Source organism: Hippopotamus amphibius, chromosome X (assembly GCF_030028045.1).
Source record: "Hippopotamus amphibius kiboko isolate mHipAmp2 chromosome X, mHipAmp2.hap2, whole genome shotgun sequence".
Classification (NCBI taxonomy): domain Eukaryota; kingdom Metazoa; phylum Chordata; class Mammalia; order Artiodactyla; family Hippopotamidae; genus Hippopotamus; species Hippopotamus amphibius.
This window is the reverse complement of record NC_080203.1, coordinates 93601667-93845459: the sequence shown is the minus strand read 5'-3', so window position 1 is coordinate 93845459 and position 243793 is coordinate 93601667. Positions and strand designations below refer to the sequence as shown.

The 243793-nt window shown below is 40.7% G+C and overlaps 2 protein-coding genes and 1 pseudogene across 2 annotated transcripts; 2 read left to right on the top strand and 1 right to left on the bottom strand.

Moving 5' to 3' along the window:
- The first annotated feature begins 1892 nt into the window (after positions 1 to 1892).
- PAGE4 (PAGE family member 4) lies at positions 1893 to 133545 on the top strand. The gene is made up of 5 exons (XM_057717652.1): positions 1893 to 1914; positions 125630 to 125712; positions 126212 to 126311; positions 127949 to 128059; positions 133403 to 133545. The coding sequence occupies exons 2-5, from the start codon at positions 125638 to 125640 to the stop codon at positions 133543 to 133545; spliced, it is 429 nt and encodes a 142-aa protein (XP_057573635.1). The 5' UTR covers positions 1893 to 1914; positions 125630 to 125637.
- Positions 133546 to 191411: 57866 nt separating this feature from the next.
- Positions 191412 to 194726, top strand: USP27X (ubiquitin specific peptidase 27 X-linked). The gene is made up of 2 exons (XM_057717651.1): positions 191412 to 191763; positions 192161 to 194726. Exons 1-2 carry the CDS (start codon positions 191412 to 191414, stop codon positions 194431 to 194433), a joined length of 2625 nt encoding a protein of 874 aa, XP_057573634.1. The 3' UTR covers positions 194434 to 194726.
- A 42911-nt stretch (positions 194727 to 237637) lies between these two features.
- LOC130841521 (cleavage and polyadenylation specificity factor subunit 1-like) lies at positions 237638 to 238331 on the bottom strand (annotated as a pseudogene).
- Between the last annotated feature and the right edge of the window lie 5462 nt (positions 238332 to 243793).

Genomic DNA, 243793 nt, shown 5'->3' with positions numbered 1-243793 from the left:
CACATCTTCTTTATCTATGCATCTGTTGATGAACATTTAGGTTGTTTCCATGTCTTGGCTATTGTGAACAGTGCTGCTATGAACATAGGGGTGCATATATCTTTTTGAATTATAGTTTTGTCTGGGTATATGCCTAGGAGTGGGATTGCTGGATCATATGGCGACTCTATTTTTAGTTTTTTGAGGAAAGTCCATACTGTTTTCCACAGTGGCTGCACCAACTTACATTCCCACCAACACTGTAGGAGGCTAAATGAACCTCACTCTTGATCAAATTGATAACCTACAGGGAAAAGCATTCTTCCAGATAGCTTTCTCTGGCTGTGTCAGTAGGGCTCCAGCATTCAATTCAATATAGTCTTCAGTATTCAATTTGATCTTCTTTTCTTTTTGTCAAGATTTCGGAATGATTTCTATTTGTTTTAATCAGGATGCTGTCATTTATCTGAAACCAATTTCTCCAAGACAAAGGCAGACTGGATAAACAGCCTGTTAAAAACAGTTACTTGTCTGGAATTGCCTCAGAATATAAGATTCAGAACTCAGTAAGCAGGTGGCTGGAGTAGTCTCACTTTCCTCTCGGGTCCCTTCACCATTTCTCCAGCCCCTGGAATAGCCCAGGTCACTCTAGCTGCTGAGGGCCATGACCAAGCATGGTTCTTGTCACTAACCCTTTCTTAGAAGCCCACTCTGATCTTTCTCTGTCTTTCTATGTCAAAGTGGCTGCTGAGAAGCCACAATTTGTGGCTACCTCTACTTATGACACTCTGCCCTACTGGCCCAATATGGCTTTAAAATCCCTGCATTATACTCCTCTTCTAGAAAAAGCATAGGAACAGGACTGTTTACATTGCTATTAGCAGCTGTTAATAGTCTGGTTGATCCAGATTAATGAGTCACTTATTTAGCACTTGTCTATGGAGATGTGACCCAAAGGGATAATGAAGAATGGGTCGCTTTTGGTGGGCAGGGGAGTTTGATGGGGGAGAAGGTCCTGAAGGTTTGCTGGGGACTCAGGTCACAGTGAGAGTTCACAAGATTAATGGAGGAGAAGGAGGAGGGTGCAGAGAGGGTGCCCAAAGGGAAAAGTGAAGACCCTGAAGGAACATAACACATTTTACAAGGTTACTGAGAAGTGTTCCCTTCCCTTTGTATTCTTTGGCATGGTTCCCCCTCTACATGGGCCTCCAGGTGTTTCCAAGGAAAGGAGTCCAGAAAATAACAGTTTTGCTTGAGACGGTAGTAAAAACATCAATTGACATCACACAGCTTTTAATGAAGAACTAATTCTTTATTCCATCCAGGAGTTTGTGCTTGTAACACTCCTATACTGCCTGTGAAATCTCTGTTAAAGTACAATTTTCAAAAAGCTACAAACATGACTCTGATACAAATATAGAATGAACACATGTCACATGTTGTATTCTCCGAAGGCAGTTGGGGGCAAGACCTGTGAAAGAAGGAGACAGAAGTGGAACTGGGCAGAGGGAGAAGTAGAACTGTGATCTAGAGCCTGACAAAGCCTTGGCCAGCCAATCCAGGAGGGAACCCTGGAGTAAGTATCTTAGTCGGCTTGGGCTGCTGCAACAAATTAACATAGACCAGGGGGCTTCAGCAACAATATTTATTTCTGGAGGCTGGAGGTCTGAGATCAGGGTGCCAGAATGATTGGGTTCTGGTGAAAGCCCTCTTCTGGGTCACAGGCTGCTGACTTCTCATTGTATCCTCACCTGGCAGAAAGAGAACCAGCTAGGTATCTGGCCTCTTTTACAAGAGCACTAATTCCACTCGAGGGTTCCCCTTTCATGACCTGTTTATCTCCCACAGGCTCACTTCCAAATACCGTCACATTGGGATTAGGATTTCAACACATGAATTTGGGGCAGGGGAGACAGAAACATTCAATCCACTGCAGTAAGTATTGCTCATCAGAGTGTCTTGTGTTGGGTGGAGCTGGCCGGGCCTTTATCCCTCCTGCCTCCCTCAGTCACTGCTTGCGTGCTGTCCTGGGATGGTTATAACCCATGTGGTTCTCTGAAGCTGAGACAGATGCCAAAGGAGCTTGAAGCAGGCCTGGGAGGCTCACGTTTGTGTCTGCACAGCCCACCCCTTGTGTCACATAGATCCACTTCTCCACATATGATGGGGTGCTGCTCTTCCAAAGTTCTGGTGGGCCTCTGTTCCTGAGGGGTAACTTGGAAGAGGAAGAGTAGTGGGATGAACCATAGCCCCTGACATTGCAACTGGTCTTGGACAACTATACTAGGGAAGCGAAATAACCAGATTTCTTAAGGACTGTTGGACATAGGGTTGGAGTTGACGTTGATATCTGGAAACTTTGTGTCATCATGGCCTCAGTGTTAGAGTGGAGCTGTATCAGGACCAGGCAATAAATGGAGTCCTGGCCCAAGTGCAGTTCACAGTGACACTTTGTCTAGTTTACGGTGGGGGCACTGAATCCATGGTCCCAACCCATGGTCATTTTGCCAGACTTTGAACATATAATCGGGATTGACATAATGGGCAGTTGGTGCAACTCCTATATTGGTTCCTTGGTCTGTAGGGTAAGAGCTATGATAGTGGGCGAGGCTAAGTAGAAGCCTCTGGAACTGCCCGTATTCATTTCCTGGGGCTGCTGTAACAAAGTACCACAAACTGGGTGGCTTAAATAATAGGAATTTATCATCTCACAGTTCTGAAAGCTAGAAGTCCAAAATCAAGGTGTTGGCAGGGTAGGTTCCTTCTGAGGCTGAGAGAATCTGTGCCTCTTGTTAGCTTCTGGTGGTTTGCTGGAAATCTTTAGCTTCTGCTGCATCACCCTGATTTCTGCTTTCATCTGAACATGGCATTCTCCCTTTGTGTGTGTGTGTGTGTGTGTGTGTGTGTGTCTCCAAATTTCCCCTTCTCATAAGGGTACCAGTCATATTGGATTAGGGCCCCACCCTTCTCTGGTATGACCTTATCTTAACTAATTACATCTGCAACAACCCTATTTCCACATAAGGTCACATTATGCGGTACTAGGGGTTAGGACTTCAACATATGAATTTTAGGTGGACACAATTCAACCCATAACACTACCCATCACTCATCAAATGTAGTAAATCCAAAGCAATATTACATCCTGGAGGTATGGCTGAGATTAGTGCCACCTTTAAGGATCTAAAGGAATGTAGGAATGGTGACCCTCATTGTATATCCATCTGTTTTGCCAGTCTGACTCATGCAGAAACTGGCTGGATTCTGAAGGTTGACAGCTCCAAGCTCAACCAAATAATAGCAGTCCCAGTGGCAGCCAGATATGATATCATTGCTAGAGAAGATTCACATGGTCTTGGGTACATAGTATGTGGCCCTCTATTTGTTGAATGCATCCGTTTCTATCCCTATCAGAAAATAAGATAAAAAAACCAGAATGGACAATAATATTAATTTACAGTTTTGCCCCAAAACTCTTTTAACTTCCTGCCTTCTGTCATAATTAGTACAAAATAATCAGGACTATCTGGCCACCTCACAGAACATCATATTGATTCATTACATCAGTTATCATGTAAGAGGTGGCCAGCACACTGGACAGCTGGAAAACATGTGTTCCAGAGGGTTGGGAGATGAGCACTGTGAAAATTCAGGAATCTGTCACATGCCTAAAAATGTTAGGAGTTTAGTGGTCCAGAGTTCAGTTCCAGAACATCCCTTCCAAAGTAAAAGATGAATTTGTGCATCTTGCATCTCCCACCACAGAGGAAGGATAGTGTCTGGTGAGCCTCTTTAGATTTTGCAGGCAAGATATTCGACACCTGGGATTATTGCTTTGGCCTACCTTCCAGATGACATAGAAGGCTGCTGCATTTGATTGGAACCCAGAGCAGGAAAGGGCCTGGTATCAGGTTCAAGGTGCAGTTCAAACAACTCTAGTGCTTGGGCCATATGACCTGGCAGACATTAGGCTGTTGGAAATATCAGTGGTGGGAAAAGATAGTGGAGAATTTATAGCAAGCCCCAGTGGGAGAATCCCAACTCAGTCTCCTGTGGTTCTGGAGCAAGTCCATGACATCTTCAGTGGAGACTTATACATTAAAAAAAAATAGGCCCTGGAAATCCTGAGACATGCTACAACATGGATGAACCTTGAGGACAGTAAACTAAGTGAAATAAGGCAGTCACAAAAAGACAAATACTGCATAATTCTGCTTATATGAAGTAGAACAGGACCTACAGTGTTGTAGACTGCTGTCCAAGTGTTGCTGTTGCTAACAAATCCCATTGAAATGTGCATCCTCTAGCCCATACTCACAATAGGATGTACACTTCCAGGTGAAGACCTTGTCAGAATTTTTTTCTGAGAATTGGTTTTGTTAGAAGTGTGATGGGGGGTAAGGTGGAAAGAATAAGGCTTCTAACATCTGAGAGGTGTTCCTGAGGGAAACCAATAAAGCAGGCAAGGGAGGCTCTGACACATGAAGGCAAATGTTTCTGGTTTCCCAATGTTGTAGAGTTGCCCCTATACAGAGGTTATCTCCATGAACTTCAACTTGCCTGTCACAAAATTTTTTCATAGGCATTTCCCCTCATTTGGATCTGGTCTATAAATACCCAGTCTCACCAGATTCCCTAGCTTCATAATGCACCTTTTGTATAAATAGGCAGTTGACTCGAACAACAGGAGTTTGAACTGCCTGGGTCCATCTACATGCAATTTTTTTTCGACAAATAAGTACTATGGTAGTACAGGAACCGCGGGTGCAGAACCGCGGGTGCGGGGGAGAGTGGAGTGTAGTTTTATGCAGATTTTCAGCTGTGCTTGGGGCAGTCAGAGCCTCTAACCCTTCATATTGTTGACGAGTCAGCTGTATATTGATAAACTTGCTGACTTGTGTATGCATTTCATGTAAGGTCTCTTTTTAAAGCATAAATTTACATTTTGCAGACTATAAAATATGGATGTTTCTTTACTTTCTAAAATATGATACTTTATTTAGAATGTTAAGATATCCCCTGCCCATTTTGTAGAGCCATAACTATCTTGAAAAAAAGTTGTTTGTTGCATAAATATTTTCAATAGCTCTGTGATCCTAAAGTGGTTTCTAACCATTGTGAGAGGGGAGGAGCTGATCACTGCTCTAAACACAGGAATTCCTGCATCCTAGTGGCCACTTTAGCCTGAGAGGCTGGTTATAAAAGATGCAAAACAACTTCAGAGTCCAATGGGTGTATAGGGAGTGCAGGTGCAAATGTCATAAAAGAGCAACAACAACAAACTCTGATCAGAGTATTAGGAACAATCATCTTTATTTTAAAGCACTTATACCCTAGATGAGGGTCTCTCAGCCTCAGCTCTACTGACATTTAGGGCCAGATAATTCTTTGTTGTGGGGGCTGTCCTGTGCACTGTAGGTTGTTTAGCAGCATCCCTGGCCTCTACCCACTAGATGCCAGTGGCACCTATCTGCTTGTGACAATTAAAAATGTCTCTAGATATTGCCAAATGTCTCCTGGGGGACAAAATCACATGTTCTAAAATTTGTAAATTAAAGAAAAACAGGTTTATTGAGATACAATTCACATACTATACAATTCACCTTTTAAAAGTGGTTTTTAAAATGTATTTATGAGGTCAAGCAACCATCATCACAATCTAAGTTTAGAAAAATTTTGTCCTCCCCGAAAGAAACTTCATGCCCATTAGAAGTCAGTCTCTATCACCCCCCCCCATCCCCAGCCCCCCACCCGGTAACCACTAATTGACTGTCTCTATGGATTTGCCTATTCTGGACATTTCATATGAATGGAATCATACAATATGTGCCTTTGGTGACTGACTTCTCTCATGCAGCATAATGTTTTCAAGGTTCACTCACTTTTAGCATGTATCAGTAGCTCATTCTTTTTTTTTTGTCACACCATGACGTGGCTTGCAGGATCTTAGTTCCCCAACCAGTGATTGAACCCCAGGCCAGCGCAGTGAAAGTGCCAAGTCCTAACCACTGGACCACCAAGAAATTCCCAGTAGTTCATTCCTTTTTTAAGGCTGAATAATATTCCATTATATGAGTATTTGTCTTTGTCTGACTTATTTCACTTAGCATAAAACCCTCCAAGTCCATCTATATTGTTGCAAATGGCAAAATTTCATTCTTTTTGATGGCTGAGTAGTATTCCATTATGTATATATACCACATCTTGTGGCGAGCAGGGTAGTGGTTGCCAGTGGGGAGAGAGAGGGGGAGGGGCAATGTGGGGCTGGGGGATTGGGAAGTATGGACTGTTGTGTGTAGGGAGGGTTGCAAGGATGTGTTGTATAGCATGGGGAGTGTAGCCAATATTTTATAATAACTATACCTTTAAAAATTGTGAATCACTCTATTGTACACCTGTAACTTAGATAATGTTGTACATCAGTTATACTTCAATTAAAAAATTTTTTTAACCACCGAGAGAGAGGATGGGAAAGAAGAAAAAAATATTCCATTGTATGGATAAACCACATTTTGTTTATCTGTTCATCAGTTGATGGACATTGGGCTTGCAACTACCTTTTGGCTATTATTAATAGCGCTGCTATGAATATTCATGTACAAGTTTTTTCATGGACATATATTTTCATTTCTCTTGAATGAAAGGAATGGGATTGCTGGGTCACATACAACACTTTTTAAACAGCAAATTCTTCTTTTCAAGATACTTTTTGGCAACGCCTCTCATAGCGACCTGTAGAGTCAATTATATGAACCCTGAGGATGAACTGACCCTTTTTTTCACTATTCCACATCGAGCTGCAAACCCATCTGAGGGAGCCATGTGATCAGTGTGGCCACCAGCTGACCCCACAGCCACCTCTGCCTCCCTTGGACCCACCCAAGAATTCCTGAGCCTTTTGACATAGAGAATCCCATGCAGGAATACGGTCAAGAATGTTGAACCCATGATCAAAGCGATTCACGTAACCAAGCTGATGCAAATGATTTTCAGCATTTGATTTGGATATTTTGAGTATGTCGGCTATCTCCTGAGTGGTATAACATGGATTGTTCGCAATTAATGTCTCAATTTGATCGCCGTCTATTTCAACCTGACCATGGAGCATCGTCCAGTGAGAAATCTCCAGCACAAAACTTTGCAAACCACTTTTGACACCTTCAATCAGTCACAGCACCTCTCTATACACTGCACAAATCTTTTTTTTGCGTTTCAGTTGTGTTTTTACCTTCCTTGAAATAATAAAGCATAATATGCCAAAAATGTTGCTTTTTTTCTTCCATCTTCAATATTAGAATGACTGCACAAAAATTTTAAAAAAAGATACATTTTATGGGAAACCCCAAAATACAAGATAAATTGAAGTTGAGAACTTGAAGTGAGGTTAGTTGGAGTTTCAGAACCCTGCCTGTACTGCCACTTGACAGCCCTGATGGCCTTGTAATGTCTATACAGAACATGAATGGAAAGACAGGAGGTGGGGGGCAGGGTTCCCAGGAACACAGCCTCCACATGTGCGCCTTAAAAACCTGCAAGACCTTTCAACAAAATTTTTAAATTTTTTTTAATTAAAAAAAAATTTTATTTATAATAATTTTTAATTAATTAATTTGCTGCATTGGGTCTTCGTTGCTGCACAGGCTTTCTCTAGTTGTGGCGAGTGGGGGCCACTCTTCGTTGTGGTGTGCAGGCTTCTCATTGCGGTGGCTTCTCTTGCTGTGGAGCACAGGCTCTAAGCACGCGGGCTTCAGTAGTTGTGGCACATGGGCTCAATAGTTGTGGCTTTCGGGCTCTAGAGTGCAGGCTCAGCAGATGTGGTGCACGGGCTTAGTTTGCTCCACAGCATGTGGGATCTTCCTGGCCCAGGGATCAAACTCGTGTCCCCTGCACTGACATGTGGACTCCCAACCACTGTGCCACCTGGGAAGCCCTCGACAAAATTATTTAAAAATGAGTGATTATGAACTAAGCTCAGGCCTTGAATCAAGAAGGAAAAAAAGGCACAAAACAGTTTGGCAATCGCTGTCTGCTTATTTGTGTCTAGGGCACCTTCATTTTAGTTTCCCAAGATGAAACCTTATCCTTCATCTCCTACAGGCCGCACATCTTGGCTTGAAATGCCTTTCCAGTTTGCTCTTTCCCATCCAAGCCCAGTTCTATTGTCTGGATCTCTAGTTTTGTCTCCTTACTCCATGATAATCACAGGTCCCTTATTTGGCTCCTCTGCAGCCTTCTTCTGGTTTCTTCTTCTCTGGCCTATTTGCCTGCCTCAGCCAGGCTAAGCTTTGGAACAGCATTGCTTTGATTTGGTCTTTACCTTTCTGCCAACAACATGAATTCAATTCAATTCATTCATTCATCAGATATTTATGATGCCCAAAATTTACTGTGCTAGGAGTGCTGGAGGAGTTCTGGATATGCCTCAGAGTCCCTGTCTTTCATTAGGATAGATAAGACAAAATACCCGTCTGAGAAGGTGGTATGTGGCAATTGGAATTGTACAAACATAAAAATAGCTAGCGATGTTTTCTGGTGGATGAGATTGGGGATAATTTAGTGAATGGGACGGCAGTAAAGAATTGGTAGAAATTCTTTATATAGAGATAGTGGCAGTGGGACATCTGGTGGAGAGAATGGCATGAGCAAGGACATGGAAATAGGAAAAAAGAGATTCTATTCTGGGAATTATGAGTCAAATAATTGAAGTAGATGAGTAATGAAAGATCTAGTACAGTTATGTAGACCAAAGAGAATAGAAGGCTTTAAAAGCCAGGTTGAGGGGTTTGAATTTTATGTAGCGGACATTGCAGAATAAGTGATCTGGGGTTTCTCTTTTATTATAGCCCCGCCCCCTAGCCTATTGTTAGGAGATGCAGTGAAAGGGTTTTGACGAGCAGTTTGGAGGAACCAATGAACTTCTGTCATGAACTCCCATCAAAATTCCTTCCAGTTGCTTTATCTCTTTGGTCCTGGTTTTCCTTGTTAATAAATCAAAGGTGGACTTCCCTGGTGGCAATGCAGGGGACACGGGTTCAATCCCTGGTCCGGAAGATCCCACATGCCACGGAACAACTAATCTCCTGTGCCACAACTACTGAACCTGTGCTCTAGAGCCTGCGAGCCACAACTATTGAGCCCGCTGTGCCGCTTCAACTACTGAAGCCCGTGTGCTTAGATCCCGTGCTCCGCAACAAGAGAAGCCACCACACTGAGAAGCCCGTGAACTGCAATGAAGAGCAGTCCCCGCTTGCCCCAACTAGAGAAAGCCCATGCGCAGCAACGAACACCCAACACAGCTGATAAATAAATTAATTTTTAAAAAAGGAAAAAAAAAAAAAAGAAAAGCATCTGAATTGAAGACAGGAGTCTCCAAATTCTTCACCATTCAACAGGTGCCTCCTGTCAGTCTAGACTTTTGCTCCTAAGACACCAGGCTTTAAGAGTCACTGAGGGAGAAGCGAGAGAGTAGCACAGACATATATATACTACCAACTGTAAAATAGTCAGTGGGAAGTTGTTGTATAACAAAGGGAGTCCAACTCGAGGATGGAAGATGCCTTAGAGGACTAGGGCAGGGAGGGTGGGGGGGACTCGAGGGGGGGGCGTCAAGGAAGGGAGGGAATACGGGGATATGTGTATAAAAACAGTTGATTGAACCTGGTGTACCCCCCCAAAAAAAATAAATAAAAAAAAAAATGAAAGAAGAGTCACTGAGGGGACTTCCCTGGTGGTGCGGTGGTTAAGAATCCGACCTGCCAATGCAGGGGACATGGGTTCGGTCCCTGGTCCGGGAAGATCCCACATGCCGTGGAGCAACTAAGCTCTTGAGCCACAACTACTGAGCCCGTGTGCCGCAAATACTGAAGCCTGTGCACCTAGAAAACTAGAGAAAGCCTGCGCACAGCCATGAAGACCCAACACAGCCAAATCAATCAATCAATCAATCAATCAGTCAAAGGCTATTGGACAAAATGATCTTCCCAGCATCTTTACTCCTGACCATAAGCATGGATCAAGAAGCCCTGATGCTACTTGAAGAGCTGAGGCTAAGGGCTGTGGGAAGATGGTGAGGATCATCTGTGGGATTTCCATGGAGAAATGAGTCATTTGGAAACACTAGAAAATAAGAAAACATTTGTCTATAATATATCCAGTTTCACTGTTGCACATCTTTTTCCTTTTAGTGTCTTCCTTCCCACATTTAATCTAGAAGGTTGTAAAATTCTTCAGGGGTGAAGCACATGTGCTTTGCTTCATCTTTGTATCCCTAGGGGCATAGCACAGTGCCTGGCCCTTAGCCTCTCAGTAAGACTCTGCTATATGAATAATTTCTTCCAACCTCCATCAAAACCTGCTCTGTCAAGAAGGAAATATGTAAGAAAATTCATACTAAGGTATAAATGGCTGATAACAATTTAAATGATGGCCCGTATACTAATAGGAATTTTTCTTATAAGGAATGAAATAGCCCTTTGCTAAAAAACAAAATCCAGTCCCAATAGTGGCATACATAGAACGAAAGGAGGTGTCAGGATGGTATCAGTGGCATTTCCAGCTGGATTTCTAGTCACCATTACCCTTTTCTCCTGAAAGGACCCCTCAATTCCCTCCTTGAGGTTAAATCTTGCCTCAATCTCTACAACAAACACTGTTTGTTCGCAGTGAAAACTTCTGGAACCCCGCTTTAACATTCCGGGCTCAGTGTTGGGCTCTGCTTGCTTCTAAATTGGTTCTGGGTCTTTCTAGTCCATTTTACAGAACTAGAATTTTGTCTTGTTTCTTCAGCCTGGATATCTGCCACAATGATATGTCTTCTCCCCTGGATGCTCTCAGGTTAGAACTCCATGTTTGTCTCTTTCAAGTATATCCTAACATCTTTCCCCAATCTGATTACCCATGGGGTCAAGATTTGTCTTCCATAGCTAGTCCAGTACCCATAGTCTTGCTCCCTGTGTGCCCTCCCTTCATCCAAGCACTATACCTAAGAAGAAAGTGGATGCTGATTGGCCAGCTTAGGTCAAAGGAGGCCCAGCCCTATGGTCAGGAGGGGCAGATGGTTTCAGCTCCAAGCAAACTGCAAGGGTGATGGGTTCTTTGCAGGATAAAGGGGTTCTCTTACAAGAGCAGGGCAAAGAGAGTCTGAGCTAGATCAATCACAGTCAGATGTCCATTTTAGGGATCAGGTGAATAAAGGGGCTGTATTGCATATTTGCCTAGACCCCCAACACTTTTTTGTCTACTTCAGTGAGAATTTAATGGTAAGAGTGGGGGTAGGCATGGGGGTAAGGAATCATGCTGGGTCATATGTCCACGTGAAAGAGTTTGTTCCAAGTGTTCCCCTTGTGGTTCTCTTGACCGGGTCATAGAACAGTTTGGAGAGCAAGTCAGAAAGCTTAAAATGGGAGAGTCTCAAAAAAGGGCGGGAGGAGTATCCAGAACCAGGCAGATACTCCTGGCCTGCTCTACAGCGTGACCCTGGGCCAAGGGCCAGCCTGAGGGTCGCCATGTCTGCATGCCAATGGATGCTGGGTGCTGGCACCCATCTCCAAGCAGCTGAGCATGTATGAGGGTCTTTCCTTCCCTGTTTATCTACTTCCTCTCTCCTGAGTGCCTTTCCACTCCAGGAGCTATCTACAGCGCTTTCCTAAGAAGTCTCCTCTCTCCTCAGGCAAGGTGGCTTTGTCCCCTTGACCCCACAGAGTAGGCTCTCCAAGGACAGTGGCACTTAACACATCTGGACAGAATTCACAATCGCACCTTGATGAATGATTACAGATGCACAGTCTGTAATCTAAGGGCAGAAATGAAACTCTAAACCAACGCAAACACATTCCAAGTCAGTGATATCATGAAAAAGGACTGTATCATTAAAACATTTGTGTATTGTAGCTTAAATTCAACCTCAGTAAGACATTTTAGCTGTTTCTGGGGGATAGGTTTTGCATGACAAGAAACTGAATACTCTCTTCTCTTCCCACCAGAAGCCCCATCCCCACTAGTTTCTAAGAGCCAACTGTCATTAGCTTCAGCAAACAAATAATGATCCTCAGTGGCTGTGATCACTTCAGGGTTTTACTTCCTAGTCTTTGAAAATCATGTTTGTCATAATTACCCCTCCTGTGTCCGTTCCTTAATGCCAATGACTTTGCAATTAGTGTTGAAGGAAGGGACCAGCACACCTATGCATCCATCAGCAGGTATGTCTCCCCAGGCTCCTTTAATACCTTCTGTCTCAGAGCTTCTTGCTTTATTTCACAGGTGCTTCTCTGCTTTTTTCATGTACTGGCTCCGTTCAAGCCAAACTCTATAAAACAGGCCCTATAAAACAGAGCCATTTGAGTGTAAGAAATACTGCTCACCAGGAAGTCCTTCCTGGTCACAGTGCACATATTTCACTTTCCTCAGCCCCTTGCCCTTTAGACACCAGTAGCTGAGACTCTGTCAGCAGTTAGACTGACATTTTCCCCACCTCTGTAATAGTGATCTCTGTCTCCAAATTAATGGCCTGCTGTTGTCAGAACCAGAACCTGTCTGAACGGTGGGGTTTCTCCTGCCTTGATGTTGGGCTTTTCATATGTACCTGTCAAGAAAATGGTGTTTGCTATGTGTTTCTGTCTGTTTGGCCAGGGAACAGCTTCTCAGTGACTCTTTTTAAAAAAAAATATTTATTCATTGGTTGTGTTGGGTCTTCGTTGCTGCACATGGGCTTTCTCTAGTTGTGGAGAGCAGGGGCTACTCTTTGTTGTGGTGTGCAGGTTTTTCACTGCAGTGGCTCTCTTGTCGCGCAGCACGGGCTCTAGGCGCACGGGCTTCAGTAGTTGTGGCTCGTGGGCTCTAGAGCGCAGGCTCAGTAGTTGTGGCGCACGGGCTTAATTGCTCCGAGGCATGTAGGATCTTCCTGGCTCAGGGATCGAACCTGTGTCCCCTGCATTGGCAGGCAGATTCTTAACCACTGCACCACCAGCGAAGTCCCCTCAGTGACTCCTAAAGCCTGGTGTCTTAGGAGCAAAAGTCTAGACTGACAGGAGGCACCTGTTGAATGGTGAAGAATTTGGAGACTCCTGTCTCCAATTCAGGTGCTTTTCTGTCAAAAGCTCAGACCCTGTGCGTGTGTGTGTGTGTATATACACACATACGTACATACACATATACATAATGGAATATTAGTCATAAAAAAGAATGAAATAATGCCATTTGCAGCAACATGGATGGACCTAGAGAGTATCATACTAAGTGAAGTAAGTCAGAAAGACAAATACCATATGATATCACGTATATGTAGAATCTAAAATACGACACAAATGAACCTACCTACGAAACAGAAACAGACTCATGAACATAGAGAACAGACTTGTGGTTGCCAAGGGGGAGGGGGGTGGGGGAGGGATGGGTTGGGAGTTTGGGATTAGCAGATGCAAACTCTTGTACATAGAATGGATAAACAACAAGGTTCTGTTGTAGAGCACAGGGAATGATATTCAATATCCAGTGATAAACCATAATGGAAAAGAACATGAAAAAGAAAGTATATATGTATAACTGAATCACTTTTCTGTACAACAGAAATGAACACAACATTGTAAATCAACTATACATCAATAAAATTAAAAAAAAAAAGCTCAGACCCTAAATCCCTCAGAAATCCCAAGCTGCTCCAATCATCCAAGCTTGCAATTATGATACTTTCCTTTTATTATTTTTTTTGTTTTTGTGAATTTATTGTACGAATTAAGCACTGATAAATATTTGCAAAGCAGGGACTCACAAATAGTATTTTGTCCTCTTAATTCTAGATTATTATAATTTTACAATCATATCTTTATTTTTAGACTCCATGGGATAGTATAACAAAAATAAATTTTGGCAGTGAAAATGAGCTGTGTATCAAACCTCTATATGCCAACTATCATACCTCCTTCCAACTGTGAATTAGGAATATTGTATTATGCATGAAGTATTTCATATGATGTTTTGATATAGTTACAATTCAGGTATTAGTAACTATGTAAAGCACTTGTTAAAATTGTAAGGGTCGCCTAGAAACCGAATCTGGGGAAGGATAGGATGGGGGGACACACAGTGAGAAGATTTCCCCTTTTGGCATCACTACAATTATGATACTTTTAAATTCTTCTTTAGCCCATTTATTCCAAGCTACTACAGCACAATGGCATGACTCCTGGTCTTCATAGGAGAAATCCTGGCACACAGCAAGCATCAGGCAGATGTGGGAGCAGAGCAAACTTTGTGAATTACAGGCTAACTTCTGTCTTGCCATCTCTGTGTGTGGATGAGGCCAATGGACCTTGGCAGAGATATTGAGACAGGGCTGGCTAATGTTGAACAAGCGTTGGAAGAGAAGGTGGTGGTTGGCACATGCACCCCTCTTTGTGAGGTCCTCCCCCATTCTCCCGGGGCTCCCTCCTTCTGTCTCCTGAAGCACCCCTGATACAATCCAACGTGCCCTCAGGGCAGGAGATGACCTAACCAGCTGAGGTGGATAAAGCTATAGCTGGAGAGCAATTGCTTAAGGGTTTTCCCCACTCAGGGATATTTACATTTTAACAATAGACTCTAGAAGACCAAAAGAGACTTTTGGTGGGGGATGTATTTCTTAAAGTTACAAAAATTATTTTGAAATAATTATATACTTAGAGGAAATTGCAAAAAACAGTACAAGTTCATCATTCACCCAGCTTCTCGCAGTGGTGACATGTTACACAGCTGCAGTATAATATCAAAACCAGGAAACTGACATTGGTACATTACTCTTAGTTAGACTACCGGCCACATTCAGTTTTTAGCATTCAGTTTTCACCATTAAAAAACCCCTGCATCTGTATATGTGTGTGTGTGTGTGTGTGTAGTTCTATGCCACTATCCCAATCAAGATACAGAACTGGTTCCCATCACCACAAAAGAACCCCCTAATATTACCTCTTTGTACATACTCACTCTATACCCAACTCTTCTCCAGACTGGCTGCACCATTTTACATTCCTACTAGCAATATATGGAGATTCAATTTCTCTGTGTCCTCACCAGCATTTGGTATTTATCACTTTTTTATTTCAACTGTTCTGATGGGTGCCTACTGATATCTCATTGAGGTCTTAATTTACATTTCCCTAATGGCTAGCGGTGTTGAATATCTTTTCAGACACTTATTTGCCATCCATATCTCCTCTTTGGCGAAATGAACGTTCATATCTTTTGCCCAGTTTCTAGTTGGATTGTTTGCTTTTTTTTTTTTTATTATTATTGTTGAGTTCTTATTTTATTTATTTTTTTGGCTGCATTGGGTCTTTGTTGCTGTGAGCAGGCTTTCTCTAGTTGTGGTGAGCAGTGGCTAGTCTTTGTTGCGGTGCACGGGCTTCTCAGTGCAGTGGCTTCTCTTGTTGCAGAGCACGGGCTCTAGGTGCGTAGGCTTCAGTAGTTGTGGCGCTCGGGCTTAGTTGCTCCACAGTATGTGGGATCTTCCCAGATGGACTCTTAACCACTGCGCCACTATGGAAGTCCCTATTGATGAGTTCTTAGAGTTCCTTATATATTCTAGATATAAGGTCTTCACTGGGTATGTGGCTGGCAAATATTTTCTCCCAGTCTGTAACTTGTTGTTTCATCTTCTTAACAGAGTCTTTCAATGAAACAAATGTCTTTAATTTAGATAAAGTCCAATTCATCAGTTTTTCCTTTTAAGGATTGTGCTTTTCTTGTTAAGTCTAAGTACTCTTCACCTAGTCCTAGGTCCCAAAGATTTTTTTTCCTATATTTTGTTTCTAAAAGTTTTAGAGTTTTACATTAACTCCATGATCCATTTTGAATTAACTTTCGTAAGGTTTGAGGTTTAGGTTAAGGATCATTTTTTTTTTTGCTCATGGATATCCAATTGCTTCAGCCCCATTTGTTGAAAATGCTATCCTTTCTCCATTGGATTGCTTTTGCATCTTTGTCAAAAATCAGTTGGATGTATTTGTATGAGTCTATATGAGATTTTGATTTTGTTTCATTGATCTATGTCTGTCTCTCTGCTAAGACAATAATTACCTTGACTACTGTAGCCATCAGGTATGATTCCTCCCAATTTATTCTTCTTTTTAAAAATTATTTTAATTTAATATTTTAAAAATTAAAAGTTAGGTATGTTTTATTTTAAATTTTAGTTTAATATTGCTATTCTAGGGCTTGTACCTTTCCGTATACATTTTAGAATAAGCTCGTTTGTGTCTACAAAAAACCTCAGTAGGAACTGCTTTAAAGCTATAGATCTATTTGAGAATTGACATCTACAATATTCTGAGTCTTCCAATCTATGAACATATGTTTCTCCATTTATTTAGGTCTTTGATTTCTTTCATCAGCATTTTGTAATTTTTAGCATACAGATCCTGTACATGCTTTTAGGTTTGTATCTATTTAATTTTCTTTAGCACAATTATAGGTGGTATTGTGTTTTAAATTTCGGTTTCCACAAGTATGTTGTTAACATATAGAAATGCGATTCATTTTTAAGTGTTGATCTTGTATTCTGAAACCTTGCCGAACTCATAAGTTCTAGGAGGGTTTTGTTTTGTTTTAGATTCCTTGGGATTTCGTATAGTATAGATATCTGCGAATAGGGACAGTTTTATTTTATCTTTTAAAAAATATGTATCTCTTATTTATTCTATTTTTGGGGGTCTTATTCCACTGGCTAGAACTTCCAGTAGAATGCTGAGATACATACTTGCCTTGTTCTTGCCTTGTTCCCGATCTTAGAGGGGAAGCATTCGGTCTTTCGCAATTAAGTGCAATATTAACTGTAAGTTTTTTTCTGAGAGTTTTTTTAAAAAAATCATGAATGAGTGTTGGATTTTGCAGATGCTTTTTCTGCCTCAATATGTGATGTCCCTCTTTGTTTGTAGTAATTTTCTTTGCTCTGGAGTCTAATATTAATATAGTCACTTCTGCTTTTTAAAAAGACATAATGTAGTGTGTATAGTTTCCCATTCTTTTACTTTTTTGTGGTTGTATTTGAAGTGAGTTTCTTGTAGACAGGATATGGTTTAAGTTTTTTAATCCACTTTGCTAATCTCTGCCTTTTAATTGGTGAATTTAAACTATTTATATTTAAGGTAATTGCTGATATGTTAGGGCTTAAGTCTGCCATTTTATTACATTAACATAGTCATAAATATGTCAACACTGAATATTGCTTTAACCCCAAATCATGTACTATGCTGGGAAGATGGAAGAGAAACTTTTGTATATAGAATACTGGAAGAAGAGAGGTAGATCATCATCTTCCGTAATAGGAAGTCAACTCACAATATATACAATTGAAAATAAATAAGAAATATCAGTATAATAATATCACTGATAAAAGATGTAAATAATTTAAGGGGATAGTTAAGAGGGTCGAATGTGGTTGCCTCTGGGGAATGAGAATCAGGGATGCGGAGGGGTAGAACAAGAAATTGCTTTTTTAAAAAGCTTTGTAGTAAGTACCATTTTACTTTTTATTTTTTAAATTTATTTTTGGCTGCATCAGATCTTTGTTGCTCCGTGCGGGCTATCTCTACTTGCAGTGAGCGGGGGCTGCTCTTCGTTGCAGTGCACAGGCTTCTCATTGTGATGGCTTCTCTTGTTGTGGAGCATGGGCTGTAGGCGAGCAGGCTTCAGTAGTTGTGGTGTGTGGGCTCAGTAGTTGTGGCACTCAGGCTTCAGTAGTTGTGGCCTGAGGGCTCTAGAGCACAGGCTCGGTAGTTGTGGCACATAAGCTTAGTTGCTCCACGCCATGTGGGATCTTCCTGGAGAAGGGATCGAACTCGTGTGCCCTGCATTGGCAGGCAGATTCTTAACCTCTGTGCCACCACAAGAGAAGTCCCCATTTGACTTTTAGAACTTTATATCTATATTGCTTGATAAAAATATAATTGGTGGGCTTCCTAGATGGCGCAGTGGTTAAGAATCCACCCGCCAATGCAGGGAACACGGGTTCCATCCCTGCTCCAGGAAGATCCCACATGCCGAGGAGCAACTAAGCCTGTGCGCCACAACTATTGAGCCTGTGCTTTAGAGCCCATGAGCCACAACTATTGAGCCCATGTGCTGCAACTACTGAAGCCCACGCGCCTAGAACCCATGCTCCACAACAAGAGAAGCCATGGCAATGAGGAGCCCGTGCACCACAAAGAAGAGTAGCCCCCACTTACCGCAACTAAAGAAAGCCCGCGTGCAGCAACAAAGACCCAACACAGCCAATAAAATAAATTAATTAATTAATTTAAAAAAAAGTCAAGGTAAAAAAATGTAATTGGTAAATCTAAATTTAAAAAATAATCAAGTGTTTTTTAGTGCAGTTTTCATCAACCCTGGCTGTGCATTGGAGTTGCCCAAGGGAACTTTTAAAAAATATCAATTTTCAGGCCCCACCCTACACCAATTAATTGGGTCTGGAGTTCAGGCATCAATATTCAAAAATTATTTCCCAGGTTATTTGAATGTGTGTCTAGGGTTGAGGAGGGCTGGTTTAGAACATATATTACCAGTAGACATTTGGAAAAATTTTAGTAGCAATGAGAAAGGTAAAATGTGAAGCTCTTATCATCTTCAAGTCAACCCATTTATTGGAGATTGGTAGGTCAGACCCTTTTGGGAATCCTTGCTCGAGAGAAATCAAACACAAGGTAGGTATTTGTATACGGTGAAGTAGAGAGTGCTAAAGGGCATTTGAACTGCAATTTGGGGCCTTCTGGGTTTACTTCATGTGATTAAAACTAACCAGAGGCTGTGACAATTACATTTTCTCAGTCTGTAGAGGAAAGCAGAAGAGAAAGAAAGAAGAAAAAAAAAATTCTTAAATTTAGGGTATTTTGTAGTCCTTACAATATGACCTGAAATAGGTTATTATACAAAGTGGCCCATGTTATATTCTCAACTCCTTTATTTGGGCCTCTATCACCATTTGGCAATCATAACTAGTGGACTAAGATACCAAGATAGAAGACGTTGAAGCTGTGTCTACAGGAGAACATGTGACAATGACAAGAAACCAGAAGAAGGTCCACTTTGTACAGGTGTCCAGAAGGATGTACATTCAGGAAGGCTTCAAAAGTTAAAAGATATGCCTCGCCCATCACAAAAGGTAACTAGAAAATGTGCCCCTAAAGGGAATTATAGGGTTTTAAAAAACTGTACAATGTTGTGTTTTGTTTTTGTTTTCTTTTAGTATATTCACAAAGTTGTATTACCATCACTACTACCTAATTGTAGAACATTTTCATCCTGCTCCAAAGGAACTCAGTACCCATTAGCAGTCATTTCCCTCCTCCCAGACCCTGGCAGTTACTAATCTATTTTCTATCTCTATGGATTTGCTTATTTTGGCCATTTCATATAAATGGAATCATAAAATATGTAGTCCTTTGTGCCTGGCTTCTTTCACTTTGCATAATGTTTTCAAGGTTCAACCATGTTGTGCCATGTATTAGTACTTCATTCTTTATTATGGCTGAATAATATTCCATTGTACTGATACACTACATTCTGTTTATCCATTCATCAGCTGCTGGATGTTTAGGCTATTTCCACTTTTTGGCTATTGTGAATAATGCTGCTGTGAGCACTTGTGTACATTTTTTTTGTGTGCAGATATATATTTTCATTTCTATTGGATGTATCCCCTAGGAGTGCAATGCTGGATCATATGGTAATTCTGTATTTAACCTTTTGAAGAACTGCTAAACTGTTTCCTACTGCAGCTGCATCATTCTACATTCCCACCAGCAATGTATGAGCATTTCTGTTTCTCTACCTCTTCATCAACACTTGTTATTATCTGTCTTTTTAATTCTAGCCATCCTAGTAGGTATGAAGTTCTTTCTCATTGTGGTTTTGATTTGCATTTTCCCTGATGACTAAGGATGTTGGGCAGCTCTTCATTTTTTAAAAAAAGTATTCATTTATTTACTGGCTGTGTTGGGTCTTTGTTGCTGTGCATGGACTTTCTCTAGTTGTGAGCAGGGGCTACTCTTCATTGCAGAGCGCAGGCTTCTCATTGCAGTGGCTTCTCTCGTTGCAGAGCATGGGCTGTATGCGATTGGGCTTCAGTAGTTGTGGCATGTGGGCTCAGTAGTTGTGGCTTGCGGGCTCTAGAGCACAGGCTTAGTAGTTGTGGCGCACAGGCTTTGTTGCTCCACAGCATGTGGGATCTTCCAGGACCAGGGATCGAACCTGTGTCCCCTGCATTGGCAGGCAGGTTCTTAACCACTGTACCACCAGGGAAGTCCCTGGGCATCTCTTCATGTGCTTGTTGGTCATTTGTACTAATTCTTTGGAGAACTGTCTATTCAGGTCCTTTGCAAAATTACCACCTCTGTTGCAATCTACTGAGCAGGCCAAACTACAACCTCTGCAGCAATTGGCCCCAAACCATCAGGATTTCATCAATGACTGCCAGCTTTAACTCGGGACCAACCAGAGAAAGCAAAATCTGTCCCCCAAAGCAATCATGTAAGATGCCCTGCTTCTAATTAGTCCACCTTCAGCTTCCCCTGTCAACAGCCTCCAATCAGGACTGCGAGACTAAATATTCAAAAGGACAATGGTCAGACCATATATAAAATTAGAATTTTGACCTACAACCTGCAGCAACCTACCCAGGAAGTCAACTCCTTATCTACAATAACCAGCCCAGGAAGCCAGCTTGCTGTAAGTCAGACTTGTAGGAAGCCAGATTGCTATCTCTAGTGACAGCCCAGGAAGCTAAACAATAATTTCTGTAACAATCAGCCCCAAATGGCAAGGACTTGATTAATAACTGACAGCTTCCCTAATTTTCGTCCCTGCTTCCAACTTAGGACCAACAGGAGAAAGCCAAATAGGCAGCCCTAACCAATCACATAGGATGCCCAGCTCCTAATTAGCCTGCCTCCAGCTTCCCCACACCACCAGCCTCTAATCAGGGCACACCTGAAGCCTTCCCCATTTTCCTGCTATAAAGCTTTCCAATTTCTCTGCTGACCTTTGAGTCTCTGCCAAAATGCCAGTAACGATGTCAGACTCCCTTGCTATAGCAAAATCAGAATAACTAGCCTTTGCTCTTCTCATTTGGTTGATCTTCATTTATTTCCACAAGGCATACCTGAAGTCTTTCCTTTTATCACTATAAAACTTTCCCACTCTCCTGCCTGCCTTTGAGTCTCTGCCAAACACAAGTGATGATGGCTGACTCCCTTGCTATAGCAAGCTCTGAATAAATAGCCTCTTTTTGTTCTCGTTTGGGTTTTATTTCCACAGTAGGGTTTCAAGATAAAATATAGGATTCCCAGTTTAATTTGAATTTCAGATAAACAACAAACAATTTTTAAGCATAACTATGTCCCAAATATTGCATAATTACGATTTACTAAATCTGGAACCCTAAGCATACGTAAAAATGTAAGTCCATAGAGACTCAGAAAGCTGTATCAGATACTGACTTTCTCAACACAAGGCAGCTGAATAATTCTGTTCAGCTGAGCCCTCTGGTTTGTTAAGTGCCAATTAAATAACATTTCTGTTTTCTGTTTTGTTTTGTTATGTTTCTGTACCAGACCAGAGTTTATCCTCCAATCAATACATGCTTTGATTTGCCTTTATCAAGCTGGGGGACTTTCACACTATTGTCTGGATTTTAGCCCCAGACAATACAAAGCATTTCATTCTAAAAGCCCTTTGCTCTGTGTGTGTTAATTACAGTCATTTCAACAGTCTCTGCTGCCAGTTTCCTCTGCTCTTCAATCTGAGTAATATTAATTCAGTCACCTAAATCCCTGGAGATTCATGCAGGCTTCATTGCTGATTTATTTTTGTCCTGGCCATATGGCTCCAGGTTCCTATGACTGCACAGGAGTCTTTTGGATGATCCTGTTTATCTTTCCCAAGTGCCCAAGGTAAGGGTTGATCTTCACGAAGCGCATTTGTCAGCAAGATAAGTCATTCACCACCACTGCTGCTTGAACACCATAACCAAAGTTATTAGATTTAATATATATTTTCATAAACTCCGTAGCAAAAGCCGGAAGAGGATTGTTGGTTTGTTTTTTGATGCAGCCAGTGGAAGGGAAGCAGCTGGAAGGACTCAACAGAGAGAAGGGACCCTACAGGGGCTCCAAAGTCCCCTCACTGAGCCTTTCTTCGCCTTTGAAAAAGATAAGCAGAATATCTTTAATGAAACTAATAAACATACAAAGGAAGATGTAATATTTAAAGAAACAATAAATCAAAACTGACAAATGCAATATTTCACTGTGAGATTGAGGAATTGAATTTATCTAAATGGGGCATTTTGGCTTTTGTTTAAGAAGAATCCTCAAATGTTCCTATGCAATGAAAGCTCTTAATCTCAGCCCAGGCTAGAGCTGAATGTGCTCTGGTTACCATAGGTTTTGAAACCTTGAAAAACACGCAGGAAGCCACCCAACACAGAGGTTTGTGGCATTTGGACTTATCCCCCAGAACACATACAATCCAGGAATTGTGAATTACCATTGTCAAGGGTTTCAGTCACCAAAAAGGTTTATTGTTCAAAATGCCATAAGCACTCACGATTAATGCAGATTGTCAGATTGTTGATTCTCATTCCTCGATCCGTTCCTTTGATGGCCTACCTCTACAATGCAGAATCCAAACGGACTCTAAAAAGCAGGGGTGGGGGGCTACTTGGCTTTTATCTTGGAGAGCCCAAATCAAAAATTTCTCAATTTTGAGGTCTAGCTAGCCTATGTCAATGAAAAAAATGTTGCCTGCCGTATCAGTAAACAAAGGATGTTGCAGCCATCAAGCCACTACAGCTACGCCGGACAGTGAGCCTGGAGGGGAACTCAGGATGGAGACCAAAGGGCTGTCCTGCCCGCTGCCAAGCTCTGAGCCACTGCAGCCACTGCTCAAGGATGCACTCTGAGGAGACTCAGGATGAGAAAGCACAGGATACTGGCCCCAGATAGCTGAAGAGCATATCAAAGGAATTATGTCAATGAGCCCAGACTCTTGCATCTTCCCATACATAGAAAAGCACTAAATTCCTGAACTTGAGATATCTGGTTTTCTTTAATTAACAGTAATCTTTTAAAAAAATATTTCTTTTTTTGGCTGTACCGGGTCTTAGTTGGGGCACACAGGACCTTCATTGCGGCATGCGAACTCTTAGTTGCAGCATGCATGCGGGATCTAGTTCCCTGACCAGGGATCGAACTCGGGCCCCCTGCATTGGGAGCACAGAGTGTTAACCACTGGACCACCAGGGAAGTCCCATAATTAACAGTAATCTTTTAAAGTTCCTGCTACCTGGTCTTTGTTGCAAAAACTCCTATATATCCTGGCTCCTCCCTTACCTCTTTGGAGCAGTCCCTCAGAACTATCTGAGAGGCTGTGTCCTGGGCTTAAGTCCTCAGTTTTGTCTGCCAAATAAAATGTAATTCTCAACTTTTAGGTTGTGCATTTTTTTTCAGTCAACACCTACTAAGTGTCTTGTTTTGGCTGTCCCTAGGGGACTCAAAGGTTAATAAAGCAGCGTGCTTGCCTCATAAACCAATTAGAGGCTTTTGTCTGCAAAAGCAATTGTAACACAATGCTGTCCATGAAGGGTGCTATGTAAAGGTAAAAACGTGTTGAGTCTTGGGCGACTGAATCTGGCAATACTTTCTCGATTTAACCTTGACCTTGAAAGCTGAGAATGGCTGTGATAGGTAGATGAGTTCTGCATGTGTGGGAGGGGTCTGAGTATGGGGAGGGAGTGATGGTACATTCAGCTAGAAAAAGCAGGGAATGTTTTTGAAACTGGGAACACAGTGGTGTTTTGCAACATGGTTGTAGGAGGGGAATGTGAGAAAATGAAGCATAGAAAAGCAATATTAACAACAGATAACCAGGACTTCTCTGGTGCTGCAGTGGTTAAGAATCCGCCTGCCAGTGCAGGAGACACGGGTTCAATCCCTGGTCCTGGAAGATCCTACATGCCACGGAGCCACTAAGCCCATATGCCACAAGTACTGAAGGCTGCACACCTAGAGCCCGTGCTTCACAACAAGAGAAGCCACTGCAATGAGAAGCCTGTACACTGCAACAAAGAGTAGCCCCCCACTCACTGCAAGTAGAGAAAGCCCTCGCGCAGCAACAAAGACCCAATGCAGCCAAATAAATAAATAAATTTATGAAAAAAAACCCCACTAGATAACCAAAATCACAATGCTAACAACTGCTATATATCACCTGCTTTATATTGGCACTTTGCTAAGCGCTTTTCACCTGTTATCACATTTAAAGCACAGAACTCTCTGAAGTAGGTATTGTTATTCCTGTTGTACAGTTGAGGAAACTGAGGCACAGTGAATTTATATAACTGAAGATTTTCACGTGTTCTTGTATTAAGTACTCTCACCCTCCTTTGCCTTTCCACAATTTATTCAAATTGTTAAATTCCACCATGGCCACATTCTTGAACTATTGGTTCATGTGTGTATTTTATTTCCCCAACTCATCTTTTATTTCTTTAAAGGAGGGGATCTTGTCTGTCCTTTTGTATCTTCCCCAGAACGGGTAGCTTACCACACATGATGGTTCATTAATTGATTAGGATTCCACCAAACATTTCACTTAAGCACCTTCCTACCTGTCATGCTAGTTGGCCGCCTTCATCATCAACTTCATCTGGGAAGGCAGCTTTTCTGATATGTGCCAGATGCAGTGCTGGGCACTGGCACTTTAGTGATTTCACTTAATTTTCTTTGGGTGGGTACTGTACATTCCCATTTTACAAGATGAGGAAACTGAGGCCCATAGAAGTTAGGTAACATGTCAAAGAAGAACCCAGAGACATTGTTAATTATTATCATACTGATTTACTTGAATACAGAAAACTGAATAATAGATTGATGTTGTCTAACAAAGAATTTGGAAATGGTAAACTTTGTTTTCCTCTTGTTGAGTGAGCTAGCCACCAGCAAAGGGCCAAGTGGGGTGTTCTGCCCTTGGGCAGCAGACTGGGTCCTCAAAAAAAGCAGCTCGGTTGTTTATGGATTCCCCAGAAGATCTTGGGAGTTTAACTCTGAGCAATGTGTGACAGGCTATGTCTATACTACATCTTTCACTGTCTTCAGTTAGCACTTCCATCTCAGCTCCTGCATCAGCAACTTTCCCAGGATTCTCAATGAGTCCTCTCAGTCACTCAGCAACCAAGCTGGGGACTGCTGGTTCCTTCTGATGCTGATCGTGAGTTATCTGTTGCTTTGGGATCATGGTTGTGCAACAACATTTTAAGAAGCTGATGTTAGACAGTGGAGGGGGACAAAAAGCCTAAGGATGATGATAAGAAGAAGAAATATTGGAATCCACTTCATGTCCAATGTCTTAGGTTTGCCTAAGTCCAACCAAGAGTGCAATTCACAAGGATTGATTTGGTCAATGTAAGCAAGTGGCTTTTGAATTAATTGATTGATTTTTCCATGTCTCCTAAGGTATTTATTCAAGTACAAGATGTGTTACCCATTGCCCAGACTCCACCTTCCCTGGCAAGAACACAAAACTTCTAACTGATAGATTTATGCTGGACTGTTGTACTTCTAATGTTTGAGCTATTTCTTTTGCTATTTGAGCCAGGGTCTGATATAGATTATGGATAACATGATCTAGTTCAGGAACTCCTAGCCAGAGTATAAATCATCGTACAAATCAGTGAAATAGTGTCTTGGATACCTCCTGATAAGATAAAATGTCAAAATATGAATAAAATGAGAGCACTGGGAAGTTCCGTTTTGAATGCTTGGAAAGGCTGTATGAGTGTAACCAAAGTGTATGGCATATTTTAATGTGACAGGTATAGGCGATCCATTTGATTACACCAAAAGAAAATCCCAGGGGTGCACACTGAAAAGGCACAGTTGTGTTGTTTATGGTGTCATTGACAGCAGCTTGCATGTACCCCTGGGCACATACTATAGGGGAGCAAAATTTGCCACCCCAAAATGTGTCTCTTTGGCGTGAGAATTAATTTAGGCTGATTGTTTTTAAGAAACAGATGATTTAGGAAGTCTTTCTTTTTACCTCTCCCTTAGCTGCTTAAAGAATTTAGATAGAGGGCCCGTTTCCAGAATAGAGCTATCACCAGACCCATCTGCAATGAATACCCGCCCGGTGTGGTGGGGGAGACACTAGGCAGGGCCTAGAGATCAGAGTCCACTCTGTCCCATTATTTCTGCATGGCCTGGCAAACATTTTGTTTACCAAACATTTGCTTTTCTATCTTCACATGAATTGCCTTCCTTCTCTTTGAAGTCCCAAACCATTACCCCCAACACATCGTCTTTCTTTCTTTCTTTCTTTTAGCTGAAGATGGTATTTAAGGTGAGGGTTTCGGCCATTTTAGCGAGTTATTCAGTTTTCCTGGGTCTCTCCCGTGTATATATGTTGTTAAATTTTTGTTTGATTTTTCTCCTGTTACCTGGCTCATGTCAATTTAATTCTTAGACCAGCCAGAAGAACCTAGAAGGGTTGAGGAAAATTTCTTCCTCCCCGGCAACACCCTGGAGTTTAATGCAGTACTTGTAGTTAAAGGGACCTGAAATGGTCCTCTCCAGTGCAGTTCTAAGGCAGACTTTCATTGGTGTTTCTTGCCAGTAACCTAGTCTCCTGACTGCCAATCATGTAAGGGTGTATCTGGTCATATTGCCTTTCAGAAGGCAGCTTGCACCTGTTGAGCATATGATGTTGTTTTGGACAATATTTGACAAGCTTGAAGTATTAACAAGATGGAGCCTGTTAGAGGAGGAGTCACCCCAGTCTCACTGGGCCTGGAATCATTTCCTATGAGGAGAGCTTCTGAAGATTTTGAGGTGAAGAGTTCATTATCATTAGAGCTAATGGTTAGATTTTAAGCCAGAGGAGATTAAATTCTTCTGAAAATTGGGATGATTTTGATTTTAAAAGATTTTGCCAAAATTTTATGGGTTAAGTGGACAGGGAAGTTTTTGTTTTATTGGGCATACCCTACACAGCTGCTTAAGTATTTCACCTGTAAAGTGAGATTATCTATCACTAGAAAGTAATAATATACTATCCAGGCGGGAAAAACAAAATCTATTTTCTTTTTTGTTTTTGTTTTTGCAGCACGGTATTAGCCTTTCCGCAAAGGAAGACTTCAACCCAAGCATAAAACTAACAAACCATGACTAAAGTGTTGTAGGAGAGGAAAAGTTTTCCTCTATCTTCTTAGCTCAGTTCCTGGGGGGTGGGGGGGTTGGCTTGTGAATTAAAGTGACAAAAGACAGATTAGCAAGAGAAAAAATAGTTTATTTCCATGTGCAATGTACAGACAGGAGGAAATGCTGAGTGATGTCACTCAAAGGGGGTGGTTACAATTGGGGGCCTCTGTACTTTAGTAGGGAAAGGGTGGGGGTGGGGTGGGCTGGGTGAAGAGAAAAGGCTCTTATGGGAAGAACAAATAGATTTCTTTAGGAAAGAGACAAATGGGTTTTTAGCAGAACAAATTGGAGATAAGTTTGTGATGTTTGTTTATGCAGGTTCCAGTTGTCTTTCTGTCTTCTTCATGGCTGGAACTTCCTGGGAGAGGGCATTTTTGATGGGTTTACTCTTGGTCTCTCTCCTGGGAGTAGACCCACCCTAGAGAGGGAATTTATGACAGCCTTGTTTCCAAAAGTTGCTGCTTTTAGATAGATAAGGGAAGCTCTGAGAAGGCTTCTTTCTGCATCTGTTGATTCTCAGTTGCCTTCAGTTCCAAATAATCTGTAACGGGGAAGAGCTAAATCGGACTCCATGTTAGATCTGTTCCTTTGACTTTAACCTTTGCTTTTTGTTGCTTTTGTTATTATAATCATACATGATGGGCTGCCTCAGGGAACCCTGCCCCTCAGCCTGAATGTTAAAGTGCCTCTGTTCAACTCACAGGCAGACAATCTGCCCTGCCCATCTGTGTGAACGGCGGAAATTAACGTCCGCTCACAGAGGCTGGTCATTCCCAGAGAAGTTTTGCAAGACTGATGGCCCTTTAATTTTACTTCCTCACAGCCTCTCCCTCTCTGATTCTATAAAACAAACTGGCATCCAGACCGCAAGAAGATGGTTTTTAGGAGACACTGGTCTGCCATCTTCATGGTCTGCCAGCTTTCTGAATAATGTTTTCCTTGCCTCAATGCCTCGTCTCCAATTCCAATGAATCCTGTGACGAGCAGAGCGAGCTTGGACTCGGTAACAAATTCTTATGTCAAAGGGGCATATTTTGGCATATCTTAATCCCCTTTAGTATTATTCAAAATTTTGTGGTTTGGGCAATTGAATGAAATCCATTTGGAAATGTTCAAATGGTTTTTGAAGCAAGAGTTCTTTATAGCTTTTTCTGGGTTATGATAATGACGGATAAGGCAAGATTTGGCTACCTGTCTTGAGTAACATTTCCTCACCAATACTTTTGTAAAGTTTGAATGGCCTCTGGTGACATTAAGCAGCCATCTTGGTGATGCCAATGCCCATCATATATTTGGCAGTTTTTTTTTTTCATAGAAAGGCATTTTATTTTAAATATATCAGTGTGTACAGGTCATTTCCAAACTCCCAATCTATCCCTACCCTGCACCGTTCCCCCCTGGTAACCATAAGTTCATTCTCTAAGTCTGTGAGTCTGTTTCTGTTTCTATTTGACAGTTTTGAGATGGCTATTACTTCCTTTCTTCTGAGGGGGTGGATTTTCATATTTGAATAAACCTTTTAGGATTCATGAAATCAAATTCAGCAAGTGTCTTTAGAATACCCATGGTAGCAAAACCAGAAAGGACTGCTTGTTTTGCACGAGTTAACTAGGAAATTCCTTTTTGCTTTAAAAGTACAGTAAGTCCCCTACATATGAACCTTCAAGTTGTGAACTTTCAAAGATGCGAACATGCATTCCATCAATATCAGGCATGAGTGACATCGCAGCCTGCCCTCCGTCTCCTATTGCTGACACTCTTTCAGCTCTACCATCTCCCACCTCCTCTCCCTCCTCCAGTCAGTAGCTCTTCTTGCCTATTCACTTGATGCCAGCCCCTGTATACCAGCTGTTGTACTGCACTACTGTACTTTTCAAGGTACTATACTGTAAGATTAAAAATGTTTTATTTTTTGTGTTTTTTTTTATGTATTACTTGTGTGAAAAATAAACCTATTACAGTACAGTACTACATAGCCGATTGTGTTAGTTGGATACCTAGGCTAATTTTGTTGAACTTACAAATTTGACTTATGAACATGCTCTCAGAATGGAACTCATTCATATGTAGGGGACTTTATTATCTTTACAAGGAACTTCTGTTTATAACTGATACTTCAGTTGGATGTTGTATTGTCTCCAACAAATTATTACATTTCTTCCACTTTATATGGAGTGACTGAAGAAGTTAGAAAACTTTGTTTCCATAATGTATTTGTCACGAATATCTCCAAAGATATATCTATTAGTGCAGATGTATACTCTTAAATCTTTAGCAAAATGACATGCTTGTGATGTAGCTGTCATTCAGCTATTTGAGTGGAGTGAGCTGTAGGTAGAGGAGCAACTTCAATAGCAGAATATTCAGAAGTTATAGCATAGCCAGCACAAAATATGCCCTGATTAGTCTCAAGATATGAACCATTAACAAACATCACATCAGGGGTTGTCTAGGGCACTGGTTCTCATCCTTTAGTTTGCCTCAGAATCATCTGGAGGACTTAGTAAACCACGGGTTGGTGGGAACCACTCCTGGAGTTTCTGATTCAGAAGATCTGGAGTGGGCCCCAAGAATATGCATTTCTAAATAGTGCCAGATGATACTGGGGACCACACTTGGAGAACCACTGCTGTAAAGGACCACTAGTCAGGTCAGGATGAAGAAGGCTTCGAGTTTAAATGGTTGCTAGACAGTCATGAGATTCAGTCATTCTGGAGAGGAAGTAGAACACCGGCATTTAGATTAGAGCAACATTGAACAGTTTTGTGTGAAGCAGACCTTAGAAGAATTTCATAGGAGGCAATGTGACTAGTTGCCAAATGTTGGGTGTTGTTCTGAAGTGGTAAGGCTTCTACCCCTAGGGGATCCTTAGGGTCAGGGAGAGGCTAAGAAGATGTAAGCTGTAGCTTCCAGCAGTCTAGCTGCTGCTCTACAGCATGGAAACAAGGCAGATGAGCCTTGGCCGGAGGGGCCAGAGATGTAAGTGATGGTCTTATGATAGCCCCTGATTTTTGATAAAGTTTGCTTCCATGGGAAGAGCTTAGCACAGTTAGGAATGCCCAAAGTTGGGCTTGCTGTAAGATTTGCTTAGGGGAAGAAAGGGCTTGCTGTCATCTTGAATACCCAAAGCAGGAGCTCTGGGATATTGGCCTTAGACAATTCATCAGTAGCTGAGGTCTAGCGATAGTTCCTGCCCTGCGTGATATGTCTTCAGCAGCTATTTTTTCTGAAGACCAGGGTTTTTTCTAGTATTCTAATTATTAGAATCTAATACAAGTGTATTAGCTGGTACTGATTCTTGACAATATTAACCAAACAACAGTATGGATGTATTCTCCATCTTTCAGTAATACATAATCTATCTCATGAATGGAGGAGATGTTATATGTATGAATACTTCATATATATGAGGTACATTTTATTACATTTTGCCTTACATTTAGCAGAGGATAGTATAAACAGTTCCAAACTTTTTTCTATAGACTTCTATTTTTTAAAAGTGGCCAGCAATATACTGGTTCATTTTATTTGATTTACTTCTTTTAAAAATCTCTTCCCTCAGTTCCACACAGCTGTCCCTTACCCTTCTGTCATCATACCCGTTTCTAAGAGCCCACTTGCTTCTAATCTGCTGTGGGAAGGAATTAGACCAACAAGCTTGTTAGTAAGTGTTGTGTGTGGGGAAGAATCCCAAGACCGAATGAGGGCCCAGGGCAATGAAGCAGTTCAGCTTTAGAGCATGGGCTGTGTTCATGGCTGTTTCTGGGCTCCATGGCCTTGCTTGGATGATTCCTGCCTCCAGCCTTTATGGACGTGACTGTCAGACTGACACTCCTGGAGGCCATCTCTGTGAACATAAATTCCACCAGAGTCTTATGCAAGGTCCTTGCCTGGGAATATCAAAGAAACACATGACACTCTGGATTCTTGGGAACTCAATCTAATGTGGGATAGTAAATCCTCCTAAGAACAAAGCAACATATCACACATTCATCACGTATGCACTGGTTCAGCACTGAAGGAACACATCATAAAGATTTCCTGGAAGAGATATGTATGGAATCAATTTTCCTTTGAAGAAATGATAGATAAGCTTTGGTGACATCAGGAAAGGTAAAATCACAACTCTCGTACAGATATAAAAATAAACACATGCTAAAGAATTAATTTTACTCCTATTAAAGAGAACCAGAGCCTGATGGTAGTTAAAGCAGTAAAAACATACTTTATTCAGGAACTATTGCATTAGGGGAAAAGAGACCTCAGTATAGATCTGGGCACAACTGCAAATGCATCAAAGACAGCTGTGGATTTATGGCCTAGGAACAGAATGAAGGGGGTCAGTGGATGGAAAATTACCAAGAGGAAACATCAAGGGGATTCTTGCTAAACCGACCTAACAGGATTCTTGCTGGAGGCAGGCCAGAGCCACGGGATCTCAAGGGTGGGGTGATTCTCTCTAAAATGACTTATCAGGATTCTTGCTATAACTGGGCTATGCAGGCCCTTCCAGGATGTGCAGCCAACGTCAAGGCCCAGCTGAGAAGAGGGCTCAGGGAAGCCTGACCAAAGTCTGGTCAAAGAGAGTCTTTGTCATTTCTACAATATGGCAGAATCAGTCAGATGTTATAACTGGTTCAGAGGAAAAGTCAAACCAGCACAGATTTATATGAAGTAAAAGACCGTTGAGATGAATTGCAAATGTCCCCCCAAATGGAAAAATCATGGCTTTTCCATTTTGGAGAAGGAAGCTAATTAGAATTACTACCAAACAAGACAGAATTTACATATCTATCAGTTACCTACAGCTTGCAAAGAATTGCAAAGTAGCTCAAAGATAATGAACAGGACTAGAATCACAGAAGGATAACCCTGGGTGGCCATGCTGTAAATGAAGCAGAGTTTCTCATTGAAACACAAATATTCCTCTAAAGGCTTCCGGCAGGGTGAATGGTGGGGCGAAAAGCAGAGAAGTTAAAGAATAGGAATGCAGGAAAGGTAATGAAGTTACAAAATGTTAACTAACACCTTTGCTTGGACTTGAAATATAATCAGCAGGAGACACAATGCTTTATTTTCAGGGTGACAGAGAAGCTTTGATTTCAGATTCTCTAAATCTTTGTTAAAAAATTGAGGTATAGTTGATTTCCAATATTATATTAGTTTCAGGTGTACAACATAGTGATTCAAAAATTTTATACATTATACTCCATTTAAAGTTATTGTAAAATATTGGCTGTATTTCCTGTGCTCTACAATATATCCTTGTAGCTTATTTTTTTTATACATAGTTCTTTGTACAGAGTCTCTAAATCTTTAATACATGGAGTTCCAGTGTGTGCATATTTGATCCTAACGGCTTTAGGTTTCCTATCAGCTGATTCTAGCAGCTTCTAGTTCCTTTGGCTACAGACTTTTTCATTGAACCGGGTCTTCTCTGAAATTGTTCATTGTGAGGTTTGTTGAAAACTTTTGATAGCTTTGAACTGTATGGGGGATGGAGAAAAACAGGAGATGAGAAATTTGATGTATTTTATCTTTTTGTGTTGGCTTTTATTTTTAAAATAACTCTGTACTCCTTTTCAATGTTCCCCTCAGGACAGTTTTTCTTCTGCACACTGTTTTTCTTCATCATTTTAATGGCTACAGCTTTGCTCTGATGAATCAAAAGGAGGGGCCAGAGTTTCGTGAACCACTTGCTGGAATTGAGGGACCAAGTTACAGAGGAGGGGTGGACGCTAGGCGGGGATAATAAGGTGAGAAGAGGAATGGGGATACAGGTAGGGATAGTGGGAGGCAAGGGGACTTGAGGGGAGACATAAAAGACAAGGGAGCTTGGAAAGCTCATCATGACAAATGGTTTTACACGGAAGGTGCTTCTGCTGTTTCCTCAAACTCCATCAGCTAAAATATTCAATATGCCAAGGTAGCAAAATATGGGGTAGCATGTCCTGATGCCCATCACAATCAAGAATATTTTCTTCTACTATAGAATCCCCACAGAAACCTTAGGTTTTATAGGATTTGAGGCAATATTTACGAACACTCATTGGGTCATTTAAAAACAATGAGATATAATTGACATACAACAGTGTGTATGTACAATGTGTTGATTTGATACATTTATATGTGATTACCACCATAGCATCAGTTGACACCTCTCTCACACAGCATAATTATCATTTCTTTTTTATGATGAGAACATTTAAGATCAGTCTCCTGGCAATATAATACAGTATTATTGACTATAATCACCAGGCTGTGCATTGGGCCTCTAGAATTTATTTATCTTCTAGTTGTAACTTTGTACTCTTTGACCAACTTCTCCCCAGTTCCCCCATCCCCAGCCCCTGGTAACCACCATTCTACTCTCTGTTTCTACAAGTTTGGCTTTTTTAGAGTCGACATATAAAGTGACATCATATAGTATCTGTCTTTCTCTGTCTGACTTATTTCACTTAGCATAATTTCCTCAAGGTCCACCCATGTTGTTGCAAATGGCAAGATTTCCTTCATTCTTATGGCTGAATAATATTTCATTATATTGAAGGAGAGCAGAATATGCCACCCCAAAATGTGTCATGTTGTGGACTACTTTGAGCTGAAGGTAATCAAGACCCAGTAGACTCAAAAAAGTCTTTTGCCTGTCTCTTAACTGCCTAAAAAAGATTTAGATAGGAGACCTGATCCAAAAAGAGAGCTATCTGGATTATCAGAGATAACTTTTCATCTGAAAGACATGGCAGGGCAAACATCTGATCTTCTTATCGTCCTGTGAACTGCCCTCCTCCCTTTTGAAGTCCCTTTGAGCGCCTATCCCATTCCTTAGCTCAGGATGGCGTATATAAGCCTCAGTGGCCTGTTGGCCTTTAAGCCTAATTTTTTATGGGGCTCCCTGTATGTATGAGATTAAATTTGCATTTCCCCTGTTAATCTGTCTTAAGTCAATTTAATTATTAGACCAGCTAAAGAACCTAGAAGGGTAGGAGGAAATTTTTTTTCCATCCTGACAGTATCACATCTTTATCCATTCATCTCTTGATGGGCACTTAGGTTGTTTCCATATATTGGCTATTGTGAATGATGCAATGTTTATTGAAACACAGCAGTGTAGCTATCTTTTCAATATCCAATTTTCATTTCCTTCAGACACATACTCAGGAGTGGGATTGCTAGATCAAAGAGTAGCTCTATTCTTAATTTTTTGAGGAGCTTTCATATTGTTTTCTATTGTGGAATGGTGGCCATACCATCAACAATGCACAAGAGTTCCCTTTTTGCCACATCCTCACCAATACTTGTTTTCTCTTGTCTTCTTGATGACAGCCATCCTAACAGGCACAAGGTAATATCTTATTGTGATTTTGATTTGCATTTCCCTGATGATAAGATGTTGAGCATCTTCTCATGTACTTGTTGGCTATCTGGATGACTTCCTTGGACAAATGTCTATTCTGTTCTTCTGCCAATTTTTAAATTGGATTTTTTTTGTTATTGAGTTGCATGAGTTCTTTATATATTTTGGATATTATCCCTTATCAGATATATGACTTACAAATATTTTCTCCCATTCCATAGTCTTCCTGGGTCATTTTTGGTTAGATGACATTTCTCCTTTCTTTTTTTGTGAGTAGAGCAGGAAAAGCAACATGGACCCAAGATATAAAACCAGAAGGCTCAAATGCTACATTTGCGTCTCTGGCTCCAAGGGCACTCTCCTTGGAGTTCAGATGACACCTGATAAATACTGTGGTCAGCTTCAGTTTGACCTCAGAAGTGACAAAGACTCTTTCTGTGATCAAACTTCAGCAGGCTCCTCTGACACCACTTTTCAACTAGGCCTTGTCCTTGGGCCCTGTCTTCTGCCTGCCTAGTCCAGTTGTACCAAGAATCCTGCTAAATCAGTTTAAAGAGAATCCCCCCCATCCTTGATATCTGATCACCCTGGCTTACCTTCAGTAAGAATCCTGTAGAGTTGGTTTAGCAAGAATCCTCTTACCCTTGATGTCTCCTCTTAGTAATTTTCCATCCACTGACCCCTCATGCTGCCCATTGGCTATAAATCCCCACTTGTCCTCATTGTATTCAGAGTTGAGCCCAATCTCTCTTCCATATTGTGAAAGTTTTGACACTTGATGGAGTCCAGAATAAGCCACTGTGGCATTAAAATTATTTTGAGGAGAAGGCAATTGAGTTCCTGAAATCTCTTATCTGCCTAAAAGCAGAGCCTCTCCAAAGAACTAAATTGTCATAAATCCTCTTTCTGGAAGCAACCAGGGAAGATTGACTCTTATCAGCAGAGATGAGAAGCCTCCACATAACACATAAACAGATATTTTGTAAAACTACCATATCGACCATCTGTTCTTCTAAGGGCCCATTTATCTTTCCAAAAACTTATTTGTTTTCCCTTAAGTTCTCTTCTTCCCCTCCTTTTCCCTATTAAGATGGTACATAAACCCCAAATTCTAAATGCCTCCTTGAATCACATTTTTCTGTGAATTCCTGTACATACGTACATGAATAAAAATCTGTTCTTTCTCTTGCTAATCTGTTGTAGGGGAGGAAAAACATCTGTTTCTTCTACCCATCCCATGTCCACTGGCTGGGATCCTGCAAATTAGACTGACAAAAGACAGATTAACAGGAGAAAATCAGATTAACAAGAGAAAATCAAACAGGTTTATTAATGCCTGCATTGTGTTGAGACACCCACACGAATAAAGGCCTCTCCTCACCTTTCAGGAACTTCAGCTGTAAAGAAGACAGACCTATGCCCACAAAGAGATAATTTCATTACTTTGAAGTCTAAATTAGAAAAAGATCTGTATAGGATTTTCAGCGAAGGCTCCTAAAGGAGGTGACACTTATGATCAACAGGTTAATAAAAAAAAAAGGAAAGAACATTCTAGAAGGAAAGTCATAAAGTGTTGGAGGAAAGAAACAGCATCAGTTCTCCAAAGCCCAGGCTGATTCTACTTTTCCAAGCTATGTATACATTTCAATTTTTATGTGAACATGCAGAAGGTGATCTGTAGCTCTAAGAACCTTGGAGAAGAAAGAAAATCCTGCAAGGTTTGAGGACTTTAGTTTTAAATTCAGTGCCAAGTTAGTCTGTCTGCTACATCCTCACTCTACTAGGAGAAGAAAAGCATCATAGCTAAGAAATGGAACTAGAACTGCACCAGACAGTTCTCAGGTGGAATAGTCACAGATGTGTCTGCTTTTACATCTACGTGGTACATGACTCATTACTTCAGGGTGAGAGGCTACTGCATACAGGGCATCTGATAGTGAATCTGGACTTGCCCCAGCAGACTGTGTGGACACTTACATTTTTGGGTATGATGTGGTATGTTTTGAGTGGAGTGAGGAAAGAAGAAAGGGAGGTATTTTGTAAATTGCTAAACGTCCTGAACAGTCAATATTTCTAGTCATTATTCTCTAATTTTCTTATTGATAAAATTTAATAATAGCCAACATTTATAGAATGCCTTATATGTATTATCACATTTATTGTAATAAGAAATCAGGAACAATTGACGTTTTAAAAAAATTTAATTAATTAATTAATTAATTTGGTTGCACCAGGTCTTAGATGTGGCAGGTGTGCTCTTTAGTTGTGGCATGTGAAGTCTTAGATGCGGCATGCATGTGGGATCTAGTTCCCTGACCAGGGACCGAACCTGGGCCCCCTGCATTGGAAGCACGCACTGCACCACCAGGGAAGTCCCAATAGTGACATTTTTTAAAAGGTATATTTGTTTTTTTTTCTATTTTCCCTGTTTCTTTTTTTTAATTCTATTTTTTTATTGAAGTATAGTTGGTTTACAATGTTGTGCCAATCTCTGCCATACAGCAAAGTGACTCAGTTATAGACATATATGCATTCTTTTCTGTTTTGGTTTATCCCAGGAGATTGGATATAGTTTCCTGTGTTATACAGTAGGACCTTGTTGTTTATCCATTCTAAATGTAATAGTTTGCATCTACCAACCCCAAACCCCCAGTCCATCCCTCTCCCTCTACCATCCCCCTTGGCAACAACAAGTCTGATCTCTATGTCTCTGAGTCTGTTCCTGTTTTGTAGATAGGGTCATTTGTGTCATATTTTAGATTCCACATATAAGTGATATCATATGGTATTTGTCTTTCTCTTTCTGACTTACTTCATTTAATATGATAATCTCTAGTTGCATCCATGTTGCTGCAAATGGCATTATTTCATTCTTTTTTATGGCTGAGTAGTATTCCATTGTATGTATGTACCATATCTTTATCCATTCATCTGCCAATGGACATTTAGGTTATTTCCATGTTTCGGCTATTGTGAATAGTGCTGCTATGAACATAGGGGTCCATGTATCTTTGTGAATTATAGTTTTGTCCAGGTATATGCCCAGGAGTGGGACTGGTGGATCATATGGTAGTTCTATTTTTAGTTTTCTGAGGAACCTCCATACTGTTTTCCATATTGGCTGTACCAACTTACATTGCCACTAACAGTGTAGGAGGGTTCTAAAAGGTGTATTTGTAAGCTCATATTAATGATGTTACTGTCATTATTTTGCCACTGTCCAATATAGGAAGTTTCTTGATAAACTTTTCATTAAAAAAAGAAGAAACGAAAGCATATTCTAGAAGGAAATTCATAAAGTCTTGGAGGGAAGAAACAGCATGATGTATAGGGAGAATTACAAAGAATTCAGTACAGCCATTAAAATAAATCACAGAGCAGGGAGTTCCTGGAGCTGGTAGTGAAAGGTTTTCTGGCTATACTGTGGAGGAGAGGTGTAAGGGGGCCATGCTGGTTACCCTACTTTATGCCTTTTCTCTGCCTTGCACTGTGCCCAAAAGGCTGAGCCCTCACAGATTGCATCCCTTAGATTCTCAGAGTTCCAGTTATCTATAACTGCATAGCAAACCACTCCAAACCCAGTGACATAAAGTGATCACAATCATTTATTACCTCTCACACATCTGGGGGATGACTGGGCTTGGTTAGGCAGCTCTCAGTTGGGGATCTCTCATGTGGTTCCAGACATACAGCTGACTGTTTCTGGAGTCATCTTGAAGACTTCCTCACTCACTCATCTGGTGGTTCTGTTGGCTGCCAGCTGTCACCTCTGCAGGGGCTTTTGCCAGAAGACAGCCCACACATGGCCTCTCTAGATGGCTTGGGCTTCCTCACAGCATGGCTGTGTCCCAAGGGTAAGCATTCCAAGAGAGAGAGCCAGGCAAAGGCTGTATTGCCTTTTATGGCCTAGCCTTAGAAGTTCTGTGGCATTACCTCCACTATCTTCTGTTTGTTAGAAGTGAGTCATTAAGGCCAGCCCATATTTAAGTGGGAGAAAATTAGATTTCACCCCTTGATGAGAGGACTGCAAAAAAATTTGAAGATGTTTTTAAAAACCGCTATGTCCTCTGATTTCTGCTTGATTTTGGACAATATATGTATGTGTGTGTGTGGGGTGGGGGGTTGGTGGGGGATGGGTGGGTGGCAAGAAGTAGGCACCAGCAGATCAGAGTGTGGTTAGAGAGAGAGAGAGAGAGTTTCTGGGTATTTATCTCTCCCCCCACCCTGCCCATAACTCCCTCCATGCCTGGCTCTGGATCCATCAGTGGCTGTGGTTCTCTACCTATAGCCACAGCTCCTGTCTGCGTGGCCCTTCTTCTACCACTCTGGTTCTCACTGGGGTCATGGGACCGATCCCTGGTCAGGGAAGATCCCACATGCTGCGGAGCACCTAAGCCGGTGGGCCACAACTACTGAACCTGTGCTCTAGAGCCCGTGAGCCACAACTACTGAAGTCCGGGTGCCTAGCGCCCGTACGCCACAACAAGAGAAGCCCCCCACTCTCTGCAACTAGAGAAAGTCCCCACACAGCAGTGAAGACTCAGTGCAGCCAATAAATTAATTAAGAAAAAAAAGAAGGGGGACTAAAACAGAGATGATGCTCCACAATCATGTTAGTGTCTTTGCAATTTCTAAATCTCATTCAGTGGGGTGGATGCTGCCTCTGAGTGATGGTAACTAAGCAATTTGACAGGGTACTAAGGAGGAGCTATAGGTTGGTCCAAAGTGAACAATCAAGCAGATAATACAGAGATGAATAATCCAGTTAAAATGCTCAATCCCTATATATATAATCATGGGAAAATACATATAACATAAAATTTACTCTCTCAACTTTTTTTTTAGCTCTTTATTGGAATATAATTGCTTTACACTGTTGTGCCAGTTTTTGCTGTACAACAAAGTGAATCAGCTGTATTTATACATATAGCCCCATATCCCTTCCCTCCTGTAACTCCTTCCCACCTTCCCTATCCCAGCCCTCTAAGTCATCACCCATCATTGAGTTGATCTCCCTGTGTTATGCAGCAGCTTCCCACTAGCTATCTGTTTTACATTTGGTAGTGTATATATGTCAGTGCAACTCTCTCACTTCATCCTGGCTTCCCCTTCGCACCGCCCTGGCCTCAAGTCCATTCTCTACATCTGCATCCTTATTCTTGCCCTGTCACTGGGTTCATCTGTACCATTTCTTTAGATTCCATATATGTGCGTTAGCATATGGTGTTTGTTTTTCTCTTTCTGACTTACTTCACTTAGTATGACTGACTCTAGGTCCATGCATCTCACTACAAATAACTCAGTTTCATTCCTTCTTATGGCTGTGTAATATTCCATTGTATATATGTCCCACATCTTCTTTATCCATTCATCTGTTGATGGGCATTTAGTTTGCTTCCATGTCCTGGCTATTGTAAATTGTAAAACATTATGGTACGTGTTTCTTTTTGGATTATGGTTTTCTCTGGGTATATGCCCAGGAGTGGGATTACTGGGTCATATGGTAGTTCCATTTCTAGTTTTTTAAGGAACCTCCAAACTATTTTCCATAGTGGCTGTACCAATTTACATTCCCACCAACAGTTCCCTTTTCTCCACACCCTTTCCAACATTTATTGTTTATAGGTTTTTTGATGATGGCCCTTCTGACCGGTGTGAGGTGATACCTCATTGTGGCTCTGACTTGCATTTCTCTAATGATTAGTGATGTTGAGCATCTTTTCATGTGTTTGTTAGCCATCTGTATGTCTTCTTTGGAGAAATGTCTATTTAGGTCTTCTGCCCATTTGTGGATTGGGTTATTTGCTTTTTTGGTATTAAGCTTCATGAGCTGCTTGTATACTTTCGAGATTAATCCTTTATCCGTTGCTCTGTTGGCAAATATTTTCTCCCATTCTGAGGGCTGTCTTCTTGTCTTGTTTATGGTTTCTTTCACTGTGCAAAAGCTTTTAAGTTTCATTAGGTCCCATTTGTTTATTCTTGATTTTATTTCCATAATTCTAGGAGGTGGGTCAAAAAGGATCTTGCTTTGATGGATGTCATAGAGTGTTCTGGCTATGTTTTCCTCTAGGAGTTTGATAGTGTCTGGCCTTACATGTAGGTCTTTAATCCATTTGGAGTTTATTTTTGTGTATGGTGTTAGGCAGTGTTCTAATTTCATTCTTTTACATGTTGCTGTCCAATTTTCCCAGCACCACTTATTGAAGAGGCTGTCTTTTTTCCATTGTATATTCTTGCCTCCTTTGTCAAAGATAAGGTGCCCATATGTGCTTGGGTTTACCTCTGAGTTCTCTATTCTGTTCCATTGATCTTCCTTTCTATTTTTGTGCCAGTAGCATACTGTCTTGATCACTGTGGCCTTGGAGTATAGTTTGAAGTCAGGAAGCCTAATTCCACCGACTCCGTCTTTCCTTCTCAAGATTGCTTTGGCTATTTGGGATCTTCTGTGTTTCCATACAAATCGTAAGATTTCTTGTTCTAGTTCTGTGAAAAATGCTGTTGGTAATTTGATAGGGATTGCATTGAATTTGTAAATTGCTTTGGGGAAGATAGTCATTTTCACGTTGTTGATTCTTCCAATCCAAGAACATGGTATGTCCCTCCATCTGTTTGTACCATCTTTGATTTCTTTCATCAGTGTCTTATAGGTTTCTGCATACAGGTCTTTTGCCTCCTTAGGCAGGTTTATTCCTAGGTATTTTATTCTTTTGGTTGCAATGGTAAATGGGAGAGTTTCCTTAATTTCTCTTTCTGCTCTTTCGCTGTTAGTGTATAGGAATGCAAGAGATTTCTGTGCATTCATTTTAGATCCTGCTACTTTACTAAATTCATCAATTAGTGCTAGCAGTTTCCTGGTAGCATCTTTAGGGTTTTCTATGTATAATATCATGTCATCTGCAAAGAGTGACACTTTTCCTTCTTCTTTTCCAATTTGGATTCCTTTGATTTCATTTTCTTCTCTGATTGCTGTGGCTAAAACTCCCAAAACTATGTTGAATAATAATGGTGAGAGTGGGCACCCTTGTCTTGTTCCTGTTGTTAGAGGGACTTCTTTCCGTTTTTCCCCATTTAGAACGATGTTGGCTTTTGGTTTCTCATATATGGCTATTATTTTGTTGAGATAATTTCCTTCTATGCCCATTTTCTGGAGAGTTTTTTTTTTATCATAAATGGATGTTGAATTTTGTCAAAAGCTTTTTCTGCATCTGTTGAGATGATCATATGGTTTTTATCCTTCAGTTTGTTGATATGATGTATCACATTGATTAATTTGTGTATATTGAAGAATCCTTGCATCCCAGGGATAAACCCCACTTGATCATGTTGTATGATCATTTTAATGTGCTTCTGGATTCTGTTTGTTAGTATTTTGTTGAGGATTTTTGCATCTATATTCATCAATGATATTGGCCTGTAGTTTTCTTTTTTTGTGACATCTCTGCCTGATTTTAGTATCAGGGTGATGGTGGCCTTGTAGAATGAGTTTGGGAGTGTTCCTCCTTCTGCTCTATTTTATCTCAACTATTTTTAAGTGTACAGTTCATTAAGTACATTCACATCATTGTGCAGCAGATCCCCAGAACTTTTTCCTCATCCCAAACTGAAACTCCTTACCTATTGAACACTAACTATTTCCCCCTCCTTCAGTCCCTGGCAATCACCATTCTACTTTCTGTCTATGAACTTGACTACTCTAAGTGCCTCATATAAGTGGAATCATACAGTATTTGTCTTTCTGTGACTCTTTTATTTCACTTAGCATAATGTCCTCAAGGTTCATCCATGTTGTAGCATGTGTCAGAATTTCTTTTCTTTTTAAGGCTGAATAATCTTCCGTTGTATGTATACACCACATTTTGTTTCTCCATTCATTCTCAGTGGACACTTGGGTAACTTCTACCTTTTGGCTATTGTGAATAATGCTGCTCTCAGTGTTTTATAGGGTCTCTCTCCCAAGGTTTGTGTGTAATGTATTTTTGGTCTGTGTTCAGGTGTGGAGTCTCTGAAATCTTTGAGGGTCTGTATCCCAAAGTATGACTCTGAGGTATTTAAAAATCTTTTTTCAGGGTATGAGGTTTTAAAATGCTTTTGATGATCTGCTTTCCAAGGTTTGAGTCTGAGTTAATTAGGTTCTGTATTCAGTGTATGTGGTCACTGAAATCCTTCAGAGTCAGTGTTCCACATGATTTAGGTCTGATTTATTTGGAAGGTCTGGGTTTAGGATCTAAAATCTTAGAACTTTCAGAAAGTCTGTTTAAATTTTGTTCTGAGGTATTTGGTGTAGGAAGTCAGAGTGGGGTGTGTGGGGTTCAGGATGTGCCGTCTCTGAAATCTTTCATGCTCTGTGTTTCAAGACATGAGTCTGAGGTATTCGGAAGTCTGTGTTCAGGGCCTTCTGTTTCCAAACTCTTGAGGCTCTGTCCTATTGTAGGGGTTCAGGTATTTAAGCATTTGCATTCATGGTGTGAAGTCTCTGAATATTTGAGGGCTTGTGTCATAAGGTTTGAGTATGAGGTATTTGTGGGTCTCTCTTCATTGTGTGAGGTCTCTGAAATTTTAGATGTTCTTTGCTCTGTGTGTGAGTCTGAGATATTTGGGGTCTGTTTTCGGGGAGTGAGGCCTCTGAACTCTTGGAGGCTCTCTTCCAAGATTTGAATCTGATATATTTGAAGTTTCTCTTCTGGCTGTGAAATCCCTGAACTGCAGGAGGTTCTGTGTCCCAAGGTTTGAGTCTGAGAAATCTGGGGAGTCTATATTTAGGGTGTGAATCTTGGAACTCTTTGAGGCTCTGTTCCAAAGTTTGAATCTCAGGTATTTGTGGTCTTTTTCAAATTGTAAGGTTTCTGATTGCTTTGATGGTCTGTGTTCCAAGGTTTAACTATGAGATATTTAGATGTCCCTGTTCAGGTTGAGAAGTCCCTAAATTTTTTGAGGATGTGTATCCCAAAGTTTGAGTCTTAGTTAACTGGGGGTCTTAATTCATGGTGTGTGGTAAATGAACTCTTTGAGGGTGTGTCCCAAGGTTTAAATCAGAGGTGTTTGGGGGTCCAAGTTCAGGATGTGAGTTCACTGAAGTATTTCAGAGTCTGTTTCCTAAGTTTTGAGTCTCAGGTGTTTGGCATCAGCATCCAGGGTTTGAGTTCTCTGAACTCTTTGAGGATCTGTGTTGTTGCATGGTTTGAGTCAGAGATATTTTGGAACCGTTTTCAAGTTGTGAGGTCTCTGTACTCTTCCAGGGTCCACCTTGTGGTTTGAGCCTGAGATATTTCAGGGTCAGAATTCAGGGCTAGAATTCTCTGAACTCTTTGAAGAGTTCAGAAAACTGTATATTAGGTTTTGAGGCATATGTGTTTGGTGAAATCTGGTTAGGGAGTGAGTTCTGTTTTAATGTAGGTTTTATTATTATTTAGATATAGTGAGGCCAATTGATCAGGAAATGAAAAGAGAATTTGTTGTACTCACAGATTCCAAGAGCAGGGAGGCATGCCATACCTTGGATGCCACATGGGGAAGCAACAGGGTCAGTCAGGAGGCAGAGGGAGATGGGAAAATTGTGGGCGAGTCTTCATTGTGATTTCCACAGGGAGGAATGGCAGGGTAAGCAGGCTTAGGATCGACTAGTTTGAATAATTTTAGTGGGCTCTGGGTATAGGGACTGTCCCTAGTTGTCTAGTACCTGGCCCTAGGTGATTAGGGCAGGAGAATGGTGGTCTGGAGTGTGATAGCCTGTTAGAAGAGGTGGTTAGTATATGGGCTCTGGATTGGTTGTGTTGTATTTGAAAAGCACTCTTTTGGGTGAGTTGTTTACTATTTCTAGGACTTGACTAACCCTGGGAGGGGCAGTCCCTCCAGGGTCATCAGGGCCCCAGATGTCAAAGCATCAGAACACAGAAAAAAAAAAGGCATGGTTAATGCAAGATCTCTGGAATCATTGAGGGTGTGGATCTCAATGTCTGAGTCTGAATTATTGGGAGTCTTGTTACTAGTTTGAAGTCTCTGAACGCATTGCCAGTCTATGTCCTGATGTTTTAGTCTGAGGTGTTTGCAATCTGTGTTCAGGTTTTGAGATATCTGATCTCCTTGAGGATCTGTGACCCCAAGTTTGCATGTGGGGTATTTGGGGGTCTTTGTTCAGGATGTGAGGTCTCTGAAATCTTTGAGGGTCTGTGTCTCAAGTATTGAGTCTGAGGTGTTTGGATGTCCATGTTCTTGGTGTGAGGTCTATGAAATTTTTGTTGTTTTGAGTCTGAAATATTTCAGGTTCTTCAATGTGTAAAGTCTCAGAACTCTTTAAGTGTATTTGTCCTCAAGATTGAATGTAATGTATCTGGGGTCTGAGTTCAGGGTTTGTGTTTCCTAAATGCTTTGCTGATCTTTGTTCCAAGGTTTGAGTTTGGGGTACTTGGGGGTCCTTGTTTAGGGCATTAGGTCTTTGAACTCATTGAGGGTCTGTGCTCCAAGGTTTGAGTCTGAGGTATTTGTAGGGTTCTTATTCAAGATGTGAGGTCTCTGAAATCTTTGAGAATCTGTGTTTCTAGGTTTATGTGTGAGGCAATTTGGGGTTTGTGTTCAGTGTGTGAGATTTCCGAAATCTTTCAAGGGCTGTTCCAAGGTTCAGTCTGAGGTATTTTGGTGATCTGTGTTCAGGGTCTGAGTTCTCTAAATTCCTTGAGGGTCTGTATACCAAAATTTGAGGCTTACGCTTTGTTTTACTTTGGTCAGGGTATGGGTCTTTGAACTCCTCAAATGTCTGCTTTTTAATATTTGAGTCTCAGGTGTTTGAGAATTCTCTGGTCAAAGTTTGAGGTTCCTGAAAATCTTTGAGGGGCTGTTTTTGAAGCTTTAAATTCCAGGTTTTTGTGGTCTGTGCTTTGGGTGTAGGGTCCCTAAACTTTGGAGTACCAAGTTTCAAGTATTTAGTGTGCTCTGGTTAAGCTGTGAGTTCTCTGATCTCATTGAAGTTCTATGCCCCATGTTTTGAGTTTGAGGCAGTTGGGGGCCCATGATTAGGATATGAAGTCTCTGAACTTTTAGAGAGTCTCTTCTCCAAGGGTGAGTCTGATGTATTTGGTGAGTCCATACTCAGGATATGAAATCTCTCAAATATATCAGGAGTCTGTGTTCCAGTGTTTGAGTATGAGGTATTGGGGATTCTTGTTTAAGGAGGGAGTTCTCTGAACTTTTAGAGATCCTGTGTCCCAAGTTTGCTTTGAATTATTTGGGGTCTGAGTTCAGAATGTGAGGTCTTTGAACTCTTTCATTGTCTTTCTTTCAATTTTTAATCTGAGATTTTGTGATCTATATTCAGGATGTGAGGTCTTTGAACTCTTTGAGGGTGTGTATCCTGAAGTTTGAGTCTGAGGTCTTTGGGGTCTTGTTCAGAGTGTGATGTTTCTAAACCTTTTGATAGTCTATGTTCCAATGCTTGAGTCTAAGTTATTTGGGGGTTGACATTCAAAGTGTGATGTCTCTGCACGCTGTACTGTTCTGTTTCCTAATATTTTACTCTGAGATATTTAGGTGTCTGTGTTCAGGGTGTGAGGTCTATGAATTCTTTTTTTTTAAGCTCTTTATTGGAGTATAATTGCTTTACACTGTTGTGCCAGTTTCTGCTGTACAACAAAGTGAATCAGCTGTATTTATACATATAGCCCCATATCCCTTCCCTCCCGTGACTTCTTCCCACCCTCCTGATCCCACCCCTCTAAGTCATCACCCATCATTGAGTTGATCCCCCTGTGTTATGCAGCAGCTTCCCACTAGCTATCTGTTTTACATTTGGTAGTGTATATATGTCAATGGTATTCTCTCACTTTGTCTCAGCTTCCCCTTCCTATGAATTCTTTGAGGCTCTGTGTCCTCAGGTTGAATTCTTTGAGGGCCGATGTCTAGTAAAGGTCTGTGAGATGAGACTGAATCTAAAAAGGACCCTATCTTTACCTGAGGGCTGTCCTATCTGTCTCACATGTACTTCTCTGATGAATTACGAAAATCACCTACCAATAATGGGAGAAAACACCCCTTGGAGCAGCATAGAACCACTCTGAAGCCCTGACTGTCACTCCACAGTGCAGTCTTAGGGTTTGATCCGTGTGACAGGCTGCTCTGAGAACTTAAACCACTACTTAACACTGGATCCTCTGGAATCTTGGGGAGGTTAACTCTGGGATGGGTCACAGACAACCAAGAAGCCATGTGAGCTCTGCTTCTTAGCAGATTGTGTACTAATGATTCCTGAGGCCACAGCCCAAACCAAACCAAGAGAAAAATCAACACACTTAACAGCTTAGCTAAAGTCAAAGCCTAATGTTACATAGACATGTCCAAATGAATGCAGAGTCTAGTCCTGATAGCCCAAGTGCTTGGCATCCAGGAAGTATTCACATTACAGGATAAATGTGAATCTGAGGGGCAGAGGAATATGGGGAAAGAGCTCTTATTTGCTAGTAAAGTGTTCTGAGCTTACAGTCTAGTTCTACCTGTTTCATCTTGTGTGACTTTGTGTAGGTTAATTCCTGCCTTTGAGTCTCAATGTCTGTTTTACCTCTGAAACAGGCATCATCATACCTATCAGACAGGTTTATTGAGAAGATGTAGAGATGGCTTATTTACACACATGGAGGCCCTAAAGGACAGTGCCTGGGCTAAAGCAGAGCAGGGCTAAAGGTCATTGTTATGAGCAAATTATCACAACCTCTGCCGCTAGGCACTGCTGTGCCCTTGGAGGCTATGAATGTGTGGTGCTCTCTTAGTGGTTTGCACTCCTGCACTGGCATATCCTCTGGTGGTGTTCATCTGCTGGAGCACCACCTCAGACTTGACCACATAAAAATTAGTCTCTTCTAAGATCAGCTATCATCATTTCTGCAGTAACTGCCACAGTTAGGACACTGCACATATATTGTTTCTAATTCTCACAACAGTAAAACAAAGTAGGGATGTGAAGTCCACTTTGAGATTTGGAAAGTGAGCTCAGAGAGGCTAGTAAGTAACTTTCACCAAGTTACATAACACATAAAGGGCAGCAAGAAGTAGAAGGGCTGCCTCAAAACTCTAGGATGGCCATAGTAGATGCCATCTCAGAAGAGACCACAAAATGGGACTCAGGAATAAGTTCATATGTTTCAGCTGGTGTGTGGAGCCCCATCTTCAGAGCTACCCAAGACTGGATGAATCAAGACCAATGAGAAACAATGCAGTGTCAAGAGAATGGAGTATACTTATCTTTTTAAAATTATAGTTGATTTACAATATTGTGTTAGTTTCAGGTGTACAGCAAAGTGATTCATTTATATATATATATATTTTTCAGATTATTTTCCATTATAGGTTATTATAAGATATTGCATAAAAAAGATATTGCATATACTTAACTGTGCGATACAGTAAATGCTTGTTGCTTATATAATTTATATATAATAGTTTGTATCTGTTAATCCCAAACTCCTGATTTATCCCTCTCCCTTCTTCTCACCTTTGGTAACCGTAAGTCTGTTTTCTATGTACGTGAGTCTGTTTCTGTTTGGTATATAGATTTATTTGTATCATTTTTTAGATTCCACATGTAAGTGGTATCATATAATATTTGTCTTTGTCTGTCTGACTTACTTCACTTAGTATGATATTCTCTAGGTCTACCCATGTTGCTGCAAATGGCAATATTTCATTCTTTTTTATGGCTGAGTAGTATTCCATTGTATATGTACACCACATCTTCTTTATCCATTCATCTGTTGATGGGAACTTGGGTTGCTCCCATGTCTTGGCCATTGTAAATAGTGCTGATATGAACATTGGGGTGCATGTATCTTTTCTAATTAGTGTTTTTGTTTTGTCTGGATATATACCCAGGAGTGGGATTGCTGGATCATATGGTTGCTCTATTTTTAGTTTTTTTAAGGAATCACCATACTGTCTTCCATAATAGCTGCACCAATTTACATTCCCACCAACAGTGGAGTACACTTATTTTTGTTTTGCTGCTTTCAATATTTTCTCTTTGGCTTCGGCTGTCAACACTTGTACTATGATATGTCTAGGCATGGATTTCTTTGTGTTTATCCTACTTGTATTTTGTTGAGCTTTTTGGATGTGTAGATTAATGGTTTGCATCATATTTAGGGAAATTTCAGTGGTTATTTCTTCAAATAATTTTTATATTCATTTCTCTCTCTTCTGCTCCCATTATGTGCATGTTGGTACACTTCATTTTGTCCCATAGGTCTCTGAGGCTCTGCTCATTTTTCTTCATTCTTTTATCCTTTCTGTCCTTCAAATTGTATAATCTTGAGTGATCTATCTTCAAGTTCACTGATTCCTTTTTCTGCCAGCTCAAATCTACTGCTGAGCTCCTCTGGTGATTTTTGTTTTCATTTCAGTTATTGTACTTTTCAACTCCAGAATTTCCATTTGGTTGTTTTTTTCTTTTTTAATTCTATCTCTTTATTGATATTCTTTATTTGATGAATCATTGTCATAGTACTTTAATTGTTTACACATGTTTTCCTTTATTCTTTGAGTATTTTTATACTAGGTTTGAGGTCTTTGTCTGTTAAGTCCCACATCTGAATCCCCTTAAGGTGGTTTCTGCTACCTGTTTTTTTTTTTAAACTGTACAAAAATCACACTCTCCTGTTTCCTTGTATGTCTCGTAACTTTCTGTTGGGCATTAGGCACTTCAGATAATATATTGTAATAACTCTAGATTCTAATTAGCTCCATACTCCCTCTGAGGCTTCTTGGTGTGTCTGTTTTTTATTTGTTTAATATTTTCCTGGATTGATTCTGTGAAGTATATTTCCCTTGCAGCATGCAATCTCTGATGCCACTGCTCAGGTTTTTTTTCCTCCTTGTTTTTATTTTTAAACCTAGCTTCCTAGAAGTTGTCCTAGGTCAGCATAACTTATTATTCAATCAGTGATTATTTAGAGGTTGTGCTTATACTCCTTGAGCCAGTAATGGGGATCAGAACATGCTACCCTAAAATTTGGCACCTAGGCATACTGAATATTTTAAAGCTGAAGGAATTTGAAAAAATGGCGAAAACAAGAATGTTACTCTGACCTTTCCCTCGCCCTTCTTCCCTGAAGTATGTCATGAGAGCCTCACGTGAGAGGTGCCCTCCCTATACCCAGAGGAAAGGAGCATCCTTATCTACAAAGACGAAGGGAGCTGAGAAGAATTTGAACAAACAGCCCTTCCTAAGTTTCCCCAGTTGCTACACTTACCTCATACTCTTTGATCTATCATATTTCTCCGAGACTGTCCACTCTTCATCAGACCTAGCATGAAAATCCTCAGGTCTGTTTTTTTGGGTCTTCATTTTCTTATGAAGCCTTCTGTGTTATGTAAAACTATTTTTTTTTTGGCCATACTGCATGGCTTGCAGGAGCTTAGTTCCCCTACCAGGGGTTGAACGCATGCCTCCTGCAGTGGTAGCATGGAGTCTTAACCACTGGACTGCCAGGGAATTCCATAAAACTTATATTAAAGAAATAAATTTGTATGCTTTTCTCCTCTTAATTTGTCTTTGTCAGTTTAACTAACGGGCCCAGCCAGGGACCCTAAGAGAGTCAAGGAAAACTTTTCCCTCTCCTACACCAGTGAGGGTTCAGGCCTTTGCTGATGGATCTGTGATTGGTGTAGGGAATACTTTACATTCTGCCACATGTTCTAGTGGAGGCCAGTAGCTCTCAAGTGCCTGCTTCAGTTGCTCTTTAGTAGGTGTATCCTGGCATATATGCATTGCCTCCAAGACCCCCAGGGAGAAGTATGATCATAATAGGGAACTTTTGAGCTGTTCATTTCCCTGTTTCTCTCTGTTAAACTTTTGGCTGATTTGCTGTTTTATCTTTTGGTACTGGTTTCATGAGACTATTAGCCTTCTCTTAATTGTCTGACAATAAGATCATTGTTTTTTTATATAAATTTATTTATTTTATTGGCTGTGTTGGGTCTTTTTTTGCTGTGCTCAGGCTTTCTTTAGTTGAGGTGAGTGGGGGCTACTCTTCGTTGTGGTGCACAGGCTCCTCATTGCCGTGGCTTTTCTTGTTGCAGAGCATGGGCTCTAGGTGTGTGGGCTTCAGTAGTTGCAGCACATGGGCTCAATAGTTGTAGCTCATGGGCTCTAAAGCACAGGCTCAGTAGTTGTGGCACACGGGCTTAGTTGCTCCACAGCATGTGGGATCTTCCTGGAGCAGGGATCAAACCCGTGTCTCCTGCATTGGCAGGCAGATTCTTACCCACTGTGCCACCTAGGAAGCCCCTCGTTAATTGTTTTTGACTACACCCTAAGACATGATTTCCTCCTGCAGAAGGGAAAAATGTTCTCCTTCTACCCTTTTAAATTCTTGGCTGGGGTTCCCACCACAAAAGACAGATTTACAAGAGAAAAACAAACAAAAGTTTATTAACATGCATACCTCATGTATATGTAGGAAAAGGCCAGGGAAAAATGAGTAACTCTCGGAGATGGCTTAGAACTCAGGCTTAAATAGCATATTCAACTAAAGAGAAAGAAGGAAAGGTGTAGGTGCAATTATGGGGAGGTGTCCCAGAAAAGTACCATAGACTAGGATAAAGTTTGTTATGCAGATTTAAGTCAGAGCCTTCTCCACTGATGAGAATTTCTTGTGATTTAGTCATCTTTCTCTTCCAGGTCCAAAGAGAGAGATACTCTTACGAATGGAGATTTCCTTTATAAATGTATATGTCCCTTACAAAAGAGTTACTTCTACGCTGTTTTCAGAGCTTCTCTTGTGTTTGCTGTTCTCAAAATAATCCTTATGCCAAAGAGGCATATATTAGGGTGGCATTTTCTGGTCTCCTATACTTCATACTCTGTTCCAAATACAATAAGCTCCTCAGTAGAGCTGTGAAGCTACCAGTCCTCTAGTCTTGCCTCTCCCCTTGGGCAGAACTTCTGTGCTTCTACAATGGGGATATGGCTGGGGACAGGGATGGTGGCCTGCTTCTCCCAAAGTGATACCATTATCCTGTAAGTGGAAGCTGAAAGGAACTGTAGCTCCCATCTTCTCTGCTTGTCCCTCCTTGCATGGGACCTCTGCCCTGTGAGAAGGATCCGAGGATGGGGGTCACTATTCGGGTCCCAGTATTGCCTTGCCTCAGGTATAGCTTTCATCCCATTAGCTTCTACCCTGAGTGGGGGAAGGAATCCCCAGTCTTTTCTTCCATGGAATAGGACTTCTGTAACACAGAGCTGGTGGAGGTTGAGAGATGTCTGTGATTGCCTTTTCTGGGGTGAAACTGTAGCCCTAATTGGGAGCTGTGGTTAAAGGGAGCTCCCCATCTTCTTGGCTGCACTTTCCTGGAGTTAAAGCTTCTGTAACACAGAGCAGTGTGGTGGGACGGTTGAAGGGGAGGGAAGAAAGCAGGTTCTAGCTCAAATGCCACAGATTCTCACTGTTATTTTTTTAAATATATTTATTTATTGGCAGCATTGGATCTTAGTTGGGCACATGGGATCTTTCATTGTGACGTGTGGGCTTCTCTCTAGTTGTGGCACGTGGGCTCCAGAGCACTTGGGCTCAGTAGTTGTAGCACACTGGCTTAGTTGCCCTACGGCATGTGGGATCTTAATTCTCTGACCGGGGATCAAACCAGTGTCCTCTGCATTGCAAGATGGATTCTTAACCACTGGACCACCAGGGAAGTCCTGATTCTCACTGTTCCTACCAGGCTTATTAGATTTCTTGATTTCTTTCTTTCTTTTTTTTTAAGAACTTAGCTTTCTTTTTTTTTAAATTATTTATTTATTTATTTATTTATTTAATTGGCTGTGTTGGGTCTTCTTTGCTGTGTGCAGGCTTTCTTTTTAGTTGCATTGAGTGGGAACTACTCTTCGTTGTGGTGTGCGGGCTCCTCATTGCCGTGGCTTCTCTTGTTGTGGAGCATGGGCTCTAGGCACATGGGCTTCAGTAGTTGCAGCACATGGGCTCAATAGTTGTGGCTTAGGGGCTCTAAAGCATAGGCTCAATAGTTGTGACGCACGGGCTTAGTGTCCCCTGCATTGGCAGATGGATTCTCAACCACTGTGCCACCTAGGAAGCCCTATTAGATTTCTTGAATAAATGCTGCTCAGTTTGCTGTATGACCTTAGATCGACTTCCGGAAAGTTTAAATGGTTGTGTTTCATAATGTTCACCAGTTAATTTCTTTTTTAAACTGGGCAGAGGGTCCACTGAACTCCTCACACTGCTATTCCCACCCTGTTTCACTATTCTTGGTGTAAGTACCACAATCCAAGTTAATTAACTGACCAAATGCAGCATATATAACAAAGGCTTGCATTCAGAAAGACTTTCTCCTACAATTGCGTCCATGCCTCAGCTGCACTTGTTGACGTAGATCTCTGTCCCACTGGTGACTCATGCTGTCTTTTGTCCTTGGAGGCTTGAGAGCCTTTGCTTAAAGCCAGAGTAGCCTAAGGAGAGTAGTCCTGAACCTGCCCATGTGTGTGCTCCTGCCTCTATAGCAACAGAACTTCGCTTGCCCAAGGATAAAGCCATCATAAGCTGTAATCACTTGTCAAGGACAAAACACCCATGGCACCTGCCAGGAAGACCACCCAGCATGCTGTTTCCCCCCTCCCCTTGCTCACGCCACACTTCTTCTGTTCAGTCACTCAGCAAATATCTGTGATGCCTCCATGAAGCATGGTCCTGGGGCCCAGCAGGGAAGCTCACAAACTTCTGCTCTTGTGGGCTGACATGCTGTCTCCTAACAGGAATAGCTTCTCCTCTACTTTTTGCCTGCCCATTTATCCCTGACCTAACTGACCATTACCCCTTTCTTGGAAATTCTGTATTTCCTAAGATGGGATCAGAGTGTTCAGCCTTCGTCACTCTTGCTGTGGGTGAGCTTGCTTGGGCTCGCTCATCACTTCCCCACAGCTTGATGCCTGTCCTGCAAAGAAGAGATCCTGTCTGGATTCTTTACCTATAAAATTTTTGTTTTGAAATTTTGTTTGCCTGATTATCACATGTATTATTCTGTCCTAAAACAGCTACTACAGACAGTCTTAGGAACATACCTTGCATTTGTATGGCACTTCAGTCATTAGTGTTAACATACATTCTTGCAGTCTCCCCCTGATTTGGTGAGGCAAGTAGATATGGATATTACTTCCCATTTAACATAAGAGAGGGTTGGTCCCACCAAAGTTAATATCAGGGAGTTGTCTAGGGTCATATGGTACAGGATCCCCAAAGTAAGAACAGATCTGAGGTCCTTCAGCCCCTTGCCTAATGCCTAGTTCCTTCCACAGGACTCTACAATTAGGAAATACCCTCCCCAAAAGAGCAATCTGTAGCTCAAGTTAGAACAGAATTTAGTGTGCTGAGAATTTTCAGTCACTTGAGATGGGGCAAGAGACATTCAGCTGTTGGCTGAACTCTGCAGGTAATTTGCAGACATCCATTCTCTTTCAGGATCCTTCTCCACAAAATCAGTGGCTAAAATGTACAAATAGGGCTTCTCTCTAATCCTTAAATTTTTAATTGCTGGCAGTCATTCTAGCTCCACTGCCCAGCTGTATGGATTCCCACCTTCTGGGCTGAGTTGCTTTGATGAGCCTATGTTAACAGATTGTCACCCAAAGTCCACAGTTTACCTTAGGGTTCACTCTTGGTGTTGTGTGTTCTATGGGTTTGGACAAACATATAATTACATGCGTTCACCATTATAGGATCAAACAGAGTAGTCTCAGCAGTGGTAATTTTTACCTTGTCTTCTTAAGGGTAGGGTTAGCTCCATTCCTGAAAGATTGATTTGAAAACCTCAAAAATGATTAAAAATGCTTTTAAAATACCTGAAGTTTGGAGAGGGCCTATTAATGCTACTCGTTATCTTCATTGGTTAAATGATGAGCCCTCTCACTAGGAGGCATTTGCAGTGGTTCAAACTGTTCTCTTTTGAAATCTCCATAGCAGGTTGGTCGACATCATATTTTTACCAGAGAGGTCTGGAAGGGAATGCCATATATGGCCTTGCAAGTTGTGAACTGTACAGCTCAAGGGGGTGCTATTCACATAGACTATGGCTTAATCCCACTCCTTGGAATTGTATAGTGTGGAAACCTTGATTCTGGGAAGGGTCTCGAAAAATTGTTTAGACGGTATTAGCTCAATGTTTAATCAGGCTGTGCTAAAATCAGATTCTCATAGTTAAAGTCATTTTCAGATTCCACTATGTCCAAAGAGTGTGGAAAGCAATTTACTACAAATTATTTGCTTTAGATAAGAATTACTGATCATCTTCCTGTGGAACTGCTTTCTTTATCAATAGTCTTTCTGACATAGAGGGATGGAAAGACTGATTTGATGTTTAGAACTTCAAACATGGTGGCCCCAGATGAAAGATGCCCTTGGGTGGGGGGCTCTTAAAGCCTCAAATCATACTGTCCTGGGTGGCCACCTATTCCTCCTTCCAGGATTCTCCTTCTCACAAGGTTGGTCTAGGGTGAAAAGGGTAAGTTTTTTGATCTTCATTTATGAATATGCCCCAGGGTGAATGGGAATGTTCCATTTTCAAGATTCTTCTATTTCTCATTGCCATCAGTAGCTAAGAGTTGATGACATTGAAATTATTATGCTACCAAATTGAAGGCCAATGACACTCATTGTGTTATTGATCAAATTTCACTCATTTAACTGATTAGACAAAATGCAAATGTGGAGAAGCAATTAATTTTTTTCTTATTTGTACCTGCCAGGAAAGAGTCTTAATTAAGCCTTCGACAGAAAGCATTCTAAATGGGCTTTTCCTTCATCCTGAATACTCACTATGTTAAATGTCCTTTTCACTCCAAAGTTAGGAAAAGATGGCTGCCAACTGACCACTTCAGTCTTGTCTCCACAATCTCCATTTTTAAGATCATTGCCATTGCATTTTCTGTGCTTTATACATTGCCTTTGCCGTATTGTAACTTTAGCTAGATTAGGGCTATGGAGACTAATAAAAGTGGTGGTTTTTATTTTTCTCCTTCAAGAAATCATCATAAAAGAATAATAATCCCACATAATTTGCAAAAAAAAGAAAAGGGTAACAGGTTTGATTTGCATTACTTCAAGAACTAACAAGAACTTCAGAAAACATTGGTCATGCATTTTAGTAAATAGGTTTGGTCCCCTAGCATTTTGTTTATTGTGTGTACTTCATTTTTAAAAATCCTTGCTAATTCCTGGAAATATGGGATCCTCCTCATGCTTTCACTGCTGTATTTTTTAAAAATATTTTTATTTCTTTCTTTCTTTTGGCTGCGTTGGGTCTTTGTTGCTGTGCGCGAGCTTTTCTCTAGTTGCAGCGAGCAGGGGCTACTCTTCATTGCAGTGAGCGGGTTTCTCATTGTGGTGGCTTCTCTTGTTGCAGAGCATGGGCTCTTAGGCACGTGGGCTTCAGTAGTTGTGGTGCGTGGGCTCGGTAGTTGTGGCTTGTGGGCTCTAGAGTGTAGGCTCAGTAGTTGTGGGGCACACGGGCTTAGTTGCTCCATGGCATGTGGAATCTTCCCAGACCAGGGCTTGAACCTGTGTCCCCTGCATTGGCAGGTGGATTCTTAACCACTGCACCACCAGCGAAGTCCCTCATTGCTGTATTTGAAGTCAGCCCTGCCCCTATTGCTGGATGTCCTCTTCTTCCTGTTCTACTCACCCTGCTAATTTCTAAGATCCCAGAGCTTCCAATGCAGGGCCAGAGGTGCATAGGAGACCACTAAGGGCCAGACCAATTAGCATACAATGTCCTTTAGAGGGGGCATGTGGACAGTTGTGCTGGATGCTGGGCCATCTTCTGCCTCCACAAGGCCTCTTTATATTCACGAAGACTGGCAATTGCAGTATCTAAATGACCTTACAAGTTGCCATTTCTTTCCTTTTCAAGACACATCCTGAAACACTTATGAAATCAAAAGGGGGAACATATATGCTTTTGTTTTCCCTTTTAACAGCACTGCTTGTCCTCCTCCCACCTCCACCAACTTTCTCACATTCCCAACATTATCATCTAATCATCTTTCAAATATAAATGCTCACCTCCCCAAAGATTGAGAGGAGCCATAGAAGAGCAAAACAGAAAGGGAGGATTCCAGGAAAGGCATTGACACCCTGAGGGAGGATTTTTTTTTTTCCTTGGGAGAACTGACCTTCCAGAGAAAACACATTATCTTCCTCATCTTTGTGCTGTGACATCATTAAAGTGCACATTACGTACCTCTTGCTTTGTACTGATAACCTTAGACCAAAATTAATCTGTTGTCACAGGGAGTTAGCATGTTTGTTAATGGTGACTAACCAAAGCCTGAATTGTTCTGGAAAAGTTTTTGATTCAAACAACAACAGGGAGAATTATGCAGTGGCCATGGAACATTCTCCTGCTTGTAGAGGAATAACACTCCAATCCTCTATTTCTGGGAGCTTCTGCTCTGCTGTCTGAAGTGAGGTTTGAGTGCCCAGGGAGAAGAGAATCCTCAATTAAAATGGAGCAGATCAAAAAAAAAAAAAAAAAAAAAAAAAGAAAAGAAAAGAAAAAGGAGCCGAACTTCAATGCATCCATTTAGTTAGTGAGCATTTATTAAGCATTGATTTAGAGTCCAGATCCTTACCATACATATTTCTATTCATATAGTTGTTGAGAACGTATGACTTGTGAATATCTGCTTGGGAGTCATTTATGAAAAGTTCATGGTCACTGCCTTTGAACAGCTTTTAGTCCTGCACAGAGAAAACAAATCAACAGCCATGTGTGAGATATAGTATGACTGCACAGGATGCGATAAGAGTATAGAGAGGGTCTCAAATGCAGCCTTGGGCAAATAAGGATGGTGATAAGGTGGCGTCTAAGCTGAACCCATGAGGACTGCATACAACAGGTAGGGGTTAGCCTGTGAAGAAGGTGGGCCATGCCATTCCAGGTTGGGGGAGCAGCAGGGAAAACTGTGCTATGAGTGTAGGGCATTGGGAGGCAATGCAAAGCCATAGAAGCGTTGTAGGGAACAGTGGATCTGAGCAGATTTGCATTTTAGAAAACTGTCTCTAGCTTCGGTGTGGAAGGTTGACTATGGAAAACAAACCCGGAAGCAGAGAAACTTAGTGGTCTTCATGCCCATCTGTGAAGGTGGTGATGGCTGGCTGGAAGGTAATGCTGTTGAGGGTGGAGAGAGATTAACATTTTCAGTGTACATTTCAGAGGAGGAAGAGTCAGCCTGATTGGCTGGATGATTAGATGTGGCAGAGGGGCAGATATGGGAAAGACAGAAGTTAATGCAGAACTTCTGCCCTCCAGGAGCTTACAGAATGCTTGAAAGACATACCGTGTAAATGTAAACCTTGGATATTTCAGGCACTTTAGTGTAGCAGAAAGAGTCTGGGCTTTGAAATCAGCCAAACTTGCCTTGACTTCCTGTCATACCATTGATTAGGCACCTGAGAGAGATGGATCCCTTGAACACACTTGATCTCAGTCTTTTACTGCCTTGTTCTATAAATATTAGTAAATATTTATATAAAATAAGAATTGTTATACCTGTAACACTAGGCAAGTAATACCAGTCATTGTTAAGTAAAACCATTAAAAACAAAGATGGGTTAATGTATATATTTTGGAGGGCCAAATATTTACTGAAGGATATTTTTGCTCTTAAAAGATTCTGATGAAGAGAAAACTCCTTGTATTGTGTAATTAGGAAACCAAATAGAAATATATATCATGTGTCTGAGTATCTCTGGTCAATGGATACCTTGGATCAACATTTTATCCCAATGATGGTCAGGAAGTTCTTCCACATATCCGACTGCAATCCCTCTTGCTTTATTTCTTTGCCTGTTTGCTTTTGCCCAGTCCCCTTCGATTTCTTCTTGCCATTCCAAATGTAGTTATTCTCTTGCCAAGAAGTGGTTTAGCAATATTGTTTTAAATGTTTTGGTGTTGGGACTTTAACTATATTGCTCTGATTTCCTAGCTCTGCCTAAAGAATGTGGTAACTTATTTCCTGGAATTGGCGTTGTCTTCTCCATAGACCTCCCTCATTATTTTTTATTTAGAGAAAATATTTACACATTTAAATTCTTTTTCAAAATGGTCCCTTCTCTGATGGAAAAGTTCTAGAATTAGATAGTGGCCAGGGTTGCACAACATGGTGAATATACTAAAAACCACTGAATTGTACACTTCAAAACAGTAAGATGTCTGTTATGTGACTTATATTTCAATAAAATTTAAAAAATAAAAAGCTTTGGTTTAAAAAAATTTTCCTTGCTTCGATGTCTTTTTGGTGGCCTAACTTGATTTTGTCTCCCAGATCAATGTATTTGACCTATGTTTCCATGTAAAACATTGCCCAAGCCAGCATCCGGGGAAGTCATTCTAGACCTGTGATCTGTAGAAATGTTTATCTGTACTTTACAGCTGGAGACCTGAGGCAAAAGGAGGCGTCTGATTGACTCAGAATCACCCGGCTGCCAGACACCTACACAGTATTGATCAGACAGCACCAGCTGGCTACTGCAGGCGAACTGAACTTCCAATCTCTGTCTTTAAAGGGCCCTCAACCTCCTTTTTCTTCAGGGGGACCGGCAGCCAGCCCTTGCCCTCTTCTATTTTTCCTTCTTCTGTTCAAATTTGCCCCTGGAAAGGATCTGGTCTACTCTTGGCATGCATTTCAGATCAGGTACTACTGATCTCTGGAAGATTTTCATTTAAAACTTACCTGTATTTAGGAACTGGAAGGGATTGTCCCCTGTAGAGGAAGGCAGGCACTAACAAGCTGGCACGGCAGCTCAGGGAGGGAATGATCTGGGTCTTCCTCAGAGCTCTTCCGATGCTGCCGCGTTGCTGCCATCTAGTTTACCTCTACCTAAAGCCAACCATACATCTGAATGACTCCGTTCTTCCCTTCAGCTATCAACATTGACTCTGAGACTGCACCGTTCAGTGTGTGCAACACCCACAGTGCGTGAGGCCATGTGGTCAACAGACCCGGTCTTGCCCTCAGATTGCTGGCAGACCTTGGGCAGGTTATTTTGAGCCTCAGTATCTTTGGCTGCAGCCTGGCCACAGGAATCCAATTGTATAGGATTCAATGGAAGCAAGTGTGGAATTTCCAGTCTGCCCAGGTCGCAAGGCCTTGTAAATTCTCTTTCCTCCTTGCTTCTAAAGTTGAAACCTTTGTGTATGGCCCATGTTCTCATTGAAGTTCCTGTCTTTGGTCTTAGTTCCTGAGGCATAAAGAAAGAAAAAGAAAGTGATCTTTCTGCAATTTGTAATGAGTCAATGTGCCACAAGAAATCTTGAACATGCTGCCTGTAGTGGGTTGAATTGCATTCCCCAAAATATGTTGAAGTCCTAATCCTTAGTACTTATGAATGTGAACTTATATGGACATAGGGTCTTTGCAGAGGTAATTAAGTTGAGATCATCTTAGGTGCACCCTAAATCCAATGACTGATATCTCTTATAAAAGAAAAAGGAAAGGGAGATTTGAGACACAGAGGAGAACATAGAGGCAGAGACTGGAGTTATGTTGCTGCAAGCCAAGGAATGTCTGGGATCACCCGAAGCTGAAAGAGGCAAGGAACGCTTCTCCCCTAGAGGCTTCAGAGGGAGCAAGGTCCTGATGACACGTTGATTTCAAATTTCTGACCTCCAGAACTGTGAGCGAATGAATTTCTATTGTTTTGTGCCACCAAACAACAATTTATTAATTTGTTACAGCAGCCATGGGAAACTAATACACTGCCTGAAGGAAGGACAGTCAATATGTACAGAGAAACTAGCATGTGTATTTGCTAGTGCATTTCCAACTGGGTGTATGTAGAGCATCAGGAGAGGCAGGAGGCCTCCCAGCAGGCATCTGGTCTCTCTCCAGCTCTGGGCTGAGCTGGCACCTGCATATGGATGGTCCCACCCCACGCCCAGATTGCACGTGATGGAGTTACCGGCTGTGATGCGTTATATGGGGGGCATCTATAGACCTCTTCACATGGAGGCAGAATAAACACACGGCTCTGTAAATGTTTTCCCAGAAAGGTCTGGCCCGAAGCACTGTGGCAGGTTGTCGTAATCACATTTCCCCAGGAACACAAATTGCCAGTTACCACGGTGCTAAGCAGTAGCTGACAACTTTTTCCTTTTGACCCAAAGATTTCTTGAAATTGCTTTTGATGAAATAGGATCAACATTAACTTCCCTTGAATGCATTGTATCTATCAATTGAAATGGAAGAAAAAAGCCATTACCAGCTTTCATAGCTAGATGATAAACAGAGAGATATATGATTTTCCCCCAGGACTCACAGATGCAAATGGGAAGGAAAAATTGCAATACTAAGCGTACGTATTTTGAGGGCAAGATAAATAAGAACAAAGCCCTGCTGGCTCACATGGTCAGCTCTGCGTCTCTGCCTGCAGGGCTCTGGGTTGTGTGTGTGTGCCAGAGGGAAGCTGAGGTGGCCACCTCTTCACAACCTCTGTCCTATAGATGGTTGCTTACCCCACCCCTCACCACTAGAGTAAATTCATTTGAAATACATAGCATCTAAAAGTGCTAAAACACACAGTGGGCTCGAGTAGCAGTGACTCAGCCCTATGAGGCTGTCAGCCAAAATCAACAAGGAGACATCTGGGTTGCTGTCAGTGTCACAGCGGCTCATTGTCTGCACACCAAAGGCAATATCACAGAGGCAGGGGATGTTTGTATCCTCCTATTTGCTGGAGGCCACTTTGGTACCTCAGCTCTGAGGTTTCCTTTGAAGGGAAAGGAATGTGTGCAAGTTTTGATGGTGAATTCAACATCCTTTCCTCAGGTGAGCTAAAGGGCTTATTTTCCAAAACGATCCCATCTAACATTTAGATAACTCTGGATTCAGTCCATTCCTCTCAGAGGAGCTTACCAGTGGGACCTCTGTCTAACTGCTGAGAACAAGAGCAGAACAGCCAGCTGGTTTTTTCAGAAAGGACTCTGAGTGGTACTCGGCCCACTCAAGCTCTTATTTGATGCTTTTTTATGGAACAAATTCATGCTTGGTAATAAGCAGGAGGTAGATCTATTATGCATTTTGCCATCTTTAACCGATCTCTGGATGAGTTTCTAAAATCTCATTGATAGGAAATGTTTGGACAAGATTGAGGAGGTGGAACTCAGGTTTCTCTTTGAATTTATAGTTGGGTAGAATCAAAGAAACCTGAACGCCTTTAGCATTTTAACCTTGTCCATGAAATATGTGACAATCCATTGTGCGTGTGTGTGCACATACACGTGCTTATACTGGAGGGTACAGTGGTTTAAAGACTTGAAATTTTTCATCCATACAAGTAATTTATTTGTTTAAATTGGACAAAGTATGGACAAGAGCCAGAAAAATGACTGGAAGAGTGAGGTGAGATTAGAAGAATTCAGTGTGTAGAGCTCAGGGAAACTGCTAAGGAGAGTTGGGAATGTGCCTCTGACTCAGGGCTATAAATCCCCAAAGAGGAATCTGCAGGGTAGTAGAGGGCACCACTAAGAAGGAAATGGGCAGAAAGGAGTCGAGGTTCATCTCAGTCAGCTCAGGCTGCCATAACAAAATACCACAGACTGGTTGCTTCAAATAATAGAAATTACTTTTCTTACAGTTCTGGAGGCTGGGAAGTCCAAAGTGGCAGCAGGTTTGGTTTCTGGTGAGAGCTCCTTTCCTGGCTTGCAGATTGCCAATTTTTTGCTGTGTGTTCACATGGCCTCTTCCTTGTGAGTGCAGACAGGGAAGGTGAGCTCTCTGGTGCCTCTTCTTATAAGCGCACTAGCCCATTGGATCAGGACCCTGCCTTTATAACCTTATTTAACCTTAAATACCTTCTTGTAGGCTCTGTCTCCAAATATAGTCACATTGGGGGTCAGGACTTCAACATATGAATTTGGAAGTTGGGGGTGGACACAGTCCAGTCCATAGTAGAGTGGAAACTACAAGCAGTGGAACAGCCTCCCAGGGAAACTGTGGGGATGGTGACTCCATTCCCAGGAAAATAAAAGATTTAGTTCCACAATATGCTGGGGGGTTAGGGAGGGCCTACTCTTGGCCCTTTGGAGATGTGAGAAAGAGCAGGGCAGACTCAAAGCTCTAAGTTGCTTGGAAACATCATTTGATGAATGCTTTAATCTGGTAACCCCCCCCCCCCCCTCCTTTCTGATGGAATACTAGTGTATTCTTATTAGATGGATAGAACTAGTTTAGGAAGAAGGGAAGAAAGGAAGAAGGAAAGAAGGAATGAAGGAAGGAAAGAAGGGAGAAATTAGAGCTAGTAGGACCGTGGGGCTGCAGCTACAATCCCCTGGGGGAAAACAGGGAATGAGATGCTGTATTTTCTCTTGATAATGCAAGCAGTTGCTGGCAATTTTTTCCGGCCAGCAAAACTTCTGGTGTCATGACTCCAGGTGACTGTGTAATAACTAATCTAGGAACAGAAATAGAATCTTTATTTTTTTCTGCCTGAAGAATTTTTTTTCTGTCATTTGATTTAAAGGTCAAAGGTTATTCACCGTGTCACTGAGAGTTAGAAAACCTTCATGAGATATTCATTAAACTTTTGAATTGAATGTGTGATAGAGAGGAAAGCTCGGCTAATTTATTTATTTTTTATTTTTTTGGCTGTGCCTTGCAGCATGCAGGATCTTAGTTCCCTGACCAGGGATCAAACCTGCGCCCCCTGCAGTGGAAGTGTGGAGTCTTAACCACTGGACCACCAGGGAAGTCCCAAATCTGGGCTAATTTAAATCCTTACTAGACCTGTCTTAATGAGGTCACATGAGATATAAAAATTATAGCACCAAAGACTTCTGTGGGAGTCATCACACCCAATGCTGTGAGCTCACTGATTGTCATCTCCCTGGTGGCTGAATGGGAATCAGGCCAAAGGGAGTGCAAAGAAATGCTCCTCTCTTACTATGATTGTGTAGATCTCATGGGCTTTTCAAAATGGCATGTGGGTTCTTGTTTACTGGATCCTGGACTAGCACATCCTTCTTCTGGCATCCTAAGAGAAATAATCCCCATGCTTGGTAGAAGCCCTTGATCTTCTCACTTAGAAAAGTTAGAAGTCAATGAATATGTACGTCCCCATCTCACTTTTACCCTGATTTGCTAACCTGATCCTTGCCAAATTAGGCTGAAAAGAAAGCTGTGAGAATCTTGACCTTCCATTTTGAGACAAGTACCAACCTTTACATTAAAGGCTCTACAAATATTTGTGAATTTATCATGGGGACACAGAATTGGTGCATATCTTCAGGTGATTCTCTTCACTCAGCATGTGTGTATATATATATTTGTATATAAAGTTTACATCATTTATAATGATATATATGTGTCTATATCTATCTATCATCTATCTATATCTATCTATCTATCTAATCTATCATCTATCTATATCTATCTATCTATCTAATCTATCATCTATCTATATCTATCTATCATCATCTATCTATATCTATCTATCTATCATCTATCTATCTATCATCTATCTAATCTATCATCTATCTAATCTATCTATAATCAGTTGCTGTGGTGGACAGAAGGAGGGGAAAAGAAACAAACTCATCAATCTGGATCACATCATGGTAGAACACAAGGCTGGAATGTAGGTTCAACCCTTGTTGAAACCCAGCTGGTCTGACCTTGGGATGGGCTTCCTCTCATTGAGTCTTAGGGTCTCCATCCACTAATCCAGAGAATGAATTCATCTTTACCAAAGACCCATTCCATCTTGTGATTCTGTAATCATAAGTATGCTGATAAGGTGCTCCTCTATACTTAAGCTGCCACCTGGAGTATGCATTCTGCTTTTATTTCCCATTTTGGTGGTGGAGAATTTGAAGTCAGGCAAGGTTATGAGAGGCCCAAAGCAATTGGCGGTGGAATCTGATCTCCAATTCAAGGCTTTGGATCCTGGCTTGCTGCTGCATTAACTGCTGTTTACAGTGTCTGTTGGCATCATATTGGGCTATCCAAATGCTATTCTGAATGACATCATTGACTGGACAGAAATGTTACAGTATTAAAATATTTTGCAGAGTTTTCTTAATGAGATTTATACTCCTAGAGAGCAGAGATATTAGCAAGCATATAAGGCATATGTAGTATTGTTTTACTTAGCTCCTATTACTAAAAACTTTGAAGCAGTTTCACTAAAAAACATAGGAAAAACAATCTTAACACTCAGGAGGAAAATATGGGCAGAGAACTCTCTGAGAAGTACCCGCAAACTAATGGCTGGTGAATATAAACCTCCTCTTTTCTCTCTCCTTTCTTGATTTGTGTTGTTTTCTCTATTGTTTTCTCTTTCCTATTCTTATTTTTCTTACCCATATACCTGGTTTAAGGCAAATTGAGCCAGGTTTATGAAACTTAAATCCAAAAGCCTCCTAATAGATACATCATTTAATTCTCATGGCAACTCATTAGGTACAGACTATTATTATACACATTTTACGTATGAGGAAACTAGGGGCACAGAGAGGTTGAGAAAATTGCCTAAAGTCACAGAACTGATAAATATGTGGAGCTGGAATTTTGATCAAGAAAGTCTGAATCCAGGACTTCCTAGGTGGTGCAATGGGTAAGAATCCGCCTGCCAATGCAGGGGACATGGGTTCGATCCCTGCCCCAGGAAGATACCACATGCCACGGAGCAACTAAGCCCGTGCGCCACAACTATTGAGCCTGCACTCTAGAGCCCATGAGCCACAACTATTGAGCCCACGTGCCGCAACTACCGAAGCCCACGTGCCTAGAGCCCGTGCTCTGCAACAAGAGGCCACCACAATGAGAAGCCCGCACACCACAATGAAGAGTAGCCCCCGCTTGATGCAACTAGAGAAAGCCCATGTGCAGCAATGAAGACCGAACACAGACAATAAAATAAATAAATAAATTAATTAATTAATTAAAAAAAAAAGAGCTAAGCAGAAGAACCTTAAAAAAAAAAAGTCTGAATCCAGTGACTATACCATTAGCTATTATAATATATACTGGTAAATGTGAAACCAGATTATTCTTTTGGCCACGCTGCACGGCTTACAGGATCTTAGTTCTCTCAACCAGGGATTGAACCCATGCCCTCGGCAGTGAAAGCATAGAATCCTAACCACTGAACCGCCAGGGAATTCCTGTGAAGCCAGATGTTAAACCATGTCTGTTTGACTTCAACCCCACTGACCTTGACTACTAGGCTGTGCTACTTGTGATGAAATCAATGATGACCATAATAACAATAACAGCAATGATTTTTACAGCTGACATTTATTGAGCTTTTATAGTGGGCCAGCATTAGTCTAAATATTTTAACAAATTAACTCAATCTTCACAAAACCCTCTGAGGTTGGTACCACTATTATCCTGATTAGAAAAACTCATTTCGATTCATATTTATAAACTGAGGGACAGAAAATCTATTTTTAAGAATATTAAGATACAATGCACACATCATAAAAGTTACCCTTTTAAAATGTAAAATTTAGTGATTTTCAGTCTATCCATTATGTTGCACAACGATTACCACTACATAATTCTAGAACATTTTCATTAACCCCAAAAGAAAGCCTGTTTGCACTAGCAGTCACTCCCGCCTCCCCCACCCCCGCCCCCCAGCTTCTGGAAACCACTAATCTACTTTCTGTCTCTATAGATCTGCCCATTCTGGACATTTCATATAAAAGGAATTATACAATATGTGTTCTTTTGTGTCTGGTTTCTTTCACTTGGAATAGAGAAAAACAGCTACCATTTATTGGTTGCCATGACTACCATGTCCTAAGCACTGTTATGGGGAGCTTTGTGTGCATTATCTCTAATTCTCCCAATAACCTTTGTCAGAAACTATTATCTTCATTTTAATGAGGAGACTGAATCACAGAGCTGTTCAGTAACTTGCATAAAGTGCAACAGCTCATATAGCTCCATCTCATCCCCTCAAAATAATAAATAAATAAATAAAATTAAAAAAAAAAGTGCAACAGCTCATAAATGGCGAGTTTAAACGCAAACCCAGGTCTATCTGTATCCAAATCCCATACCCTTTGTACTCCATCCCTCTGCCTCATGGTCACATGAATGTGGGCTAGTAATGTGGTACTCTTGAAGTCAGGGCAAAGGAGTCAAATTCGCTTGTTGCTGGTGGGTAGTATAGCCCAAGCTCTCCTGGACTTGGTGCCTGGTATTGGGATGGGGGTAAGTGGTGCCCCCTCCCCACTGAGGCTGTGCTCTAGATCTCAGCAAATTTGTCTGCTGAGGTCCTGCTTAACCTCTTCTCTCTGGAACTCCCTTGTGGCCCCAACTGATGTGTATGTTGAAGAGCTTGTATGGTGGAATTTCTATATTTCTTCATCTGGCTTTGGGTTACGTATGAAATCATGATGAAGCAAGTCAAGATTTCTACAGAGGGAAGGACAAAAAATTGATGGAATCTCTTCAAGTATTCCCCAAAGTTTGCAGCTTGGGCACATTTCCTTCTGAGATTCATTGAATGGGCACCGACTCCCCTTGTGTGGATAGGCTCCCAAGGCTGACAGCTCATATGTGTCACCAGAGGAGGTTTGCTCAATGGTTTGGTGCACAGAGAACCATTTATGCTGTTGACCTATACTTACCTTTTCTCCCAACGTAAAGCTCTTTAGGGTGTGACCTGGAGGGATCTGGGGTAATGCACTTCAAAGAGAGAGACCTGGTTGATAAAGCTGAGATTTGCACTGTGCAGTGGTGATAATGATTCTTTGATGGCTTTGGAGGATTTCACATAAAAGAGAAAATTTTATCTCAAAGAACAGACTCCGAGAATGTTAGAGCTGAAAGTGACCCTAAGACTAAGTATTCAGCCCTTCTTTTTTTAGAGATGAACACATTTACCAAGTCTAGGAAAGAGGTTTGGCACAGAGCTGGAGGGTGTGTGGTATCTGTGTGTGCCAAGAGGACAGCCCACAGGGGTCACGGTGCTCTGGTTGCTATACCCAGTGAAGTCTTGGCCCCAGCGATCCCTAAATTTCAGTGACATACAAATATATCAGATGGTGCCTGTTGCATCATAGGATCTTTTGGCCCTTCGTGCTGCGACTTCACTGGCTGTCACCTCTGCAGGGTGGGCCCTTGTCACTTCCCAGAATACTGATGATAATAATCATGGTAATGACAATGACAATGACAACATCATCTCGGAAAACCCGGAGAGTGGTGGACATGACTTATGCTCTAGTGATTTGCAAGGATATCTTGGGGTATCAGACCCCCCAGCTGCCACCTCAGATCTACCCTTCTCCCTCTAAAGGACCACTGGGGCAGCTTTACAGGGGGAGAGGAGACAGTGCAGGTCCACAGAGCAGAACCAGAATACCCAGCACTACAACTAGCTCTCCCCATGGACCAGCCCCAAGAGCTCTTTTATTTATATATTGTGCAAAAGCAGATGTTTATACTAACGCTTGTGGACAATGAAGAATTAAGTGGTGTTTTCCATGCTCTGTATAAGGAGGCACAGAAATGGATACTGCTTTTCTAGAAATAGTGCCTTCCAAAAAAGTTTGTTTCAATGATTTGGAAAATGCAGCTCAAACAGCCCATTTCTTCAGATTGCTGAACTGACTTGTTACTGAAGCTAGAGGCCTCCAAGAGTCACTGTTGAGTTCGCAGAGGAAATGAGAAGCTGGCAGGAAATAGGGTGTCCGAAGAGAAACCTTTGTCTTTTTGACACTGGGGATAGTGTGTCTCAGCCTCCCCCTTTTAACTTTTTATCTTGAGATAGTTTTAGACTTACAAAAAGGTTGTGAAAATAGTACAGAGTTTCTGAATGTCCTTCACCTAGTTTCCTCTTATGTGAACATCTTATATAATCATATACTATTCATCAAAAGTAAGGCATTAACATGAAAAAGAAAGAAATAATGCCATTTGCAGCAACATGGATGGACCCAGAGATGATCATACTAAGTGAAGTAAGTCAGAAAGAGAAAGGCAAGTATCGTATGATATCACTTATATGTGGAATCTAAAATATGATACAAATGAAGTTATTTACAAAACAGAAACAGACTCACAGACATAGAAAACAAATTTACGGTTACCAAAGGGGAAAGGTAGTGGGAGGGATAAAGTAAGAGTTTGGGATTAATATATACACACCACTATATATACACTAGATTAACAACAAGGACCTACTGTGTAGCACAGGGAACTATATTCAATATCTTGTACTAAACTATAATGGAAAAGAATATGAAAAAGAATACATATATATATATCTATACATACATCTGAATCACTTTGCTGTAAATCAGAAACTAACACAACATTGTAAATTAACTATACTTAAATTAAAAAAAATAAAATAAAATAACAAGGAGGAATTGTTTCCTTTCCTCAAAAATCTTTATCCCACTGCATCAACTTTTAAGAACATTTTTTATTTAAATATATAATCATATAAAATTAAAATGCTGAAAAAAAGTAAGGCATTAACCTTGATACAATACTATTAACCAAACTGCAAAATTTCTTCCAAGTTCATCAGTTTTTCCACTGAAATCCTTTTTCTGCTCCAGGATGCAATTTGGGCTTCCACATTACATTTGTTGCCTTAGTAACATCATGTCTTCTTAGTCACCTCCTATTTGTGACAGTTCCTCAGACTTTCCATGTCTTTTATGACCTTGACATTTTTGAAGAGTAGTGGTCAGGTATCTTGTAGAATGTCCCCCAATTTGGTTTCATCTGATGTTTTCTCATGATTAGAATAAAATACAAATGTCTCATGATTAGTTAGAAATAAATTGAAGTTTGGGGGGCCCTTTGGGGTCTAAAGAAAGGGAAATTACTTTTCTCTGGCATCTTTTTATTTTTTATTTTATTTCATTTTATCTATTTATTTTTTTAAGCTCTTTATTGGAATATAATTGCTTTACACTCTTGTACCAGCTTTTGAGGTACACCAGAGTGAATCAGCTGTATTTATACATATATCCCCATATGCCCGCCCTCCCATGACTCCCTTCCACCCTCCCCGTCCTGGTCCTCTAAGGAATCACCCATCATCGAGTTGATCTCCCTTCGTTATACAGCAACTTCCCACTAGCTATGTATTTTACAGTTGGTAGTGCAAATATGTCTATGCTACTCTCTCACTTCCTCCCAGCTTCCCCTTCGCCCCCCGCCACCCCAACCCTGTGTCCTCAGTCCATTCTCTGCATCTGCATCCTTATGCTTGCTCTGTCACTGAGTTCATCAGTACCATTTTTTTTTTTAAATTCCGTATATATGAGTTACCATACAGTATTTGTTTTTCTCTTTCTGGCTTACTTCACTCTGTATGACAGTCTCTAGGTCTATCCACCTCATTACACAGAGCTCCATTTCATTCCTTTTTATGGCTAAGTAATATTCCATTGTATATATATGCCACATCTTCTTTATCCATTCATCTGTTGATGGGCATTTAGGTTGCTTACATGTCCTGGCTATTGTAAATAGTGCTGCAGGGGACATTATGGTACATGTTTCTTTTTGTTTTTTTAATTTTTTTTATTTTTTATTTTTATTTTTTTTTTGGGGGGGTACACCAGGTTCAATCATCTGTTTTTATACACATATCCCCGTATTCCCTCCCTTCCTTGACTCCCCCCCTCGAGTCCCCCCCACCCTCCCTGCCCCAGTCTTCTAAGGCATCTTCTATCCTCGAGTTGGACTCCCTTTGTTATACAACAACTTCCCACTGACTATTTTACAGTTGGTAGTATACATATGTCTGTGCTACTCTCTCGCTTCATCTCAGTTTCCCCTTTTCTTTTTGGATTATGGTTTTCTCTGGGTATATGCCCAGGAGTGGGATTACTGGATCATATGATAGTTCTATTTGTAGTTTTTTAAGGAACCTCCAAACTGTTTTCCATAGTGGCTGTACCGACTTACATTCCCACCAACAGTGCAGGAGAGTTCCCTTTTCTCCACACCCTCTCCAACATTTATTGTCTCTAGATGTTTGGATGATGGCCCTTCTGACTGGTGTGAGGTGATATCTCATTGTGGCTTTAACTTGCATTTCTCTAATGATTAGTGATGTTGAGCATCTTTTCATGTGTTTGTTGGCCATCTGCATGTCTTCTTTGGAGAAATGTCTATTTAGGTCTTCCGCCCATTTGTGGATTGGGTTATTTGCTTTTTTGGTATTAAGCTGCATGAGCTGCTGGTATATTTTAGAGATTAATCCTTTGTCGGTTGCTTCGTTGGCAAGGATTTTCTCCCATTCCGAGGGCTGTCCTCTTGTCTTATTTATGGTTTCTTTCGCTGTGCAAAAGATTTTAAGTTTCATTAGGTCCCATTTGTTTATTCTTGATTTTATTTCCATAATTCTAGGAGGTGGGTCAAAAAGGATCTTGCTATGATGGATGTCATAGAGTATTCTGCCTGTGTTTTCCTCTAGGAGTTTTATAGTGTCTAACCTTATATTTGGGCCTATAATCCATTTGGAGTTTATTTTTGTATATGGTGTTAGGCAGTGTTCTAATTTCATTCTTTTACATGTTGCTGTCCAATTTTCCCAGCACCACTTATTGAAGAGGCTGTCTTTTTTCCATTGTATATTCTTGCCTCCTTTGTCAAAGATAAGGTGCCCATATGTGCTTGGATTTACCTCTGAGTTCTCTATTCTGTTCCATTGATCTTCCTTTCTATTTTTGTGCCAGTAGCATACTGTCTTGATCACTGTGGCCTTGGAGTATAGTTTGAAGTCAGGAAGCCTAATTCCACCAACTCCATCTTTCCTTCTCAAGATTGCTTTGGCTATTTGGGGTCTTTTGCATTTCCATGCAAATCATAAGATTTCTTGCTCTAGTTCTGTGAAAAATGCCATTGGTAATTTGATAAGGATTGCATTAAATCTGCAACTTCCTTTGGGGAGTACAGTCATTTTCACAATGTTGATTCTTCCAATCCAAGAACATGGTATGTCTCTCCATCTGCTTACATCATCTTTGATTTCTTTCATCAGTGTCTTATAGTTTTCCACATAGGTCTTTTGCCTTCTTAGGCAGGTTTATTCCTAGGTATTTTATTCTTTTGGTTGCAATGGTAAATGGGAGTGTTTCCTTAATTTCTCTTTCTGCTCTTTCATTGTTATTGTATAAGAATGCAAGAGATTTCTGCGCCTTAATTTTGTATCCTGCTACTTTACTAAATTCATCGATTAGTGCTAGCAGTTTTCTGGTAGAGTCTTTAGGGTTTTCTATATATAATATCATGTCATCCGCAAAGAGTGACAATTTTACTTCTTTTCCAATTTGGATTCCTTTGATTTCATTTTCTTCTCTGATTGCTGTGGCTAAAATTTCCAAAATTATGTTGAATAATAATGGTGAGAGTCAGCACCCTTGTCTTGTTCCTGTTCTTAGAGGGAATGCTTTCAGTTTTTCACCATTTAGAATGATGTTGGCTCTTGGTTTCTCATATATGGCTTTTATTATGTTGAGGTAATTTCTTTCCATGCCCATTTTCTGGAGAGTTTTTATCATAAATGGATGTTGAATTTTGTCAAAAGCTTTGTTTGCATCTATTGAGATGATCATATGGTTTTTATCCTTCAATTTGTTAATATGACGTATCACATTAATTGATTTGTGTATATTGAAGAATCCTTGCATCCCAGGGATAAACCCCACTTGATCATGGTGGATGATCTTTTTAATGTGCTGTTGGATTCTATTAGCTAGTATTTTGTTGAGGATTTTTGCATCTATATTCATCAGTGATATTGGTCTGTAATTTTCCTTTTTTGTGACATCTTTGCCTGCTTTTGTTATCAGGGTGATGGAGGCCTCGTAGAATGAGTTTGGGAGTGTTCCGCCTTCTGCAATATTTTGGAAGAGCTTGAGAAGGATAGGTGTTAACTCTTCTCTAAATGTTTGATAGAATTCGCCTGTGAATCCATCTGGCCCTGGGCAGAATTGTTTGTTGGCAGAATTTTAATCACAGTCTCAATTTCTGTACTTGTGATTTGTCTGTTCGTATTTTCTATTTCTTCCTGGTTCAGTCTTGGAAGATCGTATTTTTTTAAGAATTTATCCATTTCTTCCAGGTTATCCAATTTATTGGCATATAGTTGCTTGTAGTAGTCTCTCATGATCTTTTGTATTTCTGTGGTGTCTGTTGTTACTTCTTTTTCATTTCTAATTCTGTTGATTTGCATCTTCTCCCTTTTTTTCCTGATGAGTCTGGCTAATGGTTTATTAATTTTTTTTATCTTCTCAAAGAACCAGCTTTTAGTTTCATTGATCTTTGCTATTGTTTCCTTCCTTTCTTTTTCATTTATTTCTGTTCTGATCTTTATGATTTCTTTCCTTCTGCTCACTTTGGGGTTTCTTTGTTCTTCTTTCTCTAATTGTTTTAGGTGTAAGGTTAGGTTGTTTATTCGATATTTTTCTTGTTTCTTGAGGTAGGACTGTATTGTTATACACTTCCCTCTTAGAACTGCTTTTGCTGCGTCCCATAGGTTTTGGGTTGTTGTGTTTTCATTGTCATTTGTTTCTAGGTATTTTTTGATTTCCTCTTTGATTTCTTTAGTGATTTCTTGGTTGTTTAATAACATATTGTTTAGCCTCCATGTGTTTATATTTTTTATAGTATTTTTCCTGTAATTGATATCTAGTCTCATGGCATAGTGGTCAGAGAAGATGCTTGATATGATTTCAATTTTCTTGAATTTACTGAGGCTTGATTTGTGACCCAAGATGTGATCTATCCTGGAAAATGTTCCATGTGCACTTGAGAAGAAAGTGCATTCTGTAGCTTTTGGATGGAATATCCTGTAAATATCAATGAAGTGGAGATGGTCTAATGTGTCATTTAAAGCTTGTGTGTCCTTATGTATTTTCTTTTTGGATGATCTGTCCATTGGTGTAAGTGGGGTGTTAAAGTCTCCTACTATTATTGTGTTACTGTCAATGTCCCCTTTTATGGCTGTTAGCCTTATGTATTGAGGGGCTCCTATGTTGGGTGCATAGATATTTACAATTGTTATATGTTCTTCTTGGGTTGATCCCTTGATCGTTATGTAGTGGCCTTCCTTGTCTCTTGTAATAGTCTTTACTTTAAAGTCTAATGTGTGTGATATGAGTATTGCTACTCCAGCTTTCTTTTGACTTCCATTTGCATGGAATATCTTTTTCCATCCCCTTACTTTCAGTCTATATGTGTCCCTTGGTCTGAAGTGGGTTTCTTATAGGCAGCATATAGGAGGGTCTTGTTTTTGTATCCATTCAGCCAGTCTGTGTCTTTTGGTTGGAGCATTTAATGCATTTACATTTAAGGTGATTATTGAGATGTGTGTTCCTATTACCATTTTCTTAATTGTTTTCGGTTTGTTTTTGTAGGTTTTTTCCTTCTCTTGTGTTTCCTGCTTAGAAATGTTTCTTTAGCAGTTGTTGTAAGGCTGGTTTGGTGGTGCTGAATTCTCTTAACTTTTGCTTGTCTGGAAAGCTTTTGATTTCTCTGTTGAATTTGAATGAGATTCTTGTGGGTAGATTATTCTTGATTGTAGGTTTTTCTCTTTCAGGACTTTCAGTATATCCTGCCATTCCCTTCTGGCCTGCAGAGTTTCTGCAGAAAGATCAGCTGTTATCCTTATGGGTTTTCCCTTATATGTTATTTGTTGCTTTTCTCTTGCTACTTTTAATATTTTTTCTTTGTGTTTAATTTTCTTTAGTTTGATTACTATGTGTCTTGTTGTATTTCTCCTCAGGTTTATTCTGTATGGGACTCTCTGCACTTCTTGGACTTGATTATTTCCTTATCCATGTTGGGGAAGTTTTCCACTATAAGCTCTTGAAATATTTTCTCAGACCCTTTCTTTTTTTCTTCTTCTTCAGGATGCCTATGATTCAAATGTTTGTGTGCTTAATGTTGTCACCAAGGTCTCTGAGACTGTCTTCCTTTCTTTTTATTCTTTTTTCTCTTTCTTGCTCTGTGGCAGTTTTTTCCCCCATTCTATCTTCCAACTCACTTATTTGTTCTTCTGCCTCAGTTATCCTGCTGTTTATACCATCTAGAGTATTTTTAATTTTGGTTATTTTGTTGTCCATTACTCTTTGTTTGCTCTTTAGTTCTTCTGAGTCCTTATTAACTGTTTCTTGTGTTTTCTGTATTTTGTTATTGAGATTTTGGATCATCTTCACTATCATTACTCTGAATTCTTTTTCAGGCAATTTTCCTATTTCCTCTTCATTTATTTGGTCTTATGGGTTTTTTTTCCTGCTCCTTTGCCTGCAAGGTGTTTCTCTGTTTTCTCATTTTGTCTAACTTATAGGATTTGCTGTCTCCTTTCCCTGTGCTGCCTAGTAGTAATTCCTCTTGTTTCTGCCCTCTGTCCCCTGTGGTGGGGTTTGTCCAGTGTCTTGAGTAGGCTTCCTGGTGGGGGGGTCTGGTGTCTGCTTTCCGGTGTGTGGCTCTGTGTCTTTTCTCTGTGATGAGCAGGGCTGTGTCAGGTGGTGTGTTTTAGGGTATCTGTGAGGTTAATATGGCTTTAGGTAGTCTGTGTGCTGATGGGTGGGTTTGTGTTGCTGTCTTGTTTGTAGTTTGGTGTGAGGTGTCCAGCACTGGCAGTTGCAGACAGTTGGACAAAACCAAGCCTTAGACTCTGATACAGGGCTCTGTGAGAGTTCTCTGCAGTTAATCTTCCCTGTGTCTGAGGACTCCCTAGTAGTCTAGCATCCTGGATTCAGTGCTTGCTCCCCAGAGCCTCCTGCTTGACTTCTGATGGAGTAGTCCAGACTTCAGAGGTTGCTTCTCCCAGTAATAAAGGGGTTTAAAGAAGACTGTCCAAGCCCCAGACTAATGGCAGAGTGTTGAGTCAAACATATACTAAGTCAAGGAAACACATACATGTATAAGATACACAAATACTGAATCCAATAGAACATAAGGCACTAGAAAGACCTGACAAAAGAACCCCAGTATGCCATCAGAGAATCAAAGAGAAAACCAACAGAAATTCAAAACCAAAAATACAAAACAAAACAAAACAAAACAAACAAAAAACCAAAAAAAAAAAAAAAGAAAAAAAGAAAAAACAACCCACACATACACAAACACAAATCCTGGGAGATTTTGAAAGCTAGGATCAAAAATAATAAAGAGCAAGTGTACCACCAGACAGACTGAAGATTCTCAGAACAAAATCAGACAATTATACTTAGAACTAAGATAAATACATAACCTAATAATAAAAACCAAAGCAGTGTGTCATCTGGACAATAAAGCAAGGAAACAGAGCAGACCAATAATATTGCTTATAAGTATATTAAGATAAAATAAACTGAAAAAGGATAGAAGACAGGGCAACAGAAGAGCATAGTGTGACTGGAAATATGAAAAGAAAAAGAAAGCAATGGAAATGTATAAAAGATAGAGATGAAAAGAAGGTAGGAGAGATACAGTTAGCACTACAAAAAACTTAGCTAGAAATAGCAATATTTAAAAAGGCTAAAAATAAAAATAGAATAAAAAATAGAATAAAAAAATGTTATAAAACATGTAGGTCCCTTAGGACTAAGATCGTAATTAATAAAAAAAAACAAAAAACAAAAAACAAAACAACTAGAACTGACTCCAGAATAGACCAGATCAATAGAATTAATAATAATATTTCTGTTTCCTTGGGGTCTCACCTGTAAGTGTCCTTCTACCTGCCTTGGGTTTTTTGTATTATTCTGTGACCAGCAGAGCTTCCTTTATTGTTCGTCTGTAAGCGTCGGTGTGTGGGGAGAGAGAGTGTACAATAGTGGCTCCTTCCCCTGGGAGTCAGTGAGCAGTGGCACCCTGCCTGGGTCATGGCAGCTCAGTTGGCCGTGGCGGTCTCTGGCATCTTGTACCCTCCATCAATGCTGTCTGTCCATCTACAGTCTTCTTCTCTCTACCCTTGGTGGGGCCAAGATTTTCTAAGCACTTGCTCTTTGTCCAACCCAATCATGGAGGCATGGAGCACTGCAGAAGAAAGGTGCCTTTTAATTTTTTCATTTTTTTTCACAAGTGTCCTCAAACTCTAGGAAGGATTTTCAATCTCCTACACTGAGACTACATGCAGGCAGCACAGTGCTCCTTTTCAAAAGATCTGAGCGGAGAGGCAGTTCTTCCTGTACCTGGAATTCATCATTACATTGCTTATTGTGTGTAAAATGGTGATGCCTCATCAGCAATCTCTTAAACTTGCAATGTGTGTACTACATTTCGAGGAAGCTTCCTGAAGTTGCCACCTTAATTGGGTGATATGATGTTTCATCTGAGGGGTTCTTACATTTCTTACTCTTGGTGGAGGGAGAAACAGTAACTCTTAGTTTCTTTGGAGTTTCAAGGGAGATGAGAAGTATTATGAAATCATCAGCATGGTAGCTCAGAACATGATCCTTCCAATTGATGCCACTGGCTAAGATTTATTATCTTTTTCTGAGAAAACTTTGGGGATTTTTTTCATAGCTTTATTGAGCATCAATGCTTGAAGAAGATGCTGTTTAAAGCCCTGCCATTTTACACATGAGATCACTGAGACCAGAGAAGGAAAAACAATTAATTAATGAAACCTCTATTGCCCATTTTCTAGGTGCTCAGTTCTGTACTGGTTGGTATAAGGGCATATAGGTTTACAGAACAAGGTTCCTATCCTAAAAAAGCTTAAATATCCAGCATGGGAATGATTACTACTCCATTTAAAGTGACAATGAACAAGGCAGGATAGTGTGTTATGGTGCTGATGTTGTAAGAATTAATAGACAACTGCAGTAAAAGCTTGAAAAGGCCTTAACAGGGAGGATCTTTGAAACTGAGCTGGATCTTTAACAATTTATAGGATTTGTGGAAGGCAGGCAGAAAAGGTTGGAGGATTTGGGACATGTGAGGGAAGTGGTGTTTAAACTGCCTGAAATGTGCAGTGGGAGTCATTGCCAGGCAAGTGTGACATTTGTTCTGGGCCTCCTGGAGGCAGTGCCAAAGCACTGTGGTCTACTGGTGAGACTGGGAATTGGGTAGGAAAGGAAAACTGCTATGTGGAGCAAGTGAGAGAGAATTTTGGAGGTAAATGTATCTCTGAGTGTTTTGAGCCGGCCAAAACCCAAAAGAGGGAGAGTGGTGCACCTAATCCCAGATCATTTAGCTCTTCTGCAAAATCTTGGTGCCTGTGACACCAGGTATCCCACTTCTGGGGAGGGGTGTGCGGTCCTGAGAGCTCTGTGACTTGGGAGAACAAACCCTTTCTAAAAGAGCTCAGGCTGTCGACTTTGCTGATTAACATCAGGGTCTCCAGAAAAGGGAATTGTCCTACACTGTTGTTGGGAATGTAAATTGGTGTGGCCACTATGGAAAATTTTATAGAGGTTCCTCAAAAAACTAAAAATAGAGATGCCATATGATCTAGTAATCCCACTCCTAGGCATATATCTGGAAATGTCCGGAAACCCACTTCACTTTTTTGCATCTCAAATGTTTGCCAAAACCCTTTGTTTTCATGGAGAACACAAGCGTGATAAAAATATAATTGCAAACTATAGGTAGATTTAGAGAAACTTAACCATAATAGTAATGACAACATGCATCATTTATTGAGTGCATATGCTATGACCAAGAGGTGAGCTGGATGCTCTACACATGATATGCCCATTTTCCCTAAAAATCACACAAGGTGAGAATTACTGAGCACAATTTATAGGTGAGGAAACTGAGTTGCAGATGTCTGGAGCTACTATCCAGGTCCCACAGATAGAAAGCAGTGGTGATGGATTTTGTCTAGAAGGCCAGATAATAATTATAAGCTTTAAAGTTAAAAAAAAAAAAAGAAAAGAAAGCAGTGGTGATGGGATTCTAACTCAAATTTCTTGAGCTTCAAATGACTTGTTATTTGCTCTACGCGTAGATGTTTCTCATTTTCACTCACTAAGTGCTGGCCCTTCAACTTGGTCTGGTTAAGAAGCTGTATTTATTTTCAGAAGCTGTAGCCAGACCATGAAGCCTTCCTTATGTTCCTTTTTCAGAGCTGGTTTTCAGAAATACACATAGAAATCAGCCCTGCCCTTTTCAGCCACAGCCTGTTCAAGGTATTTGATCTTGGGATTCACTACCCAATGGACCAGATATGAATCTAAACATCACCTGAAGAGTTCCCATAATGAAAGTTCATACTCAAAAACACACTTTTGCCACAGCTGTAAATATTTGGGATACAAAGGCATCCCATAAGCTTTGGGATTCAAAGGTAGTTTCAAAAACAGTTGTTCCAGAAATGCCTTTAGTGCTGGTAACACCATTGAGATCCTAAGATGACTGCTCTAAAAATGAGCAAACTCATTTGGAAATTGAAGTGCTGACAAGGTGACTAAAAACAACAAGATACAATCCCCTTCCCATCTCCTACTCCAACCAAGTTAGTATTCCATATCTGTAAAATGAGTGGCATGTAAATTGGTGCATGTGTGTGTGTGTGTTTGGTGGGGGGGGGGCAGGGTGGGTGTCCTCCAAGATACTGGACAACAGGAGACTGAAAGAGAGAAATGTGGAATTATCCTCCAAATCTTCTGCTACCTGAGTTCCTTGCCCTAAACCTAGACCAAAGATTTTTTTTTATTTATACTGATGAACAAGGACATTTAATTGCCTCCATTTAAATTTCCTTTGTTACAACCAATGCTAATTTTCATGTTTATAGGACATTTATATTGTTTATGTCTTTTGCCCACTTTTTATTGGTACGTTAGTTCTTTTTTGTTTCCTCTATAGACTTATGTCATAATGACAACCTTTTTCCATATTTCCTGCACGAATGTTTTCTCAGTTTTCTTTCTGCCTGCCAATTATCTTTATAGATATTGTTTATGGATATTGTTATTTTCCACTTAAATTTGTTCTCCCCTTTTCCCTAGTCTAGTATAGCAGGGCATGTGGCCACCTAGCTAGGGACTACATACACTACCCCTCCTGCAGTTAAATGGAGCCATATGGCTAACTCCTTGCCAATGGAATGCGAGCAGAAGTGATGGTTGCCATTGTCTGACCAGGTCTTTAAGATAATGAGAGTGCTTCCTTCCTATGCTTCCCTGTGCTTCCCAGCTGGAAATCCAGATGTTAGACCAAAGTTTTTTTTTTTTTTAAATATTTATTTTATTTGGCTGCACTGGGTCTTAGCTGCAGCACATGGGACCTTTGATCTTCATTGTGGCATGCAGGATCTTTAGTTGTGCCATGTGGGATCTAGTTCCCTGACCAGGGATTGAACCCGAGCCCCCTGTATTGGGAGTGCAGAGACTTAACCACTGGACAGCCAGGGAAGTCCCTAGATGAAGAGATTTTAACCTTTTTTTTTCTGCCCTATGAACCTCCAGCTGCTGCTCTGGTTGATGTGGAAACAGGAGTGCAGGGAGGTCAAGCCCCACCCACACAGTCTCTCACTAGCTGTAGGCAATAGGCTCAGGAGGACCTACAGGGGACCCAGAAAACTCTTGTAGGACACAGTTTAAAAAACACTGCTGAGATAACTCACGAGGTTTCTTAGTGATTTTTTTTCCATGAAGGATTCCTTGTATACCAGTTCCTATACTCTTGGACTTCAGTTTCCTCATCTAAAAATGAAGAATCTCTAAGGTCTCCTCAAATTCTAATGATATGGATTTCTAGTGTTCTAGTTCAGATGACCAGGACTGGGCAGTGAGGGTGAGAAGTCTTTGAGGACAGACTGTCCCATACAGGGATTCAATTCATTCCTGGTGGGGGCCGAGGGACACGCTCTGTGGAGTTGAAATGCACCATCTTTCCTCCTGGTTTCCCCTCTCCCCACCACTTCCGGTGGAAAGGGGACAGCTGATGCCATTATGAACAGGTGTCTTCAGCAAGTTCCCTGTCATGTTCTATTGCTTTGGAATTGCTCAACTGATGTACGTGTTTCTTGCCTTGGCTCATTTCACTCATTCACAACAAAGATGGTAACTCCTGCCAGGTCAACAGAATGTAGTTAAATATACTACAAATTATGCAACACATTCAACAAGTATTTGCCTGGCACAGATTATGTGTTTAGGAGGCAGCAGCTCCAAGAGGGGTTGAAAAACCAAAGTTCTGTTTGCACTGTGACCTCTAATGTGCTATATGACTTGAAGCGAGTTATACTGTCTGGCACCAGTTTCTTCTTTAGAATGTCTGAGTTGGGCTAGATAAGCCTTAAAGCCTTGGTTCTAAAATTCTTTTGATCTCTTTATTGCATTAAACACATAGAAAAAGATGTGTCTTAGAAAAAAGTAACATCATGCATAGCCTTGTTCCTAAAGAGGGGTGGAGAATCTGATTGAAAGGCAGGTTGGAACTACATTGTGAATGGCCTTGAAAGACAATTGAAAATGTTTGGACCTTACCTTATTGCCAAGGGGAATCACTGAAGGTTTTTAGACTAGGGCAGTAGGGCTGAGCAAGGTTTTAGATGATAGAAAAATATGTCCCTAGGAAGAAAGGGTAATAGGATAAGAACAGTATGGAATGAATCAGGAAGGTCTTCTTGGCAGATTCTAAATGATTTCACCTGAACCTCTTCTGTTTTCATAGATGCATTTGTTTTGTTTTTAATACTGTAGCATTGAATATCACAATTTACAAGTTTTTATTTGAAAAAAAAATTGCCAAGAAGGATGAAGAATTCCGTTTCCTCCTTATTACTCTTTTTTTTTGGGGGGGTGTGATAAATGATATATTTTAAATGTCTTCTCAGAGGGAAGGAGCCATTTAGTATGAGGTTGCTGGCTTTGCTCTCCCTAGGGAAGCAGGGACTCTAGAGTCAGAATGCTCCAGCTCCTTTATGGGAATCAATGACGTTTGAGGGATAAAATAAAGTGATCTGCTTGACATTTATTTAATAGGAATGAGGTTATTGATAGCTTCTAAAATAAAATCTGGCTCTACTCCTCACCAAACTATTCACTCTTTCTATGTCTCCATTTTCTCATCTGCAGGGTTGAGCTAATGAATGCACCTACCTCACAGCATTATGAGGATTCAATAATGTAATTTTTTAAAGTGGAACTTTTCATTGTTCAATAAATGCTGATGAGAAAATAGTTTCATTGCTTACAAAAAAGCCAATAAAAATGCGAACTTTCAGGATTGTATTTTGTACCGTATAGCAGAATAAATCACAGATGAGTTAACAATGAATGTATTTTTAAAGATACTGACTATAAAAGCATCTTTACTAACAGAGAAGGAAGAGTATAGAAAAATGGGCTGGGGACACAGTCCACCAAGTACAAGCAGTTTTTATGTGGAGTACATAGCCCTTTAACTTGGAAGTGTCACTTCTAAAAAAAATGGAGATGCAATGAGGATGTACTCGTAGGATTTCATTCTTAAATATTAACAATATACATTGTTGAATTATGGACCAGCTTTTTTATTGATCTGGATCTTCTTATTCCTCTTCTTCTTCTAACAATAAATATGTATTACTTGTATAACAGTTTTTCTTTTTTTCAGAGAAAAGTGGTCCTGGACAAAATGATAAAAATAAAGAAGCTTTACTTCACATTGTGAAATCTGTTTCCTTTTCCACACTATCTCTTCCATCCTGCCAGTCCGATTCTCCACATGCTTTCAAAGATTCAGTCCTAACTCAGGCATACCTGGTTCTTAATCCAAGTCACACGAAATTTCACCATTCTTCAGCCATTGTGGTACTTCTGAACTTTACCAACTGCTTCTAGTACTCATTGCTTTTGGCTAAAAGGAGTGGGTGTAGTTATATGAGGCCATCTCCATTAGTCTATAGATAAGTTAAAACACAGTCTCTGCTGATGATGGAAAGGGGTTCAGCTGTTTCATCTTTACAGCGGAAAGGTGACACTGTGCATTATGATTAAGTGATTCACATGTCCTGAGTAAGATGGTGCATTTCCAGGAGGCACAATGGGAAACCTTTGGCATTCCTGCAAGCATCCTCCATGGTTACTCCCTTGGAGGACATGGCAAGTCTACTACAGCAGTCTTTCCAGCTGAGCCCAAGCACAGCCTCAGAATCCTGACTCAGGATTCCTAAGCACAGTGCTTTATTCTAGCTCCTCAAAGTATCATCTTAGTTTGTTAGAGATGCAAGTTCTTAGGCCCCACACCAAATTTACTGAATCAGAATCTGGCTTTATGTTCAGTAAGTCTTGCAGAGTATACTGCTGTGGCAGAGAATTACCTAAATATAACCCAATCACCCATTGCATTGTTTCGCCGAGTTGGTTTGAAGTCAGCTTGTATTAAATCACCTAGGATGTTTATTACAAAAGCTGATTCCAAAGTTCCTCCTGGGAACTTAGGATGATGCCAGGAATGTGTGTTTTAAACAAATGCCACAGAGAATTCTTAAATGTAAACTGGATGGTGCGGGGTGTTCATATCTAACCTGGCTGGGCGTCTGGAAAGCAGTGCTTTCCTTCTAACACATGGGATAGGGTAGGGTGGGGCGGGGGTGTCTCTAGGTATACTTTGATATAGCTCCTGGCCTCTTTGAGGACAGGCCAAGGCATAAATTATCCAGTGTGTGAATGTGGAAAACAAAGGCTGTAGAATAATACACCACTTACTAGGTGAATGTAGCTTTGCTGAACCATAACTGTAACATAATGATAATCACACCTGACTTGAAAGATCATGGGGGACTTCCCTGGTGGCGCAGTGGTTAAGAATCTGCCTGCCAATGCAGAAGACACGGGTTCGAGTCCTAGTTCGGGAAGATTCCATATGCCGTGGAGCAACTAAGCCCGTGTGCCACAACTATTAGGCCCACATGCCACAACTACTGAAGCCCACACGCCTAGAGCCTGTGCTCCGCAAAAAGAGCAGCCACTGCAATGAGAAGCCCACGCACTGCAATGAACAGCAGCTTCTGCTCACTGCAGCTAGAGAAAGCCCACACACAGCAACAAAGACCCAACGCAGCCAAAAGCATAAATTAAAAAAAAAAAAGGTCATGGGAAGGGTTCCATTAAAAACTGTATTTAAAGCTTCTGGTGCATAGTAGGCACTCAAGCTTTCCTGTCTATTGCTGTATGCTATTATTTCCATTTATTCATCATTCTGAATATATGATCAATAATACAAAATAAATAACATAATATTGAGTGTTAATTATATACCAGGCACTATGTGAAGCATTTTATATACATTATCTCATTTATTCTTCACAACAACCCTACTGGGATGATACTATTATTCTCTTCGTTTGACAGATAAAGAGAATTGAAACATGAGGACGGGTCAAATGTTCTGAAGGTCTTTAAGCCTAGACACTGTCAAATATTTCAGGTACCATGTGAGCTTGGTGAAGGAAAATGATGTATGAGACAAGGTCTTGGGATAAATTTTTTTTTATATACTTTTGAAGCATGTCCACAAATAACTAAGATGAAGAAGTATCCAGAAGTTCCAAGAGGGTATACAGAGAATGTCATACACTTTCAAAGGAAAAAGAGGTCACTTTCAAGTTCAATGATCAGAGCAGATTTCAGGAAGAAGGCATCTCTTAAATGTACCCTTGAAAGATGTAAGGGTCCTGGTAGGAAGAAATTGAATGTTACTACAAGGAAAGTATAAAGCTCTTAAATAGGATCTGGCACAGAGGAAATGCTCAGTAAATAGCAGCTATTATAATGTATCTCTACTACTACTATTACTATTATTAGTACCATTACGCTTAGGCAGGAGAGAAAGGGCTTCTACAGAAGCTACATGATGGGTACAAATCCACTAACCTCACCTCACCTAGAATTCATCTGTCTCTCCAGGAGGCTCTTCTGAGAAACTTCATAAAAGACTACATTTTAGATATGAGTGCCCTCCCCCTGACAAGCCAGTCTGTTCACTGTCTGAAAAGACCATGAGAGGTGAGTGTGATGTGACTTTTTGTAAACTCATCCACATCTTGCTGCCTAGACCATGTAGGTGTCCATACGGAAGTAGTAGGTGACTACTTCCTTCAGGCCATCCCATGAGACTGAGGGTCACACCCACAGTCCAGAGGGTCACAGGATCCCCCCTGAACTGCTCTGAGATCTCATTGCTAGGAATTTCTCCCATGTCTCCTGAAATCAGCCATAGAGTGGGTCCCCGTCTCTCAAAGGATAGACATGATCTGCCCATCTTGTCCTGAAATGTTGGGGTCCACCGCACCTCAAGCCTCACTGGCACCCCAAATAATCCAGGACTTGTGGGTTTTGGAGCCCTCATTTCAAAGCCTGGACCTCTCAAGCCCTGGTTATATGAACTTGGGCAAGTCACCTGTCCTCTCTGAGTCTTAGTAAAATGCCCATCTTTTGGGGGGTATCTATGTATCTTAGTGATGTGTGCCAAGTGCCTGGCTCCTGGCCACCTTCCACAAGAATTTTCTGAGCACCTGCTATGTGCCCGAGTACTGTTCTAAGTGATGGGGATACCACAGAGAACAAAAGCAACAGAGTCCCAAATTTCATAGAGTAGGTCAGTATGTATATAGCACATCAGAGGTTGGGTCAGGGGAAAGGGCATACTAGGGGGTGGAGGGATATATTTAAGGTGGGCAGGGAAAGCCTCACCGATAGGTCATTTGAGTGGAGACAAGAGGGAAGTGATCCTAGAGAGAGTCACATTCTGACCTCAGGGTTTTTATCCTGGATATTTCCCCTGCCTGGGACACCAGAGAGCCCCATGGCTGAGTCCCTAACCTCCTTCAAGTTTCTCTGCTTCATACTTCCTTCCTGGTGAGGCCTTCTCAGATACTTCCTTTGCAAAAAAGTTACACACCACAGTCGGTCTCTGCCTCCTCACCCTATTTAATTTCTCCCCATAACACTCATCACCACCTGGTATATATTTATTATGTTTTGGTTTAATGCCTGTCTCTGAAAAAGAGGTAGGCCAAAACTGGTCCACCATCTGCCTTTGTAGATAAAGTCTTATTGGAACACAGCCACACTTGTCCCTTTGCATATTGTCTGTGGCTGCCTTCCCACTACAACAGCAGAGTTGAGTAGTTGTGACAGAGACCATATGACGCTCTTAGTTTAAACTATTTGCTCTCTGGCCCTTTACAGAAAAAGTTGGCTGACCCTTGTTCCAGCATATAAGCCCCATAGAAGCAGGAACTCTGTTTTATTTATAGCTGTCTCCCCAGGTGCTAGCACAGTTCTTAGCATATAGAAGGCCGTCAATAAATATTAGGTTACTGAGTGAGTGAATGAATATAGGAGAAGAGTGATTGGAATAACTAGAAAACCGGGCCCGGCTTGAATCAGATCTTGAATGCTGTGCTGAAAGGGCTTGGCTGTTCTCTGACGGTGGTGGAGGTGTCCTAGAGGAGAAGAGTGAGGGAAACTCTCCAGGTTCTGTTCAGAAGAGGTGAAGAGGTTAAACAGCTGTTTCTACCATGAGGTTGCTATTATTCATGACAGCATGGATATGAGAGATATCCTATGTAACGTATGGGCATGTGGGCACCATTTATTGACATTTGGTGCTATCATTCTAGGCGGAATAGAGGTTGTTTAAGAGCAGGACACCCAGGGTCACAAAGTATATGAATACTGCTTCCTCCAGAGACTAGCTGTAGAGCCTGGAAAATTTTTCAAATTTCTCTGTACCTTAGTATTCCTCATCTTCAAAATGAAATATTAACAGACCCACCATCATTGGCTTGTTTGTGGATTTAAGAGGTTGTAAAGTGTTTGGGTCAGTATCTGGTATGTAGGAAATTCTTCATGAATATTAGCCGATATAAGTGATTCTCCACTATTAACAACTCTCCACCGCGCCCCCTCCCATGTGTGTATTGTTATCACAGTGTATGATGTTGTATAGTAAAGAAGTTAACCTCACCGCAAGAGAGGTCTGGCCTTTGCCCTTGGCTTCTGGAAGATAACATCTAGGCCTTGGAATGTCATGTGTGAAAGGAATGTCTTTGTTCGATTGGGAGTGTTGGTCTGGACAGAAACTATGTGATTTAGAGTGGGGGCTTTGCGTCACACTGACAGTGTGATTTAGTGTGGGGGACTTGGTTCAGCCAGATGATAACTATGTGATGTACAGTGGGGACTCCGAGCCACACCAACAACATGATGAAGGGTGGGGGCTTTCAGTCATGCAGCTTGACCTCCTGAGGGATGGAAACTGAGATCAGCCACGTGGGCAGGCAAGTATGCCTACAAGATGGGGTCCGATTGAAGGCTCTTGACACCAAGGCTTGGGTGAGAGTCCTGGTTGGCAAAATTCCATGCTATGGTCACACATCAGTGCCAGGAGGGTAATGCTGTCTTGGTTCTATGAAAAGAGGACAACTGGAAGCTCTGCATTTGGTATCCTCCTGGATCCTGCCCTGTTCATCTCTGCTCTTAGCTGATTTTAATTTTAATCTGTATCCTTTGCCTGTAATAAACTGCAACTATGAGTATAACAAGCTTTCATGAGTTCTGTGAGTCCTTCCAGAAAATGATTGAAACTGAGGGTAGGCTGAGAAACCCCCTGAACCTGCAATTGCTGTTAGTAGTGACAGTGGTCCTGTGTGGACTGTTCCCTCTAACTTCTCAGTGGGCTATCATTTTGCAAATGTGCAGAGTGGGGGCCTCCTTGTACCCCAGGCCTCTTCTGCACCTGCCCCTTGAGAAGTACTGTGAGTACTGTGTCCCCACATATCTTCCCCAGGAGACCTACACCCTCCTCAGCCTCTCTCTGTCTCTGAAGCTGACAGAGGGGACAGGGCCACCACCTCATCTCAGGGGCACCATCTCATAGGGGCCACAGGACTGGGCATTTCTGACAGAAATGGGGATCTGGGAGGGAGGAGGATACAAGTTTCCCTTCTTTCTTCTCTAGAACTATGTGATGAATGCCCTTATCCTCATACTGTGGCCTCACCCTGGGGCCACAGAGGTGAATTAGACAGGGCCTACCCTAGGGGGAGTGAGGTCCCTATCCCGAGGTGGAGAAAAGCATATCCATACATAATAACAACAACAGTCATAATGCTAAAAATTAACAAAACAGTTTGCTCCTCCCATTCTTGTGCAGACAGCTCTGTGCACATGTGCAAGTGTTTCTTTAGGACACATTCTTAGAAGTGGAATTGCTAAGTCAAGGTAGTTATTCACTCAACAGAGGCCTAATGAGCACATATTGTATACCAAGCACTGTTCTAGGCAGCAGACAAGTGTTTTTCTCTTAGATGTGAGGTCCCTGAGCTTTTAGCAGTTTTTTCTCCAGACTGTAGTAAGGACCCTGACCTGCTTGAGGGTGTCTGTTCAGAGTTTGCAGTGTCTAAATGGTAATGTGGTCTGTGTCCTGGGTATGTCATTTCTGAATGCCTTGGGAGTTTGTGTTCCAGGGGGTGAAGTCTCTGGGCTATTTGGGGGATCATTTCTCCAGTGGATGAGGTCTCTGAGATTTGGGGGGATATTTTTCAGGTTATAAGGTTTCTTTCCCCCCAGCTTTATTGAGATATAATTGACATGAAACATTGTGTAGGTTTAAGGTGTATAACATGTTGATTTAATACATTTATATTTTGCAAGCTGATTACCACCTTAGTGTTAGCTAACACTTCCATCCCATCACATAGTTACCATTTCTTTTTAGTGGTGAAAACATTTAAGACCTACTCTCTTAGCAACTTTCAAGATTATGATACGATATTATTAACTATAATCACCATGGTGTACATTAGATCTCCAGATCTTATAACTGGAAATTTGTATCCTTTGACCAATCTCTCCCCACCATCCCTGCCCCTGGTGACCGCAATTCTACTCTCTGTTTCTCTGAGTTTGGCTTCTTTAGATTCCACATATGTGATATCATAAAGTATTTGTCTTTTTCTGACTTATTTTACTTAGCATAATGCCCTCAAGTTCCATCCAATTTGTTGTAAATGGCGAGATTTCCTTCTCTCTCATGGCTGAATTCTAGCTGTCTGTCTGTCTGTCTGTCTATCTATCATCTATCTATCTATCTATCATCTATATCATCTATCATCTACCTTTGTCTACCTATATCTATCTATCCATCTAATCTATCATCTATCATCTATCTATATCTATCATCTATAATCTACCTATCATCTATCACTCATCCATCTATGACATCTTCTTTATCCATTCATCTACTGATGGACACTTAGGTTGAGTCCATATCTTGGCTATTGTGAATAGTGCAGTAGTTGAACGTGGGGGTGCAGATATCTCTTTGAGATGCTGCTTTCATTTCCTTTGGATAAATGCCCAGAAGAGGGATTGCCAGATCATATGGTAGTTTTATTTTGAAATTTTTGAAAAACCTCTGTACTGTTTCCTGCAGTGGCTGCACCCATTTACATTCCAACAGTGCACAAGAGTTCCATTTTCTCCACACCCTCACCAACACTTATCATCTCTTTTCTTTTTGTATAATTGTTGTCTAAGGAACAGTTGGACTGAAAGGAGATTCTTGGGCATATTTTTTATATAAATTTATTTATTTATTTTATTTATTTATTGGCTGCGTTGAGGTCTTCGTTGCTGCACACGGGCTTTCTCTGGTTGCTGCGAGCGGGGGCTACTCTTCATTGTGGTGCGCAGGCTCTTCATTGCAGTGGCTTCTTTTGTTGTGGAGCACGGGCCCTAGGCACGTGGGCTTCAATAGTTGTGGCACATGGGCTCAGTAGTTGGGCTCACGGGCTTTAGAGCACAGGCTCAATAGTTGTGGCGCACGGGCTTAGTTGCTCCGTGGCATGTGGAATCTTCCCAGGGCAGGGCTCGAACACGCGTCCCCTGCACTGGCAGGCGGATTCTTTACCACTGTGCCACCTAGGAAGTCCTCTTGGGCATATTTTTGATGACAGCCATTCTAACAGGTGTGAGGTGATATATTTTTGTGGTTTTGATTTCTCAGCATGTGAGGTTTCTAAACAGTTTTGGGGTTTGTTTTTCAGTGTGTGAGGTGTCTGAGTTCCTTCAGTGTCTTTGTCCCTGGTTGTCATGTTTCTGAGCTTTTTAGAGGTCTGTATGCCAGGATGTGTGATCTCTGCATTTCTGGGGAGTTTGTGTCACGATGTGTCTGAGCCCTTGGCAGGTCTGTGAGCTGTCAGGCTATTTGCATATCTGTATCCTGGGTTTGGGGTCTCCTAGCTATTTATTGTGGTCTGTGTGCAGGACTGGAAGTCTCTGGGCTCTCTGTGGGTTCTGTATCCAGGATTTGTGGTCTCTGAACTCAGGGTGTGAGTTCTCTAAGATGTTTAGGGGTCTATGTCAACATGTGAGATCTATTAACTGGTTAGAATCTTTGTTTTTGAGGGCCCTGAACTGGCTGGCTGACTCCCAGGGTATGAGGTTTCTGGCTATTTGGGAGTATGTATTCTTGGTGTATGATATGTGAGACAGTTTTGGGTATGTGTCTAGGATATGTCTGTCAGCAGGTGTCTGAGCTCTTTCTGTATTTTCAGACTGTGAGGTCTCTGAGGTATTTGGGGAGTCTGTATTCAGAGTGTGACATTTCTGAACACTTTGGGTATCTGTGTTCGATGAAGCGAATCCCTGGAGCTATTTGGAGGTCTCCCTTTATGAGCTGTGTGAGCATCTTTCTTCAGAGTATGAGATCTCTGAGCAGTTTGGGTGTCTGTGTCTAAGGCATGAGTTGTCTGAGCAGTTTGAGGGTCCTCATTTCAGAATATGAGGTCTCTAAGTTGATTGTAAAATGTTTAATGCCTGCTGTTTGGGAATTTGTAGTTAGGAGTGAGATCTCTGAACTCTTTGGTGGTCTGTGTTTCAAGGTATCAGTGTGAAGTATTTCATCGTCTGTGTTCAGGGTGTGAAGTGCCTAAACTCTTTGAAGGTCTGTGCTCGAAGTTTGAATCTATGGTATTTGGGATTCTGTATCCAGGATGTGAAGGCTCTGAACTCATTTAGGGTGTGGGTTCCAAAGTTTGAATCTGAAGTATTTCCAGTCTGTGTTTAGGGTGTGAGGCCTCTGAAATCATTGAAGATGTTTGTCCCAAGGTTTGAGTCTAATGTATTTGGGGTCTGAGTTCAGGATCTGAGATTTTAAACACTTGAATGATTTGTGTTTTAAGATCTAAGTATGAGGTAATGGGGGATCTTTGTTCAGGATGTGTGGTCTCTGAAATCTTGGCATGTCTGTTTCTTGGGGTTTGAATATAGCATACTTGGGGGGACTCAGAGCATGAGGTCTCTGAACTATCAGAGGGTTGGTGATGAGGTTTGAATTGGAGGTATTTTTTTTTTTTACATAAAGTGTACTGACTATTACATTTATTTATTTATTTATTTAAGCTCTTTATTGGAGTATAATTGCTTTACACTGTTGTGCCAGGTTTTTCTGTATACCAAAGTGAATCAGCTGTGTTTATACATATATCCCCATATGCCCTCCCTCCCTCGACTCCCTCCCATCCTCCCTATCCCAGCCCTCTAAGTCATCACCCATCATTGAGTTGATCTCCATATGTTATGCAGCAACTTCCCACTAGCTATTTATTTTACATTTGGTAGTGTATATACGTCAATGCTACTCTCTCACTTCGTCCCAGCTTCCCCTTCACCCCCCACCCCTCCCATCCCGTGTCCTCAAGTCTGTTCTCTATATCTCCATCTTTTGAATTGGAGGTATTTGAAGTCTGTGTTCAGTCTGTGAAGTCTCTGAACTTTTAGAGGGTCTTTGTCCCAAGGTTTTGGTGTTCATTATTTGAGGCCTCAGTTTAGGGTTGTGAGGTCCTTGAATTTTTGACGGGTTCAGTCTGAGATGTTTGAGCATCTGTGTCTAGGTGTGCAGTATTTGAATTTATAGAGTGCGTTCCAAGTTTGGGTTGGAGGTATTTGAGATTTGACTTCAGGGTGTGAGACACTTGCTCTTTAAGGGTCTGTATTCCAAGTTTTCAGGGTCCGTATTCTGAAGTACTTAGAGGTCTGTGTTCGGAGTGCTAGGTCTCTGAACTCATTAATACAGACTCTGAACTTGGTCAGTATTCCAAGATTTCAGTTTGAGGTATTTTTGGGATCTGTGATCAGAGTATGAGTTCTCTGAAATCTTTGACTTTGTGATCCAAGGTTTGAGTCTCAGGCATCTCTGTTCAGGGTATAAAATCTCTGAACTCTTTGAGGATGTGTGTCCCAACTGTTTTGTCTAAGTTTTTGGAGGTCTGTGTTCAGAATGTGAGGATTCTACACCCTCTGAGGGTCTGTGTATCAAGGTTTGAATTCGAGGTATTTGAGAGTCAATATTTAATGGTGTGATGTCTCTGAAAACTATGGAGGTCTGTGTTTTAAGGTTTGAGTGTTGATTTGGAGGTCCAGATGTGAGGTTTCTGAATTTTTAAGGGGTTACAAGGTTTTATAAGTCAGTTATTTAGTGGCATTTTTAGGGTGTGAGATGTCTGAATTTGTAGGTTTCTGTACCCCAATATTTGGGTCTGAGGTATTTGGTGGTTTGTAGTCAGGGTGTGAGATCTCTGAACTTTTAGAGGGTCAGTGTACTAAGTTTTTACTGTGAGTTATTTGCATTCTGTGTTCAGGACTGGAGGTCTCTCTCCAATTTGAGGGTCTTTAATTTTTGAGTTAAGTGTTTGGGAGTCCTGTTCAGGGGTGTGTTGTGTTTGAACCCATTGAGCTCTGCGTTCAAAAGCCTTAATCTGAAGTACCTGGGTCCAATGTTCAGGGTGAGATGTCTCTGAACTTTTAGAGTCTTTGTTCCAAAGTTTTTAATGTGAATTACTTAAAGTTTGAGGTCAGTGATTTTTTTAGAGGGCCTCTGTCCCACGTTTGGGTTGGTGGTATTTGTGGTTTAGGGTGTGATGTCTCTGAATTCATTTAGAGTCTGTTTTACAAGGTTTGAGTCTGAGGAACTTGGAGGTCAGTATTCTGGTCATGAGGCCTCTCAAATTTATGAGGGTCTGACTTTTAATATTTGAGTTTGAGGTGTTTGAGGATCTACATGCAGGGTGTGTGGCCTCTGAATTATTGAGGGTCTGTGTCCCAAGGACTGAGTTTGTAGTATTTGGCAGTCTGTTTAGAGTGTCAGTACTCAAAACTCTTGGAGAATCTTGGTTTTAATGTTTGAGTCTGAGATATTTAGGAATTCGTGTTCAGAGTGTGTGGTTTCTATGCATTGAGGCCTGTGAGCCAAAGTTGAAGACGAAGAGGTTGGGTGTCAGCATTCAAGATGTCAGGTCTATGGCTTTTTACTGTGTCGTCATGTTTGAGCCTGAGGTATTTGGGGGTCCACATTCAGAGTGCAAGGTCTCTGAAATCTTTGTGAGTATGAGTTATAAGGTTTTAGCCTGAGGTATTTGGGGGGACAGTGTTCAGGTTGTTTGGCTTCTCGAATCTTTGAGGGTCTGTATTCAGGGTAAGAGGTCTCTGAACTATTGGGGTTCTGTGCCCCACAATATGAGTCTGTAGTATTTGGGATCTTTTTCAAAGTGTTAGGTCTTTGAACTCTAGGGATCTGGGTTTTGTGGCTTGAGTCTGAAGTTTGGAGATCTGTGTTCAGGGCATATGGTCCTTGACTCTTTGAGGATCTGTGTCCTAAACTTTCAGTCTCAGGTATCTGGGGGTCATTGTTCAGTATGTGAGGTCTCTGAAACTTTAATGTCTCTTCCTTAAGGTTTTAGCATGAGATCATTGGGGTCAGTGTTCAGGTTTTGTGGTCTCTGAATTTTTAGAGGGTCTGTGTCCCAAAGTTTGAGTCTATGATATTTGGGCTTCTGGGTTCAGGATGTAAGGTCTATGAAATAACTGAGTCTATTTCAAAGTTTTGAGTCTGAGGTAGTGTGGGGTCTCCAAGCTGTAATGACTGAAGTTTTAGGGTCTGTGTCACTAGTCTGAGTTGGAGGTATTTGGGGTCTGAGTTCAGGGTGTGAGGTCTGTAAACTCTTCATGGGTCTGTGTGCCAAGATTTGAATCTGAGGTATTTGGGGATTTGTTTTTAAGGTGTGAGGTTTCTGAACTCTTTGATGGTTTCTGTCCCATAGTTTGAGTCTAAACTATTTGTGTTCTGTGTTTAGGGTGTGAGGTTGCTGAGCTCATTGACTTTGTTCCAAAGTTTGAGCCTTAAGTATTTTGTGGTGTATGTTCAGGGTGTGATGTCTCTGAACTAAGGTCTATGCCACAACTCTGTGTAAGTCAGAGATATATGGGGGTCTATTTTCAGGCTTTGTTATCTCTGCATTCTCTGAGGCTCTGTGTCCCAAGGTATGAAGTGAGGGGATGAGCATCTGTGTTTGGAGCCTAAGGTCTCTCAACTCCTTAAGCATGTCTTAATGTTTGAGCCTGAGGGAATCTGTTCATGGTGTGAGGTCTCTGAAGTCTTTGAAGTCTGTGTTGTAAGGTTTGAATCTGAGGTACTTGTGAGTCTGTGTTCAGGGTATGAGAGCCCTCAAATTTTTGTGGGTCTTGTTTTAATGTTTGAGTCTGAGGTATTTTCAAGTTTGTATTCAAGATGTGAAGTGTCTGAACTCTTTGAGGGTCTGTACCAATGTTTTCATCTGAAGTATTTGGGGGTCTGTGTTCAGAGTTTGAGGTGTCTGAACTTTTAGACAGTCTTAATCCCAATGTTTGAGTCCGAGGTATATGGGTCCAGCATTCAGGGTGTGAGGTCTGTGACTTCTTTGGTGGCTTGTATCCCAATAATTGAGTCTGAGATATTTGGGGGGCCTCTGTTCATGGTTTGAGGTCTCTGGTCTCTCTGAGGGTCTGAGTCCCAAGGTTTGTATCTGGAGGTCCCTTTCAATTCTCGAGTCTGAATTACTTGGGGTCCATATTCAGGGTGCGTTTTCTTTGAGTTCACTGAAGTCTGTGTTCTAATGCTTGAGTCTAAGGTATGTGGGGGTCAGTTTCAGGGTGTAAGGGTCTCTGAATTTTTTTAAGACCTTTTTCCCAAAGTTTCAGCATGAATTATTTGGTGTCTGAATTCAAGGTGTGAAGTCTGTGATTTTAAGAAGTTCTCTTTTCTACTTTTTGGCTGGTGCAATTTGTGGGGTGTGTCCAGGGTATAAGCCTCTGCACTTATTGAGGGTTTATGTTCCAAGGTTTGAATCTGAAGTACTTGGGGGTCTGTGTTCAGTTTGTGAGAGCTCCCGTATCTTTGAAGGTCTATATTTTAATATTTGAGTCTCTGAACTATTGACGTTCTGTGTTCAATGCTATGTGTCTGTAGCATTTGGGGGTCTTTTTCAGTGTGTCAGGTCTCTGAATTCTGGAGGATCTGGGTTTAATGTTTGAGTCTGAAGTATCTGGGGATCTGTGTTCAGGATGTGAAGTTTCTGAACTCTTTGAGGGTGTGTCTCAAGGTACGATTTTGATGTATTTTGGGGTTTGTGCTCAGAATTTCAAGTCTGTGAACTTGTAGAGGGTCTGTATCCAGTATTTGAGTTGATATATTTGTGGGTCTGTGTTCAGGGTGTGAAGTCCCTGAACTCTTTGGGGATCTGAGTCCCAAGGTTTGAATCTGAGGTTTTGTGTAATTGTATTCATGGGGTGAGTCCTCTGATCTTTTCGAGGGTCAGCAATCCAAGGGTTGCTTTTGAAGCATTTGGTTGTCTATGCTCAACCAGATGTGAGTCCTCTGAGTTGTTGGAGAGCCTGTGTTCCAAGTTTTGAATATGAGTTACCTGGGGGTCTGTTTTCAGTGTGTAAAGTCTATGAAATCTTTGTTGTCTGTGTTCTAAGGTTATAAATATTTTGGGCCTGTCTTCAGGGTGTGAGGCCTCTGAGTTTATTAGTTGTCTGAGTCTCTTTTTTTAAAAAAATTTATTTATTTATTATTTTTTGGGGGGTACACCAAGTTCAATCAACTGTTTTTATACACATGTCCCCGTATTCCCTCCCTCCCTCGACTCCCCCCCACCCTCTCCATCCCAGTCCTCTAAGGCATCATCCATCCTCAAGTTGATCTCCCTTTGTTATACAGCAACTTCCCGCTGGCTATCTGTTTTACAGTTGATAGTATATATATGTCTATGCTACTCTCTCACTTCGTCTGTCTGAGTCTCTTGACTGACTGTGGTGAGGTTCCTGAAACTCCATGGGGGTCTTTCAGGCTGTATACAGTTCTGTGTCTAGGATGTAAGATATACTTACTGTTTGGTGGTCTGATTCCTAGGGTGTGAGTTCTGTGGCTTTCAGGGGGTTTGAGTTCAGAGTGTGCATTCTCTGAGTTCTTTTGGAGGGGCTCTGTGTAAAAGGGTCTAAACTATAAGGGTGCATTGTGAGCTTTCTATGTATTTGATGGTCTATTTTCCAGTATGTGTTTTCTGTGGCTGTTTGGGGATCTGTGCTCCAGGATATGAGGTATCTGAACTTCTGGTGAGTCTGTTCAGTGTGTGAGGTTTGTGAGATTTTTGGAAGTTCATTCCCAGGGTGTGAGGCCCCTGAGTTCCTTGGTGTTCTGTGTCTAGCCCATGAGCTGTCTGAGCTGTTCAAATGTCTGTGTCCCAAGTGTGAGTTGTCACAGCAGTGTGGACGTAGTGGTGCTTGGATAGCTTTCTGAGGTCTTTGGGAATCTGTGTCCAGGATTTTAGGTCTCTGACCTATTTAAAGGTCTTCATCTATGCTCAGAGGTCAGTGAACTCTTTGGGGATCTATTCTCTAGATTGTGAGATCTGTGGATACTTAGGGGTCTATGTCTTAGTGTCAAATGTCCTAACTCTAAGAGGGTGTTTGTCCCAGATGTGAGGTTTCTGAGCTATTTGGATATGTATGACCTAAAGTGAGATGTTAACAGGCTGCTCAAGGGTGTGAAGACTCTTTATTGTTTGGGACTTTCCATTCTGGGTGTAAAGTCTGTCAGCTGTTTAGGGGCTTGTGTCCAATCCTGGGTGTGTGGTCTCTGTGTTATCTGTTGATCTGTAGCTACAATGTAAGGTCGTGGAGGTCTCCTTCTATAGTGCGACGTTTCTAAGCTGCTTCAGGGTCTTTATCTCAAGGTACGAGGTCCAGGAGCTGTTTTGAGGTCTGAATGGAGGCCATGAAGTTCTTTGTCTTCAGCTCCTGACGGACAATATCTTCACGACAATCATCTCCCCACTGCTCCATGACATGTCAGTTGCCTTAACCTCTGGGCGCCTACCTTCCTCATTTTCTACTCAGAGAAATACACACTCCCCTTAGAGTGATTGCTCTGAGGATTCAGTGCGGCCAAACTTTGTGAAGTCCCTGGCACATGGCCCAGGACCTCACTGGCTTTCAACAAAGAGGGTCTCTTAATTATGTTTCCCTCACCCTCACCTCTCTCTTGAAGAGATCATTACTCATAGGTCTGTGGGACAAGTTTTCCTCATTGAGGGCAAAAGCTCTTCCTTGTCTTTCAGAAGGACAGCTGTGTCTGTCCAGCAGGTGGTCCCTCCCTATCCTGTCCTGGCTCACATCCATCCATTCATCCATCTGCGGATGGCCCATGCCCTCTTCTAAGCCTTCCTGTGGCCCAGTCAGGGTGGGAGTGGGGGTGTTCGGTGGACTCAAGAACAGTCCTGGGATAGTTCTGGGGCCTGAGCAGGGATTTATGTGAGGATTTTCATATTCTTATAGCATGATCTGGGGTTCTTTTGTTTCATCAGGTTGATGTTAGAACTAAAATAATGACAATGATTTGGATAGGTAATAAACTCACATATACATTGTATTAAACACAAATGCACCTATATCTGGAGAAAACTATAATTCAAAAGGATACATGCACCCCTATGTTCTTAGCAGCACTAGTCACAATAGCCAAGACATGGAAGTAACTTAAAAGTCTATTGACAGATGAATGGATAAAGAAGATGTGGTATATTTATACAATGGAATATTACTCAGCCGTAAAAAAGAACGAAATAATGCCATTTGCAGTAACATGGGTGGGTCTAGAGATTATCATACTAAGTGAAGTAAGTCAGAAAGACAAAGACAAATACCATACGATATCACATATGTGGAATCTAAAATATGACACAAACTTATCTATGAAACCTAAACAGACTCACAGACATAGAGAACAGACTTGTGGTTGCCAAGGGGGAGGGGGTTGGGGAAGGGATGGAGTGGGAGGTTGGGGTTAGCAGATGTTACCTATTATATATAGAATGGATAGACAACAAGGTCCCACTGTATAGCCTAGGGAACTACATTCGATATCCTGTGATAAACCATAAGGGAAAAGAATATAAAAAGAATGTATATATATGAATCACTTTGCTATACAGCAGAAATTAACACAACATTGTAAATCAACTATACTTCAATAAAATAAATTTAAAAAACCCACAAATGCACCAAAAGAGAATACGGTAAAAATAAGTTTCCTTCCCCTGACCAGTGTCAGTGGTGACCAGTTTCTTGTGAGTCTCTCCTGAGATGGTCTCTGCACACACTGGTGCATGCGTACATGTTATCGCCCACTCCCACTCCACTTTGTCCCAAGTGGAGACACACTGTCTGTCCTTTGGTGGTTCCACTGAACAATGCACCTTGGAGACTGTTGCCCAATAGCCCACATGTTAATCTCTGCCCACGGTCCCCCATGCTGTGAGGATGAAAAGACATCATTTGTTCCTCATCCCCGATGCCTGAACAAGCAGGTTGTCTCCTGTCTTCTGTGACAAGCAGAGCAATCAGATTATTATCATTGTTGAGTTTCTGTCTGAGAGGGGAGTCTTTGAGCCCAGGGTCTTATGTGGAAAAGTGGCCATGTGAGGTGGTGAAAGCAGGCCCAACCCTGGTGCCTGCAGACTTCAAGAAAGAGCATATCAGAGAGGGGGGGGGGGCCCGGTCTCTTGCACTTGGCTGAATGCCAGACTAGTCAGGGAAGGGAGAGAAAACCTTCTGGGCTCTGAGGGAAGACAGGCTTATGTTCGGTCCCTCAGAAGGTGGGGCGAGGGAGGAGATCCTAGTAAACCAAACCCCCCCATTCCTGTAGGCACTGCCCCTGGCTTATAGACGCAGAAACCCCTGGGCCTGGGACCTGTCCACACAAAGTTATGACCTTGAGTGATAAGACATTATTATTCTCAGAGGAGGAGGTGGGGATTCAGGTAAACTGGGATGTCCTTGCCATGCAACCCCCAGGAGCTGGCCCTGCGGGGAGAGTCACCCTTGTAGGAAGGCTGTGCCTCAGAACGTGCCAGTCAGAGAGGGTTTATGTGGGTGTCCACAGCTGCCCATACCCTTTGTCATACCTCCTTCCCCATTTGTCTGCCATAGCTTGTGCCAATCCCCAGGTCTCAAGTTCCACAGAGCGGTGATTCTCTGGGGATTTTCTCACAGTTCCCCAGGCCCCAAAGGCTTTACTGGACCCAGGCTTGGCCTCTGGGTCTCATTGTTCCCATCTCAAGAGCAGGCACGAGCCACCACTGTGTCCCATCCATGTCTGCCCTCCTTCCCCACTCAGGCTTAGGCCCTGGACTTCTTAGATAATCCCTAATCTCAAGTGATGTGGTTGATATTCTTGTTGGTAGAAGGGCCAGACAAGTCCTCCACTAGTGGGCCATCCTGCAGGAATCTGACCTCCTTTGGCTGGCCCCAAAACACCTGGCTCTTACTCTAGAGCTGAGGGTAGAAGAAGGGAGATGGGAAAATAAAACACACTTAAGGGGAGAGCAAGGGATGATGTGAGGTATTCTATATCATTTGGGGTGATCATGAAGAGACTCTAGGATGAGGTGGTTTGAACAGAGGCCCCCAAAAGAGTAGGCAATGAGACAAGTGCAGGACTGTGTGGACTAGACACAGGGCCCAGCCAGTGCAAAGGCTCTGAAACTTGATGCTTGGTTCCTCTTTTGGCCCCAGGCTTAAGTCCTGTGCAAGGGGCTCTGAACCACATCCCAGGAAGTTCTGAGGCCAGGGAATGGAAACTTGACCTTTGATTTTGACAAAATATTCAGCGTTTGGGACAATCCATTTCCAGGTGCTGTGATAGCAAAAAAGGAAGGGACAGTCCAGGGTGTGTGAGGGTTGATGTGGATAGAGGACTCCATCGAGTGATTGGGAACGGAGCTGCAGATGGAGTGTTCTACTAGCGTACTGTGGGGGGGGGGTCACAGGGAGGAAAACAATCCACTGGGGGGAGGGGCTGTGTTGGACTGTAGATCAGGAAGGAGGGGAAATTAACACCATCCCTGATGGGGATGGGAATCTGACAACCCTGTCCTTCCAGCTTCCACCTGGGTAGACACCCACTCTCCAGGTTTGTGTCCACTTACTCTGCGGCCTCCATCGTGGATTTCAGTCCCAATGGTCCCCCGTTTGTCCATTTTGAACTAGCCTTAAGACTGTGAGTCCCTGGACAGACATTGGCTCTGGGATGAATGGAACAGAAATCAAGATCCTTCCTGCGCACTGATTGGTCCTAAAGAACGATCACGTCCCAGTTCTGCCCAGTTGCAGGGGATTTCTGGAAACCCCAATACATCTCGCCCCTTCCCTTGAGTGCTGTGCTTTCATTGGCTACTGATTTGGTGCGGGTGCCTTGGTTGCTGGGTCAGCTTTCAGGACTAAGGAGGTGAGGCTTTAACACAGGAGTGTGATGAGAGCTAGAACCCATCCTCGAGCATCTGTGATCTTCCTATAAATGACATTATCCCTGACTCTTCCCTGCACTCCTCTCCCTGCAGGGATCAGCTAGTTTAGTCAACTGTATCCCTGCTCTAGTGATGGGGGCTGACCTGTGTGAGCTTCTGCAGTCTTGTGTTCCCATTTACCTCTAAACTAAGTCAGAAGCCCAGCAGGCACCTCTGCCCCCAGTCAGTCATCCCTGAAGCACATTCATGCATTCAACCATTCTCTTCTTTAATCAAAACTAAAATTGGATTTGTTTTTTTGGAGGAACTTCACAGAAGTCACTTCATTAAACAGGAATCCTGTCCTGGTGGAAGAAGCATGGCAGGTAGCCCAGGGTTCTTGATTCCAGGACACAGAGCCAAAAAAGCTGAGCTTGTAACAGCTAAGTGGATGTGAGTGGGGGATATGAGAGTTTGAAGGACCAGGGCATAAGGAGGTAAGAGGGAGGGGGGAAGAAGCAATAATGGCAGAAAGGAGAAATCAAGAGGTATTAGAATAAAAGCTCTGATTCATTGATGCTTAATATGGACCAGGCATGTGTTTAGCAATGCATATCAAAAGCCTGGAAGGAAACGAAAGGGATCAGGGTATGTCACCCCCAAATGTACTGCTTTGGTATGAGAATAATTTTGCGCTGAAGGAATCTGTTTCTGAAATCCCTTATCTGCTTCAAAGCAGAGCATCTCTGAAGAACTCAAAGGAACTCAATTGTAATAAATACCCTCCTTGAGAGGAACTCTTATCTTCTCTTCTCCGAGAGAAGTCCACATCCAAACAGCCATTGTCACAAGACTATTATATCTCCCATCTATTCTCCTAAGGGCCCGTTTATCTTTCCAAAAAGTCATTTGCTTTTCCATAAGTGCCCTTTCTCTATCTCCCTTTCCCCTACTAAGTTAGGTATACAGGCTCCAGATTCTAACTGCCTCTTTGAGTTACTCATCACTGAGTGCTCCCAAGTGTTTTGGATGGAGGTGTTAATAACGTCTGTTTGTTTTTTCTTGTTAATCTGTCTTTTGTCAGTCTAATTTGCAGGACTCCAGGTGAAGAACCTAAGAGGGTAGAGGGAAAAAGTTTTATGTTTATGTTATATGGTATTCTCAAGGGTGAAACTGGATAATTTTCCAATAACGATTTTTCCCAGTTTTACTATGTCCTTGCATTTTCTTAGTTTACATTAATCATCTGTTGTTCTGTTTACAATTTAAAAAACAGATTTTTCTAAAGGCTCACTCTCCTAGCCCTCTAAATATTTTAGGGTGGCAAATTGTTTTGACATCTTTGTCAGGTTAGAAATCAGTGAGTGACCAGGGGTAGTATTAACAGAAAAGGAAAGATTTTAGATGCAATATTGACTGCTCGTGTGGGGAAGGATTGCAGAAGGGATAGAAGGTCAGGAAAAGCCTGTGAGTGTCTGGAAAATGCTGGGGCAATACAGGCAAAACACAGGTCCCTAAGGAGAGGCTGTACACTGTCAAGATAAGTGTCTTTATTAAAGCTTCCTAGACTTTTCCCCAGTTCGGGTTCCAGTGGCTCATTTGATTAGGCTGCAGTTCACATAAGGCAGTACGGCTTGTGAGCAATGCTGAGATCGTGGGTTTAAGCCTCAGAGCACTTTTTTTAGTTTCTGGACAATGCTAAGGATGTGATCACCTGGACCACTCTTCTTGATTTCTGGAAGGCTATAGATTGAGAAAGGAAAAATAGGAAATCAATATGTAGTGAAATAGACCCAACTCTCCCCCCAACATCTGTAAAACCATAAGTAGAGAGTGAAATATGATACCAGTTGTTATAGCAATGAGTTAACAGTTACAGGATTCGATTTGAGCACTTTAAAGAGAAACATGGAAGTGAATGCAAATGAAAGAAAACACGTTATTGGGGGAAAATAAACTAAAACAGACTTAGCAGACTACTTGACTATTTTGGTAAAGGGAGAAAGAGTAATAGATGCTTTAGACTAAGTGGCCACAGTGGGCATGGAAAGAAGTGGGCACATTAGACAGGTATTTGGGAAGTGAAGTGGAAAGACCTTAGCAAGGATTTGGACTTGGGGTGAAGGAGAGGGAGATGTAAAATGTTGAGACCAGGTTTCTGTGTTGGGTAATAAGATGGGTGATGGTACCTTTTGTTGATGTGGAGAATACTACAAGAGAACTGTTTTGTAAAGAACTCCAAAATAGGAATTTTTCTCAAAGGGCTCATGGTCTAAATGGAAGTCAAGATTAAAAATTTCTCTCATGATCTATAGTTACATGTCCCTATGAGTTTGAGACTCTGTTCCTCTACATTCCTAAAATCCCCAATCTCACACAGCCCTTTAATGCCAGCATTGTTTTTTTTTTTTTTGCCAGCATTGTTTTTAGTATGTGCCTCTCCTTTATAAATATGCACACAGGTAATACATGAATATGGGCTAGTGCAGAAGCTTCAAATAATATCTAAGTAAATGGACTACATTAGGCCATCATCACCTACCCCATTCTCCCTCACGTCACAGGTAAAAACTGGGTCAGTTACGGTTATTTTATTCCAGACATTTTTCTCTGTACTCATATAGCACACATGAACACACATTAACACACAATCCCACTATGAGCATTACCCACTTGTATCCCATTAATAATGTGTCATAGAGAAATCCTTCCAGCCCATACAGATCCACCCTCCTCATTCTGTTTTGCGTGTCACCTGTGCTCCACAGTATAATATGAACCTTCAGCACTCCTTACCCTCCAAGTGTATTGGCTATTAATAGACATTTAACATTTTTACAGGTTGTTTTCTCCTTCTGTCTTGTGCACACAGCTCCCTCTGTGTGAGGGTTTATTATACATTCTTAGAGGTAGGATTGCTTGGTCAAAAAGTTTAGTCATTCAGTAAATCCTTATTGAGCACCTATTATGTGGCTAGGGATTGTTTTAGGAGTTGGGAAAACATCAGTGAACAAATCAGATAAATATCCCTAAGGGTGGAGTGACCATTTTTTAATTGTGATGAATGCTGCAACATTGTTGTCTCTCACTGGTTCAGGTAAGTGAATGCCTGTTCACTGCTATCCTAATACCACTACTAATTTGGGGTTTCTGCATCAGACCAGAAATATTCAAATAATCCAAAAGAAGGCAGGAAAGGGGGAAGAGAACAGATAAGCAAAGAAAAACAAAACAAAACAAAAACCCAGAGGGGACAAAGAGAACAACCTCCCTTCCCAATAATCTGATAGCTCTAAATACAATCATGTCATTTATTACATTAAATGTTAATGGTATATTCCCAGTAACAGGACAACAATAAGGATGCAGATGCAGAGAATGGACTGGAGGACATGGGGTTGGGGTGGTGGGGGGCGAAGGGGAAACTGGGACGAAGTGAGAGAGTAACGTAGACATATTTGCACTACCAACTGTAAAATACATAGCTAGTGGGAAGTTGCTGTATAACAAAGGGAGATCAACTCGATGATGGGTGATTCCTTAGAGGGCCAGGACGGGGAGGGTGGAAGGGAGTCGTAGGAGGCGAGGCATATGGGGATATGTGTATAAATACAGCTGATTCACTTTGGTGTACCTCAAAAGCTGGTACAAGAGTGTAAAGCAATTAAATTCCAATAAAGAGCTTAAAAAATGTTAATGGTATAAACAATTCAGTTAAAACACAGAGGTGCATAGAGTAGATAAAAAGCAAGGCCCTACTAAGTGCTACACACAGGGGACATACTTTAAATATAAAGATACAGAGAGTTTAAATGTAAATGAATGGAAAAAGTTATATTACACACACCAAAAACATAAGATGGATGGAGTGGATGTTATAAATCAGACAAAGTAAACTTGAAGATAGTATTACCACAGATAAGAGAGAAATGTCATAATGATAAATGAGACAGTTCCTTAGAAAGATATAACAATTATAAATATATATGCACCTAATCATAGAGCCTCAGTATACATGAAGCAAAAACTGACAAAATCATAGTAGGAAATTTTAATACTCCTCTTTAGTTGATGGAATGACTAGACCAAAAAAAATCAGTACACAGAAGGTCTGAACACCACTATCAACCACCCTGACCTAACTGACATCTATAGAACACTCCATCCAACAATTGCAGAATATATACTTTTTTTCAAGTGCACATTGTACATTTCATCACAATAGACCATAGCCTGGACTTTAAAATGTATCTCAATAAATCTTAAAGGACCATTATCATACAGGTTACATTCTATGATTACAGTCTAATTAATTACAAATCAATTATAATGTGATATATTGGAAACTCTCAAATATCTGAAAGTTACACACCATACTTTTAAAAGATCCAAGGGTCAAAAATGAAATCACAAGGGAAATTAGAAAATATTTTCAGCCAAATGACAAAGTAGAACAGATCAAAATTCATGGGACTGAACTAAAGGAATGCTCAGAGGGTAATTTATAGCTTTATATGATAATATTAGGAAAGAAGTACATAAAATCAATGACCTACGGTTTCCCCTTAAGAAGCCAGAAAAAGAAGAGCAAAGTTAATACCTGGTAAGTAGAAGGAAGGAAATAATAGAGAGCAGAAATCAACTTTATTGAAAATAGACAGCAGAGAAAATTAACAAAGCCAAAATTCCAATTTTGGAAAAGATAAACAAAATCGACAAACCTCTAGCTAGACAACTAGGGAGAGTAAACAAATCACTGACATCAGAAACATTAACGGGGTTAGCAACAGAGACCCTACAGATGTTAAAAGGATAATAAGAAAACAGAATGAACAACTTTCAGCCAACAAATTTGACAACGTAGATAGGACGGGTGGAGGGAGAAGTCAAACTGTGATGCAGGCCCAATTACTGCCATGGCAGACTCCTTGGGGGGCTCTTGAATTATTAGTTATCCCAAGTTGGGTCTAGATAGTTGTGCCTTTATACCCCCACACTGATCAGTCATTAAATGTGTACCACCTGGGGAAAGAGTGTGACCTTGAGTAAAGCAGCTCTCTGCAGCTGAGACAATTCCTGAAGGGGCTGACAGCTGTCTGCTAACAGCAGCTGAGGGACTAAAGCCCTTCACTGAAGGAGGATTTGGGTGATGCATCACAGTGTCCATCACAGGTCCCTTTACGGACACTTCTTTTCAAACCAGATCAACACCATCAGTGACATGACAGTGTGGACTAAAGTGGGTAATATCTACCACCCACTATGGGTCAGGCACCATGGAAGGACTCAAAGATACTAAGAGAAGATATTGTTCCCGTCCCTGCCCTCAGTGGGAAGAGGCACAGCAGATAGCATGAAATATGTGCTATGATAATGCCACAGGAGTGAAGAAGGGTAAACAATTCAGTCTGTCTTTAGCTAGAGGTGGGGTGTGTTTGTGTGTGACTGGGTTGGATTTCCAGAAAGGTTTTAGGTAACATTTTTAGCATCTATAAGATCAAGAAGGTTTTGTACAGGATGTGGCATTTGAGGTGTTCTTTAAACACAGTCCTGATTTTTTTTAATGCACTCAGAGTTAGAGTATAATTTGGTTTAGAAAAATATGATATACACAAGAGGTCTTCTAAAACAACTGCTAATGGAAGACATATCTGTGTTACTATAAACAATATATTTTTCCTGGAGACACTTTTCCTGTCAATTATGTGCTGCATTTTAAAAACAACCATTACAATAGCTTTAGGACAAACATTTTTTTTTCTTGAAAGATATACCAGAAATCTATAACAAGCAAGGTTTATTTAGGATATTTTAATTTATAGACACTATGTTGGAAATTGCTTATGATGTAAAAAAAAAAATGAAGTTCTCTCTACCCCTTGGCTCTCAACAGGAGATGGCACTTCATTCAGTTACCTCAGATACAAATCTTGGGACACAGCATCCAAAGAATTCAGAGACCTCATACCTGAACACAGACCCCCCTCACATTCAACTTCACATGCAAACCAACAAATGCCAAAGACTCTATCTTAAAACACAAATGCTCAATGAGTTTAGAGACCTCATACCTTCACATGAACTCCCAAATACCTCAAATTATAAACTTAGAAGACAGAAACCCAAAGACACCTCACATGCTAAACTTAGACTCCAAAAGCCTCAGAATCAAACTTCGGACAAAAGCCCTGAAAGAGTTCAGACAGCTCCTACACTGAATTACCTCATTACACCCAATTACCTCATATCCAAACCTTGGAACGCAGACTCTCAAAGGCTACAGAGACCACACATCGTGAATACAAACCCCAAATACCTCAGACTCAAATCTTAGGGTACGGGTCCTCTAAAAGTTCAGAGACTTCATCCTGAACAGTCTTTAAATACCTCAGACTCAAATCTTGGAAGGGGCTTTAAATGAGATCAGAAACCTCATTTTCTAAAAACAGATTCCCAATTACAGAATCAATTCTTGGAACATAGAATCCTAAAGAGCTCAGAAAACTCACATCCAATACAGACCCACCAAAACCTCAGAATCAAACCTTGGAATACAGACCCTGAAAGAGTTCAGAGGCATTACACACTAAAAACGGAACACCAAAGATCCCAGACTCAAACCTGAGGACAGACCCTCAAAGAGTTTAGGTACTACATGCCATTAATTCAGACCTCCAGTTACGCAGAACTGAAACCTTGGGATGTGACAGAGGTGTTCAAAAAATTGAGAGACCTCGCACTCTGAATAAAGGCACCTAAATAGCTCAGAATCAAACCTTGAGACACAACCCCCCACAGATTTTAGTGATCTCCCAGCCTGAACACAGACTCCCAAATACCTCAGACTCAGACTCTGGAATACAGACTCTCAAAGATTTCAGAGAGCTCATATCCTGAATACAGACTCAACAAACACCTCAGACTCAAACCTGAAACACAGATCCTGTAAAAGTTCATAGAGTAATACCCTGAACACAGTTCCTAAATATCTCAGAGTTAAATCTTGAAGAGGGCCCTAAATGAGTTCAGAAACCTCACTCCCTGAAAACTCCCCAATTACCTCTGAATGAAACCTTGGAACACAGACCATGAAAGAATTCAGACTTTACACCCTGAAAACAAACCACCAAATACCTCAAACTCAAATCTTGGGAGAGAGTCTTGAAGATCTGAGAGGTCACACACTGAAAAGAGATCCCCAGTAACCTAAACCTCAAACTCAAACTTCAGAACACAGACCTTCAAATAACTCATAGACCTCACTCCCTGAACTAAACTCTCAATAACCTCACACTCATCCTTTGGAACATAGGCCCCCCAAGGAGTTCAAAGAAATCATATCCCAAATACAGACTCCCAGTTACCTCAGACTCAAACACTGGGACACAGACTTCATAGATTTCTGGGACCTCACATCCCCAAATATCTAAGATTCAAATGTTGAGACAAAGACCATCTAAAAGTTCAGAGCTGTGTTCATGCTGAACACAGATTCTCAAACATCTCAGACTTTAACCTTATGAAATAGACCCCATCAAATTCCAGATGCTTCACTGCTTGAACACTGTACCCAAATACCCCAAATACCTTGGAACAGAGGCTGCAAACATTCAGAGACCTTATACTCTGAACACAGAAATAAATACATCAAACTCAAAGCTTGAGATACAGACCCTGAAACAATTAAGAGAACCCACATCCTGAACACAAATTTCAATATACCACACACTTAAATCTTGGAACACAAGCCCTCAATGTACTCAGAGACCTTACATCCCTAGCCCGGACCAACAAATACCTCACTCTCCAACTTTGGAACACAGGCTGTCGAGGAGTTCGGAGACCTTACACATTGATCACCGAATGCCAGACACCTGGGAATAAATCCTTGAAAAACAGATCATCAATGAGTTCAGAGACCATATGCACTGAACACAGATCACCCCCATGACCTCAGAGTCAAACCTTGGTCAAAGATCATCAAAGTGTTGAGAAACTTCTAATCCTGAATGCATATACCAATACACCAGAATAAAACCTTGGGAGTTCAGAGACTTCTCATATGAACGTAGACCTCAAAACCTTCAGATTCAATCCTTGGAACATACAATGAATTAAAACATCTCCCATTCCCTGAACACAGAACCCCAAATACCTCTGATTCAAAACTTGGAACAAAGACCTACAAAGAATTTAGAGATTTCACACCCTCAACACAACCCCCCAATTGCCACACACTCAAATTTTGGAACACAGATCCTCAAAGAGTTCAGAGATCTCACATTTCAAACACAGATCCTGAACACCTCAGACTCCAACCTTAGAACACAGACTCTACAGTGTTCTGCAGTCTCACAACCTGAAGAAACATCTCCAAATACCTCAGACACAATATTTGGAACTCAGGCCCTCAAAGAGTTCATAAACCTCCTATCCAGAATATGAATTTCCAAATACCTCAGACTCAAATTTTGTGACAGAACTCTCAAGGAGATCAGAAACCTGAAATCCCAAACATAGATCCCCTCAACTGTCTGAGATTTAAACTTGGGTCATCAAACCTTAATGAGTTCAGAGACTTCGTTGACTGAACACAGAACCCAAATACCTCACATTTGAACTTTAAACCACAGATCTAGAAGATCTGTGAGTGCTTATACCTTGAACACAGACCCTGACGCCAGAGACTCGAACATGGAACATAGATGTTCAAAAGGCTCAGAGACCTGATATCTTAAACACAGACCTGAAAATGCATCAATTTGAAATCCTAGGACACAGACCTCAAAGACTTCAAAAATGGCTTTAAAATGATCCCCAAATACCCCCGAGTCAATTCTAAGAAAAAGACCTTCAAGAAATCAGAGACCTCACACCTTGTACACACACCTGCAAAGACCTCAGACTCTGACCTTGCAACACAGACCCTCAATTGAGTTCAAATACCTCACATCCTAAAAACAGATCCTCAAATATATCAGTTAAATCACATACTTCCAAAGGGTTCAGGGACATCACAGTCTAAACACAGATTGTCAAATACCCCAGCCTCAAATACTGGAACACCAGTCTTCAGAAAATTCCAAAGGGTTCCCCAAATGTACATCCTAACATAGACTGCAATTACATGAGACCCACACCCTATATAGGCCCACAAATACATCATGCTCAGATTCTTAGGACACAGGTCCTCAAAGAGGTCAAAGATCTCACACTCTGTAAAACGACCCCTACATACCTCAGACTCAATCCTGCAAAAGAAGAACTTCAAAGAGTCAGAGACTCTCACTCTAACACATACCTCCACATACCTCAGATCTTATAACAGAGATGCTTAGAGAGTTCAGAGCTCTTACAACCTGAATACAGATCCCCAAACAGCTCAGATTCAAAATTTGTATGACAGGCCCTTAATGATTTCAGAGACCTCACATCCTAAATACAGATTCCCTAAATACATTACTTAAAACTTCAATATACAGAACCTGAATGAGTTCGGAAATCACAGTCTAAACACAGATTCCCAAACTTCAGAATCCCAAACTTCAAACCTTGGGACAGAGAACCTCAAAAAGATCACACCCTGAACTGAAATATAAAAAAACTCATTAGCAAATTTAGGATACAGACCCTCAAAGAGTTCAGAGATCTCTCGCCTCAAACACCTCAGACTAAAACCTTGAAAAATACACCCTCAATGAGTTCATAGAGTACATACCCTGAACACAGAATCCAAAATACTTCAGGCTTATATATTGATAGATTCTTCATCAGATAAGGGACCTCACACCCTGAATTCAGAACCCCAAATGCATAAGATTCAATCTTGGAACACAGATATACAAAGATTTCAGAGCTCTCACAATCTGGACACAGACCCTAAATACTTCCCACCCAAATCTTGGGACACAGCCCTCTAAAATTTCAGAGACCTCGTGTGCTGAATCCAGACTCCCAAATATCTTAGGCTCAACCCTTGGGAAACAGACTTTATAAAATTTCACATACCTCACAGCTTGAACAATGACAACCAATACCTCCAACTCAACACAGGCTCTATAAGATTTCAGAGACTTCCTATCCTGAACACAAATCCCCAAATACCACTGACTCAACACTTGGAATACAGACCATCAAAGAGTTCAGAGACCTCATATCTTGGATACACACCCCCAAGAGCTCACACTCAAACCTGAAACACATACACTCTAAAATTCAGAGATGTCACACCTGAATACATTACCTCAGAAAATATGGGACACAGATCTTCCAGGTGTTCAGAGACCTATCACTCTGCACAGTGACCCTGAAACACATCAGACTAAAATCTTGAAATACAGACAATGATTATAGAAACTGAATGCACTGAACACAGACCTCCCAATATCTCAGACTCAAACTTGGAACACAGATCATCAATGTGTTTGGAGACCTCAAATCATGAACTCACCACCCTACACATCAGAATCAAACCCTGGGACAAACACCCTCAAAGAGGTCAGAGATCTCTCATCCTGACCACAAACCCCCAAATTCTTTGGGTTCAAACCTTGGAGCATAGACAATAAGTTCACACACATCTCACTCCTTGAAAACAGACCTGCAAATATCTGATTCACATGCTGGAACACCGGCCCTCAAAGAATTCAGAAACTTAATATCCTAAACATAAATTCCCAAATGCCACAAATTCAAATTTTGGCACACAGACACCCTAAGAGTTCATAAAATCCACGCCTTGAACAAAGAGCCAAAAAACCTCAGGAGAAAACTTAGGACATAAACTTTGAAAAATTTCAAAGACCTTTCACCTTGAACACTGACTCAGACACCTCAGATCCAACCTGGGAGTACAGACTCTGAAAGAGTTCTGTGACCGCTCAACCTGTTCATACACCTCCAAACACCACAGAACCAATATCTGGAACCCAATCCTCAATTGTTCATAGTCCTCAGATCCAGAACACAACCTTCCAAACACTTCAGGCTCAAATGTTGTGATACAAAGCCTGAAAGAATTCAGAAGACCTCTCAACTGAACACAGACCACAAATAACTCAGATTCAAATTTTGGTCACAGTCCCTCGCAAGTTAAGAGACCTCACTCTTGCTCATAGAACCCATATACCTCATATTCAAATATGAAAACACAGACTCTAAATATTTGTGAATGCTAACACCCTAAATACAAACCCAAATACCTCAAACTCAAACTTAGGAACACAGACTCTCAATAAGTTCAAAGACTTTACTCAGACCACAGTTACCTCAGACTTAATTCTATGAAAAAAAAGCACTTCAAAGAGTTCAGAGACCTCAAGCTCTGAACCCAGATCCTAAAATACTTCAGATTCAAACCTTGGAGCACAGATACTTAATAAGTTCACACTCCTCTCATTCCATGAATACCGAGTCAAACCCTGAAACACAGGCCCTCAAATAAGTCAGAGGCTTCACACGCTAAATATAAATTCCCAAACACCACAAACTTAAATGTTGGAACATAGAACCTCCAAGAGTTCAGAGACCTCATATCCTGAAGAGAGACGCTAAAACCTCTGAAGCAAACTTAGGGCAAAAACCCTAAAAGAGTTCACAGACTTCGCACTCTGAACACTGACCCAAATACCTCAGATGGAACACAGAGCCTGAAAGAGTTCTGCACCTTGCAACTTGAATAAGCACCTCAAAATTTCTCAAGTGCAATATCTGGAATGCAGACCTTCTAGAGTTCATAGACCTCACACCCAGAACAGGAATTTCCAAACACCTCAGACTCCAACCTTGAGACACGTACCCTCAATGATTTCAGAGACCAAAACCCTAAACAAAGAACCACAAATACATCAAACTCAGAATTTTATGTCACAGAATCTCAAAGAGTTCAAGACCTCTAAACACAGAACACAAAATACCTCAGACTCAACTCTATGAAATAAAAGATCTTCAAAAAGTCAGCGATCTCACACTCTGAACACAGGCCCCAAAATAATTTACATTCAAACACTGGAGCACACTTATTTAGCTCAGAGTCCTCTCACTCCCTGCTCAGAGACCCCCAAACATACCTGATTCTAAAGTTGGATGACAGGCCCTCAAAGATTTCAGAGATTTCAATCCTGAAGATAAATACCTAAAAACCACACACACGAATCTTGGAGCACTGATCCTCTAAAGTCTAGATGTGTCACACTCTGAACTTAGATACCAAAAGAATCTTCAGAAGCAAACTTAGGAAACAAACCCTCAAAGAGGTCAGACACCTCCAACCTTGAAAAGAAACCCCAAATATCTCAGACTACAACTTTGGAACACATACCATGAGAGAGTTCTGCATCATCACAACCTGAACATGTACCTCCAAATACTAGTAATTCAATTTGGAACCCAGACCTTCAGTGAATTCATAGACCTCATACCCAGTACATGACCTTACAAATATCTGAGCTTCCAACCACGGGCCACAGACCTTCAGTGAATTCAGAAAACTTACTTCTTTCAAAAATAACCCATATATGTCATATTAACATTAAAACACAGACCCTAAACGATTTGTGAGTGCTTATACTCATAACACAGATATAAAACACCTCAAATCTTGAAATATAGACCCTCAAAGATTTCACAAAACTAAAATTCTAAATGCAGAAGTGCAAATACATCAAATTCATTATCATAGGACATAGACCCTCACAGACTTCAAAGACCTTACATTCCAAATGTAGTTGTGTGAGTACTTCAGACTCAATCCTGTTTAAAAAATAAAAGATCTTTGAAGAGTCAGATACTTCAAACCCTGAACATGTAGCACCAAACACCCAAGACCTTTACCTGGCAACGCAGACTCTCAGAGTTCAGAAATCTCACACCCTGAATACAGACCCCAGAAGCTCAGATTCAAAATATATACCAAAGATCCTCAGTGATTTCAGAGCCATCACATTCTAAACACAAATCCCTAAATACATCAATTAAAACTAAAGAAACGGACGCTCAGAGTTCAGAGACATCACATTCTAAACACAAAGTCCCAAATACCTCAGATTCAAGCGCTGGATCACAGAACCACACACACACACACACACACACACACACAAAATCAAAGACCTTGTGCCCTGAAGTTAGATACCAAATAACACAGAAGCAAACTTAGGACACAATCTCTCAATGAGTTCAGAGAATTCTCATCCCAAACACTGACCCTGAAATATTTCATACTCAGACAATGGAAGACAAACCCTTATTGATATCACAGTCTTCTAACTCTGAATGGAGAACCCCAAATCTCTTAGACTCATCCTTGGAACACGAATAGAGAAAATATGAAAACACAGACACTAAAAGAGTTGTGAGTATTTACAACCTAAATAATGACCCCAAATGCCTGAGACTCAAATTTGAAACACAGACCTTTAAAGGTTTCAGAGCACTCACATCCTGAACACAGATATACAAATACACCAGACTCCACCCTTAGTACCCAGATACTCATAGAATTCAAAGAACTTACGTTTTAAACCCAGAGCTCATAACCTCAGACTCGATCCTGTGAAAAAAGTACTTCAGAAAGTCAGAGGCCTCACATTCTGTACAAACATTGGAAAATATCTCAAACTCCAACCTCGAAAGGCAGACCCTTAAAGATTTGGGTGCTTGTCCATCTTGAATATAGAGTTCCAAAAAGCTCAGATTCAAAATCTATACTAAAGACCTTCAATGATTTCAGACCCCTCACAAGCTAAACACAGGTTCCCACATACATCAGTTAAAAATTTAAGACACAGACCCTTTAGTGAGTTCTGAGACATCATGTTCTAAATACAGTTCCAAACACCTCAGACTTAAACCTCAAGATACTGAACCTAAAAAAAGATCTCTGAACTCACACACCAAATAACACAAACCCTCACAGGGTTCAGAGACCTCACACCCTGAACACTTTCCCCAAATACCTCAGACTAAAACTTCAAAAAACAGACCTTCAGTGAGTTCAGAGACTTCTTACTCCGAACACTTAGTGCAAAATACTTCATACTCAACAATGGGAAACAAACCCACAGTGATAACACAGACTTCACAGCTTAAAATCAGAACCCCAAACCTCTCAGATTCAGCCATGGAGGATAGGCAGCGAAAGATTTCACAGACTTCACATATGAACAAAGACCATAAACATCTCCCACTCAAACTCCAGAGACTTCGCATTTTGAACTCAGACTCCCAAATATCTAAGGATTAACACCTGGGAAACAGACCCCATAAAATTTCAGACAGAGATATCAGCTTGAGCACCAACACCTAACACCTCCTCCAACATGAACGTTGGAACATAGGTAATATAAGATTTCAGAGATTTCATATCCCCAACACAAATCTCCTAATACCACAAACTCTACACTTGCAACAGAGACCATCAAAAGATTCAGAGACTTCACACCTAGCTCATAGACTTCCAAACACTTCAGACTAAAAGCATGAAAGCTCAATGATTTCAGAGACCTAACACACAAACCCAGATCCCTTGTAATATCAGATTGAAACCTAGGAAGGTAGATCATCAAAGTGTTTCAGAACCTCTAACCCTGAACTCAAAGTCCCATAGAACACAATCAAACTTTGGTACTAATGCCCTTAAAGCACCAAGAGACCTCATACCCAGACCACAGACCCCCAAATATTTCAGATCAAACCTTGGAGCACAGACAGTAAGTTTGAACACTTCTCACACCCGGATCATGAACCCCCAGGACCCCTGAACACAGACCCTCAAAGAATTTGGAGAGCTCACACCCTAAACACTGATCCCCACATTCCTTATATTCAAACCTAGGGACACAGGCCTCAATAAGTCCAGACAATGTGCACATATAACAGACCTCCAAATTCCTCACATTCAAATCTGACTTTCAAAATATCAGACACCTTTCTTCCTAAACACGGGCCCCCAGATATCTCAGATTTAAACTTGCATCAACTGACAGAGACCCACAAGTACTTCATGTTCAAATCTTACAGCATAGACCCTCAAAGACTTCAGACCAAATCTTGTAGCTCGGTTAATAAGTTTGGACACTTCTCACACCCTGATCAAAGACCCTGAAAACTTCTGATTTTAAACCTTGGAATATAGATCCTCAAAGAGTTTAGAGACTTCACATCCTGAATAGGGATGTCTAAACAACTCAGACAAAAAAACCTGGAACCCTGAACTGAAAAATATTCAAGGACCTTACTCTTTGAATGCAGAGCAAAAATACCTCTGAAACTTGAGATCCAATCTTAAAATTTCAAAGACTTCATAACTGGATCATAGGCCCCCAATTACCTCAGATTCAAACCTTACAATGTAGACCCTGAAAAAATTTCAGAGGCCTTACACCTGAACACAGACCAGCAGTTACCTCAGACTCAAACATCTGGACTGACCCTGAAAATTTCCCGAGAACATTAGCATACACCTCTAAGTATCTAAGCCTCAAAACATAGAACATATGCCCTTAGAGCAGGGGTTCCCAACCCCCGGCCCATGTTAGGAACCAGGCTGCACAGCAGAAGGTGAGCGGCTGGCCAGTGAGCGAAGCTTCATCTGCCCCTCTCCATCACTCCCCATTGCTCTTGTTACCCCCTGAACCATCTCCCCCCGCCCCCATCTGTAGAAAAATTGTCTTCCACGAAACCAGTCCGACCGCTGCCTTAGAGAGATCAAAGACCTCATACCTTGAACATGGGCTTCCAAACACCTTGGGCAAGAAACTTGGAACAAAGATCTTCAAAGAATCCATGAATTTCACTTCCTGAACACAGACCCCTAAATACCTTGGACCCAAATGTGGGACTCAGATCTTCTAAAAGTTCAAAGACCACATAGCCTTTGAACTCAAGCCTTTTAATCCCTAAGACTAAAAACCTCGGAACAGAAACTGGAAATCTCAAGGGCCTCAAACCCTGAATACAGACCCCTAAATAACTCAGACTGAATCCTTGGGACACAGATCCTCTAAAAGTACAGAGGACCTCAGGCTATGAATGCAGAACTCCAAACACATGAAACTTAACTGTTGGAAATGGGTCCCCACAGATTTCGGAGAATTTTCACCCTGAACAGAGACCCACAATGACTTGAGATTCAAACTTTAGCAACATAAATCCTCAAAGACTTCACACTGTGAACACAAACCACTACTGTAGAGTTAACACCTTGAATCACAGAACTTAGAGGTCAGAGAGCTCACACCCTGAACACAGACTCCAAACCCCTCAGAATCAAATCTTAGAACAGAGACTCTCAAAGTTTCAGAGGCCTTGCACCCTGACTTTGGACCCCCAAATAACTCTAACTGAATCATTGAGACACAGACCTTTTAAGGTTGCACAGACTTCACACTCTGAAAACAGACACCAAGTACCTCATATTCAAAACTTGGGACACAGATCCTCTAAAAGTTCAGAGATTTCACATGCTGAACAAAGACCCCTGAGTACCTCAGACTTAAACTTTTGGAAACAGAATCCCACTGATTTCAGACATCTCTCACTGAACAGAGACAATAACCACAGCAAGAACGAACTTCAAACTTAGTACAAGTCCTTACTAGATTAATACTAAATCCTAGGAGAAGTACACATACTAAAATCCTAGGAGAAATAACTGTGCATTCTTCCCCAAACATACAAAATATTTACTTCGGTAACTACTGTCCTTTACAACCTGTCACACTTTCCACATGGAATTATTATGCATCCAAAAAAGCAAGAAATACATAGTCTAAAAAAACAATCATCAGAATCAAACTCAGATAAAACACAGAGGATGAAATTATCACACAGAGAATTTAAAATAATTGTAGTTAATATGTTAAAGGCTCTAATGGAAGTAGGAGTGGGAGGAAAAAGTCTTCTCTGGTGTTTTCATTAAGCCTCATTCTTAGGCAAGCACTGTGAGAGTGTGTCTTGGCAGAGTGGCCTTTAGAATATTCCTTTCTTTCCTCCATAGGTAGAGCTTTTCTTCCCCTGTTCACTTCTCCCAGCTGCATGGGTACCCATGTACTCTGGCTACAGTTTTGCTGCCCTGGCTCCTGAAGATGGAAGCTTTTGTTACTTAGGGATGATAAGGAAGATGATAGGCCAAGTTTCCTTGATGGTTTCCATTGCTTTCCCCTAGTTGCAGTAGCATTCTACCAGTGCCTGCAGATTAAGCTTTTATGTTCTGGAAGGGAGATAGGGGAAATGAGTCTGGGGGGATTTGGGCAATGGTGTTCTCCTCTCCTTGCCAGCACCACAGGAGAACTTTTCTGGATTTTCTTGTGAACCCAGTGGTATTCCTAGAGGAAAAACCTGCAAGAAGATGGGAACCCCACATGCCTGAATCCCTTGGAGTTCCTTGAGAGCTTCACATTCAAATGCAAGTTTCATTCCTGATCTTTGGAGGAAAGCATTCAGTCTTTCAACATAAAATACGATGTTAGTTGTAGATTCTTTTGTAGATACCCTTTACGAAACGCAGGGAGTTTCCTTCTGGTCCTAGTTTCCTGGGAATTTTCATCATAAATGGATGTATTCTGTCAAATGCTTCTACTGCATCAATTGACATGACCATGTGGTTTTCTTTATAGACTATTAATATGGAGAGTTACATTGATTGATTTTTGAATACAGAATTAACCTTGTATTCCTGGAATAAACCTCCTTTAGTTGTGCTGTATTATTCTTTTTATATATTGCTATGAGGGTAAGTCAAAGATTATCCGCACTCTGGGTATAGAATTTAATTAACTTTTAGAAAAGACAAATACATCGTTTTTCGACACAATCTCCTTGCTTTTCAATACACTTTGTCCATCTGTCAACAAACTTTTGTATTCCCTCATTAAAAAATGTTTTAGGCTGAGCTGCGAGCCACGAATGCACTGCTGTCTTCACTTCATCAGAAGTGAATCCAGCTCCTTCTTGATGGCTAAGACTTATGCAACCTTCCTTGAACTTCTCTATCCATTCATACACACTTCTTAGCGACAAAACACTTTCTGCATACTGTGCACAAAGTCTTCGATAAATAATGGCACCAGGTACACCCTCAGACCACAAAAAACGAATCACTGCACGCTGCTCTTCTTTCATGCAAATCACAAGTGGGGCACCCATTTTTGCTCACACCACAGTTACAAATGAACTGATGTAACATGTTCACGCCTGCACAGCAGTGACTGGGGAGACAATAGCCTTGAATGGAAAGCGCTGATAAGACAGTGTGGCCAACAGAAGTTTTAATATAACTGGAGTGAGGATAATTTTTGACTCACCCTCGTAGATTCAACTTGCTAATATTTTGTTGAGGACTTTTACATTTATGTTCATGACATCCTAACAATCCTAAATGTTTATGTGCCTAATAACAGCTACAAAATACATGAAGCCTAAACTGATAGAACTACAAGGAGAAATAGACAAATCCACAATTACAGTCTGAGATTTCAATATCCCTTTCTCAATAATGGATAGAATATATAGGCAGAATATCAGCAAAGATACAACAGACAATCTGAAAGATACAAACTACCAAGACTCACTTAAGAATAGATAACTGGAATAACTTTATCTAGTAAAAGAAATTGAAATTTTAGTGAAAAAATGTTTTCATAAAGAAAATTCCAAACCCAGATGGCATCACTGGAAAATTCAACCAAACATTTAAGGAATAAATAATACCAATTCTACACAAATGATTCCAAAATATTGAAGAGGAAAGAATACTTTCCTACTCAACTCATTCTATGAGGCCAGAATTTCCTGGATTCCAAAACCAGCTAAAGACCTTAATAGAAAAGGAAACTACAGACCAATATCCCTCATACATGCAAAATTCTATACAAGATTTTAACAAATTGAATCCAACAATATGTTTCATCATGCCTGAATGGAATTTATCTCAGTAATGCAGGGCTGGTTTAATATTTGAAAAGAAACCAATGAAATTCACCATATTAACAAACTAAAAAAGAAAATACCCATATGATTGTTTTGCTGCAGAATGTTTTGCCTTAAGATCAGGAATAAGACAAGGATATTCACTTTTACCACTTGTATTCAACACCGTACTTGAGATTCTAGATACTGTAATCAGGCAAGATAAAGGGATAAAATGCATCCAGATTGGAAATAAAGAAGTAAAACTGTCTATTCACAGATGACATGATCATTTTCATAGACAGTGTGATTAAATCTAATTAAAAGCTAGTAAAACCAACAAGTGAGTCTAGTGAAGTTGCAGGAAACAAGCTCAATGTAAAGAAATCAGTTGTATTTCTACATACTAACAACAATCAAAAATTGAAATAAAAACCAATCTGTAAGAGCATAAAACATGTGAAATACAGAGGAGTAAATCTGACAAAAGAAGTGAAAGATCTGTATACTGAAAACTACAATATATTGCTGAAAGAAATTAAGACCTCAGTTAATGGAGAGATATATCTTGTTTATGAGTCTGAAGACTGAAAATTGTTAATGTGGCAAATCTCCCCAAGTTGATCTATAAATTTAACACACTCCTAATCAAAATCCCAGCAGTTTTTTTTTTGTAGAAATTGAAAAGCTGATTCTAAAATTTATATGGAAATGCAGAGGACCTAGATTAGACACAACAAGATTTCAAGAATTATTATAAAACTATATCACAATAGTGTAGTATTGGCATAAAGTAATTTGCCAATAGATGAATGGATCAGAGAGTCCATAAATAAACCCACACGTATACGGACAACTGATTTTTGGCAAAGGCACACAGGAAGGGGCATAAGAGCCAGCAAAGGCCAGCATGACCACGGTACCCTTACCAATTAATTGCCTGACTACTAGGGGATATGTGCCTAAGAGGAAACTCACCCAAGAGACAGAAGTCCAAAGCCAAATGAGCTTTCTAGGCCACGTGAGGAGCCTGAACACCATCAATGAAGACTGAAAGCACAATTACAAATTTGGGATTGGTTGGCATAAGAAGGCAAACTTGGAGGCTTCTGTATGAGAAGAAGGGTGGAAAAAGGGCAACTTCTTCGGGTGATGGAACTGCCAAGAACCTTCCTTCCTCTCTACCGCTTCAGGTAAACTGCCCAGATATGCCAACACTAAGTAATAGCTATCTGAATACATGTGAGTGTGTGTACAACAACTAAATGTGCATGTATAGTATCTGAAGGAGTTTACAGATTGTTGGAGTCGAAGTTTAAAATTACATACTTTATCAATGAGATTTACAGGAACGTTCCTTTGCAATCATGTAAACTTCCTTCATGTTTACCAGGCAGTGATTTAGAAAAATTACCTCACAGAATATTTATATTCACAATCTACTTGTGCACTTCTTGTGATCTACTGTTGGTCAGGAATGCCAAAGAAAAGATCCCCCTTTCACCCACAGCCTGAGTCTCCAGCCTCAGTGACCTCTGCAGTTGTTAAGCATGTCAAGGCCTGCCAGCTTCCATGACTTAGCTCATGCTGTTCCTTCTGGGAGTGCTGCATCTCGCACACGTGGGTACTTACACCACATCACCTCCTATGGATGGTGGTCATGGGGTTGCTAAGCTCTTCCCTTGAGCTAAGGGATTCAAGGGAACCAGCAGATCCATGAGTCAGCGATGTAAAGAAATAAGCAAAGGCAGTGGGAGCAGAAAGACACAGGTTTAATGCCTGGAATACCTTGCCAAGGGTGTGATGTTGGACAAGTTGAAAATAACTCTCAAGCCCCTATTGCTTTATGTAGGATTTTTTTTCCTAAAGAAACAATTAAGGAAGTGGATGGGGAATGACCCATGAGGATGTTTGCTACAGCATGGATGATAATCTAGAATGAATGTGCGAGACATATACATGTAACTATATGTACTAAAATGGCAAAGAGAGGTTTTTAATGGGTGCTTGAGCCATAAGGTTGATTCTTACTTCTCCTCTTTCTGATTTTATGGATTTTTTACTATAATCATGAATTACTTGAATAATAATGTTAAACCTTATTATTTATAAAAATGCAAATTCAGATACTAGTGTCCATCAAAATAGCAGAAAAAGAACTAATGTTATACCCAACAATTGCAAGGTTGGAAGAAAACAGGACTTCTTGTACGCAAACTGGAATGTAGAATGGTTTCTCATTTCTTTGAGTCATCTAGTAATACACATTAAAAACGTTTAAACGCCCACTTCCCTTTCACCCAGCAATTCAATTTCCAGGAATACATCCTAAGAAAATATGAGAAAAGCATGCTACCGCACAAGTATAAGATGTTCATTCCAATTTTACTTACAATATTAAAAAGACCATGAACAAATCAGCATAATCACATACACATAGATAGTTATGTGTCTGCTTAAAACAACCATAGAATCATAGTAGAGTGTTCTACAGCTTTTTTTGTACTACTTAACTTTAATTAATGGACACCATTCTATATTAATACATGTTAATTTATCTAATTCTTCATGGGCCACAAAACTTCCATGGTCTAGTTTTACTAATTCCTGAGTAATTCATATGAGCAAGTACATTACTGAACACACAGGCACCTCTGAGTTTTCACTTTTGCAACTGTGGTATATTTACTGCAGTCTACTTGGATGAACATACGTTCAGGATGAGTTCCAAAAGGCAGATTGCTGGGAAACGGTGCTTAGGGCATTACTAACTGAGAGACAGAGTATTAGGAGTTTCTCACGAACCTCTAAACCTGCTTCCTCCTCACCATCTAATGGGGTGGTGATGGGTTGCACAAGCTGCTGGGGCTCAACAAAGACACCTCTCATACACCCCAGCTGCACCCTCTATTGCTCTCTCTCTCCAAGGCTGGCTGTTGGGATTTCCCCCAACTTCAGGTGAGGGTGATGGTTGCAGGTTGTAACTCCCAGGTCTGGCCCACCCCCAGATCCACAGGGCTGGTACCCCAGGCCAGAAGAAGGCCAGAGTACTCCCAAGCACCATCACCTTCCTCTGGAGTACAACCTGTGGTCAACATGCAGTCCTGAATCTTTCCCTCCTCCAGGTATTGGAAGTGAGCCAGGTCATCATCCCACCCACTGCACAGCCACAGCTGCCACCTCACCACATCTTCACCATAGCCTCGTGTCTGTGCATCCCACTCACAGCTGGCCCAGGCAGCATTTCCCCTCTTTCTCCCGTTGGGTTTCTGGACATTCTGCACAGAGCTCACCTTCAGCCCATGCACCATCTGGGCCTTGACCTTGACACCTGCTCCACTTCACAATGGGCACAGCCGCCAGTTCCCACTCTTGATAATCATCTCTAACTGTGGCAGATGGATGTACAGAGTCTTTTTTTCTTCTGCTAATATGAGGAAGGGGAGTGTGGAAGGACAGAAGGGGATGCCTTGTGGCTCCCCTCAGTGGTCCCAGCAACACCATTACTGCCAGGCATTAATTCTACCCAGAGCTGGGTGATGTTATACTGGGATTTAAGTAATGACAAAAGACAGTGGGACTGGCCAATTCTTTGTGACTGAATTATTTGTAAGGGGCATGTATCACTTGTGTCATTAAAAAAATGAAATGATATCTACAATAATCACAATGATACAAACAAGGGCTTGGGAGTACCTGACTGTCCTTGAGAGTGCGTGTTCTGCACTAATACTGCCTGAGGATGAGGTTACCCAGGAAGGCTTGCAGTACTGGGCAAGTCTGAGTTTCTTTTTCAGTTGAGACTCCAAGCTCTCACACAGGAAGGACCCCATCTTCCCTCTAACTTCTTCGCAGTGTCCTGGAGAAACTAGATCCTGCTCAGAGAAGAAAGCTGCTGCATAGAAACAAAGCCCCAAGATCAGGGAGCTGGGCTGCAGATGGCCTTTCAAGGAGATAACAAGAAATGACTCAGAGCCAATGAAAGTGCTTTGCATGAGGAGAAACAGACTGAGGTTAGGACCCACAGTTTATGCTGATTAAGGAATGTGAGAACTCAGTCCTTCTCAATAAATCTTTATTTCATACACATAAATATCTGAGTTGTAGAAGCAGCTCCTGATTAGATATTAAAACTAGTTATCCTTGATTGGTGAGATCAAGGAAGAATTACATATTTATACTTGGCTCTAAATTAGTTCTGTATCTTGTCTGTATGAGAGGATGGGGGAGAGGGAGGGGGAAAGGGAGGGATGTGGCAATTCTTTTTTTGCCACAGGGGATCTTTCTAACTCCCAAAGAAAATGTGCTTCTCTAAAGGTTACCTGCAGGGCCTGGAAACTGTCCTGGACAGGCAAGTATAGAAAAGGGTTTTTATTTGGGGGGGGGGGGGGGAGCAGGGAGAGAGGTAGGGAAAAGCAGGGCAAACTCCTTCCTGTCCTACAGGTACCCACCTACCTTTGTTCGCCCAAAGCAGGAGCAGTGGGCTGCTGTCCTCCTCCTCCCCTCCTCTCTCCTCAACCCACCCCTTCCCTGACAGCAGAGGACCAGACCACCTAGGTGATGTCGAAACCCTTTGAGGTGCTCCAGGTGCAGAAGACCTACAACCCCGAGGGCTGCATTTTATCTGCTGCGTTACCCTTGGAGAATCAGATGTCTCCGGAGCCCTGGAAGCTGTTGACTGCAGAAAAACAAAGCATATTTACTATCTGAGAGGAGGGTTGGTGGTGTGGTAGTGCTGGTGAACTTCTCCAGTGGGAAGAAGTGCCTCCCACTTCTTCTGGGATCGTGCTGCACATACCCAATGCTACATAACCGGCTGTTTCCAGTTAATAACAAAGTGAGCAGCACCACTATGACAGCACACATTTAGCATTCGTTTCGATGGGCAGCCATATTTCAAATGTGCCTCAGTTTACTTATATAGCAAGTCCGTGACCATGCTTTTATGAATTAAGCTGCTTTGGAACTCCCATGTATCTAAATCTTTGTTCACATCCAATATAGTTACCTTAACATAAGGTTCTAGAAGTAGAAATGTTGGGTCACGGGATGTTTTAAGGCTTATGTATTTGGATTTATCAATCCGTTTCTTTACATTTTGTGGATCCCTCTCGTGCCCCAAAATGCCTTTGTACTCTTTCAGACCCTAAAAGCTTTCATACGCCTCTGGGGAGACTAAAGACTCTCTTGAGAGCCACTGAGGCAGCCTCAAGGAGAGGAGAATTTGGAGGGTTCAATCAGGGCTGGGAATATTCTAGACACAGAAGGACTATAAGATTTTCGGTATGGAGAAGGGAAAAACAGGTCCCTTTCAGGACTGGGAGGCAACTCTTCCAGGCGGGGCGGAGCCTCTACCTGGTCAGAGAGGGCTGCAACCACAGCCCATGTGACACACACATTACTGCGTCTGCGCGTGGGAGTTACCTTGCACACCTCTGAGGCTTGGGCTTGGCAGGTGGAGTGGACTCTGCAGAAGTCGTGTTAGGCGGCAACGAAAGGTTTCATTCCCTTTCTGATTATCCACCAGGCTCTCTGCTGTGTCACAGCTGGTGTAAGTGTGAATAGATGTTAATGAGTGAGTGTGAGCCAGCAGGATTTGGGTGGGTGGGTGCAGTGCGATACTTGGCTTCCCAGGAGGAAGGTCCTCGTGGTCGTCGTCTTTACAGGCATCGCGGCTACGGCCCTTTGCGGTGGCGCGGAGCAAGGGAGAACGGTGGGCCACGGAGGGGAGAGGGGCAGTTGAAAGTGGCGCGAGACTTGGGGGCGTTACTTGAGGTATCTGAGCCCCGCAGGAACAGGAAATACCCGCAGAGCACAGATCCGGGACTTCTCCGTGGGTCCCGTGGGAGGGCAGAGAAACCAGACCCCGAGGCGCAGGCGGGATCCAGTGCGCATGCCCAGGGCTGCGTGCCTTCCCGTCGGCCCTTGGCGTGCAGCGTGTGCCGCGCGGTCTGGGTGCCGAGCTGTGCAGGTCGCGTCTTAGCGTGTGGGTTCTTTCTACTTGGCTGAGACTCACCAGGTAGGTCCACAGATCTGTCCTGCCGGGAGTTTAAGTGTGCCTGCGTGTGTGTGAGGGGGAGCCAGCGGGCTTCGGGCGGGTCAGGCGGTGCGGTGCGATGTCTGGCCTCTGAGGAGGAAGGTCCTCGAGGTCGTCGTCCTTCTCCCAGCAGGTGTCATGGCCGCCATGGCTCTCGTCCTGGTGGCAGGAAAGGGAGGGCGGTGGGCGGCGGAGGTCTGGGGGTCAGATGAAGGTAGAGCGAGTCGTGAGGGTGTTATGTGCGTTATCTGGGTCCTGGAGGCCCTGGAACTGTAGACAGAGCACAGAGTCCGGAGTCAGCAGTGGGGAGCTGGACGTGGCTGTATCTTACAAAATCTCTCCATATTGGAGATTTTGGGAGTGAAACTGAATCTCTTTGGTTAAGTAGTACTTTTTTTTTTTTTTTTTATCAAGTACTTGAAGATCCCTTCTTTTCAAGATGGGCTGTGAGAGAAACAAAGGGGCTTGCAGACAGCCTTATTTGATGTTATTGGAAAGCAGGCAGTTATTATTAATTCAAGATTTACTTTGGGGAATCTCACCAGATGTAAAAAAGAATTTCCGATCAGCATGGTAATAGTCCAGTATAGTCTTTTTAAATTACATTCTCCAGTTCACCATTTTCTGCTTTCAGTGTGAAATATGAGTGCCCGAGTAAGATCAAGATCTAGAGGAAGGGGAGATGGTCAAGAATCTTCTGATACGGCTGAACGTGTGGTTGTGAGTGTTTTAATATCTTACTTCCATTGGCAGAAATTAATAAAAGAAAATCTAAAAAGTTGTTGAACCAATATAGATCTCTTGTATAAAGGACTGTCTTGCTGAGAATGGTTGAATGGTTGAAAAATGAATCTCATGACTGAAACGTTGAGCCAGTAGACTTATATTCTGGTATTGCCTGGATGTGTGTATTGATATGAGCCCGGAAATTGTTCCTATGACTTCCCGTTTGTGCTTATTAATAAAACAACACACAGCCCAGAAAAGATGAAAATGATTTCCAGAATTATTGGTCCTTGCAGATAAATCCTTTCTTAGAGTATTTTCTGTATAGGAAGAGTAACTTTATTCAGAGTGCTTACAGATAAAGATATAGGAAAAGCCTCTTCAGATTGGTGATTAGTTGCCTCCGTGTGATATGTATATTTGTGCCTTCTCTTGTCATAGTATTAATAACAATACTTCTTATTTGCACCTATTCTCCTCCAAGGCCCAGAAACTAGGTGGCAAAAAATCTCCACAAAAGGAACCACCAACTGAGAATGTGGATATTGAACCTGGACAAGAGAAAGAAGGAGGAACATCTGTGATTCAAGGTGAAGAGGGGATGGAGGGACAATTTGTATTTCATTTATGATGTTATACTAGTAACAGGTATAAAGGGTTCCCTGAAAATTAGGCTGGAATCCTGTTTGGTAAGGGAAAGGTGTAGTTTGAAGCTGACTGCAGTCCCACTCTGTGTTAAGTTTTCCCTCTTTCAGCATTTTATCCACCTATGTTTTAAATTATTTGGCATGCTTGGAAAATGCAGTCCTTGCCAAGGCTCTAAATTAGCAAATCAAAGGAAGCAATATTAAATTTAGACAAAATTATACTATATTTTACTAGTTAAACTTGATCTTTTTGGAATTTTGTTTTCAGGGTTCTTAAGTCGTTGCATCAAAAGTTTAAGCAAACCTAGATAAATTTTGATTAGTTCTTAGACTGTAATTTAAAATTTTTTTCATAATGCAGATAAATAAATGAAATCCTTTCCTAGTTGCTATTAGCCTTCGATGTTTTTGTCTTCTTGAGCCGTAATTTAGTTGTCACATTTTTTTAACTTTTTACTTAGAAAAGTTTTAAAAAGTACAGAAAAGTTATAAGAAAGCACAATGTACTTCTGTGTCCTCTTTACCTTGATTCAGTAGTTGCTAATATTTTGCCATATAGTGTCCTTGCGTTGGGTATTAATATGCATATTATTATTGCTAAGCCATTTGAGAGTAAATTTCAAATATAACTCTTTACTTTCTAAGTAATTCTGTAAGTTTCTCCTAAAAACAAGGCTATTCGCTTACATAACCCAGTACAGTGATCAAATTCAGGAAATTTAACATTGGGAAAACATTATTATCTAATATGTAGTCAGTTGGCCTAGTAATGCTTTTTATAGCATTATTTTTTCCTGATCTAGGATCCAGTCCAAGACTACCCATTGCATTTAGTTGTCATCTCTCTTTGGATTCCTTTAACCTGGAAGTGTACCTCAATATTTCTTTGTCTTTCATGATTGACATTTTTTGGAGTCCAAATCAGTTGTTTGGTAAAATGTTCTTCAGTTTGGGTTTGTCTCATCTTGCTATTTTTAAACTTTTTTTTCACTCATTTATTGAGGCCTGCTTGGTGGCAGGTAATGTACTAGGTGCTAAGGATATAAATACAAATGAGAATGATTTCTGTCTTGAGTTCATAATCTTGTCAGAGAAATTCACGTAAACAAATAGCTGATCTAATGAGATAAGTGCAATAATAGACGTGTATATAGGTTACAAAGGTGACAACTAAGTTTGTTTTGAACAGTTTTAGAAAAAAAACATGCTTCATAGAGAAGGTAATATGTGACAAACACAACTTCTCCAAGTTTCTTTAAAAAAAAAAATTTATTTATTTTGGCTGTGCTGGGTCTTAGTAGAGGCATACAGACTCTTAGTTGCTATGTGCCTGCAGTATCTAGTTCCCCTACCAGGGATCGAACCTGGGCCCCCTGTGTTGAGAGCACAAAGTCTTACCCAGTGGACCACCAGGGAAGTCCCACAACTTCTCCAGTTTCTAGCAAAAAACTCTTTAGTGCTCATTGCATTCTTATGCTTCACATTTATTACAGTACTAACCTACAGTGCTTTATCTAATAATATTAATTTATGGTTTACCACTTATATTAATAACTCTTTATATCAACCTGAATTGGAAGGTGCAAGCCAGGAAATGGGTCTGGAAAAGACTGTGGGTGAGCGCAGAGATGGCACTGATGTGAAAGGGGAGATTCCACCTAATCTACTGCCTGCTAAAATTCCAGAAGCAGGTATGTTATCTACTAAGAATGCACGTCATGGAGTAGTTGTTTTCTACAACATCATTATTCTTTAATAACAAATTGCACTTACACAGATTATTTGAAAGGTAGTTCAGACACCAAATGCTTGATTAAAAGATAGTATCAGGAAAAAACGAATTGTCAAGTCCACATTGTTGAATTATAAAACAAGAAAGTATTACTTTGGAGTAGAAGTCCTTTAAAACCTAAGGCAAATGATCAAATACTTTTTAAAGTACATAAATTAACATACCCCAGTGCTAATTGGATATCTAAACAATACAATAGTATCGATTTTTTTTTTAATTTGCCAGAACTGTTCCTCAAAAATCACTATCTTTTAAACGCCAAAAATTAATATGGACCTGTATGTTTTGGCTTTTCTAAGTTGGTTTGTTGTTGTTGTTGTTGTTTAAATTGTGAGCCAGACAGAGAAGTGGTAGTGTTTTTCCTCACATTTTAGTGTCATCTGTGATGGCTGTGGCTTATAACTAGTGTGACCATGTAATTTTTATCTTCCAAACTGGGATACTCTGGAGAGTTAAAGGGAATGCCATGACTACTTATTCCAGGACAACAGGTGTGAATGGAACAAATGCCACCTTACTATATATAGGCCATATAAAGGTTGAGCTGGATCAATGAAATATTTTTGCACAAAAGAGACAAAGCAAATGGAATGCTGTTCTTTGATTTCTCTCTGAACGTTTCCAAGTGTGACATTATTATTTGAACTAATATATATAATTAGAAGGATACTTAAAGTCGATGCATTTGAATAACACTGGGTTTGCTTGCTTGTTTTGCTTCTTGGAGTTTTTGTTTGGTAGATTTTATTTTAACTGAAATCCCTGTCAAGTTTTTGCTCTCTACTTAAATTATCTTTAAATAGGCTCATAAGATTTGATCTGTTCTGGGCTTGAGAAATCGGTTTCTTCACATCACTGAAAAGAATGATGCATTAAAAAAATTGTGCTCTCATGCCTGGAAATGTACATTAGCATACAAGCCTGTGCAGTAGTTAGGGTTCTGGTTTCCATTTCATGATGTAAAACCAAAACTGTAGTGTCCTTTGTGTACCTTTTTTATTGTCTAAGTGAAGTTCTGCTAAGTAATGTACTGTTATGTTTATGTTTTAGGTGATGGACAGTCATAAGTTAAAAAGAAGACAAGCTGAAGCCATGAGTGCTGTTGTTATATTGATCATTTGGCTTGTTAAATTCTCTCAATAAATTTTACAGTTTTCTCGGAAGAAATCATGCACATCTTTGGTTCAGTCTGTTCCTAGAAACTTGATACTATTGTAAGTGATATCTCAAAAGACTCTTCATGTTCTGTTTAGAGCTGGTCTGTAGAAGTGCTGTTTATTTTCCTATAATGATTTTGTGTCTGGCAACTTTGCTAAACTTATATTAACAGTTTATGTCTACATTCTTTTGGATTTTCTGCATACCCAATCATACTGTATGCAAATAGTGACAGCTTTGTCTCTTCCTTTTAAATCTTTCTACCTTTTATTTTTTATGCTTACCTCATGACACTGGCTAGACCCTTTCAGTACAGTGTTGAATAGAGGTGTTGATAGTAGACATCTTTGTCATATTCCTGACCTCAAAGGGAAAACTTTCAACATTTCACTATGATGTATACTGTAGGTTTTTATTGGATCTCTTCTGTTAGATTAAGGAAGTTCATTTTTATTCCTAGTTTGCTAAGAGTACGTATCATGAATATTTGTTGAATTTTATCAAACACTCATTCTGCATCTGTTGAGGTGATCTTACAATGTTTCTCCATTAATCTGTTAATGTGGCACTCCTAGAAAAAAACTCAGTTTGAGTCATGATGTATTGTCCTTTTTCTGTATCATTGGATTCCTTTTCCTAGTGTTTTCTTTAGTATTTTCACATCTTTATGAGTTAGATTGGCCCATAATTTTTTATGTACTCTCCATATTTTAAAAAAATATTTATTTATTTGGCTGCGCCAGGTTGTAGCATGCAGGATCTTCGTTGCTGTGTGCGGGATATTTTTAGTTGTGGCATGCAGGCTTTTAGTTGCAGCATGTGGGATCTAGTTCCCTGGCCAGGGATCGAACCTGGTCCCCCTGCATTGGGAGCGTGGAGTCTTGTCTTAACTGGACCACCAGGGAAGTCCCTCAATATTGGGTTTTGGTATCAAGGGTTATTCTGGCTTTATAAAGTGAGTTGATGTAAATAGACTCCTTTTCTATTTCCTGGTAGAATTCATCTAACGTTGGAAATATTTCTTAAATGTTTGATAGAATTTGTCAGTGAGGCCATCTGGGCCTGGAGTTCTCTTTTTAGGAAGGTTTTTAATTAATAATTCAATATCCTGTTTTCTATTCTTCAGTTAGTTTGGGTACATTTTATTTTTATAGGACTTTGGCTATGTTATCTAAATTTTCATTACACAAAGTTGTCCATAATATCCTCTCATTATCCTCTCAATGTTTGCTGAATCTATTAATGATACTGCCATTTTCATTCTTAGTAGTGATAAATTGTACCTTCTCTCTTGCATTTTATTTTAATTTTTTCTGTTTTTTGTTTTTTTAACTTTTTATTTTATATTGGAGTATAGCTGATTAACTATGTTGTGATAGTTTCAGGTGTACAGCAAAGCAACTCAGCCATTCATGTATATGTGTCCATTCTCCCCCGGTCTCCCCTCCCATCCAGGCTGCCGTATAACATTGAGCTGAGTTCCCTGTGCTATACAGTAGGTCCTTGTCGGTTATCCTTTTTAAATATAGTAGTGTGTACATGTCAACCCCAAACTCCCTAACCATCCCTTCCCTCCACCCTCCCCCACTGGTAACCATAAGTTCATTCTCTAAGTCTGTGTGTCCATTTCTGTTTTGTAAATACATTCATTTGTGTCATTTCTTTTTGGATTCCACATATAAGGGATATCATACGGTATTTCTCTTTGTCTGACTTCACTCAGTATGACAGTCTCTAGGTCCATCCATGTTGCTGCAAATGGCATGATTTCATTCTTTTCTATGGCTGAGTAATATTCCATTGTATATATGTACCACATCTTCTTTATCCATTGCTCTATGGACATTTAGTTGGCTTCTGTATCTTGGTTATTGTAAATAATACTACTATAAACATTGGGGTGCATGTATCTTTTCTAATTAGTTCTCTCATTTTTCTCTGTTAAATACCCAAGAGTGGGATTGCTGGATCATGTGGTAGTTCTATTTTTAGTTTTTTGAGGAGCCTCCATACTGTTTTCCACAGTGGCTGCACCAATTTACATTTCCACCAACAGTGCAAGAGGGTTCCTTCTCCTCCACATCCTTGCCAGCATTTGTTACTTGTGGTCTTTTTGATGATAGCCATTCTGACAGGTGTGAGTTAATAGCTCATTGTTTTCATATGCATTTCTGTAATAATTAGTGATGTTGAGCATCTTTTCATATGCCTGTTACAGATCTGTAGGTCTTCTTTGAAGAAATGTCTATTTAGACCTTCTGCTCATTTTTAAATTGAGTTATTTGTTTTTTTGATGTTGAGTTTTAAGAGCTGTTTACATATTTTGGATATTAATTCCTTATTGGTCATATGATTTGCAAATATTTTCTCCCATTCAGTAGGTTGTCTTTGTTTTGTCGATGTTATAGAAATGTATTTTGAGGCGTTTTGATGGTAAAGAAGAAGGAAATGGGAGTTTAGCTGGAAGGCCGGCACAAGGTCAAGGGGGGGGGGCATTATTTTTTGGGATAGTGATATTAAGGCATATTTATGTGCTGGTGAGAATGGTCCAGTAGAGGGTGGAAGGATAAGGCCGTAGAGGAGGGATCCAAGCACAGTTGGAGGGCTTGGCCTTGGATAGGAATAGGACACCTTTCGACAGTAACGTGAAGGCTATATAAATTTCTCTGAGTAGAGGAATGGGTAAGGTTAGAAAGCAGACAGGAGGACTTCTACTTTTTACTTTATACCCTTTTATGATTTTTGAATTTTGACCATGATTATATTTGCTTTTCTAAAGTAATAAAGATCTGTTATTAAATTTTAAATATTTTCAAAGAGAAGCTTGTGATCACCTACTTTGCAGCCATCTTGTGTTCTGAGGTGCATATGAACCCCTGTCAAGGGAAGCAAGAGTTCTCATTTGTCTCCCCTCTTTGGCCAGGGTACAGTCAGGCCTGAAGACTTTCTGACAGGGTCACATTAAGATCCTTAGAGGCTCTGAGGCTCAGAAAGATTATGGAGTGCCCTCATTTCCACTTTCCATGTTATGTTTCTTGATAAAAATTGATGGTAAAGTTTTTATATTTCCCCCATGATGTTGATTTTGCTGTTTCTTTGAATATCAAATTCGAGTGTCAAATGTTTCTAACAATCTCTTTCTCATTGCTGGGAGCCCCCTTCCTGCTGGTGACCTAAACAGTTGCTTAGTTGGCCTTTAGGGTAACCTAGCACTGATATCGGTCCTTGCTTCAGGTTTTTACCCCTCCCAGTCCATCACCCCATACTGGATTGCTGTAAGATACAAGGAAACCTAATACAACCTAGACGCTATGCTCAGTTTCCACATCTGTCGTTTGGGGGCAGGAGAGAAATGCCAGATAGATGGGAAGAGTCCATTAAACTAGGTGCCTCATAAAAGCAGGGAACCAATTTTAGTGTTTCATTGCAGGCCATAAAGGACAGGCATTTGTTGGAAAGATGCTGGGGTGTGTCAAGGAATTGAAGCAAGAGTTGGATTAAGAAGGGGAGGCACCAGGGCAGCTCTGGGGACCTCAGCTGTGGTGGTTCTGTCCCTCTTGCCCTGGTGTGTGAAGCAAAACTCCAGAGCATGGAGGACATGGCACCCCCCGTCTATCTGCTTCACCTGAAGGGTGGCAGCCCTCCTGGCACTCTGGGAGAACCAGCACAGAGGCAACCTGATGGGTACCAAGCATTCTATCCTCCTTAAGGGCTCCTGATACCTGACAACCACCTCCAGCTGCTGTGCCCAGAAGGCCTAGGCACCTCCCCCAACCTGGAGGAAGGGGCCAGGTGGAGGGGTGACATCCCCCGCTAACCAGGGAGAGCTCTGCCACAGTGTAATCAGGCAGCACAGCCCCATGGGCCGGCCAGTGTGTGCTGGGCCAAGGCCAGCCATCACCAGGACTCGGGCCAGAGTCTTCCTGGAACACCCTCTCCCTGACTCTCGAGCACTGGCTGTCTGCTTGTCCTGAGCCTTGTTCTGACGCCTGCTCTGGGCTGCACTCCCCCAGCACCAGCACCTGCGGCCGCTTTCTGACATCCCCCAGCTGCCCAAGACCTAAGCCACTTGCTCTGGGCTCAGTCTTCGTGGGCCCCTTGGTGCTGCTGCCCACAGCCAGCAGGTCTCAGCACAGCAGCGCCCCTCAGACGCATGGCCGCTCACTGCCCCCGCGGGTAGCCCCACAGGTGGAAGCTGCTTCCCTGCCCCTCCCACCTGCTGCCTGACCCGGGTCGCTGCTAGGGCTTGAGGGTCCCGGGACAGTGTCCTGTAGTTCAGGCCCCCCTCTCAGCTGTAGGGGAGGTGCCAGCAGTAGGCATGGCCTTGTTGTGCCTTGTCCCTCCCGCTGCCCCGGGAGAGGCTCAGCATCTGCTGGGCCAGAAGGCAGGCTGCCAAACCCTCAGCCCACCCGTGGCCTTGGGAGCCCGAGGAAAAGGTGAGGAGGAGGCGAGGAGCAGGCACACACTGTGCGGAGCACCGATAAGATGGGCATGGGACCTGCCTCTTCGGGCCCAGTGGCCTTGGCAGCTCTGCCCCTCTGGATGTGGGGTCCAGGCCTGCCCCAGAATGGAGCTGGGGCTTCGTCCTTGTGGGGTGGGGCAACACCTGGGGTGGGCGGGGAGCCTGGGACAGGGATGGGGATGCACTCAGTCTCCGGGATGATGGCCTATCACAGCTTCTGCCAGCGCTCCTCAGGATCCAACCTCTGGGGGGACATTTCCCAGCCCCAGGAGTGTTCCTGGACTTGGCTACCCCTCCATCCCTGGCCCTGCAGTGCTGGGGGAGCCTGCATGGATGAAGGGAAGTACAGGGGAGGAAAATCAGGGTTGTGTAAGGGGATGCAAAGCCTGTGCTCCAGGAATACTGCATGCGATACAAGGTAATCTCTCCCCAGAGGCCTTTGATGGAGTGCAGTGGACGGTGCCCTGAATGAGAATCAAAAGAACTGAGTTGGCTTTCGGTTCTACTTAAAAGCTATGTGTCTACCTGTAACATGTAGCTGACCCTCTTTGTCAGCTTTCTTGCCTGTAAACTGGGGACATTTCCTACCTCACAGGGATTCCAGAGATTAAATGAGATGAAAAATGGCAGTGTGCAAAGGAAAGAGCTAGACCTGTTCTAAAGGCACAGTGAATGCTGTTTGTATCCAAACGTGAATTTTTCTAGGACCAGGAATAGAGGCTGGACTAAATTAGAAGTGAGGGCCAGCCACCTGCAATCTACCCACAGACTTACCTCACACCCCATCACATCTCCTTACCCACTGCTGCCTGTCAACTGCCTTCTCCAATACTCACTGTCACCTGGGGCTCGAGCACACCAGACCATACTCCTTGCTCTCAGTGCACAGGAAAGTGCAGCCAGTGTCCTCAGGAAGAATTGTCTCAGCCTGCATCTGATGTCCAAGATGAAGTGCTAAGCAGAGATATATGCTGTAGAACAGTGTGTGGGATATGGTCCTGTGTGTGTGTGTGTATAGGATATACATATAAAATATGCTTACATATTCATTTTATATGATTATTGAAGAGTACACAGTTTTCCTTTATGTGCAAATTTATGGACAAGAACACAAGAAACTGCTAACAGTGGTTATCACTAGGCAGTGGAACTGGGATGGTGGGAAGGGAGAAGAGAGTTTTAAAAAAATTCTTACCAATCATTATCATTTGAATATTTTTACTATGAGAATGTGTTACTTTCATAATAAAGAAAACTTTAAATCAAAATATACAGATGATAAATTGACATGTAGATACAGATAACAGAAAATGGATATAGATAAATCATACATAGATAAATAAAAAGATGAGCTAGAGGATAGACAGACACACGCATATCTCCATGCCTGTTTCCTCACATGTGAAATGGCACGTATTTCACAGGATTACTGTGAGGAGTAAATGACTGAAAGCATTTAACCCCTTGGAACAGTTCCTGGCACACACTAGGTGCTCAATAAATGTTCTCTTTAGTGCAACAATGGTGTGGAGGAAGACAGGATGGCTGGATGTGATAATCTCTTTTGCCACCTTGTGGTCAGTGTATGCCATGCAGGAGCGTCAATGCCCATAAAAAGCATCTTTTCAACCCTTTGGGTCGGTGAGTGTATGAGTTCTGGCCTTAGTGAGGGTGGGGGACCTATGACTTTTAAAATCGAAAAAGAGGAGTTTAAACAAAAACTTTCTAAATGGATAGCTAGATGAGACTTATAGTCCTCTACTCATTGCTTCCCATTTGGATCCCCAGCCCTGAAAGTGTCTATGAGAAACAACCCACTGACTTGTTTCCTGTTCGTTTTCAAGTCTCTCTTTATCCATCAGACTTCTTAGTTGCAAGCTATAGAACCCATTCTAGCCTCTTTAGGCAGAAAATGGATTTTTTTAAACTGCTATTAGGTAGAGTTCAAGGAAATCTCCAACAGATGAGAGGATCTGGCTTGGGGGCTAGGCAGTCAGAAGTTGGTGCAATCCACCTCTTCTGGGGACAGGTACTGCTGAGGCTGAACCCAGGACTGTGCCGTTGGGACATCTACTACAGTTGCTTGTGAGAACTTGGCATCTCTCAGCCATGCTCTACTATTTCAGCAGGCATGGATTCCACTGTTTCTCTCTCCTGACCTGGTCTTTTTAGAAAAAATTATTGACGAATAGTTGATTTACAACATTATGTTAGCTTCTGATGTACAGCAAAGTGATTCAGTTCATATATATATATATTCTTTTTCATGTTCTTTTCCATTATGGATTCTCACTGGATATGGGACCTTGTTGTTTATCCATTCTATGTATACGAGTTTGCATCTGCTAATCCCAAACTCCCAATCCTTCCCTCCCCCAACCCCTTCCCCTTGGCAACCACAAGTCTGTTCTCTATGTCTGTGAGTCTGTTTCTGTTTCGTAGATAAGTTCATTTGCGTCATATTTGAGATTCCACATACAAGTGATATCAGGTGGTATTTGTGTTACTCTTTCTGACTTACTTCACTTAGTATGATAATCTCTAGCTGACCCAAAGTCTTGATGGGGAACATCTGATCGGTGGAGCCTAGGGCTCACACCTCTCCCCTCGGCTGAGTTCTGGTTTCTACCTTACAGTTCTGGTTTCTGCCTTAACGTGGGGATTCTGCAAATTTAGAAAGGCTTTTCAGAAGAGGCTGGATAGGGCAGGGGGTGACGCTCTTTCCCTAGCGAGAGGATATTGAGTGTGTGTACTTCAGAAACCCATGTCCCTTCCTGTCTAGCAACAGGTTCTAGATATGGTCCTGGCACTACCAGGACCTTACTGGGAATTTAGGTCTGCCTGAGTCGGTGGTCAGTGTCCATACTGATTATCCAGGGGCAGACAATGGCGAGACCATATGGAAGGGTTCTTTTAGGCTGGGCCCTCCATGGGGGCAGGGACCAGGTCTCTCCAGTTTACCACTGTATCCCCTAGCAGCTAGCTCGGTGCCTCCATACATGATTAAAGAAATGATGCAATGAAGGAACAAATTAAGCTTGCTACTTTCCTTATGTAGTTGTAAATTTCAGCTGACACTTAGGACCCTTAATCTCAGCAGAAGCCTAAAAGATGCTGTTTTGGGGATGTCTTATTAGATAAGGGAGATCCGGAGAGACGTAGCTTCACTCACACCAAACTACAACTTCACATAAGGTTTCTGACTCCCCTCCAGGAGGGTTCAACCCAAGCAGACACATTCAGTGTCTCCATTCAGAGGGAAAGGACAACCAAGTGTGTGCCACCAGATTTTACTGTCCAACTAGATACTTTCTTGAAAAAATTCTGCTCTCAGAACACATTTCTATGGAGGCTGGCAACCCCAGATATTGAGGCTCACACTTTCCATTTATCAATTGTCCAGCCTTACTTGTTGAAGAGATTATTCTTTTTTAATTGAATTTCTCTGGCACCTTGTGAAAAATTAGTTGAATAAATATTGAGTCGATTCTTTAAAAAAAATATATTTCCAGGAGGAATGCATGCAATTTTCAGTGGAATTGCTCAAGATGGCTGGATTTGAAGGCCTGTTGGAATTGAACTTTGACATCCAGTGCTAGGCTTAGCCAGTGGCTTGGAATGGGATTTGCTCTACCCATCAGTGAGTAATGAGTCCCCATCTCTGGTTGCGACTGTTGAAAGGCACGGACCACCAGAGGGAGCAGGTGTGCCTCTGCTGTGGTGGATCACAGCCCTTCCTGTTTGGACCCCCCCCCCCCCACCCCCTTTGCTCTGGAAAATACCACTGTTGCTGGGCAACAGAGAAACCAGTTGTGCAGGGCCCCTGCCTCTACCAGTCACCAGCCCTAAGTGAGACATGGAATGTAAAGGCCTGCCTTCAGATCCCATCTTCTATAGCCCTTTGGAACTTCCTGACCACTCAAAATGCCACCTGTCATCCCTCATCATTTTGGGGGTCCCCAAGACCACCCACACATTCACTGAATTCACTAGAAGGATTCAAGGGACTTAGTATATAATTGTCCTCACAGCTAAGGTTTATTACAGCAACAGGATCTATAATAAGATAAGCAAGGACAAAAGGATACAGGTGGGGTCTGGAGGCTTCCTTCTGCTCTCCCGCGCCTGTGATGGGACACATCAAGTCCACTCTTCCCCAGGAATGAAAACACACAATATGTGGGCGATGTTTTTGCCCAAGGAAGCTTGCTCAGTGTCTAAGAGGTTTTTTTTTTTTTTTTAATTGGGGGATGGTCACTGGGCCTCCACCTAGCACGTACCAACCAACATTCCAGACTCTCAGAAGGAAAGCAGGTGCTCAGCATAAATAACGCTGTACAAACAGGTTAAGCACAGAGAACCACACTTATCAATTAAGGAATGGGTAGGGTGCTGTGTTAATTCTATTGCTGCTGTGACAAATTTTCACACACTTAGAAGTTTAAACTGTACACATTTATTCTCTTAGAGTTCTGTAGGTCAGAAGTCCAGTACAGGTCTCACCAGGCTAAATTCCAGGTGTCAGCAGGGTTGCATTCCTTTCGGAGGCCCTAGAGGAGGGTCTGTTTCCTGCTTACTCAAGTTGTTGGCAGAATTCAGTTCAGAGGTCCCTGTTTCCTTGCAGGCTATAACCTGAGGGCTGTTCCCAGCTTCTAGAGGCCACCACATTCCTTGGCTATGGCCCCTTTCTCCATCTTAGAAGCCAGAACAGTGCGTCAAATCCTTCTCAAGGCACATCTTTCTGACCTCTCTTCCATCATCTCATCTCTCTGGCCACAACTGGGAAAGTTTCTCCACTCTTAAGGACTCATGTGATTTGATTAGGCTCAGCCAGATAACCTGGGATCATCTCCTCATCTCAAAGCCCTTAACTTTAATCACATCTGCAAAATCCTCTTGCCATAAATATTGAATATGTTGCCAAGTAACATATTCATAGCTTCCAGGGATTGGGACGTGGACATCTTCAGGCAGCTAGTATTCTGCCTTCAACTGCCAAGTTCCCAGATGCCAGCCAACTGCTAACTTCGAAAGCAGGCCTTTCTAAAGTCAACTCAAGGTCTCAGGTCTGCTGTATTAACGATTTTCTGCACACCCATGCATACCAAAGGAAGGTGACATTATGAGTGATAGGTGACACCACCTTCCAATAGTGTGTGGCCTCTCTAGTGCTTGTAATGTCTTGGACTTCGCAGACAACTGGTCCCAGGGCCCAGTGCACAAAGAGGCCCTTATGCTCCAGATATACTCTAACCTTGAGGCTGCACAGGGCTGTCTCTTCCCCCACTCCCTGAACCCTGAGAGGAGCCAAGGTCAAAGAAGCTGTTAGGCTGTGGTGATTATTAGCGTTGGGCTAGGAAGAAAATAGATTCCGGTTTAAATTCTTAGCTATGTTCCAAAAGCAAGTTACTTATTCTCTCTGATTCTCATTTGCTCATCTGCTTATAGGCATAACACCACTATCTTACAGATTTAAATGAGAGAATTCTCATAACGCATGTGTAAGACAATACCATCCAGATCATAATGGCTAGTGGGCTAGGAGACAGGACATCCAGTGGGGGCAAAACAAGATTTAAATCTCCTATTTCCACATGCAGCTTCCTCTTGGGGGAGAGATAAAAGAGGTAGAGGATCCCTTTTAGAATTTACCTTGGTCTTTTTTTCCTTTTGAACACATCTCTTTATTGACAAACTTTTTTCTCTTTCTTTCTGTGAATGTGTGACATTGTGAATTATTAACCTTTGTTTTTCACCCTCAGCTCCGGCTTGCCCTTGTACTCCCCGCCCTGCCTCAGACTCAGCACGTCCAAGGCTTTTGCCCCAGGGTAGACTTATTTTAGCAGAAATGCAAATAGACTCAAAGAGCCCAAGATCAGCTTTTGAGTTTCAGAAGTGATTTCAGAAAATTTACACAGAGGAAATAGGACTGTAAGAAAGGCTTTTTGAGTCGTGAGATCTTAGGTCTTCTGAATACTAAGAGATAAGGACCTGGCCTATCTACAGGCATAGAATACATGGTCTGTCCAAAGGCTTCCAGCCATCCCAGACTAGATAAAAATCCCACACACCGAAGGGAGGGCCGAGAGGGAAGCAGGGAGATACTGATGACATTCAAGGTCAGGGAACTCCATCCCCCATTTCAGACTCCACTGAAGCCATAAGGAGAAGCTGATTCTCTCTCTCTCTCTCTCTCTCTCTCTCTCTCTCTCTCTCTCTCTCTGTGTGTGTGTGTGTGTGTCTTCCCACCCTCCCACCCCCACAGGATTTGAGTTTTCATCTCCAAATATCACAATGGTATGACCTGGAGTACCAGAAAGGCCACTCAATTAGCTTTTAGTCTGGGCCTTAGGATTAAGAGAGGCAAAGAGTCTGTAGTTTTCATAGAGAGTCCAACACAAACGATCAGGGTAGGAGGGCATTGTAGCCAAAGGCCTGTATTATTAAAGATTTAGAGTTTGCCTGGTATGGGTCCTCAGCAAACCACTTTAGGTCCTCTGAGAAAAAATACACTGCCCTAGTGGTGTGGTAGTCACTATCAGGTAAAGACTCCGTTCCTCCCATTACGAGAACAGTCATGATGCTTTCTGACGGCACAGTGACAATGTCCAGGTCAGAGCAGGTGAACAAAGCACACCCAGAGACAGAGCCATTGGCTCTGGGGTTAGTTGTTCACAGAAATATGTCAGATTCCCACATTTCTGGTGGATGTGTGCCTAGCAAGGCGGTGCGCAAAAGATGATATCAAGATGGAATTTTGAGGCACCAAAATTGGGGCAGATTGGAATTATGAACAACTCAAGTGATGTCCAATCCATTCTGCCTGCAGCTACTAACCCTCCATAGCTTCTAGCTAACCCTCTGAATTTTAGGTAGGCTTCATGTAAGCACTGAAGAAAAGAAAAAGACCCCGAGAACACTGTGTAGCATGGATAAAAACAAATGAATATTTTTCTTCCAGCTGGATTGCATGGATGTACATCGGGGGACTCATGAGTCCCACTGAATTCCAGGTAAACTGTAGTGTATAAGTTGATTTTTGTGCATTTCTCAAGGAAGAGGGACTGTGGATGTGATCAGATTCTCAGAGGGTTCTGAGACTTATGACTTTTTTGCAGGAGGGTGTCCTGGATCTGTGCTTTATTATCTGTGCACCCTGTGAAAACTCATTTACAATCCCCATGTCGTGCTTTCCCTGCCTGCGGAGTGGGAAAAACAATACCGAGCACACAGAGTTATTGTGAGGAATTAATTAGAAGGTGCTTTGTAAAGAAATTGATTTTTAAATGAGGGGTATTCATGTGTTAGCCCTCCTTATCACCCCAAAATGAATAGCTCTATTAAATAATGGGCTATCGATTGAGATTTTTGATGTCAGAGATACACATTTAGAAAAATGTATGTGTACGTAGTTTATATGTGACATAGTGATGTGATTAATCCTATATTTTTTCAAGGGATAGTTTTCATAGATTATGTGGTACTGTGTGCTCTAAAAATGATGCTGCTGCTGCTGCTGATGATGATGATGATAATTCCTTGTACTTGCGTAGCTAGTAGTCTTCTCATTTATCTCATCAGTTGTTGACAAAGCCCTCCTCTTACTCTTGTAAATGAAATGAGGCTATTGCTGGGTCTGCAGTGTTTGGTTGCCATGGTTTGAGTTCGTTTCATAAGCTGTTGCTTGGCAATCCCACGCGTCAGCTGGCTCTTTTTCCTTAGCACTCTCACCACACACTGTCTGAAGTATAATGAGACTGAGGCTGGGCAAAGCAGAATAACGGTCCCCAAGCACTTTCTATCTTCCCCCACAGTGCTCTTATCATGATGTCTGATAAATGTGTTGAGAGCAGAGCAATGAAGTGGTTACAAATAAGGGATTTAGTGTCATGCAGACCTGGGTTCAAATTCAGGCTCGGGATCTGGCTCGATGTATCCTTTAGCTGTTCACTTAGAGAAGCTGATCTGAGTCTCAGTTTCCCCATGGGTAAAATGGGGGATAATTACACCCAGCTCCTACAGTGGTTGTGAGGACTGAGGGAGAAAATCCATGGAAAGCGCTTACACACAGTAGGGGCTCAGTAGGTGTAACCTATACTAATACAGGAGATGGGAGGTGATAGAACCCTAACTTTCCTTGTTCTGCAGTAAAATGCCCTGATGTTGCGGTCAGGTTGGATTTTATTTGTACAGTTATGCCCCACTTTTTCTTTATGCATAGAGTGAGTGGGCCCACTGCAAATCCATGGAGTAAAACAGGAATTTATAAATAATCAGGATCAAGGAAAAGAACAGGGGGTGTTAGTACCAAAAGGAAAACAAGTAGGGAAGCAGCAGACAGAAAACATCAATAGAAGATACCCACTCTAGGCAGTGGGTGGGTAGGTGCTAGGCATTCAAAGGGGCTTGCATGGGGGAGGACTGTCTCCTCCCTACACAAACACATGTCCACAGGCAGTGGTGTACTGGTGAACCAGCTCTCAGGGAGCGAAAGCCCCTGATTTGTAGCGTTTGCCTATTTCCATGGTGTAAATGCTCCTACTGGGGCTGATTTCAAGCCGCCAACACGATGTCATGAACAGAATGTGGAGCTGGAAAGAGATGCCCACAATCCACTCTCAGGAGCCCTGTAGAGGCTGCTGTAGCCTAGAACTAATCCTTCTCTAGGGGCAGCTTTCCTGTTCTGTTCTCATTGCTGGGCATCCCCAATAAGCTCCTGTCTGTTTTTATAGCAGTTTAGGAAGGTCAGTTCTCAAGACTGCTCTTCTGGCCTTCAGTTCTCCCAGACTGGAAGGATATAGCTGAGAAAATCTCTTGTGCAAGCCCAGCCCCCACCTTTATAGACTGACTCCTGTGGCCTTTCTGCCCCAGCACCAGGACCCCATGACCTTGCCAGGATCCATAGGAGACTTGGGACCTAGGAATCACCTAGGCAAATGTACTATTTGAGGCAGTGTCTTCTTTCAAAGTTATCTTTGTTTACCTTTTTTTTCTTTTACGTAACCCAACTCAAATATGCTGCCCTGGTCATAGTCTTTCATACTCTTAGTCAGTTCTACAATGTATATAACCTTAGTATTTTTATATGCATCACAAACTAGTTTTAAAATGAATCACTTTTTAAATAAATCTGTGCCACAGTACCATTTTTTCATCTAGTAGAACTTCAGTGCAGTTGTCTGATTCTGAGAGCTGGAGTAAACAAACAACTGTGGGGGGTTGGATTCCCCTATGGCCTGATCGGTTTCAGGTGTCAGTCATTGATTTTCAGTCACAAGAGTAGGCATGTTGACCAGCTTTTGGTGAAAACATGTTGTATGTGTTTTACATCTTACTTGGTCGATAATTTGCATTACCTCCCCTCTTGATATCTGACAATTTCCAGTTGAATGGCTTCTGCAGATCCAGTGCCCCCAACACAGTGTCTCCCCTATAGATCAGCTGAACAATACCAGGATGTTTATGCTGCACAAGTAGCAGAAGAGAAAAGTAGATGTAAAACCACACAACTTTCTAAGGAAGGTAGGTCTATTCACAGAAGAGGTTTTTTGGAGGGGTGGGGAGCTAGGTACAAAGTCATTAACCTTAATATAATTAATGGGCTGTCACAGGGACTGAGGGGAGCTTTCAGTAGTGGGTGGAGTGGACAAGTTTGGAGGGAGAAGCTAGGGGAGACGATAATTTCCCTGAAAGAGCAAGAGGAAAGATCAAGAAGACCTGGGTAAGATCCTCTGAAGGAGAGAATGAAGCCAGGGAAAATGGAAGGGTATCGGGAGAAGGTGCAGGCAGTGGGGATGAGGGAGAGCTGATTGCTAGAGGCTAAAAAGAAAGCTGTGGGAGAAGAAATAATGTCTAATGGTGACTTTCTAGTTAAATTCTGTGGGAGCAACCCCCAAACCCGACATATATCTCCCTTTAGCAAATCTTCTGCAATGTAATTCTACAAACCTCACTGTTTGATGAGAATGAATTCTCATCAAATGGGGAATATGAACAAAACCTGGTTTCAGGGTTCAGATACGAAGAAAAACAGAGCCTATTGGGTCAGGGTATCAGACATGTGGCTTATAGACACTCTTGTGTGAATGAAGGGATATCTTTGCATGAAAAAACCTAGTGTTCACCACCCACTGGTTAGGCTATGGTGGAGGGTATTTACTGTGCTAGCTGGAGGACCACAGGCCAGAGAGGCATCGGGAGGACCCAGACGGGATCTCCTTGAATGTGAGCCTATAAGCTCGTGGAACTCTTCCTCAAGCTGACCACCCAGAAATGGGCCTGGGCTTCATGATCCCCAAAGATGTACTCAGGAGGGCAGACCCCTGCTGGGGATAGTCTTGCCAGACCTGGAAGAGCAGCTTATCAGCAGGGATAAGCATACATTCTGTCTTAAAAAAACACAAAGAGTCAACAGTTAGTTCATCATCAATGTTTTCCAAATATTTGAAAAATTTGTGTATCAAGGAGCTTCAGGACTTTTACTAATTTTTACCTTTCAGCCTTTGTGCCCAATTATTTAAATGTTGGCGAAGAGTGAGGATGTAATTTTTTATGCACCATGAAAAAGTCTTAAAACTTTTCAAGTTCACTTTTACATTTTGGGCCAATTTTCAGATACTAAGAGGGTTTATTTCTAATTTATTTCTAGGAAATTTTGCCTCACTGCCTTTTTATAGAATTTAACATTTTATCTTCAGCATGATTGATTTAGAAGCTAATTATTTGAAAAGGAATGAAGTGTGTGCGGCTGAGATGGCTCGGTGGCCACCTAAAATTCATTCTTTTTCTATGGCACAGAATTGGGGCTAAGAGCAGCTGTCCAGTAGGGAATTACAGTTCTCAGGGCCCCCACACCCTACTCCATCCGGGTGACTAGTACTTGCTAGTAGAATATGAGAATTACTACATGGCCAAATAAGGGGCCATGTCTTCTCTATGGTCTCTTTCCCCATCTGCCAGCTAAATAGAGGGAACATTGGGGCCCTAGGGAAGAGTGAGGTCACAGGATAGAAGGAGGCCACTGCCAGGCAAGGACAACATCACTGGGTTTATGGAGCAAGAATCTAATCTCTTGTGTTAAGCCACTGAAATCGTTTCAGGGTTTATTTATTACCGTAGCTAGCATTACTTTAACCAGTACAGGGGTGTTTCTCCAGTCAATCATCAATCTTGTACACAGAGCTTAACCTTGGAATACACGCAACCTTTCCAAACCCTCTAACTTTGAAATGCATTTCAGAAAACCATACAAAAATAATGCCTGGGGTGATGGTTGGGGGTGGGGGTTGGTATTCTTTGCTAAGCCGTCAGTCTGAGCTGGGTCAGGTTCTATCAGGGTTGTCTTTCAGGAAAGGTCACAGGCAAGTAAATCCAGGACTGGGCCCCAAAGGAAGGTGTTTAGGAATTTATCAGTTAGAAAAGACACAATGCTAACAGGCAGGCAGTTAATAGGAGCCTAGGAAATGCAATTAAAAGGTAGAAAATTCAGAGCATAGGTTAAACAGGGGTATCAGCCTAGACAAGTAAAGCTTAAAAAGACAGAAGAAGGATAAGTAACAGAACAGCTGGGGATGATACAAACGCAGAGGTGGGGAAGGGCTGGTTAGGACCTGGTTGGGGGAAGTACCATTTGCATAGGTGTCTGTATGGCTTAGCAACCTTTGCAGACTTTCCTTTGGGCTGCCCAGGGGCCCCAATCCATTGGACCTTTTGCAAATATGAGGAAGCATTGCACATACAAGCATTCTACATAGCAGCTCGCCTTCCTCATTCTCGGATTGATGGGACAACTCTGGGGCTGTGAGGATGCCAGGCAAGGAGGGAGCAGGTCTGGTGAGTAGATAGCCTCGGTCACCCCAAAGGGGCTGAGCAGATTGATCCTTCCAGAGCTTGTGCAGTTCCAGATGGCCCCAAGGAGGTGGGCAGAGCCTGCCTGCCCAGCAGGCAGGAGATGCCTCCCACATCTTGAGTCCTTGAAGCTTACAATTTTTGCTCTTTTTCTTTTGATGCCTGCTAAAAACGATGTATAGATCCTACTCTTCTCCCCTCACCTCCTCCCTTTTTGGACTAAGCCTCTCGTGTCAGGGTCCTGAGTAAAAAAGAGTCAGACGTTTCTCTATTGAGTCAGTTTATTCTGACATGGGAGACACAGTAACTAAAAGCAAATTCCATTGAGGATAAGGAGTTCTAATTGCCCAGGGAAAGTAGTTTCTCCATCCACATACGATATAATCTTTTCATCTGGTCACTAGTCTGGGATTTGTGAGTGATGAAAGAAGCTTTGTACCTGACATGCCTTAATGAAGGTCCCTAAAAATAAGAACAAGTTGTGGGAGTGGTTGTCTGAAAGGACACTAGTTTTGGTATCCCTAGTGGAGCATTCCTATTGGAAGAACTTTATTTTATCTAAAAAGAATTAATTTATTTTTATTGAAGTATAGATGTTGTACAATATTATGTGAGTCATCGGTGTACAATATAGTGATTCACAATTTTAAAGGTTAGACTCCATTTATAGTTACTATAAAATGTTGACTATGTTCCCAGTGTTGTACAATATATCCTTGTAGCTTATTTCATACCTAATAGTTTATGCCTCTTACTCATCTACCGTTATATTGCCTATCCCCCTTCCCTCTCCCCACAGGTAACCACTAGTTTGTTCTCTGTATCTGTGAGTCTGCTTCTTTTTTGTTATAGTCACTGGTTTGTTGTATTTTTTAGATTCCACAAATAACTGATACCATAGAGTATTTGTCTTTCTCTGTCTGACTTATTTCACTTAGCATAATGCCCTTCAAATCCATCCATGTTGCTGCAAATGGCAAAACTTTATTCGGCTGAGTAGTATTCCATTGTGTGTGTGTGTGTGTGTGTGTGTGCATCACATCTTCTTTATCCATTCATCTGTTGATGGACACTTTAGGTTGTGGAAGAACTTTATTTTGATCACCATATGTATTCATCACAGTTCAGTTGACCATAACAGAAATCACTCTAGTTACTTTAACAGGATATGGATTGAACTTATGAAATCATCAGAAGGGCTAAAGGAGCAACCTCTAGGCTCAGTTGCCAGGAATGAATACTGGAACAACAAAATAAACTGCCCTATTAGGAAGAATGCTACCTCTGCCACAGTCAGGAAGCTGGGGAATCAGGAAGTTTCTTTCCTGACAGCTGGGTTCAGGATCACACTATCTTAATCACAATCCAGGAATCAGTAATCTGCCATCACAACTGTCGGCTCTAGGAATATACTACCTTAGCTGTGCTCCTGAGATCAGGAAGCTGCCATCACATCTGTTGTTCCAGAGCCACCTGTGCCTGCTAGATTGCCAGCAGCAGAATGGAGGCTTCTCATATTGCCACCTCTCTCTCCACTTGACTAAATTTTCAAAGATAATTCTCATAGGAGTATATCTGATTAGCAGAACCTAAATTACATCCATTTCCTGGTTTCAAAGGAGTGAGAAAATAGAGCTTTTAGCTCTATTTTGTGTCATAAAGGAAGGTGCACCAGAGAAGGGTTAGAAGAGAGATTCAGCAAGCCAATCTATAGAGTTCACTACCAGTCATTCTCTGCCCAGAAGAAAGCCCTCATCCCTGCCCCCGACAATCTGAGAGTGGCCTCTTATGATATGAAACAAGTCCAATTAGATAAAAGCTTCAATTTTGAAAGCAAAACAAAGTAGCAATATAATGTCATTGGACTGGGAACATTATGTTGACTAAAGCCTGCACTGACGTAAATGATACAATCAAAAATATAACAAAATTACCTCAACATAATAAAAGCCATATATGAGAAACCAAAAGCCAACATCATTCTAAATGGTGAAAAACTGAAAGAAGTCCCTCTAAGAACAGGAACAAGACAAGGATGCCCACTCTCGCCATTATTATTCAACATAGTTTTGGAAGTTTTAGCCACAGCAAGCAGAGAAGAAAATGAAATCAAAGGAATCCAAATTGGAAAAGAAGAAGGAAAATTGTCACTCTTTGCAGATGACATGATATTATATATAGAAAACCCTAAAGACTCTACCAGGAAACTGCTAGCAGTAATCGATGAATTCATTGAAGTAGCAGAATACAAAATTAACACTCAGAAATCTCTTGCATTCCTATACACTAACAGCAAAAGAGCAGAAAGAGAAATTAAGGAAACTCTCCCATTTGCCATTGCAACAAAAAGAATAAAATACCTAGGAATAAACCTGCCTAAGGAGGCAAAAGACCTGTATGCAGAAACCTATAAGACACTGATGAAAGAAATCAAAGACGATACAAACAGATGGAGGATCATACCATGTTCTTGGATTGGAAGAATCAACATTATGAAAATGACTGCACTACCCAAAGCAATTTACAGATTCAACGCAATCCCTATCAAATTACCAACGGCATTTTTCACAGAATTAGAACAAGAAATCTTACGATTTGTATGGAAACGCAAAAGACCCCGAATAGCCAAAGCAGTCTTGAGAAGGAAAGATGGAGTTGGTGGAATTAGGCTTCCTGACTTCAAACTATACTCCAAGGCCACAGTGATCAAGACAGTATGCTACTGGCACAAAAATAGAAAGGAAGATCAATGGAACAGAATAGAGAACTCAGAGGTAAACCCAAACACATATGGGCACCTTATCTTTGACAAAGGAGGCAAGTCTATACAACGGAAAAAAGAGAGCCTCTTCAATAAGTGGTGCTGGGAAAACTGGACAGCAACATGTAAAAGAATGAAATTAGAACACTTCCTGACACCATACACAAAAATAAACTCCAAATGGATTAAAGACCTACATGTAAGGCCAGACACTATAAAACTCCTAGAGGAAAACATAGGCAGGACACTCTATGACATACATCAAAGCAAGATCCTTTTTGGCCCACCTCCTAGAATAATGGAAATAAAATCAAGAATAAACAAATGGGACCTCACGAAACTTAAGAGGTTTTGCACAGCGAAAGAAACCATAAACAAGTCAAGGAAGCAACCCTCAGAATGGGAGAAATTACTTGCCAACGAAGCAACCGACAAAGGATTAATCTCCAAAGTATACAAGCAGCTCATGCAGCTTAATACCAAAAAAGCAAATAACCCAATCCACAAATGGGCGGAAGACCTAAATAGACATTTCTCCAAAGAAGACATGCAGATGGCCAACAAACACATGAAAAGGTGCTCAATATCACTAATTATCAGAGAAATGCAGGTCAAAGTCACAATGAGGTATCACCTCACACCAGTTAGAATGGCCATCATCAAAACATCTAGAGACAACAAGTGTTGGAGAGGGTGTGGAGAAAAGGGAACTCTCCTGCACTGTTGGTGGGAATGTAAGTTGGTACAGCCACTATGGAAAACGGTTTGGAGGTTCCTTAAAAAACTAAAAATAGAGCTACCATATGATCCAGTAATCTCACTACTGGGCATATACCCAGATAAAACTATAATCCAAAAAGAAACATGTACCATAATGTCCATTGCAGCACTATTTACAATAGCCAGGACATAGAAGCAACCTAAATGCCCATGAACAGATGAATGGATAAAGAAGATGTGGCATATATATACAATGGAATATTACTCAGCCATAAAAAGGAATGAAATGGAGCTCTATGTAATGAGGTGGATAGACCTAGAGATTGTCATACAGAGTAACATAAGCCAGAAAGAGAAAAACAAATACCATATGCTAACTCATTTATACGGAATCTTAAAAAAAAAAGTTCCCGATGAACCCAGTGACAGGGCAAGAATAAGGATGCAGATGCAGAGAATGGACTGGAGGACACAGGGTTGGGGGGGGGCGGGGGGCGAAGGGGAAGCTGGGACGAAGTGAGAGAGTAGCGTAGACATATATACACTACCAACTGTAAAATAGATAGCTAGTGGGAAGTTGCTGTATAAGAAAGGGATATCAACTCGGTGATGGGTTATTCCTTAGAGGGCCAGGACGGGGAGGTTGGAAGGGAGTCGCGGGAGGGTGGGCATATGGGGATATATGTATAAATACAGCTGATTCACTTTGGTGTACCTCAAAAGCTGGTAAAAGAGTGTAAAGCAATTCTATTCCAATAAAGAGTTTAAAAAATATAACAAAGCTAGATTTATAAAGTGGATATTACTGTCTGGCAACAACCGTAAAACCTGAAAAATGATTTTTGAGAAAAAATGCATTAAAAAGTTGTGACATCAAGCCACACAATATACACACGTGTGTGTGTGTGTATTTACATTTTTTAAGATACAAAAATCCAGGATATATTTCAAAAATATTTAGACTGTCTGTGGTAGAGAGAGGAGAATGAGAGGAGGGAGTAGGGATTTGGGGTAAAAGAGAAAAAAATAATAAAATAAAATTTAAAAAGAGAATAGCCTGTATTGAGTGATGATAAAAGTGTGCTGTAATCTGTGTGATATGAATTGTTCAACTGCTGCTTTTTTAACATCTAAATAGGATACATCAAAGTTACCAAAAGTGTTAACTGGTGATTGGAGGCAAGCATTTTAAACTAATTTGCAACTGAAAATTTCGTGAAAACACTGCCAAACAGAGCAGGAATAATTGACTTAAATAAATGAGATTTAAAATATAAAAACTGCAACCTACAAAATGGGAGAAAATATTTGCAAATCATATATCAGATAAAGGGTTAATATCCAAAATATATAAAGAACCCATAAAACTCAACAACAAAATCCCCAATAGGGTTAATAATGGGCAGAGAAATCAAACAAGAATTTTTCCGAAGAAAACATCCAAATGACCAACAGGTACATGAAAGGTTGCTCCACATCACTAATTATCAGGGAAATGCAAATCAAAACCACAATGAGCTATCACCTCACACCTGTTAGAATAGAAATCATCAAAAAGACAAGAGATAACAAGTGTTGGTGAGGATGTGGAGAAAAGGGAAACCTTGTGCACTGTTGGTGGGAATGTAAATTGGTAGGCTCATTATGGAAAACAGTATGGAGTTTCCTCAAAAATTAAAAATAGAACTACCCTATGATCCAGTAATTCCACTTCTTGGCGTATATCCAAAGGGAATGAAAGCAGGATTTTGAAGAGATATTGCCAGTCCCATGTTTATTGCAGCATTATTCCCAATACCCAAGATATAGAAACAACCTAAGTATCCACTAAGAAAGAAGGAAAACCTGCCATTTGTGACAATATGTGTGAACTTTGAGGACATTATACTAGGTGAGGTAAGTCAGAGAAAGACAAACACTGTATGATCTCACTTATATGTAAAATCTAAAAAAAGCTGAACTTGTGAAAATAGAGAATAGAATGGTGGTTACCAGGCTCTGGGGGGTGGGGGAATAGGAAAGATGTTGTTTAAGGGTACAAACTTGCAACTGGTAGATAAGTCCTGGAGATCTAATGCACAGTATGGTGAATATAGACAACAATATTGTATTATAATCATCTAAATTGCTAAGAGACTACACCTTAATTATTCCCACCACAGAAAAGAAATGATAGAGACTTCCCTGGTGGTTCAGTGGTTAAGAATCTGCCTGCCACATATATACAATGGAATATGACTCAGCCATAAAAAAGAATGAAATTGAGTTATTTGTAATGAGGTGGGTAGACCTAGAGTCTATCATACAGAGTGAATTAAGCCAGAAAGAGAAAAACAAATACCATATGCTAACTCATATATGTGGAATCTAAAAAAAAAATGGTGCTAATAAACCCAGTGACAGGGTGAGAATAAAGATGTAGATGTAGAGAATGGACTTGAGGACACAGGGTGGGAGGGGGGCAAAGGGGAAGTTGGGACGAAGTGAGAGAGAGGCATTGACATATATATACTACCGAGTGTAAAATAGATAGCTAGTGGGAAGTTGCTGCATAACATAGGGAGATAAACTCGAGATGAGTGATGACTTAGAGGACCAGGATAGGGAGGGTGGGAGGGAGTCACAGGGGGGAGGGGATATGGGGATATATGTATAAATACAGCTGATTCACTTTGGTGTACCTCAAAAACTGGCACAACAGTGTAAAGCAATTATATTCCAATAAAGAGCTTTAAAAAAAAAAAAAGAATTTGCCTGCCAATGCAGGGGACACAGGTTTGATCCCTGGTTTGGGAAGACTGCACATGTCACGGGGCAACTAAGCCCGTGTGCCACAACTATTGAGCCCACACACCGCAAATACTGAAGCTCGTGCACTCTAGGGCCCATGTGCTGCAACTACTGATCCTGTGTGCTGCAACTACTGAAGCCCCATGCACGTAGATCCTGTGCCCTGCAAGAGAAGCCAGCTCAATGGGAAGACTGTGCACTGCAAGAAAGAGTAGCCCCCACTTGCTGCAACTAGAGAAAGCCCACGCACAGCAAAAAAGACCCAATGCAGCCTCCTCCTGACACACACAAAAAAGAAAACAAATGATAATTATGTTAGGTGATAGAGGTGCTAGCTAACCAGTGATAGTCATATTGCAATATATAAATTTATGAAATCATTGTACACATTGTACACATTGTATACCTTTAACTTACACAGTGTTACATGTCAATTATGTCTCAACTTAAAATATTAAAAAAAATTAGGGCGGAGTCAAGATGGCAGCGTGGGAAGACACGGAGATCGCGTCTTCCCACAAATAGGTTGCCAGAGGCCGGCGGGGGTACCTGCGGCCCAAGGAGATCTTAGGAACCCCGGAGCAACTGGGTAGGACCTGGGGGAAGTCAGGGGTCAGGGAAGGGGAAGCCTGATGGGACCAGCGCCCCTGGCGGGTGGCTGGGTGAGGGGGGAGGTTCCCGCTTGGAGGGACAGTTGGGGGCTGGGGAGATCATGAAACCGCAGCTGGGTTTCTCCCGCCCAGGAGGCCAGGAGGCCTGCTGAGCTCCCAGGCTTGGGAGCCTGCTGGGCTCCCCAGCGGGGTCCTCCATCCTCCAAGGCCCCCTCTGGGCTGCCTGGGTCCTGGGGGTGTGGGAGGGAGGGAGGAGGGGCGAGGAGGTGGAGAGGCAGACAGGAGGGGGTGGGGGCTTTGAGACGGGGACGGGGAGACGAGAGGGTGTTTCACCTGCCCTCTTGGCCAGGGAGGCCGACTGGGCTCCCGGGCCTGGTCCTTCACTCTCTGGGCCCCCCTCTGGCATGAGGGTCCTGGGGCCATGGGGGGGAGGGGGATGGGGGGAGGGAGAGAGGCAGACAGTGGGGGTGGGAAGGGATCTCTCCAGGTCAGAAGAATAGGGGAGGCACCGCCGGGTATTTCTTCCGGGTGGGTCCTCCACCTTCCAAGTCTCCTCCGGGCTGTTGGTCCTAGAAGTACAGGAGGGAAGCAGTGGGGGGAAAAGAAGAGAGGTGGAAGTGGGGAGGGACCCTCTGGGATCAGAGGATCAGGGGAGGAGCAAAAGGCGTTTCCATTGCCCACTGGCCCGGGAAGGCTGCTGGGCTCCCAGGCCTTGTCTCCAACTCTCCACGGTGCCCTCCCAGACTTGTTGGTCCTGGGGACTTTGGAGTGTGGCAGGGGAAGAGGAAGAGAGGCAGACCGGTGGTGGGACGTTCCGGGAGCAGAGGACCAGGGGAGGTGCAGAGGACCTTTCCCCTGCCCACTTGGGCCTGGTGGGCCTGCTGGGCTCCTGAGTCTTGTCCCTCGGTCTCTCTGGCTGAGTGGGTCGTACAGGTATGGGAGGGAGGGAGGAGAAGAGAAGTGGAAGAGAGGCAGACAGCAGTGGGGGGGGGGGGGACCTTGCAGGACCTGAGGATCGGGGGGATGCTGCGGGAAATCTCCCTACCCACTTGGCACCAGGAGGCCAGTTGTGTTGCCAGGCCTGGTCTTCGGTCCTCCAGGGGCCCCTCTAGGTCTTACTGGTCCTAGGGGTGTAGAAGGAAAGCAGGGAAGAAGAGGAGAGGTGGGCAGGGGAGGGGGCCTTCTGGGATTGGAGGATCAAGGGAGGCACGGAAGGTATTTCCCCTGCCCACTAGCCCTGGGAAGCCTGCTAGGCTCACAGACCTGGTCTTTCACACTCCAGGGCCCCCTCCAGCTGCTTGGGACCTAGTAGAGTGGGGGGCAGGGGAGAGGAAGATAGGTGGACAGGGACTCTACCAGACTGGGAGATCTGGGGAAGTGCCGCAGGCATTACCCTAGCCCAGTTGGCCCTGGGAAGCCTGTTGGGCGTCAGAGTCTGGTCTCCTGCCTTCCAGTGCCCCCTGCAGCGGTGAGGGTCCTAGGGGAATAAGAGGGAGGGGGTGAGGAAGAAGAGACCCCAAGGGGGAGGGACCTTCTGAGACTGGAGGACTAGGGGAGGTGCCTAGCATTTCTCCCACCAACTCAGGCCCAGGGAGCCTGCTGGGTACCTCGACCTGGTCCTTTGCCCCCATGACCAGAGGCATTCCTGGGCCCTTCTGCCTCATTGGGCCTAAGCCCCATTCCCCACCACCCCCAGGGCCTTTTCTAAGAGTAGGCCCTGCCCATTGCCTAACCTCCTCCCTGCTGCCACTGTCTAAGCCCCACCCCCACAGCCAAGGTCTTTTCTGGCTTTTCTTTTTTGTTTCTTTTACTTTTTCTTTTTTCTATTTTTTCTTCTTACCTCCTCACTTAAGCTATTGCAGTTGTTTTACCTTCCAGTTGTTGCTCCATCTTTTTTTTAAAATTTTTTCTAACACATCTGTTAGTTTCCTATTATTGTATTTTTTATCTTGTTATTGTTCTGCTGTTCTCCTACTTTTTAAAAATTTTTTTTTTCATTTTCCTGCTCCACACAGCTTGTGGGATCTTGATTCACAAGCCCAGGGTCAGGCCTGAGCTCCTGAGGTGGGAGCTCTGAGTCCAAAACATTGGACTAACAGGGAAACCCAGTTCCCTGGGGAATATTCATCAGAGTGAGGTCTCCCAGGGGTTCTCACCTCAACACTAAGACCCAGCTATACTCAACAGCTTACAAACTCCAGTGCTTGAAACCTCAGGCCAAACACCCAGTGGAACAGGAACACAATCCTGCCCATCCAAAGTGGGGGGAAAATGAGATGATAAAAAAATATGTCACAGATGAAGGAACAAGGTAAAAACACACAGGACCAAATAAATGAAGAGGAGAGAGGAAAATTGCCTGAAAAAGAATTCAGAGTAATGACAGTAAAGATGATCCAAAATCTCGATAACAAAATAGAGAAAATACAAGAAACAGTTAAGGGCTTCCTAGGTGGCACAGTGGTTGAGAATCTGCCTGCCAATGCAGGGGACACAGGTTCGATCCCTGCTCCAGGAAGATCCCACATGCTGCAGAGCAACTAAGCCCATGTGCCACAACTATTGAGCCTGTGCTTTAGAGCCCGTGAGCCACAACTACTGAGCCCATGTGCTGCAACTACTAAAGCCCATGTGCCTAGAGCCCATGCTCCACAACAAGAGAAGCCATGGCAACGAGGAGCCCATGCATCATGACGAAGAGTAGCCCCACTCACTGCAGCTAAAAAGAAAGTCTGTGCACAGCAAAAAAGACCCAACACAGCCAATAAAAATAAAAAAAGAAAGAAACAGTTAATAAGGAATCAGAAGAACTATAGAGCAAACAAACAGTAATGGACAACAAAATAACCGAAATTAAAAATACTCTAGATGGTATAAACGGCAGAATAACTGAGGCAGAAGAACGAATAAGTGAGTTGGAAGATAGAATGGGGGAAATAACTGCCACAGAGCAAGAAAGAGAAAAAAGAATAAAAAGAAAGGAAGACAGTCTCAGAGACCTTGGTGACAACATTAAGCACACAAACATTCGAATCACAGGCATCCCAGAAGAAGAAGAAAAAAGAAAGGATCTGAGAAAATATTTCAAGAGCTTATAGTGGAAAACTTCCCCAACATGGAAAAGGAAATAATTAATCAAATCCAAGAAGCACAGAGAGTCCCATACAGAATAAACCTGAGGAGAAATACAACAAGGCACATATTAATCAAACTAAAGAAAATTAAACACAAAGAAAAAATATTAAAAGCAGCAAGAGAAAAGCAACAAATAACATATAAGGGAAAACCCATAAGGATAACAGCTGATCTTTCTGCAGAAACTCTGCAGGTCAGAAGGGACTGGCAGGATATACTGAAAGTCCTGAAAGAGAAAACCTACAGCCAAGAATATTCTACCCACAAGAATCTCATTCAGATTCAACAGAGAAATCAAAAGCTTTCCAGACAAGCAAAAGTTAAGAGAATTCAGCACCACCAAACCAGCCTTACAACAATTGCTAAAGGAACTTTTCCAAGAAGGAAACACAAGAGAAGGAAAAGACCTACAAAAACAAACCCAAAACAGTTCAGAAAATGGTAATAGGAACATACATGTCAATAATCACCTTGAATGTAAATGGATTAAATACTCCAACCAAAAGACACAGACTGGCTGAATGGATACAAAAACAAGACCCTTCTATATGCTGCCTACAAGAAACCCACTTCAGACCAAGGGACACATATAGACTGAAAGTAAGGGGATGGAAAAAGATATTCCATGCAAATGGAAGTCAAAAGAAAGCTGGAGTAGCAATACTCATATCACACACATTAGACTTTAAAGTAAAGACTATTACAAGAGACAAGGAAGAACACTACATAATGTTCAAGGGATAAATCCAAGAAGAACATATAGCAATTGTAAATATCTATGCCCCCAACATAGGAGCCCCTCAATACATAAGGCAAATGCTAACAGCCACCAAAGGGGACATTGACAGTAACACAATAATAGTAGGAGACTTGAACAAACCACTTACATCAATGGACAGATCATCCAAACAGACAATAAATGAGGACACACAAGCTTTAAATGACACATTAGACCATCTCAACTTAATTGATATTTATAGGACATTCCATCCCAAAACGACAGAATCCAGTTTCTTCTCAAGTGCACATGGAACATTTTCCAGGATAGATCACATCTTGGGTAACAAATCAAGCCTCAGTATATTCAAGAAAATTGAAATCATTTCAAGCATTTTCTCTTACCACAATGCCATGAGACTAGATATCAATTACAGGAAAAAAAAACTGTAAAAAATACAAACACGTGGAGACTAGACAATACTCTATTAAACAACCAAGAAATTGCTAAAGAAATCAAAGAGGAAATCAAAAAATACCTAGAAACAGATGACAATGAAAACACAACAACCCAAAACCTATGGGACGCAGCAAAAGCAGTTCTAAGAGGGAAGTTTATAGCAATACAGTCCTACCTCAAGAAACAAGAAAAATATCGAATAAACAACCTAACCTTACACCTAAAACAATTAGAGAAAGAAGAACAAAAAAAAAAAACCCCCAAAGTGAGCAGAAGGAAAGAAATCATAAAGATCAGAACAGAAATAAATGAAAAAGAAATGAAGGAAACAATAGCAAAGATCAATCAAACTAAAAGGTGGTTCTTTAAGAAGATAAAAAAAATTAATAAACTGCTAGCCAAGGTTATCAGGAAACAAAGGGAGAAGATGCAAATGAACAGAATTAGAGATGAAAAAGGAGAAGTAACAACTGACTCCACAGAAATACAAAAGATCATGAGACACTACTAGAAGCAACTATATGCCAATAAATTGGATAACCTGGAAGAAATGGATACATTCTTAGAAAAGTAAAATCCTCCAAGACTGAACAGGGAGAAATAGAAAATATGAACAGACCAATCACAAGCACTGAAATTGAGACTGTGATTAAAAATCTCCCAACAAACAAAAGCCCAGGGCCAGATGGATTCACAGGTGAATTCTATCAAACATTTAGAGAAGAGCTAACACCTATCCTTCTCAAACTCTTCCAAAATAGAGCAGAAGGAGGAACACTCCCAAACTCATTCTATGAGGCCACCATCACCCTGATACCAAAACCAGGCAAAGATGTCACAAAAAAAGACATTTACAGGCCCATGTCACTGATGAATATAGATGCAAAAATCCTCAACAAAATACTAGCTAAGAATCCAACAGCACATTAAAAAGATCATACACCATGATCAAGTGGGGTTTATCCCTGAAATGCAAGAATTCTTCAATATACACAAATCAATCAATGTGATACATCATATTAACAAACTGAAGGATAAAAACTATATGATCATCTCAATAGATGCAGACAAAGCTTTTGACAAAATTCAACATACATTTACGACAAAAAAAACTCTCCAGAAAATGGGCATAGAAGGAAATTATCTCAACATAATAAAAGCCATATATGAGAAACCAAAAGCCAACATCATTCTAAATGGTGAAAAGCTGAAAGCATTCCCTCTAAGAACAGGAAGAAGACGATGGTGTCCACTCTCACCATTATTATTCAACATAGTTTTGAGAATTTTAGCCACAGCAATCAGAGAAGAGAATGAAATAAGAGGAATCCAAATTGGAAAAGAAGTCAAATTGTCACTCTTTGCAGATGACCTGATATTATACATAGAAAACCCTAAAGACACTACCAGGAAACTGCTAGCAGTAATCGATGAATTCATTGAAGTAGCAAGATACAAAATTAATGCGCACAAGTGGATTAAAGACCTACATGTAAGGCCAGACACTATAAAACTCCTAGAGGAAAACATAGGCAGAACACTCTATGACATACATCAAAGCAACATCCTTTTTGACCCACCTCCTAGAATCAGGGAAATAAAATCAAGAATAAACGAATGGGACCTCATGAAACTTAAAAGCTTTTGCACAGCAAAAGAAACCATAAACAAGACTAAAAGGCAACCCTCAGAATGGGAAAAAATAATTGCCTATGAAACAACGGACAAAGGATTAACCTCCAAAATATACAAGCAGCTCATGAAGCTTAATACCAAAAAAGCAAATAACCCAATCCACAAATGGGTGAAAGACCTAAATAGACATTTCTCCAAAGAAGACATACAGATGGCTAACAAACACATGAAAAGATGCTCAACATCACTCATCATCAGAGAAATGCAAGTCAAAGCCACAATGAGGTATCACCTCACACGGATCAGAATGGCCATCGTCACAAAGTCTGGAAACAACAAATGTTGGAGAGGGTGTGGAGAAAAGGGAACTCTCCTGCACTGTTGGTAGGAATGTAAGTTGGTACAGCCACTATGGAAAACAGTTTGGAGGTTCCTTAAAAAACTACAAATAGAACTACCATATGATCCAGTAATCCCACTCCTGGGCATATACCCAAAGAAAACCATAATCCCAAAAGAAACTTGTACTATAATGTTTATTGCAGCACTATTTACAATAGCCAGGACATGGAAGCAACCTAAATGCCCATCAACAAATGAATGGATACAGAAGACGTGGCATATATATACAATGGAATATTACTCAGCTATAAAAAGGGATGAGATGGAGCTATATGTAATGAGGTGGATAGAACTACCATCGGTCATACAGAGTGAAGTAAGTCAGAAAGAGAAGGACAAATATTGTATGCTAACTCACATATACGGAATCTAAAAATGGTACTGATGAACTCAGTGACAAGAATAAGGATGCCGATACAGAGAATGGACTGGAGAACTCGAGGTATGGGAGGGGGCGGGGGGTGAAGGGGAAACTGAGACGAAGCGAGAGAGTAGCACAGACATATATATACTACCAACTGTAAAATAGTCAGTGGGAAGTTGTTGTATAACAAAGGGAGTCCAACTCGCGGATGGAAGATGCCTTAGAGGACTGGGGCAGGGAGGGTGGGGGGACTCGAGGGGGGGGGGAGTCAAGGAAGGGAGGGAATACGGGGATATGTGTATAAAAACAGATGATTGAACCTGGTGTACCCCCAAAAAAATAAAAAAAAAATAAAAAAAAATTAATGCGCAGAAATCTCTTGCATTCCTATACACTAACAGTGAAAGAGCAGAAAGAGAAATTAAGGAAACTCTCCCATTTGCCATTGCAACAAAAAGAATAAAACACCTAGGAATAAACCTGCCTAAGGAGGCAAAAGACCTATATGCAGAAAACTATAAGACACTGATGAAAGAAATCAAAGACGATACAAACAGATGGAGGATCATAAACATGTTCTTGGATTGGAAGAATCAACATTGTGAAAATGACTATCTTTCCCAAAGCAATTTACAGATTCAATGCAATCCCGATCAAATTACCAACAGCATTTTCACAGAACTAGAGCAAGAAATCTTACAATTTGTATGGAAATGCAAAAGGCCCCGAATAGCCAAAGCAATCTTGAGAAGGAAAGATGGAGTTGGTGGAATTAGGCTTCCTGACTTCAAACTATACTCCAAGGCCACAGTGATCAAGACAGTATGCTACTGGCACAAAAATAGAAAGGAAGATCAATGGAACAGAATAGAGAACTCAGAGGTAAACCCAAACACATATGGGCACCTTATCTTTGACAAAGGAGGCAAGTCTATACAACGGAAAAAAGAGAGCCTCTTCAATAAGTGGTGCTGGGAAAACTGGACAGCAACATGTAAAAGAATGAAATTAGAACACTTCCTGACACCATACACAAAAATAAACTCCAAATGGATTAAAGACCTACATGTAAGGCCAGACACTATAAAACTCCTAGAGGAAAACATAGGCAGGACACTCTATGACATACATCAAAGCAAGATCCTTTTTGGCCCACCTCCTAGAATAATGGAAATAAAATCAAGAATAAACAAATGGGACCTCACGAAACTTAAGAGGTTTTGCACAGCGAAAGAAACCATAAACAAGTCAAGGAAGCAACCCTCAGAATGGGAGAAATTACTTGCCAACGAAGCAACCGACAAAGGATTAATCTCCAAAGTATACAAGCAGCTCATGCAGCTTAATACCAAAAAAGCAAATAACCCAATCCACAAATGGGTGAAAGACCTAAATAGACATTTCTCCAAAGAAGACATGCAGATGGCCAACAAACACATGAAAAGATGCTCAACATCACTAATCATTAGAGAAATGCAGGTCAAAGTCACAATGAGGTATCACCTCACACCAGTTAGAATGGCCATCATCAAAACATCTAGGAACAATAATAGTTGGTGAGGGTGTGGAGAAAAGGGAACTCTCCTGCACTGTTGGTGGGAATGTAAGTTGGTACAGCCACTATGGAAAACAGTTTGGAGGTTCCTTAAAAAACTAAAAATAGAACTACCATATGATCCAGTAATCCCACTCCTGGGCATATACCCAGAGAAAACCATAATCCAAAAAGAAAAGGGGAAACTGAGACGAAGCGAGAGAGTAGCACAGACATATGTATACTACCAACTGTAAAATAGTCAGTGGGAAGTTGTTGTATAACAAAGGGAGTCCAACTCGAGGATGGAAGATGCCTTAGAGGACTGGGGCAGGGAGGGTGGCGGGGACTCGAGGGGGGGGAGTCAAGGAAGGGAGGGAATACGGGGATATGTGTATAAAAACAGATGATTGAACCTGGTGTACCCCCCAAAAAAATAAAATAAAATAATAAAAAAAAAAAAAAAAAAAAAAGAAAAGGGGAAACTGAGACGAAGCGAGAGAGTAGCACAGACATATGTATACTACCAACTGTAAAATAGTCAGTGGGAAGTTGTTGTATAACAAAGGGAGTCCAACTCGAGGATGGAAGATGCCTTAGAGGACTGGGGCAGGGAGGGTGGCGGGGACTCGAGGGGGGGGAGTCAAGGAAGGGAGGGAATACGGGGATATGTGTATAAAAACAGATGATTGAACCTGGTGTACCCCCCCAAAAAAAAAAATTAAAAATGGAGCTACCATATGACCCAGTGATCCCACTCCTGGGCATATACCCAGAGAAAACCATAATCCAAAAAGAAACATGTACCATAATGTCCCCTGCAGCACTATTTACAATAGCCAGGACATGGAAGCAACCTAAATGCCCTTCAACAGATGAATGGATAAAGATGATGTGGCATATATATACAATGGAATATTACTCAGCCATACACGAATATACAATGGAAAAAAGACAGCCTCTTCAATAAATGGTGCTGGGAAAATTGGACAGCAACATGTAAAAGAATGAAATTAGAACACTTCCTAACACCATACTCAAAAATAAACTCAAAATGGGTTAAAGACCTACATGTAAGGCCAGACACTATAAAACTCCTAGAGGAAAACATAGGCAGAACACTCTATGACATACATCAAAGCAAGATTCTTTTTGTCCCACCTCCTAGAATCATGGAAATAAAATCAAGAATAAACAAATGGGACCTCATGAAACTTAAAAGCTTTTGCACAGCGAAAGAAACCATAAACAAGACTAGAAGGCAACCCTCAGAATGGGAAAAAATAGTTGTCTATGAAACAATGGACAAAGGATTAATCTCCAAAATATACCAGCAGCTCATGCAGCTTCATACCAAAAAAGCAAATAACCCAATCCACAAATGGGCAGAAAACCTAAATAGACATTTCTCCAAAGAAGACATACAGATGGCCGACAAACACATGAAAAGATGCTCAACATCACTCATCATCAGAGAAATGCAAGTCAAAGCCACAATGAGGTATCACCTCACACCAATCAGAATGGCCATCGTCACAAAGTCTGGAAACAACAAATGTTGGAGAGGGTGTGGAGAAAAGGGAACTCTCCTGCACTGTTGGTAGGAATGTAAGTTGGTACAGCCACTATGGAAAACAGTTTGGAGGTTCCTTAAAAAACTACAAATAGAACTACCACATGATCCAGTAATCCCACTCCTGGGCATATACCCAAAGAAAACCATAATCTCCAAAGAAACATGTCCCATAATGTTTATTGCAGCACTATTTACAATAGCCAGGACATGGAAGCAACCTAAATGTCCATCAACAGATGAATGGATAAAGAAGATGTGGCATATGTACACAATGGAATATTACTCAGCTATAAAAAGGGATGAGATGGAGCTATATGTAATGAGGTGGATAGACCTAGAGTCTGTCATACAGAGTGAAGTAAGTCAGAAAGAGAAAAGCAAATATTGTATGCTAACTCACATATACGGAATCTAAAAATGGTACTGATGAACTCAGTGACAAGACAAGAACAAGGACACAGATGCAGAAAATGGACTGGAGAACTCGAGGTTTGGGGTGGGCGGGGGGTGAAGGGGAAGCTGAGACGAAGCGAGAGAGTAGCACAGACATATATATATACTAGCAACTGTAAAATAGATAGCCAGTGGGAAGTTGTTGTATAACAAAGGGAGTTCAACTCGAGGATGGAAGATGCCTTAGAGGACTGGGACGGGGAGGGTGGGGGGGACTCGAGGGAGGGTGGGGGGGAGTCGAGGGAGGAAGAGAATACAGGGGTATGTGTATAAAAAGAGATGCTTGAACTTGGTGTACCCCCCAAAAAATAATAAATAAAATTAAAAAAAAATATTACTCAGCCATAAAAGGGAATGAAATTGAACTATATGGAATGAGGTGGAGGTACCTAGAGAGTGTCCTACAGAGCGAAGTAAGCCAGAAAGAGAAAAACAAAGACTATATGCTAACTCATCTATATGGAATCTGAAGAAATAGTACTGATGAACCCAGTGACAGGGCAAGAGTGGAAATGCAGATGTAGAGAATGGACTTGAGGACATGGGGCTGGTGTCGGGGGGGGGTGGTGAAGGTGAAGAGGAAGCTGGGATGAAGTGAGAGTGTAGCATAGACATAGATACACCACCAAATGTAAAATAGATAGCTAGTGGGAAGTTGCTGTATAACAAAGGGAGATTAATTCGATGATGGGTGATGCTTTAGAGGGCCAGCACAGGGAGGGTGGGAGGTTGTCGTGAGAGGGAAGGGATATGGGTTATGTGTATAAATACAGCTGATCCACTTTGGTGTACCTCAGAAACTGATACAAGAGTGTAAAGCAATTATATTCCAATAAAGAGCTTAAAAAAATTAAAAGACAAATCATTGCTGAAATTCTGAAATACATGGAAATATATACTTTTTAAAAAGCTTAGAAAATGCCTCACAGCATTTAAAAATTAATCAAATGTCTAAATGGAAAGCATAGGAATGTTCACATCTTCAATTTTGATAGAAGAGTGTATGGTATGAAAATAATATCAGAGAGTGATAAAACTGCAAATGAAAAGCTTATTGAATATGAAAGAAACATTCAAAACAAAATCATTGTTTCAATTTGTAATTTTTAAGAATTCACAAATGAAAAAGTGTTTCGATGCCAGAACAACGACATAAAATAGTTCAAAAATGAATACAGTCAATAGTTACAAAAGTCTTATAAACTTCTGTTGGGAGATATTTGCTTTGAGCCAATTCACAAACTTAAAAGGCTTATAAAAACTTTAGAAATCAAACAGAATAAAATTGCTTACCTTAAAATGAAATTGAAATAAAAATAATAATACCAAAAGAGCCACAACAAGGAAACGGCTCTGCAAAATACCTGAAACAAATCTACTTGGCTCATAAAATCATTGAAAAGCGAACCCCAAACCATTGAAATTTACTGAAAGATCCTAGTTATTGATTGGAAACATTTCACCTCAAACCAATCAAAAATTTGATAATTTTGCCCAAATTTTACAATGCCACACCCTAAAATTTCTTCTTTCCCAAGTTCTCCTGTATCCTACTCAAACTAAATCCCCCAAATAATTAGGCAACTGAGCAAGCCAGGATGCATTCCTTTGGCACTTACATACAGCAACAGTCCACACGAAGGTCAGGGCTCTCATTTCTGACTTTCACACCATGACACAAGTTTGCCAAACCAAAACTCTCAAGTCTGCTCTTCACACCATGAAAATGTGGGTGTTTGTCCATAGCAAGACCCAAGAGAGACCCTAACAGCTTTGAAACAGACCTAGCCTACCCCGGCCCCCACCCCGCCCCAGTAGCATTCTCTTACCCTGGGTTGAACCAGCAGATTCATCCAGAGCTTGTGGCAGTGCCAGATCATAGTGATGTGACCTGTTTCCACTCCCACATGGCTGCTGCAGCTGGGTGATGATGGCCAGCCTTGGCCTTTTCCCCCTTTTTTGGCTACTGGAGGTTACTCACAGATTCTTTTGTTTGTTGTGAATGTCTTCCATGTGCAGGCCAAAGGCTGGAGCAATTGGGTGGAGTGTTGATGGAGAAAAGGTGAGGTCCTGGTCTGGGGATTGGAGGAGGTTGAAGAGGACAAGTGCTTCATGTTGTGGGGAGCAGAACGCAGGGCTCTGGTCTGGAATGGAGCTACGTCATGTTCAGGTGAGGGTTGTCTGGGGTGGGCTGCCTCACTCCAGAGTAGCTGATATGTGGGTCCTGATCAAGGTATGAGCATCCTCAAGGTGTAAAGGTCAGAGGTGAATGACTTGGTCAGAGCTGGCCTTTAGGAGCAAAGATATTCACCCAGGTCTAGTTAAGGGCTGTTCTGAGATACTGTATTCCAGCAAATCTAAGATGCCATTGAGTTTAAGATGTACCATTATTTTATGTATCACTACACATAAAAAGTAAAAAGGCTGCCACTTAAACCATGCCATAATGTTTTCTTTGCACTTACAATTTTAAATTTTTACTTATTGAAAGATTTATTTTAGTCTTATATAGACATAGTATCTTTTCAGATATCACTCTTATGAGTCCTTTAAAAATATAAAGAATATAAATTGCTTAAAGTATTTCTAAAATTTCTTCACATCTATAACCTGACTATTCTGAACCACTTTTCAGCTCAAAGTTGGAATTCTCCATGTTTTCCCACATGATATTGTCCTCTGGACCATCAAGATTGTTGGTGATGCGGCATTTCTTAAAAGAAATGTCCAGAGGATTTTCTTCCAAGTTGTTTCCAAGCTACAAGTTTGGACATGGGCTTACTTGCTCAGCTTGTGAAAAGCAATCTGGTTGAACATATCTCAACAACAGAATACTAGAGTTTCAGCTACTTGTAGATATCTTCCTTGCTTTGGACTCAAAATACACTGTGTTGTTGCCTGCATGAAAATGTGGAATTGCAATAATTTTTCCATGTTTCAGGCATCTATTGCTTCATAACAAACTGCAGCTACACAGATCACCATTTTTAGCCTGAGGGAGGCCATTACTCTTTGTGCTAATACGCCTCTGAGAGTTGAACTTTGCTCCAAAGCTCTTTCTTTTTTTCCTTTTCTTTTCTTTTATTTATTGGCTGTGTTGGGGCTTTGTTGCTGCGCACAGGCTTTCTCTAGTTGCATGGAGCAGGGGCTACTCTTCGTTGCCGTGCGCGGGCTTCTCACTGTGGTGGCTTCTCTTGTTGTGGAGCATGGGCTCTAGGTGCGTGGGCTTCAGTAGTTCTGGCGCAAGGGCTCAATAGTTGTGGCTCATGGGCTCTAGAGCACAGGCTCAGTAGTTGTGGCACATGGGCTTAGTTGCTCTGCAGCATGTGGGATCTTCCCGGACCAGGGATTGAACCCGTGTCCCCTGCATTGGCAGGCAGATTCTTAACCACTGCACTACCAAGGATGTCCCTCTTTTTTTCTTTTTAACTTTTGAAATGCTTTTAGGCTCACAAGAAGTTGAAAAAAGAGTACAGAGGGGTCCCACATACTCATCACCCTGCTTCCATCAATGGTGACATCTTATATAACTTATAGTGTGTTGTCAAAACCAGGAAACTAATTGGCACAATACAATTAACTAGACCACAGATATTAACATATTTTACCAGTTTTTGCATGCATTTTGCATTTTATATGTTTGTGGATTGTTCAGTGACATTTTATCACATGCATATATTTGTATAACCACCAGCACAATCAAGATGTGTTCTGTCACCACAAAGATCTCCCTCATGCTACCCCTTTATAGTCACACTTTTTATTGGGAGCAAATATTCAGCATTCTTCTCCATTCTTGGCTTTATCTGGTTGTAGGTGCTAAGCAGTGCCTTTGCTGACTACTTGTCTATTTTGCCTCCTAAGCATGCCATGTTCTATTAACCATCTCCACAACACCCTACATCGCATGCCCCATTGGCTCCTCTTCTGACTGAAAATATTGTCAGTCATTATGGTGACTGCAGCCTCTTGGCTTCTGGCAATTAATTGCTGCCACCTGGCTCTGTTAATTCAAGACTCCTTGATTCCCATGGACATTAATGAGCAGTAACCACCTCTTACCCTCAGCCCTAGCCAGCAAGTGAGAGCCACCAGTGAGTTTCTTAGTGATGGTGGTGCCCCCTAACCAGTACATTCCTGATGACTTTGGCGAATAGTGAGTTTTCTTGGCTCCTCTTGGAACATAATCTTTTGGTAGTATTTCTGACCTCACAAAGTCTATCCATTCCAACATGTTCAATTCCTTCGGCCTCTCTATTCCTTCCTCTACCATCTTCCAGGCAACACAGGCATTTCCACTTCATCCAGCATGAGCCTTTGTCTACTCCAGGCTTCTAAGAGCCACCCTAGCAGTGAGTTTGTCCCATCCCTGGGATACTTGCCAGGGTGTTAAATCTAGCTCCCAAGAAAGTACCCTCAAATTAATAAATTCTTGCTTCTTCAGTGTTATGTTCTAGCTACCTTAATCAAGTGCCTCAAAATCCAATCTCAGAGGTACTCACTAAGTACTCACTAAGTACTCAGGGATACTTATACTGGCTCATGCCAATCTGTGTTGGCTAATTCTTCTAGCTCATTCACTATACAATCTATTTCCTTCCTTATCAGGCCCAGCATGTCTCCAGTTGGGTTATGCTGGGATTTAACCCAGATTGTTAGCCTGGAAGCCAGCAGAAAAGATTGAGGCAGTTCCTGAAAGGGAAGCCATTTGCTTTGTGGGGTGAGGACTTGCTGACATCTTCTAGCATGAGAGATGTGCTAGTCCTTACTGGGGAAGAGTGAGCTACCACTGCAGTTTCTGAGAGTTCAGTTTCTACAGAGCCAGCATCTTAGGAGTATCCATCCAGATGTCTCCATCCTATTTTTCAGTTCCCAGGTGTTTCCAACCAGGGCTCTGACTTTAGTATGACAGACTTGCCTGGGATAAGCATTTAATCATCTTGAGGCTATCAAGTCTGGAGTCTGCTCCTCTGATGTGTCTACTTGTTACCGAATCCACACTCTTACCACTTACCACACAATAGGCCAATAAATCAGGACATGAGTTGTTGGGGCAAGGAATAGCGACTTTATCCAGAAAGGCAGCAGACTGAGAAGGTGGTGGACTGGTGTCCCAAAGAACCATCTTGCCTGGGTTTGGATGCTAGCTTCTTCTATAGAACAAAGAGGAGGAGGTGAGGAGGTAAAGATAAAAAGGTGGTTAGTTGTTGGAAATATTTTCTGATTCTGGCCAGACTCAGGAGGAGATGTGTTAATCTCTTCCTTCCTGCAGCCCTTCACAGGTGGCCCTGGTCAGGATGTTTCCTGTGAGCTTAAACAAAGTTATTTCAGCCTAACACTCCGGCATGGAAAGGCAGGGTTCTGGGAGATGGGCATTATGTATACTTTAAGCTATAGGTAACATTCCTTTAGTGATTAACTTGTAGCAAAAGCAATAGAATACAAAGGTTAAAATAAAAGAAACAAATCCAATATGGAGTCAGTTTTGTTCTTCCCTATTACACGCTCTTCTACTGAAGAAGAAAAAGGTGTCTTTATAAGCTATCAACAAGATCCTCTGGCTCTTACACTTAGCCATTAATTGCTTGTTAACAGCCATCTCATTATCCCTTTGTAGGGCATCAGTACAAATTAGTAATAACCAGACAATTTTGCTGAACTTTCTTTCAAATGCCGGAATCATCATACCTGCAAGAGTGTTCCCTTCCACTGGACATTTTCCCAGGTCACTACTGACAAAAGAGTCAGCATTTGTGTTACCACCTTGTGGAAAGGAATATCTGTTCCCATCTACAACTCAGGATGGCATCCTCTTTGCCCAACAGGTGGTGAGTGATCCAGTCCCCAAAACCCATCTGACCATCTACTTTCTTGAATCCCATCAACAGTATACGTTATGTCCATTCAAAACCTCCAAGAAACTGATGCCAAGATGGGATTAGATTTGCAAGAAACTTATTGGGAGAAATGCCTGTGGGTGATAAAGAGGACGAAGTAGAAGTAAGCAAAGGAGAGCTTTCAGATTACAATCTAGGTCTGACACCTGTGAAAGGAGAAGGGAAAGGAAAAAGGATTGGGTAGAGAGAGTTCCAGTCTGTAGCACAGTTTAAAGAAAGTTTGAGCCCATCAGATAAGTTAGAGAAATATTGTATCCCACAAGAATGGGCCAGCATTTGCACCATGCTGAGTCGGTGCTATTGGCAGCCTAGGGGAAGCCTAGTCTTGATGCAAACCTGGTGGTGGACCAAGTTGGGTAGAAGCTTGGGCTATTAGTCAACTATGCTTCCTGCAGCAGAAGATCTCAGTGGTACATTTTTATGGCCACTACAGGTGGAATTCTAAGAGCAAACCTTGCATCTATCTCTGGTTTTGACCCCTGGAAAAAGGATCGAGGGTTTCTGCCCATGCCTCTTTAAGTGCAATGTATGGACAAACCAGGGATGATTGATCTTTTGATGCCACTTGAATACACCCAGTATGAGTTTCCACATTACCGAGAAAGGCTCCCTCATCTTCCACCCCTCACTCAAGTTTGGGAACGGGAATGGGACCTGGAACTGTGCTGTGACCAATTTTCAATCATTTTAGGGCCTTCTCTTTGGCTTGAGTAGAGGCCTGGCCTGGACCTTAGACTCTACCATACAGCTTATTGATTAAACCCTGGACAAACTTTTGTAACTCTTCTCCAAACTATGTTTTACATCTGACTCCCAATCTTGGACCCTTAGTCTATTAAGGCCTCCACACAAGGTGGTCAGTCAGGCCTTAATATGTATGTTTTTTGCCTTCTCAGGCTTATCAACCTAAAAGGAAGGACTTTAGTCCAATTAAGCCCTAAGACATTACAGCCTTTAGGCAGCTCAACTTTAGACCTGATTTATTCTCTCTACAATGTCCACAGATTTGAGGATGTGAGAGAGATGTGTGACTGTCCATCCATTTCTGTGAGGTTTGCTGTTTATCAGGCCATTTCTTAGTTGAAAATATCCCCCTTGCCTTAGTAGCAAAATATCTTAATTGGATGATTTCCAGTATGGGTGGAAGGGAGGATCCTCCTTCCTAATTAGAATGACCTCAACTTAACAAGAGTGGCTGTGAACTACTACCAAGAATAGTGTTTTACAAAGATTACTTAAAGTTATGCCCCCAACTAGAGATTGCCTTAAAGGACTTCTTAGAGAGGTTGGTTTGGGGCCATCGCAGGGAGCATTCTAGGCAGGTAGAATGCTCCCCTTCAATGTTTACTTCTTTCCAGCACCCAATATGCGTGATGGCACAATTGTTTCAGGTATACTAAAATGTTTGTTGTCTTAGATCCTGTCATGGGTTGTGTCTCCCAAAAGCTATGTTGCAGTCTTAATTTCCAGTACCTTATTTGAATGTGACCTTATTTGAAAATAGGATCTTTGCAGATGTAATCAGGTTAAGATGCTATCATTAGGGTGGGCCCTTAATGCAATAGGACTGGTCTCCTTGTAAGAAGAGAAGAGACACAGAGAGAGACACACATTGGGAGAATACCATATGACAACAGAGGTAGAGATTGGAGTGATATGTCTACAAGCCCAGGAATGGCAATGATTGCCGGCAACATCAGAAGCTGAGAGAAAGGCATGGAACATATTCTCCCCTGGAGCCTTCTACTGACACCCTGATTTTGGACATCTAGCCTCCAGAACTGTGGGAGAATAAATTTCTATTTTTTAAAACCACCCAGTTTGTGTTAATTTTTTACGACAGTCCTAGGAGACTAATATAGATCCCTATATTGACTTTGGATAGTTATGGTAGTAGTTTCCAGAAATATAAAGGGAAAAGTTGGGACCTACCCATTAGAGAAGAATGTGTGCAATACTTTGATGTTCCTGGTCCTCCTCCAAGTTTTATTAGCCAGGAACAAAAATGAAGAGAAGAGGATCCAGCTCAGGTCTCTGATTCTGAAGTCTTACTAGTTAAGAGTCTCACTGCACACTTTGGCCAAGGTATCCTGTGTTCCCAATTCTTCTTTCTCCACTTATTTTGATACTTTGGGCCCCTGGAAATGAAAATAGTAGTACTACTAGATAATACTTATGAGAGCACTTGCTTGTTCTGAGTTCTTTTACATTTATAAAGTCATGACTCACAACAATGCTAAAATGGAGTCATTGATATTACTATATCTATTTTTACATATGAAGAAACTGAAACAGATGTTAATCTGCCAGTGATCCCATAGCCAGGAAATAGCAGAGATAGGATTTGAACACTGGCAACAATGGCTCCAGAGTCTGCACTTAACTGCTATGCCAAACTGCCTCCTTCTCTAACAGGAAGCATGGCAGAGGTGGTAGCAAATAGAATTCACCAAGGGCTGGATGTTTCAGTAGTCCCACAATCTACTGACTGTCAGAAATAAATAGGCTGACTTTGTTGCCATGGTGTTTGGATGTCCTCAAAATGGATTGCTCTTTTGTAAGTCCAAAGGCCACAATTTCAACCTCTTAGATCCAATTCCGTTTTCCAAGGTACTTTATTGAAACCCCAGGTCCGTGGACTCCCATTCCAGCTTTTCCTTGTACGAAGGAATCATCCTCAAAATTTAATTTGCTTTCTCGTGCAGTTAGTAGTTCTCTCCCAAGATTATTAGAAGATAATAATAAATATGTTAGGGAAATGTCAATTGATATTGACATAGCTATTTCCCATGGAGAAGTTGGAGGCTTCTCTGAGAATTTCTGCACTCAATTAATAGCCATAGGCTACTATTAGTGCCAGGGGTTTTATGAATAAATTGAATAATAGAGTGTAGTTGTTCACCCAGTTCCATTTGGCTTCCAAATCAGGCAGGAATGGTTATGGATGAATCTTGTAATAGCTTTATTTCCAAGCCAACAATTTTTGGACTGTTGTCCTCATTTCTTCAATGACATCAACAGCACTGGGGCTATGTTTCTGTTGGAGTTTGGGGTAGCCATAGTCCTTATACCAACTTGAGTTCAAATGTGAATACATGACTTACCATCTAGCTGACTCCTCCATCAAAATTAATTGCATTGTGGAAACAGTTTCTTTCGCCACAACCTATTACAAAAATTGATGACTCTGTTAGGGGAAAACACAGATTGTAACCACCCACCCTGGCCAGGCAGACAATAACAATTTGCATGAGTTATTTTACGACAGGTCACCACCAACTAGAAGAATATGCAAAAGGTCAAAAGGAAATACCACTCCACATGTCCTACCCACCTCCCAGAATTCTCCTCACCAGAGTTCATCTTGGCTGAGAGATGCGCACGCCACCAGAAAGGGTCCTAAGTCAGAGTAATTGGCCAGAGACAACCCGGAAACCCACCCCATCACCATAAAACCCGAGGCTGCGAGCCACGTGGCAGAACAGTCCTCATGGGTTCCCTTACCCTCCTGCCCTCCACCCAGGCACCCATTTACAATAAAGTCTCTTCCTTTGCCAGCACATGTGTCTCCTTGGACAATTCACTTCTAAGTGTTAGACAAGATCCCATTCTCAGGCCCTGGAAGGGGTCTCCCTTCCTGTAACAACTCTGTTAGGTTAGAAAAAGAAGAGTAAAAGAAATCCTTGAGGTTCCTAAGACATGCTCACTTTAAGCCCAATTCAATCTTGGGTGCTGCTTGTGAGATTTCAGGTACTCCTGCCAATTTTCCCATCCTATAAACAATGCCTACAGCAGAGAAGTTTTAAATAAATTACATGTGTACCCAGAATTCAGTGGGAAAGGCCAGGTATTTTTCCCTTCTGTATTCTTCTCAACAATCCCATTGTGACCTTGGGAAGTAATTATGTGCTGGGAACCCACCACTCCTGCTTTCTTAGTTTGAAATTTGCAAGGGCTGAATGTTCAGATGTTTCTGAATATTCTTGGCTCAGAACCAAAACAACTTCTTCCATTTCCCCCTGGATACAGAGCCCCACATGTAAAGTGCAATGAGAGTCAGGCAAAATGTATTGCTCATCATAGTGCCTCAGGATACACCCATTTTCCCTGAAGAGTATAGACTCTGGTCTCTTCCCAGGGATGATAGATGCATCCATGTGGGGTTGTGGTTTGGGGCCCTGTCCTTGATCTGAAACCACGTCCAAAAAGGAACCAATCAGATTGGCCTATTTGATCCAATGTAGCCTCTTTGGATAATCAGTTTTAAATATGTTTTAACTCAGCATTTTTAAAAGTCAGGTTTATTAAGATATAATTTATATGTAGTAAGCCTCACCCTTTTTAGAAGTACAGTTGCATGAGTTTTGACAAACTTATACAGTTGTGTAATGACCACCACAATCAAGATATAGAAAATTTCCACATCACAGAAAGTTCCCTTGTGCCCCTTGGTAATCAACCCCTCTCTTTGCCCTCAGACTCTGGCAACCACTAGTTTTCTATCCCCATAGCTTTGCCTTTTCCAGAATATAAATAGAATTACATAGTATGTAGCCTTCTGATTCTGGTTTCTCTTACTTAGCATAATGCATTTTATTTTATTTTTTGTTTTTAAAAAATATTAATTTATTTATTTATTGGCTGCATTTGGTCTTCATTGCTGTGCATGGGCTTTCTTTAGTTGTGGCGAGCGAGGGCTGCTCTTCTTTGTGGTGTGAGCGCTTCTCATTGCGGTGGTTTCTCTTGCTGTGGAGCACGGGCTCTAGGCGCCCGGGCTTCAATAGTTGTGGCATGTGGGCTCAGTAGTTGTTGCTTGCGGGCTCTAGAGCACAGGCTCAGTAGTTGTGGCGCACGGACTTAGTTGCTCCTTGGCACGTGGGATCTTCCCAGACCAGGGCTCGAACCTGTGTCCCCTACATTGGCAGGCAGATTCTTAACCACTGTGCCACCAGGGAAGTCCCGCATTAATGCATTTTAAACTCATCCATGTTATTGTGTGTATCCATAGTTCATTCTCTTTTATTGTTGACAATTATTGTCCTTTTATTGTATGGACATACCAAAGTCAATATATCCATTTGGGTTGTTTCCAGTTTGGGACTTCTATAAACATTCATGTACAGGTTCCTGTGTGAACATAAATTTTCATTTCTCTAGGGTAATTACCTAGGAGTGGGATTGCAGGGTCATATAATAAGTGTATATTTGACTTTATAAGAAACTCAACACCCTTCTATTCTTCCCTAGCACCTGCCCATTCCTCTCTGGAAAGGTAACTGCTGTTGGTTTGTTGCAGGGATTCACCATCCCCAAGCCTTTAGTTCACCACCAAAACTTTGTTTTCTAGAAGGTTTCTAGAAAGTAATCAGCAGCAACTGTTTGTTTTGACTTTCTAGCTCTTCTGGTTGTAATAATTGGAAAGTCATGTAGTTTTCCCATATTTCACATTACGGGGGGCAAGTGCTAAATTTTCAACTTTTTTAAATGTCTATTGCCATTCCTGGGGTTGGGAGGATGAGGAGTTCCATCCTAACTGAATAGAATGGCTGCCCAGTATGTAGCCCTTGTGATGATCAGCAAAAAGTCTTCTTAGTGATTTTCATGAGGATCTCTCCCTTGATTCACCATTGCCTTGTAATTGACACAATCCCTAAATGCTCCCTATATGTTCTCTGACCTCCTTCTACAGATCCCCATATCAACTGTTTGAGCAAAGGCCCCCACAAATTCTTGTCTCCAGTGTTATGTTGAGCCATAACTAAGCTTGCTCCATCAGTTACTTGGAAAACTTTTCAGTTCTTAGGGCACCCTCCCTGGACTTGAAAACCTTCTTGGACCCACTGGACTTCAAGGTTTTCAATGGTAAATGTCCACTTCAGTGAGGGTGGATGGCAGAACAGAGTAGGTTTTGGGGGGTATGCCCCAGGCTGCTCTGTCCTCCCTCCCTCCTGCAGGTTTGTTGTCTGCCTTGCAAATCATCTTCCTTGTTTGATTCACCTTGACAGATTCATGTGCAGACTTGCCCTCCTAGTGAAGCACAACTGGTGGTGGGTGCACCATAATGAAAGGGGTTTGTTCCTTGCCTTGGCATTCTTCAAATGTCATCACTTTCAGACAAATTCTTTCCATTTACTTCTTAGGGTGGAGTCCCTAGTGAATCACTGAGACCATCTATCCAGCTCCTCACAATTTTCTCTCCATTTGTTAGAACTGTTGCCCTTTGACCTTTAAAAACTGAAACTGACTGGCCTGCCACTTTCCTCTGTCCACAAGAAATCAGTCCGTATTGTATTACGCTTTATTCAGTTTGTTCATGCTCCCTCTCCCCATCTCATGGAAAGGGAAAGCTTTGTCACAAATTCTGGTAATGTGATCCCTTTCTCTGTTTTCAACCTTCCTGGTTTCCTGCCCCTGCACTAGGGACACTGTCTTCATACAAGAGAATGTAGTTCCAGAATCTTCCACCCATCCTTCCCCAATGTACCTGGATCTGACTCTTAAGTGAGCTCATCCTAGGAATGAGTCTTTCTTAAGAAACCCCTTCCCAGTTGATCACTCTGCTCTTAGTAAAACACTCCAAAATTCCCCCAGGATGCCGAATTCCCCTCCATGTCACAATTCTTGGCAGCAGACTTTTCTGGCATATTGAGGGCTACCCAAACCCATACTGACACAGTGAAGATGTTAGAGATCTTTGCAATTCTGTGGGTGGTCTTCCTGAGAAATTTGCTGACTCAGGGCTTACCTAGTTCTGATCTACTGCTATTCCACTCAAAAATAATAATAATTTTTAAAAAGGATGAATTTATAACTGGGTAAATGAAATTCTTCTTCTTTTTTAAAAATAAAAGTCACAGAGACATTTATGGTGATAGACAGAAAGAGCAGCACTTGGATCTTCTACTGCTCTCAACTCCAGGTCCTGAGATCCAGGTTAAATACCTTGCCTAAGCTCATCTACAGTGTGACTTTGTGAAATCATTTTCTCACTTCACCCCTCCACCCCCAGCAGGACAACATGGTGGTCAAGAAATAGTAGAGTGCCAGCCAGGATAGCAGACATGGGGTTATATTTAATTTATACAAATCACTTTTGTGTGAATGAATGAACATGTTTGTATGAAAAGATCTAGTATTCACCAGTCACTGGTTAGGCTGGATTGAAAGGTATTTAACTCTTATTGAGCTGGAGGCCTATGGTCTAGAGAAGAACAAAAGAGAGCCGAGTCAGTCTGCTAAGTCTCCTTGCTGTGGGGTCATGTCTAGTGAGAGCCTGCATGGTTCTGAGGGCTCCTCCTACAGCTGTGGTCTGGGATGAAGATCTGGGCTTCCTGTATTCCACCAATGTTGTCCAGGTGAGCAGCAAAAGACATGTTGTCACATAGAGCCTTTGGGGTCGGGCTTATTAGAGTCTCTGGAGACACTTGGGAACCTCTACTTTTAGGAAAAAACCCCTCATGTTCTAGTTAAAAAAAAATGATAGAAAATTATTGCTGCAAATTCAATTTCTTTTTGTTTTTATTTTAAATTCCTTCTTCAAGAGATTATATTTGTTTTATATAAACTTCACCCAGTTTCCCCCAAAACTTACGTCTTGTGTGACAGAAAATTGGCATTGGAACAATGTGTGTGCATAGTTCTATGTCATTTCATGATGTGTAGATTGGTATATTCATCACCACAATCAAGATACAGAACTGTTCCATCTCTACTAAGATCTTCCTGCTACCCCTTATATTCAAACCCACTCCCCACCCACCCACCATCCCTAACCCCTGGAAACCATTAATCTGTTCTCCATCTCTTAATTTTGTCACTTCAAGAATGTTGTATAAGTGGAGTCATACAGTTTGTGACCTTTTGAGATTGACATTTTTCACTCAGCATAATGTCTTTGAGATACATTGAAATCACCGTGTGTATAGTTTGACTTTTCATTGCTGAATAGTATTCCATGGTATGGATATACCACAGTTTGTTTAACCATTCACCTATTAAAGGACAGTTTGGTCATTTCCAAATTAAGCTATTACAAATAAAGTTGCTATGACCATTCAAGTACACATTTTTCTGTGGGTGCAAGTTTTCATTTCTCTGGCATAAATGCCTAGGAGTGAGATTACTGGGTCATATGGTAGTTTAGTCATTTAAGAAACTATTTTATGGAGTGACTGTACATTCCCACCAGCAATGTATGAGAGCTCTAGTTTCTTTGCATCTTTACCAGCATTGGTATTGTCACTATTTTTAATTTTAGTGTTCTAATAGGTAAATGCTGATATCTCATCATGGTCTTAATTTGCATTTCCCTAATGGCTAATGATATTGAACATTTCTTGATATGCTTATTTGTCATTTGTTTATCCTCTTTAATGACCTATCTCTTCAAGTCTTTTGTCCACTTTCTAATCGGATTTATTTTTTAACTGTTGAGCTTTGAGAATTCTTTATGTATTCTAGTTATGAGCCGCTTGTCAAATAGGTGGCTTGCAAATAATTCTTCCCAGTCTGTAACTTATATTTTAATTTTCCTAAAAGTCTTTTACAAATGTTTTTATTTTGATTTAGTATAATTTATCAATTTTTTAATTTTATGGATCATGTTTTTGGTGTTATGTCTAAGAATTCTTCACCAAGCCCTAGGGCCTAAAGATTTTCTCCTATGTTTTCTTCTGAGTTTTACAGTTCTACATTTAAACCTATGATTCATTTTGAGTTAATTTTTGTGTAACATTTGAAGTCTAGGTAGAGGTTCACTTTTATTTATTTACTTTTTTGGGCCTATGGACATCCAATTACTCCAGCACCTTTTGTTGAAAAGACTATTCTTCCTCCATTGGATTGCTTTTGCACCTTGGTCAAAGATCAGTTGGCCATTCTTGTGTGGGTTGATTTCCGGGTTCTCAGTTCTATCCACTGATCATTGATTCTTTATCATTGATCTCTATTCTTTTCCATTGATATGTCTATCTCCCTGCCAATACTACACATTCTTGATTACCATAGCTATATAGGAAATCTTAAAATCAGGCATCGTGATTCCTCTAACTTTATTCCTCTATTTCAGTATTGTTTTAGCTAGTCTTGTTCCTTTGCCTTTTTTTTTTACATTTTAAAAAATGGTATTCATTTTAAAAAAAGTGAAGTGCACAGATTTTAAGGTTCAGTTCAATAAGTTTTACCATCGTACACACCCATGTAACTAGCACCTCCTTTGCCTTTTAATATAAGTTTTAGAATAACCTTGCCTACATCTGTAAAAAAAAATCTTGCTGGGATCTTCAGAGTAATTGTATTAAATAATGCTGTATATACATTTGAGGGAGAATTGACAACTTTATACGTTGTCTTCCAACCCATGAACACAGTACATCTGTCCACCTATTTAGAAAGAGAGGGCTTTTTTCTCTATGTATTACACATACATAACTTATCATAGTCTACTGGTATCAACATTTTCCCAGTTTGGATGAAATGTGGAAACCTTACTCTACTTCATTTATAATATAATTGTCATACATTTCCTCTGCATACATTGAAAACCACATCAGATAGTATCTACAATTTTTGCTTCATAATTTAGAAAACTCAGTTGGAGAAGGAAAATCTATTGTATTTATCCACGTTTTCACTCTTTCTGTTATGCTTTTTCTCCCTCCTGATGTTCCAAGATTCCTTCTTTCATAATTTCCTTTTTGTTTAGAGAACTTCTTTTAGCCATCCTTTCCGGGTAGGTTTGCTGGTGGCAAATTCTCTTAATTTTCCTTTATCAGAGAATATCTTGATTACCCCTTCATTCCTGAAGGATATTTTTACTGGACATAGACTTCTCGATTGATAGTTTTTTCCTTCAGCTCTTGAAAAATATTGTATCAGCATCTTCTGACCTCCATGGTTTCTGATGAGAAATCCTCTGTGATTCAAGTTGTTTTTCCCCTAAAGGCAAGGCATCATTTCTCTCTTGCTGCCTTTTTATTTGCCCTTTGTTTTCAGAAATTTGAGTATGGTGGGTCTTGACATGGATTTCTTTATGTGTATACAGTTTTGGGTTTGTTCAGCTTCTTGAATTCATAGGTTTATGTCTTTTGGGAATTTTTCAGCCATCATTTCTTTGAATACTTTTTCAACTCTACCTTTTTCCTCTTCTCCTTTTCTAACTTTGATGACACAGATGTTAAAACTTTTGTTATAGTCCCACACATTCCTTAGGATCTGCTCATTTCACACTTCCCTGCCCCCAGTCTATTTTCTTTCCATTGTTCACACTGGATAATTTCTATTGTTCTGCCTTCAAGTTCACTGATTCCTTCCTCTGTCTCTTCTATTCTGCTGTTGAGTGCATCTATTAATTTTTAAAATTTCAGTTATTGAATTTTTTAGCTTAAAAATTCCATTTAGTTCTTTTTTATGTCTTCTATTTCTTTGATGAGACTTTCGTTTTTAAAATTTGTTTCCGTTACGTTTGTAATTGCTTATTGAAGCGTCTTAATGAACATCTATGTCATATTGTTTGTGTCTTTTAGTTGTCATTTCTCATCAAGTGGAGATTTTCCTGGTTTTGATATGATGAGTGATTTTTGATTGAAACCTGGACATTTTGGATATAATGTTATAAGACTCTGGATAGCATTTGAATCTCTTATTTTTATCATGCTTCTGACACTGCTTTGGCAGGGTAAGGGGAATGCCACTTCATTGATGCCAGGTGGAGTGGAGTCCAGGTTCCTCATTCAGCCTTCATTGACACCTGGGGGTGAGGGTCTCCTCATTAATACTTGGCAAGGTGGGAGTTCTGGCCCTCCCCTATGCCTCTGCTGATATTACCCTGGCTGAGATGAGCAGGAATGCCTTGCTATAGTTCTCATAACTGCCACTGGCACTATGGTGGGGGAGGGATGCTAGTTACTGCTAGATGGTGGTAAAAGTGCTGATTCTCTACTGGGACTCCTCTGATAGCACCCCAGTGAAGAGAAGAGGAGGGGCCCCTTGTTATCACCAGGTGGGCATGAAGTCCTGGCTTTTCATGTAGTCTCCACTGACACTGTGTCAAAGGGGCCTTGTTACTGCCCAGTAGGAAGGAAAGTTCAGGCTCCCAACTTGTCTTTCTCTGGCACCATCCTAGCATATTACAGCCTACCAAGGGTGGAAGTTTAACTTCCCCATTTGGCCTTTATTGGCATGGATTGTGGCTCAGTTTTTCCTGGGGGATTTGGTTGGAGTAGAGTGATTATTATCTAAAACTTTTCTGTCTTGCAAGGTTGCCCCCTTCCTGGTCCTCTGCTTAGAGAGAGCAGGCTCTTTTTTCTTTTCCTTTTTCTTTTTCGTTTTCATTTCCTTTTCCTTTTCCTTTCCTTTCCTTTCCTTTCCTTCTCTTTTCTCTTTTCTTCTTTTCTTCTTTTCTTTTCCTACACCCTTTGATATTTCCAGGTTTTCAGCTTCTCCAGCACCCAATTGAGGATATATGAACCAAAACAAAACAAAACAAAACCTCAGGGAACTCATTGCTTTGTCATTCCTTGGGTTCTGAGGTCTATAGCCAATCTGCCTTCTTCTGTCTACTTTTCAGACTTTTCTTATATTTGTTTTATAACCAGTGTCTGGGGTTTTAAACTGTACTTAGCAGGAGAAATAGGGAGAAGTACACCTACTACATCTTTCTAGAAACAGAAGTCTCACTTTGTTTTTAAACTTTATTTTATTATGGAAAAATTTAAACATACACGAAAGTACAGAAATTAGTAGAGTGAATCCCCTTTACTCAGCTTCAACAATTTTCAATGTTTTGCTAATCATGCTTTATTGATTTTCCCCACCCCAAGGTTTGTTGCAGTATTTTAACTCAAATCCTAGATATAATATTACCTCATTCAATGTGAATGTGCATCTCTAACAGAAAATAGTTTTTTAAAAGCAACCACAATGCCATTATCACACTTTACTAATTAACAATAATTCCTTAATGTAATTAAATACTAATCCATATTCAAATTTTCCTAATTGTTTCAAGAAGTGTTCTTAAAATGAGTTTTTCAAAATAGGACCCAAACCAAATGTAATGTTGCATTTGGTTGTTATCTCTCTTAAGTCTCTTTTAAAAATATTTAAATTTCCTAAGCTAAGCACAGAAAAACAAATACTACGTGATGTTACTTACATGTGGAATCTAAAAAAGTCCAACTCATATAGCTGAGAGTAGAAGAGTGGTTTCCAGGGGTTGGAGGGTAGGGGAAACGGGGTCATATTGGTCAAAGGGTACAAAGTTTGTTATGTAGGATGAGTAAGTTCTGGAGATCTAATGCACAGCATGGTCACTATAGTTAATAATGCTCTACTGTATACTTGAAATTTGCTAAGAGAGTAAATCTTAACTGTTCTGACCGTTAAAAAAAGGTAACTATGTGAGGTGATGAATATGTTGATTAGCTTCATTATGGTAATCATTTCACAATGTATATGTATATCAAAACATCACATTGTATGTCTTAAATATATACAATTTTTATTTATAAATTATACCTCAATAAAGCTAGAGGAGAATTTGTAAGTCTCCCATCTTTCTTTTCCTCATTCTCTCTCTTTTTTCAATTAAAAATAGACTTTAATTTTTAGAGCAGTTTTAGGTTTACAGCAAAATTGAGTGAAAGGTACAGAAAATTTCCATATAGCCCCTGCTCTAACACATGTGTACCCTCCCCCACCAGAGTGGTACATTTGTAATAACTGATGAGTTTACATTGACACATCATGACCACCCAGTCCATAGTTTACATCAAGGTTCATTCTTGGTGTTGTACACACTTTGGGTTTGGATACATTTATTATGACATGTTTCCACCATTATAGTATCATACAGAGTAGTTTCAATGCTCTAAAATCCTCTGTGCTCAGCCTATTCATTCCTACCTCTCCTTAACCCCTGGCAACTACTGATCTTTTTACTGTCTCCATAGTTTTTCCTTTTCCAGAATGTCCTATAGTGGAATCATACAGTATTAGCTTACTTTGTTGTTGTTGTTGTTTTATTTAAACATATATTGTTTTCCTCATCTACTTTTAAGTGCCATTTATCATTTAAAAATGGGTCATTTTTCCTATAAAAAATCTACATTCTGGATTTGGCTGATTATTTCTTAGTCGTGACACTGAACTTGTTCTTCTATTTGCAATATTCACCATCAATTGGGAATTAGAGCTAGATACTTGATTAGATTTAGGTTCAGGGTGTTTTTGTTTGTTTGTTTTGTTTTTGTTTTTGTTTTGGCATCAATATATCATAGGTGATGCTGTATGATTCCTACTGCATCACATAATATCTAGCTGTCCCGCTCTTAGTGGTGCTAAAATTGATTGGTGGGTTCAGGTGGTATCAATCTGATCCGTGCATTGTAAAGTTCCCCATCATCATTTGCCTAATCTTTTTTTAATCCATTCATGATCATTGCCCTAGATTAGTGGTTATTAGAGATTATTTTGTCCCCCAGGGGACATTTAACAATGTCTGAAGACATTTTTGATTGTCACAACTTGGGTGGAGAGTACTAATAGCATCTAGTAGTAGGGACCAAAGATGCTGCTAAAAATCTTACAATGCATAGTCCCCAAATAAAGCGTTATCTGGCCCCAAATGTCAATAGAGCTGGGGTTGAGAAACCATGGCCTAGATTTATTATTTCACTAGGGATTATAAATAGTGGTACAATAATTTTATCATTTCTTCTGCATTTGCTATCTGAAATTATTGCATAAAGAATATAATTAACTATGGGAAAGGTGGGATAAGTTCTTGATTTTTACCTTTATTAATTTGCAACAATAATTTGGTGCTCTAGCATCACTCAGGGGTGACCAATGTTTTTTAATGTCATTATGAACTCATATTTTATACATTTGATGCTTGGTTAATTGCAGATTTTTTATGCTCTAATTGTCCCAATATAGGCAAATGGGAACTCCCCTTCATCTTGGATCCTGTGTTCTATTTTTTTAAAAGAACTTCTATTGAGATATAATTGACATTCAATAAACTGCATATATTTAAAGTGTACAGTTTGACATATTTTTTCTTATTAGTAATGTATATACAGCAATCCCAATCTCCCAATTCATCCCACCCCCACCCCCCGGATCCTGTGTTCTTTTGACATGACTACATTAGTCTTTGATATCTTCCTTACTTTTTTTTTTTCTTTTTTTTTTTTTTTTGGCACATGGGCTTAGTTGCTCCGCGGCATGTGGGATCTTCCTGGAGCTGGGATCGAACCCATGACCTCTGCATTGGCAGGCGGATTCTTAACCACTGCGCCACCTAGGAAGCCCTCTTCCTTACTTTTTTACAAGAAAAGATGTCCCAGGATCATTTTGTACATTTACTATTAGATACCTACAAGCAATTATTTCTTCAAGGAAGATTGGTTCCTTTTGGTAGGAAATGATATTTAGAGACCTCAATCCAGGCATTAAATATACTCATTGCTAGTATGTTGTCATTGCTGCTATGTCTTTTCAGTGGACAGAGCTAGGAAATATTTATTTTTAGAAAGAGAAAAATAAATAAATCATAAGTTCATAATGTTTCTGTAAATGTTTGTATTTCCTCATCTTTCTTACACAAAACTAGCATATTACTATATATATAATATTATATACTTTGCTTTTTCCACTTAACAATATATCCTATTACTCCTAACTATTGTATAGGAATCTATTGCATTCCTTAGTATTCCATTTTATTTTATTAAAATTTTTTCCCGGCTTTCCATTTTATGGCTCCACTATAATTTATTCAACTGGTTGCCTAGTGGTGGTCATTTGTTTTCTCCCAGTCTTCTGTTATTACGCATAGTGTTGCCTTGTGCAACAGTGTTGCACTTTGTGCATAGCCTTGCCTTGTGTATATGTCATTGTACTTTTGCGGTGTATGTTTGGTTTAGATTCCTAGAAGTGGGACTACTGAGTCAAATAGTGAGTGCACATGTAATCTTGCTAGACGTTGCTAAATTTCCCTTTGTTGAGGTTATATAATTTTGTATGTATTGCTTTTTGTGGTTTTAAAAAGGAATAATATTTACTTGCAACTAGTAGGTAAATAGATCTTGGAGATCTAATGCACAGTGTAATGAATATAGACAACAATATTCAATCAATCATCAAACTTTCTAAGAGACTAGATCCCAATTATTCCAACCACGAGAAAGAAATGATAATTATGTGATGTGATAGAGGTGCTAACTATCTTTACAATGGCAATCATATTAAATATAAATGTATCAGATCAACACATTGTATACCTTAAATTGACACAATGTGGTATGTCAAATGTATTTCAATAAAAATAAATGAAATAAATAAGAATTTAAAAAATAAAAATAGGAGTAAGAGTTAGAAAAAGAGGAGAAAGTGTGATTAAGATTTTTAAGTACCGATTTTGATACAATACAACAAGATCTACCCTTCCCACCCTTCCAACTTGAAAGACATTTAGGACAAGCACAAGAAGTCAGATTCCACATTTTGGTGAGTAAAATGGGAGAATATGTTCTTCATTGTTTCTTTGTCTAAACTCAGACCCAGGGCCATGCTATGTTCCACAGGGCCAACCTGCAGCACTGGACACAGATTTTGGGATTCCAGTGTTTTCCTAAAAGTCAGAGGTAAGAATAGGTGGTTGTCCAGATGCTGCACCAGCATGCAAGAGGCTGTTCAGAGCCCATGTTATGAAGCAGAGAGGTAAGGGATCAAAAGTATGTCATTGCAGCAACATGGATGGACCTAGAGATTGTCATACTAAGTGAAGTAAGCCAACCTGAGAAAGAGAAACATCAGCTATGGCTTGTATGTGGAATCTAAAAAAAAGATACAAATGAACTGATTTACAAAACAGAAACAGATTGACAGACTTAGAAAACAAGTTTATGGTACCAGAGGGGAAAGGGCAGGGGGAGGGATAAATTAGGAGTTTGGGATTAGCATATACAAACTGATACAAACTACTATATATAAAATAGATAAACAACAAGGACCTACTATATAGCACAGGGAACTCTACTCAATACCTTGTAATAATCTATAATGGAAAAGAATCTGAAAAAAGAATATATTTCATATATATATGAAATTTCATATATATATTTCATATATAGTATATATATAACTGAATCACTTTGCTGTGAAACTAACACAACATTGTAAATCAAGTGTCACTCAATAGAAAAAAAAGAAAGAAACAAAGTATAACTCAAATGGGGCAGCAGTCTGAAGGGGTAGAGTGAAAATTGCTGAAGGCAGAGGGAAGCTAAGAAACAGAAATGGCTAGTTAGGGTATGATGCAGTATAACCTACATCTTTGTTGTCATCCCTCACAAGCCTGACGTAGCTCTCTCTATGAGCCTTTCCTTTCTTTCAGCCAGAAAAAGAGCTGGGCCATTGGAATCACATGGGTGCAGACTACCCAGGGCTAGATGTGTGCTTGAGGAAGGCCTTAACTTCCATTTTCTGCCCCCTTCCACACCACTAAGGCCTGCTGCTTCCTTCTGTATGGCTTGCATCTCCTGGAAGCCTGCGGTGGATCCTGATGAGCCCGTTACTCAGTTCCCTGGTTGCTGGTGTGGCTCTGGGGATGCAGGGTGCAAGGGCTCATCCTGCTTCAATAATGAGCAGGGCTGCTGAGCTGGCTACGTTGGTCATTATGACCAGGCCAGGAGGCTGGCTAGTCCTGAGCTTAGGGCAGCCTGGCATGGCCCAAATGGGATGAGAAGAGCCCACTTGACCAGCTCCCAGACCTAAGGGCCTTAGTGCTGAGTGGACTTGCTTTTTTCCCTTTCTTTAGCCTGATGAAGACTCACAGGCCACTAGTGGGACGTCAGGGGCCTGGACAAAGTAGGTGTAAGATATCTCATTGTTGATAGTAGATATATTCTGAATGGGAACAGGTATCGAAGCAGAGAGTAAGCATAAGCAAATTCAAGGTACTTATTGTTTTTATGCCTTGGTTTCATTTGTATACTGAGAATAATATTGGGACCTACCTCATCAGGGTGTTACGAAGTTTAAATAACTTAGTAAAATACTTATCAAATAGGGGTGCCTGGGGTATCATAAGCAATAAATAAATGTTAGTTACTTTCACTATTATTTGATTATAATTATTGTATGTAAATCATAAATTATATCATGTCATTCCCTTGCTAACCTCCCCCCCAATGGTTCCCATCATAATTGGAATAATATTCAAATCCTATACAATGGTTTATAAGGCTCCAGGTGATCTTGTCCCTGCCTATATCTCTATCCTCATCATCTTGTACCACTATCCTTCTTATTGGTCACCAAATTCAAACCATTCTGGCCATATTTTCATTTCTTAAAATCATCAAGCTTTTTGTCTCAGGACCTCTGTACTTGCTCTACATATTTATAATCAGAAAAACAAAACAAAACAAAACAACAACCAAAAACATGAGAAACTAAAATCCATAATCCATAAAGAAAAGTTTGTGACTCTTGACTACATAATAATCTTAAACAGGGATTTCCCTGGTGGCCCAGTAGTTAAGACTTTGCCTTCCAATGCAGCTGATGTGGGTTCCATTCCTGGTCGGGGAGCTAGGATCCCATGTAACTCACAGCCAAAAAACCAAAACATGAAACAGAAGCAAAGACTTTAAAAATGGTCCACATCAAAAAATCTAAAAATAAAGTCTTAAACATCATATGGTGAAAAAATGAAATAAAATACAATAGTTAAGTGATAAATGGGAAAATAAACATATACTAGAATATGACAGCCGAAGGGCTAATACCTTAGTAGTTAGAGTCCAAACTCTGGATTCCAACTACTGGGTTTGAATCCCAGGTACATCATTTACTAGCTGTGTCACCTTGGGTTTCATTCAATCTCTCTATGCCTCAGTTTCCTCATCTGTAAAATGGGGATGATAACAAACACCTACTTCTTAATATTGTAGTGAGGGTTAAGCAATTTAACAGAACGACTCTTGGGGGACTTCCCTGGTGGTGCAGGGGTTAAGAATCTGCCTGCCAATGCAGGGGACACAGGTTCGATCCCTGGTCTGGGAAGATCCCACATGCCACAGAGCAGCTAAGCCCATGCGCCACAACTACTGAGCCTGCACTCTAGAGCCCACGAGCAACAACTACTGAGCTCACATGCCACAACTACTAAAGCCTGTGCACCTGGAGCCCATGCTCCACAACAAGAGAAGCCACCACAATGAGAAGCCTGTGCACCACAAGGAAGAGTAGCCCCTGCTTGCCACAACTAGAGAAAGCCCATGCACAGCAACAAAGACCCAACACAGCCAATAAATAAAATTAAAATAAAATAAGTTAATTAAAAAAGTAATAGAATGACTCTTGGTATACTTCAAGTACAATGTAAATTTTAATTATTATTAGGGTTACTAAGAAGCCAAAATAAAACTATGCAAAGGATATAAACAGGCAGTTCACACACACAGAAAGGTAATACAAAAATAATCAATAAACATGAAAATATGGTTGACTTCATTCACGATGAAAAGCATTAATTTGTTTATTTCACATGTATTTACATATGTATTAAGTGCCAAAGAGGCATTGGGAACAGAATAGTGAACATCTTACTCTCATGGAGTTTACATTATAGTAATTGTGTGTGTGTGTGATATCTAATACATCATGTGATAATAGTGTTTTGAAGCAAAATAAAGCAGGGATGGGGTGTCATTTTATATAGAGGCCAAAGAAGGTCTCCGAAATAAGGTGATAGTTAAGCAGTGATCTGAAGAAGTGAGGGAGAAAGCCATGAGGATTTCTAGGGGAAGAGATTTCCAAGCAGAGTGAACAATAAGGGCACAGGCTTGGATGCAGGAGCCAGCATAGCTTATTCAAGGAACAGCAGTAAATCTAGTTTGTTTGAGGCAAGGCTGTGTTGATAGAAAGCGAAGTCTAAGAGACCAAGGCCAGATTCTACAGGGCTTTAAAGGCCAGGATAAGGACTTGGGACTTCACTAGGAGTGAAATGGAAAGCCTGCTGTCACTTGGTAATTGTATTCAGCTATGCATAACAGGGATCCAGATAACAAAGGCTTAAATAGGATGATGTTTCGAGTATTATATTGCTTCTAGGACATGCCATTATTTTCTGTACCAAGAAAGGGGAAAAAAATGCTGGCGAATATAATCCAGAAGCTGTCATTCAAAGACTTCAGAGATGTTGAAGCATGAAGAGATGTACCTTTTAGAGTTGGTAACATACGGTACTTTTTTCTCATGTGAGATTAGGTCCCGAGGTAATCATTTTGGTTGCAAGATGGCTACTCAGCTATAGCCATTAAATCCCCATTTTTGGGAGAAAGAAGTAGAAATGAAGAAGGGGGGCATGTCTTTTATTCTTCCATATTAATTTTGTAAAAGTCTCCTCCAAAAAACTCACTGGAATTTTTATTGGCATTGCACTGGTTGTGTATATCAACTTAGAGAGCACTGCCTGATGTCCAGCATATAGTGCTAAGTTGTTGATCCATATGTATATTACAGCCTCATTTATTTTTCATTAAAAGGATAAATGTATAAAATATGCTTGTATTTGTATAGGAAATTTCCCAAAGGATACATGAGAAATTGTTATTAAGTCATTATTTCAGGGGAATAGAACAGTGTTTGATTGACAGGGGAGAGAGGGGCTTTAACTTTTCAGGTTATGCCTTCTTTTATCCCTCTTTTAAAAACCACAAATATTGTATATATTACTTTTATAATAATAAATATAAACCAGCAACCTTAAAAGTGGAGTGTGCATTACCCTGGGGGTATAGGAAGACTTTCCACGGGGGTAAATAAGCACTTACAGCTTTAAGGGGATCAATTTCTACATCCTCAAATTTCACTTTCATATTTCCTAAAATTGATCTGCCAGAGAACACACTAGCGGTGGAAGAATCAAGCTGGTTCTCTTTTTCCATATCCCTTTTCACAATAGTCCCTTTTGCACTTTACAAAAGAAAAGCATATCTTTGACCTATCCTGAATCTTACCTGGGTGCACTGCCCAGTGGTGTAAAGTCCTCAGGGTACCAGAGAGACAGTTCCAAACACTGCTGCCAATGGTGAAGAAACAAATTGCTCTAACAAATGAATATATTGGTATCAATCCTTTTACAACTCAGATGGCTTCCAATAAAACTGAAGGTAAACCCAATGGAGCTGTCAGCTGACGAATCATGAAAAATAATTCTGAAGATAAATCATTGTGTAATTTCCTCCCATATATCTTCAAAGGAATTCAAATACTTGAGTGACATTGCTAAAACAAAATGTCCATTCCCATTTACTTATTTATGTAAACGAGGTTTCTGTGTGCTAACGTTTAACCAAACAAAAAGTAGAAAGAGAATAGATGCTGAATCCTGCCTCACTCTAAAAATAAGCAATATTTATCTATGGATACACCCACTAACCTTTTTCAAAAAAAGACTCATCTATCTTTAGTAAAATTTTTATTTTCATGTTTACATAAAATTTGTAACATTTACATTTTTTTGTAATATGTTTACAGTTTTTTCATCCATCGTATTCCAATATGAACTGTCATGATTATTCGAGCAAGAGTAAATTTTGAACACTACTTAGAGCTTTAGGATCACAGGAACATTTAAAAAACATTTAAATAGCAAAATATACATATATTTTTGCTACAGGGAAATACGATAGGCTAATCAATAAAATCATTTCAAGTGCAAAAATATATATTATTGGGATAAAATTCTGTTAGAAGAATAAAGTGGAACTGAAAACTCAGGGAGAAAAGGGAAAATGTACACCTCCCAACTGTCAAAGAAGAGCTCGGTTATGAATTTTTAAAACAGATGACGGTGGCTCTCAAATCACTAACGGATTTAGGTTTCAATGGTTTCACCTAAGACTGTGATGTTTTGTTTGTGAATGTTAATATGTCAGAAATCACATTATTTGCAGCTTGACATTTTGGATACAAAATTTGAGATGTCAACCTAAATATGTGTGAAGGAGCACAAGGTTAAAAAAAATGTTTAGAGAGCATTTTGATATAAACCAATAGTTTTATATAAACATACAAAACAAATATCAGAGGGAGAATCATATACTCTTTTGCCACCTTGTGGCCAGAGTTGTATTCAACGCTAGGCACGGCCGCTGTAATGAGGAGGGGGTCTCTCCTTAGGTCAGTCCCTCCGGCTAGCCTTCAGTCAGGTCTTTGTGAGGCAGAGATGGTGGCATTCACCCAGGACTGAATCCAGACCCATACAAGCACGAAGCATCAAAAGGATTATGCTGACACCCCCTCTCCTCCCCCCGCATGTGATTCAGAGCAAAAGCAACATGCAATCAGGAAAGGAATGCAAGGAAGTACAACAAAATTCTGACTTTCCCATGAGGACCGCTTAAAAAAAATCAAATGTCAAACTGTTTCTGATTTTTTTTTCTTGATTCTTTTGTTTTTAATGTCTCTTCTCTGCTGGTGACCTAGACACTTCTTCAGTCTGCCTTTTGGGGAACCCAGCCCTGATTCTAGCCCTGGGGCAAGTGTGTTTGGTTCAGTGCTGGGTCCACAGCTCCTGGTCTGGGGTTGGCGCTGAACAATCTGTTGAGTGAGTGAATGATGGAAGAGATTCCCTCCTCCTGTTCCAGAACATGCTGGACATGGGGGCTTCTGCAGGAAGATGATCAGTAAAGCAATCAGGTTGCCATGGTTAGTCTTCAGTGGTAGATAGCCCTGGGTACACTGAGGTCTTTAGGTCTCCCTGATGTCTGTTATTCTGTGGAGGTGGGAGGAAAATATCTCCTGTGCTTCCCCGCCCCCACCCTTGCAGGAGCAGGATTCCTTCAATGGGTGCTCTAGCTGCAGTTGCTCTTGTTGCAGGGGAAGGCTGCTGGAAGGGGAGGCACCAGGGCAGCTCTGGGGACCTCAGGTGTATGGGAACCAGCATCTTATCCTCCTTAAGGGCTCCTGACTCCAGGAGGCCTAGGCACCTCCCCCAACCTGGAGGAAGGGGCCAGGTGGAGGGGTGACATCCCCCGCTAACCAGGGAGAGCTCTGCCACAGTGTAATCAGGCAGCACAGCCCCATGGGCCGGCCAGTGTGTGCTGGGCCAAGGCCAGCCATCACCAGGACTCAGGGGCCAGAGTCTTCCTGGAACACCCTCTCCCTGACTCTCGAGCACTGGCTGTCTGCTTGTCCTGAGCCTTGTTCTGACGCCTGCTCTGGGCTGCACTCCCCCAGCACCAGCACCTGCGGCCGCTTCCTGACATCCCCCAGCTGCCCAAGACCTAAGCCACTTGTTCTGGGCTCAGTCTTCGTGGGCCCCTTGGTGCTGCTGCCCACAGTCAGCAGGTCTCAGCACAGCAGCGCCCCTCAGACGCATGGCCGCTCACTGCCCCCGCGGGTAGCCCCACAGGTGGAAGCTGCTTCCCTGCCCCTCCCACCTGCTGCCCGACCCGGGTCGCTGCTAGGGCTTGAGGGTCCCGGGACAGTGTCCTGTAGTGCAGGCCCCCCTCTCAGCTGTAGGGGAGGTGCCAGCAGTAGGCATGGCCTTGTTGTGCCTTGTCCCTCCCGCTGCCCCGGGAGAGGCTCAGCATCTGCTGGGCCAGAAGGCAGGCTGCCAAACCCTCAGCCCACCCGTGGCCTTGGGAGCCCGAGGAAAAGGTGAGGAGGAGGCGAGGAGCAGGCACACACTGTGCGGAGCACCGATAAGATGGGCATGGGACCTGCCTCTTCGGGCCCAGTGGCCTTGGCAGCTCTGCCCCTCTGGATGTGGGGTCCAGGCCTGCCCCAGAATGGAGCTGGGGCTTCGTCCTTGTGGGGCGGGGCAACACCTGGGGTGGGCGGGGAGCCTGGGACAGGGATGGGGACGCACTCAGTCTCCGGGATGATGGCCTATCACAGCTTCTGCCAGCGCTCCTCAGGACCCAGCCTCTGGGGGGACATTTCCCAGCCCCAGGGGCGTTCCTGGACTTGGCTACCCCGCCATCCCGGGCCCCGCAGTGCCGGGGGAGCCTGCATGGATGAAGGGAAGGACGGGGAGAGGGGAGGAGACGATGAAGGGGGTCAGAGCAGCGATTGGAGCCGAGAACTGGAAGCGCCTTAAAGAGACTGCGCGGTCCCCGCCCCCCTTCCCGCCAGCCTCAATGAATTAGAGCTGTGTTTCCCAAACTTGCCTGATCATAAGAATCCTCTCGGGCCCTAGTTAAAGATACACGTTCCGGAGCACGTCCCTTAGGGATTCTGATTCAGTGGGGCTGCGGGTGGAGCCGAGGAATCTGTAATTTTAACACGCGCCCCACGTGATTCTCGTGAACAAGCAAGTTTGGGAAATATTGAATTAAAGGAAACGGGGCCTGGCTGCAGAGCGGCCTCCGCTAGGGGGCTACGGCGGGAGGATTCCCGGGGGCGTCGCCTGCTTCCGCCGCCGCCTCCTTCAGTGAAAGTCCCTTTTGGGTCCAGCTGCCACAGCCACCGCGCTCCCTCAGGCCGGGCGGGGGACACCCCAGGTCTGCGTGGCCCCCGCGCCGCCACGCCCAGTGGCCGCCCGAGCCCTGCGAGCAGGGGGAGGAGCCGCCGCCAGTGGAGGCGGAGGAGCAGAGGAGGCGGAGACGGCGGAGACGGCGGAGAAGGCGGAGAGGAAGGTGGAGGCGGAGGCGAAGGTGGAGGGGAAGGTGGAGGCTGCGGGGAAGGTGGAGGCGGCCGGGAAGGTGGACGCCGCCGGGAAGGTGGAGACGGCAGGGAAGGTGGACGCTGCCGGGAAGGTGGAGACGGCTGAGGGTCCGGGCCGCCGGGTAGAGCTCAAGCTGGAGCCCGAACCCGAACCCGAGCCGGCACGGGAGGCGGAGCAGGAGCCGAAGGGGGAGCCGAAGCAGGAGCCGGAGGATGAGAACCCGGCGCGGAGCGGCGGTGGCGGCGGCAGCGACGAGGTTCTTCTCCCCACCCTTCCCTCCGACCCCCCGCGGCCCCCCGATCCCTCCCCGCGGCGCAGCCGTGCCCCCCGCCGCCGACCCCGGCCGCGGCCGCAGACCCGTCTCCGTACCCCGCCGCAGCCTAGGCCACGGCCCCCGCCCCGGCCCCGGCCCCGGCGCGGCCCTGGGGGCGGATGCCTAGATGTGGATTTCCCTGTGGGTCCACCAGGCTGTTCCCACGTGAACAGCTTTAAGGTGGGAGAGAACTGGAGGCAGGAACTGCGGGTGATCTACCAGTGCTTCGTGTGGTGTGGAACCCCAGAGACCAGGAAAAGCAAGGCAAAGTCGTGCATCTGCCATGTGTGCGGCACCCATTTGAACAGACTCCACTCTTGCCTTTCCTGTGTCTTCTTTGGCTGCTTCACAGAGAAACACATTCATGAGCACGCCGAGGCAAAACAACACAATTTAGCTGTAGACCTTTATTATGGAGGTATATACTGCTTTATGTGTAAGGATTATGTATATGACAAAGACATTGAGCAAATTGCCAAAGAAGAGCAAGGGGAGGCTTTGAAATTACAAGCCTCCACCTCAACCGAGTTTTCTCACCAGCAGTGTTCAATGCCAGGCCTCAGTGAGAAATATCCAACCTGGGAGACAACCAAACCTGAGTTAGAACTGCTGGGCCACAACCCAAGGAGGAGAAGAATTACCTCCAGCTTTACCATCGGTTTAAGAGGACTAATCAATCTCGGCAACACGTGCTTTATGAACTGCATCGTCCAGGCCCTTACCCACACGCCGATCCTGAGAGATTTCTTCCTCTCTGACAGGCACAGATGTGAAATGCCAAGTCCTGAGTTGTGTCTCGTTTGTGAGATGTCTTCGCTTTTTCGGGAGTTGTATTCTGGAAACCCATCTCCTCATGTTCCCTATAAATTACTGCACCTGGTGTGGATACACGCGCGGCATTTAGCAGGGTACAGGCAACAGGATGCCCATGAGTTCCTCATCGCAGCGTTAGATGTCCTGCACAGGCACTGCAAAGGTGATGATGCCGGGAAGGCGGCCAACAATCCCAACCACTGTAACTGCATCATTGACCAAATCTTCACGGGTGGCCTGCAATCTGATGTTACCTGTCAAGCCTGCCATGGTGTCTCCACCACGATAGACCCATGCTGGGACATCAGTTTGGACTTACCTGGCTCTTGCACCTCCTTCTGGCCTATGAGCCCAGGGAGGGAGAGCAGTGTGAATGGGGAAAGCCACATACCAGGAATCACCACCCTCACGGACTGCCTGCGAAGGTTTACGAGGCCAGAGCACTTAGGAAGCAGTGCCAAAATCAAGTGTGGTAGTTGCCAAAGCTACCAGGAATCTACCAAACAGCTCACAATGAATAAATTACCTGTCGTTGCCTGTTTTCATTTCAAACGGTTTGAACACTCAGCCAAACAGAGGCGCAAGATCACTACATACATATCCTTTCCTCTGGAGCTGGATATGACACCATTCATGGCCTCGAGTAAAGAGAGCAGAATGAATGGACAGTTGCAGCTGCCAACCAATAGTGGAAACGACGAGAATAAGTATTCCTTGTTTGCTGTGGTTAATCACCAAGGAACCTTGGAGAGTGGCCACTACACCAGCTTCATCCGACACCACAAGGACCAGTGGTTCAAGTGTGATGATGCTGTCATCACCAAGGCCAGTATTAAGGACGTTCTGGACAGTGAAGGGTATTTACTGTTCTATCACAAACAGGTCCTGGAACATGAGTCAGAAAAAGTGAAAGAAGTGAATACACAAGCCTACTGAAGTGACACACAGACCTACCTACCTGTAATAGAAGATGACAGCAGCACCCATGCTACAACTGGCATTGAGATTTAAAGGACCTACTTGCATGGCCCACGGGCCTGACAGAGTAAGAATTGAACAGTTCCCAGTGTCTAAAAGGTCCTGATTGGAAGAGAAATAGAAGGGGCAGGAGAAGAGGCCCTAGTCTAAGCAGTCACTTAAAGGAAGATTAAATGGCAGGATGCTCTGGGTGGGGAAGGCAGGAGCAGGGAAATCCTGACACTGGTACATATCCTATATTCCTCCAAAAGATTGTGTGGGAAAGTGTGGGGTGGGAGGGGGGTGGTGTGGGGGGGGTGTGCCCTTGTAACCGTAAAACATCTTTCTCCATGGGTGTTTCAGCTTCAACTGACCAATCACATAACAGTTATATGTTTGGGGGGAGAAAGAAAAGTTTATACAAATGTAGCCCATTACATATATGGGTATGAAAGCGGAAAAGTGGAGGAGGCAGGGATATCTCATTGACAAACACCTTTGCCAGTTTCTTTGTATTTGTGATTTTTTGTGCTATTAAATGCAGTATTAAACAAAGAAAAGCCCACATGGGCCTGTGAAACAAGAAAGAAGGGGGCTTTTGTATAAGGGGAGCAATTGCTCCAAAGGTAGGGGAGACAAGAAACACTGTAAGATAAGCAACCGACACAGACAGGCCTCAGCTAAGAGTATAGTGTGTGAGTGTTTTTAAAAAAAAAAGCTGTATGATATACTTGAGCAAATCAATGAACCTCTTTGCGATTGTTTTCTCATCTGTACAGTGCAGATAATTCCTACCGTAAAGGGTTATTGTGAAAGATTAAATGATATAAAATGTGTCAAACTATAAAGTAAAAAGGCTTGGAACTTTGTAGGGGCTCAGTAAACGTTTGTTGGATCTGAAACTTCTTTGGACCAGGACCAGAATGCATTAGAGGTGAGGGTCAGCCCTACCTGAGACCTGTGGACAGAAAGGACACACGTTGTGTCACATGCAGTCACACACACACTCCTAATAACTCCCTCCCCAGTGTACTGTCTACTTGGAGCCCCAAGACAGTGGATTCCACTGTTGTCCCTGGGTGCAGGGCATCACAGTCAGTGCCATACCTGGGACTGGGGGGAGAATCACAGCAGTCCTCCTAAAGGCATTATTCTGGCCATTTGGAAGACTGTCGTGTTGTTATCATGACTCAGCACCCCAGCGATGGGACTCAGGGCCAGTAGGCTGACGGGCTTCCATGTGAGGGTGTTGGTGGTCTTTGCCATCCAAAAGTTTTATGGGCATAGCTACGTTCACCTGCAGGCATAGATCAGGAGAAAGACTGTCTTCCAAAGCTCACTGGTCCACCAGCCCAGGGTAGTTGGGGGAGTGGCCTGTTGGCCTCCTCCCTGATTCTCATGGAGGGCAGAGCTGCCGGCGGAAGGGGTAAGCTCAAACAGATGGGATGTGCCCAGGACGGGTTAAGGACTGCTGGTGGTTCTTCCTGTTCTCCTCAGCATCAGATACAAAAGGACCTATTACCTAGAAAATCCTGGGGTGGGGTGGGGAGGGGAACTGAATGTTTCAGACCCATGGGGCTTGGATCCACTGGCTCTGGTAAAAGGTTGGGCTCCCCCGAGGGCTCCCCAAATCTACTTCATGGTCAGCTCATTTGGAAATGTATATTTATTTGTGTGGTTGTGGATGCATCCCCAACTAGCTCATAGGCATTTTTAGAACAGGGGTTGTGTCTCCTCTTGTGCCCTGGGTCCTCAGCTCCTAGGCCAGTCCCTGGCACATAGTATTTGAAACGTTTTCTGAATGGATGAATGAACCAAATCACCTTCCTTTCATAACCAAATTTTCATCACTTCTCCCCGCCAGGGCTCATAGTCCTCAGGAGAAAATGTAAAAAGTGTTATTTTTGATATCTTGTAGGCTGGGGGAGAGCAAGAGGTAAGTGGCCTCGGATGCCACTTGGCACCTTCATGCAGGTATCTGACTCCCCTTTGGGATGTGCGGGAGCCCTGCCTGGAGAGACAGCCGTGTCCTCCTTCCTCATCTCTGCCACAGGAAGAGTTCAGTGGGGCATGTGCCACCAGATCCTGACTGCTTGCACAGACACTGTCTTTTACATTTGTAAAAAGGTTTTAATTTGGAAATAATTTCAAACTTATAGGAAAATTTCAAAAAATCAAATAGTATGAACATCCATATACCATTTACCAGATTTACCTATTGCTAACATTTTACCCCATTTGCTTTATCGTTTGCATGGATGCACTCCCGTGTGTGTGTGTGTGTGTGTGTGTGTGTGTGTGTGTGTGTGTTTGGATTGACTGAGGATGAATAACATCATGGCCCTCAGTGTGCACTCCCTGAGAATAGGCATATTCCCTACATCATAGTATAGTTAACAGCTTTGGTAAATTTAACATCTGTATAATACTGTTATCTAATCTACCATTTGTGCTCCAGTTTTGTCTGTGACCCAGTGATGTCCTTTATAGCATTTTTCCTCTTCATCTCAGGATCTGGTCCAGGATGAGATACTGCTTTTAGCTGTCATGTGTCTTGCCTTCTTTAATCAGGAATATTTCCACAACCTTTCTGCATCTTGTATGGCATTAGCATTTTTAATAGAACAGTCTTCATTTTGGGTTTGTCTGATATAGAAACTGTCTTTTAAATACCCTGTACTCAGGAATAGTTCTAAGAGATATGAATGGCGCAAGACTGCTGAAGCTGACCTCCATGTCTCCACTGGTGGAAGGCACAGACCACCAGAGGGAGCAGCTGTACCTGGCACTTCTGATTGAGGCTTTCACCTCTCTCTGGAAAACACCATTGTCCCTCAGCAACAGGGGAGCCATTCAAGCCCAGCCCTATGCCCCTACGCATCACCAACCCCCAAATTGAGCTATGGATTGTAACAGCAGCAGGGCCTGCTTTCAGATCACATCACCGTGGGACCCAGGGCATCATGTATTTGGCAGGTATGTATTACCTTGAGCTCAAATGCCATTCAGGCATGTTTGAGCATGTCTGGTACATGGGCGGGCACCTCCATGGTTGGGGCCTTTAGGGAGATCAGGAGGTAGCAACCTTGGCACCTTCATCAATATACCCATGGTGGACACAGCAGCAGTGGGGTGACAGGAGCGGGTAAATACTCCTGAAGCAGCTGCATGGGCAAAGCACACAAAAATAGGGCCCAGAATAAGTGAGGAAGAACATGTAGATGCTCAGAACAGATTGGTTTGTGACATACTGGGGACTTTCAGACATAATTGGCCTATTTTACCTGGGGCTGCAATTCCTGTGTGAGCAGATGTGGGCAAGAGCTGGTGAAATTTAAGCTAATTCTTTAACTGAGACTCTATCTACTTCCACAAGCTGGTAAGACCAGGGAAACTCAGTTCATGTGTACATTTTATGATCTGGGCCCAGAAGGGTACTGGCAAAAGATGGGTGCTCACAACTGGGGGTCTTATCCATCCATAGAGCTCAGGATGAGGGACCAAACAATGGGGTACTTACCTTTCACCCACTACACATGCTTCCCATAGTTTCTTGGCCTAACCTGGTTGGAAACCCGGAACCCTATCACTTCCCATTTCCTGGAGTAGTCAGGTGCTGAAACTTACTCTGGCCTACAGGTCACATTAGGTAACTGCCTCACTTCTTCCCCATCCACAGGGAATCCTGATCAGGGATGTCATCAACCAAGAGGTCTTTTTCCAATCATGAAACAGAGTGTCCCCCATACCACTCATTGTCATAATGCAATAGACCTGGTGCTAGGAACCCATGCTTGCACCAAATGTATATTTCAAACCCAGAAGCAAAGGCCCTGGTCCTCTGAGAGTATGTAGCCCAGCACCCACAGCAGTGTGTCATTTACACACTGACCTTCCCCTGCAGGTAACCTAATGCTACTTTTAAACTACTGCATTGAAGCGTATCAAATATATAGGAAATGCACATATCTTCGGGGTACAACTTCATGAATTTCTACAAAATGAACAGACCTCTGTAAACAGCATTCAGATCAAGAAATAGAACGTTAGCCATAAGTTAGGCCCCCTTCTTGCTTCCTTATAGTCAGTGACCCCAAAGGGTAATCCCTATTCTGACTCCTTTCACTGTAGATTAAAGTTGTTTTTTAAAATGCCATCTATAAAAGGAATTGTTCAGTATGCACACTTTTGTGTATGGCTTCTTTTGCTCCACATTATTTTATGAGCTTCAGATCTGAGGTCTTGTTGTCAAGAAAAATTATGCAGCGTGTCATTATTTCTGTCTAATGAACTAAAAGTAAGGATCCCCTACTCTTCCTAGTGATTTCTCACTTGTTGAACCAATTCAAAGGGACCCAGGCCATTGCAAAGTTGGACCATGAGAGAGTCTTTAATCACCTTCATATACAAGAGAACAGTGGATGGAAAACAGCCTGCCAGATAAGTTTGGGTTTATTTAGGCACCCAGAAATGTTCATCTTGGGCAATACTCCAGCCCTGTTCCAATAGCTGCTGAATGGAATACTCTATTCTAGTGAGGCTTCAAACTTAAACGTGTATCAGAGTCACCTAGAGGGATGGTTAACACTCAGATTTCTGGGTCCCACCCCCAGAGTTTCTGATTTCAGTAGATCTGGGATTGGGGGGTTGAGAATTTGTATTTCAGACACATTCCCAGGTGATGTTCATGCTTCTGGCTCTGGGACCACACTTTGAGAACCACTGATCTATTCAATTTGTTTTCACACTGTGGTACTTGGAGCCCAAGGAGTCTATGAAAATGGCCCTGGGGAACACCTTGGGGAGCTGGGGGTAGGGGTGGGGGGCAAATTGGTGCAGATCAGGAACTCTGAAATACAAAATCAATAAGAGGGAATTATTGATTTTGTATCTGGGGGTTCCAAGTAATATTTGAAGAAAGCGTTCTGCTACTAAAAGTTTTTGAAGTTGAAAATCACTCTGCTAAGGAACTTTAGACCCCAGGGAAGTGATGTATTTAAACCACATAGGTGGTATATCTGGAGAATGATCCAATGTTCTACAGAGACCTGGCCTCATATGTGTCCTTAATCTAGATGGTCCTGAGGGGGACTTAATTTCCTTGGAACTCGGAGAAGTGCATATTTATGAGGATGGATGTGATAAGGGAAAATGCTTAAGTATAAATACAGTGCAAAATCATGTGTATAAAACCATGATTTTCTTCTGGCAGCAGAGCACACTAAAATAACATGAATAGTGCCCCCCTCAGCTACAAACACACAACACACAGTAACAGTAGATAAACTGTAACAAAAATTTTAATTTATAGCTGAGCTTAAAGAAACAGAAAGTAAAATCTCCAGAGAGAAAGAAAAAGCCAGTCTAGTAATTGCAAACGGACAATGCAATAACCTATTGTGGTATTGGTTCCAGATATCAGGCCGTAGGGGCTAGGGGCTCAGAGCTGGGAATCTAGTGCCCATGCAGGTACTGGCAACACAGCCTCAAGTCCACCAGAGGCAGAGAAGCTGTAACTAAAACCTGTGGATAAAGCCTTTAGTAGCTTCTCTGTTCATTAAAAGGGGCTTGGAAAGTAAGCAGTGAAGTCTTATGCTCTCTCTGGAGCCACAAGAAGAAATAAAAATCCCAGGCCTGTGTCATATGTGGATATGGGGTCTAAAATTACCCTACTGTGTGTTATGGGAATCACATGCTGAAAAATTAAAGCAAAAATTGGAGCAGAGCCAGTCAAACCTGTAGAACCTCAGCAAAAGCAAAAACATTTTTATAATACAGGTCACATAGAACCCCACAGAAAAAGACAATATCTGCTGAAGATGTGTTCAGAAACAAACAATAAAAAGATTGTACTTGTAAAGAAATGACATGCCATGAGGTGAATCACCAGTTGCCACAAGGAGGAGAATTAGTACCCCCAAGAAGTACTGGTGAGATGCACTTCTACTCTTTGAGAGTGGAATAAGGACATTTTCAGAAAAAAATAATCCTAAGAAAGTTTAACAATAATGGACTCAAAATAACTATTGAAAGATATAATTCAGGAAAAAGGAAATTGAAATTGGAGAGAAGGAATGAATAAGAGGCAAGGAACAGTGAACAAAAATTGGTAAACGTGGGGCAATCTAAATAAGCATTAAGTGTATAAAACACCAATATTGAATCATACGGAGGTATAAAAACAAACTGGCACTGGAGCACAAAAACATGTAAAACAGCAGGAGACTATTAATATTTAAAGCATTGTAAGGCTCTTGTATTGTTTGGGAGTAGCGTAGGGATATTGCCTGCATTTGGACCTTGTTAAGTCAACTATGAATGTTTAAACATTTAAGAGTGTGGACTTCTAGTTTTTGGCAATGGCGGGCTTGGTTATTTGATTCAACTTTCCTATTGAAGTAATGAAATATACTAGATAAAAATTTTCAAAACCATTTTAAAAGCACTGAAGAGCTGAGAGGACAGAGAGAAACTTTCAGGGCAATTTTTGGATGAAAGTTTGTAACCAGACAGGTAAGCATAGTATTGGCACACCAAAGCCAATTTGCTCTGAGAGCATTTGCCTACATTGCCCACCTGAGCTTTGGACCAATGTCCACACATGGCTGGAGGGAGAGAAGTTAAGGCTCAGGGCCAGCCCAAGGTAGGGGTTTAATAGGAGACCCTCTCCACAGTAAGCTGAGATCCCAAAGAGCTAAGTCAGCTGTGTAAGGGCCAACCAGAACAAAATCTGCCCGTGTTCCCAACAATCTCAGAGAACTATAGAAAAGGCTGTCTAGGCACCAAGCAGAGCTCTCTTGCTAAAAATAAAGGGTATAAAAAAGGGGAGTAGGATGGAGAACAGTATGGAGGTTCCTTAAAAAATTAAAAATAGTTACCATATGATCCAGGAATCCCACTCCTGGGCATATATCCAGAGAAAACTCTAATTCAAAAAGATACATGCACCCCAATGTTCATAGCACTATTTACAATAGCCAAGACATGGAAGCAACCTAAATGTCCATTGACAGAAAAATGGATAAAGAAGATGTAGTATATACACACAATGGAATATTGGCCATAAAAAAAATGAAATGATGCCGTTTGCAGCAGTGTGACATAGAGATTATCATACTAAGTGAAGTAAGCCAAACAGAGAAAGACAAATATCATATGATATAGCTTATATGTGGAATCTAAAAAAATGATACAAATGAACTGATTTACAAAACAGAAATAGACTCACAGACATAGAAAAACTTATGGCTATCAAAGGGGAAGGGGAGGGATAAATTAGGAGTTTGGAATTACAATATACACACTACTATATATATATATAAATAGATAAGCAACAAGGACCTACTGTATAGCACAGGGAACTATACCCAATATCTTGTAATAATCTATATTGGAAAAGAATCTAAAAAAAAGAATATATTGTATGTATATATGCATAACAATCACTTTGCTGTACACTTTGCTGTAACTAACACATTATAAATCAACTACATTTCAATAAAAATTAAAATAAATAAATAGATTATAAAATTTTTAAAAAGGGGGTAGTGGGTAAAAAAATTCATCCCTGAGAAAATGAGGCCACACTCTAGTCCTCTAACAGATTTGTACCCCTATCACCCATGGCCTGAATCAGCCAGGGAACTTCAAGCTATGACCTTGGATTTAATTGGCTTCCAGACAGGTACTACTCCACGGTACTCAGTAAAAACAAATACAAAGCCTCTGGAGGAGAATCTATCCATTCCAGGCCTCAGGGAACCCCCACAAATAAGTTTTCAAGGGCACAGTGACCAGAAAAAATGGCATGCAAGGAAACAAGGCAACTTAAGTTAGTAAGAGCAGGGATAAGAAACAACAGAAACAGACTCACACAGATTTCAGATAAGAGAATTACCAGACACATATTTTTAAACAACTATGTGTACATGTTTAAAGAAACAAATTGTTAATTTGAAAACATTCACAGGGAAGAGAAATCTGTAAAAAGTGATATTGCATATCAGGAAAAAATGGAAAATAACTTCTAGAAGTTAAAAATACCAACTCAGTGAATGTATCTATCTGGTAGAAATGTGGACACAAGTGAAGAGAGCATTAATGAACAAAAAGATAAACCTGAAGACATGATCAAGAATGCAGCATGGAGAGAGGAAAAGAAATAGAAAATACAGAGAGAGAGTAAGAGATGTGGAGGATACAATGAGGAAATCTCGCACACATCTCATTATAGTGTGAGAGAAAGAGAATATGAATATTGATGGAGCAGAGTCAATATCTGAAGAGATAATGGCTGAGAATGTTTCTTGACCTAATGAAAGAAATCAACCCATGCATTCAAGAAACCCAACAAATCCTAGGTAGGGTAAATAAAAAGAAGTCTAACCCAGACTGTGCAAAAAACCGAAGAGAGAAAATTAAGTCAGAGAAAGATGGCAGATCACATCATAGGAGCAGCAACTAGACTGATAGCTGACATCTCAACAATCAGAAGATAGTGGAATGATCTTCAATTTGCTGATTGCTAACTTAGTATTCCATACTCAGCAAATTTTTTTTTAAAGAATGAAAGTGAAATAAAGACATTTCACACAAACATTGAGATAGTTCTTCACCAGCAGATCCTCACTGCAGGAAATTCAAAAGAGTGTATTGTAAGTAAAAAGTAAAAGGAAAATTATCTGAGATGGAAGATCTTGGATAAATGAAAGAATGAAAAATAAAGATGATGGTAAACATGTGGACAAATGTAAATAAATATGAGGTATTAAACAATAATCATTGCTAGTTTAGATGTGAAATACTAGACAATAATAAGCAGATGAGTTGGGACAGTCAATGGAGTTAAAACGTTTTAAACTCATGTTATCTGGAAAGCAGGTAGAGGAATTTTTTTTCATTTTAGACTTTTGTAAGTTAATTATGCATGGCCTTATTTCTGAGGTAACCGTTAAAAAACAGAAACAGAGTGCAGTGCATAATTTCCTAATTTACACACTAGTAGAGGGAGAAAATAGAATATAATTTTTAAAAAGACTATATAACTTCCAAACTACTAAAGGGGAAATACCCCATCAATCAAATTTATGGCAAGAAAGGAGAGGAAAAATAAAGAAGTGCTGAAAAATTAGGGTAAATAGAAAGTACAAATAAAAATGGTGGTAACAAATCCAAATACAATAATACAATTATAACAATAATGCACATGGATTAAACTCTCCAGATAATAGTGTCAGAATGGATTTTTAAAATTCTAGCCATGTGTTCCTTAAAATTAGACATATCTAAAATGAAAGGTCACAGGTTGGAAGTATTAAGGAATGAAAAAAAGATGTTGAGGAAACTCCTAAATGAAAGAAAGCTAGTGTAGCTCTGTTTATAACATACAAAATAGATCATAAGACCAAAATCATTATTAGTGATAGCATCACTATATAATGATAAAAGGAACAGTTCAGTAGGAAGATATAAAAATTCTAAATTTTATATATTTAGTAATATAGCTTCAAAATATATCAAGGAAAAATGGACAGAATTATGAGGATAAACTGACAAATCTATAATCATAGTGGGAGATTTTAGCATACCTTCCTTAGAGACTATTAGATTAATCAGATAAAAAAGCCAATAAAACATATCTGAACAGTACAGTGATCAAGTTCAACCTAATGGACGGATATATATATATATATTATATATGTATGATAATATATATTACACACACACACACTCACAAATATATTGCCATGAACCTTAGAGGTAATACATAAACTTTATTTTCAAGCACACTTGAGATATTGACCACATTCCTGGCTACAAATTAAGTCTCAATAAATACCACAGAATTGGTTTCATCCAGATCACTTTCCCTGAACTAACTTAATTAGAAATAAACAGCAACAACAACCTTTAAAACTTGTTTGGAATGTTTACAAAACACCTTTAATTAGCCCTTGGGTTAAAGAAACATCATAATGTAAATTAGAAAGTATTTAGAACTGAATGATAACATAGATATTAAAACTTGCAAGATTCTGCTAAAGCAGAACTTAGGGGGAACTGTATGGCCTTTAATGCTTTTTATTAGAAAGAAGGCTGAATTTTAAGGATTTAATCATCTAATTCAGGAAGTTAGAAAATTGACAACAAATTAAATGTAATAAAAGCACAACAAAGGGATAATCTATGTAAAATCATAAATCAATGAAACAGAAAACAAGAAAGCAATAGAAAAGATCAATAAAACCCAAATCTGGTTCTTTGAAAAGACAAACATCTAGCAAGATTGAACAAGGAAACAAAAGAGAGGCACAAATGAATAATACTAAGAATGGAGTGACAAAATTATAGGTATAATGGATATTTTAAAATAACTTTAAAATACTTTCAACTTTCTATCAATAAATGTACAATTGTAGATGAAATGAGCAATCCTCTAGAAAAACACAACTTTGCAAACATTTAAGGAGCATAGAAATCCTAAAAGTTATATAAATACTTCAGTAATTTGAATCAATAGTTAAAAATCTTTTCTCCTGAAAGAGAAAAACCTACAGTCAATAAGACTCTACCCAGCAAGAATCTCATTCAGATTCGACAGAGAAATCAAAAGCTTTCCAGACAAGCAAAACTTAAGAGAATTCAGCACCACCAAACCAGCCTTACAATTGCTTAAGGAACTTTTCTAAGCAGGAAACACAAGAGAAGGAAGAGACCTACAAAAACAAACCCAAAACAATTCAGAAAATGGTAATAGGAACACACATGTCAATAAGCACCTTAAATGTAAATGGATTAAATGCTCCAACCAAAAGACATAAATTGGCTGAATGGATAAAAAACAAGACCCTTCTAGATGCTGCCTACAAGAAACCCACTTCAGACCAAGGGACACATATAGACTGAAAGGAAAGGGATGGAAAAAGATATTCCACGCAAATGGAAGTCAAAAGAAAGCTGGAGTAGCAATACTCATATCAGACAAATTAGACTTTAAAGTAAAGACTATTACAAGAGACAAAGAAGGACACTACATAATGATCAAGGGATAAATCCAAGAAGAACACATAACAATTGTAAATATCTAAGTCCCCAACATAGGAGCACCTCAATACATAAGGCAAATGCTAACAGCCATAAAAGGGGAAATCGACAGTAACACAATAATAGTGGGAGACTTGAACACCCCACTTACATCAATGGACAGATCATCCAAACTGAAAATAAATAAGGACACACAAGCTTTAAATGACACATTAGACCATCTCCACTTCATTGATATTTACAGGATATTCCATCCAAAAAACCACAGAATACACTTTCTTCTCAAGTGCACACGGAACATTTTCCAGGATAGATCACATCTTGGGTCACAAATCAAGCCTCAGTAAATTCAAGAAAATTGAAATTATATCAAGCAACTTCTCTGACCACAATGCCATGAGACTAGATATCATTTACAGGAAAAAAAAAGTAAAAACTACAAACACATGGAGGCTGAACAATACGCTATTAAACAACCAAGAAACCACTAAAGAAATCAAAGAGGAAATCAAAAAATATCTAGAAACAAATGACAATGAAAACACAACAACCCAAAACCTATGGGACACAGCAAAAGCAGTTCTAAGAGGGATGTTTATAGCAATGCAGTCCTACGTCAAGAAACAAGAAAAATATCGAATAAACAACCTAACCTTACACCTAAAACAATTAGAGGAAGAAGAACAAGAAAACTCCAAAGTGAGCAGAAGGAAAGAAATCATAAAGATCAGATCAGAAATAAATGAAAAAGAAATGAAGGAAACAATAGCAAAGATCAATGAAACTAAAAGCTGGTTCTTTGAGAAGATAAACAAAATCGATAAACCATTAGCCAGACTCATCAGGAAAAAAAGGGAGAAGATGCAAATCAACAGAATTAGAAATGAAAAAGAAGTAACAAATTAGACCACAGAAATACAAAAGATCATGAGAGACTACTACAAGCAACTATATACCAATAAATTGGATAACCTGGAAGAAATGGATACATTCTTAGAAAAGTACAATCCTCCAAGACTGAACCAAGAAGAAATAGAAAATATGAACAGACCAATCACAAGCACTGAAATTGAGGCAGTGATTAAAAATCTCCTGACAAACAAAAGCCCGGGGCCAGATGGCTTCACAGGCTAATCTATCAAATATTTAGAGAAGAGCTAACACCTATCCTTCTCAAGCTCTTCCAAAATATTGCAAAAGGAGGAACACTCCCAAACTCATTCTACGAGGCCACCATCACCCTGATACCAAAACCAGGCAAAGATGTCACAAAAAAAGAAATTTACAGGCCAATATCACTCATGAATATAGATGCAAAAATCCTCAACAAAATCTAGCTAACAGAATCCAACAGCACATTAAAAAAATCATACAGCATGATCAAGTGGGGTTTATCCCTGGAATGCAAGGATTCTTCAATATATGCAAATCAATCAATGTGATACATCATAACAAACTGAAGGATAAAAACCATATGATCATCTCAATAGATGCAGACAAAGCTTTTGACAAAATTCAACATCCGTTTATGATAAAAACTCTCCAGAAAATGGGCATGGAAGGAAATTACCTCAACATAATAAAAGCCATATATGACAAACCAACAGCCAACATCATTCTAAATGGTGAAAAACTGAAAGCATTCCCTCTTAGAACAGGAACAAGACAAGGGTGCCCACTCTCACCATTATTATTCAACATAGTTTTGGGAGTTTTAGCCACAGCAATCAGAGAAGAAAATGAAATAAAGAATCCAAATTGGAAAAGAAGTCAAATTGTCACTCTTTGCAGATGACATGATATTATACATAGAAAACCCTAAAGACGCTACCAGAAAACTGCTAGCACTAATCGATGAATTTAGTAAAGTAGCAGGATACAAAATTAATGCGCAGAAATCTCTTGCATTCCTATACGCTAACAGCGAAAGAGCAGAAAAAGAAATTAAGGAAACTCTCCCGTTTACCATTGCAACAAAAAGAATAAAATACTTAGGAATAAACCTGCCTAAGGAGGCAAAAGACCTGTATGCAGAAACCTATAAGACACTGATGAAAGAAATCAAAGATGATAGAAACAGATGGAGAGACATACCATGTTCTTGGATTGGAAGAATCAACATGGTGAAAATGACTGTACTACCCAAAGCAATTACAGATTCAACACAATCCCTATCAAATTACCAACTGCATTTTTTACAGAACTAGAACAAGAAATCTTATGATTTGCATGGAAATGCAAAAGACCCCGAATAGCCAAAGCAATCTTGAGAAGGAAAGATGGAGTTGGTGGAATTAGGCTTCCTGACTTCAAACTATACTCCAAGCCCACAGTGATCAAGACAGTATGGTATTGGCACAAAAATAGAAAGGAAGATCAATGGAACAGAATAGAGAACTCAGAGGTAAACCCACACACATATGGGCACCTTATCTTTGACAAAGGAGGCAAGTCTATACAATGGAAAAAAGACAGCCTCTTCAATAAGTGGTGCTGGGAAAATTGGACAGCAACATGTAAAAGAATGAAATTAGAACACTTCCTGACACCATATACAAAAATAAGCTCAAAATGGATTAAAGACCTACATGTAAGGCCAGACACTATAAAACTCCTAGAGGAAAACATAGGCAGAACACTCTATGACATACATCAAAGCAAGATCCCTTTTGACACACCTCCTAGAATAATCGAAAGAAAATCAAGAATAAACAAATGGGACCTCATGAAACTTAAAAGCTTGTGCACAGCGAAAGATACGATAAACAGGACAAGAAGACAGCCCTCAGAATGGGAGAAAATATTTGCCAATGAAGCAACCATCAAGGGATTAATCTCCAAAATTACAAGCAGCTCATGCAGCTTAATAACAAAAAAGCAAATAACCCAATCCACAAATGGGTGAAAGACCTAAATAGACATTTCTCCAAAGAAGACATACAGATGGCCAACAAACACATGAAAAGATGCTCAACATCACTAATCATCAGAGAAATGCAAGTCAAAGCCACAATGAGGTATCACCTTACACCAGTCAGAAGGGCCATCATCACAAAATCGGGAAACCACAAATGTTGGAGAGGGTGTGGAGAAAAGGGAACTCTCCTGCACTGTTGGTGGGAATGTAAGTTGGTACAGCCACTATGGAAAACAATTTGGAGGTTCCTTAAAAATCTACAAATAGAACTACCATATGATCCAGTAATCCCACTCCTGGGCATATACCCAAAGAAAACCATAATCCCCAAAGAAACATGTACCATAATGTTTATTGCAGCACTATTTACAATAGCCAGGACATGGAAGCAACCTAAATGCCCATCAACAAATGAATGGATACAGAAGATGTGGCATATATATACAATGGAATATTACTCAGCTATAACAAGGGATGAGATGGAGCTATATGTAATGAGGTGGATAGACCTAGAGTCTGTCATACAGAGTGAAGTAAGTCAGAAAGAGAAAGACAAATATTGTATGCTAACTCACATATACGGAATCTAAAAATGGTACTGATGAACTCAGTGACGAGACAAGAGAAAGGACGCAGATGCAGAGAATGGACTGGAGAACTCGAGGTTTGGGGGGGCGGGGGGTGAAGGGGAAGCTGAGACAAAGTGAGAGAGTAGCATAGACATATTTACACTACCAACTGTAAAATAGATAGCCAGTGGGAAGTTGTTGTATAACAAAGGGAGTTCAACTCAAGGATGGAAGATGCCTTAGAGGACTGGGACAGGGAGGGTGGGGGGGGGAGTCAAGGGAGGGAGGGAATACAGGGATATGTGTATAAAAACAGATTGAACTTGGTGTACCCCCCAAAAAATAATAAGTAAATAAATAAAATTATTAAAAAAAAGAAGACATACAGATGGCCAACAAACAGATGAAAAGATGCTCAACATCACTAATCATTAGAGAAATGCAAGTCAAAGCCACAATGAGGTATCACCTCACACTGGTCAGAATGGCCGTCATCAAAAAATCTCGACACAATAAATGTTGGAGAGGATGTGGAGAAAAGGGAACTCTCCTGCACTGTTGGTGGGAATGTAAGTTGGTACAGCAACTATGGAAAACAGTATGGAGGTTCTTTAGAAAACTAAAAATGGAACTACCACATGATCCAGTAATCCCACTACTGGGCTTACACCCAGATAAAACCATAATCCAAAAAGAAACATGTCCCATAATGTTCATTGCAGCACTATTTACAATAGCCAGGACATGGAAGCAACCTAAATGCCCATCAACAGATGAATGGATAAAGACGATGTGACACATATATACAATGCAATATTACTCAGCCATAAAAAAGAATGAAATGGAGCTCTATGTAATAAGGTGAATAGATCTAGAATCTGTCATACAGAGTTAAGTAAGCCAGAAAGAGAAAAACAAATACTGTATGCTAACTCATATATACAGAATCTAAAAAAAAGTGGTACTAATGAACCCAGTGACAGGGCAAGAATAAGGATGCAGATGCAGAGAACGGACTTGAGGACTCAAGGTGGGAGTGGGCCAAGGGGAAGCTTGGACGAAGTGAGAGAGTAGCATTGACATACATACACTACCCAATGTAAAATAGATTGCTAGTGGGAAGCTGCTGCATAACACAGGGAGATCAACTTGATGATGCGTGATGACTCAGAGGGCTGGGATAGGGAGGGTGGGAGGGAGTCACAGGAGGGTGGGGATATGTGTTTAAATACAGCTGATTGATTTTGGTGTACCTCAAAATTTGGCACAGCAGTGTAAAGCAATTATATTCCAATAAAGAGCTTAAAAAATAAACAATTTTTTTCTGGAAAAAACAAATCTCAAACTGAATGAGAAAGGCAATACATGGAGACTAACAACATGGTAATAGCAAAGTTAGAATTATCTAATGAAGACTTCAAAGCAGTCATCACAAAAATGTTTCAATGAGCAGTTATGGACATGATGAAAACAAATGAAAAAATAGCCTCTGAAAAGATATGTAACATTTTAGTAGAGAAACAGGTGATATAAAAAAGAATCAAAATCAGGAAACAATCCAGATACCCTAGAGTAGTGAAACAGACTGTTGTCTATCCATGCCATGAAACATGACTCAGCAATATAAAAGAATGGACTATTGATAAACACAACAATTTGCATAGGTCTTTAGGGAATTTTGCTGAGTGAAACAGCCAATTTCAAATGGTCACATACTGTGCAATTCCATTGCTGTATTATTCTTGAAATGACAAACTTATGGAAATGGAGATTAGATTAATGGTTGATAGGAATTAAGGAAGGTTGGGGCAGGAAGAAAGTAGATGTAGCTATAAAAGGGCCACATGAGGAATTCTTGTGATGATGGGAATATTTTGTATCTTGACTATATATTATAATACAGTTTTTCAAAATGATACTATGGGAGAAATGGGATAAAGGTAAATGCAAATTGAATCTACAATTGTCTCAAAATAAAAAATTTAATAGTGAAAAAAAATCCTTTCTCCCCTAAACTAAATTAAAAAATGTTTCTAAGGTGAGATCTACTAAACCTACCTAATACAAACTGTTCAAGAAAATATAAAAGGAGGGAATACTTCCACATCATTATGTGCAACAAATATATAATCTTTATGGATAATAACCAACTTCACTTAGAAACCTAAACACAAAAATCCTCAAAATGCTAGCAAACTGAATTAGCAATGTATATGAAATAGGTATATCATGTCCAATTTTTTTTTCTCAAGAATGCAAGGATGGCTTAATATTTAAAAACCTATTGAGACATTTGGCTAAAGATGGAGGGTTGAATCCCACATTTGCTTTTCCTCCCTCCCAAGACCTCGCTAATTTAATAGTAAAGGAATTTTAAAAAGCTACAAAGATAAGAATGAGAGAGTATATAAGAACTATAAAGTTGGGAGATCTAGAAAGTAGCTTTGGTTTCAGCTCCAATATGTAAAAAGCTTAGAACTTATTACTTCCGTTCTTACAACAAGAAAGCTGGGTGAACTGAAAGTAAATTATTTCCTTAGACCATCAGAGAACTGAAGTCACAGGGCCAACTGCCATCTTGAAATCTAGAGACAGGCACCAAAGAGATTCAGCACCCAAGATGTGCTTACCTGGAATGGAAGCCAGTGGAAGCCATAGCCGTAAGACCACTTACTTGACCAGTAATTTTGACATATTGCTGAAAACTGAGTGTGGAGAGGGAGACAGAATATAGTGTGTATACTGTATACATATTATATATATATGTATATATGAAATATTTGAAGCAATTTGAAGCAATAATGGCCAAAAATGGTCCAAAATTATTTAAATACATAAAACCACAGATCCAGGAAGCTCAGAGAATACCAAGCAAGATAAACACCAAACAAAACAAAGTAAAACACAAAAACCCCACATGTAGGCATATTCAAACTTCAGAAAACCAAAGGCAGAGAAAGTTTTGAAAGAAGCCAAAGAAAGCAGATGGAGAATGACAACTGACTTAGCAGACCCAGGAAAGCTGAATCTTAAAATGGCAGTGGAGCAAGTAGAGACAACCCAATTTATACCAAGAGATTCTCAAAACACTCAGGAATTGATGGCACCAAGAACCTCTGAAATTAGGGGTGATGGTGAGACTAAAAATAGGGGGCTTGGTCGAAAATTTAAGAAGCAGTTAGTGCTCAAAGAAAAGCCCAGGAGCAAATGGTTTCTTAGGTAAATTCTACCAAATGTTTAAAGTAGAATTAACAACAATACTGCATAACCCTCCCCCCAAATATGGGAGGATAGAATGCTTCCCAACTCATTCTATGAGGCCTGTATTACCCTCATACCAATGTCAGGCAAAAATGTTACAAGAAAACTGTAGACCAATAATATCTTTTATGAAAATAGATGTGAAAATCCTCAACAAAATACTAGTAGACCAAGTCCAGCAGCATATAAAAAGGATTATAGGTGCTTCCTGGATGGCGCAGTGGTTAAGAATCCGCCTGCCAATGCAGGGGACACGGGTTCAACCCCTGCTCCAGGAAGATCCCACATGCCGCGGAGCAACTAAGCCCGTGTGCTACAACTATTGAGCCTGCGCTTTAGAGCCCATGAACCACAACTACTGAGTCCATGTGCTGCAACTACTGAAGCCCATGTGCCTAGAGCCCGTGCTCTGCAACAAGAGAAGCCACAGCAATGAGGAGCCCGTGCACCACAATGAACAGCAGCCCCCACTCACTACAACCAAAGAAAGCCCACGCACAGCAAAAAAGACCCAACACAGCCAATTAAATAAATAAATTAATCAATTAAAACAAAACAAAACAAAAACAAACAAACAAAAAGGATTATACACCATGACCAAGTGGGATTTATCCCATGGGTTAACATATGAAACTTAATCAGTGTAATACACCACATTAATAGAGTGCATAAAAAACACGTGATTATCTCAATAGACGTAGAAAAAGTATTTGACAAGAAAAAACAGACAATAACAAGAGTTGACAAGGATGTGGAGAAAGTGGAATCCTCGTAATCGCTGGTGGGAATGTAAAATGATGCAGTTGCTTGGAAAACAGTTTGGCAGTTCCTCAAAAAGTTAAACACAGAGTTATCATATGACCCAGCAATTCCACTCCTAGGAATATACCCAAGAAAAATGAAAACATATGTTCACACAAAAACTGTACATGTGTGTTCATGGCAGAATTATTCCTCATAGCCCAAATCTGCAAACAAGCCAAATGGCCCTAAACTGAGGAATGGAAAAACAAAATGTTGTATATCTATAAAATAGCATACTATTTAGCTATAAAAATAATGAAGTACCAATACCTGTTACAACATGGGTGAATCTTGAAAACATTATGCTAAGTGAAAGAAGCCAGACACAAAAGGCCACATATTGTGTGATTCCATTTATATGAAATGAACGGAATAAGCAAATCCATAGAGACAGAAATTAGATCTGGGGGCTGGCAGAGGGTAGAGTGTGAGTAACTGCTAATGGATGCAGGGTTTCCTTTGGGGATGATGAAAATGTTCTGGAAATAGATAATGGTGATTGTTGCACAAAATCCTGTGAATATACTAAAACCCACCAAATTGTACACTTTATAAAAGGATAAATTTTATAGTATGTGACTTGTACCTCAATTTTAAAATGTAGATTATAACAGAATCTTTCTCAAAGAGTTTTTGTGAAGTTTTGAAGAGATGATGCATGTTTAGTCTTTAGCATGATTTCTGGCACCATCATAGTGTTCAATAAATTAAAGGTGCAACTCTTTAAGGGGAAAAAAAAAGAGGCGGTAGTGATACCGAGCAGGGCCCTGTGGGGCTCCTGGGCACAAAAGCCTTCCTGTGTCCCCCATTTCTTTGATTACAAGAAATAGTCTTCATTCAGCCTCCATGACCTTCCCTGAGTTCCAATGGGCAGATTCAAGAAGTTGTTAATTAGGGAAGGGAGGGGATGTGAAACAGGCAGGAACAGTTAAGAGAAACAGTAGTACAGCCTTGGGGCAAGGTCTTGGTTCCCCATTAAGGGAGACACACAAAAATGTCTTTGAGCTGTTTTGCAGAGACTGAAACCCCCACCAGGTGAGAGAAGTTAACGGTTAACTATGTTAACTACACAGTATGCTGCCCAAAGCTGCCCACAAGCACGTAGACCCCAGACAGGTTGGAACCAGAAGGTTGATGATGCTGACTCCCACGTCCCTCACCACCAACCAATCAGAAAAATGTCCATGAGCTGATCACACCCTCTTTGAACCATGACTATAAAACCTCTCACTATCCCCTCCAAGTTGGGACACACAGTTTTGAGGGCATTAGACTACTGTGGCCCCCTTTGCCTGGCAAAGCAATAAAGCTATTCTTTTCTACTTCATCCAAAACTCTGTCTCTGAGATTTAATTCGGCGTTGGTGTACAGAGGCCAGATTCAGCTTCAGTTATACCCCAGAACCTGTCCCTTCTTCCTTTCTTCAATCATACAACTTCCTCTCTCCCACCTAAGCTGAGAAGGAGATTTATTCTTTGGAGAGGGTAAAAGAAGGATCTTCAGACCAGGGGACAAAAAAGCATAGTTGAAGGTGGGGGTGATATCCTGAAAACAGGGGATTAAGTGAAATTTTACAAAACAGATAACCCACCTAATTGCAAGGGAAGATGCAAAAATGCTCTGTGCCCAGCTAGATTTGGGGGAGCAAAACTAACAATCTCTGCCACAAGGTAAAAACTGACAAAGATTTTCTCCCTGACCAAACTTTAGTCAGGCTCCTCTGAGACCTCTTTTTGACTAGATCTCAGCATTGGGCCCTGTCATCTGCCTGCCTCGTCCAATTTTACCAGGAATCCTGCTAAGTCATTTTAGAGAGAATCCCCCACTTTGATGTCTGATCACCCTGGCTTGCCTTCAGCAAGAATCCTGTAAGGTCAGTTTAACAAGAATCCCCCTATTTGTAATGTCTTCTTTTAGTACTTTCTCATCTGCTTACCCCTTCATTCTGCCCGTTGGCTATAAATCCCCACTTCTCCTTGTTGTATTCAGAGTTGGTCCAATCTCTCTCCCCTATTGTGATAGTTTTGACACCTATCACAAAAGTCCTGAATAAAGTCTTCCTTACCATTTTAACAAGTGTCAGAATACTCTTTTTTTAAAATCATAATAAAATAAAATAACATGAGTTGGAAGTGGTTGCCTCTGGGGAGTGGGAAATGGGTGAAGGCTAGAGGGGAATGTAGTTTTTCCTAAAAAACCTTATAGAATATTTTGACTCCAAATGCTTACATGACTTTGATAAGATGCAAATCTAAATTTAAAAATTATTTAAAGAAAATGTATAAAAGCTATCACATTAACAAATTAAAGAAAAATGATATTTAAATACATTTAAAACCTTTAATAAAATATAATACCCATTCATGATTTTTAAAATATTTCAAACTAAGAGTAGAGGAATTTTTCTTAACCTGATAGAGAACTAAAAATCTGCAGCAGACATCATACTTAAAAATAAAATGTTAGAAGCATTCCCTTTAATTTCAGAAATAAGGCTAGGATGCATTTAATCACTTGACTTTACATTCTATTTTATATTTACACGTACTGTGGGGGGGGGGAGCGGGGAGGGTCGTAACCAGTGTAGTAAGACCAGGAGAAAAAGGTATGAATTGGAAAAGACTCATTATTTCAAGATGATAAAATTAAGTAGATAAAGCACTTATCTTAGTTAGGATTCACCTGAAAGCAGATCCTTAGTAGGACTGGGGGGCAGGTAGTTTATCTGAGAGGTGATCCAAAGAAGCACAAGTGAGGGAGTGAGGAAGTTACATGGGAAAGGGAGAAAAGCCAATATACGATGTATTAATGAGCTGGTTAGCATTATGTGTACCTGGGAATCAACCTCACTAGGACCCTCTGTGTGCCACACATGTGGCACACGTGTCAGAACCATTCCGCTGAAGGAAAGGGAGATTGGAGCATTTATCCACTGACTCTACCTCCCCCCATTGGTTAATTATTACCCCCAGAGGTGTTACCTCCCCCACAGCCTTCCCAGTGGTGTCTCCAAGCTCTTGTTTTGCTGGACAAAGGCCTCAAGCAAAGAAGCAGAGACACTCATGCCTTTCAGGTGGAAAGTAGTCAGCTTGACAAAAACCTTCTACCACAGCTGTAGATGAACACAGAGATGAGCCAAGGGGTGTGGGACAGGGCATCAATAGCACCCCATTTGAGAGAACTTACAACAAATGATGAGAGCCACAAGAGAGTTCAGCTGTGTTGCTGGAGACACGATCAGTGTGCAGAAATCGAACATTCCTATACGCTAGCAACAAGCTATTAGAAAATGTTTTTTTTTAAACTTTCACAATAGCAACTAATTGTATAATGTTCCTAGGAATATGTAACCAATGATGCAAAACTTATATGAATATGTTAAAAATTTCATTGTAACACATAAATATGACCTAAATAAAGGGAGAAACAGAGCATGTTCACAGAATTTAAAAAAACCCACTAATATAAAATTCAACACAAATCCAATTAAAATCCCCAAAGATTTTTTCATGTAAGTGGGAAAACAAATTTTAGAATTTATATGAAAAAAAAAAGGTCCGAGGACAGCCAAAATAATTTTGAAGGAGAAGAAGGTACAGGAGATAAACAAATAGATCAGTGGAGCAGAATAGAGAATTCAGAAAAAAAATCCACATGCATGTGGAAACTTGGTATTCAACAGAGGTAGCATTACAAATTAGTGGGTAAAGATAGATAATTTAATAAATCTGCTGGGATGATTGGTTACTCACGTGGAAAAATTAAATTAAGCCAGTACTTGACATCATAACCCTGAAAAAAATTCAGATAGGTTAAAGTCCTATATGTGAGAAACAGAACTTTAAAGCCTTCAGAAGAAAATAGAGGAGAATCTTATAAATTCAGGATTTCTTATGTAGAACATAAAAAGCAAAAGGCATAAAGGAAAAGATTCCAGATGTAACTTGAAGCCAAAAAAATCTTATTTGTTTTGTATATTGAAATTCTATCAGTCCCTTGAAGAATAAAGTTTTATTTATTATTTCAAGAGCAAATCCTGCAATAATTAATGATTGGGCAAGCTGTTAATGTTATGTCAAAAAGCGATTAAGAGATTTCAAGTAGTTAAATAGAGACATAGGCTGACCTTTAATGCCAATGTTGAGAGAGCAAAAAAAAGAAAAAAAGAAAAAAAGAGAGAGCACGTTAGCTAGACAATTTTAGGAAAGGCATTATATGCTTTTTTAAACTAACAGATGTTTATGTTATATAATAAGCCAAAGCAGAATAATAGATATTTGATTATACAATAATTTTATTCTTTGTAAGAGTTGTTTCCACACAGAACATTCATAACATTAAACAAAATAAAGTTTAAGAATTATATTTAATTTTTAGTTGCTTAGTTCCATTTAGACTATAAGCCTTATCTGGGAATTCCTCATATCTTATGAAGATGGATTAAAAGCAAAATGTCATCTTTTCCGTGTCAGAATTTCATGTGGTGTAAAAACTCCAAAATCATGTACAACAACATTTATTATAAATCACCTTTACTTCAGACTTAATAAGTTTATAAAGAGTTCAAAAGAAAAAAGTTTTAGAGAAAAATGAGAAGCCCCCTAAATATCTTATTCTTTTTTTTACAAAATTAATTTTATTCAACTACAGTTGAATTACAATGTTGTGTTAACTTCTACTGTACAGCAAAGTGATTAAGTTATGCATATATATACATTCTTTTTCATATTCTTTTCCATTATGATTTATCACAGGATATTGACTATAGTTCCCTGTGCTATACAGTAGGACCTTGTTGTTTATCCATTCTATATAAAATAGTTTGCTCTACTAATCCCAAATTCTCAATCCATCCCTTCCCCTCCCCCCGCCCCCCAGCAACCACAAGTCTGTTCACTATATCCCTGGGTCTGTTTCTGTTTCGTGGATAAGTTCATTTGTGTCATATTTTAGATTCCACATATAAGTGTAAATATCTTATTTTTCCACTGATCTCAGTGGAAAGTGAGTAGTGTTGGGTACTGAAAATATGCACTCTAGAAAGCACAGGAGTCTAGCTGCTGACAGTGCTGAGAAATTCATATTCCTGCATTATAATGTCAAATTGTTTGAAGTTTGTTAATAAAATTGTAATTGCAAAAACGCTTACTGATAAAATTTCAGAATTATTCTTGTAATTCAGGAGTTTATTCTCTGATAATGATATTCAGCTTTGGCCTTGACTTTGGCTGAACATGGATATCATTCATGTGTGTTCTGTGTACCTCTATTATCCAGAATATAGAAATCACTCTTGTAAAGCAGTAAGAAGTATATACAAGCCAATGGGAAAAATAAGCGAACAGATATGAACCGGCAATTCACAGAAGGGGGAACCCAGATGGATGATATTCAATTTAACTAGCAATTAGGAAATGCAGATTAAACAATATTGAGACACCATTTTCATACTCATCAGATTGGGAAAATTTTTAAGCCTGAGAATACCAAATTGGCATTGGCAAGGATGTTAGAATAACTGGGATTTTCAAATACTTCTGTTTGGGGTATATATTGGTACCACTTTAGTGAACAGTTTGGCATTTGGTTATTTTATTTTGTTTTCTCACAGGTTTTGAAAGGGACTGGGCTTCTGAGTATAAACCCTAGGGAGCTCTTGCATACAGAGTGTTGCTTTTTACAATAAAATTTCCACCAGTAAGAGAAGAGATGACTAAATGTTGGTATATTAATATGTGGAATGCTTTATAGAAATAAAAATCAGTTAATTTGGTCTATATGTAGCCACAAGGATAAACCCTACAAACATAATACTGAGCAAAAAACAAACTTGGGAGTTATACATACAGTTCGATGTTATTTATATAGACTTTAAAAAATATACCAAACAGTACTAAGTACTGTTTTTATGGACACAGACCAAAAGTGAAAGTATAGAAACATTGGTGGGAAGAATACAGATAAATTCAGTGGTTACCTTGGGGGAGGGAGAGAGGGGAGCGGATCTGGAAGGAGTACAAAGGGAACTTCATCTGTATCTGTAATATTTTATTTCTTTAAAAAGAAAAATAGGGACTTCCCTGGCAGTCCAGTGGTTAAGACTCTGCGCTTCCAATGCAGGGGATGTGGGTTTAATCTTTGATTGGGGAACTAAGATCCCACATGCTGTGCAGTACGGCCAAAAAAATAAAAAAGTATGTAAGCATGCCCAAATAAAATTTAGGGTACATGAATATTTGTTATATTATTCTGTGCGCTTTTCCATATGTTTGTAACGTTTTATAATAAAAGTGTGATTTATTGCTCTAACCCACCATAAGCAACACCAAAAGATGGATAACAAAGTATAAAATATAGTTACAATTCATATCACACAGGGCTTATTATCCTAAAATACAAAGAACTCCTACAAATCCATATGAAAAAAACCAGAGTAAAAAATATGGTCAAAGAATATCCAGAGTTCACAGAAAAAGAAAAATGTCTCCTACACATAAATGTTTCTCAACTTCAGTCATAATATGAGAAAGGCACATTAAGACTAAGTTGAGATGCCATATTTTATATATTAGATTGGCAAGGATTTAAAAAGTCTACTAACACCATAGTGGTGAGGATGACAGAGAGATGTTGTTGGTAGCTATTAAATGGGCACAGACCCTGTGTAGAGCAACTAGTCAAAATCTATCAATGAAAATTACAAATGCACATATATATACCAAGCAACTCCATTTGTAGGAATTTATCCTATAGACATACTTGCACATAGGCAAAGTGATGTATAAGGTTATATATTGCAACGCTGGAGACAACCTAAATGTCAATCAATAGAGAACTGTTTAAATTATGGTGTCTCTATGCAATGGACTAAAATGCAGGTGTTAAAAAGCAAACTCTTTACGTACTCATATGGAGTAATTGTCAAGATATGTGAAAAAAAGCAAAGTACAGAACAGTAAGTATGAAATGCCACCATCATGTGTATGTATTATCTATTCCAAAGATATGGTTTCAATTGTTAGCTATATATACTAGCTACAAGCTAGTATTAACCTGTTGTCCACAAACTTGAGTGAAATAAACACAACTTTATTTCAATAATTCAACCTAATTTCTGTCCCTGAGCCCCCATTTCATCAGTAATACTATCTTACACCTATCCCTATCTACCACCAAGATGGTGCCACAATCCTGGTATTTTATTTGTTTGTTTTGAATTATCATTAATCTATTTTTTAGAGAATAAGAAGATATAGTTTTACTTTATACTTATTCTTCCAATAAAAACAGAGTTAATAATTAATACACTGTGTAGTAGAGAATGCTCATTTTATATGTAGTAGTGTGTATATGGTAATCCCAACCTCCTAATTTATCCCTCCCTGCCTGATATTTTAGATACTGTCAGGATATTGGAGATTGGCAGCTAGTCCTTAATCATCTGTCCACATAGTTTGCTGCTGAGTAAATCTTGGGCCTTACAGCCCCATGAAGCCTGGCGGCTATTTGATGAGTCTGTGCCACGATGGGACATATTAAGTCTTTCATAATGCTGCTTATTGTACCATCTGCTGAGATGCACCACACAGCAATACAGATAAACATATAACCATGGTCAATTAGATAGATGATTGATAGATAGATAGGTAGATGATAATCACCTACTACATGTCAGGCACTGTACTGGACACTGGGAATATAGCAGTGAACAAAACAGACAAGAATCCCTGGATTCATGGAGCCTATATTCTAGCAGAGAAGGAGAAGAAGCCTAACTCCAGAGTACTTTTATGAGGAGACTGGAGTGGAGGTTGAAGCCCATCTTGTCAGTGGAGTCCTAGAGAGGATTTCGAGGTTGGTAGGAATGAGAAGTGGGACTGAAAATAGGGGAATGGATTACAGATCTGCCATGGAATAGCTGCCCCCCACCCCCACCCCAAATAAACATAAGCAGCCCAGCAAAAACTGGAAGCCTCCTTTATAAAGATATTGTGTCACTGAAGGGCTTGACTCACATGGATCTGATGAATCAGAGGCATGGGTAGGGAGGGGAGTGGAGGGAGGGCCATGGAAGTGTTCCGGGCTGTGTGGGGGGTAATGAGTATTTTATCACTGATATTTATTTAGAATTTCTGATGCTTGGTAATAATAAAAAGCAGATTGAGTTTTAGTTGTTTTTTTATTATTATTTTTCAATTATCCAAATACATCCCTTTATTGCCTTGCTACCCAGTGCAGAAAGCTGTGCCCACCACCCTGCCCTTGATAGGGTGTGACAAATATAGAGATGTTCTCCTAGATAAAATGTATTAATATGATTTCAGACAAGATATTTGATACAATAAACCTATATCAAGGATGTGGACTGCTTTATAGTATTTTTCAACAGATAGCTGACCCATCAAAATATGAGTAGTAACCAAAAAGGAACAAATTCAAGGCCTATTCATAGAAACTAGGAGGAAATGAGGAAAAGAGAAAGGAACGTAAGCAAAAGGCAAATGAAGAGCGTACACAATGAGAAGGTGTACCGAAGAAACACTGGAAGTATTACAGATATCATGATGATATAGAGATACCACAGATTATCATGACAGTATATAGTTATTGTAGATATCATGATGGCTCTTTAAAAAGAGGACAATTTAAAAATGTTAGGGTCCAAAGAAGATATTTAAGACAGTAAGGAATTAAGAAATCAAGTTTATAAATCTCAAAACAAAATGGAAAAGAAAAATAAATTACAAATCCACGTTAGAAGGAAACAAGTAAAGAACCCCCACAACTGAAAAGATGGAAACACTATGAAAAGGCACAAGGAAATCACACCAAACGAAATAGAAAAGATCAATAGCACAATGATTATATATAGAGAGAACTACAGCTGATAAAGAAGATGAAGCTGATGTGACATGTATCCCACTTCAGATACATAAATGCTGGATACATGTAATGGAAACAAAATATATATAGCCATGTTTAGATTCAAGAAAAGGAAATCCCCAAGCACCAGAGACAAAGAGGGAAGGCCAAGTTAGATCAGTAATGCCGAGCTGGAGGTGAAAATGACCTAAGCAGGTATCAGATTTTGGCATACACTAGCAGTGATAATGAAAGGGAGGTCTAGGGACACCTCGGGGTCCCCAAGGTTCTTTTAGGGGTCCACAAAGTCAAAAGCATTTTCACAAGAATGCTGAGATTCTCTTTGCATTTATCACTCTCTCCAACAAGTGTTTAGCAGTTTTCCCGAAGCTACATGACCTATGATATTGCAACAGATTGACGCAGAAGCAGATATGAGAATCCAGCTATCTTCTATTCAGCCACACATGAAAGAGACTTGCAAAGATGTAAAACAATGCGATTACATTTTTTGCATATTTTGGAAGCATAGTTACTTTTCATCACAAATATGTTATTTATGTAACATGTAATATGTTTCCAGCATTGCTGTCTTAAATGAATTAACAAATTAATATTTGATTTTTAAATCACTTGTAACTTCTACAATGGCAAATATTGATTGATATAACCCACATAAACAAAAGCTCTTTAGGATGTTCAATAATTTTTAATTTTTGCTTTAAAATGAACATACAGTAAAATTGATTTTGTTGGCATACAGTTCAGTGAATTTTAACACTTGTATAGGCTCATTCAACCATCACCACAAGCAGAATAATGAAAAAAAAGTTCTATTACCCCCCAAACTCCCTCGTGCTATCCCTTTATTGCACCATCCCCCTACCCCAAGCCCTGACAACCAATGATCCTTCTCTGTCACTATAGTTACATCCTTTTGATAATGCCATATAAATGAATCATACAGTATGTAACCTTTCGAGACTTGCTTCTTTCCTTCAGCATAATACCTTTGAGATCCATTCAAGTTCTTGGGCGAATCAATAGTTCATTCCTTTTTATTGCTGAGTAGTACCACAGTTTGTTCATCCATTCACTTGCTGAAGAACATTTGGGTTATTTCTACTTTGCGGCTGTTAGAAATAAAGCTACTATGAACATTCATGTACAGGTTTCATGTGAACATTTCTCTAAGGTAAATACCTAGGAATGGGATTGCTGGATCATATGGTAAGTATATGTTTAACTTTATAAGAAACTCCAAACTGTTTTCCAAAGTGACTGTAACATTTTACATTTAGAAGAGCAATGTAAAAGCATTCCAGTTGCTCTGCATCTTTGCTAGCAATTGGTTTTGTCAGTATGTTTTATTTTAGCCATTTTAATAGATATGTAGTGGGTTTAATGTATATTTTCCTATATTGGTTAATGATGTTGAAAATATTTTCATGTGTTTATTTTCATCTATATATCCTCTTTGTTGATGTGATTGTTCAAGCCTTTTGGCCATTTTTTAATGGAGTTTTTATTTTCTTACTGTTGAGTTACGAGAGTTCTTTACATGTGCTAGGTACAAATCCTTTGTCAGATGTGGGAATTGCAAATATTCTCTCCCAGTCTGTAGCTCCTCTTATCATTCTCTTAACATTGTCCTTCACAGAACAAAAAGATTCTGTTTTGACGAAGTCCAATTTGTCATTTTGTTCTTTTATGGATCATGTTTTGGTGTCATGTGAAAAAAACTCTACCTAACCCCAGGTCATGAAGCTACTTTTCCTATGTTTTCTGTTAAAAGTTTCATAGTTTTATGTTTTACATTTAGATCTGTTTTTGATTTTGAGTTATTTTTTGTGTAAGATGTGAGGTTAAGGTTGAAATTCATTTTTTTTGTACATCTAATTCCAGTTGTTCCAATGTCATTTATTGAAAAGACTATCTTTTATCCATTGAATTGCCTTTACACCTTTTTCAAAAATCAATTGGTCATATTGGTGTGGTTCTCCTTCTGGACTCTCTATCCTGCATTGATCTATGTGTGTGTCCCTTCGTCAATACCGCACTGCTTTGATTTCTGTAAGTTCAAAGTAAAGTTCATAGTTAGTCTTAAAATCAGGTAGTGTGATTACTTCGACTTTATTCTTTCCAAAATTTGTTTTAACTATTTTCATTTCTTTGTGTTTTCATATAAATTTTGGCATCAGTTTGTCAATATTGACAAAAAATATTGCTTAGACTTTGATTGGAATTGTGTTAAATGTATAGATTAATTTGGGGAGAACTGGCATCTTTACCATGTTGAGTCTTCCAATCCATGAGCATGATATGTCCCTCCATTTATTTCGGCCTTTACTGATTTCTTCCATCAGCATTTAGTAATTTTCAGCATACACTTTTAGGTTTTGAACTTCCATGAGTCCACACCAGGTTACACCAGAAGAAATAAAATGGTAAATTTACTGATAATTCAGTGATACTACAAAATCTAGTCTTCTTCCCCAATCTGCTCTATTATTTACTTTCAGAGTACTCAAATAGCTGTTCCACGCATACTGTCCAGGTTTTACAGCTATATTTAGTGGGAGAGACAGTTTAGAGTTTGTTTACTCTAACTCAGCAAAACAAAACAATAATTATTGAGAGTAAATAGGTTCTGAGGTGAAAAAGTTTGAGAATCGCTGCATTATAGGTACTAGAGTTATAATACTCTCCCACAGATGGAAGATGTGGCCACAAAGCAGGAACTGAGTTCTATTCATTAAGCCCTGAGCCCTTTCACACAAAGGGAACTAGTAAAATTTCACCCACAGGGCCTGAAATACAGCAAGGAAACTCATCATTTGTCCAAGACAATAGGTGGACAATGGTCACCTCTAAAAGAAAGGACATATAATGAATAACTTCAAAATCATCAGGGATTTTTAAAAAAGTGATTAATCCAAGAAAGGCAGGAAAAAACGGAGAAACAAAAGAAACTATGATTCGAAGATAACACAGAGACTTTCTCTTCCAATCATGATGGAGTAAAAGGAACTGGGTTTACCTTCTTGTCTTAAACAACTAAAAAGAATGGATAAATTATATAAGCCAATGGTTTTCAGACATTGGACATCAGGCAGCAAAGGACACTGATTCTTGAGAGAAAGGAAACAAAGTGAGCCCTATGATTACCTCAGCTTACTGCCTGGAGAGTTTTCAGGTCACAGCACAGGCAGGGGGAATCTAAACAGAGCCTGGCAGTCTCCTTGAGTCAAGAAGACAGCTGAAAATTCAAGGAGTACAAGGTGATTAGAATTGCAGGGCATAGTATTGGGATGGGGGGAAGGGGAGGGGGGAGAGAGACAAAGACAGAGAGAGAGATGGAGAGTGAGAGAGAGAGCATACTTTAGTGCTCTGGAAACATGCAGTGTGTTCTTCTAGGGTCTTCAGCTGAGTACTGATCAGCACACGTGAGTGAGGAAACTACCCAAGGCCAGGAAATGAATTACAAGAAATGAGAATAGGGAACATGTTTAGGAGCTCAAACAGGGCTGGGAAGAGTTCATATCCCCAATATCCAGAGTAGAGAAATCTTGTAATACATAGAGTTTTGGGTAGAGTACTCAGAAGAGTAGTGCCACAGTAGAGGATAGTATTAACCTTAAACTACTGTTCTGAACTGTTGGAGAAAAACTAAAATTTCCTGCCAATCCAGGAAATCCCCTCCATGAATGTAGACAAGAGAGAAAACAGTTTTATTATTGAATAGGCATCAAGCAAGACTGTGAGGCATTGCAGGCAATCTGCTAATGAGACTGGAAAGAAAGAAAGAAATCCCATTCTTAGGTATGAGATGTATCTATTACATACATGTTTTTAAATTATAATGTGTCCTTATGTAAGAGGACTTGAAAGTACTGTTTGCTACACATTCTTTCATAGTTCATCCTAAGTTCACCTGGTAATTGGAGTAGTCATCTGTGCTAGGTAATTGCCTTTATCAGAAGGAAAAATACAGCTTCTCATATCTCTATGACAAGCAGGTGCTTACAACTTAGGGCAAAGCACCTAGGCTAAACTCCCAGGATGACAGAGAAATATAGGGGCTCTATCTTCCTTGATGTTTACATTTCAAAGAGATGGATCCCAGTCCCTTCAGAAAAACATTTCTGGATTACAAGGCTGGCAAGAGGCTTATTTAGTCCTTGAAAAAGATTTACATATGTATCAAAGCAACAGAGGATGAATTCACAAATACTAGATTTCTCAAGGAAAAAAAACTCTAAGGAAAGGGAAAGAGAAAAGGTCTCTTTCCTTTTTGGGAATAGGGAAAGTTCAATTTTCTCTTTATTTACTCTTCCAGATTTTACCTTACAAAGATTAAAAGCAACCCTCAAAAGGATCAAATTCTTTCCAAGTAACTTAACTGTATCCCAGAAAAAACTAAAAATCATTAAAAGAAATACAGAAAATTTAGTAGCAAACAAGATAAAATTCACTATGTTTGGCATCCAATAAGAAATTACCAGGTATGCAAAGAAGCAGGAAAATATGACTCATAATAAGAAAAATATAATCTATTAGTAACAGACCCAGAAATGACGCAGATGATAGAGTTTCTAGACAAGGCCATTAGAACAACTGCTGTAAATACATTCCATGTATGTAGAGGAAAGGATGAGTATGCTATGGAGAGAAATGGAAGATGTAAGTAAAGATCCACACTGAATTTGTAGAGATGAAAATATACATCTATGATATAAAATACAGTGGATGGGATTAAGAGCAGATTAGACATGTCAATAAAGAGACTAGTGGACTTGAGAACATAGCACTTAAAATGACTCAAAAAAAGAAACACAAAGAAGAAAAGCCTGAAAATAAATGAACAGAACACTAGTGAGCTATGGGATGACTGCAAGTGGCCAAATATATGTATGATTCGCAGGAGAGGCGAGGGACGAGGGCAAAGAAAAATTATTAGGAGATACAATGGCCAAAAATTTCCCAAATATGATAAATCCATAAACCCATAAATCTAGGACACTCAATAGACTGTGAACACAAGAAACATAAAGAATACTACATTAAGGCACATCAAAATCAAATTTCTCAAAAAACAGTGATAAAGAAAAAAAATCCTAAAAGACATCAGAGAAAAGACAAATTATATACAGAGGAACAAATATCAAAATGATACATATTTTTCATCAGAAACCATGAAAGGCAGAAAACAGTGAAGCAACATCTTTAAAGGACTGAAATAAAAAAACTGTCAACGTTGAATTCTATATTCAGTAAAAATATTTTTAAAAATGAAGGAAAAAGGAAGACCTCTGCTGACACATAAAAGCTGAAAGAATTAATTGCCAGCAGACCAGTACTGCAAGAAATGCTAAAGAATTCTTTCAGACAGAAAGAAAATACCAGGTGGAAATCTGGATCTACATAAAGAAATGAAGAGATTGAAAAAGGAAACTATGTGAGTAAATACTGTTTCTTTTCCATGTTTTACAAATTTCTTGAATAGATCATTGGTAGCTTACAGCAAAAAGGATACATGTTATGAGGTTTATAACATATGTAGAAACAAAATGTATGAAAACAATTGCACAAAGGCAGGGAGAGGGAACATGGAAGAATGTTGTAAGATTCTTATGCTGTACATGAACTGTTATTACCTCAAGGTTGATTGTGATAGGTTAAAGATGTATACTGTAAATCCTAATACAATCAGTAAAATAACAAAATAAAAAGTTATATTTAATAAGCCTAAAAGGGGATAATGTGGAATCAAAAAAATACTCATTAATCCAAAAAGAAGACAATAAAAGAATAAAATGGGATAAAGAGAAAATCAATAGCAAGATGGCAGATTTAAATATGATCATATCAACAATCACATTAAAGGTGTGTGGTTTAAACACTCCAATTAAAAGGCAGAGATTGCCAGAGTGGATGAAAAAGCATGACCCAACTATATGCTGCCTATAAGATATCCATTTTAAATATAAAAACAAAACTATATTAAAAATGAAGGGATAGAATATTATATTCTGTGCTAATCAGAAGGAAGCTGGAGTGGCTACATTAGTGTAGGACAAAATAGATTTCAGGGCAAAGAATTTTACCACAGATAGAATGTCATTCGTAATGATAAAATGGCCAATTCATCAAATAACTGAACTTCAAAATACATGAAATAAAAACAGATCTTCGAGGGGAAATAGACAAAGTCACAGGTATGAGATTTCAATACCTCTCTCTCAATAAATGATAGAACAAGGAGACAGAAAATCAATAAAGGTATAGAAGACAAACAAAACTATCAACCAACATAGCCTAATTAACATTTATAGAACACTTCACCCAAAACAGCAGAATATGCATTATCAAGGGTCATGCAGAATATGACCGAGACACCACATTCTGAGCCATAAAATAGTATCAATAAATTTAAATGGATTCAAGTATTACAGAGTATGTTTTCTGACCATAAAATAATTAAATTACAAATCAGTAACAGAAAGATATATGGAAAATCCCAAGATATTGGAAACGAATTAATACACCTATAAATAACACATGGGTCAGAGAATGAAAATCACAAGGGGGATTAGAAAGCATTTGAAGCTGAATGAAAGTGAAAACATGACTTCTCAAATGTAAGGGCAACAACAAAGCAGTGCTTAGAGGGAAACTTATAGCACTAAATATTTACATTATAAAAGAATAAAGGTCTCAAATAAATGACCCAACCTTCCACCTTAGGAAACTAGAAAAAGAGAAGCAAATCAAACACATGTTAAACAGAAGAATAAAATTAGTAAATATTAGACTAGAAATCACTGTAATATAAAATAAAAAAAAATCAATGAAACCAAAAGCAGTTTCTTTGAAAAAAAATCAATATAATTAATAAACATCTACTCAGACTGAGTAGGAAAAAAAAGAGGAGATACAATTTAGTTGTATCAGAAATAAAACAAGAGGGACTTCCTAGGTGGTGCAGTGGTTAAGAATCTGCCTGCCAATGCAAGGAACATGGTGGGTTCAGTCCCTGCCCCAGGAAGATACCACGTGCCGCAGAGCAACTAAGCCCATGTGCCACAACTATTGAGCCTGCACTCTAGAGCCTGTGAGCCACAACTGTTGAGCCCATGTACCACAACTACTGAAGCCCATGCATGTAGAGCCCATGCTCCACAACAAGAGAAGCCACCACAATGAGGAGCCTGCACACCACAATGAAGAGTAGCCCGTGCTCACTGCAACTAGAGAAAGCCCATGTGCAGCAACAAAGACCCAATGCAGCCAATAAAAAAATAAAAAAATAAAAATTTAAAAAAGAAATAAAGCAAGGGAACATCACTACAGATCCTAGACATATTAAAAGGATAAGGAGGGAATATTATGGACAATAGCTCACTCTAGAAGAAATAGATAATATACACAGACCTGTAACTAATAAAGAAATTAAAATTTTATTTACAAACCTTCCCACAAAGGAAACTCCTGAAAAGATGGCTTGACTGACAAATTCTACCAAATATTTAAGAAAAAAAAATACAAGTTCTGTACAAACTCTTTCAGAATATGGGAGATGAAGGAACACTTCCTAACTAATAGTATGTGGCCAGCATTACTCTGATACCTAAATGAGACAAATAAATTTGAAAGAAAAGAAAACTACACACCAGTATCCCTAATGAACATAGATGCAAAATTTCTTAAAATTTTAGAAAATAATCTAAAATATCATGAACAAGTGACTTATTCCAAGACTACAAGGAGGATTTAATATTTGAAAACCAATCAATGTCTTTCACAATATTAAAAGATGAAAAAATAACAAACCATAGATCACCTCAGTAGATTCAGAAAAAGTACTTTACAAAATCCAACATCCTTTCATGATAAAGAATTCTCAGCAAACTAGGAAAAGAAAGGAATCTCCTCAATCTGTTAAAGAAAACCCACAAAAACCCTGTATGTTACATCATACTTATGGTGAAAGATGAAATGCTTTAAGGCTAATCAGGAGTAAGGGAAGAATATCTACTCTCTGCTTATATTCGTTATTCTACTGGAGGTCCTAGCCAATACAATAGAGCAAGACAAAGAAAGAAAAGGTATACAGAGTTGAAAGGAAGAGGTAAAACTCTATAGTCAGATGACATGATAGTCTACGTAGAGAATGCTGAGGAATTCACAAAAGAAGCTACTAGGACTAATAAATGAGATTAGCAATGCTGTAGGATACAAGATCAATATACAGAAATCAATTGCATTTTTATATACAAGTTGCATACTATTGGAAATTGAATTTTAAAAAATCTATGCCATAAAATACTTAGAGATAAAAATCTAATAAAACACGTGCAAGATCTGCACATTGAAAACTAGAAAACATTACTGAAAGCAATTACAAAAGATGTAAATAAATCAAGAGGTATATCCTCATCATGGATCTGAAGACTCAATATTGTTAGGATGTCAGTTGTCCTCAAATTGATCTAAAGATTCAATGCAGGCTATTATAAAAAAAAGTCTAGAAACAATGAATGCTGGAGAGGGTGTGGGGAAAAGGGAACCCTCCTGCACTGTTGGTGGGAATGTAAATTGATACAGGCACTATGGAAAACAGTATGAAGGTTCTTTAAAAAACTAAAAATAGAACTACCTTATGACCCAACAATCCCACTACCGGGCATATACCCTGAGAAAACCATAATGCAAAAAGAAACATGTACCACAATGTTCATTGCAGCACTATTTACAATAGCCAGGACATGGAAGCAACCTAAATGCCCATCAACAGATGAATGGATAAAGAAGACGTGGCACATATATACAATGGAATATTACTCAGCCATAAAAAGGAATGAAATTGAGTTATTTGTAGTGAGGTGGATGGACCCAGAGTCTGTCATACAGAGTGAAGTAAGTCAGAAAAACAAATACCGTATGCTAACACATATATATGGAATCTAAAAAAATGGTATTGATGAACACAGTGGCAGGGCAAGAATTAAGATGCAGATGTAAAGAACGGACTTCAGGACATGGGGTGGGGGTGGGAGGGGAAGCTGGGATGAAGTGAGAGAGTAGCATTGACACATATATACTATCAAATGGAAAATAGCTGGTGGAAAGCTGCTGCATAGCACAGGGAGATCAACTCGATGATGGGTGATGACCTAGAGGGGTGGGATAGAGAGTGTGGGAGGGAGGCTCAAGAGGGAGGGGTTATGTATAAATGCAGCTGACTCACTTTGTTGTACAGCAGAAACTGGTGCAGCAGTATAAAGCAATTATACTCCAATAAAGATCTTAAAAAAATTATTCAATGAATTCTTAATAAAAATCCTAACAGAATTTCATAGAAACTGACAAGTAAATTCTAAAGTTCATATGCTAATTCCAAGAACCTAGAATAGTCAAACACAATTTTTTAAGGGACATGCAGTTGATTCTGGGTGAGATTGTATCTTTATTTAAAATTTTATATTTTATTAAATGTGGATTTTACATTAATTTTGATTTTTTAAAATACTGCAATAAGCCACTATTTATTACTGAATTTTTTAGTGCCTGCTTAAATTTTTTTCTAACTTTTTTGAGATACAATTGACATATAACATTGTGTAAGTTTAAGGTATACAATGTGATGATTTGATACACATATTCAAATACAATTTTGAAAAAAAGAGAATAAAGTTGGAATACTTACAACAACTGACTTCAAGAGTTATTATAAAGGTACAGTAATCAAGACAGTGTGGTATTGGCATGAATATTGGTAAATAGATCAATGAAACAGAACAGAGAGTCCAAAAATAGGCCCACAGAATTGATTTTTAACAAAGATGCAAAGGCAATTCATTAGGAAAGGCTAGCATTTTCAACAAATGGTACTCAAATGATTAGATATACACATCAAAAAAGTAAACTTTAATGCATGCCTCTTCCCATTTATAAAAATTAACTCAAAATGGTCATAAATCTAAAGCTATAAAACTTCTGGAAAAAAACATAGTAGAAAATCTTTTTTTTTAACCTTGAGTTAGGCACATATTTCTCATATATAATGCTGAAAGCACGGCCCATAAAATAATAAATTGGTAAATTGAACTTCATCAAATCGAAATCTGTTCTTAGAAAGATGTTGTTAAGAGAACGAAAAGACAAACACCAGATCGGGATAAAATATTTGCAAATCCATACTTAACAAAGGACTTGTATCCAAGGTGTATGCAGAACTTTCAAAAGCTGAATAGACCTGTAACTATTAAATAAGTCAAAATGTTGGTAAAAAAAAAAAGATCCCCTTAAGGAAAGGCATGAGGCCAAAATGACATTACCATGCATAGCTTTATTTTTTTAAAACCAACCTTCAAAAATTATATAACCTCAAACTTCCTGGCGAATAGGACACTCATTTTTTGAGGCTAGAATAACCTTAATGCCTAAATCTGACAAAGACAGGGCATGAAAAAAGCTTTAGAGGCCAATCTTGATTATAAACCTAAGTGAATACTCCTAACTAAAATACAAGCAGATTTATTCCCTCATGTATATTTAAAAAATATGAACAAGTAGGGTTTATCCTATCATTTCAAGAGTGATTTAGAGAATCTGTATGTAATTCACCACACTAATAGTTAAAAAAGAGAAAAACCATATGATCATCTTAGTTGTAGAAAAAGTAACTTAAAATTGAACATCCATTCATTATTTAAAAGCAAATATACAACAAAACATAAGAAATATATAGTTGAAGAAGGCTATCTACCCAAAACCTACGTGAAACCCAGTGCCATTATTATCCAACATTAAATTGGAGGTTCTAACAATGCAGTAAGATGATAAAAGGGAAAAAAAACAGGAATAGAGATCGAAAAAAAGATAAAATATATAATTCACAGATGATATGGCTGTCTATGTAAAACAGCTATGAGGATCTATAAAACTATTAGAATAAGAGAATTCAACAAGGTTGCTAGATACAAGAATTTCTCATATATGTCAGTAGAGTTCCTACATGGTAGCAATTAGCAGCTAAAATGTAATTTTAAAGAAAGATCTCATTTGCAATATAAAAAAACCTATAAGGTATCTAGCAATAAGTCTAAAACCAGTATTTTACTTAAAATAACATATATGTATATAACACCATTTAAAATTTATTTCTATCTAGTTATTTATACCTTTGTCTCTTTTGAGTACCTACTATGTACCAGGCACTATTGTTTGGGCCATAGATGTAGTGATGAATGAGACAAAGTTTTAGTCTTCATGAAACTTACATTCTAGTGGGAGGAAGTGATAATAAATAAAATGAGTAAAATATATAGCCTTGTAAAAAGTGCTTGAAGAAAAATAAACCAAGGGAATTGATGACAAAGGAGGTGGCATTTTAGAAGGAGTGGCAGAAGGGAAGGATAAGACATGTGAATAGAGAGCCAAATGAAGTGGGGAGCTTGCAAGGGGATATCTGGTAGCGGTGAGGGTGAGGGTGAGGGAGAGCTTTCTAGGCGGAGAGAGCAGCAAGTGCAAAGGCCCTGAGGTTGAAGATTATGGCAGATCTAAAAAAGTTAGTGTGTCTAGAGGAGAGTTGTGCAGGGAACAGATCATAGGGCCTTTCTTGCATGCCATGATAAGGTGTATGGATTTTTGTTCGAGTAAGATGGGGAAGCTGTTGGAGGGTTTTGAGCACAGGAGTAACAAAATTGATTTGTGTTATTAAAGCATCACTTTGACTTCTGTGTTGTGAACAGACTATAGGGTGGCAAGGGTAGAATCAGGAAGACCAGTTGGGAGAATATTATGGTAATCCAGGTGAGAGATTATGGTGTTTAGGAACAGTGAGGTAGTGGTGGAGAAGGTGAGAAGTGGTATAATTCTGGGTATAGTTTGAAGAGAAAACCAAAAGGATTTGCTAGTAGATTGGATGCGGAATGTGCGAAAAAGAGACAAACCTAGGAGAATTGGGAATACAATTAGGATTAAAGCTATGGCCAATGTATTTTTTCTTGAGAAACTGGAAGGATAGTTTTTGATCAACTGAGATGAGGCATGGTGGGGGTAGAACACATTTTTTAAGAAAAAATCAGGGGTTCAGTGTTGAACATATTAAGTTTGAGACACCTATTAAACATCCAAGTTGAGATGTCAAGAAGGCAGTTATATGATCTGAAATTTAGAGGAGACATTAGGTCTGGAGTGATAAGTTTGGAAGTCATCAGTATATTTTTAAAAATTTATTTTACTGAAGTGTAGTTGATTTACAATGTTGTGTTAGTTTCTGGTTACAGCAAAGTTATTCAGTTATACATATATATAATACATATATATAGTAGTTTGCATCTGCTAATCCCAAACTCCCAAACCATCCTCCCCACCCCCCATTCCTCTTCACAACCGCAAGTCTGTTCTCTATATCTGTGAGTCTATTTCTGTTTTGTAGATAAGTTTATTTGTGTCATATTTTAGATTCCACATATAAGTGATACCATATGGTATTTGTCTTTATGACTTACTTCACTTAGTATGATAATCTCTAGTTGCATCCATGTTACTGCAAATGGCATTATTTCATTCTTTTTTATGACTGAGTAGTATTCCATGGTATATATGTACCACATCTTCTTTATGCATTCATCTGTCAGTGAACATTGAGGTTGCTTCCATGTCTTGGCTATTGTAATTAGTGCTGCTATGAACATAGGTGTGTGTATCTGTTTGAATTATAGTTTTGTCCAGGGATATACCCAGGAGAGGGATTGCTGGATCATATGGCAACTTTATTTTTAGTTTTTTAGGAACCTCCATACTGCTTTCCATAGTGGCTGCACCAATTTATATTCCCACCAACAGTGTAGGAGGTTCCCTTTTCACTACATCCTCTCCAGCATTTGTTATTTGTAGGGAAGTCATCAGCATATTAATGGTAATTAAAACCATGAGACTAGATGAACTCACCTAGGGAATGAACATGGAAAAAGAAAAGAGGAATAAGAGATCTTGACTAATTCAGCAGCATCTTAACCATTCTGTTCTTGTGCAGTTAGGTTTCTAGATCTAAGTGGTGGACTCTATTTTTTCCTATTCAACTTGGTATTTTCTACTTTTGTCCATATTAGTGTCTTTCCCTACAGTTTCTGTTGGAAATACCACTGAGTCCCTTGTCTCTCCCATCCTTACCTTTTCACAGCTAGGTCTATTAATTCCTTTATCTGCAGCCAGTCCAGTCCCAGTTCCCCAAACAATTCATACTGGAAGCACAAAAAGTTTCAGAAATATCAAGATATTCCTCAGTGGGGCTTAGGATCCAGCTGCTGTCTGGCTAGGAATAGGACTCCCTTATCCAGGACTCTGCATCTCCATTGGCAGGAATGAAGGGCAGGCCCTGAGCACCCACCCATTTCTCCCTCTCAACACTCACAGACTTGCCACAACAATCCACCTTAATATCACCGGAACTAAGCTCTTCACGCCCTTCAACTTTGTTTAAGTCAGTCATCACTAAAACCCTGGGACTCCTTGGTCACTACCAGCAATATTTTATGTTCTAGTCCCATACAATTTTGTGTTTTCACCTAACCTAACCCCATTTCTTAGCCCTGAAATCCTTCCACTTTGTCCTCTAGAATCTCAGTCCTCGTTTGCCCAGGACAATTCCAGTTTATACATGGTGTGCCACCATCCTGCCCAGTTTAACATTTGTCATTCTTATAAGCATCCCAGATTGGATGATCAATTTTATAGTCATCTTATCTAGTACTCAAAGTCTTCATCAAAACCCTCTATATTCTTTCCCGGTTTGCTGGATGCTTCCCTCACCTTCTTAATCTGACTGAAATCTGGATCTACCCAAGGACCTTACAGCCCTCTCAAGCAGTGGTTATTTTTATTCCTACAGCTTGAAGTCCCTCACTGCTATTTTCAAATCATTCTCCCTTTCTCCTCCCTAAAAATCCCCATCTTTGAATTTTCTGTCACAGAATATGATAAATATATTATATATGCTATATAATAGTTTAGCTTCTGTCTCACTGTAACTCTCTGCAATTAATCCTGTCTTCATTCTTTGTGATTTCAATATCACAATACCTGATCCTTCTAACACCCTAGCCTCTCAGTCCTTCGAAATCATCTCTTCCGGTTTTGTCCTCCACCTAATTGCAGTCTCTTGCCTCCATTTTGTCATTACCAATGACTCCTATCCCTCTCCTATACCTCTGGAGCTGAACATGGCTGGAGAAAAACACAAAATGACACTCTCGCTTTAAATTCAAGACCACGAACTTCAAGTGGGCACTTAATGTTGCCAGGAAATCACATAATATTATCCTAGTCCATTTACTCTCCCGGTTTCCTAGACAACAATTTCATATCTTCTCCTCTCCCTTCAAACCTCTAACGCCTCCGCACCCATCCTCACTCTCAGCTCATGACCTTTCTTCCAATTTCACTGAGAAAACAGAGGCAATCAGAAAGCAAAGTCCACAAATTTCTATCACTGCATCTACTTACCTACCCTTTCTGCTATAACTATGGATGAACTTTCTCTGCTCTTAGCTGAGGCCAACCTCTCCACTCCTCTTCTGGCAATTCTCTCCTCTCTTGCCCCTCAAGCATAATTGTTTTTCCTTCTGTAGGGTCCTTCCCATCAGCTTCAACCATGCTGTAATTGATCCCATTAAAACATTTTAAAAGTTGTCTTTCCAGCTACCTTCTCTTGCTCTCTACCCACTCGATTTCTCTGTTCCCCTCTACAGCAAAATTCTTCGTTAGAAATGTCTATACTCGATGTTTACAATTCCCCCTTTCCCATTCTTTAAAAAAAATTTTAAGTTTGAAATAATTATAGATTCACAGGAAGTTGTGAAAATACCGTGGAGGTCCTTTGTAAACTTAGCTCAGATTTTCCCCACAGTTACATGTTACAAACTATAGTATAATATCCAATCCAGGAAACTGACAGTGGTACAAAGTGTGTGAATACTTCTATGCCATTTTTATCACATGTGCAGATTCATGTAGCCACCACTGCAATCAAGATACAGAAGTGTGGGCTTCCTAGGTGGCGCAGTGGTTAAGAATTCGTCTGCCAATGCAGGGGACACGGGTTCGATCCCTGCTCCAGGAAGAACCCACATGCCTCAGAGCAACTAAGCGCGTGCACCACAGCTATTGAGCCTGTGCTTTAGAGCCCATGAGCCACAACTATTGAGCCCATGTGCTGCAACTGCTGAAGCCCACGCACCTAGAGCCCGTGCTCCACAACTAGAGAAGCCACAGCAATGAGGAGCCTGTGCACCACAACGAAGAGTAGCCCCCACTCACTACAACTAAAAGAAAGCCCACGCACAGTAAAAAAGACCCAACACAGCCAATAAAATAAATAAAGTAATTGATTAAAAAAAAAGATACAGAAGTGTTCCATCACCATGAAGATCTCCTTCACGCTGTTCCTTTCTAGTCATTCCCCTCCCTTCACTATTCCTCATCCATGGTAACCACTAATTGATTCTCCATCTCTACAATTTTCTCATTTCGAAAATCTTAAGTAAATGGAATCCTATAATATGTGAACTTTTGAGATTGCTTCTTTACACTCTCCATCCTTGAGATCCATTTCAGTTACTGCATGTATCAATCATTCCCCCCCTTCCCCATTTCCCTGTGTTTTATACAAAAAGGGGGTGGAAAGCAGTGCATGGGGGCGGTGGCAGCATCCGTGGGTCTAGAAGTGGGCAGTGATGCTGTAGGTCTCAATCAGCTCATCCAGGACAATTCTAGGCATGGTGCTGATCTTGGCCAGCTTGCAGTGCTCCATGGTCCCCAAGTAAGACAGTGGTTGAAACGCAGCTGGGGCGAGGATGGTCAGCACCATGTTCCGTAGGATGTGACAGTCCACGCACCGCATCCACCTGTTGCAGGACTTGCGGCCAATGTCATGTGGCAGCACAGTGGTCAGCCTGTTCTGCAGTTTCAGCAGCTGCTGAAGGCCAATGCACCATCCAGTGTGACAAACCACGTGACATGCATGTTCTCCCACACTACTGACTTTTTGCTGGGCCCCTAGGTGGCCCTCCACCTGGGGTCCTCCAGATGGTGTTCACTTGGGTGCCCATGTGGACGTCTGCCCACTTCAGCAGACACATGCCCCCAAAATTCTCCTTGGCTTTTGGCAGGTACAGGTAGACCATGAGCTTGTGGTCTTGGACAGACACACTGAAGCCCAGCTGAGCATTGTCCACGATGAGGTCCACACTGTATACCTCAAAGGGCTTGTCATCCCAGAACCTGAGGCTTAGAGTCTTGCTGTCCTCCTGGTAGCATAGCAGTGAGCTGCTCGTTGTGACAGCCATGGCCAGGATGAAATGCTTCACACTAATTATCTGGTGGAAGTACAGTTGGGTGCTAATGAAACCCATGACCCTCAGCTTGCTGGCCTGCAGGCTCCACAGGAAGCTCTTCTGGCTGATGGCTGATACTAGGTGGCAGTTGCAGTGACACAGGGTGGTCACAGGCACCTTCTGTTCCTTCTCATATAGCACCTTGAGCTTGTTCTTGGTTATATGCTAAGTATGTGTTTAGTTTACTAAGAAAATGCTAAACTGTTTTCCAGAGTAGCTGTACCATTTTACATTCCCACCAGAAATGTATGAAACAACCAGTTTCTCCACATCCTTGCCAATATTTAGTATTATCACAGTTTTTGTTTTTCTGTTTGTTTTTTTATTTTTTTAAAATTCTCACTGTTTTTTAAAAAATATTTAATTTATTATTTATTTATTTATTTTATTTTTGTCTGCATTTGGTCTCCATTGCTGCACATGGGCTTTCTCTAGTTGTGGCTGTGTGCTCTAGAGCTCAGGCTCAGTAGTTGTGGCACACGGGCTTAGCCGCTCCGAGGCATGTGGGATCTTCCTGGCCCAGGGCTCGAACCCGTGTTCCCTGCATTGGCAGGTGGATTCTTAACCACTGCATCACCAGGAAAGCCCTGCTTTTGTTTTTTAGCTTAGCAGTTCTAGGGGGTGTCTAGTGATATCGCACCATAGTCTTAATTTGCATTTCCTTAAATGCTAGTGATGTTAAGCATCTTTTTAGGTGTTTATTTCCTTCTGTTTATCCTCTTCAGTGAAATGCTTCTTCATGTTTTTTCTCACTTTCTAACTGGATTATTTGTTTTATTTTACTGTTCAATGTAAGTGTTCTTTATATATTCTGTTCTTTTAACACTTGAAAAATGTTGTGCCACTTCATTCTGGCTTCCATGGTTTCTGATGAGAACCATGTCTTCATTCAAATAGTTCCCTTCCCCCTAAGGAAGGTGTCATTTCTCACTTGGTACTTTCAAGATTTTTTTCTTTGCCTTTAGTTTTTATTTTTTTATTTTTTGGGGGTACACCAAGTTCAATCATCTGTTTTTATACACATATCCCCGTATTCCCTCCCTTCCTTGACTCCCCCGCCTCGAGTCCCCCCCGCCACCCTCCCCGCCCCAGTCCTCTAAGGCATCGTCCATCCTCGAGTTGGACTCCCTTTGTTATACAACAACTTCCCACTGACTATCTATTTTACAGTTGGTAGTATATATATGTCTGTGCTACTCTCTCGCTTCATCTCAGCTTCCCCTTCACCCCCCGCCCCCTCCCATACCTCGAGTTCTCCAGTCCATTCTCTGTATCTGCATCCTTGTTCTTGTCACTGAGTTCATCAGTACCATGCCTTTAGTTTTTAAAAGTTTGATTATGATGTATATTGGTGTGGATTTCTTTGTGTTTATTCTGTTTGTGATTTGCTCAGCCATTGGATCTGTAGGCTCATGTCTTTTCCTCAATTTTGGAAAATTTCAGTCATTGTATTTTCCAGTTCTAAAACTTCCATTTGACAATCCTTATAAAAATACCCATGACATTTTCCACAGGACTAAGACAAATAATCCTAAATATCATACGGAACCACAAAATACCCCAAGTTGCCAAATCAATCTTGAAAAAAAAAAAAGAACAAATCTGGAGGCATAACCCTCCCAGACCTCAGAGTATACTACAAAGCTGCAGTAATCAAAACAGCATGGTACTGGCACAAAAACAGTCAATTAAATAGAATAGAGAGTGCAGAAATAAAGCCACACACCTGTGGTCAATTAATCCATGGCAAAAGAGGCAAGAATATACAATGGAGAAAAAACAGTCCCTTCAACAAGTAGTCCCGGAAAAACTCACAGCTACATGTAAAACAATAAGAATATTCACTCACATTATATACTAAAATAAACTCAAAATGGTTTAAAGACCTAAGTGTAAGAACAGAAACCATAAAATGCCTAGAAGAAAACATAGGCAGACCATTCTTTGACATAAATTGTAGCAATATTTTTTTAGATCAATCTCCTAGGACAAGAGAAATAAAAGCAAAAATAAATAAATGGGACCTAATTAAACTCAAAAGCTTTTGCACAGCAAAGGAAACCATCAACAAAACAAAAAGACAACATACTGAATGGGAGAAAATATTTGCAAATGATGTGACTGACAAGTGGTTAATATCCAAAATATACAAACAGCTCATACAACTCAATATAAAACAAACAAATGATCCAATCAAAAAACAGGCAGAAGACCTGAATAGAAATTTTCCAAAGAAGACATACAGATGGATAACAGGCACATGAAAAGTTGCTAATTGTTAGAGAAATGCAAATCAAAACAACAATGAGATGTCACCTCACACCTGTCAGAATGGCCATCATCAAAAAATCTACAAATAAGAAATATTGGAGAAGATATGGAGAAAAGGGAACCCTTATATACTGTTGGTGGGAATGTAAATTGGTTTAGCCGCTATGGAAAACAGTACGGAGGTTCCTCAAAAAATTAAAAATAGAACTACCATATGATCCAGCAATTCCATTTCTGGGTATAGATCCAGGAAAAAAATGAAAATACTAATTTGAAAGGATATATGCACCCTAATGTTCATAGCAGCACTATTTACAATAGCCAAGACAGGGAAGCAAACCAAGTGCCCATCAACATATGATTTGGTTAAGAAGATATGGTGTGTGTGTGTGTGTGTGCGTGCATGTATACTGTAATATTACTCAGGCATAAAAAAGAGTGAAATTCTGTCATTTGCAGCAATGTGAATGGACCTAGAGAATATTGTGCTTAGTGAAATGTCAGACAGAGAAAGACAAATACTGTATGATATCACTTATATGTGGAATCTAAAAAAATTACAAATGCATATATATGCAAAACAGGAACAGATTCACAGATATAGAAAGCAAACTTGTGGCTAGTAAAGGGGAGAGGGACGAGAGGATGGATAAATTAGGGGTATGGGATTAACAGATAAGCAACAAGGATATACTGTATAGTACAGGGAGCTAAGCCATTAATTATCTTGTAATAGCCTATAATGGGGTATAATCTGCAAAACTACTGAATCAATATGCTGTATACATGAAACTAATATAATATTGTAAATGAACTATATTTCAATTAAAAACACTGTACTAAGGATAAAATTTTCATTTGGTTCTCCTTTATGTCATCGATTTCTTTGCTGAGACTTTCTGTTTTTTCGTTCATTTCAAACCTGTTCAGATCTGTTCTTTGAGGCATCTTTATGTTGAATGCTTTAAAATCCTTGTCATATAATTCCAACATGTGTGACATAGGTCTTGGTATCTGTTGGTTGATTTTTCTTATTTGAGATTTTCCTGTTTCTTGTTATGACAAGTTATTTTCATTTCTATCCCGGACATTTTTGATGTGTGATGGGACTCTGGATCTTATTTAAATGGTCTGTTTAGCTGACTTCCTCTGATACCATATCAGAAAGGGGGTGCAGCCTTGTTACTACCAGTTAGAGGTGGAAGACCATATTTCCTACCTTGTTTTCACTGTGGGGCAAGAGAGGCACCTGTTACTGTTGGGAAGGAGTAAAAAGAGAAAGACAAGAAGGGCACGGTCTACTGATCCCATTCCTAACACAGAGCAACGTTCTCTTCTCAGAGCCATGTCCTTTACTCCACCAGTAGATGGCGCACATTTCCACAGGATTACATTACAGAGCACGTTGTTCAATGGGGCCCTTCTAAACAGAGCCTAATTTTAGTAACCATTTTTTCTGAACTATGTACCTGGCTATTTACTTTCACCATTTAGTTCTTAGCGCAGCTTTGTGGAGAAGCTATCATTATCCCCCCTTTAGAGATAAGGAGACAGGCTCAGAGGTAAAATCTCTTGCTCAAGCCTGGATTCCAAACTAGCTCTCTGATTCCAGAATCCCTGTTCTTTCCATCACACCATCACACCACGCAGTCTTCTGGAAAGCCTAAGGCAAGTTTTTCTACTTGGTGGAATTCTTGGGAGGCTCTCTTTGACTGGAAGTCTTTCTTAGTGCTGCTGCCGCAAAATGCAATGAGTCAGAGACTAATTCGGGCTGTTTCAGACCAGAGAAATCACTTAATCTGCATGCCTCATCTTCCTCTTCTGTCAAATGGGAATGATAAAATCTGCTCCACTTAATTCTGAAAGTGGTGTGATAGTAGCAGTGGGAGTGAGATATGAAAACACTCTGCAAAATAAGAAACTCTGGAAGAATGATGTATTCAACCCAGCATTTATCCAATGCCTACTACGAGCTGGGCACTGTGGTGGTGCTGGGAGGCAATACTACTCAAAGTGTGGTCCACGGCCCAGTGCCAGTCCCCAAACTGTTTATTGCTGCTCCGCAACAAAAAATTGAGTAAATGTTTCAAAACATTAACAAAAAATTGACAGTAATTTTATGTCTGCTGAATATAATCAGAGAGGAATTGGGCTTGTATTTCTATGTCATTTTGATTTCATTTTTCTAGTCATTCACTTTTACTGTGTTATATAAAAGTATTGGTACACAGTGGATTTGGGGGAAAATGGTCCTTCGCCACAAATGGTTTGAAAAGCTCTGCTGTGATGAATATAAAGGAAGTATAGGACATGGACCATGCCCTCAAGGAGTTCTCATGGTAGTGGGTAAATAGGCATCACAGTGGTTCTGAGAAAACACCACCACTATTCCATGGGCTTGCACTCCTGCATGGAACAGAAGGCAATACAGAGCTGGATGGAATACAGAGTATAGACCTGCACATCCTCAAAACCACTCCCTAAACGAATTCTATTTGCCCCCTTAGATTCTAGCAGCTGTAATTTAAATAGAATTGGACTTCTCTCAAATAGAGGGCAACCTGATTTTCACAAAGTGAAATTTCTCATGAAAACCATCTGTCAAAAATTCTGCTGGGCCCAATTAGAGAACTATAAAGACCGAGTTTTTGCATAACATTGACTTTCTAGTATATGCTCACAGGCTAACAGGATCTTTCTTTAGCTAACACTAAGGCAGGAAGCTGACCAACTCACTCTTCAATCTAAATATCATTCTTCACAGGCTATTCAAAAATTTTTCTATATTACTTTTTAAGATACATAATTGAATAGGTAATACACTGTGATGGCACAAAATTCAGAAAGTACACAGCTCCACACCTTCCTTTTTTTCCCATAGAATTTTACATATAAGTACATAAAGAGCATATATAAAATGGATAACCAACAAGGACCTACTGTATAGCACAGGGAACTATACTCAATATTTCGTAATAACCTATAAAAGAAAAGAAACTGAAAAAGAATATATATATAATGAATCGCTGTGCTATGCACCTGAAACTAACACAACATTGCAAACCAACTATACTTCAATAAAAAATTTAAAATTACATTATTTATTTGACCAATCCTCTTTTGATGGAGATCTTGTTGTTTCTTACTTTTATCATTACATACAATTGCACACAAGAGTTTACACCTATGCAAACATAACTGAAGGAGAG

What these genes read in the sequence shown, in the direction of transcription:
- PAGE4 (XM_057717652.1), top strand. Translation starts at nt 125,638, where the DNA reads ATGAGTGCCCGAGTAAGATCAAGATCTAGAGGAAGGGGAGATGGTCAA. An exon ending in CTGATACGGCTGAACGTGTG is followed by an intron (nt 125,713 to 126,211) that starts GTTGTGAGTGTT and finishes TCCAAGGCCCAG; the next exon opens with AAACTAGGTGGCAAAAAATC. An exon ending in AGGAACATCTGTGATTCAAG is followed by an intron (nt 126,312 to 127,948) that starts GTGAAGAGGGGA and finishes CTGAATTGGAAG; the next exon opens with GTGCAAGCCAGGAAATGGGT.
- USP27X (XM_057717651.1), top strand. Translation starts at nt 191,412, where the DNA reads ATGGGCATGGGACCTGCCTCTTCGGGCCCAGTGGCCTTGGCAGCTCTG. An exon ending in GGGAGGAGACGATGAAGGGG is followed by an intron (nt 191,764 to 192,160) that starts GTCAGAGCAGCG and finishes TTTTGGGTCCAG; the next exon opens with CTGCCACAGCCACCGCGCTC.